At 38.8% G+C, this 288358-nt stretch overlaps 9 protein-coding genes and 3 pseudogenes across 12 annotated transcripts; 5 read left to right on the top strand and 7 right to left on the bottom strand.

Annotated features, from left to right (window-relative positions):
• Positions 1-5716: 5716 nt before the first annotated feature.
• On the bottom strand, positions 5717-6430 carry LOC104611685 (MFP1 attachment factor 1-like). The gene has a single exon (XM_010278861.3). The coding sequence runs from the start codon at positions 6374-6376 to the stop codon at positions 5870-5872; it is 507 nt and encodes a 168-aa protein (XP_010277163.1). The 5' UTR covers positions 6377-6430; the 3' UTR covers positions 5717-5869.
• A 17196-nt stretch (positions 6431-23626) lies between these two features.
• On the bottom strand, positions 23627-46227 carry LOC104611701 (uncharacterized). 2 transcript variants are annotated; one of them, XM_010278875.3, is made up of 4 exons: positions 45997-46227; positions 45740-45912; positions 27683-27770; positions 23627-23759 (listed from the first exon to the last, which is right to left on the bottom strand). In XM_010278875.3, exons 1-4 carry the CDS (start codon positions 46014-46016, stop codon positions 23660-23662), a joined length of 381 nt encoding a protein of 126 aa, XP_010277177.1. In that variant the 5' UTR covers positions 46017-46227; the 3' UTR covers positions 23627-23659. The 2 variants fall into 2 exon arrangements, with proteins under 2 accessions (XP_010277177.1, XP_019055683.1); XM_019200138.2 differs by lacking the exons at positions 23627-23759; positions 27683-27770 and adding an exon at positions 44804-45362 and having other exon boundaries at positions 45997-46225.
• A 4367-nt stretch (positions 46228-50594) lies between these two features.
• Positions 50595-53293, bottom strand: LOC104611684 (cytochrome P450 81Q32-like). Its single transcript, XM_010278859.3, has 2 exons — positions 52248-53293; positions 50595-51986 (listed from the first exon to the last, which is right to left on the bottom strand). The coding sequence occupies exons 1-2, from the start codon at positions 53154-53156 to the stop codon at positions 51348-51350; spliced, it is 1548 nt and encodes a 515-aa protein (XP_010277161.1). The 5' UTR covers positions 53157-53293; the 3' UTR covers positions 50595-51347.
• Positions 53294-75499: 22206 nt separating this feature from the next.
• On the top strand, positions 75500-76315 carry LOC148803755 (LOB domain-containing protein 38-like; annotated as a pseudogene).
• Positions 76316-76553: 238 nt separating this feature from the next.
• LOC104611700 (putative glucan endo-1,3-beta-glucosidase A6) lies at positions 76554-78604 on the bottom strand (annotated as a pseudogene). Its single transcript, XR_016081368.1, has 2 exons — positions 77944-78604; positions 76554-77862 (listed from the first exon to the last, which is right to left on the bottom strand). The product of XR_016081368.1 is annotated as a putative glucan endo-1,3-beta-glucosidase A6 (transcript).
• Positions 78605-79912: 1308 nt separating this feature from the next.
• Positions 79913-80627, bottom strand: LOC104611683 (complex 1 protein, LYR family protein). The gene is made up of 2 exons (XM_010278858.3): positions 80335-80627; positions 79913-80246 (listed from the first exon to the last, which is right to left on the bottom strand). The coding sequence occupies exons 1-2, from the start codon at positions 80527-80529 to the stop codon at positions 80190-80192; spliced, it is 252 nt and encodes an 83-aa protein (XP_010277160.1). The 5' UTR covers positions 80530-80627; the 3' UTR covers positions 79913-80189.
• A 1172-nt stretch (positions 80628-81799) lies between these two features.
• LOC104611699 (plasmodesmata-located protein 8-like) lies at positions 81800-100374 on the bottom strand (annotated as a pseudogene).
• A 101-nt stretch (positions 100375-100475) lies between these two features.
• LOC104611682 (protein NONRESPONDING TO OXYLIPINS 2, mitochondrial-like) lies at positions 100476-118610 on the top strand. Of its 2 annotated transcripts, none has more exons than XM_010278856.3 (3): positions 100476-100772; positions 100858-101018; positions 118312-118610. In XM_010278856.3, exons 1-2 carry the CDS (start codon positions 100624-100626, stop codon positions 101006-101008), a joined length of 300 nt encoding a protein of 99 aa, XP_010277158.1. In that variant the 5' UTR covers positions 100476-100623; the 3' UTR covers positions 101009-101018; positions 118312-118610. The 2 variants fall into 2 exon arrangements, with proteins under 2 accessions (XP_010277158.1, XP_010277159.1); XM_010278857.3 differs by having other exon boundaries at positions 100858-100976.
• A 15950-nt stretch (positions 118611-134560) lies between these two features.
• Positions 134561-135839, top strand: LOC104611681 (zinc finger protein 7-like). Its single transcript, XM_010278854.3, has one exon. It carries the CDS (start codon positions 135004-135006, stop codon positions 135553-135555), a length of 552 nt encoding a protein of 183 aa, XP_010277156.1. The 5' UTR covers positions 134561-135003; the 3' UTR covers positions 135556-135839.
• Positions 135840-139828: 3989 nt separating this feature from the next.
• LOC104611680 (TIP41-like protein) lies at positions 139829-171461 on the bottom strand. The gene is made up of 8 exons (XM_010278853.3): positions 171064-171461; positions 170152-170337; positions 164363-164453; positions 156484-156600; positions 156288-156347; positions 156137-156178; positions 155870-155998; positions 139829-140139 (listed from the first exon to the last, which is right to left on the bottom strand). Exons 1-8 carry the CDS (start codon positions 171201-171203, stop codon positions 140029-140031), a joined length of 876 nt encoding a protein of 291 aa, XP_010277155.1. The 5' UTR covers positions 171204-171461; the 3' UTR covers positions 139829-140028.
• A 22475-nt stretch (positions 171462-193936) lies between these two features.
• Positions 193937-196844, top strand: LOC104611679 (G2/mitotic-specific cyclin C13-1-like). Its single transcript, XM_010278852.3, has 8 exons — positions 193937-194383; positions 194621-194853; positions 195001-195076; positions 195192-195268; positions 195624-195657; positions 195786-195935; positions 196026-196160; positions 196252-196844. The coding sequence occupies exons 1-8, from the start codon at positions 194078-194080 to the stop codon at positions 196321-196323; spliced, it is 1083 nt and encodes a 360-aa protein (XP_010277154.1). The 5' UTR covers positions 193937-194077; the 3' UTR covers positions 196324-196844.
• Positions 196845-244398: 47554 nt separating this feature from the next.
• LOC104611678 (putative indole-3-acetic acid-amido synthetase GH3.1) lies at positions 244399-246984 on the top strand. The gene is made up of 3 exons (XM_010278850.3): positions 244399-244869; positions 244991-245092; positions 245325-246984. Exons 1-3 carry the CDS (start codon positions 244550-244552, stop codon positions 246700-246702), a joined length of 1800 nt encoding a protein of 599 aa, XP_010277152.1. The 5' UTR covers positions 244399-244549; the 3' UTR covers positions 246703-246984.
• The last annotated feature ends 41374 nt before the right edge of the window (positions 246985-288358 follow it).

A 288358-nucleotide genomic window follows, 5' to 3' on the forward strand; every position in this document is an offset into this window, starting at 1 on the left:
TGTGCTACCCTAAATTGAAGTACCCTATGAGGAAACTTTATTCACTCATAACAGCAAACTCTTGTAGCCACACGCACAATGAGCAAATGATTCATGAAATGTACCTTTTGAAGGGTCAAATACAAGGTGTGTAATTGAAATGAGCTACCAGGCACCCAGTTGCAACAAAACGAATAAGCCAAATATAAAGTAATATTGATCATGATGAATGCAAACCACAAAATATACTCAGCCAGGAGTGCTCTTCTTCAAATCAATTTAACCCAAGAACTCATATAAAAGGTCAAATGCATTAGGGATAACCATGATGGACCATTGGCAACAATTCATAATCAAAGCCTACTAAATATGCAAAACATGAGATTGGTAGGGACCCTTAGGCCTTATCCCACCCTTCAAAGAAAACCATATGTCGTTCAAGCTAAAAAAGCATGCATAATCTAATACAAAATCACTTAAAGATGAAAGAAGCACTATTTTTTTTTTGATGGTTCAGCCGTGCCTTTCAAGAACTTCCTGTCCTTGTCATAAACTCAAATTTATTCTTTCTTCTCACCTCGAATTTCCTCTGGTGTACAATTTTCTTTTCATTAATCAAATTTGTCCATTCATCGTCTCTCATGAAAATGTTCCTGGTTGTCCTTTTTTAGAAAGAGTAAAGAATAAATTCATTAAAAATAAAAAGAGAAGTACCTCGTTGATTAACATTTATTTTTTCAAGAGTATTATTTTGTTGATTAACATTTATTCAGTTAGTTATTTCTTGAAGTCAAGAGTCAACAAAGCATTCAATGTAATGTTTATCACTGAAAAATTTGTCTAACTATTACTGGCAAAAATTCTCTTCTTCTATCATACCAACAAAGAGCATAATCATTCAGTAAATTTTGCAACATTAAGGAGATTCAAAGGAATTTGATCTTCACTCAAATGTCTATATTTCAACTCTTAATAACAACTGAAATTGTGAAATCAAATAAAAGGCATGTCTCAGATACATCCATAACAACCCCTTTTTGCTTATGAGATTACTTCCTCACATGGGTGTGATGCTATATGCAGCAAATGAACTGTGGTTCAACGAGAACTTCTTGACAGTTCCATAGTCAAGTGCTATGATGCTATCTGAATGTCCTGGCCAACATTCTCATTGAGGAAAAAACCTTGGGACAAAGAATTCCCACCTTGCTTAAGAGATTTCTTGATTAAACCAGAATTTGGTGAATGCAATATGAAGGCATTATATAGTGTAACCATAAGGGCGACACAAATGTATTTTATTACTTATCAAAAAAATGTAAATGTATCTTAGCTACCATATTCTTTGGCACACCCATCCAAATAATAAAGACAAATTGTTGTAAAACATTCTTTTGAGAAATGTTGTAAAACATATTTGTTTCACTCCACAAGGACTTGTCCATCAAATGGGTGCACACAAATTGATAATGCTAAGTCAACTCTACATGCCAGGAATTAAGCCAATATTGCCCTTCAGCAAAATCAACACAATAATTTGCAACAAGAGAACTACTATGCAGGTTATCTCAGCATAACTAAGACCTTGTAAAGAAAAAATCTATCCCAAATTATTTGTCGGTTTCCACTTAGATTTGAAACCCTGAAGGCGCTTAAAATAAGGTACTCCAGTAAGCATTCCCACCTCTTTTGATGCCCAAGAGTTAACCTTAGCTCCTAAAATATCTATTCAATAATTATCTATTGGATCTAGTTTGGATTTCTGAGGACTAGTTCTAAATTCCAGGCCAATTCACAGGGATAATATTTTCAATACCATTATGCTGAAACCCAAATATGATACCCAAACCAAATGGGTCTATCCATGTCGATACTTGTAACGAATTTCCTTGCAACATGCTGATGCTGCTCAAGCTGAAATCAGCAAAAAATGTTGGCACCTAGACCTCTTAGACAAGGTGTTAATTATAAATAACAGAATGAAAATAAGTATTTTTTTTATCAGTAACAGAGGATTCTCATTAATAAATCAGTAAAACAGTTAAATACAATGGTGGGGGAGGTAAACTCTCTTAACTCTCCTCCAAAAGAAAATTACAATGTAGCCCAAAACTATTGGCTTCTTCCCACCCCCTGTTTGGCCAACTGGAGACGCACTCCCATTCCTTGTGTTAACCACTCATATTGCCTTTTGTTCATTAATGGATGTCCATAACCCATCATTTGCCTTCTCTATCCAGCCAATTACTACTTGTGAATCCCTTTCAATGATCAACCTGTTTATATTTAGCTCCTTAGCCCTTTTCACCCCTTCTAACAAAGCCAGAGTTTCTGTTCTCAAAGAATCTCCAAACCCAATTGGACCTGAAAAAAGAGCTATTACTGACCCTGTCTCCAATCTGAAAACACCACAACCCCTGATGGCCCTGGATTTCCTTCACTGCTCCCATCAAAGTTGAGCTTGATAAAGCCCTCCACTGGGGGATGCCGTGAAGGATGAACAATGATTCTGCTTGGAGCTAAGGCTGCCATTTCCTGCCAGTTGTTCACAATGGTCTCTATAGGAATATCATCAAATAAACTCACTGTCTTTACCCACTGTGCCACCCTCAAAGTAATCACTTCTATAATTGTCTTTTTGCTTCTTTCTTTTTCGGCAAATATTCTTTGGTTACTTTCCTCCCAAATTATCCAACAAACCACTGCCTTGGTGCACCTTCGCATGATTCTTCCCCCTTTTTTGATCCGGCTACCAACTGAATAGAAGAAGAGGCTTTAAGTCTTGCAGCCTTGCAGGTGGAGTCCACCTACAACCAAATAAAGAGAGAAACCACTCCCAAGTAGAAGAAGCAAAGGGGCAGGATATTAGTAAGTGAAAGCAAGACACACCATTGGCTTTACAAATGGTACACCAATGCGGGAAAAAGTACCAAAAAGGCTTCTTTCTTTGAATTTGATCACAAGTATTAATTCTTTCCAGAGCTATTTCTCAGCACAGTGCTCCAACCTTAGGAAGGACCGGTCTCCCCCACACTTCTTTATATGGAAAGTGATTGGTAGGAGTAGAAGTAGGTTGTGTTAGGGTATTGAAAAAAGAGGCACAAGTGAAGGAGCCCAAAGAGGTAAGGGTCCAAATCCGAGAATCCACCCTAGAAGGGTCCAAGAAAACCTTCTGAAGTATCTAAACCAAAGACCACACCATTTCCATCTTTGACTCTCTATGACCTCGTCTAAACCCCAAATCCCAATTAAGCTCAGGCCCTTGACCAATGAAGGAAATAAAGGTAAAAGGCAAGCTTATTTTTGTTCGTAGAAAGGGAGAATAAGGAAGGGAATGGTCTTTAAGTGATACCTCCCCCACCCAAACATGTTCCCCAAATCTCACCGAATTTCTAGAGCACAAGTATACCTGACAAATAGTAGAAAACAAGGATGGCATGGATAGCTTTCCAAGGAGTTGCAGTAATTGCTCAGGCCAAAATTTCAGTGTCCCAGCCATCAGCCACCAGCCCATGTATGCTCTTAATCACCTTTGTCCACAGTTTTTCTTGATCCACCGGGAATCTCCACAACCATTTTCCCAACAAAGCCATATTTCACTTTTGAAATTTCCCAATTCCTAGGCCCCCTGAATCCATGCTTCTACTTATCACTTCCCATCTAACCCTATGATCCCTCTTTTCCTCTTCAGGCTCCCACAAAAATAAGTATATCAAAACTTATTTCATTTTTTTTTATTGGAAACGGTAACTTTCATTAAGGAAATTAAATAAACATCTTACACTATCAACCACTCAGACAAAGAGTGTTGACCCCAAAATAACATCAAGGATTACAGTACAGCCCAAAATAAGTTTTCCTTGAAAGTCCCCTGTTTTGCCAAGCTATCTGCCACAGAGTTTGCTGATCTCCTTACCCATTTGAATGTTCCTCCAACTTCCCTTGCCAAGCAGATTATTTCCCTTATTTGCTATCTAAACTTCCATACACCTAATTTCTTTGTTTACAGCCACCCTATTAACAATTTAGAGTCTCCTTCCACCTCCAAGTTCTGAAATTCCCATTGCTTAGCAAATCTCAGGCCTTGTAGGAGAGCCAAAATTTCAGCTCTCAAAGAGTCTCCCACTCCTATGGGACCAGAGTATAGTGCCACCATTCTGCCCTCCCCATCCCTAAAGACTCCCCCAGCTCCCGAGGGTCCTGGATTACCCATGGAGCTTCCATCAAAATTTAATTTTACCCTTTGTTGTGTTATTGGTGTCCAAGAGGGCTGCATGACAGATTTATCAAAAAAAAAAAAAAGAGGGCTGCATGACAGGTTGTCTAGTTGAAGAGTTTGCCACTGCTGACCAGCCCCTTTGTATATCACCCACTGAATATCCATGTGCTTTCTATTTCTAGAGGTTGATGCACCAAGAAATCATGCATACCTAAACTTTTGGATTCTATTCCATAGGAAAGAGGTAAAATAACTATGTAAATAAGCATGCTCAAGACATTTTAAACTTTGGTTTTAAACTACATAATCTTCACCAAAATCTCAATCCAAAATAAAAAAGAAAAGAACTTCAGGATACAAAAAAGGAAAAAAAGACTTTATTCTCCTCATTGTTACTTTCTAACTTTTTAGATAAATAAAAAATTATTAAGAAAAAGATGAGAGAATAGAGTACATCAATGGAGATAAGATATAACCCACAAAAAAGAAAAAATCAACCCCCCCAAAACCAACTTCACTTCTCGGAAAGGAAAAAACCTTTGGACACAACATTCTACCCCAACCAGAGCTTTAGAAAAACTACTCCTTACAATAGAAACCCCATATCTTCACCTAAATTCCCAATACCAAACTCTTACCATCAACTCAAACCCAACTCACCTTTCCGAACCACATTTCTCATCAAGTCTTTCCCAGTTTCCACCTCTCCTTCCTCAATCACTTTTCATCTCAAATTGACCCCATTTTCTTCAAGTTCTCTAAATGCTCTTCTTGCAAAATCCTCAACCCCAAGGACAAAAGTGATTGAGGATGAACAATGATTTTGCTCACTTCTACCTCCTTAATAACCACTTCTTCTAATTCTATCACTCCCTGTACAGTGTGTGTTTCATCTACAAACACCTCCTCTTCTTGGGAATTTCCATCCAAAGCTTCTTCTCCTTCTTCTTCCATATCTGTAAGAGGTTTTGTTCTATGTATTTTCTTTCTTTTATAAACTTGGGTATTTTCACTATCTTTGCTCACTTCTACCTCCTTATTAATCACTTCTCCTCTTTCTTTCCTTTCCCCCATTAATTCCTTTCCCTTCTCCTTCCCCACCAACTCCTTCCCTTCCTTCCTCCACCAAGTTTTCTTCTTGCGTCCCCTTCTAATTTTCTACCAATTCATCTTCAATACTCCCCCTCCCATTCTCAAATTTTCTACTCTTTCTTATTTTCCCCTACATCTATCATCTTTCCTAACTCCTTATTTTATCAGTCTCTGTTACTCTTGAATCAAAAGAGACAACTCTTCATTCTATAATGATATATTGACTCCTAATTACCCTCAAAAAGTGGAATTAAATCTTAAATTAAGGAAAAAAACCGTTAATGTTTAGATCCATGTTCTACATTAAGCAAGGTGATGCAGAACAGGGACCAAAATAGCTGAATTAAACACTTGAATTATTCACAACCACCGATCTTTTCTTTTATATGTTTCCCAAACCATTATCTCCTTATTTATATTCATCCCTGAACTAAAAGGTCCACACAATCTATTAACTGTAGCAAAATATAAAAAGCCAAAGAGATCCATTACTTATACAAAGAGATCTCAACATAACATCAGTTCAATACCATGACTCCAATATCAATAAAGCCTAACACATAAAAGAACCAATAAGATTTACGAAGATTCGATTTTGGCAGGTGAAATTTCCTCACTGGTTGCGGGGGTAGCGGCCGGACCCTGCGAAGGGTTTTCGTTGGGAGAAGCAGCGGTGGCTCTGCATTTCACGGCTTCGAGCATTCTCTTGCTGATGTCTTTGGAGTATACTTGAAGAATCTCAACCCCATCGTCATCGGCAGTTTTAGGGGTGGAGGAATGGGCGGCCACGGCGGTGGAGAAGGCATCTTCTTCAATGGAACGAGCAATGGAAGCGGCTTCCTCAGCGGGTACGCAGCCGTAGCGCTTGGAGAGCATAGAAGGGGCAGATAGGGTTTCTACCAAGCGGCTGATGATAGCTTCTCGGGTGCGCTGGGTTGGAGGCCAAATGCTTAAGGAGATATTCATCTTATCTGGTTTCTTGACCATCTCACTCTCTTGATGTTGTTGCTGTTGGACTTCTTCAGATTCCACGGCCATTTGAGTCGCCTCTTCCGTCACTCCGTTCTCTTCTTCCTTTTCGCTCATCGCAGATGCAAATGACCCAACAAATGCTATATGCTATCCAGACTTTAACCTAAACTTTGAGGGCAGTGTCAATTTAGTACCGGAACTTTCATACATGTCAGTGGAGTACCTAACTAGACCTGTTCATTGGCCGGGTGGCCCGACGGGCCGGGCCGGGCCGGCCCGGTCCCCGGACGAGCTTGAACAGGTATATAGGCCCGCGGGCTTAACCTCGGGCCAAAAAGCCAGGCCCGCAATAAATTCGAGCCGGGCTTGTGATTTTCCAAAATAGCTCGGCCCGAATCCGGCCCGGCCCGACTTATAAATAAACCTAGAAAACCTAGTTGAATGCCCCTCTTTTTTTCACCTCTTTCCCTTCTTTTTCCAACCAAATTCTTCTTCTCCACATCATTTTTCCCTTCTTTATATATATTTTTTAATATTAATAAATTTTGAATTTATATATTTTTTTAATGTAAATAAATTCTGATTTATATTGATTATTGAATAGGGAAAATTTCTAGTTTTTTTTATTAGGTCGGTCTTCGGGCTTCGGGCTTTTTATTAAGGCCGGGCTCGGGCCCAAGTTGTAGGCCCGTTGGTCAGGCCGGGCTCGGGCTCGGGCCTAACATATTTCTGTTAATGAATAGTAAAAACCCGGCCCATGAACAGGTCTATACCTAACTTAATGCGGTTAATCGACCGTCAATTATTTATTGAAATTGTCAAAACTATCCTTGAAAACAAGATACTGTAGATTGAATTGGGTTAAGGTGTTTGAGATTCTACACTAATGAAGTCATTGTCTTCTACGTTTAGATCTGAAATACAATCTTGTTCAATTATTTCTTTACTTTCAGTTATTGTTTTTTTCTATCATATTTTATGTTTTTTCTTTCTTTTTCTTTAAAGATAATTGGTTCGGCCTCAAGGTAGAAGACAATGAACTATGCCTTCTTTTGAAGGGTAGTTTTAACATTTTCAATAGATAATTGATGATTGGTTGACAGGGACCAATTTGATACTTTTTGAAAATTTAGGTACTGTAATGACACATTTAAAAGTTTGGGTACTAATTTCACACTACCCCCAATTCAAAGTATTAAGTGAAATTTTCTCTAAAATATGAATGAAAAAAAAAAAGATAAAAAAACGTTATGATTAGAGGACGTCCTAATTTTTTACTAAGAGCAAACTAGTCTCACCCTTGGGCCTTGTTGAATAGACCAAAGATGCACTCCAATAGGCCCAGCCCAGTCCCACACACTTGTTAAATGGGAAAATTCCCAATTAGTATCCTATACTTTGGGCCTAGTGCTACTTTGGTCTCTAAACTTTAAAATGCGACAATTCAGTAACCGAACTTTTAAAGTGTGACAACCTAGTACTTGCCATTAATTTATTGTTGACCAGCCATTAAGTGTCTTGAAAAAGACACAAATGCCCTTCGAGTGTCATCTAATTTTCTTTATCAACCATCCAAACATTGACAAAAAATTAATAGTCCAAAATCCTTGCCTCTTCTATTCAAAAAAGTTGAGGTCACCAGAATGTCCACTCAAATGTGACCCCAACTTTCTTGAATGGAAGAGGCAAGGATTTGAGACTGTTAATTTTTTGTCAACGTTTAGATGGTTGATAAACAAAATTAAATGACACTTGAAAGGCATCTATGTCTTTTTCAAATGCCATTTAATGACTAGTTAACAACTAATTAACGGTAGGTATTGAATTGTCACATTTCAAAAATTCGGATAAATTATCGCATTTTAAAGTTCGGGAACCAAAATAGCACTAGACCCCAAGTACAGGGTACTAATTAGGAATTTTCCCTTGTTAAATTGACGAGAGTTATGTCATTTATCAAAACTAGGATCTGCCCTAATCAAGAAATCATCAAATCAGCAAAATATGTGTCATCATGTAATTATGGAGATGGGAAATGTGAATTGTATGCCGAGTAGATCTAAAAGGATAGCAAGTTCTGGTAAAGTGGTTGGTTAAAGATTATCTCTATGACATTACGAGAAATGATGTTTTTTCAACTTGTAACCAGCGGAGGGGTCCCTGCTTCATAGGGGCTGGAATGGAATTGCAATATTGCTATTTGCTATATTAAAAAAGACAATGATTTCTTAATAAGAAACTTGCAATTATAGGTACTCAAGTCTTGGAAAAACTTAAAAGAGATAATTATGTGCTTGTTTTTTAAATATTGCTTCAGCAAAGGATCTCTTATAAAAGAATACGATCATACAACGATAGTTCTGAGTTCTACTTCATAGTTATCCTTTGTTTCACATCGAGAACTCCCAGTTAACTCAAACACTAGGACCGTTTGGCCTGAGAACCGTCTAGGCATCCGGTTCCGTTTTACTCTAAACTCGGTCATTGGCAAAAAATCGTTGAATCAGTCAACGACCCATTAACCCAAGCGGTCGAACCATCGACCCGTTGACCCATTCAACGGTTGTCCATTTTGTCCATTTTATTTTTTTATTGTCAAAATGGGCCATCCATTCGAATCGGACGGTCGAACCGCCAACCTAGAAACTGGTGGCCAGAATGGTTCCGTTTCTGGGTCGTTTTTTCTAGATGTCAATAATTAGACGAAATCACTTTGTAGTCATGGTCATGGGAAGGGTGGACATTGCAAGGGATTCCAAAACCTTGAAAGATAAAAATCCAAAGTGACCTTAAGCGCAAAAAAAAAAAAATGGCGGTAAATCCACCAAACTGGAAAAGCCAAGGAAAAAAATCAGAAAATCGAGTCCAAAGTTCCGCTTTGAGACAAAGCTAAACATACATGCAATCAAAGAAAGAGACAAAGCAGATCATCTTGGAAGAAAGTAAAAAAAAAAAAAACATTGCACAAGAAAATCCAAAGAAAAAACAAAAGGGAAGAAATAAAATGTAGTAAACCCTAGATCGTACATACTCAAATAAAGCCAATAGTAGAAGAAAACTTTGAATAGTGAAAATCCAAAAGCATAAAAAACCATGGTTTCCGAACTACCATTGACCTAAACGGACAAACATTTCAGCCTAGGAATCGTCCAGGCAACCAGTTCCATTTTACCCCAATTCTGGTCCCTGGCCAAAAACCGTTGAATCGATCAATGATCCATTGATCCGGGCAATCAAACTGTCGACCCATTGACCCGTTCAATGGTTTTTAACCATTTTTTTTTTAATTGGGAACTGATGAGGGCAGATTTGACCCTCTAGTGACATCATGACACATGGCATCTCAGAACAACTAAATGACACCCCGACACCACCTAGGCGATGACTTGCCTCAACCAAAGTGATGGAGTTCGACTTGGTGACCTTCCTTTGCAGACCTAGTGGAAATCTAGTCGGCAACCTCGTCCACAACTCAGGGCGGCTTGCAACACCTCGACCAAGGCCAACCTATGGTACCTCATCAGTACGGTCGAAGTGACCTTGATGAGGAGTGACCCCCTTCGAGGGCTTGCTGAATTGATTGAGGTCTAGATGGTAACCTACGAGATGTGGTCACTGACCAATTCTGCATGCATATCTCATCACTCCCGAGTTTCTCGGAAGTTGGCCCCCGCACCGAATGTTCTGGAGGAAACCGAACAAGGCGCAAAGACTGGTCTACGTGCACGGCTACCTTCGAGGACTTCAGACAAGTTAGGCACGTCTTCCCAGAGACCTCGGACATGATGCGTGAAACCCATGCCAAACAAAGCCTATATAAAGGCACCAACTCCAATGACACAAGGTATGCATGATTTAGTGCAATCTAGTTCTCTTACTCTAAAGCTTTCAGCTTACAACATTAAGATACTAACTTAAGCATCGGAGTGACCACGCTAGGTAAGCCACCCCGGGTTCTCTGAGCATTCTTCTTTGTAGTTTGATCGGCCAGCTAAGCAACCGGCATCCGAGTTGCCATCCAGGTAGGAGCAACTAGATCATGCCCCACCAATTGGTGTCGTTTGTGGGAAACGCAACAAAAAGCTAAGTTCTCACCTTCTAGTTTTCACCTTTATCAATTCAATGACATTTTTGAGTAGCATCAACATCAAGAATGAAGTATCAGTTGAAGGGGGCAAGAGCATCAGTTATAGAGGGCAAGAGCATCAAGTAAGTTGAGTGCTCCTAGCATTTCTTGGAATAGCAACTGTGCCGAACCCAACATTCCCATTACCCCAGACAAGCACACTGCTACCTCATGTGAACACCCCTCTCCCCGCGGTAGAGCCATCAATGGTTCCTGCCGGGATTGAAGCATGGTAGTTTTATGAGTTGAAGCATGAATCTGCAGATGTGAGCATGGGAGGAGAAGTTCGGTGCATTCATGCCACCACAAAATAATCAGCAACAGAACGACCTCAGCAACTAGTAGTCCAGCGACAGGCACCTTGGAGTAAGGCCGTCCTGTAGGTCAAGCCCTTCATGGTTCTCGGGGGAGTTGATGGTCAACAGACTAAGCAGCTATGCCGACCTTAATTCAGCCCGGATGAACCTCATCAGCTCTGTTTGCAAGGTCACCTCTACAGGTCGAGCCCTTTGTGGCTCCCGTGGGAGTCGGCAACCAACAGATTTTGTGGTTGCCCTTGCAGGTTGAGCCTTCTAAGACTTTCGTGTGAGTCAACGACTTACAATTAGTAGAGTTGCCCTCGCAGGTCAAGCTCCCTGTGGCTTCTCGTAGGAGTAGACAACCAACGTCACCAAGGGGCTGATGTAGTGTAGCCATGGCACTGACCTATCGCCCAACGCCGACAGCAATATACGTATCGACAAAGCCATCACAAGGGGGGTAGAATATGAACGACTAGCCGGGGCAAGCTTCAGGGATCTGGCCCAGATTGTCTCCTAGCCCGAACTGCAAAGCCTCACTATTGATCGAACTTTGTATGGCTCCCCTGAGATTTGGAAGTGAACTGAATGTGGAACCGGCCTCATAGGTCGAGCCCTTTGTGGTTCCCATGAGAGTAGGCGACCCTCAGATAGTAGAGCCACCCTTTCAAGGTGAGCCTTTCATAGCTCTAGTAGGAGAGGGCGGCCAACAGTTTCAAGAGCAGGTGCAGTACATGTACGCCATGGTCTCACAAGCACCTGTTTGGGGAAGCCAATCCCACACTATGGCATAGAAGCAGCCACATTTAAAGCTACTACGAAACGACCATCCGCTTTGGCAACCTAGTCAAATTGAGTTCTAAGGGAAATCCATACCGCTTTTTAGCTAAGGCGCCCTCAAGCCAACTTTGAAAGCACGAAGGCAACAGGTAGACTGATCTAAGCTGGTTGGCCTCCACCTCGGTTTCAGGCTCCACGTCGACCTCACCGGCTACTCTTTTGAGAACTGGCTCGAGGGACATTGTATTGTAGTCTACTTGAGTGGAATGACTTGACGAGGCAGTCATGTAGTTAGAAGCCCCTCTTGAGGAGGACATGGTGAATTTTGCACTTAAGGTATTGACGGGTTGTCGAAGCCCTCAAAATTAATTCTAGTCCCACCTTACTATAAACTTATAGTAACAGTGGTACCAGGTCGAATCCCACAGGGAGCCAGTAATTTATTTCTCAGCCGAATGCACAATTTAAAGAGTGGGAAATTTGAATAATTAAAATTCTAAATAACAAAAGAGCAAATAACAACTAACAAGGAATATTCAGTCTTACCAACTCTGATCCAAGGGTTCGAATTGAGTCAATTGGTCACTGATCCTAGGCTAAAAATGGCAATCTTGCAATTCAAGCATTTAACTTTTAGATTTATTAGGATAACCATAATAAACCTTATACCTTCCTAATTTAGTTGATCAAACCCAACATTCAATCAACATTTATCATTAACCGATTGGGCACGATAGCGTTCCATATCAATTAATGATAGCAATAAATACTATGAAAGCAATTAAACCAAAATAAAAATAATTGAGATAACTGCAATTATTAAATTTTGTTTTGCTTATTCCCTTTAGGTTAAAACATGCCAACACATTGGTCAAAGGTTGTCACGAACAATTGAATACTTGAATTAAAGACAAGAATTTAAATTAAGCACATAACCTCACGGTGACACAATTGAACCAAAAATTCCCCTTGAATCAGAAAAGAGAAGCTCAACCACTCATGGTTGTCATCTCCTTGCCGCAACCTTCCTCTTCTTCTCCTTTTTGCTTCCAAGATGGATTGACTGATTGCTTGATTGATTTCTTGATTGATGCCTAAAGCTAGTCCTAATTAGTTATAGGAGGAGGGGCTGTTTCCAACTCCTTTTAGGAGTTCATTCTCAAAAATAGAAAGTCCTAATTAGTTTTGATCTAATCCTATCCTATCTCTTATCTAGTAATCTCAATCTTCTTTATCTTTCTAGGATTACATTTGAAATTTAAATCTGATAGGACGCTTTATTCTTGAATTCGAGTTGGGCTTCTTTAATAAATTGGGCTGCTACAAGGCTTTTCTACGAATTGGGTTTCAGTTGTGAGTTGGGCTTCCCTACGAATTTTCTTCAATTTTGGGCCCAATTTTTACCTCGATTCAGAGAGAATTTATCAAAACTCAGAACATAAAAGTTGTGGAGTTCTCCCTTATCTTTCTAATGCATCTTTAATCATCCCAATCGGAGTCCGGATTTAAGAGTTATGCCCAGATTACTGAATGGTGCCGAAACTGTGCAAAATCGTCTGATTAGCCTTATTTTCCTCTTGTCACATTCTTGCTTGCCCTGAATCGAAATACAAGAGTAATGAGCCCAATTAAGTGCTAATTTAATGTAAAAGAATAAATATTTGGGGATAAAAATATGATACTTTTTATTCCCATCAGGTATTGGGCTAAATTGCAAAACTCCTTGATGGCTGCATCCCTAGTAAGGTAGATGTCCTCGGAGTGCTTGCTTCGGCTCTCCTCGAGTGGATGAATTCGCTCTTGCACCTCGATAATCAAAATAGTGAGGTCCTATGTAAGACTGCATTCAACACTTAGACTCTTCCGACCTAGGGAGCAAATTGGACTAACGCCTACGACTACGAGTTCATCAAATTAGTTACTCCGGGCCAAAGAAATAAGCTACTCCCTTTGCCGAGCTGATATCAGCTCGGGAGTGGGGGGCAATTGATGAGGGCGGATTTGGACCTCTAGTGACATCATGACACATGGCATGTTAGAACAACTGGATGACACCCTGACACCACCTAGGCGATGAATTGCCTTATCCCAAGTGATGGAGTTTGACTTGGCAACCTGCCTCTGCCAACATGGTGGAAATCTAGTTGGCGACCTCATCCACAGCTCAAGGCGGTTTGCAGCACTTCGTCCAAGGCTGACCTGTGGTACCTCATCAGTACGGTCGAAGTGACCTCGATGAGGAGCGACCCCCCTCGAGGGCTTTCCGACTTGATTGAGGTCTAGGTGGCAACATGCGAGACGTGCTCGCCGACCAATTCTGCATGCATATCCCATCACTCCCAGGTTTCTCGGAAGTTGGCCCCTACACCGAATGTTTCAGAGGAAACCGAACAAGGCACAAAGACTGGTCTACATGCACAACTACCTCCGAGGACTTCAGACCAGTTTGGCATGTCTTCCCGAAGACCTCGAACACGATGCGTGAAGCCCACGACAAACAAAGCCTATATAAAGGCACCGACTCCAATGACACAAGGTACGTGCAATTTAGTGCATTCTAGCTCTCTTACTCTCAAGCTTTCAGCTCGCAACATTAAGATACTAACTTAAGCATTGGAGTGACCATGTTGGGTGAGCCACCCCGGGTTCTTTAAGCATTCCTTCTTTGCAGTTTGATCGGCTAGCTAAGCAACCGGCGTCTGAACTGCCATCTAGCTAGGAGCAACCAAATCGCGCACCATCAAGAATCGTCCAGGCAACTGGTTCCGTTTTATCCCAATTCCGGTCCCTGGCTAAAAACCATCGAATCAGTCAGTGACCCATTGACCTAGGCGGTTGAACCATCGACCCGTTGACCCATTCAATTGTTTTTGGCCATTTTTAAAATTTTTTTAACCTTTGTTGTTAGAACGGGCCATCCATTCAAATCGGATAGTCGAACTGTTGACTCAAAAATTAGTGGCCAAAACGATTCTGTTTTTGGGTCGTATGAGTCACACACTTGAATGACATAACACGTATGATATTGCCTAATGGACCTCACACACTCTATTTTTTGCCTGTATTTTTTTGTTGAAGAAGAAGACCAAACACAAAAAAAAGAAAAACAAAATCAAAAAATGAAAAAAAAGAACATACCCGCACAAGAACCGTCTAGGCAATCAGTTCCGTTTTACCCCAATCCCGGACCTTGGCCAAAAAACGTTGAATTGATCAATGACCCATTGACCCAGGCGGTCAAACTATCGACCTATTGACCCGTTCAATGGTTTGACAAATATTTATTTATTTTTTAATTGGGAACCGTCTAGGAAACTAGTTCCATTTTTTCCCAATCCCGATCCCTAGCCAAAAACCGTTGAATCGGTCAATGGCCCATTGACTCGGGCTGTCGAACTATCGACCCATTCAATGGTTTTTGCCCATTTTTTATTTTGTTTTTAATTTTGTTGTCATAACGGGCCATCTGTTCGAACCGGACGGTCGAACCGTCAACCCAAAACTGTTCCATTTTTGGGTCGCGTGAGTCACACACTTGAATGACATAACACGTATGATACTGTTTAATGGACCTCACACACTCAATTTTTTGCCTGTCATTTTTGTTGTCAGAATGGGCCATCTATTCGAACCGGACGATCGAACCACCAATTTTTTTAATTGGGAACCATCTAAGCAACCGGTTCCATTTTACCCAAATTCCGGTCCCTAGCCAAAACCCGTTGAATTGGTGAACGACCCATTGACCCTAGTGGTCAAACAATTGACTCGTTGACCCGTTCAATGGTTTTTGGCCATTTTTTTTAATTTTTGTTGTTAGAACGGGCTGTTCGTTCAAACTAACTAGTGGCCAAAATGGTTATGTTTTTGTGTTGTATGAGTCATGCATTCGAATGACATAACACGCATGATACTACTTAATGGACCTCACACACTCAATTTTTTCTGTAATTTTTGTTGTTAGAACGGGCCGTCTGTTCTAACTGAACGATTGAACCCTCGACCCAAAAACCGGTGGCCAGAACTGTTCCGTAATTTTTTACTTGTAATTTTTGTTGTCAGAACGGACCATTCATTTGGACCGTCGACATGAAACCGATAGGGGAGACCACCCCTCTATCCCTTTAATAGATATATATAAGATAAGTGGGTTATGGCCTTTATGAGGCTATCCGTACAACAACCATCAACGTTTTCAACCGACCATTGATTCAACCGATCTAACTGTTCGAACTGTCATCAGTGGTCTGGTTCAGTCAACATCTGTTAGACGGTCAAAAATTGTTGAATTGGTCAAGAACCATTCAACCCAGTCGGTTCGATCGTTGACCTGTTTGACTCGGTGGCTAGGTCGCGGGTTGCACACTCAATGCATGCAAAACTTTTGGAGGCCATAACTTTGCACTCTGATGTCCAATTGGGGTGATTTTTTTTTTTTTTTACTTTGGATAACTTTTTGAGATTTATGCCTCCCAAGGTGTCATAGCCCTGTTATTTTCACAAAAAAACTTTTTTTGGCACCAAATGCAATTTTTAATATTTTTTATAAATAAAAAATTAAAAACTGAATTAAAAACATAAATTAAATATAAAATAATACATATAATATATCTAAAATATATTTATACATTATTTATTGCTAAAATATATATTTATACACATACACACGTATACTTAATATATATATGTGCTAATGTTACATGGTCTAAACTATTAGACCTGGCTGATCGAACTAGGAACCTACAACCTGAGGCAAAAATGATTCGACCATCGAATCGTTTTTTTAAACATTGGCAGCCATGTCAACATTCAGCTGGAACGGTCAAGGGTTAGCACATATAGCATGCGTTCATCGGTAAACTGCAAAAAAAAAAAAGCTGAATTGCCTTATGCAGTGAGGCTGTTGGGGGTTTGGAGGCCTAGCATTATTTTGGAAGCCAGAAATTAAGGTTAGAACCATTTCAGCAAACGAAAGAATTATAAAAGCTACTATTCGGAAAAATAAGTTGGATCCATGGGTGTGATCATTTATTTATGTATGGGGAACTCATTAGAAGAAAAAGAAGGGACTTTGTAAATATGTGGGCAGATATGGCAAGCCAGATTCATAGTTCTTGGATTACCATGGGACTATGGGAGACATAAATTTGGATTACATAGACTTGTGGGCAGTATCTAACTCACCTAATCCGTTCATTTACTTGGCGGGTTGGAAATGGGTTTGATCACCCATTGGATCAATTTAAATGAGTTGGGTTGTGGATAACCATTAAATATATAAGTATTAATTCTTTAGTCATTTTTTAATTTTCTTCATTTGAATGAAATGATTTATAATTAATGTATTAATTTTTTATTAATTATTGACTAAAATTAGTTTTGTATCAAATCAACATACTTCACCCAAATCTACATAAATCCAAATCAACTTAACATGAGTATAGACCAGCTCAACTTGATCTAAATATGAACAGACCTAATCACCTCAATCCAGTTTGTTTGGGTTGGACAACCCAGACTGAACCTGACCTAGCCCATGCTGAAACGGAGTCGACCCGAATATGCACAACCCAAACTGAATCCGGACTGTCTGAAATACTTCTCCTGACCTGCTTTGGGCCAGTTGGTTCGGTTCCAAACCCGTGCACAAACTTGATATGGGCCGGTCCAAATCAACTCGCCTTTTGACTAAATTGGTCCAATCTGGTCCGACCGAGCTGATCTGGATCTTAATGGTTCAACCACTCTTGATGTGATTAGCTCAAAAATAATCCAATTAAATAGTTCAAGTTGGTCTGACCGGTTTCAACCTAAGTGGTTCAGTCAAATCCGAAACCCGAACATAATCAAATGACTTCCCCACTTGTGTAAAAATAACATGCATATAATGTGATTTGAACTTTCACCACTTATATAAATAGCAATTACTATTACCACTACGCTATGCCCAACCCACCCAATTGCCACCGCTAGTAGTAAACCGTGCACTAGAGCATGGATTGCAAATATTAGAAATTTTTTGAGCCAATTAGGCCTAGCATTGGTGGAGATTGGAGAACTACGATCTGAAGTTCACATGGTCAAACAATAGGAACGGGATTGAAATGTTAAAAGAGAGAATAGATATGGTTTTGGCCAATAGAAATTGGCATGATCTGCATCTAGAAGCCCAAATTAAACATTTATCCTGGATTGATTTAGACAACATTTCGATTGTACTATATACTATGCCAATCAAGGAAAAATGCAAAAGACCTTTCAGATCTGAAAATCTCTGGAGTTCTCACGAGGACTACAAGGGTCTAATCAGATCAATTTGGAGTGAAGAAAAGACGGGAAGTAATCAACAGAAAGTAATTATAAAGTGCAAAGAATGGAATAAACAAGTCTTTGTTTTGGCAAAGTGCAAGAGAGAATAAAAGACACTCCGTTAGAGTTGAATATGGAAAATTCAAAGAGTTGCAGCTTCTTCAGTCAAAGTAAGGTTCATGAGATAGAGAAAAAGATTGATGAAGAGTTCGAGGGAGGAAATTCTTTGGGCCCAAAAATCAAGACAAAATTGGTTGAATCTAGGGGATAAAACACTAGGTTTTTTCATGTGGCAACTATGAAAAGAAGGGCAAGAAACAAAATTGTCTCTCTAAAAGATGACTCCAATAGGTGGATAAGTGGATAGTAGCAGATCTTTGAGCTAATGATTAACTACTTTAAAGAAATTTTTAGGACTTCCAATCCCCAAGATGATGAGGGTTTACTTCAATTGGTTAATAAAGTGGTTAAGGATGATAACAGTGTCAATTTACAAAGGGAGTTTAATAAAGAAGAAATTAGGCAAGTTGTCTTTCAAATGCATCCCCAGAAATCCCCAGGACCTGACGACTTCCTAAATTATTTTTGCCAAAACTATTGGAATATAGTTGGGGATGATATTATCCATACCGTAAGAGAGTTCTTTCACTCTGGCCTCTTGAACAAAGATTTTAATAAAACCTTTATCACCTTAATTCCCAAACGCAAGAGCCTATAATCAACCTTAGAGTTTAGGTCAATAAGTCTATGTAACACAACATATAAAATCATTGCAAAAATTTTAGTTAATAGAGTTAAGCTTATCTTAGAGAATATAATCAACTCAAACTAGAGTGCCTTCTTATTAGGTCGAATGATCTTTGATAATGTATTAATTTCCCATGAAATTATTCATTTCATGAAAAATACAAAGCAAAAGAAGGGGGTTATGGCAATCAAATTAGATATGAATAAATCATATGATAGAGTTGAATGAGGCTTTTTAAGAAGCATCATGGAGAAAATGGGTTTTGGGAACAAAATTGTGTGTTGGTTTATGCAATGTTTGTCCACTGTTTCATATCAAATATTGATTAATGGAAGCTCTAATGATTCCTTTTATTCCTCAAGAGATCTTAGACAGGGTGATCCTCTGTCGCCCTATCTTTACCTTTTGTACTCTAAGGTTCTATCCGCTACCTTGTAGAAGTTGCATGTTGATGGTGAGATTTCTGGTATCAAAATGAATAATAATTGCCCTAATATCATTTGCCTCTTTTTTACAAATGATTCCTACATCTTCTCCAAAGCAACTATCTCAGAGGGGGTAAAGATGATTGAAGTTTAGAAGATGTATGAGAGGGCTTCAAGTCAAAAGGTAAATATTTCAAAATCTGAAATCTATTTCAACCCAAATTTTCATGGTAGGCTTCAAAAGGTAGTAGCCAAGGATATATGTGTCCAAAGAGTAAGTAAACCTTCCACATATTTTTGTGAGAGAGTGGATGGGAAAGCCAAAGAATGGAAGGGGGCTACTATTTTAGCAGCTGGTAGAGAGGTGATGGTAAAGGTAGTCTTATTAGCCACTTACACAATGTCTTGCTTCTTGCTTCCAAAGGGTCTTTGTGATCAAATAGCTAGAATTCAGAAGAAATTTCTCTGGGTAGAGAATGATAAAAAAAATAATGCTTGTTGGGTTGGATGGAAAACCTATGTAAGAATAAACTCAATGGTGGATTAGGATTTAGAGATCCCCAAGTGTTCAACAAAACTCTCCTAGCAAAACTTGCATAAAGATTTTGTACAAATTGGAATAGCTAGCTTGTGGGCCAGAATTTTAGAGGGGAAATACTTAAAGGGTGAGAGTTTTTGGTCTATTCATGGCACAAAGAAATGCTCTCAGGGCTTTTAAGTCTTCTTGTTGCGAGGGATATTCTCTGCTTTGGTGCTTCCTAGAAGGTAGCAAATAGGCAAAAATCAGCCATTTGGGATGACTATGGCTTGAAACGCCACCCAACTTCAAAGCTTATGGCCCAAGAGTTAACCCAAGTGATTTAAAGTGGGTTAATGACCTAATTTACCAAAACAATGGGGGATGGGATAGGGAGAAAATTTTAAGCATCTTTGAATATGAGGTATAAGATCTAATTTGTGGGTTGGAACTTCTTAGATGGAAAGGGTCCAACAAATTAATGTGGTTACCGGATTCTAGAGGCAAATTTTCAGTAAAGTCGGCATATATGCTTGCTTATAACTCTTCTAACTTAGTTGAAGAGGGTAATATAAGCAATGCTATGTCAAAGAATCATTGGAAAAGAATTTGGACACTCAACATCCCTCTAAAAATAAGAAGTTTCTTATGGAGGTGTTGTGTAAACAACATTGCAGTTGGGAAGAAGTTAGTCAAATTAGGTGAGGTAAATTTTGAAATCTGCCCTATTTGCAAGAAAGAATCTAAGACCACCCTTCATGCTCCAATTCTCTATTAGCATGCAAAATTATCATGGTATGGGTGCAATTTAGGTTTATACGTTGATTGTTTGCAAGCAAATGGTGATTTTTCTACGTGGTGGAAGGATTGGTTATCCAAGATTGAAAATGATGTAGGTTATTGTCTCCCAATTGTTGAATATATGGCTGTAATGTTATGGTGTATTTGGAAGTTAAGAAATAATTTCATCTTCAATTAGATTGCAATTAATCCTTGATTAAATATCTTTTATGCTGACAGGTTGATGAAGGAAGTGAGGAGAGCTTCCCCACAAGAATGCAAAAAATCTGCCCAAACTATTAGTAAGCGAGACATGGCTATTTTTTGGCATCCTCCAAAGCCTAGAATTATCAAAGCAAATGTGGATGGTAGCTTCTTGAAGCAGGGCCTGGGAGGTTTTGGAGTTGTTTTCAAAGACTCCTTTGGAAATTTTTTGGTAGCTAAGAATCATCCTTGTCATGCCTGTTCAACAGGAATTTTTGAAATTTATGTTGTAAGAGAAGCTTGCTTTTTGGCCATGGACCTTGGCTTCTCAAACTTAATTATAGAAAGTGATTCCAAACTGTGGTTAAAGCTCTTTCTGAAAAATCTTTTGATGCTTCTACTGTGGTTTGGTCCTTGCTGAATGATATCTTTAACTTGGTTGTATTGAATTCTAGGTTTAGTTTCTTTCGGAAGTGACAATAAGGCCACTCATGAGCTTGCTTTTAAGGGTATTAGAGCTCAAGATTCAGTTTGTTGCAGCCTCCACCTTGGTTAATCGAGGTTTTATCTATGGACTGTTCTAGTTATGGGGATAGCTAGTCACCCCCCGTAGTGGTTGTTTTGTTTGTTTTTGTTAGTTTCTTGGAGTAGTTTTAGGTAGAAATTTATTTTATATATTGTATAAAATATAAAATATTATAACAACATGTACCAATATATAAGTATAAAATATACAATAAATAATACATACGACTAAAACACAAAACCTAGTCCAAGCCTAAGGCTGAAAGTGATCACCACTAATAATTCCCCACCTTAATCATGCATGCGAAGATATTAGAGTGATAGTAGGGCATTTAACGTGGGGTGTTATTATTGGTTAAACAACCCTTGCCGTGAACATCAGGTGTAGATAATTCAGAATCTTTTTAATATTCTTTATTCTAAAGAAGAGACCAAATTTGAAAACGGTGTTGAGAAGTTTTTTTTTTTTTAGAAAATAGTGTTGTATTGGTATGCCATTTTGTTAGAAAATGCTTTTTTTATTTGAAATTGTTGCTAGTTGCTGCCACATAGGTGGTTTTCAATGCTACATCAGCATATTGTCGCTAGAAATAATAAAAAAAAATGAGAAAACACCAAAAAGGACATTTTCTCATATCACACCTTTCCCAATTTTTAAGACATGACTTGAAAAAACATTTTTTAGAAAAATGTTTAACCGAACATCAACATGGTTTGACAAAACAAATTTCAAATGTTGCAATGTTTTTCAAGAAAATGGCATCGGTTTAAAACACTAGTTTAATCATGGGGTATAGTATAAAATGCTTAGATGGGTATTGGACCTATCACCAATTGGGATTTGCAACTTACAAAAAAAGAGAAATCAAGGGTTTTTTTTTTTGGTAAACTGAAAACTATTTAAAGGTTGAAAACAAAACAAATTTATCTTCAAGAGCACCCATTCCAATATTTTGGTCTCAAGGGTTGGATTTGTTAAAATATTTGTTTAAACAGAAAAAATTGATAGACATTTAAAGTATGCTTCGTTTTTCTCTAATTGGGTAAAAGACTTTAACATACTCTAATTTTTCAAAAATTGACTTAAAGATACCCTAAATTTTTAAAATGAGTTTAAACATACATTATGACCCTTTTATCCTTTTTTTTCTTTCAAAATTTTAAGAAGAACCAAAGAGAAGCATGTTTCTTCACTATTCAATCTGTTAGTGGCTGGTGGGCATATTAGACCACACCTCCTCTCAATTCAATGAATGTCCTTCGGCCACTAGTAGATGCAACACCTTGACAAAGAACCAAAGAGAATCATGCCTCTTTCCTTTCTTGTTTTCCCCATTAATTTTATTTAATTCTTTCTTTTCATTGCACCAACCTCTCTTATAGAAAACATGTATTCAATGTGAACTAGAGAAGCTATCTCACCATTAGTTTATTACAATTTAAACTGCTTTCCATTAAAGCCTGTACAATCTCATTCTTTACATGCTCAAAACTATTGGCACTGCTCCCCCCCTCACTCAATTTTAGCATGAACTAGGAGCATTTATTGTTGGTTGTAGTGGATTAGGACCAACAAAGTGGGGCCCCAAGATCTAACGGTGATTCTTCACCATTACAATTTTAATTATATGAAATTCCAACAATGACAACTTTCTATTTCCATATGTTCTCCCATTCTCTCATAATATTTTTCTTTAACTAGACAAAGAATATCAGAATAATCTCACATATATTTTTCAAAGCTAATTTTATTTTGAGAAAATTATAAGAGATTGATCCTCTTATTCATCTTTTTTTTTTTTAGTTTTACTTAAAAAGATATACTACGTTTATATAACAAAGACATTTTGTGAGATCTAACAATATAAATGTTTTGAAAGAGGTCCATTAACATGACTGTTGCCATAACAGGAATAAGACAAATTGATGTGAGAAAAACTGAACCAAACTACGTATGGTTGAGTAAACTTACAACTACATGCAACATTAGAGTCCTCAAAGTATGTCCCTAGAGGAGAACCCTTCAACAATCAAGTCAATAACGAATGATGAGAAACTGGACGAGCTAAGGTGGCTTGGTTGGTGAACAGAGTAAAAGTAAGCAAAGGACAAGGTGAGAGCATACTATAAGAAAATTGGCCTTCAACAACGGTTGAAAATTGGTCCTAATATAAGGAAAACTATTGTGAAATGTTTTACTTACTATTGAACAAATTGTTGCTAGAAAAGCCATTATTAAAAGTTTTTAACAACAATCAGGTGTTGCCAAATATGTTTTTCACAATAGTTGGACCAACTGTTGGTAGCAATAGTGTTTCCCAACAACCAATGCAATTGTTGCCAAGATTTTTGTTTCAGTAGCAATTAATAAAATTTGTTGCCCATATAGATTTTTAGCAACAACTGATTACATGTTGCTTAAGGGTACCTGCAACGACAATCATACTAATTGTTGCTAATTATATAGTTGCAAAAGTTAGAATGTTGTATTTGATAATCATTTTATGCAACGACCCCTCTAGACTGTTGTTTTCTATATACAAAATCATGTAAATTGGCAACAATTGAGCAATTGTTTCTTATACTTATTTATAGCATCATTCTTTACAAACTGTTGCTAAATTAACAACAATCAAGCAATTGTTGCCTTAAAGTTCCATATACAACAATGAAGTTAATTGTTATCAATTGTACAATAGCCATAATTGAACAATTGTTTCTGATAAATTTTTGAAGCAACAAACCTTGCAAACTCTTGTTGAATGGGCAATAATCAACTGATTGCTGCCAAATATTAAAAAAATAATTAATCACATTTGGTGACAACTATTAACTGTTGCCAATTATCATTGTAATTGTTGCTATTTAATTTAATAAATTATTGCAAATACTATAATAATTATTTTTAAGCATATAAATAAAATACACCTATGAAATGTCAATATGTGGGTTTGTTGATATTAGAAAAGGTAATAATTACATTCCAATTATAATTTATATGCAATTATGTTAAAAAATATATTACAATTTACAAATTCCTATTATATAAATAATACAATTAACACAAATTTTGATATAATATATAATACAATGAATACGAAATATGATCTAATGCCTCCATCCACATATATGGAGTTGTGCCCTAGGCTAAATAACCATGGTAGCTAGTTGGTTGAAAATGATGAATAGCTCATTAGAGATTAATTGCACATCCTAAAGAGCTCTAACTTTTCTCTACATATAGCTCTTACAGAAATGCAATGCCAAATCTCCAATAACAGCTCCTCTGACAGTAACCTTGGCAACTAAATACGCAAAAACTTTTATAAGCTCCTCTACTTTTGCCTCCTCTGTTTTTGCATAGTTCTCTAGTTGTAAAATGACAATCATTCTCTCTATGAGTAAACGGTCATGCTCTCTATTTAACTTGAACTGACTAGCTTAAAGCAATAAAACCATTCACATGGCCTTCACGTATTTACCCTATCGCTAGATTAGAACAGTACACCATGTCATGTGACAATGACTTAATCCATTGAAATTCCTCCTGCAAACTTACCTATGTTCTTAATCAATTATCAACATTCATCCATTAATGCCATATCCCCCATAATCTGGGATGAACACGTAGACATATAAATCCTTAAGTGGAAGTACAAGTAGTGAATCAATTGCTAACACCCCCCAAAACTTTTGCATCCCCCATCCAAACTCCCCTTGTCACCAAAATTACAACCAAGAAAAAGAAAAAAAAAAAAGAGAAAAAAGAGAAGCCTCAAATAACCAACCATTAGATCATTGTCTAAATGCATGACTAATAGACTACCTACTCATATTCAACATAAATACAAAATTAGTTATATTTTTCATGCAAAAAGCTAACAATGAACATAAAAGAGTAAAGAAAAGTAAAGAAAACAAGTTGCTTCCTTTGATATACAACCTCCTTGGCACTGACTTAGAACTGTATGTATGGCATAACTATACCATCTGTATGTATGGCATAAGGATTTCTTATGCTTTCAAACATATCAAAAGGATTTACCCAATGATAATATTATTTAAAACTACTAGCTATATCCATGAAAACTGAGAAAGAAATCGATGCCCTACTAAATAATAGTAGTCATAGGCTCCACCATTAATATTAAAGTTAGTAAAAATCACCAATTTGTGAATGATTAATTTCAGTGCTAAATTTAAGGATGGAAGATGAGACTTGTATATATATCTACAACTGACAAACTTACACCGCCAGAGTTAGCCATAAACTCTATCTATGAACATGTCATGACTTTTTTCTTCTACCCATGCAAATTGGAAATTAAAGATGAAATTGATCATCATCTTGGGTGAAACGAAAGTTCCTCTAGTCCAATGTTGTCAAACTTAGAGCAAACGGAATATTGGAAAGCTCACTACGTGATGGTTTGGTTTAGGAGTTGGAGCTTGATAACCTAATGACAGGCCTGAACCATGATTTTGTTAATCCTAATATTTTTCTTACTTAAATCATGTTATATGAATCTTAGATAAATTTCTTAGGCCCTTAAGTTAGATGATCAGGTTTTATTTTCTCATTAATAGATGCTATGAAGTGTGAGAGATACCACTTTGTACAAAAAGGAAAAAAAAAGCCAAAATCTGTGAGTGGCCTAAAATTCCAAATTTTATTTTATTCTTAGAAGAAAAGAATAGTGTTTCTATAAGATGTTTTGCTTTAGATCTGTTTGTCAAACTAGTTAAACTCTATGGAAGGTAGCCCCTCCTTCCCCCATGGCTTAAAGTCCTGATATATTACTAGATTTTGACATAGATTAAATAGGAAATTTTACTAAAATTTTGCTGAATGGTGAGATCAAATTTCAATTTGGTGAATGTTCTAAATCCTGGGCTTGCTGATGATAATACCTTTTAAGATTTTAATAGCCCTGTAGGTGGCGCTAATTCCACCAAAACTGAAGTGATGGCTCCTTTTATTGGTACTTTATCACCAAATGGTCTTGACTTTCCCCTTTGGCCATCAAGGAAGTGGCTTCTAGCACTTGGTTCATTATGAGACTGGGGAGATCTTGACAGTCATGACTATTCAAATTAGATGGGCTCCTAGAAGGTTGAACTTTAAATAGCAATAAATCTAGGATAGAAAGGGCTAGATACACAAACATACACTATGATTTAGCTGGGATTGAATGGGTGAAAAACTAAGTTCATTTTGATAATTAAATGAGCCCTGTTTACAGGATCAATAACCTGTCACAATGCAACGAGATTATACTGAGCCAACTAACCTAAATTTTACCCTTTCCACATGGGCTTTCATGCAACCAAAGGAAAGAAAACCTAAAGTGAAAGTAATTTTCCTGCAAGTTGATCATTGAAGTCCGAAACGATTTACATCCCAAAAGAGAATGATGTCTAATCCACATAACAAAGCAATAAGCTCTTAATGTTAAAGGTAGAAACAAGTTTATGAGGTACCACTCGGACCTATCATTTCCTCATCTCTAGTTTTAGTAGGTGACTGAATGTTATACTCTTGGTACCTGTATACAAATTATCAAAAACAAGTTTACTCTTGGTTTGGATACCCAAAAACCTGCCAATTTTGCAGCTATCTATCGAGTAGAAAACAGTTTGTCATTGTCTCATAAACCTGCCAAAGATCTTCTAGCAGCTTATAGTTGCAACCATCATCTGGACAACTTGGGCTGAAAGAAACAATAAAATCTTCTCTAAAGATTGAGATGTGTGGAAGAGTTGATTAATGAAACCATTGGCAGAATTGGTTCTTGGGCATCGGTGTCTAGAGATTTTGCTAATTTGCTATTGTCCCATATTTGTAATGGTTCAATGTTGTGGAATATTTTATGTCCCTAGAGTGGGCCTTTGTTAGTATCTTGCCTTGCCCATCTGTTGTACTGTTTAGCTTTTTTGTGAATAAAATTTTACCTTAACTTTTTTCAAAAAAAAAAAAAACTTTGATGAAAGCTCCTATGGGAACCCTACTCCTCGGGCATAGGGGGGATTTTCAAAAATAGTAGGGGACTGATACTAGCACTTTATTCTAGTCCAATTGGAACACTAGATTCATTGACGGTAGAAATCTCAGCCCTTCTATAAGGATTATAGCTAGCAAGATAGTTGAACCTAATTCAGATAGGGGTTGAAGGTGACTCAATTTTGGTGGTGGGATAATTAGAAAAACAAAGCGATGGCCTATGGGTTTTCAGATAGGTCATAAGGGAAATCAAGTGAGATTGAGGCCACTTTCAAGTGGGTAAATAAGTCTACAAATGCATTGACAGATGATATCACAAAGCATGGGGTGATTGGGGAGCAATTTTTTTGGGACAAATTGTACTCTTAACCACAGTATGGGATTGACTTGGACTGCATGTGAACTTTATACTAATTCTAAAATTTCTTAATTAATGCAAGTTTCTGGTTATCTATCAAAAAAAGGATATATGATAAACAAAGACAACTTTCTTTTTTCTTTTGACATTTTTACCCTACCTAAGCCATATATCTCTCCTTGAGAAGCATAGACCCACTTCACCATCACATGTAATGTAAAACCAATAAAAAATTCAAACATTTCACCATGATGCAAAATCTTAGTTTATGTGACTACAACAAAAAATGATTACTAAATATAAAGAAAAACCAAAACAAATTTCAGCAAACACTGAAGTCCCAAATACCTATAGTTTTCTCTGTGACAAATAAGAGCTTCAATGGTACCGCCAGAGTTGTACCTCCACCCATGAAAATTCCATGAACAAGAGCTACCTGAAAACAAACCAGTGGATGACTACAACAGAAAGGATAACAAAACATAAAAGCTTTTGTTCTTAACAATGTTAGGGCATCTTACCTTACCCGTGTTTTGTTATAGGTGGTGTGGATGTGAAAACAAAGCCAGTACATTGTGTACACAACCTCTAGTCAGGAATCATCTAATAAAAGATTTTCTATGAGTAACTTTCTCTATTTAAACAACTACACCTAGGAAATATAACAATGAGTTTAATTATTCTAAATGCTTAGATACAAAAATTGCTTGAACAAAAAACACCTAGCCCCCTAGAAAAGAAGATGATAAAGTAAATACAAGAAATATTCTGTGCCTCCTCTAAAGGAAAACATGGCCAAATCAAGAAGAAAGAAAATCATGAATAGTAGATGATGGTTCATTATCCTTCTTCCAAATCAAAAAAAAAAAAAAGTCCAAGACATTCAAATGCCAAGAAGTAAAAATACTAGCCTTAATTAGAATAAGCTCTACATCATTATCCTTCTTCCATTTCTTTAGGTACTCAACAGAGAAACCTGACCCCAAAAAATGGCATCAGTGACAATGATGTAATTATTTCATGATTCAACTTGCGAAGCAAACGAAATGCAAGCTAAACCTATTAAATAGAATATCAAAGCCCCTGTTTCTTAATTAGTATTACAAATTCACTAAAAAAAGAAAACCAAGCATAGAGATCAATTTAGTTAGGGATGCTTGAAAGCTTGGCCTCATGCGTGTCCTTTGTGCAAAGCTAATGGCTTTTCATTTATTAATCTCTTGGAGTTTTGTGTTTGCTATTTGTTAGCATTTTTTCTCATTATTTCAGTAGGGTTAATTTCAAAGGAATATATTTCCTCTCATGGACTCTTCAAGTACCTAAGTTAACATATGGAGAAATTAGGAGATGTGTTCAGCCAAAGATCAATTAAAAAATACTAAGGAAACAAAGTAGTATAATAAGCTCACCTAGATTAGCAAACTCAAAAGTAAAACAAATTGAGATATCAGTTCATCCTAAATTAAAAAAAAAAGAGAAAAAACAGAGCATATTATGTTAACCCACGCTAGTAAAAAAAGAATCAAAAAAAGAAAAAAGACAGGAAAATGAAAAAAGAAAAACATGTCTAAGCTGAAATAACTGGTACTGATATAACATTGACACCATAAAAGTAATTTTTTTTACTTATTTTTCTTTTTGTTTTTGTACACAGTAAGGACTGGATCCATTAGAAGGAGCTAGACTGATCCCAAAGAAGCAGAACAAGCTGGCCACAGGAAAGTAGAAACCCATTCGAAGATTTTCTGTGGGCTACCTGGCCATACAAATAAAAGTATAAAGCAATGGACAACAGGTTCTGAATCTGATTACAGCCAAATATATAACGAGATTGAATGGAATTTAACCAACAAACTCAAATTACAGAAGTTTATACATTTTCCCAATAAAATAGGCGATCGAACTTCCAACTTAGTCCTTAGATGATTTGTTAAAAAGCAAAAGGGAAAAATTATTAATCATGTGGCCTTGGATGAATTAGGACATCACAGACACTAATCGTCCATTCCACAACTTGATCAGGGTTCATGAAAACCTCGGTACCAAAATAGAGTCCTAAGATTTGTCTATAGGTACAGTCCTTGGATCCAGATAGAAAGGGCAAGCTCATTAGGAGAGTTATTAATCCCCCCTACATGAGGTGCATTTTCTACAGTTGTAATTTTGAGACAGCTGAGCACCTGTTTGTGCATTGTTCCACTAGATCACAAATCTAGGCTCATTTTCTAAGTTGCCTCAATATGAGTTGGGTTTTCCCTAAAACAACTATTTATTACTCCTTAGCTAGATAGCATATAGGTGGAATTAATCAAAAGGGCAATAATGATTTGGTACATGATTCTAGATGTTGTTCTGTGGACTGTCTTGGATGGAAAGAAACAACAGTAACTTTGAATCCAAAGAAATGCATTTGGTATGATCTTGTATTAGGCCTCAGTTTGCAAAGAATTTCTATAATGCTCCAAGCTCTATTTTTATTAGCACCTAATTTCTTTTTCCACTGTAAATGTTATACATTTTGTAATTATTTTGTGAGATCTTCTGATCTGTACAACCCATTATATATAGAGTCTTCTTTTTCATACTTCATTAATATAATCATATCAGACCTCCAAAAATAAAATGGAAATGGAAATGAAAAATGCTAGACTTGGTGTTGAACTTCAATTTTTCTTTTAGTGTAGTGTAGTTGATGTGAGGTGACCATTAATTGTTCCATGAGGGACAAATCCCCCATGAGATAATTGCAAGGACATAACAAGATCAGACTATAAATTGGGCTCCTACTGTCAGTTTGCTAATCTGGTTACAAGACATGCATTATCAAAGGCATAGCTATGGCATAGCGGTTGAATGTTGGGGACTGACAAAACACGAGAGAGATGTACAAGGCGTAGCTGAGTTGTAGTTGAATATATACATGTTCTAGATGGTAATGGTTCTAACATACATGTTTGACATCCACAAGATTGAGTGCATTAGTTAGATGGGTCCTACCATAAGGAGGACTTTTATGTTAAAGTTAATTCAATTAACTGTTAGAGGAATAATCTGATTTGTTGATCTTCTATGGAACCCATCTTCTTTGAAAGGGTGCTTTTATATTGTGGGATTGGTTTTAGGGGGTGTGGCTCAACATGATGCAATGTGGTTTTTCTCTATGAATGTTAGGTGAAGATTTTGGATTCTTAGGTGAAGCATCACACAAACATGTTGTGGAGAAGATTGATCTTCACACTCATTTCAAGACATTGAATTACTGAAACCTATGATCACAAGGTCATTGAAGGAAGCTAAGGAGTACCTATGAAATACAACAGAAAGAAGCCTAACCCAAAACACCAAGGATTGAATATTATCCATCACTTATTGTATTAAATACTACCATGTAATTGTTATGATGCAAAAAAATTGCTAAAACAAACTTATCCATGATATTCTTGATGAAATTGGTGAAATACAGCAAAGAAAAATAACTAGAGGCACTTACAAAGAATCTCACGAACAGAGAAGAAGGCACAAATTAAACAGCAACCAAGCTATTTTTTGATTTGAAAACTGGACACAACAACTGATGAACTTGTTTGCCTTATATAGGCATACATGAGGATCAACTAATTAAAACATTTTAATTCCACTAATATTTAATTTGGTAACTGACTTAACAGTTACTAATTCACTAACACAAATTCGGTAACCGACTACTAATACAAAATTCGGTAACTGATTAATAATTACTAATCTACTAATAAAATTGGTAACCGACTAATAATTATTAATCTACTAATAAAATTTGTAACCGACTAACAATTACTAATATAATTTGTAACCGACTAATAATTACTAATCTACTGGTGTTGTATTTTATCACTCCCCCTCAACACCAGCTTTGATTCTTTCTATCATCCCGAGTTGCTTGTAGAAACTTTCAAACTTGTTGCCACCTAAGCCTTTTGTGAACAAATCAGCGACTTGGTTTTTTGTCTTATCATGTTCTAATACATGCAGAACTTTTTCCTTGATAAAGTGATGGTGCACCTCCACGTGTTTAGTTGTTGCATGAAAAATTGGATTCTCCGCCAAACGTATTGCCGACTGATTGTCGCAATACAAAGTAACTGCAAAATCTGTTGATTGATACAAGTCCTTCAACAATTGTATAAGCCAAGTGCACTCTTGAGCTGCCATTGCTGCAGTTCGATATTCTGTTTCTGTTGTTGACAGAGATATAGTTGGCTGCCTTTTACTGCACCAAGAAATTGCTCCAGACCCAAGCATAAAGATATACCCAGTAGTTGAGCGTCGGGTATCATGATCACCTGCATAGTCCGCGTCACAATAACCAGCTAGTTTGCAATTCTCACTTTTCTTATACAGAATGCCATAGCTAGGCGTACTCTTCTCATATCTTAAAATTCGCCAAACTGCTTCCAAGTGAGGCTTCTTTGGATTTTGCATGTACCGGCTCATCATACCAACTGCATAAGAAACATCAGGTCTGGTTAAAGTTAAATAAATCAAACTACCCACCAACTGTCGATACATCGTTACATCTTCCAGATCTCTCCCCTCATGGGCACACATTTTGGCGTTTGGCTCTTTTGGAGTCGAAATTGGTTTGCACTCAAGCATTCCAAACTTCTTCAATAAATCTCTGGAGTATTTTTGTTGATAGAGAAATATTCCTCCTTGAATGCGATCAATCTCTAGACCAAGAAAGTGCTTGAGCTGACCAAGTTCTTTCATCTGAAACCGAACTAATAGATTCTCCTTTGTTTGGAGAATTTCTTCTTCACAATCTCCTGTTATAATTAAATCATCCACATATACTAGCACAATAGCTAGCTTCCTACCATTCGCTTTGACAAACAAGCTAGAATTTGCAGGTGCCACCGAATAACCACAGTGAGTCAGAAATTCAGCAATTTTGCCATAACAAGCTCTCGGTGCTTACTTTAGTCCATAAAGCGCCTTCCGTAGCTTACACACAAATTCAGGATGATCTTGAATCTGAAAGCCCATCGGTTGAACCATGTAGATTTCCCGATCTAACTCCCCATGCAGGAATGCATTCTTCACATCTAACTGCCACAAATTCCAATCTTTGTTAGCTGCAAGTGCAAGTAGAACTCGTACAATCGTAAGTTTTGCAACTGGACTAAACGTTTCATCATAGTCTAGTCCATATTGTTGAGAAACCCCCAAGCTACCAGGCGAGCCTTGTGCCTCTCGATTGATCCATCTGTGCGACGCTTTACCTTATACACCCACTTGCAAGAGATAGGCTTCACATCTTTAGGTTTTGGCATGAGCTCCCAAGTTTGATTTCGTTCTAATGCAGCGATCTCCTCATCCATAGCTTTATTCCACTCCGGATTCTGAAATGCTTCCTCAAATGTCTATGGTTCTTTTGCAGCTACTTCTTCTATTATAGCGGTGTTGGCATATTTGGGATTTGGCTTTCTAGCTCTTGTAGATCTTCTGAGAGGAGTTGGTGCTTCTACTTCAATAGGCTCACCTTCTTTGTCTGATTGATCATAAACTCCCGTTTGCCAAGAACTTTGAGCTATGTCTTGCTGGACATTGCTACCATCATCTGCATCTTCAGATTTGCCTAAACTCAGTTGGATTTAAGCAGATTGTAGCTCATCTTTAATAATATCAGAGTCTAGCAGTATCTCCTTTTCTGAGGACCACCACGAAGATGCTTCATCAAACACCACATCCCGAGACGTGTAGCACTTTCCAGTTGTAGGATCGCAGCACCTCCATCCTTTTCTTTGATTGTCATATCCTACAAAAATGCACTTAACAACTTTCTTGTCCATCTTGCTACGTAAATGATCAGGTACAAAAACATAGCAAATACAACCAAAAACTTGAAAATAGCTAACTGTAGGTTTTACATTCCACAACTTTTCAAAAGGTGAAAGAAAGCATAACCTTTGTTGAGGAAGCCTGTTGATTACGAAGGCTGTAGTCTTCATTGCTTCTGCCCAAAATTGTCTTGGAACATTCTTCGCATGAAGCATACTTCGACATATTTCTGCCAAGTGCCTGTTCTTCCTTTCTGCTACTCCGTTTTGCTGTGGAGTATTAAGACATGTGAGCTGATGGCGCATTTGGTGCTCCCGAAGAAAATCACTGAACTCCCCTGAGGTATACTCTCCTCCGTTGTCGGTGCATAGACAACGAATTCTTTTGCCAACTTCTGCTACCGCTACTTTCCTGAACTCATTAAACTTTGAGAGAGTTTCAGATTTTTGTCTCATGAAATAAACCCACATACCTTGAGAAATCATCAAAAAAGGTCACCATGTACTTCATCCCACCAATAGAGGCTTGCTTGATGGGTCCAAACACATCAGAGTGTATTAACTCTAATGGTTTATTTTCTTTAAATTTTGACTCTTCATATGGCAACTGATGCGCTTTACCATATTGGCACCCTGCGCAAACTGTGTCTGCATTTACTTCAAGTTGGGGAAGACCTTTCAACATTGATCTCTTCATCATTACATTTAGCTTGGAATAGCTAACGTGACCTAACCGCATGTGCCATAAGTCAGTTGTCTCATTTTTTCTTGTCTTGTCTACATATGCAGTTTCTGCAAACATCACATAGACTGATTCTAATCTTCGCCCCTTCATCACTGGCTCTTCTATAACCTCAAGGTCGTGATAAACCTTGACATCTTGCGGACCAAATAGAACAAAATGGCCAGAAGATGTTAGTTGTGATACTGAAGGCAGATTTTTCTTCATACTTGGAACATGATAAACATTTTGAAGCTGCACCTTATTAGCACTATTTTGGGGAGAAACTGTCATATTACCGATGTGAGCTATTGGTAACTTCGAGTTGTTGGCTGTCACCACAACTCGACTTCCCTTGTACTCTGACAAATTCTGCAACTTTTCTTTATCACCTGTCATATGATTTGAGCATCCTGAGTCGATGATCCAATCTTTCTCATAGTCAATATGTTCAGATATAGTTGTTGTAAGAGCTAACTCCTCTTCTGCTGCAAATAACGCCTCAGCATCCCACTCTTCTTCGCTTTTGGAGGTAGCCGCGTTAATCTCCACCGGCCTTTTCTTTGACCAACAAGCTTTCGCCATGTGACCCTTCTTCCCGCAATTGTAGCATTTTCCTTCAAATTTTCTGCCGTTGCCATGATTCTTTGAAGCTCCCCCTGTACAAGCACTTCCTTCGCCTTGATGACTTCTTGCCTTGTCATCATTCTTCTTAGACCCTCCAAATGTATGCGACTTGGAGTTCCTCCTGCTTTTATTAACATAGAGTGCTTCCTCCTCACCCTTTAGCGAGATTCCTCCCATTTTCTTAGCTAGTGCTTCTTGTCCAGTAAGCAAATTTTCGAACTCAACAAGTGATGGCTGATTTTTCCATCCCTGTACTACAGCAACAAAGCCCCGGTATTCGGGCCTCAAACCATGGATAATTATTCTTTTTATCCTGGTTTCCCCGATTGGAGCTTTTGGATCCAACTCGGAAATTTCACGGCATAGTGACTTCACCTTGTGAAAATACTGAGGATCGGCATGTCGCGTTGTGCTAACGACAAAAGTTCGCTCTCTAAAAGTTGAAGCATTGTGTCGTTCTTCTTTGAGAACAGCATGGCAAGCGTATCCCAAGCTTCTTTGGGAGTTTTGGCATCCCGGATATGTTCTAGCACATCTTCTTCGACCGTGGTCTTTAAAGCGAACATTGCCTTACCCGCTTTTATCTTCCACTTCCGCAATGTACCATTTGCATCCTCTGCTTCCGGTTGCGTAACTTCGTTTCCGTTGACAACCTCCCACAAATCTTGGCCTTGCATGTAAGACATCATACATGTAGACCAAGTATTGTAATTCTGACTGTTGAGCTTTTTTATTCCGCCAATGACTTGAAGATCGCTCATCTTGTCAAGAGAAAAGGCTTACCAAATCTGATGTCCACGACCAACTTGGCTCTGATACCAGATTGATGAAATTGGTGAGATATAACAAAGAAAAATAACTAGAGACACTCACAAAGTGTTGAGACCCAAACACCCCCTCCAGAACCCACTAGGGGAGTGGAGCAGGCCGCCACCTATCAACCATTCACAAGAAGACAGAGGAGCCAGGCAGCAGAGCCCTAGAATTAGTTACACTCAGAGTTGGTTACTCTGCCACCTGAAGATTTTCCACCCATGTTATTTGCCAGAGTTAGTTATTCAGAAATCAGAGAATATTCCCTATGATATTACACTTGTAGGCCAACTATATAAGGCCATCATCACATAATGAAAGCAATGAATGATTCTCCCTTAATTTTTCTCTCCCTGATTCCAGTTTCTTCCTTCCCTCCCTTCTCTCTTTCCTCTCCATCTTCTGTTTCAGGAGGTCAAGCCTCCATCGAAGAGGTTTCCGAGGTGAGCGGAAACTCACCAAGTTGGTATCAGAGCAAGGTTGCAGACCAGCTATGCCGCAGACAAGATCCTCTACCATGGAAGACAGAGTCGACCAACTTGAGATTGGGTTCCATCAGGTACTGAACGAACTCAGGGATCTCGAGGTGGTCATCTCTAACCTCGCTTCCCAACAACAATCCGGCAAGACCAGTCATCCAACAGGGGCCGATGCCTTTGTTTCCGGTAGCCAGGGAACTGGGGGTTACCCCACCGGAAAGGTTACTAAAATCAATTTTCCCAACTATTCCGGTGGAGATCCCATTCCTTGGATTTTCAGAGCAGAGAGATTCTTCGAGTATTATGAAACCCCTGCACACCAGTGCGTCGCCATCGCTTCCATTCACCTAGAAGGAGATGCTATTCTCTGGCTTCAGTGGTATCGACAAACCCATCCTCAGGTAACTTGGGCGGAGTTCACTGAAGCCTTGTGCATCCGTTTTGGGCCGACGACGTTCGTGGATTACGACGAACTCCTCACTCGACTAAAACAGACCGGGACAGTAGCAGACTACTAGCTCGAGTTCGAAAGAATGGCGACCAGGGTACATGGATGGTCGAAGAAGGCTTTGGTAGGGTGTTTCGTGGGAGGTCTCAAAGAAGACATTCGCCTGGAAGTGAGAGCTCTCGACCAGCGACAGTAATGGCTCGCCTGCAAGAAGAGAAGTTGGACAGCATGCGCAGAACCAGCAAGCCTTCCTACCCGAATGTGAGGGCTCCCCAGCGGACCAAACAGCAACCCATGAAACAAATTGGGGATTCTCAGAAGCCCATTCTGTCCAGGCCCACTGTGCCCTTTAAGCGCCTCTCATGGGCTGAGATGCAGGCCCGACGCGAGAAGGGCCTCTGCTACAATTGTGATGGCAAGTTTGGACAGGGCCATAAGTGCCGAGTCCAGCGAGTGTTTCTCCTTCAGATAGAGGAAGAACCGGAAGAAAACGTAGAAGACTATGAACTGATCTCAGTTGAACCAGAACCGGGGGGAGCCGAGATCTCCTTACACGCCTCATGGGCCTCAACCCTCTTCAGTCCATGCGAGTAGCAGGAAGGTTGGTGGGCCGATCTGTGATGATCTTGATTGACATTGGCTCAACCCAGAATTTCATCACTTGCCGATTAGCAAGGCAACTAGGTATGTCTATACAACCCACTCCACTCTTTTCAATCTATGAGGCTAATGGAAGTCAGTTGACATGTGATGGTGTGTGCAAGAAGGAAAGGATCCTTATACAAGGCCACTATTTCGTGGTGGATCTCCACCCATTGGATTTCTCAGGGGCTGATATTATTCTGGGAATTCATTGGTTACGTGGCCTAGGGCCGACACTGAGTGATTGGGCCAAAATGACAATGGACTTTTATCAAGATGGTCAAACTTGCCATCTCCAAGGGGTGCGATCTCCGAGTCCCCAAGGTGATACTGTAACTTCCATATCACGGGCCTCCAAGGATACTAGACAGCCCTTATTTATGCACTTAAGCATGCAGCCCACAGCTCCAACTTTAAATAATCAAGGTTGTGACCAACCCACGGAAGCCCAACACGAGGCACTATGATCAATACTCGATTAGTTTGTTGATGTGTTCAAGGAACCAAGCCAATTACCTCCACCCTGGGCCCATGACCATCAGATACCCCTCTTACCAAATTCTAAACCGGCCAATGTGAGGCCATATAGATACCCCTATTTCCAGAAGCTAGAAATTGAGAAGGCGATAAGAGAGCTAATGAACAAAGGGCATATACAAACCAGCACCAGCCCATTTTCATCCCCTGTACTCCTAGTAAAAAAGAAGGATGGCAGTTGGCGGTTTTTGTGTAGATTACCGGGCCCCGAATCAGATTACAGTGAAGGACAAGTTCCCGATACCCCTCATTGATGAACTGTTGGATGAGTTAGGAGAAGCACAGGTGTTCTCCAAACTGGATCTGCGATCCGGGTACCATCAGATCTGGGTTCACCAGGCCGACATCCACAAGACCGCTTTCCGAACCCATGATGGCCATTATGAGTTCCTGGTTATGCCGTTTGGGCTCACCAACGCCCCCTCCACCTTCCAGGCCCTTATGAATGACATTTTCAGGCCTTTCTTAAGGCAATTTGTTTTAGTATTCTTCGATGACATTCTGGTTTACAGCAGGGACTGGAGCACCCATATGGAACATCTGAGACTTACTCTCACCACTCTAAAGGAACATCAATTACATGCCAAAATGACCAAGTGTTCTTTTGGACAAAAACAGATACAATAATTAGGCCATGTGGTTGCAGCAGGGCGGGTCATGGCAGACCCAGAAAAGATAAAGGCCATCCAAAAATGGCCCAAGCCCACTACTGTTAAGGCTCTCAGGGGTTTCCTTAGGCTTACAGGGTATTATAGGCATTTCATTAAGGGGTATGGGCTCATGGCCGCCCCTCTAACGCGCCCGTTGAAGAAGGATTCTTTCAGATGGGCTGATGAAGCCCAACGGGCCTTTGAAGACTTGAAGACAACAATTTCGAGCCCTCCAGTCCTTATTCTTCTAGATTTCACTCAGCCCTTTGAGATTGAGTGTGATGCCTCAGGTGCAGGGGTGGAGGCCGTCCTGATGCAGAAGGGACAGCCCATTGCTTACTTCAGCAAGGCCTTATCAGCCGCCCACCAGAACCAGTCCACTTATGTCAAGGAGATGATGGCAATGGTAATGGCAGTCCATAAATGGCGTACCTATCTATTGGGACGCCAATTTATCATAAGGTCATACCAACGAAGTCTGAAATATATAGCAGAACAAAGAGTGCACACTCCAGAGCAGCAAAAGTGGCTGAGTAAACTGATGGGCTTCGACTACCGAATAGAGTATAAACCTGGGCCTGCTAACAGGGTAGTTGATGCCTTATCACGAGTAGAAGAGCTGGCCCAACTAACCTTCTCTCAGCCCATTTTTCCCTTGTTTGAAACCATAAGGCAAGAAGCAAGGACTGATCCGCAGTTGCAGGACATTAGGGAAAAATTAAGGTAGAACCCTTCCCAGGTTGCAGGGTACCAAATTGTGGGACCATACCTCTTCTTCAAGGAACGGTTCGTGATTGCTCCAAATTCCAGCCACAAAACTGAACTATTGAAGTTGTTTCATGATTCCTCCTTGGGAGGACATTTAGGAGTGCTAAGGACTCTAAAGAGGCTCAGCAGCCACTACCATTGGATAGGTATGCGCAAGGATGTGTTACACTATGTATCTGAATGCCAGACCTGTCAACGGCAGAAATACTCCTCACAGTCTCCCGCGGGCCTCCTACAACCCCTCAAGATTCCAGAGCAAGTATGGGAAGACCTCTCCATGGACTTCATCACCGGACTTCCCCGTTCTTTAGGGAAGGAAGTTATCATGGTAGTAGTTAACCGTCTCACCAAGTATAGCCATTTCTCTGCCCTGCCTCACCCTTACACCGCAGCAACGGTGGCTGACATCTTCATATGGGACGTCGCTAAATTGCATGGGACACCAAGATCCATTGTATCGGACCGTGACCCTGCCTTCCTAAGTTCATTTTGGAAGGAATACTTCCGATTGCAAGGAACCCAACTGCACCCATCCATAAGTTACCACCCCTAGACGGATGGACAGACTGAAGTTCTTAATCGGTGCTTAGAAGCCTACCTGAGGTGCTTCATAGGGGAGAAGCCCAAACAGTGGGCTCACTGGCTTCTGTGGGCAGAATACTGGTACAACACAACTTATCAGTCAGCAGCAGGAATGACACCCTTCAAGGCTCTATATGGCAAAGAACCTCCTCCCATATTACCTTATGAATTTCGGTCAGCTAAGATGGCAGAAGTAGAGACTCGCCTACTGGCTAGAGAAGAGATCCTTAGACTACTCAAGGCCAACTTGACTAAAGCCCAGCAAAAGATGAAGGCCTACTATGACTCTCACCACCGCCCACTAGAGTTTCAGGTAGGTGATTTTGTCTACCTTAAGCTCCAACCTCACCGCCAGGTCTCAGTGATGAGATGGGCTTGGCACAAGCTAGCTCCCAGATATTATGGGCCCTATAAGGTGCTGGAGAGAGTGGGCCTTGTTGCTTACAGATTGGACCTCCTTGCTACCTCGAAGCTACACCCGGTGTTTCACATTTCACTTCTCAAGAAAGCTGTGGGGAATCATACCCCTATCTACCAAACTTACCCCAATTTACAGATGAAGGGGACATTTACACGGAGCCTGTCAAGATTGTGGATTTCTGATGGGTTCGGCGATGAGGGCAGGTGGTGCCAGAAACCAAGGTTGAATGGGCTGGTCTGCCTCCAGAAGAGGCAACATGGGAACCTTATCTAAGGCTGAATGAGAGGTTTCCCAACCTAGACCTTGAGGGCAAGGTCAGTGCTAAGGGGGGAGGAACTGTTGAGACCCAAACACCCCCTCCAGAACCCACTAGGGGAGTGGAGCAGGCCGCCACCTATCAGCCATTCATAAGAAGACAGAGGAGCCAGGCGGCAGAGCCCCAAAATTAGTTACACTCAGAGTTGATTACTCTGCCACCTGAAGATTTTCCACCCATGTTATCTGCCAGAGTTAGTTATTCAGAAATCAGAGAATATTCCCTATGATATTACACCTGTAGGCCAGCTATATAAGGCCATCATCACATAATGAAAGCAATGATGATTCTCCCTTAATTTTTCTCTCCCTGATTCCAGTTTCTTCCTTCCCTCCCTTCTCTCTTTTCTCTCCATCTTCTATTTCAGGAGGTCAAGCCTCCCTCGAAGAGGTTTCCGAGGTGAGCGGAAACTCACCACAAAGAATCTCACGAACAGAGAAGAAGGCACAAATTAAATAGCAACCAAGCTATTTTTTGATTTGAAAACTGGACACAACAACTGATGAACTTGTTTGCCTTGTATAGGCATACATGAGGATCAACTAATTAAAACATTTTAATTCCACTAATATTTAATTTGGCAACTGATTTAACAATTACTAATTCACTAACACAAATTCGGTAACCGACAACTAATACAAAATTCGGTAACTGATTAACAATTACTAATCTACTAATAAAATTGGTAACCGACTAATAATTATTAATCTACTAATAAAATTTGTAACCGACTAACAATTACTAATCCACTGATGTGCTGGTGTTGTATTTTATCAGTTCTCATATGGAGGTGAGTCTTGTTGTAAGTATATTACAATGGTATTATCCATTTTTTTGTAGAATTCCTCTTGGAACATATACCAAATCAAATAATTTTGTTAAATAACTAATTCAATAAAGCAATAGGTGTAGGCCTCCCTTTTGGCTGTATTTGTTTTAGGTGTAAATTCAGTTTTACACCGACGGGAAATGTGAACTGGTTTAGTTGTCGATGGAAATTGGGATCGGTAGATTTTGAAAATTTACACCGATCATGTTGGTTGTCAAGGTGTAAATTCTATGAAAATTTACAGAAAGGAGGAGGGAAGCAGAGGAAGAAGAAAAAGGAGGAGAAGAGAGAACGAGAGAGAACGAAAGAGATACAGATGGGAGGTGGGCTCAGATCTGTCGTTGCAACTGACGGAACAGAGAAAAAAAAAGGGGGAAGAAGAAGAAGAGAGAGAGAGAAATTGCCTGACAAAAAAAGGGAAGAAGAAGAAGAAGAGAGAGAGAGAGAGGAAGAAAGAGACGTTGAAAACTATCCTGATAATGATAATTTTGATGTATATTTTACATCGATTATTGGTGTAAAAAAATTGAAAAATCAGTTACATCGATTTTCAAACATGTGGAAAATCGAACCGGGGTGTAAAAAGTTTACCCCAGTTCGATTTTCCACCCCAAACAAACGTGACCTTTAAGAAAAATATACATTATACATAGAGGCGAATAATTTCAATCCAAAATCCCAATTAGGGTTTGTTTGATAATAGCTCAATTTGTTGAATTGAACGGTTAAATCATTCATCTAATATCAAGCCATAATAAATACAAACTAAACTTCTGAAAAGAGTTATATAAACAGGACATAGAAGGCAGTGCCTCTGTTTTCTTTAGGTAACAGGATTGTCATATGGTTCATAAGAAGAATAGTCCACCATTCATATACATCCAAACCAAATAAAAGAATATAATAAAGAATAAGTAAATATTGAAGAGCTTACCTGCTCTGGCCACCGGCACTAAAATGGACAGCCATAATCAATGAAGGTGAATAGACAATTGAAATTGAGCGGACAATCAATATAGATAACAATAATTTAAAATATAGTAATAATTATTTTACGCTAAGTTTGGGAGTTCTTAAAAGTAAGTGATTATTCGAATAATCACTTATTTTGGACAATAACCACACGAATAAGTACTTATTGCTAAGAATAAATGCTTTTTCGAGAAGTCGACCTATAAACTTTGGATTTATTTTTAAGTGTATATTTCCTTTGTGGCCAGCTGTCTTGGCCTGTCATGTCATTTTGAAAATACCTATGTTACCCTTATTCGAAATAAGTGTTTTTTCACCAAATGTTCATGAATATAAGCACTTATTGAATAAACATTTAGGATCCTTTTGGTTCATAATCAAAATCGAAAGCATTTGAAGTCGGAATGGAATGGTCTATTTCAATAGTTTGTTTGGTTCAAACAAGAATGAGAATAGAAATGGGAGTTAACAGGAATGGGATTTCATTCCCAAGGGAGGGGCATATAATGACCATTCCCTCAAATGGGGGAATGCCATTCCATCAAGAATGAGAATGGGATTCTGATTCCTCCCAACCAATAAATGGTTGGAACCGGAAGAGTTCATTCCAATTCCGATTCTAGGCCCCTATTCCTACGAACCAAACAGGGCCTTATTTTTGAAATAAGCACACCCAAACTTCCCTTGAAATGCCTAAAATTATGAATGGCTACCCATTCTGTCAAGTGGGAATCTCCTAACAGGAAAAATTATGATCACATAGCATCCAACCTCGCATTGGGAATATCTCCCATACATCTATACTACTTTAAAAAGTCAAATAGCCTCAAGAATATTTTCAGAATTTTTTTAGGACAAAATTTACCCTTTTATATTTAAATTTATTGATAAAAAATGAGGGCAAATAGGGTAATCAGTTATTGATATTAAATGAGTTGAAAAGAGGTAATTTTAGAATATCCAATGCATTCAATTCTCTCACATTAAATCCAACATTTAAGGTATTAATTTGCATTCACCTTCATTGAATCATATATTTAAGGTTCTTTTGTTTCTTCTTACCATTAAATTCTATAATTAAATCCATACATAATAAATTAATAATTTTAATAAAATAAAAACTTATACTTTTAAAATCTACCTGGAAAAAATAGTGTTTTCATCTAAGTGGTGGCAAGAAAGTAAACCATTTGGGTAAAATGAGTCAATCCATGCTGTCACAATTAAATAATAAAATTCAAAAATATATAAAATAAAAAATATAGAAATAAAAAAAAATTGAGAACATTTTTAACATCATATATTTGGCATATTAAACAATAATAAGTATGATAAACAATGTTTTAAAAATAGACGCGGAGGCTGACCCGTTTTTGCCTTCGGGTCATAAGTCATCGGTTCGACTACCAAGGTCAAACGAGTCAAACCGCTCTGTGTCAACACTATGTGTGTGTGTGTGTGTAAAAATACATATTTTATCAATAAATAGTACAATTGTGTTTTACATATAATATATGTATTATGTTACATTTATTTATGTTTTTAATTCAATTTTTTATTTTTTTATTTATAAAAAATATTAAAAATTGCAATTTGGGGCCAAAAAAGAGGTTTTTTTCACAAAAATATCAAGGCAAGACACCTAAGGCCCTTTGGACGTATGGATCTTGAAAATTTACCCAAAATAAGAAAACAAAACCCTAACCAGACATTGAAGTGCAAAGTTATGGCTTCCAAAAGTTTGCACATAATTAAAGTGCACAACCTACGACCTGCTTATTAGGTCAAAAGGGTCAATGGTTGAACCACCAAGGTTAGACAACTTTTAACTGAAAGGAGCAATTTCAACAGAACCAAACCCAGAATCAAGGCTGAGTGACGATTTAAATAGTTCAATCAACCAAGTCAATAACAAGTTAAAAACATTGATGGTAAATAAATAAATGTTTCTATTAATGATAGAAATGGAATGTAAAATTTAAAACCAATTGGAATTTGGAAGTAAAACTATTTTCCTATTATCTCTCATTAAATCTCATATGTAAGGTATATTCTCTTATTAAATTCTATATTTAAGATATATTTTTCCCATCATGAAATTCTACTAATTAAATCCACAACATTAATTTTAATAATATAAAAATAAATATTTTGAAAAATAATTTGAAAACAAAACCATTTTCTTCCCTCTCGGTGGTGGGTAAGCAATCCAACCATTTGGGGTCAAATGCGTTAATAAATAATGTCATAATTAAATAATAAAAAATTAAAATATATAATACAAAAAATAAAAAGAACTGAGCACATCACTAATATTGTGTACTCATTATACTAAACAAAAATAAGTATGGAATGTGAGAAGTATTTTTATAAATGAGGAAAATGGAATGCCAAAATTAAAATCAACCTAGAAATGATAATAAATTTTTTAAAAAGTAGAAAATACAAATAATCATAAAAATAAATATTATACGTAAGATATAATGTATTCAAAAGAGTATATAAAATTTATATATTAATTATGTCAAACAAAAATTAAGTGTGATAAGTAAAACTAATTTATATAATGTTGATGAAATATATAATTTAAAATTGATATGAAAGCAAAGCTATTTTGTTATCTAAATGCTGGGTCAATGATCAAACTTTTCAAAGAAATTCATTATGTCATAATTTAATAATAAATATTTAAAAAAGATAGAACACAAAAAATAAAAAAGTACAAAGTTTTTTCAAAGACATTTCGGAACATTTCTAATATTATATAATCATCATATTAAATAAAAATTATTTTTATTTAAGACACAAATGAAACACAAAATTTAGTAGTAGTAACAACAGCAGCAACAGCAGCAACAGTAGTAGTAGTAATAAATTATAAAGACCCCCTGTACTAAGGGGTCTGTGAGAAAAACACCCTATAATTTGTTTTGTGACAAAGACCCCCTTGTACTTTGACCGTGAGACAAAGCCCCTTCCCTTAGCCTTCTGTTAAAATCCACCGTTGCAATATTTTTTAATATTAACCTTGTAATAACTATTAGGACAAAAACATTGTTACATCCCGATACATGAACCTGTTGCAACGGCAGTGGACTTCCGAAGTCCTCCATCTGTCTCCCTCTCTCTCTCTCCCAATCTCTCTTCTTTCCCTTTCTCTCATCCCCTTTCTTCTTCCCGATTTCCTCCTGCATTGTGGAGATCGTGAACGATATGGTGGAGCGCTTGCGCAGAGGAGAGAATGTTGATCTGAACGCCCACAAATCCGCAGCTTGTCACAAATATGGCCTCGCTCGTGCCCCCGAACTCGTCGAGATGATAGCGACGGTGCCGGAATCGAAACGCAAGTCTCTGCACCCTCGCCTCCGAGCCAAGCCCGTCCGCACCGCTTCTGGTATCGTCTACATCTGAGATGAATTACAGTAACTAACTATCAATTCTAAGAATCCTACGGGTAAACTGATCTCAGGGATTTTTACACCATTTCACTAACGGTGAGGATTCAAGATTGATTGATTTGTCATGCATAACGGAGACTATCAGAGACTTTGAAGATTGAAGATTGGACCCACCCACCACACACACTATATCAACCCCAATGGAAGACAGTTCATCATCATAAGAATAAGAAGAAAATGAAGAAAAACAGGGGAAAAATCGAATTTGACGGAAAATGTTCAAACCAAATATAGAACGATGATGAACGAACTTTCCCGTCTTTTCTATTGCTTTTTGTTTATCAGGATTTACGCGTAAAAAAAATAATGGAATTGAAAGTATATACCAGTCGCCGGGAGATGCCTGGACTGCCTGGTCGAAATAAGATTGAGCTCTATCTTGGTCTCTATGTGTCTCCCATATGAGTTTTCCATACAGAGACAACACTTCTCCATCTCCGGGACTCGCCAATATAGCTCTTCCATAGTACTCTTCCGCTTTAGCCACATCTTTCTCCACCTGTACAAATCGGATTCAAAAAATAAAAACATCATTATGAGATGATGGATAAAAATATCATCGGTAAATCGAACTGCCAAGTACCTCATGCAAGAACTGGCCATAATTCCTCAAGAGAAGTAGATTTGTTGGGTTCAATTTCAGCATTTGTTGATGGAACTGCCAAGTTTCGCCAGCTCAAAACATATGGTGATACCAGAAGTGGTGCGGACAGGCTTGGCTCGAAGGCGAGGGAGCAAAGAATCGCGTTCCGATTCTGGCACCGCCGCTATCATATCGATGAATTTGGGGGCACGGATTTTAACGAAAGACTAACAGAAAGGTATCTTTCTCTCATGGTTATAGTACATGGGGTCTTTGTATTTTACTCCAAGAATAATAATAATAATAATAATTGTTATTATAATTTAAAATTTCTACAGGTGTACATTTAGTACAAATATTTAAATTTATTTTTAATCATATTATTATTTTTATTAATGTTTAATTTCTATATTAAGTATGATATATCTAAAATTCAAATAATTAATATGAAAAAAAATCATAAATACAAATACACGTGCTTAATTACTAATTTATCTTAAATTTATGGGGTAATGGGTTCAACAGCCCAACCACCTAGGTTTAGTCTATGCTTTAAAATTTAGCTCAACTGTCCATGTCAAATAGGGACTGATATCACCAATTCCCTATTTGGGTAGTAGGTTGACCGATTTTTCCAAGCCCCAATTATTAGAACTTGATTGAACTGGCAGGTGGACTGACTAATCCATTTTAGTTCTTTGAACATTGTTCCATTGATATTTTGGCATTGAAGCATTTGTATACTTAGGCTTAGTTGAGTATAGGTTATCAATGTTTTAGAGAATTATTGACCTAGATGGTTCAACTGCCAACTCAAAGAATCAGTTACAATTCGATCGAAATGGTTAATAAACTATTGACTCGACTATTCAAACCATTGAAACATTTTTAACCCAAATAGGGGTTCATGGCAAAACAAAAATTTAAGTCAACTTATAACAAAATAACGAGGAAAAACTATGTTGCTAAAAATGCATGATACTGGATGGGCTTTGACCAATCAAATCCCCACCCAACCCCTATGAATTTGATACATAACCAACTTTTGGTTATGACTTTTATGATATTAATTGATTGGTTAAGTTTTATTATCATAATCAACCCTATTTTGATCAATTAGTTGACTATAGAATAATTAAGTCAAGTTTGATAAACCTAATTCACCCACTCTAAATTTAAGCCGCCCCAATGAAAATATAAAATGTGTTTGGAGGAATCATTTTTTGTAGTGGTTATATGATTGATTTAGTCTCATTCATTAAACTGAACTTTTGCTCTTTAATCTATTTATTGTTGTGCTAAATATATTTATAGATACTATTTGTTATGGTTGTTTTAACGGTTCAATGAAATTAGCAACAATCAAAGATAGGATTTGCAACTTTTGGTTCACCCTTGTATCCAACTTTTGACGATAATGCTCCATCTCCTAGGGTAAAGACATATCCACTAGTGGAAGTATTATTTTTTGAATATAAAATCTAATTCGCATTAGTAAAGCCTTCTAAAACAAGAGAAAAATTTGAGTAGGACAGAATCAATTATACTTGCATACTCATTTTGTGAAACAGGTTCCCCTACATGTGGTTTTAAGTGAATACTACAGCCAAAGGATGTCTTCATAGGTTTACAGTCATAGTGTCCAAACTTCCTAAGTATACTCTCTACATAGTGTGATTGAGAGAATAAAATTTCCTTGTTATTTATGGATTTTAATCCCTAGAATTACATCAGCTTCATCCATGTCCTTGGTGTCAAATTTGGATATTAAGAACTATTTTTATTTTCTTTCACCACATCCAAACTTGTTTCAATTATCAAACATATCATCAACATACAATGCATAGGATAAAAAGATGACTACAATGCATTTGCATTATAAAAATAGTAAACAGAAGGCAAAATGAAACTTTTCACTCTCGCTTTCCAAAACCGAGTTGTAGTGGTTATTGAGAAATTGAGAATTGTAGTGAATATGAAGATTGATTCATGCCATTTGGTCACTCTCCTTAAAACCACATTTGCCCCTACGATACAAATAGGTGAATGTAAATCGGTCATCAAGATAAAATAGCCCAAAGGCGATTAATAGGTGTACACTTGCTTATCAAACCTCTGCGAATCACTCAAAGATGAAGAGATGTGTCTCTCCAAAGCAAGTGCCAGTTCGAAAAGACACAAATAGAAGAGGAAGAAAATGTTCAAACATTAAAATTAAATTTAAATTAAAACTGGCGATTAAGAATTAAACAATCCAAAAGAAAAAAATGATAAGGTGTGGTGTGGACCCACATGCACACGCACACCCGCACCCTCACCCATGCCGTGGAATCCATGCACAAGGCAACCCTTTATGGTCCCCGTTGAGCCAAGGTTAATCCGATAGGGCAGCCCATTGGAGTAGATGATGGTTCTGGGTAAGTTGGTTAAACATGGGTCATGAGCAAGTTTCCCACAATTCCCTACATCTAGGGCCTTATGGCAAGCTTGGATTGGACCACAGTATTTGACCTTTGAAATTTATCTTTATCGGAAGTTGTTTAAAAAAAGTTCATTGGCCAAATTCCAATTTCCAAGTTCAATTCGTCTATTTGAATTGGAATTTGACTCAGACCAAATTCCAAATTCAATTAATTTGTAATTGGGCCGAATACTTATCAATAACCTCTGTTCAATCCAATATAATCATATCACAAAATATTTAGGGATTTTTTTATATTATTCCACCTCATAAATTTTTACATACAGTTAGGAAAAATAACATATGAGGGAATGTATCACTATGTGTAAGGGTAGGTACTGTATTATATGTGGGGTTTGGGACAATACATATACTTATACTTACATAATTTTTTATTATATTTATGGTAAATTGGTTTGAATGTTTTGTATTTAGGGTTCGTTTGGTTCGTAGTCAGAATCGGAATTGGAATTGGAATTGAAATCCTCCGGAATCGAAATCGGAATGATCCATTCCCATGGTTTGTTTAGTTCAAATATGAATGAGAATGAGAATTAAAATCAGTAGAAATGGGATCTTATTCCTAAGAAAGAGAGGCAGGGAATGGCCATTTCCTCAAATGGGGGAATGTCATTCCTGTAGGAATGAAAATGGAATTCTGATTCCGCCCAACCAATCAATTGAAATCGGAATAACTGATTCCAATTCCGATTCCAGACCCCTATTCCCGCAAACCAAACGGGCCTTATTTACGAGTCATAGATTCAAACTTCAGTAAAAGTTGCTTTCAATTCATTTTATCCATGATGTATAATGTCAGTAAATTTTAGTTTGTTTTATTAATATATAATATTATGATCATTTTTAATTAATTTATTAACATTATTCAATTATCATCCAATATGATTGGAATTCAATCATAAATAATCCAATGGATGGATAAGATTTTATTCAAATCTGAAACATTTGGTAAATCAATGTTGATCTTAATATATCAAATTCTTTTCTTTTCTTTTTTTTTTGATGGATAAGTACTTAAATTTGATCGAATCCATTTTCAGCCCTTTTGGAAGATGGGCGATGAGTTGATTTTCGGGTTGCAAATTAGGCGTGGGCCTGAAAATAAGGCCTGAATCAACCTTCCCATATAAAGAAAGTTCTGTTGGGCCCAGCCCATTATGGGATATTGACCCATATTATAGCCCACTCTCCTTCAGCCAACTGTTTTTTTTTTTCAAAAAAAAAGAAAAACAAAAACTAGGGTTAGATCTGTTTTGCGCGCGGCGTGTTGAAGAGAGAGAGGAAAAGAGAGAAATCGAAATACTGTGCAGATTTTTCAATGTATAGAGTTCATCAAACGGCCGGAACTTTTCGATCCACCGTCCGATCGAGCAGAAATTTGGACAGTAAGTGGATAACTCATTTTTCTTCATTCTGAACGGTTGGATCTTTGATCGAAGCTCTGAATCGCCGGTTATTTGAGGTCGAACAGAAGCAACTCGTAGTTGTTCGGGAAAAGAAAACATTTCGTGGCAGTCTTCATCAATTATTCTGATCAAGGGTCATTTGTGGTTCGATTTGGCTGAAATTTGGTGGGATTGTTGGAAACTCACAGACCTACGATCGGAACGGTGGAGATCTCCATGTTGTGGCCTGAACAGTAGCCACGTTTGTGAGTTTTTCTGACTGTTATTTTCACCGCTTTTGGTATTCTCGTTTGTATGTTTGAGAATCTGTATTTGCTCTAAGTTTGTGAGCATATTGTGGTGTTTGAGTTGCTGTAATTGTAACCTCAAGTTATTAGTGGAGATTTTTGGTTGGGTTTCCTTGGCCCCGTGGTTTTTACCCTTCACATTGGAGGGGTTTTCCACGTTAAATATCGTGTGTCTCTCTTTGCTTGGTTTCTGATTGTTTTTGTTGATATCTTGTTTGGAATTGTGATAGCTGAATATCTACAAGTTTTTATTTTTGGGAGAGAAATAGTTTGTGGATAAACTTAGTTTCTTTCCATCTCCTCTCTCACTAAACTGTGCTCTATTTTTGCCAACTCTGCAATTGTCTGAATATCACAGGGGCTTATTGGCTTTGATAAGAATGCATAGATTGTACAACAGCAAGCTAACATCAATTTAAATACTTGATCATGAAAAAACATAATGATAGATCACTTTTTATAAGTCTTTTATGCAAGAAAACTGAAAACAACAACTTAGCCATCTGCTAATGCAAAGCATTGAACTGGTCTGCATTAAGAAAGTAGATCAATTGGAACACAATAATTCAATTCTAACAGAATTGAGAGGACAAGCAACGAGTGTTAATCGATGAGATGTTGCTGATGTAGAGATTTGTGTTTTTCTTTTTCTGAGACCCTAATAAGCAACTGGTTCAGAAAGAAAAGAAAAAAAAAATCTGGAGCTGTCTTTGGTGAAAATCCAGAAAATCAACAGTGTTTTGAAGGTCAGAATCGTGACTGTGACATGAAACCACATGACTAGCTCATCAAGAAAATGTTAATTAGCTCAACCAAAGTGGCTCAATTAACGCAGTTTGCGCCAAACAAGGAAACCAACCCAAACGAACCCTACTTTATCTAGTAGCTGTAGTAGGTAAAAGGTAATGCCACTAGAAGAGGAGTTGGATTGGACAAAGCATGAAGAACTAGGCCAAGCCAGCCTCCTTGGAAGTGGGTAGAAGGCCAGGATCAAGCCCAAGTCGTCCAAAGAACAAAAGGAAGAGGAGGGAAAAAAAGAAGGTTATAAACATTAATCGACAGAAATTAAAACTTAAGCAGAGGAGGGCAAAAATAATACTACAACTCCGGAGTCCGGAGGAAAGTCCAAGGAGAGAAAGGACATTTACTTGATTTGTCACTGGACTAGAAAATTGATCAGATGGTGTTCGATAGTTGAGACAGTACCTTAGTCATGGTTTGTCGCGGTTGGCAAAGGGCCTCCAATGGTGTGGCTTTGGGCATGCTGAGCCCCTTCCCTTCAGTCATGTCCACCATGTGTTCACTAACTCTCTCCCACTCAAAGCACTGGATCAATGTTCCCAAAGTCAATCCCACCACACGATTAGCCAGGCCAGCCCCAGGGCACCCCCTCCTGCCCAACCCAAACGGTATCAGCTTGAATGGTTCTACTACTACCCCCTCATCACCTTGGTGATGCCTCTCTGGCTTGAAACTTGTAGGGTCGTCCCACAATTTAGGGTCCCTATGTATCGCCCATGCGTTCACAAACAACATTGTACCACGGGGTACATCATAACCTCCAACACTACAATCTTCCGACGACTCGTGTGGGGCCAGAAGTGGGGCTGGAGGATATAGTCGAAGCGTTTCGTTAACGACACCTTGGAGATAATGCAGCTTGGGGATATCTTGTTCGTCCATCAACCGATCCTGTCCCACATAAGCATCCAGCTCGGCTCTTGCCTTCTTCAACACCTCCGGATGGTTGAACAGAAGTGCCATAGCCCATTCTATCGTCGTGGCTGAGGTCTCCGTTCCCGCAATCAACATCATCTAAACATAACATAAATAGAACACAAGATATTTGATGAAAGGTCAATTAATGTCAATATGTTAATTAAGAAATGAAACTATAAAGGCCACTTGGGCTTTAACAAGACCAAAATACCCCCTATATTTTGACCTTGATTGCTACCGATATTTGTTTTATGACATGGGGCCCATTGGCATTTGATCTTATCACAAGCCATGGTGTTGGTGGTAGGCACAAAAATGATCCATAGCAGAGTACAGATGAGGGAAGCCAAGACTCACCATTATAATTCCCTTGATGATTTCGTTGGTGTAGTATTGCGGATCATCTTGTTGCAGTGACAGCAAAATGTACATAAGATTTTTTTTCTCCTCTCCTTCGAATTCCTGTTTACGTCGATGCTCATCGATCAACCCGTCCAAGAACGCATCTATTTTCTTCTTTAATGCCTTCATCCTTCGCTCCACGCCTTTACAGTCCATCCACCCTACAATTGGCAAAAATTCTCCCAAATTGGTAGCGCCACCCACTTCGAAAAATTCTCTTATGATATCCCGGAAGCGCCGTGCATCCTCAAGGTCTTTCTCCTCGATGTCATCCCCGTAATACCGCTTCCCGGCTATCGTCCGCATCATGATGTTAAACGTCAATTCCGCAAACTTGGATTTCAACTCCACCTGTACAAAACCTTGCCGCGAACTCTGAAATAGCTTGGACAAGAGTAGTCTAACTTCTTGGTGTCGAATGCCGGAAAACATGTTGAGGCGCGTGGTAGAAAAGATCTCCAGTGTGGTGAGGCGACGGAGGTTGCGCCAGTGAGGGCCATACGAGGCCGTTGCGACTGTAGTATGCTCATAGTGGAGGTGCTTGCCGATAAGGAAATAAGGACGATTTGCAAAGATGACATCGTTCTTGGTGAAGCATTCTTCAACCGCGGAAGCAGAGGAAACGATTAACGCAGGGCGGGACCCGAAATATAGGAATAGGATGGGACCATACCGATCGAAAAGGCTGCGTACAGTTCTGTAGAATGGTTCTTTTATGAGATAGAGGTGACCGATAATGGGAAGGGCGGTGGGACTTGGAGGAAGGTTCTTGAGTCGGGTTTTTCTCCGGAAGAAAAGTTTGCCGGAGACGAGGAGAAAGAACAAGAAGAGAGAGACGGAGTACCATGTGTGTTCCATGAACATGACTGACTGATCGATAACTCTCTCTCAGCGTCTTCAGATATTCATGTCATAGAGTTACAGTCCATTACCCAAAGTGTTTTATATTGCTCTCGTGTATTATCGATGGAGATTGTCTTGCCTAATTAAACAATTGGATGTCAACTTGTCACTACAAGATGTAATAAAATAGATTCATTAAAGCACCATTGTATGCTCACAGTACCTCTTACAAGTATATCTGAATAACAAATTAAATGTGTTTGGATCATAATTGACTTTGCTGGCTATCTTGCATGGCAAGGCAGAAACCGCATTTAAGTGTTTTCTTATATTTTTTTTATAGTGGGGTTTTGCTTGCGGCCCAAGGACGGAAGTAAAATAAGGGCATGTTCAGAGTCAGTGATATCTTTCACTTGTTTGCCCTGCTCCGTTCACTCTGTGACATGTATTTCATTACATGTTTGGTATCACATGAATACAAGTGAAATGGGACACTTTCATAGAGAAGAACACAATAAATTGCAGTTAATGGAACACCTCATACAACTGCATATGGTTGGTAGGGGTGCCCACGGTTCGGTTAATCAAACCATGAGTATAACCGGTATTATCGGTTTTGTAATTTTTCAAGTCAAATTCTACTAGTTAACCGGTTCATTGGTTTTAGTTTTTTATGGATCGATTCAGTTATCTCTCTCTCTCTCTCTCTATAAGGAAAATTGCATATTAGTACTTTGGGCCTAGTTTCATTTTGATTCCTAAACTTCAAAACATGTTAATCTAGTATCTAAACTTCCAAAACGTGACAACTTAATACCTACCATTAATCAGCCGTTAAGTGGCATGTGAAAAGACATTAATGCCCTATGGGTGTCATTTAATTTTCTTTATTAACCATCCAAATGCCCAAATCTCTTATAAGCTGATAGAGAAAGGCAAGTTGTAGATGCTGAAACATGCCAAGTGCCTAGTTATCTCATCACTGGGCTCCTCCAATCATCTGTCCATTGTGGCTTTCTTGACAAGTCCCAAGAGGCTTATACCACTGTACATTGTCCATTCTATTTAGTCTCAAGGTAAAAGACAATGAACAGTATTTTATTAAGAATAGTTTTGATATTTTAAAAGTTTTAAATTGTACATGTCATCACATAATATAGATAATTGACAGAATATTAATGACATGTACTAAATTGACACGTTTTGAAAGTTTAAGTATTAGGTTGTCACATTTTGAAGTTTAGGGACGAAAGTGAGACTGGGTCCAAACTCCAAAGCATAGGTATTAATCTGCACTTTTTATTATAAATAATAAATGATATAAAATATATTATAAATATAAGATCTAATATATATATATATATATATATATATTTATATAATATATACAGATAATATTTGACACATATTAAAAATATATGTAATATGTATAAATATATATACTGATCGGTTCAACTAACCGTTGGGTTTTTAGGTTAATCGAAAATCAAATTGATCCTTCGGTTTTTCAAAAATAATGAATTAATTGATTGATTAACCACATTTTCAGTTCAGTTTTTTTCATTTGGTTCGGCTTTTCGATTTTTTAGGAACACCCCTACCGATTAGATTAATTGCAGGTGATGTTGCGCTCGGAGTCTAAACCCTATTCGATGCTGCAGCTAGTTTGCCATTGGCATGATATTAGCTTTCATCTTGACATTCGGTTTTGTTGCTAAAACTGAATGAAATGTTGGGTTCAAAGTCCAAAGTCCTAACTTAACACTCGTAACGTGTTTCGAAACAAAAGGTTTTGAAGCTTCTTCAACAATACACATTACCTCAATGAGTTTTTTATTTGTCTTTTTAATTAGAGTTAATTAATTAAATAAATCATTTGATTTTACTAAATTACTTAAATATTAGTGAGAAGCCCGTGCGATGTAGGGAAGAGAGAGAAAATGATAGAATTAACAAATGAAATCAAATCAAACCTATTATATTTAAATTAATAAATGAAGCATTTAAATAAATACCTTTTTAGAGTTAAATCCCCCCTCAGATTTGTTTTATTGGTTTCCCAAATGTATTTATTCCCATCCCCACTATAAACACCAGCCCCGTGAATTGGGAATCTCCCCCCGACACTGACCTAAACCGTACAAATTGAACTCAAATTACCCCTTAAATAAATTAAATTAAAAATATTAGAAAAAATATCATTAAATGAACATATTATCACAAAAACTAGAAACACCACACCGACGCATGGATCCGTGTAAACCTTGTAGCAAACTAGATCAGACCACAATGACGAAACAGGTGCATTGATCGCATTTTGAAAGATCAAAACTTACATTAACCTCCAATTACATACAGGGTGATAAAGGAAAATAGATCCCCACAAAAACAACATTAATAGGTAGAAAGAGAAAGGCTTATGTTAGGAGATGAGTTTCTATTATATTAAAATAGGTTCTTTTGGCCGTAAAAAAAAAAAAAACAGGTTCCTTTAGAATTCAATAGCTTGTCCTAATTTTAAACAATAAGGAAAAAACTAAAAGGAAAAAGGGGGAAAGTAATAGCAAATTAGAAAGAGAATAAAAAACATTTCTAGGAAGATTATAAAAGGAAATTGCAAAGTTACGAGAAATTGCAAATGAAATACCAACCAAATAGCATCAAAAGCAACAACAACTTTGGGGGAAAATCTCTGAAAAAATCTCATCTATATAGAGATCCAACTAGAGGTGTAAAACGGGTTGTGCCAGTCCGTGGGCCGTTTCGCCCTCCCTAGGGATAATTTGGGGAGTCATTCTGGCACGGCCCAAGCCCGTGCAAACCTGTGTCATGTTGCAGGCCTTGGCCGAGGGGGCTGCAGGTCGGGCCGTGGGCCAAATTGGCCAGGCCAGACTTTTTTTTTTTTGAATTTTTTTTATTTCTTTACTAGGTAAAACTAAAATATTTAACTTTCCTTTGGGAACTATTTAGAAAATAAGAAATCTAACAAATAAATGAAAAAAATACTTAACCAAATAAGAAGTCAAAGAAACAAAGACTCGAAGTGAATAACAAATTGGAAGAAAAATAGTAATTTTATTTCATTTAAATTTGAATGATACAAAGCATACAATGGTTGGATGAATGAAATATGAAAATTAGAAAATGGAATAAATTAATAAAATATAAAAAATACAATATAGTTACAAATTGAAAATAAAAATTGCATTATTAAAAAATATCAAATTAATTAAATAAAATTAAAACAAAATTTACAATAATTTGAAAAAATGTTATACAACTACTAAGTATACAAAAAATATTTTCATCATTTTCTCCTATTGTTTTTGACTTTGATCATCTACATCACGTGAAACATCAGATGTAATGTCATGCCCTTCTTTGTCTTGTAATCTATCTTAAACATCCAGTCAATCTTTAAAGCGGATGCACATTTTTAGACTTTCATCACTCATACAACTCTTGTCACCCAACACCCTATTACCTACATTAAAACAAAACTCTGATGGAACTGCAGACATCAAAGGGGTTAGTAGATCACGTGCCATGGCGGCGAGAACTAGATAATTTTTTGCATGTTCACTCCACTAATCTAAAATATCAAAATTATTTGTTCCCTCTGAGGTGAAAGAAGAATCACCTAAAGTAGAAAAATTTGCTTCTAAATAAAAATTAAGTTCAGTAAATGAACTTGTCTAGGCAGTGGATATTTACCTCTTAGTTATTAAAAACTATTAATATATAATACAATTTCTAATATTAGAAATATGAGTAGAAATAATATTTAAAGCATCTTGAATACATAAATTTAAGATGTGACATGCACATCTGATATGAAATAATTTACCCTTTAAACATGGTTTTAATTGAGATTTTAAAATATTTATTGTTAAATCATTATCACTATCATTATCAAAACTAATAGGAAAATAATTAATTGCCAATTCCATAAGCATGTAAAGTATTTAAACTACTTGTAGCAATAGCTGGGCTAGTATGTGGCCATTCAAGCCTAGTAAAACTTAAAATTCTTTTATTTAAAAGTCAATTTTCATCAATAAAATGATTAATAACACAAATATAACTTATGTTAAATTTAGAATTTCAAATATTAGAAGTAATTGCAACTTTAGAATTAAGATTTGATAACATATAAATTAAATTTTGGTTATATGAATAAAAAATTTTAAAGCATCTGATCTAATAATATTTCTAGAAACTTTTTTAAATTGTAGATTTACAAAATTACGTAACCATTTTTCAAATTTAGTATCTTCAGCTAACCAAAAATGGTTTTTTAGCATGTACAATGTATTTTGCTAATTCTTGCCTCATTTTTTCTTGAGAATATTTAAAAGTACCAACATCCCCCGCCCAATTTGTGTTTGTGTTGTTTCTTCTTCTTCTTCTTCTTCTTCTTCTTCATGGATAACCAAATGTCTGCCCAAATGGCCAATACCACCCTTGCTACAATAGTTAAAGTCTTTCCTATATTTTTGGCAAACAACTCTTTTTTCCTTCCCCTGAACCTCATGCATTTTAAATATTTTCCAAACCAGGCTAATCAATTTACTGGCCTTCTTTTTCTTTCCCCTAGTATCAGTACTAGGGGTGGAAGTTCTATCAATATCAATAGCACCCATATCGGGGCAAATACTACCATGTTGCGACTGAACACCGTCGACATTGAACATGTTGGGGAATTGGTTTTGGGAGGAGCTAACCATTTTTTTATTCTAAACAAATAAATTTTAATTTAATTGCACTTACCAGGATTGCCAGTTCAGAATCCCAACTTGGTTTTAACGGTTAAAGCCTTTCAACTTCAAGAGTCCAAGCCTCCCAAATTGCTAACTTGAGAGTTGAGATACTTAAGCTGTTGAGCAGGCCTTATTCTTGTTGAAACATCAATAAAGTTGAGAATAAGAGAATCAGAAAATGCATGAGAGGTTAAGACTTGAGAAAGTATAAGAACTAGAGAAGAGATTAAGAGAATTGTTGAATTGGTGTGATGAGAATGGTGGAGAATAGGGCTACTTATAAGAATTGAAAATAATTCAATTACCCAAAATACCCTAAAAGCTATCCATTTTTTAGTTATTGGGAGAGGTATTTTGGTCATTGTAAGGTTATTTATCACTTTTCCCAAAATGCCCTCCCAAACTAACTGTTATATATTGTTGGGGGCATTTGCATCATTCTTTCTCCCCCCAAAACCAAAATACATAAATACCCCCCTATATAGCTGTTTATAACTATTGGGTATTTCTATAAAAAAAAACCCAAAAAAGCTGAAACTAGCCATTGGGGACCCCCCAATCGAACGGGTAGAGTGCGGCCCGCTACGGGCCTACAAGCCGTGCTGTACTGGCATGTGACAGGCTAGGCCATCCTGTAAACCTGGAACCCCAAGCCCAACACGACCCGGACCATTGTGTCAGGCCTGGCATAGCCTACATGTTGTCATGCCAAGCCGTGGGCGACATGACCTGATTTACACCTTTGGAACCAACTATTAATTGGAGAAGTGTTTCTAAGAATGTGGTTGTTTTGATATGAATTAAATTAGAAAAGTAAAAAGAAAGCAAGAATAAAAAGATGAATTGCACTATTAATTTTGCATTTTAATGTACCATAAGGCATGGGATGGGGATGCCTAGTAAAGGATCTAATGGTTACGGGGTATTTCCCCTTATGTTGTTTTATAGAAACATGGTAAATTATTGACATGCACTAAAACTAAACTAAAATTAGGATATATTTCAAGTAGTTAGTAGAACATAGTTATGTTGTATGAATCCACTTTAGTAAACGAATATAATTATAAAAGAATGTAAAAGGAACTATGTAAGAAAAAAATGTAAATATCAATCAAAACCATGGGATTTAGATTTCTTGATTTGATGAATACAATAGGAAGTTCTACATATTTTATGAGAAAGAGAAGGACAAGAGTAAAGAAGAATTAGAGGATAACAATAAAGCTCATCTCATGTCAAAGGAAATACCAAAATTCACAATGGAAACGCACAAATACATCTATAAAATTATGAAAAAAAAAATGGCAAAGGAAATAATAGAGAAAAGCATCAAAAGAACCAACAAATTAAAAAGTAAAAATAAAACAAACTAGCCTAAACCAAACTAAACCCTATAAAAATAGCAACCTAGCTCATTTTGATGAAGCACTTCCAAGGAAAAAGGACAACAAATATTAGAAAATAAAATACACTTAGTTTCCCTTCTATCTTACACCACCTAAATCTCGCCATCATCACATCAAAAGTGATTCAGATAAAATGAGTCTAACAACTAATTCCTACAAAATAAAATTAAATAAGTATAAAATAAAATTAAAAAATAAGACTATAATCACTAATTTCAACAAAATAAAATAAATAAGAAATAAAGGGCAGCCACAGACTCCATGAAGTAAAATAAAAATAGGAAAAAAAGAGACAAAACTTACTGTGATGGTCTATTTTTGGTAATCTCTAGCAAGTTATTGAAGGGATGAGAGATCCATCCTATGGACGCCCAAAGATTGCGGAATAAGGGGCGAATTTCAAAAATTTTATCTCTCCCTTCAACTGGGAATCGTATTCCCCATTTAGAAAATCATATTTTCAAGGATCAATCTTGAACCATAAACTGAACCAGATCTGAACCAAAAGGAGTGGGAGAGGATTATACCTGATACGGAGAAATACTATCTCCCAATGGAGGTGTTCACGCCCAAGGAAGGATCCAAAATCTGCTCCCACTGAAGATGGCGCAGTGCAGGGTGGAGCAGAATCAGCAACGTTCTTCAAAAGAACTTGATCCTTCGTAAGGATCAACTGGACGACTTGAGTACAGCTCCAACCAATCTTTTCACAAAAGATTGAAATCAAGATCCAATCTTGATTGCTCCCAAGAACTGGAGATTGAACTGAAGGAATGGCAATGGCAGGAAGGTGGCGGCATGAGAGAATTCGTAGTATGTAGGAAATCTCTCAATCTCTCTTTCTTCAAAGAGAAGAATGCTAATGATGTTGTTGTGTACTAGGCTGCCGCCCCCTTCCCCTTTTATAATCTCAAAAGGGATCAGCTCCTAATCAGATTAGGAGCTGCTAATCCAAATCATATTTGGGTTAGAAGTCCCTTAGTGATAAGGGATAACCCTTATCTTATCTGCAGATAAGATCAGCTGTCTCCTAATCTAATTAGGAGGTTTCCAGATCTAAATCCCATTTAGATCTTGGACTCTCTGAGTGGATAGGGTCTAAGCCCAATCCTTTCAGCTGACCCTCTTTAGAATTCGCCCCCTTTAAATGACTGATCAAATCAGCCCAGTTCGAAATGGGCTTAAGGCCCATTAAGGTTATGTACTCAAAAACCTTCCAAATTGCTGCCCAGTTGGGCTTCCTTGTATGGCGTGGGACCCAAGCATTGATCTATACATCAGCCACATGGGTTCAGCCCAGCCTTTGTTACAAGGCCTAGCCGAATGCACTGCTGAAGACAGTGTACCCCCTGAAACCCATCAAATGAGCTCTATGGGCCCAACACTTACACTAAGTGGTCCCTGGGCCAAGCCACCTTGTAACACCCAGGGACTGTGGGAAGATGCAAGATTAGCCCATCAGGCATTATCCTCAATGGTCTTACACTTAACATCTCAGCCCATAATGATCATACACTGCCCGACAAGAGAGGACCTCTCCCTCGGCTGCAAGGAACAGTGTTGCACTCTCCACTTATATGGATCCCGGGAATTAAAACCTTCTTGCAAACAATTTAGAAACCATACATATATACTTTTATATCTTATATAAAATATATTTTGCAAAACAAATCTCAACGGTTGAAATCGGCTGCCGGCAGTCTTGGTTTCCATCAGTGAGAGTGCATCCCCGATCATTACCTTTGTCCGACAAAGGGGCTGATCCTGTCACTATGATCACCCACTCAGATGAATTCTCGGACTATCCCAACATACCCAGGTTTTGACCCCCGCTAAGGATCTCACTGATTGGTATATCAAAGACAGCCCAATCCGACACCTAGTGTAGTATCATAATCGAGTCTAGGGGTCGGGTGTAACTTTCCAGTTTTGCCCATCAATCTCCAAGGTCCAGGGCAATACTGGAAATCTGGTCCAATTCAAAGATTCAATTAATCCTACACTGTATGTGCCTAGGGTCTCATCCTGGCAGCTGAGACAAGCCACCCCAACCGACTTGGTGGCACTACAGTGTCAGCCTTGTCAGGATAGGTCTCCCTAGACCGACCCACTGGCTGTGAACATTCTAAACTAACACGAGTCTCATTAAGTGTCCAGTTTAAGGGTATTACACAGAAACATACCAAAGGAACATGAATCAAATATGTATCTTTATTCATTTACAACAAACTCATAAAGTACATCATTCTGATTGAAGCTAAGGGCATACAAAACTGTCTAACAATTATGTATAGCAATAATTACTTTGAACTAATAAGAGAGTAGTCACCATTTTCACTAAAATAAAATAGAAAAAAATATGGTAATCATTGATCCTGATAAAAGGAATAGTATAATATGGTAAGGAATAGTAAATATAAAATTATAATATTCAAAAGATTAACAAAGAAGAGAGAGGAAGAGAGACAGGGGACTCTAGAGAAGACAAAGGCAGGGTGAGACATAAAAGACTAAAGACTCTTCCTAATTTAGGTGATTAATTAGGAAGGATTAAAGTGAAACTAATGGGGTGGTGGGAATTAAATAGTATGGTGTAACGTATAGAGAATTTAGGTGATTAAATAAGATGGGTTAAAGTAAAACTAATGGGTTGTGAGAATTAAATAGGACAATGTACTAAATTGTAATGGGAGAGGAAGTAATTATGATTTTTAACACACATACACACATATATATATATATACCACCATTTTCAGAATTAATTATAAGAAACTTAAAAGACAATATACCCTTAATTGTTCTTAAAATTTTTCAATTTAGAAAAAAATATAAATACAAATATGTAAAATATAAATAGAGACATATGGATTAGCTAGAAAATTCCAAGTAATTTCGCTCACAAGATGAATGTGGGTGGGACTTGTCGTGGCAATCCTAGTAGAGGAGGTGGGGGTTTACTTAAAAACTCTTTTGGAACTCTGGTATTTGCTTTTCATTGTTACTATGGTCGGTCTACCTCTATTCAAGCAGAATTTTTAGCTTTGTACGATGGTCTAAGCCATTGTTTGCAAAGAGGCTATAAAGAGATTGAGGTTGAAAGTGATAACAGGATAGTTATTGACATTTTAATGGGTAAAATTGGATTATCCTTGGGATTAAAAACTTAGTGCAGGGAATGAATATTAGGTAGACCCATATCTTACAAGAGAGAAATCTTTGTGTTGATCTCCTAACTAACAAAGAAATCAATAAAAGATGCACACTTAAAGTAATTAATGGTAATTCCCAAATTCCTAGATTTGATTCGTCTTATTCACGAAAATAATTTAGGTTTTTTTGTTTTGTTTTTCTTTGACTGGGCAGATAATGAGGGAGAACTATGTATGCTTGAGTTATGGGGAAAAACGGGCCAAGTCCTCCCCTATTATTATAAATTTTCCTTTTAAAAATGATTAATAAAATTTAAGATAATCATACCTCCACTTAACATAAAGTTTGAAGATAAAAAAATGCAAAATAAAAAAAGTGAGCCTATATTCAATTGCTGTCTCTTGAGTCATTCATATAGATCGAATTCAGATCGGAGAATTTGGCTCAATAGTCATTGTTTGGCATCAAAACGTTTAAATAAATGGTTGGGCAAAGTGGAGGACACACCGGAGCGTCTGGTGAAATGAACGGTTAAGATAGTCCCAATAAAATCATTGTTTTTGGACTGTTGGACGTTATACAAATTCAGATCAGCCCACTGTTTAGCATCAAAAGGGGAAAAAAGAAAAAAAAAATCAGCCCACTGTTTTACCTCTACATGGTCGAGAGAACAAATACGTTGAAACTGGACTGGAGAAGACCAACAAAACTCCAAGACTGGGTAGACTGGGTTGAGTGAATAAAGAAGTAGATGACATGAAGAGTGTGACATTAACCAATTGTTTGGGGATAATAGATAAAGTCTATCATCATCTACCCTGCACTATACCAATAAGGCTGTTCACATTACTGCCCAAATAATATTCTTTTCGTTCTTTTATGGATTATGAATAAGCATCCTTTTTTTCCACGGGCGACATTTAGGCTATGTTTGGTTTGAAGGAAAATGTAGGGAAAGGAAAGAAAAAGTAAGAAAGCTTTTATAAATTTTGTATTGGTTTTTCTGTCTTTTCCTTCTTTTCTCTACCTTTTCCTTCAAACCAAACATAACCTTAAGGGTGACCATTTTCAGTACAGACCGCACATATTATGTAATTTATACTATGCATATTTTACATATAAATTAGCGAACAGTCGCTACCTTGAAGGGGTAAAACATGATGATAAGTGGCTTGTTAAAGGTAAATTATTATATAGGAAAAACTTTGCAAAAGAAATATTTTTAATTAAAATTTTATTAGAAAAAAGATATTATTTAAAATAAATAAAAATTTATGGATAGTAATATATTTAATTTAATAAAATAAAACAATAAATAAATAATCACGGCCATTGGGAAATAGAGTGAAAGAGGGAGAGATGACTTTTGTCATTGTATTTTTGTTTTATGTAGTGGAATAATTGTAAATAGTTAAATAATAATTAATTAAATTTAATAAATAAATAAATTTATAAAATAAATGAGATAATAGACAATCAAGTGAGAGAGTAAATATATATAAATATATACATAATTCTATGACTTACTTTACTAGCAATAATAATCTGTTATATTGTTAAATTATTAACTAATTAATAATTTAGTAAAATAAGTAAATAAATAAATAAAACCTTATGTATTGTCAACACAAGATTGGTAAACAATATCTCAAATTATTTAATTCATTAATTTAGCGTTGTTAATGGGTCGGGCTGAACTACTGGGCTACTTAGCCCATTAACAGGATTAGCCCGACTCGTGGCCTGGCCTAGCCTAAGACTTGGCCTACGAACCAACTCGGCCCATGGCAAGACACGAGCCCATGCAGGCTCGAGCTAAATTTATGTTAAAATTTTCATTAGTTTTTTCAACATTTTTAAAAACAAATGGCTTAGCCTAGTACATGGCCCAGCTTGCCCTAAGACTTGGCCCGTAGACTAGCTCTGCCCGTGGCACATATATAAACAATTGTACACATCAAAATTCATATGAAATAAAATTTTAAGATCTTTTTTTAAGTTTTTGTCTATTTATTTTAATTTATGTTATATTTTTCATTATTTTTTCAAAAAAAAAAAAACATGGCTTAGCTAGGTATGTGGCCTGACTTGGCTTAAGACTTGGCCCACGTGGGCTCAGGCCATATATTATATACAATAATTATATAATATATAATTTTATTTTCAATTTCATTATATTATACCATTTTATTATTGCACATATAAACAATTGTATACATCAAAATTCGTATAAAATAAAATTTTAATATCTTTTTTAATTCTTTTATCTATTTTTTTTAATTTATGTTAATTTTTCATTATTTTTTCAAAAATAAAAAAAAAAATGAATTAGCCTAGTTCGTGGCCCGGCCTGGCCTAAGCTTGGCTCGTGAACCAGCCCGGCCTGCGGCACGACACAAGCCTACATGGGCTTGAGCCGAGGACTGTGTCGAGCCGACCCCCTAAAGTATCCCAAGGGAGGGAAGCATAGCCCGCATGGCATAGCCCGATTGTAAATAAAATGAGAGATAAAAGACAACTTTTAATAAATATGAAAAAGGTAGAAGTTTAGTTGCAACATTATAAATAGTTAGCAATAGCACTATTGTAAATAATTATATGTTTAGTATCAAATATGGAAGAGACAAGTTGTCATGGGTGCAAACCGGGCTTAGCCATGACCACCCCTAGTGAACATAGTTTAAAGAAAAAATGAATAATATTTTAAGTGGTTTTCAAAATCATATTTAATTAGTTTAGTTAAATATAAGGTATATTTAAGTAATTAACTCTTTTAATTAAAAAACATTGACGACAATTACTTATTTGCACCACACCCATGTCATGCACACAAAGCTTCAAAACATCCCTGAGCTGCTTATTCCAAAAAGCTAAGTGATGGTGTGTGATTTGGTTGCTCCTAGCTGGATGGCAGCTTGGACGTTGGTCACTTAGTTGGCCGGTCGAACTGCAAGACAGGAAAGCTCAGAGAACCCACGGTGGCTCACCTGGTGTGGTCGCTACGATGCTTAAGTTAGTAACTGATTGTGCGACCTGGTAATTCTCGAATGCAAGAGTGCTAGTAAGTAGTAAATCGTGCGTACTTGGGCTACAGAGGCTGGTGGCCTTATATAAGTGAGCTGCCATGGGTCTCACGAAACCACCTCCGAGATCCTCGGCCCGCGCTGTTAGGAGTGTATTTCGTGCAGGAAGTGGATATCGTGCTAGCCGATAAGGCTTATCGAGTCCATCCGATTCGGGCAGGATGAGGATAAGGCCTACATTCGTGCGATGTGATCCTGAAGAGCTCGGAGACAGCTGGCATGCTTCTAGAAGTTTGCTAGGTGTCACCTTGGCAGGTTTGGCCGTCCTGAGCTACTCGGACCTTGATCCTGGCCGAGGTGGCCCAGCCTTTTGAGGTGGCAAGAAATGCTAAGTCACTTATCCAGTCATCAGGTCGCATCCATGTGTCTGTTGTTTAGTAGGTCAGGCCAAATCACCCCTCATCAATTACCCCCCACTCCTCGTGCCAAGGGTCTTGACCTAATGCGGGGAGTTCATCATGGGGTTGGGCAGATTTTGCCCGATTTTCGATTGGTTCGACGTCCAATCCTGTGGTCAAACCGTAATGACCCAATTGGCTCGACCGCTAAACCAGGTCACATATCGGGGCGCGCGGACGTCACACGGATTACAAACTCCATGGATATCAAAATGCACGCTCAACCGATTTCAACCTCGATAGCCGTATAGCTGGTTTTTACGAGAGTCGTCGGATCACATTGATCTGAGCCATCCACGATTGACTATTGTGGTTATAAATAAGGGCCTTGGGGTTTCATTCACCTCGTCCTATTTCGGATTTTGTGATTTGGAGCTCGCGTGCTAGGTTCCAAGTCGATGGCTTTTGTTTTGTTCCCGAAGTCGTTCCTCCTTCTCCCTTAGGTAAGTCGCTTTTCCTTCTATTTGAGTTCGCTTCTTCACTTTCATTATGTCTAGTAGTAGCACGGGTAGCCTGCTCGACATGAGCAGTGAGTGTAGTGGGGCCGAGGTGGGCGCCCGTATGTTCTGGGGTGGTCTCATATCTAGCATGGCCTTTATTTTTTCCGGGTTGGCCTCGATGCCATGCCAATTTACTATATAACCAAGGAACTTGTTTGACGTGACCCTGAAAACACACTTGTTCGAGTTGAGCTTCATGTTATACCTTCTTAAAATTTGGAAAACACAATTTAAATCATCGATTAAGGAAGGAGAAAATTGGGTCTTCACGACGACCATGCCATCAACATAACACTCGATTTTATTGCTTACTAAAGGCTCAAATATTTCGTTTACAAGGCGCTAGAAGGTTGCCCCAATGTTTTTCAATCCAAAGGGCATTACTTTATAGTAGTATACCCCGAGTTCAGTTACAAAGGCAGTCATGTCCAGGTCGGCTAAGTCCATCCTAATTTGGTTGTAGCCGGAGTAGGCATCCATGAACCTCAACAACTCATGCCCCGAGGTCGTGTCTACCAGGTGATCTATTCTGGGAAGGGGGAAGCTATCCTTCGGGCAGACTCTGTTGAGGTCGATGTAGTCGACGCACATGCGCTACTTGTCATTGGCTTTCTTCACGAGCACAGGGTTGGCTACCAAGGTCAGGTACTGGACCTCTTTAACCAAGTCAACTGCGAGGAGCTTCCCAACCTCCTCATCTACTACCCTTCACCGTTTTGAGGCGAGGTTCCTTTTCCTTTGTCTAACTGGTCTGACTAAGGGATCCAAATTCAACTTATGAGTTATAATACTAGGGTCTATGACGGGCATCTCTATAGTCGACCAAGCAAAAATATCTAAGTTATTGAGTAAGAAACTTACTAGTTGTGACCGAAGTGGTTCGTTTAGGCTAGCACCGGTCTAGAGCATCTTCGTGAGCTCGGTATTAGAGACCGGGACCTGGACTGTCTCCTCCATTGGGGCAGCTCGCTCCTCTGTGTGCTTGAGGGGTGGCTCCAGTTCGACGTCGTCTGCCAATTTCACCTTGCCCTTTAGCGCAGCGACGTAGCCCTTTCGCAACTCTAACTGGTCGCCCCATACCACCCCTACTTCGTAGATCGTCGGGAACTTCATCGACAAGTAGTAGGTCGGCACCACCGCACGTAGGGCATGCAAGATGGGCCGACCTAGGATTGCGTTGTAGGGAGACAGTGTCGCAACCACTAATAACGTGTGCTTGAACCGAATTGAGTTGGGCTAGGTCCGTACTGCGACTGGAACCATGATTTTGCCGAGGGGTTTCACCACATCTCCACTGAACCCGACCAAGGGGTATCTACTGGCCACAAGTCTTTTTGCTCGAGCTTCAGCTTGTCAAATGCCTCCAGGAACAAGATATTCGCGGAGCTACCTGAATCCACCAATATCCATTTTACCTTGAAGTCATTAACCACCATCTTGACAACGAGGGCATCGTCATGCGAATATTGGATCCTACGAGTGTCATCTTCGGTGAAGTAGATTACTTCTTCCACCCAAGGGTGATTCGGTGGGTTCTCGTCTTCGTGCTCGAGCTCCCGGACTGATGCTTTCCCTGCCACTATGCCACATCCTGCTACGATAGACCCGCCAGTGATCATGTTGATCACCTCGCGGATCGGTCTGTTCTCCGGTGGCAGTGGTCGCTGAGGTGGTTGTTGGTCATTCCGCATGCTTGACTCTGGTGCATCTCTCTACTGGTCAGTAGGTCGGTTCGTCATTTCCATGTCTCCATGCTTGATGAAGTGCTTTAGGTACCCTCGGCGGATCAGCTCCTCGATCTCATCTTTTATGTTATGGCAACCTTCGGTGCTATGCCCAACATCATGGTGGAAATGGCAGTACAAGTTGAGATTTCCGGTTGCTGGGTCTCCTCGCATCCTGGGCTGCCACTTGACATAGTCGGTATCTTTTATCGCCATCAAAATTTCACCTTGCTTCCTATTTAGGGCGATATAGTTGGACCTTTGGATGGGAGGGGTTTTAGATTGCCGACCTAACCAAGAACCCCGAGGTGGTGACTTCTTTGGCAACTTTCTTCGCCTACGTGGGGACTTGCTTCATTTTGGCGACTTACTCTTTCGTCGCCGGTGCTTACTGTTGTTGCTCCCTTCATCTTCTCTCTTCCTCTTCTCGCCCTGGTGTAGCTCTAACCGAGACCCGAGGGCTTCCTCTACCTTAATGAATTTGTCAACGTCGTCGAAGAACTTCTCCATTGTCTTTGGAGGGTTTAACCCGAGATGCCAACGGAAGTCGGCATGGTGAACTCCCTTCTGGGCCGTAGTGAGCTACACGGCTCGGTCGAGATCGGGTATCTACAAACTCTCTGCATTGAATCTCTTTATGTAGCTCCTAATAGACTCGTTCTCCCGTTGGACCATGTTCAGAAGGCTCGTCGCAGACTTTGGGCACTTCTTACTTGTGATAAAGTGAGTGGTGAACAGGTCCACAAATTGTGCCCAACTCTTGATCAATCCCGAAGGTAAGTTCCTATACCACGACCTGGTCGTATCTCTAAATGTTGTCGAGAAGGCCATGCACATGCTTGCTTTGTCTTCTCTGGCAAGTAGCATGAGGGATTGAAAGCTATCAACGTAGTCATTGGGGTCGGAGTTCCCATCATACGTCTCCAGGGAAGGTGTCTTAAAGCCTTTTGGCCTTGGGGCCAAAATGATTTCTAGTGTGAGGGGGAAGGCCGGCTCAATAAGATAAGAGCCGGCTGTGCGGCCACCGAGCTCACTTCTTCTCTCCCCTTCTCTGTTGCTGCTGGTATACTGCTTTTTGCCGAGGTGAGGCGTGCTCTGCGACGGCATCGCTTCTTTGCTACTTCTTGGTTAGTGTTGTTAACTTCAGTCTGGGCCTGAGTCTCGACCCTAGTATTCTCCCGATCTCGAACACTATCATGAGGAGGGAGCTGGTCTCTTTTGCTAGCATTCTCACGAGGAGGATGTTGGCTATTGCGGGGGTTAGAGGGGTCTCAAACTGAGTTCGCGCCTCTTACCCCAGGCTGGTGGTTACTAACTTGATGCTCGTCGTTGCGGTGCTGCTGTTGATCAGTCTTGCTTTGACGGCTGCTCTGGGGCCGATTTCTCTGGTCCACCACTTGCGAGGTGGTGGTGTGCGCTGACCTGCTACTAGGTCCCGAGGTGGGGTCTGGCCCCGAGGAGGGGTTGGGACTAGGGGTGTTCATGAGTCAGGTTGGGTCGGTTTATTGGGGTTTTCCCAACCGACCCGACCTAGTTTGGTTACCTGAGGTGGAAACCAAAACCGACCCACTGATAGGCCAAACCAACTTGGTCGGTTTGAGTCGGGTTGGGTCGGTTTGGGTTGGTTTTGGTTTTTCTCCTGTACAAAATGACACCTAATTGAATTCTAATTGTAATTGCCTAATAGGTTGCCTATTTGGTGTAAAAGACTATAGAAAGTTATAAACTAGGATAGATTGCCTATTCTAATTGTAATTGCCTAATGGGTCTTCTAGTTCTAGTAGAAGACTAGTTATAGTTAAGTAGGAAACTACTCAAACTAGGAATTACCGAACTAGTAGAAGACTAATTTGGTTCGGGTCGGGTTGGTTTTGATTTTCACACAAGAAAACCGAAACCGACCCGATATATCGGTTTATATATTTTCCCAACCCAAAACCGGCCGGTACTGATGAAAACCCGGCCAACTCGGGTTGGGTCTGTCCGGGTTGGTCGGTTTGGTCGGGTTGGGCATTCTTATGAACAGCCCTAGTTGGGACCCGAGAAGGCCATATACCTCGAGGAGGAGACCGGCCCCCATTCTACTGGTTCAGATTTTGCTAGAGAGGGGGGAATAGTTGCTGGTAGTACTATTGGTATTGGTAGTGCTGGAATTGTTGGATCTACTGCATCTAAATCTGCATGATCTGCACACTCTGCATCAGCTCATGGAACTGATGCGTTCCGACCCCAGGAGGAACCACAGAAGGCTCTGCGATTGGGAGGACGACGCTCACTTGAGGCAGAGATGCGTTGATCGGTTGGGTGTTGTAGGTTTGGTTGTGGACTGTCTATACCCCTAGAATGGTGAGGGCAATGGTGAATTGTCTAATCTTCACTGAAGGGGTCTCAGGGTTCAGTGTAGGTTGGTCGTGCTCTCCAGTAACGGTTGCATCGATGGTCTTTCCGGTGTTGCTTGAGGATGCCATTGATATGATCTCGCAGAGAAGTTGAGTAGGTAGGAGTGAGAACTTAGCTTTTTATAGTGGCTCCCACAGACAATGCCAATTGATGGTGCGTGATCTGGTTGCTCCTAGCTGGATGGCAGCTCCGACGTCGGTCGCTTAGTTGGCCGATCGAACTGCAAGACAGGAAAGCTCAAAGAACCTGACATGGTTGCTCCGATGCTTAAGTTAGTAACTGATTGTGTGAGCTAGTAATTCTTGAATGCAAGAGTGCTAGTAAGCAGTAAATCACGCGTACCTGGGTTACAGGGGCTGGTGCCCTTATATAAGTGAGCCGTCGTGGGTCTCATGAAACTACCTCCGAGATCCTCGGCCCGCGATGTTAGGAGTCCGTTCCACACCAAAAGGTGGATATCGTGCTAGCCAATAAGACTTATCAAGTCCATCCGATCCGGGTGGGAAGAGGATAATTCCTACAGTCGTGCGGTGTGATCCCGAAGAGCTCAGAGACAACTAGCATGCTTCTAGAAGTTTGCTATGTGTCACCTCGGTAGGTTTGGCCGTTCTGAGCTACTTGGACCTCAGTCCTGGCCGAGGCGCCCGAGGTAGCCTAGCCTTCTAAGGTGGCACGAAATGCTGAGTCACTTATCCAGTCATCAGGTCACATCCACGTGTCCGTTGTTTACTAGGTTGAGCCAAATCACCCCTCATCACTAAGCATCTCAAAAAAAAATAAAATAAAATAAGGTTAAATTTCTAAAACTACCCTTATGGTTTAGCTAATTGACTTACTCTACCCTTACTGTTTAACTATTGTCTTGCACTACCCCTATTGTTTTTGACATTTGCCTAAAACCTCCCTTACCATTAATGCTCCATCATAAATCATTCACATGTGATATCACGTAACCATTATATTTTTCAAAAATTCCTAACTTACCATTTTATAGTAAAAAATGCCCTTATTGGTTTTGGCAAGACAATTATCCTCTTTTTGTCTCTTCCTTTTTTTTTATTTTTGCTTTCACTGTTTTTATCTTCCTCCTATGAAACCTCTGTGGGTGAGCTAGCCCCATTTTCATGCTTTGAAACCTCCACATATTTAACATGTGATTCACATGCAATGGCACTAGGGTTTGGGAAGGGTTTGGGTTCTGACTTTAGGGTATCCAATACTTGATACCCGAGATGCATAAATGTGAACCTATTATATTATATATTGCGCACAAATTTATAAATTTTAAGTACTAAGATGATTATTTTATTATTAATACTTTATTTGTATAAGTTTTTTAGGATTAAAATCATCATTTGATGTAAATTTGGATTTGATAGATTGTTTACTTCATTTAGTTATAAAATGCTAATTTTAAATATAATTTCTTTTAATTTTTAGTTGGAATTGTTAACCATATATATGTATTGATTATTTTGGTGTACACAAAAGTTAATAAAATCTATTTTATTACATTAAATGCCACAAAAGGCAAGATGATTTAGTGGATTAAAGTAGTGCTAAAAGATGTGGCGCTATCATTAATTGATCTAGGTTCAAGTTACACTATAATCATTAAGGAACTTTTTTTTAGTAGAAAACGTTTTGCCAATGGGTTTAATAGGTCAGGACGGGTTTAACAGGTTTGGAACAGATCAGGTTTAGAAAATTGAGAGGAAAAGTTAAACGAATTTAGAACGGATTTAGAATCAAGGATACATAGGCAAGTTCAGGAATGGGTATGACAATTTGCACGGATACCCTACCCATTGCCATTCCTAGATGGCACCACCATATCCACTAACACTTAATAACTCATCTAGCTCCTAGCATTCTGCCATTCTAACAAATTGTTTCGCTCTTGATTACTACAATGTTGATCTTAGGATAGGGGTGATCATTTCAGCCTGGCTTGGCCCGGCCTGCACAAGCCTAACCCGGAAATTCCGGGCTTGGGCCTGGGTTTTGTGTTCAGGCCCGGGACCGGCCTGGACCCACATCAGGCCCACAAATTTTAGGGTCGGGCCTGGGTTTAATGCTTCAAACCCAGCCCGGCCCGCATATATTTAAACTTACACATTTTGTGTATAATGTATACATATGTATTTATGTTATTTTACATTATATTATATTATATATGTATATATATATATATATATTATAATATGACACGTATAATTTATATTATATGTAATATTTTATATTATATAATGTATAAAATAAGTTTATATGCATGTTATGTCCTTTAATATAAAATATTATAGATATATAATATTTTATATAAAAGTGACATTGGCCCGAAATCAGACCCGGCCTAGTCTGGACCCATATAGACCTAGGCTAAGACTTATATTTCAGGCCCAGAACCCTAGGCCAGACCGGGCCCGGGCCCAACCCATGATCACCCCTATCTTAGCACGATGATGACAAAGGAAGTGGAGTGGAGTTGCAGATTGGACAGAACTAAGTTTGTCCACTTTTTATTTATCTAATTTAAAGTTGCTTCACCATTACGTCTTCTTCCCCTCCTTTTGTTTGTTTTGACTCTCGTAACACGCTTAAGCTCAATTGATCAAAGCAAAGAAGTCAAACTCAGAGTTTCCTGTTCGTGTTGTGGTCTCTTTTAGCTTCCCAGAAATTGAGTTCCGAGCTTCGTAAGAGACCGGAGTTTTGAGGCTTGAGCTTATGCGGTTGAGCTCGTAAAGGCTGGAGGGAGGAGAGGGTCACGCTCCTCGAGAAATCATCCAATAAATCTTCTCGCTCTTTTTCCTTCCAGATTAAAGGAATCTTATCAATAAATTAGGATAAAAATTAAGAAACCTTATGGTTTAGTTAATTGAATAAGTATATTTTTATTGTTTAAAAATTGATTAACACTATCTCTATTCTTTTTCACAATTGATTAATCTGTCAAATTCATAAGCACATGATATATAATTTTTTTAAAAGCCCAATTTTACTCTTCACTTCATACCTCTTTCACTGTACATCTCTGATCTCTCCCTTTCGCTCTCATTCTCTTCTCAGGAACTGCAGAGGTCGAATGCTATATGGGAATCACAGTTACGACAATGTGGCAGTTCCGGAGAAAAGAACAAGAGGGGGCGCCGACCTCTACATCCAACTTCTGCAGTTGCAGCGGTTCTGGAGAAGAGAATGAGAATGGCGTCGACCTCTGCAGTTGCAGCAGTTCTGGAGAAGAGAACGAGAAGGGCGCCGAATGCAACGACGACGAATGCCTGAAAGACCATGGCTCCTATTCCGACCTCTGCAGTTGCAGCGGTTCTGGAGAAGAGAACGAGAGGGGCACCGAATGCAACAGCGATGAATGCCTGAAAGACCATGGCTCCTATTTCGACCTCTGCAGTTGCTGTCGGCCCACCACCTTGTCCCGGATTCAAAACACCATGGCTCCTCTGCAATGGCGACGAATGCTTGAAAGACGAGGAACCCTTTTTCCAGGAAGCAGCTCCTTCGTAACCACTACCACTTTTCCAGGAACCCTTTTTCCTCCTCAGAAATATGGGGTGGTTTTTATAATTTTTCCTATAAGCTAATAATAAACGCTTTGATCGATTGATCGAGAGTGTGAGACAGATGCGGGGGAGTTTTGGAAGAAATAGCTAGCTATCAGACACTCTTCCCTACGGAAGCAGGTTTCTTGGAAGAAATAGCTTGTGAGTTTTGGAGCATTTGGCTTCACAAATGAATTCATTGGAGATGTGGTATCGATCTCTTCCCGGATGAGAGAAGAGATCTTCTTTCCCGGAGCAATGGTGTTTGGCAGTCGGCACTGCTCACAGAGGTGGTAAGATGGAGTATCAGGTAATTTTGTAATAATTCTCAATGGTTTTATTCATATATTGAGGTGTTTACATAAGCCCTGTTTGGCATCACTCCAAAGAATCAATTCTGGTTATTCTCTTCATTCTTTGTTGGATGAGAATGCCGCTTGCTTGTAGTGAAATTTTCAAAATTGTAATTCATTTCTGGATGGAAAATCATGAGAGAATGCCATTCTCTCAATTCTCGCTACTTGTTTTCTAATTAACGAACACATGCATTCACATTACACGTGAGAGAGGGGGCAAAGTTGTAAATGTACTTTCGTTTATAGCAACTATTAGCACTAAAACACTAAAACCCCCTTTCTTCTTCTCATAGCCTCCGCCCTCCCGGTGTTCCGTTATCATCGTTCACTAGAGAAGCCTCTCCAGTGTTCGATCATGGAGACCGGTGACCACTCTGATAGGAATGACAATGATGCCATTCCTGTTTCTGATCTCCCTCAGGAACAAAATTTGTCTTCTATTTTCCATCCCTGATGGGGTGGGTTCTTCGTGGAGATTCGAATCCTCGAATTTTTTTTAAATAACAGTATTTAAAAAAAATTATTTAAAATAAATAAAAAATTAAATTATAAATAATATTTTAAATATGTTTTGATATATAGAAACAATATAATAATATATATTTAATATAAATAAAACATTGGGATGTTTGAGTCCTGATCAATCTTCTTCAGTATTTTGCATGTGTAGAAACAACCTATCATTGATAAAATGTTTTTTACTTTTTTTTTGTACAGATTTATTCAAAAAACATGTTATTTTTATCTGTTTTAAGCTCTCTCAATTTGAAAGTTGTTAAAAAATAAAGCATAAAACATAAAAATAACATGTTTCTCAAGATAAAGCATAAAACAGAAAAATTCGAAAGAAAACATAAAAAAGACCCACTGTCCCAGAAATCACACTGAGCCAGAATGTGAATCTCACTATGACAAAAAAAATGGACAAGAACAAAACCTTTGGGAGGTTGTTCAGAATTAATAAATTTACTTGTTACAGTATCGAAACTAAAAGAGCAAATGAAGATAATCAACACTCATTCAAGAAGAAGAGATGAGTTGCAATGGCTTTTGAGTTTTTCAAAAGGGGTACAGCGAATCTTGCATTCTCTGTCTCTGCCTTCAATGGATTGAGTCATTGAGATCGGGCTTCATTTTTATTTTATTCTACCTCCCACTTAGTAGTTTTATCTCATGAATCGTTAAATGCATGTCTCAAATTCTACCTCTCTTCCAATCATTTCTATACCAAGTTTGCGGTCGTACTACCAAAGTGTCCATCCTGTAAACTGGTACATCTGCCAAGTGGCGGTGGAGGCCATCCTTCGAAGAAGCACTTTGCCTCCTATATGGCAAATCCAGTGGCCAGAATTCTATCTGCTGGCCCCTGACTCCGATAAAGCTTCTGAGGTGAAAGTGGCATGTACAAACACCCAGAAGCAGAAACAAGATCTGTATTTCCGATCAATGATGTCATCAAAGCGGATGGGCTTCGATGAGGTGGTCGGGCTCAGCCTTGAACCGAGCAATCTCGATCTGTCTCTAATGCTGGGATTCCCGAAGAGAGTAGCAATCGGGGGACGAGGAGTGGGACATGGGATGATGACGCAGATGGTGAAGAAGCATCTAGCTACCAGGGAATCCATTATGAATTCGTTGGTAATTCATACAAAAGCTTGGAAATTTTCTTTAAGCTTGTTTTTTGAAACTCCCGAATTTAAGTTGAACACCACCAGGGTCCCTTGATTTCGTCCGTCTAGACCAATGATTGGTGTTGGCACAGTAAATTGTGCCCAAACAGCTTGGCCAGCAATGAGCCCACGCGCAGAAGCCGCCGAATTTTCCACATCAACCCAACATCCTCTCACACATGCCTCAAACAATGTTTACAAAAGCGTAAAATACAAAAATCTCCCTGACAATCATAAAATCCTCTCCAATAGTTTTAGTTTAATAAAAACCTCTCTACTACTTTTAAGAAATTTGACAAAAACTTCCCGTCCATCAATAATCATGACGGAAAACGTTAAAAACATGATCGAATCTTTTCAAATACCTATTTTACCTTTTCACACGTTAATGATTTTCCTGGTCTTACTGAGATTGACGTATTTTACCCTTTCAAATACCTATTTTACCCTTTTTGCAGCAAAAGGCACCCTCTCCCGACGAAACCAAAACCTTGGATGGTTCACGCCGATCCCCTGTTTGAGACCGTTGCCGGTCACCATTTCTTCGATGGTGACGGCATGGTTCACGCTATTAGCATCCAGGAACGATCCTGTTCCAGCCCGTAGCAACTAGCTACGCTTGCCGCTTCACTGAGACGCGGCTGAACTTCCTCTGCGGCGGAGAACAATGGATCCTTCTCCCACTGGTCGAAACTCGAAGCCATGTTCTATTAGTCGAATTCCGGTCGTTTTTCAGTCAAATCGACCTCATAAACTGAGGTTCCATTCGGATTCAGAAATCCCCAGTGCCGTTCAGTTCCTGGTCCACCCTTCTGGTTCTCACTGTACAACGCGAAAATGAATGTCGGTATTACTACACTTGGACGGGCCGGAGTTCCGATTGCTAGTTTGGACGTCATTCTCCGAATTAGATTTTGGTTATATGTAGCTGCGTTGAAGATGTTCGCTCCGATCTAATCGACGTCTCCGGCATTGGGCCACCCCGTTTCGGCGATTACTTGCCGAACGTTCGGGAACCCAAGCTTGGTCATGGCTTAGATAACCGAGTCAAGCATCTAGTCAAGGAGGTTGGTGTAGGTTAATCCGCTTCGCGGGTCGGTGTAGGTCTGGTTCCCTTTGAAAAGCGCATAGTCGAGATTAATGTTCGTGGGATCGCCGGACCGGGGGAAGTCAGGGTAGAAGTCAAGGAAGAAATAGGATTTGGTTCAGTTCAAGAACTGTAACAGAGGCTTCATCACCGATATGGAGATATCAGACCGAAACGTTCCGTTCGACAGTGAGAAGGACGACTGAAGGACATCCATGGAAGTTGTAGTCCCAATTTTGATGTTTCTGATGTTGTGGATTTTGAGCGAATACTTGAGTCGGCACATTGCTTGGACGAGATCGTACCATGTTTGCCGATCTTGGTCGGAGGAGAAGTTGAAGATTTCATTGCCGACAAGGAGGTAATGAATCAAGGTTTTGGAGTAGAAAGGAACGACATTGGTTCGAACCCATTCGTTTGCGGGGGACTGGCTTGAAGAAATGTTGGAGATTAGTTGATTGGGAACCATGATTGATACTTGGATGTTGGTCCCTTCGAGGGCCTTCATAATATATGGGTTTGCATGTTTGACGTGACCTGCTTTCAGGGATTTGATGAGCTCAATGGATCGAGATGGTGAAGGGAGGTTGTTGCCCAGCTGACCATAGTTGACGCCCATCTTCCTCGAAATCTCTGCATCTGTTAAAAGAAAAACGAAAAGGGGTTAGAGAGGAAGCATAAAGAAACAAAACCTGTGTCCTAGTTTCATCATAAACTTACTAGTGTCCATCGACCAAAGTTTGCAGTTCATTGGAATTCCATCTGATGGGAGTGAGAACCATACATCGATGAAGACTTGTGACTGAGGCTGAGGTTGAGCCTGCGGGTGCAACAGATTTACCTCCGTGGAAGAAGGGCAACACCCAGCGAAGCAGTTGAAGATGATGAATAGTGTTCGAGGATCAGATACACATTAAGTCGTAAAACAGGTAAAGCAGGTATTTTGAAAAAAACTATCATTTTTTCCGACAATATTATTGACGGAAGGGAGGTTTATGTCGATTTTTTACAAATAATGGAAAGGTTTTACTAAAATAAAACTACAAGAGAGATTTTTATGATTATCAGAAATTTCAGGGAAGGCTTTTGTATTTTATCCTTATAAAAAGCACACGTGACCTTCCGCTACATGCCTTCATTTGAATAAAATTGGCACGCTTTAAATAAATTCACGTGCAGATACCATTTCCTGCTTGTAAAAAGGGACTACATCACTTAGATTCTGAGCAGAATTGATGTCAAACAGGGCCGTAGCCAAGAGGCCGTCACATCTGGCAACAATGATAGGTATTGTTCTGGCGTTGAATACGCTCCTGCTAACAGAAATTATCCTCCTGTGAGGCTGTAACCGAAAAGATTCCCCCACGTGGAAATTCCATGCAAACGCTATGGGCCTGGTTACGGGTTGTCGTGATGGATCGGGTTCGGGCTGGAACCCGGGATCCATATCAACACAAATTCTGTTCTTGATAAGTTATCAATATATATTAAACAGTTTGTGGTTACAGCACCCGGCAGGAAAAAAAAATTGCATGAATTAGGGCTGTTCATAAGAAGGCCCAATCCGACCAAACCAACCAATCCGGACCGACCCAACCCGAGTCAGTCGGGTTTTCATCAGCACGGGTCAGTTTCGGGTTGTGCAAATTCCTAAATCGATTATTCGGGTTGGTTTTGGTTTTCTTGTGTGAAAACCGAATCGACTTAGTTCCTAGTTCAAACATGAAGTTCCAAAGCCCATTAGGCCACCTAGTTTTTGAATGGTTGCAAGAAACTTTGGATTAGTGAATAGTGATTAATGAACAACTTTTGTGATTAACTTTTCATTTAAATTTTATGATAGGAGATGGCTGAAATGATGTTCAATTTATGACTGTTTTTAAAATTAGCAAGATTTTATCACAGGGATGAACTTAGAATCGAAACCGACCCAAACTGACCCAACCCGACTCAAACCGACCAGGTCAGTTTTGCTTAACACTGAATCGGTTTCGATTTCTATGTCAGGTAACCCGACCAAGTCGGGTCGATTGAAAAAACTACAATAAACCGACCCAATCCGACCCGTAAACAACCCTAACATGAATACAGGTCGTTTGAACACTTGAGTGCATTTTTTAAAATAGGAGTTCGCTCCCCACAACATTGTCCCCCATAAAATCCCACAGCACATTTCCATCGTGTATTAGAAACATCTCTCAATAATAACATCACCATTTCTAAGATTATCAGAGATGTTCCCAATAGACGGCGGGATGTGCTATGGGACGTTGTTGGGGGGGCTGACTTTGGTCTCTCAAAATAGAATGCACATTGAATCATAATATAACAAGCATTGAATTCATTATCTTAAACCATAAAAATGCATGCGTTTCTGGTTTTAGTATCATCCTTGTGATGGCTCCCTTTCAAACCAAACACAGCCTTAATCCTCCAATCCAAATTTATAGACAAAATTTAAATCGAATCAGCCTATCACTTCAGGATCCAGGCATACCGGATTCAATCGGTTTACAGCCCTATTGGGATTTTACCCAATTTTGATTATGCCAATACAAATAAGTCATCTGAATATCCATACACCTTCCTTCAGGTATTGAGAATTATATGATTATGTCCTCCTTTCCAGACAGACTGATGAGCTATAAATAAAGCTTGTTGGCTCCTAGAAATGAAATTGCGAATCAAATGAATCAAAAACTGCAATGTTAAATTCAAGGAAGCATTGTCACAAAACAAATGTAAACTAATTAAGCAAGAAAGATCTAGTCCGATAAGAATGTCATAACCTTTCGCTGTATCTAATTTATAACTCCATAAAGCATAATTCAAGACGAAATGCTAAAATATTATTAAACATGGCAAAAGTCGTGGTTGTATATTGAACGAAATGCAAAGAAAAGCAACAATCAGCTTCCATTATCTTTATTGGGGAATATCAACGAACATTTAGCAGGTCTCCAGAGTTATGATTTGCAGCAGATATCTTTCAGTTTATTTGCAGCTGCTTGGTCCACCGAATACTGCAAACGAGAGGAAAGCAGATATAATCGACGAAGAGAATAGATTTATAGTTGGACATGTGTGTGTGTGTGCGAGAGAGAGAGAGACCTTCTTGAGAACCCAAGCTGCATGAACATAAGCCCTATGAAAGAGCTCGTCGAGGGCCTGGGCATCGCTGGTGTCGGCATCTCTGTAATTGACGAAGTTTTCTCTTGCGTACTTGGAGTAGTAAGGTCTGGTGTCCTTTGGCAACCGCCGAACCAGCCGCAGTACCTCACCGTACACTCGTAATGCTTTCTCCATTATGATACCCTCTCCTTATTTTCACTTTTCCGTTTCAGGGGAAATTGGGGCTAGAGAATGATTGCTCCTCTCGCTTCTTCGGCTTTCAAACTTTCAATGACGAGCAACGTCTTAAACCGAACCGGAAATGGATCGGGGTGGCGGATAATCGGTTCAGTTTTTCAGGACAATACATGATGTCATAAATTAAATAATAAAAATATAAAAAATTAGACATATTTCTGATATTATGTGTCTTTTTCACATTAAACAAAAATAAACCGAATAAATCAAAATTATTGTTTTTTAGCAAAGAAAACGTAATTTCATTCATTAACTACCCTTGATTATCCATCCACAAAAAGTTGCACTAGTTGACCACCCTGTGAAGAAAGACTCTCCTGACTTTGATTAATGCATGTTGATCAATCTGTTGTTATTGTGCTAGACTTTGCTCCCATCCAATATGTTTAATTTTGTCAATAACATTTACACGATTGGGACTCTTGTTTTGAAATAATTCACTATTTCTTTCTTTCTAGATTAAATTTATTATAATAGGAAATTTCCAAAAAAAAAAAAAGCCTAAACTGGCTTCTTTTGATAATTGAGGTAATGGGGTTATAGTAGCATGGATGCACCGCACGTTGGTCCAGTGGCAATGAAGTCCGAATGTTATACTCATTATCGAGGGAGTTCAGATCTGCTGTTTATTTTTTTTTTAAGAAAAATCCCACCGTCGACCTATAGAATCCGTAGAGTATTTAACGAGTGCAAAGGATTGCAGCAATATTGACTTGAGCAGTTATTCAGTGGTTGCTTTTCAATTGTTTTCTAGGAAAATACGTCCTACCCTAAATTGAGTTTCTTAAAAATCTTAGATAATTAAGGAATAATTACAAAGACCCCTTGTTTTATGGGGTCAGTGATAAAGACCCCCTTTACTTTAAACAAAGACACCCCTAAATTTTTATATAAGACAAATAATCCCTTAACCGTTTAGTCAGATGATGGAATGCGCTAAATCATGAAAATATCCATTAAGATTTCTTTTCATTGCCCTTTTCCTTCAAACCAAACATAGCCTTAAATTATCAATCCAATCCAATAATCTTTATACTAATCATCGGTGGTGGCCATCCATTAAAAAAACTACCCCACCATAAATACAGAATTGGTTATACTCGTTAAAACTTTTGAGCCAAAATAATAACAAATTATAAAAGATACAATCTAAAAACTCTAAATTAGAATGAACTGTGCAATTCCAATATCTCATACCTAGTCATGCTCAAAGATCAAATATTGGGAGAGCTTTGCTCTTTGCCTTGAATGATATATGGAAATCATCAAATTCCTTGCAACCCTTCATGTTCTCCTTCAAAATTTCCATAAAATCTATTTAAGTTCTACTTATATTTTAATCCTTATACTCACGTTTTCTAACTTTTAACACCTCCTATCCATGTTTTTTAGATTTTACCTCTCCCCCCACTCCCTCAATAAAAAATCCTAGCTGTACTCATGAAAACAACCGTCCCAGCCATGCTCCCTCCATATTGAGAGATTCCAAAATTCCCAATGGCACTAGTGGGTACATTTTATGCTGTCAGAAGATGTCATAAAGTTGTTCTTCTCCACCACGAATCTTGCTGTGGTCGGCGATATCAGAGAAACCCCCACTAATAAACCCTAGAGAGAACCCTACTGCTCATCTCCTCTCCATTTGAAATTTCCCCCAAAAAATAAAATTTGAAAGGGAAAAAATAAAGAGACTTAACAATGAAAATTTTGGAACGAAATTATAGAACTTATAATCGCAATGTCATGAGAAACTGGTTAGACAAACTCTCGAAATAGTGTCTAAATCCTGCTCACAATATAAACTAGAAGCCTCTAGCGTTAGGACATCATTTTTAAGAGAAGATGGTATAGAAAGGGAGAAGGGAGAAAAGTGTGCTGGTAATAGGTGTTTTGGAAACCTTTTAATACAACCAACGATAGACATCAATAACATACATTCACATGCAAAACTGTTTCGTATTGGCTTATTTTTTAAAAATAAATATATAAAAAAGGTAATTTAGGAATTTAAAAACACATCGTTTTTCAGATATTATATGATTTTCATATCATAGTCGAATCCAGCAGTTAAATAATTTTTTTTTTTTTTCGAACTTAACTAATGGAACACTAACAAGGTAGGCCTTTGTCTAACGGCTAAAGTTGAAGGAAATATTTATTCTAAATTAAAGTACAGGAGGGTCCTTGTAATAACAACTATGAGAAGCCAATGGCCAAGTAGTGGAGATGGTCGCAGGATCAACACATCCGTAGTTACGTAGGTTCTGTTTGATTTATCTGAAAATTAGAGACAAACATTAAAATGAACCCAAAAGACTGACGCAAAGCTTTAAGTAAGAGACTTATAAGTGCGCATTTGGGACTTAAGAGGCTTTTCAGGTAGCGACTCTTCTTGGCTTTATGTAATGGGCTTCATTCGGACAGCCCACAATCAGTGCTTTGTAAAAACTCCAAAAAGCCCAAAATTGCTGTCTTCCAGTAAAAATAGGGGGTTACCACTTACCATTACCGGTAAAGCTTCGTTAGCATGTCAGTAAACTGTAAAAGCAATTCAATGAAGACAAGACTACAGCCCTTCCAAACGGATCCTAAATTCAGAGAACAACAGCCTCGTTCCTGGTCTCTTCCTGCTTTCACCAAATTAACTTTGCTTTTGAACTTTTCATGTATCAAAATTTGTGAAAGTCAAAAGGCGGTGGCGAGAGAGAGTTCGTTCAAACGGGTACTTAATTACTTCCGACACTGGAATAGCCTCTAATATCTATGGCGGTTGCCCCAAGGAAGAGTTTTAGCATCCCTCCGATGGAATTCGCTCTCCTCCGGGGCCATCGAGGTTGATTTTAATTTTTGGATGGTTTGTGGAACCCACCCAACCATAATTACTTGGACCCGTTTTCATCGTCTTAGGCTTCGCCAACCTATATTGCTGCTTCTGTTGAAGCTACCTTTTTTTTTTATGGGGGCCGCCTAGCAAATCTATTGCATAATTCCAAATAGTAGAAAGGAGGTTCACTTATTACTATCAAAGATTTGCATATCCAAATCGAGAATGGTTATTGTCTCGACTTATGTTCATCATGTGAGAGAAAGAGTTTGAGAGAGAGCGCGCGCGTCTATATATCTTTGTCTCTCACTCGGCCAAGTCCATCACAAGGTCTACTCCATAGACTGTATGGATGCTGGTGACATATGGAAGAACTGGGCCCAAAAATGTGGTCAATCACAATAAAATTTGTCTAGTAGGTCATCAATTGGCATCTCAATCAAAAAACAAAAAAATTATATTAATTGTCCCACTCATTTCAATGAACTATGAACTGATTATAGACTCAATTCTCTCGCTTTTGTTTTTTTTTTTTTTTTTTTTGAATTAAGTGAGTCTAATACTTAACCCAATAAAAAAGAATGAAAGGTGCAAGGAATGAAGGAGTTTATATAGAATAGTGGTCTATAATTTAAACTTGTGATATCCATTTCTTGTGTATAACTACTATAAACACGTATGATCCCCTCAATACACAATATGTCACCTATAATTTGTTTCTGGGTTGCAAATTTTACAATCACAACTCTATTATTAATCCATTTGCCATTTTACCCTCTTATAAATCTTACTACTGCAACACAATACACCAAAAGACTTGGCCCTGTAGCTTGTCATTGTCTAACTGTATGGTTGGGTATTTTATCTATTTTATTTTATGTACACGGAGAAGGAAAAGGAAAGGCCTTGAAGTATGAGGGGATCTTCAAAGTTACGAAATAGACCACCGCACGAGAGCATAAAAAAAAAAAAAAAGGTGGAATAGAAGCAAACGGGGACAGTAAAGATGCCAGATGGTCGGACCATTTCACCCTAAAACCACTCTTAGGCCAAAAATGGTTGATTTGATTAGCAATTCGCCCATTCGAACAGTCGAATCATCAATTTAATTAACAATAGTTTTTGGTCATTTTTATTTTAACTTTTTCGTTCAAATTGGATGGTCTGACCGTTCAACCAGGAACGGTTCCCAAAAGGTTCTTGTCCGGTCCAGTTTTTTAAAAACTTGATGGTAATATATTAACGACTAAGAGTATAGAACCATATAGAGTTTTATGGAAGGAAAAAGAACCCATAGAAAAAAATAAAAGTTTCAAAATAAAAATGTAACTTAGGAGGAAAAAGCACCGAGACAACATTAATAAAATATACAAAGAGCAAAAGACTGTACTCACCCAAAGCTGCCGTTGTATGGGGCTCAAAATCTCCTTCACATTTTCTTTTTCTTTTCTCCAACAGGGAAGACCAAGAACCATAACAAATTCATCTTCAATCAATTGAAGGAGAGGCTTGACAAGACTAGAAGAACAACAATAATACCAGTATACACTTCAACGGTTGTGGAGAGGATCTGAGGTGTTGGGAACCCTCCTTTTGTTTGAGAAGAACATGTCGAATGGGTGGTGAAGTTGCACTAGTTGCAGTCGGTGAATATGTTGTTGCCGTTGTTGAGATCCTAGAGGCTGTTTCTCGGCGAGGATGCTGGTGGTCCGGTTCTTCTCTCCGGCGACTAAGAGGGACAGAAGGGCTAAAACTATTAGCTTCTGAATCAACCCTGCGTGCAGATATGGATGGAAGTTCATGTTGTCGCCCAGACTGAGAGAACTCGGCAGAGAGTATGATCTTCTGAGATTGAATAGATAGAGATTGGGTATTTGAGGTTGGTCTTTGGGAAGCGAAAAGAAGGGAAGTGGGAGGATGGAAACTGAAACTGAAAGTGAGAAAGGCCACTGGTTTATTGGCAACTGGCGATGTAAGAAAAAAGGTAGGGTAGCGTTATTGAGTACACCCTGACCCTGCAGAGAAGGGACACAGCTCACGAGGGAATGAATGAGGGCTCTGGGTTCTCTCCTTTTATTTTCTATGCCTTGCGTTCAAGTTCACAACTTTTTTTCTTTCACCTCTTTGACACTTTTACATATATAGAGGTTTTCTTTCGCTCTTGCTTTCAGTCCCAAAAACCAGGGTCATTGCCATATACATGTCCGGCAGGCCTAGAAAATTTGTCAAGTTGCTGACTCCAAACAAACAAGACAAAAAGATTAGTTTTTACAAACAACCGCCATCGCCGTGTATATATAACAGTATAAGTGACTAATTGCAAAGAATCTACAATCAACTCATGCTGTTGTACTTCGATCGGTATTTACAAAATAGATCAGATTATTGGCTGTGCAGATGGGCGGGACCATATAAGCGCTCTCTCTCTCTCTCTCTCTCCAACAGTGTTGTTTGGGGTTTTAAAAGTTACAATTTCACAACTATTCCACAAGAATGTAATACTTGGAAAGGCCACTGTATGTTAATAACTCGATCTGCAAGTCTTGAATATTCCTGGTGACACATTACGGACTCATTGACAAATTGAAGGAAATTTCAAATGGGTGTGCAAATATAATTCAATTTCCTCCTAATAAAATGGAAGAACATCAGTACTTTATGTTTTCATTCATAGGAGATGTTCATGGCTGCAAGTGTAATATAAGGTGGGTGTGAGGACCAAAGAGAGAAAATCTGGATTCATGGATGCCAAGGCTATATTTTGAGGATTGACGAAACCATTTTCCTTATGTGGATTAATGACATCATTGACTACTTAAAAGTCTTTTCTGCATCAGGCATCAAGTAGAGAACGACCTGAAATCCCCAATGGACATGTACAAAAGCGGAAAGAAATGTATGGAAAGTATGTGTTAGAAACGAAACTCTGGTTTAATTCAAAGTCCTCTACTTCGTCCGATCTTGCAACTATAGAAACTGCATTTTTTTTTTTTTTTTGCCAAAAGCTATTCGAACTCAATCATTCATAAGGCAAATATAGTAGGTGTTTGGCATCCATGTCATTTCCTCCACTACAGGAAAATGGGGCTATAGTTATGACACTTTAGTTACCGTCAACAAAACCGTAGCTAAAAAACATGGGATATAACCACGGACAATTTGATGTCCGTGGCAAAAAGTTGACCTTTAGTTACGGACAATATGTCCGTGGTTAAAAGTTATTCTGTCCGTAGCTAAAAGATATTTATAGCTACGTTATAATGTATCCGTGGCTATATGTTACAAAAGCAGAAGTTGACTTATGGCTACAGTCATTTTATTCGTGGCTAAAGAGCTATTTATCACTATAGCCACGGATAACTAAAATTCCGTGGCTATAACTATAAAGTTAATCATCTTTAGCTACAATCACTTTATTCCTAGTTCATAAATAATAACCATATAGTATTCATTTAAAATATTTATTATTTATTAATTATTTTTTATAGTAAACTAATAATTAAGAATTTATTAATGTAAATGAATATAATTAATAATTAAAAAATTATTAGCTCATTACTATTGCATAACAATAATAGTTAATGATTGTTATTTAATAATAATTAAACTAGAAAATAAATTATTAATAATTTCATAAGTAAATTAATAAAAAGATAATAATTTATAAAATAGAAATAAATAAGTATTAATTATTATTTGATTAATTAAAACTAATCATCAAAAATTAATTTAATTATTTAAGTAAATTAATAATTAATAGAAACTAATAAATTAAATATGAAAAACCACTAATGGCAAATTAATTAATTACTTATGATTGAAAATAATATTGACAATTAAACTAAATTATTTAAATTCATAAATAAATTATTAATAAAGTAATAGTTATACAATATAGATAAATAATTATTAATTAAATAATAACTAATAATTTAGTTAGTAAATTAATACTTATTTAATAAATTATTTCAACCACTTTACCAATTTTTTTGCCTCAAAGTGTAACTTTTAACCCTATGTGTTTTAAAGTACTGAAGGCACCCTTACCCTTACCTTGCTATTTTTGTCATAAAAACAAGGGTGATCATTTTAGCAAGTTGGAAAATTTCGCTCTTGGACCTAGATTTTGTGTTTAAGCCCTAGCCGAGGCTCGAGCCCTCATTAGAGCCCCAAATTTTAGGGTTGGGCATAGGCTTAATACTTTAAACCCGCCTTGGGCTTAACTTAACCCCACATATATTTAACTATATGTATATTATAGATAATATATATATATATATATGTTATTTTATATTACATAGAAATAGGGTAATTAATAAGTCAAGTTCAACCCGACGAACCTAATGTTCATGAATTGATTAGGTTGGTTATGGTTCTAGGAATCGAAATCAATGAGTTGACTCCAGTTCCGGATATATTGTCCCGATTATTATCGGTTTGGAACTGGTTCCACCTAGTCCTGAACTGATTCAAACCCAACCAAACTATATATATTAAATGCATAATACATTAAATTCCTTGATTTTTCCATCCACCCATTAAAGATTCCATTTTGATGAACCATACATTGTGACTAAAACCTATGATTCAAATCTCAACCTTAAATTCCTTGATTTCTCCATCCACCCATCGAAGACTTCATTTTAACGAACCAGACATTACGACCAAAACCTATAATCCAAATACTCTGGACATGATCAAACTTTCATCAGCCTCTCGATCGACCATCCATCAAATTTCAAATCTCAAAATAACCATCTCTCCCTTTATTTAAAAAGATTCTAAATAAATCATTCTTATTGGTGACCACTCTTTAAATTCAAGATCTCCGTCGTAACATAAAATCTAACTATCTCCAAACTTGTCAAAACATCCATCAACCCCTAATCACCCATCCATTGAATTTTAGGCATAAAATCCCCATTTTACCCCTCTCATAAAAAAGATTCGGATTTGACCTCTTTCATCACTCACTACTCTTAAAATCAAAGATCTACATCATGACACCTCTTCCAAGGCCCTCAAACCTTACCAAAATCTTCCTCAAACTTCCAATCACCCATCCACTAAATTTCAGACCTAAAAATCCCATTCTGCCCCTCTTACGAAAAAGATTCTGATTTGAGCCTTTTCATTGGCCAGGCCACCCATACTTCAAATTTCCTCAATTCGAACCCATTTGAACCAATCAAATCTTATCAATTCATCCAAGACATTCAGAAATCTGATCCTACAAAATTTTAACTCAAAATTCCTCGATCTGCCTATCCATCTAACGAAGATTCCATTTTGGGCTTTCTCGCGTGTCGGATTACTGTATTGCAAATTCCCTCAGTCCGAACACATTTGAACCAATCAAACCAGGACAATTTGTCCAAGCCCATTAGAAACACCATCAGGTCAAATTTCAGCTTAAAATTCATCCTTCTAGTAAAGATTCTATTTCGAGTGTCCTTATCGGTTAGATCACTCGTACCTCTGATTCCCCCGATCTGAGCCAATCAAACCATGCAAATTCTTCCAGTCCCCTCAGAAACCTCATACTATTAAATTTTAAGTTAAAATTCCTCAGTTTACCCCTCATTGAACAAAGATTCCATTTTAAGCTTTTTCATCAATTGGAATGCTCGTACCTCAAGTTCCCTTGATCCAAGCATTGTTAGGCCAATCTGACCCCACCAATTGATCTGGAATGCCCAAAAACCCTACCCTATCAAATTCCATCCAAAAATATCCCCATTTACCAAAATGTCGTTATATTTCAAAAAATTACGAAATTGCCATTATGCCCTAATATAAAACCAAACCGAGCTTTACGAAGGGGGGCTACTGTTATCTCCTTCGAGCTCTCGACCGAGAAACTAGCGACGACAACCCACAACCTTCTACGTCTCCGTCCAACCCTCAACCCTCTACTATTCTCCATTACAAGGGAACTGTTTACTCTCTTCCTTCCTTCGACAAATAGCGGCAACAGCGCCAAGTTTCCTCCTATCACCGTTTTTCTCCCATTTTTTTTCTCTCCCTTCCCTTATTTCTTCCTCTCTCACTCCCTCCTATTTTTCTCACCGATTTTGTCTCTCTCTCTACTTCCCCTCTCCCTTTTCTTCAGTTTTCTTTTCCTGTTCCATTACTGCCGCTGCAACTCATTGCAGCGGTGGAGCTGAGCACACCCCCTCCCTCTCTCTTCCTCTCATTTTCTCTCATTTTCACTATTCTTCTCTACCATCGTCTTCTTCCTCTTTTTCTCTTCATTTCAACCACCTCCCTTGTTCTTCTCTCTATCGCTGTAACAAACATTCCTTGTTAACTATTAGTTGTCTCCACCTGCTACCTCTATCACTTCCGAACCCAACCTCCTCTTTCTCTCTCTCTCTCTTCTATTCCCTCCTCCCTTTTTCTTCGTCCTTTGTATATCATCTCTGCAGAATCGGAAGCAAGATCATTTACTACCTCCCCAATCGGAAGCAAGAGGGACCAAGAGTAGCCAAGTTCATTGGTACGCTCTGCCACTGTGTTGCACTCACAGCCATTTACTATCACCACCAAAACGAGCATCCAACTTACTGCATCGGAGGCAACATTAGGGAGAGTCGAACTTTCTCCCATCAAATGGTGTATCTCCTTTTCACTAAACTCCATAGAGATTGTATTGTTTTAACTTTGAAATTTGAACCCTTTGTATACATATATATTGCCGTCTGTCATTCTAGTTTTTGCACTTTTTTAATTCCGATTTCCTCTGTTAACGAAAAATTAAATGTCCTTCTATATTGTGTCTGTCATTCCGATTGCCGTCTGTCATTCTACATTGTGTCTGTATAACGAAAAATTAAATGTCCTTATGGAGTCTGGTTTCATTCGCATGTACTTCCATTTGTGATGTTTATTTGGTTTTACATTGCTATATTCTTCTGTCCCCTAGTTTATTTTCGTTACTTTCTTATACTTTTAACTCCTAATATTATCGAATTAATTAGATGTGGTTATATTTCTGCTTTTCTTTTTTCTTTTTTTTCTTTTTTTTTTTGTAATTGTTCACTTGGATTTATCACATTTTAGTATACCAGCATTGGGTTAAACCCCATTGGATGCTTTGTTTTCATACCATTTTAGTGATGTGTTGTTTCAACTAATAAGAAAGTTGTGTTCTAATTAGTTAGACCTCTTAGTATATCGACGACAATCATTTGTCTTAGAATAGTTGATATTTTGTATTTTTGTAGTTTGAGAAAATTATTGGGGGGAAGGACATTTGATGTTTTTGTTGCCTAATTCATGATTTACTTGTTAACTCTTGCAGGTTTAAAAGGAAGTGGTATAACATTAAAGCAGACATTATTGGTGTTTGATACATGAGCAAGGCATTGAAGATTTTTTTTTTTTTTTTGTTGAAAACACTTATTCATGTATTCTTTACAAATTTTCTTTTTTTTGTTGAAAACACTTATTCATGTATTCTTTACAAATTTTCTTTTTTTGTTGAAAACACTTATTCATGTATTCCTTACAAATGACAAATGTACTTTTGTAATAGCATTTGATAATTTGAATAAAAATATATTTGTTTATAAATTATTATTTATTTGTATAGCATGGGAACAAAGAGCATTTACATAATCATTGCTATTAATATATCTTTAGCAATGGTTATTCAAGATTAATTGTATATAGCAATTGTATTATAGCAAGGGTTTTAAATAAAAGCCATTTCTACAGATAACTTTAGCTACAGTTTTGTGTTATAACTGTTGCTAAAACTATATTGTAGCAATCGTTTTCATGGCAAAACGTTGCTATAGATATCATTTAGAAACGGTTTTCTTATTGAACTGTTGCTATAGGTGTCCTTTAGCAAGTATTCTTAATGAACTATTGCTAAAGACTATATAGCAATGGTTTTCTTAATGTACCGTTGCTAAAGGTTACATATAGCAACGGTTTTCTTAATGAACCGTTGTTATAGGTATCATTTAACAACGGTTTTAGAGAATAACCGTAGCAACATATCCACCAATTTTCTCTTTTGCACTCTTTTAGCTACGGTTTTGTCCGTTGTTATAACCATTTTAGCAACAGTTGACCTAATGTCCGTTGCAAGAGATTAAGACTGTAGCAACGGTTATATCCGTTGCTAGAACCTATTGCCACGGTGGAAGAGGCATCGGTTTTGTATCCGTCGCTAGTCCATTGCTATAGGTCTCTAGCAACGGTTTTAAGGACTTCTCGCAACGGTTTTGTTCGTTGCTAGAAGTCAAATTTCTTGTAGTGTTCAAAGATGTTTTTTGAAAAAATGATGTTGTATATATGAGAGTTTGTTACACCATTTTCTCAAAAAATGGTTCCTTTTTTTTGTTTGGCATCAATGCTGCCACATAGGCTGTACTCGAGGGAAGTAATGATAACTCACATATTGGGAAGGAAATTTCTACCCTACCTAGTGGGTACCTGCCTCGATGCAGGGGCAGGTTTTTTGCTTGGAGGATGGGTTTTGGATTTCTACAATCTCATACAAGTATGGATAGGATATGGGTATTAAGCTAAACCCAGTCCTTGTTGACCTGCATATTGTTGGAAAGGATATAAATTTTATATAATAGGTGTTGAATTTAATAATATTTTGAATTGTATGTGAAAGATAATTGATAGTTTATGTTTTTTACATGTCTTAATCAAATAACTAGAAATTGTGTTGTTTATTTGTGTTATTTTACTTATTTATTGCTTATATATAACAAGAAATAATAGAAAATTAGATGTGGATCCTAAACCCAACCCACCCCTACCCTTGAATGCAAAGAGGGTATGATCAGGGAGGGTTTTGCATTTTCATGTACAAGGAGGGTTTGAATTATCAAAATCCAACCTGCTACAGGTTTTGGGGTAAGTACAGCGGGTTAGGAGGTTTAGGGAGGTAGGTAGGGTCTAGAATTTACAAAACCCTCCCTGAACCTGTCTTATTGCCATCCCTACTCACACCAATGGGTTCTTGTAAGAGCTGTGTAGAGCAGCACAAATCCTCGGGTCGTGCCAGGTCTGGTCCAAACCCCTATGTCGTTTCATATTGGACTGAGGTGTTGAGGCCTGTGGATCAGCAGACGCTCTACAACACAACCCATTATTATATTTTGTTATTTATGAATGCATTATATATTGTTTGGGCCTTTCTAATTGGGTTAACTCTAATAGAATGGGCCAAACCATATTAAAAATTGTACCAAATCATAATTAAACGGTTTGGTTTGGTTTGAATTCCATATCAAATTGCAAAACCCCATATATGAAGGTTATATGAGATTTTTGTTTTCTTTAATCAAATTAACTAACATAATGCTTAACAAAATGATGGTCATGATGGGATTAGAAGTTAAACTTAAGAGTGGGTCTTTGTAGTAAATGAAAGTTAAGGAACCTAAATGTCACTATCCGAAAGTACACAATGTCAAACTGTAAAGGGTAAATTGCTGAAGGCCTAAAACCACCCTTGGACTTTATGAGAGTTCTAGCTCAAAACCCTGTTTTATGCTAATAGCACTGTAATCCCCTGAACTTTATGACATTGTTGCATATACACCCGCTCCATTATCTTGACTTGACACAAGCGGGAAAAGTTACCAAAATACCCAACTTTGGCCTTTTGAATAATAAATTGGCTTCTAAATTTGCCCTTCCCTATTACACTAACCATAAAATTCATAAAAAAATTGTGTTTTCATACAATTTTTGTATAGTTTGTTGAATTATATATATTTTTTGAATTTTTTATGATATGTATTTTCTACATTTTCTACCTTTATTGAAATGTATATTTTTAATCTTTTATCATCATCTTTGTTTTTCTTTTTTGCAATTTTTGCCTTTTTTATTTGAGATACATGCATTCATTTTATGTAATTATGGTTTTGGGGTTGAAATATATTTTTGAAAAGGATGTCATTTTTTTAATCCGGCTTTGTTAGAATAAATTTTTATCATTTTTTTGTGTCTCCTACACCCTTTTTTGTGTTTTGAGAAAAATATTGAGCGTGTGGTGGATATACAAATCAAAGTGGGTGGGTTGAGGTGGGTGAGGGTTAGGGTGGATTCTAACCCACTATTCAAGCATGATATAGATAACTCTTTTCAAAGTATGTATGGATAGTCATGTTTTTATTTAAGGGTAATCTTGACATTTAAAAATGTTAAGATGATTGACATCATCATCAATTTCGGTTAACATTCTAACATTCAGTTAATGGAAGGGGTGTAGATGCAATAATGTCAAAATGTTTAGGAGAGGACAATGTTAGTAATAATAAAGTAATGTACTGAACCACAACTATAGGAAGTACATGGGAGGTTTCAGCAATGTACCCTTACATAGATAAGTGAAAAAACTTTCACTCCTTTTAGGGAATGATTGAGGGAACAATCCTTTTTTTAATGGCAGATAATAAATTCTTAAAAACAAGTGATCATTCGAATAAGCACTTATTTGTATTTGACACCCATATTTTTCAAGTACTTATTTTAAAAAATAGCCACTTATTTCATATTGGGAATTTGGTGGTTTTTTTCTCCAATAAGCATTTATTCATTTAGAAGGACCAATTTAACCCTCATTTTAAGAGTGCCACATCAAGAAGAATGTTCATTAACCTAGATGCACGAGCTTCTAGTTCAATCTTGGAAATTCCCGATTGTTTAGAAAGAAGAAGAAATTGGTATTTACAGGAAAAAAATGAGTAACAGAGTTAGACGAATGTAGTGGTTGTCCGATTGAAGATGATAAATGTAAAAAAAACGAGGAGAGAAGAATGTTCATGAACCTAGATGCACGGGCTTTTGATTAGAGCGTGGAGTAGTGTCCTTGTTGCAATGGAATATGTGAAAAGAAGAATGTAGAAAAAAGTTTCACCCGATAGAAAAACCCTATGTTCTTCAAGAAAAGGGAAATATTAACACTTTGAAATATAAAAAGGGAGTGGTTTGGAAGGAAAGTTTTGAATAAACTCTTATTGTATAAACATTTAAAAATAAACTAGAATTTTGGACTTTTTGAATAAGTAAATTGCTTATTCTCATAATAAGCACTTATTTCCCAATTGCTAATAAAGTGTTTATCAGTATAGTTAAGGCCCAATACAAGTATTTATTCGAATATATATCTATAATATTGTAAATAATTAATATTTTAAAATTTAAATAATAGTATTATTTAAATAATTAAATAATATTGTAATAACTAATTTTTAAATACTATAAATATCAAAAAATTAATAACTAAAATCATATTTTATATATTATTTCAAAAGCAAAAAATAGATTAAATAACAGAATCATGTTATAACTTTAAAAAATATCAAAAACACAGAAATAATTATAATAGATTTAATAATATTTGATAATAAGAATATAAAATATGAATAATTTAAAAAATAACTAAATAATATTATAAATAACTAATTTTTAAATGTTTTAAATATCAAAAAAGTTAATAGTAAATCATATTTTAAACATTATTTAAAAAACAAAAAAAAAGATTGAATAATGAAGTTATGTAATAACTTTAAAAATTTATCAAAGACACAAAATTAATTATAATATATTTAATAATATTCGATACTAAGAATATAAAATATAAATAATTTTAAAATTTTAAAAATTATTGAAATAGTGAAAGTAGATTAAATAACTTAGAGGCATTGAAGCTTTATTAGTTATTTATTATATTTCCGCTACAAAATTTTAATAACTATTAGAGATTAAACTATTGTTATTTAATTTGTTAGAGATTAAACTATCAATTTAGTCGAAATTAGGAGTGTTCATTAGGCAGTTCAGTTCGATTTGCAGATTGTTGATCTAGTCGAGTTGGGGAGTTGGTCACTCAAAACTAACCAACCATTAGTGAAAATCGACCAACTTGAGTTGTACCGGTCAATGTTTTAAAAACTTCTGCTTAACAAAGTTTGTGCACCGCACGACTCCCTATTGGTATATACTAAAATAGTTGGTGCCCACGTCGCATGGCCTCTACTTTCTCCCTTACCCCAACGGAGAACTCTCAGCCCCTCTTTCATATAGCCTTTTTAATTTGCTCTCTCATGAAGCCACGTTATCAATGTCTTCTCCCTCTCTCATTTTGACATCTCAACATGCCCAACCCAACCCTCTTTCCTCTGTATTTATCCCTTTGAATATCCCCTCCAAAAATCTCTCCACCAAAATCTAATCTAATCTATCCAAGTGGCACCACTATCCCCCACTCCCTCCTAAATTATTTATAACTCCTATTTATCTCCTAAATTATCTCTAATTCCTATTTATTCTCTCCCCCACTTTTCATTTATATCTATGTAAAGAAAGTTTGAATTAAAAAACTTAAGAATTATTTAAATATTATAATTAAATTATGTAATAACTTTAAATTGCATTGGATCAGTACCCGAGGCCTCAACCTAAGGCCAATTTGAGTTTAGTTTAGGCTCGAGTTTTTTTTTTTTCTTTTGGCTTAAGCTCATCTTTAAGTTCAAAAACTCAAACCCAACTTGCACAAAAGTTTTGATTGAATCGGGTCAAGCTTGAATTGGGTACACCCAACTTGCAACCCTAGCTCTATTGCTTGAAATTGTTTTAATAATTATTTAAATATTATAATAAAATCATGTAATAACTTTAAAATATTTATTAAAAACATAAAAAATATTTATAATAGATTTAATAATATTAATATTATTAATAAGTTTACATTTTTATGAAATTCATAAATATTAAATATTTAAAACAACTAAATAATTATATGACAAAATATTTAATATTATGTAATAACTTTCAAATAAATAAAATTTAAATAACAAAGATTTTAAATATTTTACATATTATTTAAATATTTAAATAACTAAGCATTTTAAATAATGAAATATTTAACATAACTAAATTTTAAATAGTTAAGATAACAAAATTACAAAATAAATTTAAACATTTTATTACAAGTAGAAAATTCATTATAATAGATTTCATAATATTTGAATCAATAATGAAATTATGTAATAATAGGATAACTTTTAATTTTACGGATTATGAAATTCAATAAATAAGTAATGTTTAAATAACTAAGTAATGAAATTATTTAAATAAATAAATAATATTGTAAATAACTAATTTTTAAATATTTTAAATATCAAAAAGTTTAATAACTAAATCATATTTTAAATATTATTTAAAAATAAAATAGATTACATAACAAAATTATGTAATAACCTTAAAAAAATTATCTAAAACATAAAAATAATTATAATAGGTTTAATAATATTTGATAATAAGAATATAAAATATAAATAATTTATAATTTTATAAATATTATTGAAATCATGAAAATAGATTAAATAATTTAGAGGTATTGAAGCTTTCAAATAACAAAGTATGTGTTTAGTTTCGTTTATGTTTATTGAATAAACGTTTGTACTTTATTTGCTGGTAAAACCGAGAAATGCAATAATTACAACCGTTTATGACAAGTAGGCGCCACCAGGCTCCACATCAACGTAACAGTGAAAAAACGTCTGGCCGTTGTGGAAGCTTTAAAAAATAACTTCCACAAACGGTTGACATGCACAAAAACCAAAGTTGACTTTTTTTTTCATTTTCGATGCATGTAGAAGAGCAAGAGAAAGAAAATGCTGAAGTGGTGCCTATGTGGCACCATCAAAAAACATTTACTGAATAAAAGCAGAACCAAACACCCTAAAAATAGGTGGTAACTTTCAAAAAAAAAGTTTTTAATAGATATTAGAAAAATAGAATAATAATTGCAATTATTAATGTGCTAATAATAAAAATATTATTAATAATTCTAGATAATAACGTCCAGAAAAATTGATATTTATTAATAATAATTTTAAAATCATAATCTATGTTTATTATATATTTATATATACTAAAATTTATATTTTTTTTATTTTTAGTAATTGTTTATTATATTTTTTTGATAAATATATCAATCTATTTTTGTTTTGTTATTTAATATAAAGTTTATATAATTATTGGAGATTAAACTATCGTTATTTATTAGAGATTAGACTATTAGTTTAGCTGAAATTAGGAGTGTTCACGGGTTGGTTCGGTTTAGTTGTAGGTTGTTTGGCCAACCAAATTGGCATAGTCAGCAAGTTGGGGAGTTGTCACGTGAAACCAACCAACCATTAGAGAAAACCAACCAACTCGGGTTATATTGGTTTAGTTAGTTGGTTCAAAAGATTTAAACTTAAAATTTTAAATTTAAAAAATACAATGGTATTATTAAAAAATAAATTAAAATTTTTAAATTTACAATATAAAATATTTTAGACTAAGAACTATGAGAATTTTCCCATTTTCTCATATTAAAAATTTATATTTAATATATATATATATATATATCAAGTTGGTTTGGTTTTGGTTGAAATGGCTAAACCGAAGTTGACCGAACCTAGTAAGGTTGGAAAATTTCTTAATTAAAATCCACCAGAAATACTAGAAAATCAACCAACTTGGGTCGAGCTGGGCCAAGTTGGTCAATTTGGTTCATCAATTTGATGAACAACCTTAGTTGAAATTAATTATCATTATTTTTGTATTGTAAAAAATTATAAAAAGTATTATATAAATATAACTAGTTATTAATTATTTAAAAATTAAAATAGAAAATAATTGGCTATGCTTCTATTGTTTAGCTTTCGCTTAACAAAGCCTGTACATCGCACGGATCCCCACTAGTAATCACTTATTTTTAAACAACTTGCCCTACCTACACTTTTTTTTAAGCCTATCAGGCACACATATAACAAAAAAAGATTACATCTCTTCTTCTACAACAAATTTAATGAAATTAGGAACCAACAACCAAGTCATGGATGACGGAGCAGCCTTGCCTAAGAGCAAAGTGAGTAAGCCCATTCCTACGCCTTCAAGTTTTAGGCTTCTATGACAATATGGGGTGAGGTGGCCATATCATAAACCAAGATTGTTGGAAGCTAAAGGAGAGGCACGAGAAGAGAATCATGTACAATCATGTATTTCATGAGGTGAATCAGGCTACAAATTGGCTGGCCCACCATGCACATGAAGTCCAATTGTCAACCGATGGTTGTGTTTCTTTCAACGTATGTAAGCTTCCTTGGCCTCTTGCTTTTATTTGTTTAGTGACTTATGGGGACACCCCCATCTTGTATAACTAGATTTATAAAAAAAAGGGGAAAATTCCACTTTAGTACCCTAAACTTTCAAATGTGTCACTGCAACACCTAAACTTTCGAAAAACCTAACTAATGGTTGATTAATGACAGGGACCAACTTGACACTTTTTGAAAGTTTAGGTACCGTAGTGACATGTTTGAAAGTTCGGATACTTTCTTGACACTACCCAAAAGCTCAGGGTACTAAAGTGAAATTTAAGAAAAAGGTAAATTATAAAGACCCCCATGTACTATGGTGTCTATGACAAAGACCCCCTTGTACTTTGTTTTGTGACAAAACCCCCCTATACTATGACTGTGAGACAAATACCCCCTTGACCGTTAAGTCAGATGACGGAATGCATTAAATTACCAAAATACCCACTAAATTTTTTCTATTTTAATTTTTTGCCCCTTTTCTCCTAAAACCTATTTAACCTATTGTTTTCCCTTTCTTCTCTTCTTTTCCCCTCTCTCATTCTTTCTCTCTCCCAATTCTCCAAAACGAAAGGATAGAAGAACCCATTTCTCATCTTCTCTTTCTTCTCTTCCTTCTCTTCTCTGTCTCCAATTTCGTCTCTATAATCATACTGACCACATGTTTTTTGCATAAAGGAAAGGAGGACAATGAGAAGAGCGAGCGCTGCCAATACTCCAAGGATTATTGCCACCGTCTTTCCGATTTGGTCATCGGTGGAGGAATCTGCAAGCAACCATAAAAAGCAAAAGTAGTAAGGGGAATTTTTCGCAAGTCTACTTGACGCCTTTCTCTCTCATCCATTGGTTTGTTGGGGTGCGATGAGAAAGCCAAAAAAACATCTTCATCAAAGAAAAGGACATGCAGACACATATACGTATCTTTAAGAAACACTATTTAATTATTTCGATATTTGAATGAAAGTGGAGAAGCTAATTACTGCCTTGAAGGGAAATCTCTCTCTCTGAGATTTTTCTGAGTTTTCTACTTAACACACTCACAAGCAAGGAAATACAAGGAAAAATGCAAAAGAAGTAGTACGAAATTATGAATTACACCTGAAGGGGAATCGTAGTAGCCAGAGGCCCAGTATCGAGCATAGCACTGGGCCAAGTAGACATTGGTTGCTGACGCCGACCCACATGCATTCTTCAACTTCCTGACAGCTTCCGAAAGACATGAAGAACAATCAGCAGAACTCAAATCCCCCAAACACTAAGCAAAACCCTCCCTGCAAGTCAGCAAGAACATCGTCCCTGCACTTAAAGAACTCAACATCATTACTAGTATCACGACTGCATTTTTTGTATACCAGTGCCATGTCGAGTTTCCCCAGGAAGTTGGCATTGTCATATCTTAGAAAGCACCCTTCTAACTGTAAACTAGGCTATTGAGCAAGGGCACACCAAACTAATCTGGCTAACGGCGTTTTAGACACACCATGAACAGTCACTTGTCTTCAAATCACCTCTGCATTGGTATAGCCCATAGACCGCTGCATCCGCCAGCATTGAGGTGCCATTTGCCACTGTAAAGCTGTTGTTATAAGCAGACTGAGAGGCTGAGATTGCAATGGAAGACAGTAGGGAGTTGAGGTTGGCTTCAAAGGGTGAGCTGGGTTGGTATTTGTCTGGAGAGCAGCCCCCGTAGATGAAAGTATGAGCATTGACATGGTGAGAATGGTTAGCGAGGGAAGAGAGGAACAATAACAGAAAAAATATTTTCTTCAGAGCCGAGATGGGATTGCCAGAAGAGTGCTGATGAAGGCTCTTCCACACTTGAATCATTAGAAGGATAATATGGGAATTAAAAAATATTGCAACGGTTTTTTTGGACGAAGGCTAACAGAAGGGGTCTTTGTCTCACACCATCCCCCCACCCCCACACTAATAGACTCTCCATTTTGGTGCTTTAATGCGCCAAGCCTCTTAAACCCTGGTTTGAATTCCAAAACCCTCGCAAGTCGCAACAACCTTTACATTTTGCTCTCACCAAAACGCGACTGACTAGTGACTACTGAGAGTGAAACCGAGAAGATGGCTTGGCGCAGCGGGTCGCTTTCCAGGTCGTTGCTCTCCGCCACAAGAGCTCATTCTTTTCGGTGCCGGCCGACGCTTCCCCACCTCCGCCCGCCACCACTTATCCCTCGCCCCCAGCCTCGACGCTTTGCTTTCGCCAATCCAAGGTAAACCCAAATGTTAAGAGTATAGGGTTTTGCAACCAAACATTTCTCATTTCTCTTCATTTGATCCTTTCTGAAATTTTGACAGGACAATGGGGGAGTTGGGATGCATTCAATCGCTCATGCCCCTGCACAGCGTAGTGGCTGCACCTCGCCTCACATCGCACCTCGCTGTTGATGCGCGTGCGTGTTGTGAGTTGTCTCAGGGTACCTTCTGCCGTACTTGTCAAGATCGCTAGTAGTTTCTTTGTGAGTCTTACTGTTTCTAGGAAAAATGAAGGAAACCAATATTATCATCTTTTTCATCTGCCTTTACTGTGTTCGAAATATTCTTTTTCTTAGGGTTCGATGTTTTACTTTGGTTCTTGTTTCATTTTAATGGTTAATGGTGCGTTTCCTTTTGATTGAATGACTAGTAACTTTGTAAGTTAGCTAGGTTTTTTAATTTCAAAGTTTCGTTAATATGAAGATGTTGAGTTTGAGATTATGAGTTGGAATAAAGTGAAAATTATGATTTGGAAAGAGAAAGCATGAAGGTTCATAGGTTCAAGCTAACCTCTCCACTAGGAGTATAGGATCTATAGATGCATTTACATAGGAAAGGAATTCATTTTCCCTTTTTCTGAGTAGAACCTCCAAAATATGGACCACCCTAGTCTCAAATATATCCTCTAATTCTGTCTTCCATATTTAATCTGTGATGATTCTCAAAGCCACTAAATTTATGTCCTTAATAACAGATCAAATGTCTTAGCCATCTTATAGAGTACAGATACGTGGTTCTTAAATTCCAACAGAAAGCAATTGTCAATGCAAGCATTGTGGTTTTATGGTAATGAAAAAAAGTTATGGACTACTTTGTCCAAACTAAATTGTTTTTCAAATCCATTATTAATGCTCCACTCCATCCAAATCTTTTTTCTTTTCCTCTAATTGATAAAAAGGATTTGAATGGAGTATTGACAATGGCTTTGAAAAACAATCCAGGAGAAAGTACTGCTTAGGTTGGGCGCAATCCCCTTGACTATATGCTGTAATGTAGATATAGATGTGTTTCAAACAAGGTTGATGCTAGAGGTTCTAAGTTCACCTTCTAGGATCAGTTTGAGTCAGGATGAATACAATGGAGAAGGTAAATGATCCTGGGATATGGGCATTTTTGCAATTGGGCCAGGGTAAGAGCTGGAAGAAAGTAACAACAAATGTTCCTTCCAAAAATGAACCTCAAGCCTGTTGTAACATTGTAACAGACAAGAAATAAACAAAGGGGAAGTAACAAATATCGTTGAAGTAATTTCTTTTGGTTGTAAAAAATATTTCATTAAGCCAACATAAAGTAATAAGGTCTTACATATTGGTATTGGTTTTACTTTTCCACCCATTTGTAGTTAGTGTCATAACTACAATTACATTGTTGGGGCTAGAAGGTCCTCAGGAATAGAATAATGTTTTGTGGCTCAGGTAGCCATCACTCATCATGTATCTATTATCAAGGTTCACATTTCTTACTTCTTTTTACCAGGAAGCATAAATAAAGGTTATTATGTTGTGCCCTTAAGAGGATAGAACAAGAATTTGTCTGAAATGGTTGGATTTAATTTTCTAATGTAGAGGATTGATTCTAGTCATTGACACTATTCAGCCAAGACTATAGCCTTGCAAACCAAGATAAATGGTCTTCCTTCTATATCCTAAATGTGAGGTATTACAGATCTTGTTGTTGAAGATCTTGGAAACTAAAGGATTTTCAAATGGGTATGTGGACCTAATTAAGAATACACTTAGGGTGCAGCAATAGGAGAGCAGATTTTGCAGTTATGATGGGTCTTCACCAAAGTACAATGCTTAGCCCTTATTTATCTACACTTATCATAGATGAATTGATTAAACATATTAAAGAAGAATTACATACAAAATTAAGTTGTGGACATACCTTAGAAACATAAGGTTTTAAAATACATAGGACTAAAACAAAATATGTGCTATGTAATTTTAATAATAGAAGTGCAAATATGGGTACACTTCAGATTGGAGACCAAGAGATAACTCGATTTGACATTTTAATTTAATAATAGAAGTGCAAATATGGGTACACTTCAGATTGGAGACCAAGAGATAACTCGATTTGACATTTTTCCGTACCTTGGTTAAATAATTCGTAACAAGGGAGAGATTGAGGAAGATGTTACCCATAGAATTAGAGCAGGAGGGGCAAAATGAAAGGGTGCATCTGGAGTCTTGTGATAGGAAAATGCTACTTAGATTATGTTAAAAGGCTGTTTATAAGTTGTGTTCTTTGTTTTTTATTTCTGATTAGTTTCGCAGGGGTACTATCAGTGTTTTAAAAGCGCAAGGCGCAAAAAAGGCGCAGGGGCCAATTTGTACCCGAGGCGCAAGGTGAGGTGTGCGCCTTTTTCAAAAAGGTGCACAGAATTTTCAGGAAATGTAAAAAAAATGAAAAAAATACATAAAAATTTAAAAAAAAATCAGAAAAAATACAAAAACAATACTTATTTTTTGTTCTTGTATCCCATATTCCCATTTTATTGCAGATGTACATAGTACTGTGTTAATTTTTTTTTTTATTTAATGCAAAATGCAAAATCAAGTTATTGCAGATGTACATAGTCCTCCTCACCCCCTCCCCAAACCAAACAAAAAAAAGCTGGAAGAGTCAACAATGTCATTAGCTGACTAAAGTGTTTGTTCACCTGAACAAGTTATTTAAAAGAAGAATCAAGTTCTTGTGAAGCCCACAGTGCTTTGTGAAATAGGAAATCAAATACTCCAACTGTGCTGCTTTTGATGAATAATACTGATAAAAAGTTCTATGAAAAGGCTGTTTGCTGTTTATTCTTTTTTAGAAAAATTCAATGTTACTGATAAAGAAATTCAGAATTTTAGTATTTTAGTTCCAAAAGGTTAGGGTATATTTGCTGTTAATAATGATTGCAAAAATATGCCCTGTTTTTCGTGCAAAACTGCAAACACAGTGAAGAAGATGAAGCGGAGCCCCTATTTTGGTGCAAACACAGTGAAAAAGAAGGGTCGGAGCCCCTGTTTTTTGGTGCAAACATAGTGAAGAAGAAGAAGGGGAGGAGCCCCTGTTTTTTGGTGCAAACAGAGTGAAAAAGAAGGGGTGGAGCCCTGTTTTTTGGTACAAACACAGTGAAAAAGAAGAAGGGGCGGAGCCCTGTTTTTTGGTGCAAACACAGTGAAAAAGAAGAAGGGGCGGAGCCCTGTTTTTTGGTGCAAACACAGTGAAGAAGAAGAAGGGGTGGAGCCCCTGTTTTCGGTTTAAAACAGCAATGAAAAAAAAACAATGAATAAGGAAGAAGGAAGAGGAGGGGCGGAGCCCCTGTTTTTAGCGTAAACCAGAGAGCAAAAAAGAGAAAAAAATAAATGAACAGTGAAGAAGGCGAAGGGGTGGAGCCCCTGTTTTCGGTGCAAACCAGAGGAAAATAAAAATAGAAACGAACTGGAAGAAGAAGAAGAAGAAGAAGAAGAAGAAGAAGAAGAAGAGAATACCTATTTTCGATTGAATATGGCAATATGCTGCTCTTCCTCCTGGAGTTCAAACATGCAATTGCTGTTCTTCCTTCCTCTTCCAGCCTTTCGAAGAAAACTGTTCGTCTCCCTCTTTTTTTTTTCTTGTTTTAGGAAGTTTTTTTTATACTTTCCCCCTCTATTTTCTATTATTTTTACTATATGATATGCAATAGGTGTAAAAAAATAATCTATTAAATAAAAATATACACTCTGTCCAAAATTTTGAAAACGTTGATAAGGTGCTCACCTGGGCCGCCTGGCGCCAAGGCGAGCGCCTTAGCCTGGGGAAGGCGCATGGCCTGGAATGTGCCTCGCCTCTGTGCCTAGGCACGCCTGAGGCGCGACTTTTAAAACACTGGGTACTATTGTAATTCCCCATTCTTTATGTTATGTTATGGCCGTCCTAATATAAATACCAAAAAGCTGGTGCCACCAGCAACAGTTTTTGCTCTCAGATCTCTTTTTCTCCTCTCTCTCTTTCTCTCTTCTCTCTACTTTTCACTTCCGCTTCTGGACAAGATGGTAGCAGGCCCTCGCCTGAATATGGAACAGATCATGAATCAGCAAGCCTAGAGAGAAATGGAAGACGAGAATCTAGCCTTCGAACCAGAGTTTCTTTTTCTCCCTCCCATTCCTCGCCTATCTTTCATTCTTTGCCTTCTCCAAATCTGGGTTCTCATCTTACTTCTTCCCTTTGTGTTTCAGGTATGAACGGAGACCTATCCCAACCGTGCATTAACCCAAGAACCTACAAAAAGTCAGAGGAAAGCCAGCTCAGTTTTGATACACAGACGGGACAACAATCCGGGAAGAGAAGTTACCGAAATGGCCAGGAAATTGGGGATAAGCAAAGAAAAGGGATAGGACACAAAAAAGGGGGAAGAAGCAGATCAGAAAGCTGAATTTGTGACCATAGGCAAAAGGACCTCAAAAAGGGAGTTAAGGAGACTTCAATGGGGAATGTCAGATCAAAAAACAACAAGGCCTAGGGCGGTTAAGGGAAAATCAGCGATAGGAGCTCTATGAAATTATTAAGCTGGAATGTCAGAGGGTTGGGAGGCCAACTAAAAAGAAGCCTGGTAAAGGAATCCTTGAGAAGAGAAAAACCAGATATTGTCATCCTTCAGGAATCAAAAAAAGAAGAAGTGGATAGGAAGCTTCTGAGAGCAATCTGGGGAATCTGTGGCAAGAAATGGGTCTTTCTTCCAGCTTTAGGTGCCTCAGGGGGAATCATCCTATCATGGAATGAAGAGGAGGTTTCCCGTACTGAAATAGACAGAGGAAAGTACTCAATCTCTGTCCTTTTCACCAATAAGTCTGATGGATTCAGTTGGATTCTGACAGGAGTTTACGGACCTAATGCACCTTAAGACAAGCAAAGTTTTTGGGAGGAATTGGATGCTCTCCACGAGTTTGATGGAATCCCTTGGGTTCTAGGAGGTGTTTTCAACGTAACAAGGTTCCCTCAAGAAAACTCCAACAGAAGAACTACAACTAGAAGCATGAGAGGATTCTCCAGTTTTATTTCGAGGAACAATCTCTGTGACCTTCCTCTCCACAACGGACAGTTCACTTGGTCAAACCTTCAAGAGAATCCAATAAGCTGCAGACTAGATAGGTTTCTGGTTTCCTCGGACTGGGCAGAGAGTTTTCCAAATCTCCTCCAAGAAATTAGACCTCGTTGTACTTCAGACCACTGGCCTCTAGTCTTGAGAACAGATCTGGCTTTGAAAGGAAAACACCCATTTAGATTGGAGAAGATGTGGACTCATCACAAAGATTTCCTGAAAAATGTAGCTTTATGGTGGAAGGAATGTAAAGCCAAAGGCTGGGCAGGGTACAAATTGCTGCAAAAGCTGAAATTATTGAAAAGAAAACTGAAGCACTGGGTGAGAGAAGAGTTCAAATCATTCACAGAAGAAAAAAATTCCATCCTCATGGAGCTGGAAGAGTTAGACAAAAAAGAGCAATCAGGAGACCTGGATGGAGAAGGAAGAAGCAGGAGAGATGCTCTAAGGAGTTTGTGGGAAAAGGTAATCCGAAAAGAAGAAATTTTTGGAGGCAAAGGTCAAGGGTTAGATGGTTAAAGGAAGGAGACAACAACACAAAATTCTTCCACAACTATGCATAAGGTAGGCGTAGAAAGAATCTCATCTCAAAAATTAAGGTGGACCAGAGGGAAGTGGAAGATGTAGAGGAGATCACTGAGACTTTTCTAAACCACTTCAAATCTCTTTACTCCAAGGAAAGGGCTAGGTGCTTTAACTTAAGAAACTGGGAAGGACCGGCTCTAGCAGAAGACGAGAATTTGGCTTGAATGGGAATTTGAAGAGTAAGAAATTAGAGAAGCAATCTTTGATATGGATGGAGATAGAGCACCTGGGCCTGATGGATTCCCGATCTTCTTCTTCCAGATCTGTTGGGAAGTAGTAAAAGAGGACCTTTTGGAGGTCTTTAAAGAATTCCACTCCACGGGGGTGGTTAATAAAGGAATTAACTCCACTTTCATATGCCTCATTCCAATGAAAAATGGTATCTTGGAAGTAAAAGACTACATGCCAATAAGTTTAGTAGGGAGTGTGTACAAAATAATGGCAAAGGTGTTGGCGAAACGACTCAGAGAAGTCCTAAAAGAGTTGGTTTCTCAAACCCAGTTTACTTTTGTGAAAGGAAGACAGATTGTAGATAGCATCCTAATTGCAAATGAAGTCGTAGAATAGAGAAGGAAGAGCGGAAGGAAGGGCCTTCTAGTGAAACTAGACCTTGAAAAAGCTTATGATAAGGTTGATTGGGATTGCCTGCTCCAGATTCTAAACTTGAAGGGTTTTGGTTCAAAATGGCTGCAGTGGATGAAAGGCTGTATTAGTTCTACCTGGTTCTCAATCATGATCAATGGAGAACCTAAAGGCTATTTTAAGGCCAGCAGGGGTCTACTGCAGGGATGTCCCCTCTCCCCGTTCCTCTTTACAATGGTAATGGATGTTTTCAGCCAGCTTATGGAGAAAGCTAAAAACCTCAATTTGATCAAAGGCTTTGAGGTCGGAAGAGATGCCGTAAATGTTTCCCACCTCTTTGCTGATGATGTCATCTTATTCCTAGAAGCCAATTTGGAGAACATTTCAAATGTGAAAAGAGTGCTCCAGTGTTTTGAACTAGTATCAGGGCTGAAGGTAAATTACTCTAAGAGCAACCTAGCAGCAATAAACCAAATTGAAGGGTCCTTGATGGAAAGTTTCAAGGAAACTCTGAATTGTCGAGTGGAAAATCTTCCCCTTTCTTATTTGGGCATGCCACTAGGAGGTAACCCACAAAATTCAAGCTTTTGGGAACCTATGGTGGAAAAGTGTGAAAAGAAGTTAGCTACTTGGAAAAGCTGCTACCTATCAGAAGGGGGTAGAATCACTCTTATTAAGGCCTCCCTTATGAACATGCCTGTCTATTTCCTATCAGTTTTTCAGATCCTTGCAAGAATCAGATCACAGATTGAGAAAATCCAAAGAGATTTCCTTTGGGAAGGTGGAGGTGTCAAGAAAGGGCATCTAGTTAATTGGAATCAGGTCTGTAAACCAAAAGAGGCTTGAGGATTAGGAATCGGGCATTTAAAAGAGAAAAACAATGCCCTTCTTGGAAAATGGCTGTGGAGATTCCCCATGGAATCAAATTCTCTCTGGGCAACTATCATCACCAGCAAGTATGGGTTAAATGCAAATGGTTGGGACTGCAATCTCCGGTCAAGCCAATCAGCTCTCTCTAATCCCTGGAAAGGTATTTCTGCTTTTCACAACCTCTTTTTTTCTTTTTCATTAGATACAAGGTAGGTAACGGTAATAGAATAAAATTCTAGACGGATTTGTGGTGGAGCAACTCAACATTAGCAGATCTGTATCCCAGGCTCTACAACCTTACCATAAATAAGGGTGCAACCATCTCCCAGTGGCTTCCCATATCCAGCAATGAAAGAAACCTAAACCTAAACCTAAACTTCAGAAGACCCTTAAGGGATCCGGAGATCAATGAGCTAACTGAACTCCTTCTTTCTCTTAGTGAAGCCTACATCTCCCCAAATTCCCAAGATTCCCGAGTCTGGAAACCCCACCCTGGAGGTGAGTTCTCGTCCAAGTCTTTCTTCGAAGCTCTGGTTGCAGATACTCGAGACAGTGATTTCCCTCACAAGAAGATCTGGTGCAAGGTTATACCCTCAAGAGTGAGTTTCTTTGTTTGGGAGGCTTGTCTGCAACGAGTGAACACTTGTGAGTTACTGCAGAAGAAAAATCTTGGAAGACTTTATCTCCCCTCACGCCTGTACACTATGCTTATGTGAAGGAGAGACAACAGACCACCTCTTCATACACTGCCAGGTAGCTAGCAGTATCTAGAACTTTCTCCAGTTAGTCAGCTTGAGTTGGGTGGCTCCTAAGCATATGCAGGATCTGATTTCTCAGTGGCAAGGAATAGGTCTGAGCAAGAGAGGTAAGACCTATTGGTTGATAATACTGCACGCTGTTCTTTGGGGAATTTGGGAGGAAAGAAACAATCGGCTGTTTGAAAATAGGTCCAAATCTATAGGTGAACTGATCAGCCACATCAACCACTACTGCAACTTGTGGGCCTCTAGTTCAGAGGCGTTTACAGGAGTTAGTCTCAATGATCTCAACAGAAACACATATAACTTCTTGGTTTCTTCCCCTCCTACCCCACTCTCTACCAGAGCTCCTTTAGTTAGAAGACTCTCAACTTTGATGGAAGTGCTTATGGTAACCCCGGAGCTGCCTGCATTGGAGGAATTCTAAGAGATGAGAATGGCCACACATGCTGGGTTTATAGTGGTCCGATTGGGATAGCTGGCTCAACAAAGACAGAAGTGTTAGCAGCTCTAACAGGGATTCGCCTAGTCAGCAAACTGGGTATCCAAAGCTTCTCAATTGAAGGTGACTCAGCCAATACTATAAGATGGTTGGAACAACAGGAAACTGGACCTTGGAGACTTAGTCACTTCCTATCAGAGGCAAGGGACCTCTTGGCTCCTTTGAATGTTTCTCTAACCTGGATCCCAAGGGAACTAAATGTAATGGCAGATGGTCTAGCAAAATTAGGAGTTATTCTAGAGTCTCTGTACTGTGATTCCTGCCCTCCTGTGTAAGTCTCAGGGGACTCACCCCTCTCTTGTATTTGTACACACTCTTGTGTACCTCTCCTTTCTTCAATAAAATTGTTAACTTTTCTCAAAAAAAAGATGGTAGCAGGCCCATCTGATCTGAAAGGAGATTGATAAAGCTCTCCTTTGTCTTCTCCCTCATCTTGCTATTGATTTTTTCTGAAGAACCAAGGTAGATCTTTGGACTGATCTTAGAAGCTTCTTTCTTCCTTTTTTTCTTGATCGTGTATCAGGACAGAACCAAAACAAGGGGATCAATCAACTGATGTGAGGTAATCAGCACTTGTACCTTCCTTTTTTTTAGGATCGAGTGATCCTTGTGGTGGCTGTAGGTTGGAGGTGACCTGTATGTGCTGCGATAACAGCTTTGTGGAGTGTTTGTAGGTCGGAGATGACCTGTGTGTGCTGTGACAGCAATTCAGTGGGTTGTTTGTAGGTTGGTGATGACCTATAGGTGTTGTAACAGCTGTAAAACAATTTTTTTTGGGTGATTGAAGGACTGTGTTTGAACTAAAAGGCGGCTGCCTGTAGTTTCCTGTTGCAAAATTTCTTTTTCAAAAATAATAGTGTGAAAGGGAAAACATGTTGGACAGGTTGGACTGTATTTTTTCTAGTTTCTTTTTGGAGCTCTTTTGAGTGTGATCTAAACCAGTTATCATGAATAGTGAAGATTCAGCCACATCTAGTGTTTCCTCAATGTAGAATGGATTGAGTGGGGGTATGGATTTATCCTTCCCTATGGCTGTCATACCTCTTGATGGTCTCAATTACTTAGAATGGTCGAAGGGGATCAGGTTATACATTACTGCAAGGGGAAAAATAAGATATATAAATGGAAGAATTAAAGAACCTAATTCCGGGAGTGTTGAGCATGACAAATGGAACCAAGAAAACAACATGGTAATGTCATGGCTCTTGGTGTCTATGCAACTTCAGGTGAGAAGAAATTTTATGTGGGCTGAAATAGCTTATGAGATTTGGGAACAAGCAAAGCCAACATATTCTGAATTGCGTCACTATGCAAAAATCTGTCAGTTACAAGCAGAATCCTCTACTTGAAAACAAGGGGAGAAGAGTCTCTTTGTGTACTACTCAGACTTGTCTTCCATCTGGAAGGAGTTGGATCACTATCAAAGTGTAGATTGGAAGTGTGATGAAGATGCCAAAGCATACAAGTCTCTTGTTTCACAGTAGAGTCTTTGTCTTCCTCCTTGGCCTGAACCCTATGTTTGAATCCATTAGAGTACAGATCCTTGGAAACAAGGATCTCCCATCTGTCCAAGAGGTATATGTTCTAGTAGTACAGTCAGAGTAAAGTAGAAGAAATCTAATGAATAATTCTGGGGGAGATGTAGTTGTGTTGGCAGCAAAACTGCAAAAGGAAGTGTTGTTACAAGTGGGGGAAATCCCTGTAAGAAGGGAGACTCTCAAAAAAGGGTGGATGACAAAGAAAAATTATGGTGCACCCATTACCAAAAGTCTCGACACACTCACAATATATGTTGGGACCTTCATGGGAAGCCGAAATGGGCTCAGGAATTGAGTAAGAAACAAGGTTCAAATCTGAATAAGAAGTTAGGACAGCAAGGTTCAAGAGAGCTCACTACAACAAACATGGCTACTCAAGAGAACCAGCCCTCAACTACTACTACAGTTCATACATACACCTATGATTCTAACCCTAGGGAGGATATCATTAATTCCTTTCGTGACCATTTAGAACTTTATGGTAGGGCAATTCGCCAGATGAATGCTCCTCCATCAACTTCTTATGCGTCTACATCAGGTAATTCTGCCACAATTCTTCATGTATCGTCTCATTCCTCTGACACTTTCCTTGGATAATTGATTCTGGAGTGTCAAAACATATGACCGATAAGTCTACTTCTAGACCTATCATGTCCTCTCTGGAAGAGACGGTGAGACTGGCTGATGGTTCATTCTCTACCATAGCTGGTCAAGGAATCATTTATCTTCCTTTTGGCCCTATCCTTTCTAATGTTTTACATGTTCTACAATTCCCTATTAATTTGTTTTCTGTTAGTAGTATAACCAATTTTTAAACTGTTCAGTAACCTCCTTCCCTTCTTATTATGTGATTCATGATTTGACCTCAGGGAAGATGATTGGTAGAGGACGTATGGTGGATGGTATCTACTTGCTGGAGAATAAGTCTCGTTTTTATTGATAAAAAAAAGAATAAGCTCGTCTTGTAGTCACAGATTCTAAGAATTAGTCTAGTAAGAGTCGAGCCTATTTATGGCACAATCGTCTTGGTCATTTATCCTTTGATTCCTTAAAGATTGTGTTTCCGTAGTTGTTTAAGTTAGTGTCAATGTCAAAGTTGATATGTCAAACTTGTTAGTTGAGTAAACATTGTAGAACTCATTTTTCTTCAAAAATAATAAATTTAAATTTCCTTTTCATATTGTTCATTCTGATATTTGGGGCCCAGTTACTTTACCATCTAAAAGTGGCTACAAGTATTTTATTACCTTTATTGATGACTATTCTAGGTACACATGGGTATATCCCTTGCGAACTAGGGATGAAGTACCAAAAATTGTCCAAGATTTCCAAAGAATGATTTTCACCCAATTTCAAACCAAAATCCAAATCTTCCAATACGATAATTCCAAAGTTTACTTTCATAATGATCTCACGGAGTTCTTTGTTTCACGTGGATCGCTCCACTGTAGTTCCTGTGCTCAAACACCACAACAAAATGGTGTTGTTGAAAGAAAGAACCACCATCTTCTTGAAGTGGCTTGGGGATTATTGATTCATATGATTGTCTCCATACTTTTTTGGTTCGAAGCTATTCTTTGTGCTGCTTATCTCATTAACTACATGCCCTCTTGATGGTTAGAGTGCAAAGCCCCACATCAGCTTCTGTTTCCCAAGGCTCCTCTTTTGTCCATTCCTCTCTGTGTTTTAGGTTGTTGTTTTGTTCAAAACTTGTCACCAAGGTTTAAAATGTTGACGTCAATGGAAATGTCGCTTACCAAAATATAGGACATATGTCGGAAATGTCGAGGGGAAATATTGTAAAAATTAGAGACATTGTGGAAATATTATGAAATATGTGGAAATATGCAAAGATATTTTGTAAAATGATAAAAGAAGCATGAATACATATTTCTAGACTATTATCTTATTTCCAACCATTATATAAAGCTAAGAAACTAAGATCAATAACAAATTAGTAAATGACGTTTTACTGATTTATTATGCATTTTGATGTTTTTACAAGGCTATCTGATATTTTCTTTTCTTATTTTTAATTATGTTTTATTATAAGTTCTAATATATTTATTTCACACTAGTAAATAGAAATACATTTATTCTGATTTTTTAAATATTAAAGTTATTATACATTATGTTTTATTATAAATTTAATAAACTAATTCTCCTTTTTTGTAGTATTAAGATTTTGATAAATTCTGATTTCTTATAAAACTTAATGAATTTATTATGATTTTTAGTACTAAATTTATAATAAATTATGATTTAGTATAAAATTTATTAAATTTATTTGGATTTTTTACATTAAATGTAGAATGTTATTTATTATAAAATTTAATAAACATTTTCTGATTTTAATAAATATTTTAAAAAATACTAACTAGTTAATATTTTATTACTTGAAAAATATTTTATGTTTTATGTTATAAAGTAATTAAAATATTCTTTTGTTTTTATATTCTATTAATTCTTTTTTATAAATATTTTGTTTGAAATATTAAATAGAAATTATTAATGGAAATATTATTAATGTACATTAGTCGGCATCTTGTCGAAATTAGTTGACATCCTGTCGACATAATAGGAAAAATTGCATCTTTTTTGTTATTTGGACCGATTTGGTCGACATTTCTGAAATATAGGAAATGTCGACCGAAATAATGTAATTTTTATATTACCATCCATTTTCATGTCGGTGAACCTCGACATTGACATATGTCGGGCGACATTTGTCATTTGCCGACATTTGAAACCATGCCTGTCACCCATCCGTGGAAAATTAGATCATCGTGCTATTCCTAGAATCTTCTTGGGGTACCCTACAAATCAAAAAGGGTACCATTGCTTTGATTTCGTTTCTCGAAACTATCATGTTTCTATGGGTGTCTCCTTTTTTGAGAGTGAACCTTTTTTCTTGTTTCTCCTCAGGAGCATTGTTTTAAAAGTGCAATGCACAAAAAAACACAAGGGTCAATTTGCACACGAGGCACAAGGCGCAAGGTAAGGCGCACGCCTTTTTAAGCAAGGCACAAAATTACAAAAAAAAAGCTAAAAATTAAAAAACGTTAGAAAATTCATAAAAAATGCCAATTTTTTTAAATGCAAAAAAAAATAAAAAATATTAAACATAATGTTAATAAAAAAATATAAACTTAAATTTTAAAATAAATGTTTTAAAAAACCTATTATCTAAAATTAAAATACATAAACATAACCAATAAAGCATTTTGAAGCATGTAAAACCCACAATTTCTTTTTTTTCCTTAATTGCATAGCTTCAAGTAGCTAATGTGATGTAAAACATATTGCATTCTTGATTCTATGAGTCGCTTTTGTACTACGCCCCTCGAGGCAAGCCCAAACAAGTCTATGTTAGGGTCTGAAATTCTTATTTCTCACATAAAAATAATGATTTTATAACTTTCATTGCCTTTTAAGAAGATATTTCATTGCAATGAATGAATGTACAACATTAGCAAATAGGGGGTGCGCCTGGGCTGAGGCGCAAGGCGCATCAGGCGCACCTGAAAGGGGTGCGCCTAGGACCTGGGCAAGGCGCATACCCAAAATGCGCCTAGGCGCGCCTTTTAAATCACTGCTCAGGAGGAGTTTAGGCATGAGTACAAACAGGTTCAGCTCCCTCCTCTACCTGATCTTCCTCCCTTCTCTGTTTTTTATCATCCAAAAGCCAACCAAGTTCAAGAGCTGTGGAGCATCTAGAAGTTGTACTACCAATGCCATCAATTTCTCCGAGGATGGATCCTACCCAGCTAGTACCTTAGTTCCCATTGATATTTTTGACCCGATTGCTATTGATACCTCCAGTTCTGATGATCTTGACCTTCCATTTTGCTCACCGGAAGGGTGTTAGGTCTTGCACCACTAAGCACCCCATTTCCCATTTTGTTTCCTATGAAAACATTTCACCTTCCTTTCGGATATTCCTCTTTTCCATTGACAATGTTCCGATTTCTACTCCTAAGAATGTGGCAGAATCCCTCTCGGCGCCTGAATGGATAGATGCAATGAAGGAAGAAATTAATGCATTGCATAAAAATGGTACATGGGAATTGGTGGATCTTCCTAAGGGAAAAGAACCAGTTGGATGTAAATGGGTTTTTACAATGAAACATAGGGTTGATGGCACAGTGGAGAGGTATAAAGCTCGTCTAGTGGCAAAAGGGTTCACTCAAGTGTATGGGGTGGATTATGTAGAAACTTTTACACCAGTTGCTAAAATGAACTCCATTAGGGTTCTTTTCTCTTTAGTTGTTGGCTTCGGTTGGGACCTTCACCAATTGGATATCAAGAATGCATTTATAAATGGTGATCTTGAAGAAGTGTACATGGTACAACCCCTGGTTTCTGGGCTCAAGGTAATGAACAAAAGGTATGTAGGTTGAAAAAGTCATTATATGGCCTGAAACAATCACAAAGAGCTTGGTTCAACAGATTCCAGGTAGCTGTACAACAAAAAGGCTACAAGCAATGTCAATTTGATTATACATTGTTTGTGAAAAGAGGGGAAGGGAAAATTGTAGCCTTAATAGTGTATGTTGATGATATAGTTATCACTAGTGATTAGAAAGATGAAATTCAAAGATTGAAGGGATTTCTTGCTATTTAGTTTGAGGTGAAAGATCTAGGTCCTTTGAGATACTTCCTTGGAATTGAAGTTGCCAGCTCACAAAAGGGTATCTTCATTTCTCAGAGAGAGTGTGCCCTAGATCTGTTACAGGATATAGGAAAATTGGGAGTGAAACCCGTTGATTCTCCTATTGATCCTAATCACAAATTAAGTGATTGTCCAGGTGAATTCATAAAAAAATGTGAAGCAATTTCAGAGGCTGGTAGGAAGACTGCTATATCTTACCATGACTCGGCCAAACATTGCTTATGCAGTGGGTGTTCTTAGTCAAATCATGCATGCCCCTAAGACCACCCACCTTGAAGAAGCTGAAAGAATTCTCAGATATCTTAAGAAATTCCCAGATGCAAGTTTATTGTTCCAAAAGCACGAGCATTTGAAGGTTGAAGTGTATACTGTTGCAGATTGGGCAGGATCACTGGATGATAAGAAGTCTACCAGTGGCAGTTGTACCTTTGTGGGAGGAAACCTAGTCACATGGAGAAGCAAAAAGCAGAATGCTAGGTCTAGTGTTGAAGCTGAATATAGAGCAATGTCTCATGGAGTGGCTGAAATAATGTGGCTAAAAAATCTGTTGAGTGAGCTAGGATTTACAGTTGATGCACTTATGACTTTATATTGTGATAACAAGGCAGCCATAAACATTGTTGTTAACCTAGTACTGCATGATAAAACCAAGCACATTGAGGTAGAGAAGCATTTTATCAGAGAAAAGGTTGTCAAAGGGGAATTGTGCACCCCTTATGTCAGGTCCAAAGATCAACTTGCGTAAATCTTCACAAAAGGATTTCATCATTTGCGGCACAATGATCTATGTAACAAGTTGGGCATGATTGACATTTATGTCCCAACTTGAGGGGGAGTGTTAAAAGGTTGTTTATAAGTGGTGTTCTTTGTTTTTTATTTCTGATTAGTGTCACGGGGGTACTATTGTAATTTCCCCTTCTTTATGTTATGTTATGGTCCGCCCTAATATAAATACAAAAAAGCTGGCGGCAATTTTTGCTCTAAGATCTCTTTTTCTCCTCTCTCTCTCTCTCTCTCTCTTTCTCTCTTCTCTCTTCTTTTCACTTCCGCTGCTAGACAAGAAAAGGATTTTTTTTTTAAACAATTGTAAGGCCAGCTATGCTGCATGGAGCAAAGTGTTGGGCAATCAAGAAACATGTCCAAAAAATGAATGTGGCAGAAATGCTTATGCTAAGGCGAATGAGTGGAAAAACTAAAAAGGATAGGATGAGAAATGAAGTCATTCAAAGAAACCTACGAGTAGCTCCAATAGGTAATAAAATAAGAAAAGTAATCTAAGATGGTTTGGTCATGTGCATAGGGCTTGGGACAACCTACAACTCCCGTGAGAAGAAGAAATCTGTTACAAGTTGAAGGGACTGTAAGGGGTAGGGCAAACCAAAAACATGGGTTGGACTGGTAAGAAATGATCCAAGCACTCATAATTTAGCAATGGATATGGCATTAAACAGAACAGAATGACAAAACAGGATTCATGTAGCTGACCCCATGTAGTTGCATGAAGGCTTAGATGATGATGATGGCATATCCTATTTAGGAGTGATCATTTTCAGCTCACAAATTTCCGGGCTTGGGCCTAGGCAATGTGGGACACAGGACAACACTCAAATGTTAGAATGAAAGCAAGATGTAAGAATAGACAACCATGTGCTGAAGTCCACATGTCTTATGTTATAGGCCCAAAGCCAAGCCAAGCATGGCCTAGCTTGGGCCCATGCAACATTTTTTCTTTCATGCGTCATACATGCTTTAATATAAAATATTATAAATATTTATTTTTTTTATTTGATGGCATAGGCCCAAAGCCTGGCCTGGCATATAGCCCTTATCATAGGTGCTAAGCCTGACCCAGCCAATGATCACTCCTAATTCTGTTCCCCCAACTGGACAGTTCTAGTCCAACAGTCTTTGCCTTAGGTGGACAAACGTGGTTCTTCACTCAAGGACTTGATCATAGCTTGGACATTTAATAGCCCAAAATTTTTAAATGGGTGATAAAAAAAGCTTCTTGAACATAAATATAATGCTGTATAAAAAGGACAAAAGCAAATGTTATTCTATTGTTTACTACCCTATACATGACTACACCTAATATGTTCAAACTATATACAGAATCTTTTTTAGAATGTGTTGACATGTTTAAGACCTAGAGATCAATCTGTGGGGTAATTGCTTGAAATTTGAATTTGAATCTAAGGCAGTGAGTTCTCCATTGTTTCAAAAATCCTCCAGTTCTCTTCTTTCCAAAATACTCTAGCAGGTAGTAGAGGGCCTAGAGGCCAGGCCTAATTAACTACACAAACTGAAACTGAGCCAAGTGAGTGTTGAGCAAGTAAAATACTCCCAAGGGAGGTGGAGAGGGAACTGAGGTAAAAGTGATCTCTGCTCTTTTCCCTTCATGCAGAGGCATGGCATGCTATGTAGGCAGCTAATTTACAGACTAGTTTGGTTCTTGCACTTTCATGTGGTTAATTTTTTAATCAGCAATATGCAGTAGCATTTTGACCTGTCAATTATTCATCTGAATTATTTATCATACTCAAAGAGGCCATTATGGTGCGTGCATGGCATGCACTGACATGCTTATGCCCTGACTTGTTGCTAGCTCTATGAACACCCAGAGCCATAAGCGTAACACATGCAATGCAGCATGTGCTTCAGTGCTAGCAGCTAGTTTCAAGAAAGGCACCTCTGAATTGGTGGGACTCGTATTTGTGTTAATAGAAGTATCTATATGATCTTTTCTTTGTAAAAGTATCTATGATCTTCATATCCTAATAATGATTGTACTTTTTTGTGAATAACATTTATTTGTAGTATGCTCAATGCAGGATGGAATTGGACTGTATTTTTTTCTAGTAATTTAGTTTATATATAGAGATTACTGATGGGAACTTTGCAACTATGGTGTGTTGCAGGTACTTGACTCGACTGTTGAACCAAGCACTACGAGTGCACCATGTGAGCCAGTGAGTACAGGTGATCCAAGAAATGGTAAAGCATGTGAAGAACTTTCATTTGGACTAGGAGAAATAAGGATTTTGCCATGTATTTGTCTTTGAGAAAAGAGACTTTGAACTCGGGCAATTTTTGGGGTGTGATTTAAGGAATACTTGATAATTCCAGGTTTCCTTTTGAAGGTGTAGACCACATTTTCGTTTTGGTTAATCAAGTTGTCCAAATTGTGGTATGCGATATTCATTCTGAGTTTCTGTTATTGGATAGACCACCAAGCCTGTATTACTTGCATCATATTATTTGTTTCAACCTTTTTTTTTTCTCAATTCATAGCTGTGTTAGAAACATCCACCATTTCTACGAGTGCACCATGTGAGCCAGTGAGTACAGGTGATCCAAGAAATGGTAAAGCATGTGAAGAACTTTCATTTGGACTAGGAGAAATAAGGATTTTGCCATGTATTTGTCTTTGAGAAAAGAGACTTTGAACTCGGGCAATTTTTGGGGTGTGATTTAAGGAATACTTGATAATTCCAGGTTTCCTTTTGAAGGTGTAGACCACATTTTCGTTTTGGTTAATCAAGTTGTCCAAATTGTGGTATGCGATATTCATTCTGAGTTTCTGTTATTGGATAGACCACCAAGCCTGTATTACTTGCATCATATTATTTGTTTCAACCTTTTTTTTTTCTCAATTCATAGCTGTGTTAGAAACATCCACCATTTCTACGAGTGCACCATGTGAGCCAGTGAGTACAGGTGATCCAAGAAATGGTAAAGCATGTGAAGGACTTTCATTTGGGTTAGGAGAAATAAGGATTTTGCCATGTATTTGTCTTTGAGAAAAGAGACTTTGAACTCGGGCAATTTTTGGGGTGTGATTTAAGGAATACTCGATAATTCCAGGTTTCCTTTTGAAGGTGTAGACCACATTTTCGTTTTCGTTAATCAAGTTGACCAAATTGTGGTATGCGATATTCATTCTGAGTTTCTGTTATTGGATAGACCACCAAGCCTGTATTACTTGCATCATATTATTTGTTTCAACCTTTTTTTTTTTCTGAATTCATAGCTGTGTTAGAAACATCCACCATTTCTACAGTTTTGGAGAGTTTATACCAAATTTAATCCTTTTTTCATACAGCAAGGTTGCTAACTCCTTATATCCACCAAAAACCAGTTTTTTCATGGAAGTTAGTTTGCTTTAAGATTAAACATGTGGCATGTTAGGCCCCGTTTGGCATCAATTCTGGATATTCTCGTTCTCAGAATCCTTTCAAAAAAGAATGGATTTTGAGAATTTTCATCCAGAATTGCCAAGTGTGTTTGGCAGTCATTCGATTCTTGTTTCTCAGAAACAGAATAACGTTTGCCATCACCCCATTTCTTGGAATCAATTCTTTAGTTGACCGATATATAAAAAACATGTCAATTCTAATAAATATAAGTCCAACTGAAGCTCCATTGTACTATATTATATTTTTTTATGCAACAAAAGGATTGCAATAACCGAACATAGAAGTATTACACTGAGCTTTCCTGCTGCCATCAGTAGTGGTTACAATATTAAACTTGCAAGCATTGTAAGCAATATCATGAGCAACAGTATTAGATACTCTACTTATATGCTTAATACATATATGATCAAAAGACATCAGCAGGTTCATTTTCTGATCCATGAGGTGTTTTATCTCCCAGTCATCTGTAGTAATCTGATTAACTGTATTTACAACTCCTGCTGAATCACAAAAAACTAGCATCAACTTGATGCTTAAGCTCGAAGCCTTTTCCAGTCTCTCCATCATAGCCCACCATTCAGCTTGGGCAGCAGATGTGGCCAGGACTCTTCGACCTGTGGAAATTACAGTTAGATCCTTAGATAATAAAATGAATCCAATTGCAGCAGTCCCTGTAACAGGCATGTAGGCTCCATCAGTGAATAAAATATGGGAAGGATTTCCCCATGAATGAAAGTTGTGGATAGTTCTGTTGGGAGGATGGATTGTCTCTGGACTGAGGTAGGTTTCAGCTTTTTCTAACGGCTGAGTTGGGTGAATAATGGGTTGACCATGCAGCTTAGCATTCCTCATGTCCCAGATAAGACGAAAAATGACGAGGAACTTTGTAAAATAGAATTTGAATTGTGGGAGATGCAGTTTGGTATGGATTCTGGGTTTATTCCTGTTTGCGCTAGCATCCATATGGCTTTGTTATAATGACAAGAAGAGTTGGTCTTGAGGTTGTAGAAAGACCATCTTGTCCTTCTGTATAGCAGCCTTTTCCCCCTTTTAACTGGATAGACATATTAATTGAAGACTGCTGGGGCAGTCATCTATAGGTTCCCTCTGTATAGCAGCCCTTTCTTCTTCTAAGTGGACAGACCTGCCACTATACAAAGAAGTTATTTTGGTACCCAATCTATATATGCTATTTGTATCAAATTCATCCATCTTGGGATCAATTAGATAAAATAAGCTAAAATTTTAGCTCGATGGTAGTCTGACCTTATGTAGAAGTTACATCATTGCAAGATTGAAGAAGATGGCGTTCTCCATCTCTACCATGTGTAAGGAAGATATGGCTGATCCAAGTTATCCAATAGGTAGAGGACACTCTGGATCAGTCATGTGTTCAATCATGGGTTCAAGTCAGCTCTGTGCCCCTCCTTGGCTGATGGTTAGGACTCCACAACTATGTTTGCAATTGGTTTTCCCTTTAGGCTGTGTTTGGTTGGAATGCAAATGTAAATATGTACATTACATTTTTACCTATTTTTTGGTTCATGAATGTAAATACGATTTACATTTTAAACCGTTTTTGCATTTATCTTGTTTGCTTGAAATCGGTGCAAAAGTGTGGGTCCATCATTAAATGCTCCAACTATCTTATGCTCCAATGCATTAACTTTAGTCTTGAGTCAAAAAATTAATTATCAAAAAAAAAAAACACAAAATTGTATCCAAAAAATAGATACAGTAATGCTCTCTTCTTAGAGTAGAAAAGTGTCAGAAAATACATTTTTATTCTAATAATCATTACTTTTTTATGTTTCAAACAAATGCTCACAAATGCAAACTGGGGTACATAAATACTCCAATTCGGCATTTGTATTGCAAATAAACAGAGCCTTGGGATCAGTTTGGAAGGAGTACGAATACAAATATATACCATGCAAATACATACAAAATAGTACAAAATACAAGGTTTTGCACTTTACATATTTGTATTTGTACTCTTTCCAAACTGAGCCTTCGTGTATGGATTGTTAATAGTTTTCCTTGAGTGTTATTTTTCTTATGAGTAACAAGTAGATAATTAAATCCCCTGTTGCTCTGGTTTGAGAGAGAAAAGGGCGTTATATCTAGTTGTAATGAAGAGGGCATTCTGGTCTGGGTGTTCTTCGTTAAAGGTCCCAAACACGTTTTAACTTAACTCAAGGAGAGAAAAGGGCGTTATATCTAGTTGTAATGAAGAGGGCATTCTGGTCTGGGTGTTCTTCATTAAAGGTCCTAAACACGTTAAACTTGACTCAAGGATAGCTTCGTTTCTCTCATGGAGGGTGTCATCGCCACTCTTATTAATTCCTTTTTTTTTTTGCCAATTTTTTTTCTAGGCTTACCTTTTATAATCGGAACCAGAAATTTTCAGTATTGACTATTTTTTATCTGATTGTGTATGTGTAAAATAAAAACCAAAGGATCAAGCTTAGCATTGAGTTTGGTAATCTCTTACGCAGTATGCCTTGTCAACGCAGAAAGTTGAAGGCAACAGGCATTTGCAAAGGAGAAATTTCTAAATATGAGGCGGAGTCCAAATCAAATAGAGAGGAGACTGTGATGCGAATGTGTTAAAGCTTAGGGGTGGTGAATGACCTGATACAGAAACAGAACCGTGGAAGAGATGGGGAGTGTTGGGGAGGCAGCTCGGATAACGAGAATGAGAGGAGACAGAAAAACGCACGCATCCTTTGATTTTTCCGCAAAAAAATATAATAATAATAATAATAACTTTTGTTCAAGAAAAAAAAACATACAAAATGAAAAAAAAAGTTAACGGTACTTAAAGAGGTCCACCGTTGATGTGAAACGTGTCCGTCATCAAGCTTAGCACTCTGTTCGTTGAAATATAAAAATCGAAAAATCGTTTTCTTCAATTTTTTTTAGGCATTTGGCATCACTAACATGTGTAAAATTGTAAGCACCATTTTCTCATTTGTTTGGAATTGATGTTGTCGCATAGGCTGTATTTTGAGAAAACAATACTAGTTTTGTTTGATATTAATGATGTCAATAATGATTTATATTATTTAATGTCTAAGAGATGATATATCATTGTACCGTAATAACAATGTACTGTTTTCTCATAAAATATTGATATTGACATTATTTCAAACTACATTTTCTCAATTTTAAAGACATAATCTGTAGCAACATAAAGAAAATAATATTGTTTGAAACACCACTTTGCTTTATCGACATTATTTCAAACTACATTTTCTCAATTTTAAAGACATAATCTGTAGCAACATAAAGAAAATAATATTGTTTGAAACACCACTTTGCTTTATCTTATGTAAAAAAACGGCCTTACATTCTTTTCTTTTCTCATGGGCACTGCGGTACATTGATCGGTGAGGGTCCCTTTGAAGCTAGAGCAATGTTTGAAGGAATGAGGACACACTTTAAAAAAAAAGGCGTTGAAAGAGCCCAGCGCTATCTTTTCTGTTGATCCAAGTGCATATAGAATCGAACGGCTGAGATCTCTGTCTGTTTTACCTGCATGCAAAGAGAATAATAGCAGCTTCACAGTATAGGATCTGAGACACCAACCTCTCAAACAATGTGTAAGAGAGAATAGCTTAATCTGATTAGAGCTAAGGCTGAAAGGATAATTTTCCTTTCTCAGTAAAGAGCCTATCTCATTGTATTATTGAAGCACTTGGGAGAGATCCCTTATATGGTTGCTTCTCCGACGTTAAGTTCCTTGCAATTAGGAACAAACTGTTAGCAGTATAACCAATTGAGATAAGTGTTCCTTAACATTAGAATCCATGCTCCATCAGATTTGAGACAAGTGTCTCATATTGACCAAGGATATAACCACTTGGTTATCCAGTCTACACTGGGTGAAATGGATATCCATTGACCCTATAAGAGCTGGAATATGGATCCAAATAATCCAACAATATTGGTATCTCTATGCATGAAACATTTTCAAGTAAACAATCAAATAAATTTCTTTTTATAGAAAATAAATAAATAGATAATAATTTGAGAAAAACAAGTGAATGGTTGTGTGTGAAAGTGTTGCATAGAGATAACTATAAAATAATCATCTTCCATCAACATGTGGCTTGTCACATGGCCATTGGATGTTCCAACATGTTGAGGATCAAAACAAGGGCCTATGGCCACTCTACCAACACCTCCCACTTGGCCAGTTAGGCCCAAGATGAATAAGTACCAACCAATCCCCTTGCTTTGACATGCCTTGCATAAATTGTAATTGCAATGGGTTTAGTCAATGGGTCGGCAATCATTTATTTTGTAGGCATGTATTCTATCAGGATCTATTCCGTTGGTAGACATTATTTTGTAGGCACATATTCTACCATGATCTATTCCGTTGGTAGACATCAATTAAGTACCGGTACCGGACATCAATATGTTTCACTTCAAGGCATGCCATGGTGGCATAACTGAGTATCTTCATAGTTCTCATTAGTACATCAAGAATTTTCACTGCTTTTGAACCCACAAATCTGCAAGTAATGAACTCAGTATGCATGACAAATTTAGGTACATAGCTTTGCTTTCTTGCTCATCAATGAGACAATTGATCCTCCTAAGAGGAATCAGCACCTAATGGTGAATTTGCTATCATTTGGGTCACCTGCAAAAAAATAGCATGACACTAATCCAATACTTCCAAGTAATATGAGTTTGAAGTGTTTTACCAACTTTAAAAATCCAAGCACTCTTTTAATAGCTTTCCAATGGACTCCTTAAGTATCTACTTACAAGACCAACAACACATTATATATTGGGTCTTATATAATATATTGCATAAATCAAGCCACCTATAGATTTAAGCACAAGATCTGTTTTTCATCTTTAGTATTTCTCCATTTATAGAAGCCATATCTTAATATTATCTAGCAGATTTGAGTGACATTCCCATTGCAGTCTTTGATATAAACTATCTTAGAATCTTTTCTAAATAATGCTCTTAAAAGATCTAAAGTTCCGATCCCCCTTATCTCTTTGAGAAACGTCCTTCATTTTTCAAATTGGATTTCAAACAAATATTATATTGATTATGGACACATCATTAATAATAATTGGGATGTGCTCTACATATAAGGGAAGAACAATAAACATACTCCCACTATTCAAAGAACAAGCCCAAGAAAGGAATTAAGAATAAACCTCCTCATAATCAATGCTTCTATTTGAGTATATCTTCTTGATATACACAACTTGCTTTATAATTTTCTATGGATCCCTCAATATTTATTTACACACTATAGGTTTTTGTTTTGATAAGAACAATCAATTCTCAAATTTGATTTTATTTGTGGTTTCACACCATATCATGTGTTTTCCATAACATCTACAAAGACAGTAGGATCATAAAAAATAAAATCAACATAAGGGATTGCTTATTTAAATGTAATAGTCCATTAATCTCAATGAAGGGAACCCTTTTCTTTGAATAGGTAAAGTAATTAGGTTCAAAAGTGTAAGGTTAAGTATTATGAGAATTTGTACAGAAAAAAATCATAACTAGGACTTTCAAAAAATGGTCCACCCTCCCTGAATTTTGCTTTCCAGGGATATATCTTTTACTCTCCATTAAAACAATAGTTCCATCAGATTTATAACTAATAAATATGTAAACTTTGCCATTTTTACTATATGAATAGTATATAAAGGTACACTTAATGCTCATTGTTATCCAACTTGCTTCTTTATTGATTTGATATAGAAGTCATTAAACAAGTTGGAGATACACTCTCCCCTATTTCTCTTAACCAAGTACACATGTCCAAGTCTAGAATCCATAGCACATTCCCTTTCCCTATGTGTTTTCACATTCAAATGACCACATTTATCTGAAAGGATAATAGCTAATGATTCTTTGATATCTTTCCTTTCCAAAAAAAAGGAGTTTAATTAATTTTCGCTAAGACATGGTTCACAAAATTAATAATGCATCCCCATTTAGGGCATTCAATTATTAGACCTCATTCTTTCTAATTTTATCTTTATATGCAAGAGTCCCAATAGGTATTCTCATCTATATCACAAATACAATGAGCATCTACTTTATTAATAGACAAAAAAAAAAGAGGTTTACTCCCATTATCCTTGTCCATCCTAAACTAATATGGATAGTAGTTTCCCTTTTAGTTTTGCTGTGTTTTAAGCTTTTAGGAGCTTTACTTTTACTCCTTATTTTTGCAATTCTAGGGAGCAAGAAAAAAAAATGTTTCCATATGATCTAGGAAGGTAAAGAGTGATTTCAGGAAGAAAAGAAAGACTAAACAGTAATATGTTTGCACAATTCAGGGACTGTATTATAGTTTAGCATAATTGAATATCACTAAACAAATGTTCATAAAGTCATGTAGTAACAAAAAAAGGGTTCACAAAGACACATGACTATTTATTAATTTAATGATGTAAAAATCATCACATAATTCTCAAAAATCTAAGAATGTGAGCCATACACATTATCATAGAGCAGCAATCAAACAAGAAAAGCTTGATTTTGAACAGCAATGAAAGAGATGAAAAGCTCATTGGGCCTCTTTTATATGGCACTCCACAAAAATTCTACAGATTAAATAGAAGGTTCAAGGTTTAAAGCTTCTTCCCTTTCCCCCTCCTTTTTTTTTAATGAGACTAAATGGAAAAAAAAAAGTATGAGTGGACTAGTCATTACCCTTCCAAGAATCAAATCTTTCAAATAGGTGAAACACTAAAAGAAACTTTTCAAAAAAAAATAGTTTATTTAAACTAGTTTGATCACAAAAAAAAAATAAGAATACAATGAGGAACTTGTGGTGATCAAAAAGAACATTTAAATGTTGTGGATAAAACAGGCATTCAATCTAAGTCCAATTATTCACTAAAAGTGATGCAAATCAAAATTCTGTGTTCCAACAAATATGCATCCAACAATTTTCAAGTTGAAAATATTAGCAGTAGTATGATGCAGCCGCTGATATAAAGTGATTTATTTTTAATTAAACACTACTAAGTCCACTTGACAGTGGTTATAGAAAAACTTAAGAACTTAGGTAAGTATTGCTACAGGATGACTTATTAAATTGCACAATGCCTAAACACAAAGTCCCAACTGAAACACATAAATTTAGGACTATCAAATAAAAGGAAAGGTAGGCTGCTATCTTCAAATGCTATGGAACAAGTAAATCATCTTTTGGTTCGTTAAATTACAGCTTGAAAATACAGGGAAGCAAATCCTAATATATTGTATCAAAAAAAACTTCAAACCCTTGAGCATTTAAAGAACTAGCTTCAGGCTTAAAAATCTGGTTAATCTCAATCATACCAAAATTTAATTGAAGCTAATAATTTTGAGTTGTTCATTTGGCCTTCTTTACTTAACAAACAATTTAATGAATCACAGTTAATGAATCATCATCAATAGGCTTAACAGGAACAGATTTATCTAAAACATTAATCAACATTTTCTCATGAAGTATTCTCCTAATCCTACGTTTCCAGAGAGAGCGTAATTTGTGCCAGTTAATTTCTCAGTTTTACTGAGTTCTTGAGACAAGGCAGTAGCAGACATGATTCAGAATCTCAAGAATATTGCTAAGTGAAATAAATAATGAATAGAGCACTTAGCTGTATTTACGAGACTGATGTTCAGATAATAAATCTGTTGATGAACTCCCGGTCACTAGTGTTATTCGGCTTGGCCTATCAGCGTTATCAACAAGTTCTGAATTTTCAATGCTCTTACTGCTCCTTTTGATTCAGCAGCAATTTGCCCATTCAGCAATGATGCTTCTATGTGGCTTGGAGTTCGAAAATATCCTCAAGAATGACGGTAAGAATTAATGAATACCAAAAAGAAAAACAAAAAAGGGATGTTTGGGTTCGCCTCACTGGTCGAATATGCCTTATCAAACCAGATCTGTGTTGCAGTGAACAAAAATAGTGAAAAAGCCCTAAATTTATTTAGGGTTTCTTGCCTCACTTCAGATCTGAGCAGCTAGCATTTCTGCAGTTCTACGAGCAGTTCTTAAAAAAAAAATGAACTACCAGTGACGCTTTTGAGGTTAGAGTAACGCAGGATCGAAGCCGCTGTCGTTAGAAGCCGAAAGGTTGGAAAGAAAAAAAAACAAATAGGGTTTTATTGTCTCGGAGTTGCCGGAGCCGCTGTTTGTTCGGAGATGGGCAGTCGAACAGGGTTTTCGAAGATCAGACGAAACCCTCGTTGTCGTTCTGCTCTTGCCGTGAAGAGTGCGCAAATGGGAGAGACGAGCAGATGGGAGAGACAGAGATGTTGAGAGGAAACCCTCGAAGTGGGTTTGTTTTCTCTCTCCTCTCCTTTGGAACTTAAAAGATGAGACATGATTTGGTGAGGCGCGACTATGCTTTGAGCACTATGCCAGTCGTTGCTGAGCTCTGATACCAGTGTTGATCCAAGTGCATGTAGAATCGAACGGTTGAGATCTCTGTCTGTCTTACCTGCAAAGAGAATAATAGCAGCTTCACAGTGTAGGATCCGAGACACCAAGCTTAATCTGATTAGAGCTAAGGCTGAGAGGATCCTTTCTAAGAGTCTATCTCATTGTATTATTGAAGCCCTTGGGAGAGATCCCTTATATGGTTGCTTCTCCCACGTTAAATTCCTTGCAATTAGGAACAAACTGTTAGCGGTATAACCAATTGAGATAAGTGTTCCTTAACATTAGAATTCATGCTCCATCAGATTTGAGACAAGTGTCTCATATTGACCAAGGATATAACCACTTGGTTATACAGTCTACACTGGGTCAAATGGATATCCATTGACCCAATAAGAACTGGAATATGGATCCAAATAATCCAACAATATTGGTATCTCTATGCATGAAACATTTTCAAGTAAACAATCAAATAAATTTCTTTTTATAGAAAATAAATAAATAGATAATAATTTGAGAAAAACAAGTGAATGACTGTGTGAAAGTATTGCATAGAGATAACCATAAAATAATCATGTTCCATCAACATGTGGCTTGTCACATGGCCATTGGATGTTCCAACATGTTGAGGATCAAAATGAGGGCCTATGGCCACTCTACCAACATTTTCCTCGTAGCTGGACAGGTAGAGTGTTTGGCCAAAATGGTAGTACAGTACAGGTTGGTCATTGGTGCATGCTGGGGTTGGGTGGCCGTCCAACGTTATCCAAGACCTTGACGTTTTAACTTTGAACGTTCGTTCCAAATTCTATTAGTTACTCGATTAAAATCGGAAGAGAAGGGAAGTGGCAGATGAGTGATAGCCCTTATAAGACCGCGCGCGCAGGAATTGACTCTTTAATCTTTCAAACGACCAAGAAGCAATGGACGAATCTGCAATAACAATGACAAACATAGACAATACATAGCACAATAGCCCGACCAATAAGAATGTATTAATTGTATCAGATGGATTCCAATGAAGGCTATTTAAAATAATAAATAAATTTAAAAGAAATTCTAAAAACCAAATATAGTAAGTTGTAAAAAGAGAAATCCTGGGCAATGCTGAAATCGTTATCGTACGTCCTTCATGAATTAGGAAAAAAAGCAAACATCATTTTATGATTGGAAGTTACGTTGCAGCAGGTCATGAGGACTCAAGAGCACGCCTTGACATCGAACCATCATGCATGTAAAATCAAACAAACTGACTCACCAAGGCAAAATTTTCCGTATTAATTAATTCTATATATGGTGCAACAGAGGCAAACTTCAATCCATCGGCATTTACCCAGTACAAAAAAAAGTGAAGAAGAGAATACACAGAAAGTTGACACAGGGATTAGCATTTTTGGCAAAGTGGGTATCTGAACAAGCATACCCAAAGTGAGCAAGCCTAAAGCCTAAAGAGAGAGTAAGTATATATAAAGCTTATTAGGCTGGTGGAGAGGGAACAAAGTATATATGAGGTAGGAACTACTGAGTCTAGCTACCAATATGAAATGAAGAACGTACGTTAAGAGAAGCACTGATCGAGATGTATGGGACGGTGCGTGGCACCGACAAGTGGGGAAAGGTGGGGGATGAAGGATGAGGGAGGGGAGGGGAGGGGACCATTAATTTGCAAGTTGATGGGCATCTATAGTTCATATACAATGGAGTATATATGGACGAAGAGATAACGATAACCAGTCTGAGTTAAAAAGTATATGTGAACAAGTTCACTACTGTTCAGCCTTTCTCTTTCATGCCAGTCGCCTGGCCCATTCAGAGCCTTATCTGTCCAAGTATCTGTACCACCCGACAACATTTTTTTCTTGCAGTTGTTAAGGATAATTAAGCCCCCTCCAAATGACCCAATTAAGCAAGATCTATCAAGATCAAGAAACAGCAAGCCAAAGACGGGCCCTCCTTCTCTCTCTCTCTCTCTCTCTAGATCTCTCTTTTGAAAGGAACCAGATCCTCCACAATAATATGGTTAGTGCAGGCGGGTTTCTTTCACTTTGATGAATTGAGTGATGAGCAGATATCTCTTGGCTGGTGCTTATTCTTGTTTGACAATCATCCAAACAGAAGACCCTCAAGAATAATTCAAAAGCAGCCAACCAGAGCTCGTTACTTTGTAGATTCTTGTGTCTATCTTGTTTTCTTTCCCATCTTCTTGCTTAAGAAAACTACATGGGAAGCCAATAATGCAAAAGGCAAAGTGCACAGGAAAGGGATAGGTTGAGTTCCCACTTAATTGCTTTGCATCCTAGCTAGTTTATCGTTTCTTTATTGTTCTAGCTAGGTTTGCATTCTTTTTCTTCCCCCATCGAAGTGGCATATTCATAGCATCAGATTGCCACTTGGGTCTGCCTACCAATTCGTATCCTTTGGCTTAGTATCTGGATTCTGGAGATACCCTGTGACTGGATAAACTCATAAAATGCTTTCCAACTCTTCTCTTTGAACTGCCGACCTAACCTGCTATGTGTAATTCCCTAATGAAAATGCTGAAGACTGATGAGCATGTGTCAGAACCCTAGGAAGAAAATTCCTAAATTATACATCTACCACACACAAGCATCATCACTCTTTTCTTAGTGGATGCTTATGTTGTTATCTTGGTCCAAGGCCCAAAGCTAGTTAATTACATTGTATTGCAGCATTCTTTTTTTTTTTTTTTACTTTCTCACTATTTTTGGGTAGTTTAGGGTAATATTATTTGTACACTAATTGTTTTTGTCAATTCAGAGATGGCATATTATGAATTAATGAAAACTACAACAATTTTAAGAATTAAAAAGAAAAATGTTCAGAAAACAAACATCTATCCTATAGCACACATATGGCACAGAGTTGCACCACTAGAACTGAAGTGCAAATCTCCACTTGACCTGCTGCCATGATCAATCTACCATCACATGCCAATCTTCAATGTCTCTATGTATTATTTTATTATTTTATTAATTTTAAGGTTTGGGGGTTTTTTGTCATGAATTCTTTACTTCTTGACACACACACTTCTTTGGTATCAGACAACGGCCATGCCTTGGGCATCCATTCCAAGTTTTCAACAGTTACATGAAAGATTATTTGGGCACTATCACAGGGGAATCATGAGGTCTATATCAAAATTATCACGGAGACGGAGAGCCTGCAGATCTCCGGGTTTGATCCCGTGCCTCCATTTTCAGAGGGACACCGAGTGACCATTTCAATTACTGGGTCATTAAGTAGATTAGTATTGGGACCATCCTATATATCCACTGAAATTGGATAGGTTGAGAATGGAAGAATTGTAATTAACATTGACAAGCACATATTTTTCAAAATTTAACGCTAAAGCTGATGCTAATCGTACTAGTACTGATGGTGGTGGTGGGGACCTGGAAGTAGTAGTGGTAATGGTGATAATGATAATGGAGTAGAAGATGAACTTCCAAACGACCCTGTAATCTTCCATGTGGCAGTGTTGTTAGAACCCCAAAAGGAACATTTCTCTTGCCAATTGAAGCAAATTTTAGCCCAAAATCATTTCCTACATGTTGATATGATCAGCCCTTCTATTTGGAAATTTTCATTTTCAAATTTGTTGAGAAATGCCTACACAAGATGGGGTGTAGGACTTATAAGGATTAATGGACCAAATACACCATTAGTTGAGAATCCCCTGTACGCAGTAGACAGTAAATTTGGATCTGCCTAATTAAATCACCTATCCCTCCATCTACCATCGGGCAGAAATAGTAAATTATGTAAGAAAGCTTATTACTAGATCAAGTTTCTGCATATGGGTCCCACGTTTACAGAGCACTGGCATGTTCACTTGTGATTGGTCCAATGTCAGTTTAAGTTTGAATTATGTAGAGTTCATTTGTAATATTTGACCAATCACAATTAGTACACCATACCAGCTCCATATATGCTCAGGAGACTGAACTGGTGTGTATCTTGATTGGTCCAATGTCCTCCAGTTTCCCATACTTGTCCGGATCTTCACCTCCACTTTTTTCTTACATTTTTCATTCGGGCTGTGACAAGTACGTGTTATAAAATAAAATAAATAAAAGCTATACATATGAGGAATACACATGTGATAGAATATCTGTCATTGATTAAAAGAAAATTTAAGAAAGTGTAGTACATCAGGACTCAGATGAGAAAACACTACTTCTGAGTTCTTACCGACCTCATTAGGAATTGAATAACACCCCAACTGATTTGATTTTACCATAAAGAATCTTGGTCTGCAATTCAGGTCAGGATTGGTTTTTACCTGTTCTGGCTTTATTTAAACCAATGCAAATACATAGCAGTTGATAAAGATACTTCCCACTGCTCTATATGTTTCTTCTCATGGTTTATCTATAGTAATTTTATCTAAGATGTCTATATTTGTCATTTTATATGACATACATCAGAAGAAAACAAAAATTTAGCAGGTTTATTATCAAGTTATCAGAAAACCTGTCAATTACAGTCAGGTTTTACCAAGTCAAACTCAATAAGCCGGATTTATAATGGGGTCAATTATGGTCTGCAGAGGGTCTGCTTTTTTCTTATAGGCTGGGATTACCTGAACCCAACATGAATAATTTCTCTGGGCACCTTGAATTTGACTAACATTCCCGTGATTAAAGAACCACAGGGAAATGAAAAACTAAAAAAAAGGCCATAGTTGTAACGGTTGCAACTGTGGGTAACTGTCAAGTTGCTTTCGTTAGTTTGGAAATTGCATTGTTTGGGTATTTTTTAGGGCGGTGTTTGGCATAGATGTCGTTGCTCCAGAAAATAGTGACACATTAGCATCATATTAGAAAAATCAGTGCTTTAGAAAATGATAACATATTTGGAATTATTTTTATAAAAAAAAACGGTATCCCAAATCATGTCTTAGAAATCAAAAAGGTATGGTCTGGGGAATTGCTGAATTTGACATTTTTCTTATTTGGAGTTTATTGCTGTCAACGAAGACATGATGTAGCAGTGACATGGACTTCATATAATTGGTACCAATGCTGAAAACAGATATAAAACACTGAGTTAACTTTGATTGTTGTGGGCCAACAGCCTTTCCTGTTAAGAGAGTTTCTGGGTTGGGCATGTTTACGCAGTTCACCAATTCATGGTCATGTTTTTGTTTTAACTCAAAGTAAATCAGAAGGCAATTACTAATTTGTCCACTCTCATGGTAACGTGCCCAACCCAAAAACTGAACAGGAAATTCTGTTGGCCCTCAACAGCCAAAGTTCTTTCCTGGAACACTGGTGCTGTTGCTGTTGCCCCAAGAAATGTCCTATCTGATAATAATGTTTCCAAATAAAAAAAAAAAAACACCATTTTCTCAAAAAACGATGCTATACTTTCAACTCACACATATACAGCACCCTTTTCTCATCAAAACCAAACATATACTAGGTTGTTGGTCTGTTACTTTCAATTGTCAAAGGCAAAAACTGTTCCTTTAAGCCTATACTACTACTACAGTACTACAGCACCAATTCGCCTGCAAAAGAAAAGCCAATGGATGAGACAAGTCTATTATTCAAGCCCTTGATTCATCAATCCAACACCATAATTATTTATCAGAAGAAGCTTCAGCAATGAAGTTGCCTTTAATACCAGTATTATCGTTATTATACTATATATAATTATTTATAAAACAGGTGATAAAAGCACCCTTTATGGGGAACTGGGCTCCTCTTATCTTCTCCCCTAGTTAATAACAATAAGATTCCAGGAATAAGTACAAGTGGTTCTAATGGACTTCTTCTGTACACGTATATTTTGCCCACTACCTGTTTGAGGAAAGCCAAGAAGCCCCACATGAAGACTCCTACTTTTTATCACCATTATTGCTAGTTCGCTGGACCCCCCTTCCTCCACCCTCCAAATGAAAAAAAAAAAAAGAAAAGTTTAATGATAAAATAACAGCATCTCCACTCACTTCGATAATCTGTAGTGAAGCTTATCATTCACTCACTCATGGCACCACAGCACAAAGGCCTTTCTCTTTCGTATACAGCAGGGATCACAGCTTCCCGGTGGGTGTCATCTACTTTATTATATTTACTTACCGACTTGGACATGAAAAAAGTTTCATCAACTATGGCCATGAAAGAGTTTTACCCACTTGACAGGAGGCCTGTCTGAGTGTAGGATCGAGAATTGGAAGAGGCATAATTTGGATAAACACCATTAACTGTACTCACTACTCAGTCACCTTGATGCAATCATGTGACTTACTTTATCTGTTTAAGCTCTTGGATCAAATGGGTCATGATTGTCAAAGCCAATATGTTTTGTGTGGCCATGTAATACCAATATGGTTTGATTTCCAATGGTAGAAGTAGCTAGCTTCATGGTCTTCTACCAAAAAAAGTAGATTCATGATCATGTGTTGCTTACAGCCAAGCATGTGCGTTGATCTTCTTATAGTATAATGGGGGAACAGAACAATATTCATGGCGGACAATTGATATAAATTGTAAGATTGTGATTTGACTGTTGATGGAATTGTGGCAGCATTGTCAACCTTGTATTATTATCGGTTAACTCTAAAGAGAACCATGTTTACACAAACAAAAAAAAAGAAAAAAAGTGGTGTGACATTAAGCTAGAGAGGAAGAAAGGGTAAAGTTGATGAAGTGAGGAATCCTAAGCTTGCCACGGGCACAGTTAAAAGATGACATAAGCATTGCTACTGGCGTACCAAGCATCACTAGGTGGGGCTACTGGATAGAAATGAGATAAAATTAAAAAATCCCACTTCCTTTTTCCCCTCCCCCCATTTTATTCCCCCTTTGATTGATGATCTAACCCTTTTTAAGAGCAGCCACCACCAGCCCACAAAGCCTCTACACCTTTCAAATTCAACTTTCTTGATCAGATATCTTCTTCTAGCCTTTGATCAACCCCCTAGAGACCCTTCTCTGATTTGAGGGTGGTGGCCAAAATGATCTATCAAAGTGAGGAAGAAGAAGTAGCAACCCAGGTGTCGACCAGCAACCAGAACGCGGGATTAAAAGCTATCGACAACAATGACGAAGGAATGGGTGAGGAAGAATGGTTAAATCTGAGCCTCGGCAGAAATGAGAAGCAGTTGACGGCCGGGGACTCTGATCCACAATTCAAACCCGCTTCCAACAAGGTCTTCTCCTGTAACTTTTGCATGAGGAAGTTCTACAGTTCACAGGCATTGGGTGGCCACCAGAACGCACACAAAAGGGAGAGAGGCGCAGCTAGAAGATTCAACGACTCGAGGTTGCCCGCCAATGCTCCTTCGATGGTCCGATCAATGGGCGTCCGGCCCCACTCACTGGTGCACAAACCTAGCAGAGAAGGGATGGTAGCACGGTTCAACGGCTCGAGCTTCAGGATGGGATGGGCGCCATTCACTTCTGAAGAAGCAGTGGACACGATGTGGCCGGGGAGCTTTCACGTGAACCCGCAACTGTCGAGACAACAGTCGGAGCTACTCAAGCTAGATTTGAATCTCAGTCTTTGATCCATCAATCCGACTTGTTCATTAAATCTCAATCGGGGTTGCTCTCTTTGTGTGTCCTTTTCTATTGTATGATTTTGGCATTTGTTCATCAATCAACTAAAGAAGCTAACCTCGCTAGGTGTGTTCCAAAGTTCTCCAAACATGCTTGAAGCTTGAGATCCCTGGAATTGAGATTGTCCTGCCTACAAGTTTTAGAGAATTCCCCCCTAGTTTTCATCCATATCTCAGTGTAGATACAATATATTTTTATATCTATAATCAAATCCCTTCAAGTAGTTCTGCAAGTTGGGTTTAGAGCCCAGAATGTTGCCTTGCCTCCTGACTTTCTTCTGCTTTATAGTTTATACATCTAAAAATGCTGACATTAATTAATGATATAGATTAAAATAACCATTATGAGAAAATTAACAATGTTTATAAATCTGGAATGGCTTTTACCAATCAACCCCACCCCCTGGTGAATTTTGATAAATAGCACCTGATTGCTTACTGCTTTTGTGATAAATCTCTATTCTAAGTTTTTAACATGAAACTTGGGATTTCATCTATAAGGGTGGCACTGGACTTCGGAAGCAAATCGAAGGCTGCTCTAGCTTTCAGATTCCATAATCCGTGCCCACTTCGACAAGAGTGGAATTCAGCCAAATGTGGATATTTTGCCGTGTGTTTCGAGTTTTAGCAGAAATAGAAATAAGGCACCATTTGGTTCGCAGGAATAAGGGCCTGGAATCGGAATGGATTATTCTAGTTCTCACTGTTTGGTTGGACGGAATCTGATTCTCATTCCCATTCCTGCTGGAATGGCATTTTACCGTTTGAGGGAATGGCCATTCCCTGCCCCTTTTTGGGGAATGAAATCCCTTTCTTATTGATTTCAATTTTTATCCTTATTCTTATTTGAACCAAACAAACTATGGGAATAGACCACTCCGATTCCGATTATGAAGAATTTTGATTTTGATTCCAACTATAAACCAAAGAGACCCTAGGTGTCTTCAAAAAAAACAAAAACAAGAAATAGAAATAACTGAAGGGAAGACGGTAGTAATTCGGATTCTGCAGAATAAGACGGGAGAGGAACTGAATTCCCAAATCCAGTTCTGATAACATAAGAAGTTGAAATCAAAGTGGAGGGTGCCCCTTGTAACCAATTACACTATCACCCGATATATTTGGTCCAAATTAGTCGGGTTTGTCTTAAAAACATTTTTAGGATCTGGATCTGATTAATGGCCTACGATGTTTTTAAACCTATAAACCATTTATACCAAATACCTACAACAGGGTCTAGAAGTGCAGCAAGTGCGTATACATGGGTCCATTACGAATCTGGTCCATTCCTGTCAGGTTAAGGAGGCACACCCCTCTCAGACTCCCAAATAGAAAAGTTACGCCATCCTTAGGGCTTAGGGTCCACAGTTAGGTTGGTTGGAAGATATCAATCTAAAACCTGAGCCCAGCATAAACTTGATTGTTTCAATAATTGATTCCAATAATAATTAGTGACTACAAAACGGCACATGGGCAGTTACCCCAATTTAGTACCACTGAGGTAATGACTCTGGGTCACAGCTCACAAGTACATTCCGATTACTCCTGTTTTATAAGGTGTAATTTCATATTTAATGAGATTTATTTATCATCACTTTCAATTAATCATGTCCTTTGTGGTAGATGCATAATATATTCGGAAAAGTGCAGTGCAGCTCTCTAAAATTACAGCCCCCCATAGTCTATTAGTAACCCCTCCCCCTTATAAACTGCATTTTGGCCATGGATTTGGCATGGTCAAGATTCATCCCACCTGTATGATGGGGCTAAGAATTCTAAGATGGGATAAACAGTCATTCTCCCTAATATATTTTGCCTAAAAATTTTCATAATAATCTTTTTAAAGGATGGATTCAATAGATTTATGATGGATCCCAACTGCACCATATGGGTCACCCCATAAAAAGAATCCCGCTTGGGGCTCATTTTCAATGCAAATAGGTTAAACAGGTAGGTGATTAAGGTAACATCCGTTTCTCGTACCAAGTAGAGAAGGTAAAGGTTAAGGTAATTAACTATTGGTAGCGGAAGGGTCTTCAATCTGAGTTACAGGAACATAGCCAGGAAGAAAAAAAGCAAGGAATCCATAAACGTCGCAAGGGTCATTTCATTATATGAAGGACTTGCATTCTCTATAGTGACGTTCCACCTTTGCTTGAAAGTGAGCGAGTGACATGCCACCTTTTGGTTTGGGTGGGTTCAGAGAAGTGGGATGTAACATCAGTGACATGGATGTCCATGACATGCTTTGAGAACAGCCGTAAATATAGTGTTGTACCATGTTAGTGCCATATACCATGCTCTCTCCAGTACATACGAGTTTAAGTGGAGAGATGATTTGGACAAAGGTCACATTCTTATCCACCATACGTATTGGCCCAGTTGGAGTTAGGTCAATCTATTCCAAAGCAATTCTAGATTCCTTCGAGAAATAATTCTGGGTTTGAAGGCTGAAATTGGAGATTTCAGAATTGATTTTCATGCCCTTTTTTTTTGTATTCGTCATTTTAAATGTAGGATTTCGCTTTGGTCCCTTTTTTATAGCTCAAAAGCAAAATATATTACTACGAAGCACGAGAAATAAAAGGTTCCAGCTTTGGTCCCATTGTTTATTACAGGACAACACAGTGGCTAATGTTCTAAACTATTAGAAAATCTTAGCCTCCCACTTGAAAGGATGAATTTGCCTCATTGGTGAACTGATGGTGCAATGTAGATGCTACACTACCTGTTCCCCCATCTTGAACAAACCGATGAAAATCGTGGAATTAAATTGCTGGGAAGTTGATTCAGTCGAGTCTGAAACTATCATTCAGTTCTAAATATTTTGCTATTTTTTATGGATAGTTTCCAGATTTTTTATGCTTGAAAGATTGGTTTATTAGCCTAACATTCAGAGATCAACAAGGACCACCAAATAGTTCAAATGGTTGCCCCCCAAAGACTAAAATCTAACCTCACAGAGTGCTACTTGAAATGCTGCCACATCAGTACCAGCTGGGCATTTCTGTTTGGTATAATGGCCATTTCTACTTGAAATGATGCCCCATCAACACCACCTAGGAGTTTTGGGTTTAAACCTCAATCTAGGTGTTGAGTTTGAACCTCAATTTTCTGTTTGGTGAAACTGTTTTAAGTCATAAAACATTTTTACTAAAAACATAAACCAAGGGGAGTTGGGATAAATGTCATGTCTAGTTGACATCTCCTCCAATTGCCCATTTGAAGAAGGGTCTAATGACCTGACTTCAAAGTGGCATCCTACATGTCAGTGTTGAGATGTATTCTCATTCATCACATTCTAGCAAAGATAAAATTACACTGTCATACCCATAAATCCTACATCCAAAACAAAGGTTCTCGTTTTAGTTGCCTACTTCTGGAATCATTAGATCTTACCTATCTGTGTAATAATGACCCAATCATCAGAAAACATTTATTTTAAGTTTAACCATTTAATGAGAAACAGTATAATAAGATGGTGTCACATAGAACATAAACAATCCATTTATGAACAACACCAATTCCAAACGCAATATTGCTCAAAACATTTGTTGAATGCCAAATCAGCATAAATACCAACCAAACGAGTTTTATGATGTTGGCGTTTTGACATGAAATGCCATTGCCTCTCTAAATTTTTTAGCCTGGATTGTAACAGTACCAAACATTATCCAAGTTATAAAGCACTACCAGAAAAACTTATAATTAATCAACCAGTATAAAGTGGTTAAACTTAAACAATCAAGTGGTATTCATCAAAATTCGCAAAAGTTTTGATTCGTCAAAACTCTTATGGTATCATACCTTTGGTCGTAATAGATTTATCCCACCAGCGTGTGTCCGTGCACGCGTGAGTATGTCTATAGTCTATCTCATCTCATGAGTGATGAAGATAATGAGTCAACAAAACTTATTTGGATTAATAATAATAATAATAATAATAATAATCTGATTTCAATTTGGAAGAGAGGCAAACCCAACACATTTTCTATGTTTTTTAGTTTACACTTTCAAACCCAAACCTTGGACCTGACCCATTATCATCATTTACATTTTTTTCATAGGTTGATCAATTAGTTAGTCAAATCTTTAACCAACAAGTTGGGTCAGTTTCCATGGAGTCTGGTTTCTGTGGGATGACTTAGTGGCTTAGTGCCTCACTTGGTATTTTTTTTTTTTTTTTTTGTATTCTTCTATTAGGGATGCATGCTTTCCTGCCTTTCCATAATTTTGTTCTTATAAAATCCTTATAAGTTATGAACCAGGAATAAAGGGACAAATATGAACCCTTGGTCAACAAAAGTCAAATTTAACCAGAGGTTTCGTGCATCTACAATTACATACAAGGACAATTTTGAGCTTCTCTTGCATGAAGACAAAGCATGGACCCTATCGTCCTTAAGTACCAACTGAGAATACTTACATATCACTAGGGATTTTCAGCTTTTGGGTTTTATGCTTGACGATGGGAAGCCTCTGACTGATGAGACTGGGATCACCATATGCAGCAGAATCAGAAGGAAATCCTCTCTGCACCAATTATCAAGATGCAATACATAATGGTTCATTAGAAGAAAAGTCTCAGTGAAGAATAATTACAAAATGAAGACTCAGGATAAATAAAAAGATCACCATGTTCCATTTCTCATTTATGCCTTACAAGTACGGGTAAATGAATTTGAAAGTTCAAACCATGTATGTAACATAACAGGCAAAAGTTAACAGATTTATAACTTGTTACTGACGAAGAGAGTGCTTTCAAGCCATTAAACAAGGATAATCCATTTTCTAAAATTTAAATTGGTTATTGTCTCGTGTCAATACAGAGGACAGTTTCTGATGTCTTCAACACATATATGTCACCATTCAGATTTTATTGAAGTCACTGAACCAGACTGTTGAGTGGGCCGATTTATGTTTAGTTTGTTTTCTTTTAAATTAAGAAGTTGTTGGGCCTTGGGTCCATTAGTTTTTTATTTTTAAAAGAATTGTAAGTACTTAGTTTGAGTTGCCGCCCTACTAGGGGCATCTTTGTAATATCCTATATTTAAGTTAATTATAAATAGAATGAGGGGCTGGCGGCTAGGGTTATGAATCACTATCCTAGTCGACCTTCTTCTCCTTTCCTTCCCTTTCCTCTGTCTATTGCTGAAACCCCCAACTTTCTCCTCTTCCTTTCACAAGAAGCTTGGCCGAATCAGCACATAAGGCTTTCTACTTGGTATCAGAGCAGGTTGAAGGTTCTTGAAGAGATTCACTCCTGCAGCCCTAGATCGGCCGACTGCATGGAGATTTAAGAGGTTGATCGAAGCTCTCAGGTAAGCCCAGTTTTTGGATTTTCTTGATGGATCTGTATGCCCTGTAACTGGTCTAGGGTTTCTCATCAGAATCAGGAAAAACTAGAGAAAGGGGAAGAGTCCAGATTTTGTTGGACTCTTCAATTTTGCCCTAGGAAGTGGCGCCCTAATTTTTCAGGGTTCCTCTGGGTTTTTTGTAAGGGGCGATTCAAGTTCCATGTGGTTTGGAGGCTTCTAGAGAGGGCGGTTGCTTTTTCTCTCTCTTCTCCCATCCTACAGAAAAGGAATCTTTCGTGGAAAGAAAGTCCAGGACACCAAAGGAGTGTCGTTGGTTCCAGAAGGTATTTTGTTTGTTCTTGCTGCATTTTTTGGTTGTTTTTTGTACCTCTTTTGAGACACATGGAGGGACACAGAGTTGAATATAAGCTCAGGAATGAAATGGGACCAGTGGGAGGAGGTGCTGGAGACCCCTTTGGAGCTGGGAACATTACTACAATTAGGTTGGATGGTACAAATTACTTGGAATGGTCCCAATCTGCAAAGATAGCCATTGGGGCTCGTGGAAAATTGGGGTATATTATTGGTGCAGAGGTGAAACCCGAAACTGGCAACTCCCGGTGGGTGCAAGAAAATTATATGGTAATGACATGGTTGTGTAATTCTATGTTTCCACATATAAGTAAAAATTTTTTATGGGCAAACACTGCTAAGGAGATATGGGATGGGGTTGCAGAAACCTATTCACAAAGGGAGAATGTTGCTAGGGCTTATCAACTGAGAAATCAAATTATTGCCACAAGGCAGGGAGATAGATCTGTTGCAACCTATTTTTCAGTCCTTAAGACCCTGTGGCAGGAGATCAACCATCTAGAGACCTTTGCTTGGGAAACCACCAAGGATGCAGCTACCTATCAAAGACATTTAGAGAAGTATAGGGTGTTCGAATTCCTTGTTGGCCTTAACCCTGAGTATGACATTGCACGACAGCATCTTCTTTCTAGGGACAGTGTCACTCTCTCCCAAGCATATGCCTTTGTGTCAAGAGAGGAGTGCAGAAGGGATGTAATGATGAAAAATCTCAGTTCTGATCAATCTGCTATGGTAAGTGTTGTGAAATCTAAACAGAATGGCAATGAAAACAAAAAGGAAGACAAAAGGGACTTGGTCTGTGACTACTGTAAGAAGCCTAAGCATACAAGAGACACTTGTTGGAAGCTTCACCCACATCTTGTGCCGACCAGATTGAAGAATAAGAAAGGAAATGCACACATGGCAGTTACTGGTGATACTCCGGCCCCCCTACTACAGCTGCTTTGGAGTTCGTTGCAGCTGCAGCAGTAAGGGCCGAGCTTGAGAGGTTTGGGTTACTTTTGAACCAAAGGGATACAGCTAGTTCCAGTTCAGTCATAAGCGGACAACAAGGTACAGGTAGCACAAGTGGAGCTCACTCTACCTCCTTTGCCCACACAGGTAGTTCACATGTCACTACAAACTATGTTTCTGCTTCAGGTAAGGAGAGATCTCCTTGGATTATAGACTCTGGAGCCTTAGAGCATATGACCCATTGCTCCACTATTCTCCTCTTATCAGCTCTGTTCTGGCAGAGATAGGGTCTCCACAGCTGATGGATCCCATGTTCCTATTACTGGGAAGGGATCTGTCAAGATTAATGATTCTATTTGCTTACCCTCTGTCCTCCATGTTCCTAGATTGAGCACTAATTTGTTATCTATTAGTAGTTTGACTAAGAATCTGAACTGCTCAGTAATTTTTTCTCCTGGACGCTGTATTTTGCAGGATCTGGATTCAAAGAGGACGATTGGGAGTGGTCGTGAAGTGAATGGAATCTACCTCCTAGATGTTCCTCCTCTTCACCAAAGCCATCATGTTTGCAGAGACAGTGAGTCAAAATCTGTGGGTCAGATTATGCTTTGGCACAACCGTCTGGGTCATTTATCCTTTTCTTCTTTGAGTTGTTTGTTTCCAAAACTGTTTGAGTCTGTGAGTCTGTCAAGTTTGAAATGTGAGGGTTGTGAACTTGGAAAGCATTGTAGATACTCTTTTAAACCTAGTAATAAAAGATGTTCTTCTCCCTTTGATGTTATTCATTCGGATGTGTGGGGCCCTTATCATGTTCCCTCTATGGGCGGCTATCGCTATTTTCTCTTGTCTGTGGATGATTTCTCTCGATATTCTTGGATTTACCTGATGAAATCACGCGATGAAGTACCATCCTTGGTGAGGCAACTCCACCAGATGGTACTAACACAGTTTGGAACAAGAATAAAGATGTTCAGATCTGACAATGCTAGGGAATATTTTGAGAGACATCTTGCCTCATATCTGTTGGAGTATGGTGTTGTCCATCAGAGCAGTTGCTCCTATAGTCCACAACAGAATGGTGTTGCAGAGAGGAAGAACAGACACATCGTTGAGACGGCAAGAAGCATGATGATCACAGCCACAGTTCCGGTTCGTTTTTGGGGTGATGCAGTTCTCACGGCAGTATATCTGATTAACAGAGTGCCCTCTCGTGTACTCGGATTCAGGACCCCATTCAGCCTTCATTTTCCTCAGGGGGAGATGTTTCATATTCCTCTAGGGGTGTTTGGATGTGTCTGCTTTGTGCATATTCTTGGCCCTTACCGTTCGAAGCTTGATCCCAAGGCAAAGAAATGTGTTTTCCTTGGATATGCAAAGAATCAGAAAGGGTACCGCTGCTATGATCCAGTCTCTGGGAACCGGTATGTTACTATGGATGTCACCTTTTTTGAATCTACGTACTTCTTCTCAAAGGATCCTTCTCAGGGGGAGTGTTTTGGGAAAGTAAGTCAGCAGTCTATCCCTCTCCCAGTTCCAGTCCCTGTGTCTACTCCTATGCTTGACCACCACCCGATGTCACCCACCTTGCCACCTCCTTTGCATTCCATTTCACAGCATTACTCACGGCAGAGACTCCATAAGGCGGTTGGTTCCACTACAGCAGAACTCACACCACTTCCTGTCGATCCCTTGGAGACTCCAGATTCGGCTGATACGGATTCAGGTATTCCTCTTGATCCCACTACTATTTCAGTTCCCATTGATCCTAACACTGTTACAGATAACCTTGATCTCCCTATTGCTCTTAGAAAAAGGAAGAGAAAGTGCACTGCTAATTGTATCTCACAGTACTTATCCTACAGTGGACTTTCTCCTTCCTACCGTGCTTTTTTCTCTTCTCTTGATTCAGTGTCTATACCCAAGGGTGTTAGTGAGGCTCTCTCCAAACCTGAGTGGAAGACAACTATGCAAGAAGAGATTGAGGTTTTGATTAAGAATCAGACATGGGAGATTGTGGACCTACCAGAAGGCAAGGAGACAGTTGGATGCAAACGGGTTTACACAGTAAAGTATAAGGCAGATGGAAGTATAGAGAGGTACAAGGCAAGACTTGTTGCAAAAGGGTGCACACAGACCTATGGCATTGATTATCTAGAGACATTTGCGCCAGTTGCAAAGATGACCTCTGTTCGGATACTCCTTTCTCTTGCTGCCTCATACTCTTGGCCCTTGTTTCAACTGGATGTAAAGAATGCTTTCCTAAATGGGGATCTGCAAGAAGAGGTGTATATGGATCTTCCAACTGGTTTTTATGATAATGCTGAAAAGAGAAAGGTATGCAAGCTGAAGAAGTCACTATATGGCTTGAAACAATCTCCCAGAGCATGGTTTGACAGATTCAGAAAGGCCCTGATTGTTTTTGGCTACACTCAAACTCAATCTGACCACACCTTGTTTGTGAAGCGCAGGGGATCTTTGGTGTCAATCCTAATTGTTGTCACTGGGAATGATCTGAGTGAGATTGATAGTTTGAAGAGGAACCTGCATAAGGAATTTGAGATTAAGGATCTTGGAGAACTAAGATACTTCTTAGGCATCAAAGTTGCAAGATCGAAACATGGAATTTTTATCTCTCAAAGGAAGTATGTCTTGGACCTTCTCCAAGAGACAAGGAAGCTCGGAACAAAGGTAGCTAGCACCCCCATTGATCATAACCATAGAATTAGTGCATCAAAAGGTGAACCAGTGAAGGACCTTGGGAGATACCAAAGACTTGTGGGTCGGCTACTATACTTGTGTATGACAAGACCGGACATCTCCTATGCAGTAAGTGTAGTGAGTCAATACATGCATGGTCCACGAGATCAGCACTGGAAGGCAGTTGACAGGATCCTTGCATATTTGAAGGGACATCCAGGCAGAGGCATATTGTTTACTGATCATGGACAACTGAAGCTAGAGACCTATACAGATGTGGATTGGGCAGGATGCCTTGATGACAGAATATCAACTTCAGGAGTGTGCACCCTAGTTGGGGGTAACCTAGTCTCATGGAAGAGTAAAAAACAAACAGTTGTGGCAAGATCAAGTGCAGAAGTGGAATACAGGGCCATGGCACATGGAGTTTCAGAACTTCTCTGGATCCGTTCTCCGTTAAAAGAAATCGGTGTATAGGCAGAAGAACCTATGATGCTATACTGCGATAACCAGGCAGCAATCAATATTGCCCATAATCCAATCCAGCATGACCGAACTAAGCACATTGAAGTAGATAGACATTTTGTCAAAGAAAGGGTAACTTCTGGAGAAGTTTGTCTTCCATACATTTCTTCTGATCTGCAGCTTGCTGATGTTCTCACAAAAGGTGTTGCGAAGAATAAGCTGGAACATGATCTACGCAAGTTGGGAATGTGTGACATCTATTCCCAACTTGAGGGGGAGTGTTGAGTGGGCCGATTTATGTTTAGTTTGTTTTCTTTTAAACTAAGAAGTTGTTGGGCCTTGGGCCCATTAGTTTTTTATTTTTAAAAGAATTGTAAGTACTTAGTTTGAGTTGCCGCCCTACTAGGGGCATCTTTGTAATATCCTATATTTAAGTTAATTATAAATAGAATGAGGGGCTGGCGGCTAGGGTTATGAATCACTATCCTAGTCGACCTTCTTCTCCTTTCCTTCCCTTTCCTCTATCTATTGCTGAAACCCCCAACTTTCTCCTCTTCCTTTCACAAGAAGCTTGGCCGAATCAGCACATAAGGCTTTCTACTCAGACAATTTTTATCCTTGTCCTTGTTACATACTATTGGATGATTCACCTGATCTGTCAGTGAAGGACCTGAATGGGACAATAATAAAATCTTTGGTGAATCACAAAGAGCCCCTGTGCTATGCCATCAATGACAAATATCCCCTGAACTTTCATTTGCAACAAAGACCCCCTGAACTATCGCTTGCGACAAAGACCCCCCCCCCCGGAACTTTCACAGTAAACTTCAAAAAGAATCTCATTCAGTTGTTTAAAATTTTTTAAATCCCCAAACTACCTTTTTCTTATTTATTTGAATGCTTTATGATTCAATTAGTTTTCTAAATATACGACTGAAGCTTATTTACCTCCATGCCTAATTGGCCAACTAAAAGGGCTTAAGATCATGTGGAGGTGTGGTAGAGCTGCAGTTTATTGGACATTGTGGGAGGAGAGGAACTCAAGGATATTCTCAAATAAAGAGAGAAGTGTGGAAGAAATCATGGAGATCATCCACATTAGGATGGTACATTGGTTGAGAACATTGGAATTGTTCAAAGTGTTCTCAGTTGATGAGTTGTTAAGGAATTGGAAGGAGATTGCAGATTTAGGCTTTAAGTAGAAAGATTTTAAATGCTTGATGGACTCCTCCACCTCATGGGTTTATCAAACTGAATTTTGATAGCAGCAGCATAGGCAACCCAGGGCCTTCCAACTAAAAGGGCTTAAGATCATGTGGAGGTGTGGTAGAGCTGCAGTTTATTGGACATTGTGGGAGGAGAGGAACTCAAGGATATTCTCAAATAAAGAGAGAAGTGTGGAAGAAATCATGGAGATCATCCACATTAGGATGGTACATTGGTTGAGAACATTGGAATTGTTCAAAGTGTTCTCAGTTGATGAGTTGTTAAGGAATTGGAAGGAGATTGCAGATTTAGGCTTTAAGTAGAAAGATTTTAAATGCTTGATGGACTCCTCCACCTCATGGGTTTATCAAACTGAATTTTGATAGCAGCAGCATAGGCAACCCAGGGCCTTCCAGAATAGGGGGAGTGACAAGGGATGAAACAAGGAACTTGCTAGCCATGTACTCTGGGCCGATTGGGGTGGGAGACTCATTGAGGGCTGAGATTTTATGAGCTATTGAAGGGATACAAAGGGTCAAGGAAATGAATATCAAAAGGTGCTTATGGAAGGTGATTCTGAAACTGTGGTGAATTGGCTAAAAGAGGACAGTCCTATGATTTTGGAAATACAGCAATGAAAAGAGGAAGTGGCTAACCAAGGACATGGAAATTCACTATCCATGGACATGGAAATTCACTGTACATGGATAAAGAGAAGTGCAAATGCATTGGCTGATGGTCTAACTAGGCAAGGGGTAAACAGAGACACTTTATTTTGGGCTGTTTTGTAATTACTGCATGGTCAGGATGTTTCTTGGGTAGCTGGGAGTTAAGACTTTTTAGATCCCTCCCTTGTAATTCCGATTTTATATATCATTAATAAAATTTCACTGTTATTGATCAATATATATATATAACACTGAAGCCCTCTTGGTTGCTCCAATAGGTCCTTGCAAAATTCTGGCTGGATTCAATACTCAAATGAAATGGTAGAGGTTTCTTTGTAATAGATATAAATTTATGGTTTCCTTTGGTTTTTCTTGAATTATTGGAGAAAGGAGTGGATAACTTTTATATTTTAAGATGAAGAAAGACACTCATGTGAGTGAAATGAATTGAGAATTAAAAAAAAAAAAAAAAACTTTATTTTCTATGCCAATGAAATGATTCTTGTTAGTTTAGATGGTTTCATTTGGAGAAAATGGAGGTATTTTTGGTTAATTAGGGTTTAAGAGAAAATGGCCAAAAAAAATAAAATAAGAAAAGTTTGGGTAGGTAATTTGGTAATTTAACATGTTATGTCATCTGACTTAACAGTCGGGGGGGTATTTGTCACTGACCCATAGTAGTAATTTACCCTAAAATCTTTTTTATAATAAGACTCTTATCTCTACCTCATCGAAACCTTTTATCTCCAAGGCCTGAAAGACACCTTAAAAATCAATTTGGACATTTCTAAAAGACCTAATAGCCCAAGCTGATCAAGGTTTTGCTAGATCCATGATCCAGCTTTTCTCAATAGGTTTTGTTTCAACACTGCTCAAACCTGTTCTTAATTCCTCACTAGGCCCTCAAGCTTGAGTTCAAAACAAGAACCCAAGCAAGGTTTAAAATGTCAGTGTCAATGGAAAATACCAGTCACCAAAAAACGGGAAACAAATTGGAAATATCTGTAGAGAGAATGGGCCGAATGGGCCCTAGTATCTATTCTTTTATTCTTGTAGTGTGTTATTTATTTGTTTGTTAATGGGCCTGTTATTTCTTTTTCATAAGCTTTCTTTAAGTCCTTGCTTAGCTGGCCGCCCACTTAAGGTCATACTTGTAATTAGCTTAATGAATGAAGATTAACAAAAGGATTAGAGAGGGGAGAGAGGAGATTATCGAACTCTTCTTCTTCCTCCTCTTCTTTTCTCCATCTTCTTCCTTTGTACTGCTGTCCTCTACTTTTCTCTCTGATTTTAATCAAGATTATATCAGTTTTAGAGGACTGATTCACTTCTTGGTATCAGAGCAGGTTTCTTTCTTCCCTGTTTTCTTTATCTCTTTTCCCATACACCCTTCGATTAGGAGAGTGTATGGAGAGATAGGTTCTCTATAGTTCAAAGGATTTTTTGCCTAGTTGGTAGAGGGTTTGGAGAGTTGAAGTCTGGATGAAAACTGCCAAGAAGTGATACTATATCTTTTTTGCCCAAAACCCTAGCCGATTAGAGAGTTTCGAAGTTACAGGTAAAGGAGAAGCTTTTGGTGTGGCACTCGGTGCTTGGGAGGTGTCTTTTGACTAAAGAGTGTGGTTCAGTCCTGGAAGAGATTGGGAAGCTCTGGTAAGAACAGCTGCAAATTCTCTCTTTCTCCCCGACAGCTAGGCGCAGTGAAACCCTAGTTTTCAAACATCTAGGTACTGTTTTAACTTCAAGTAAGTTTATAAAGACTAAAATTCTAGTTTTTTATTTTCGTTTGATCAATGGAGCAATACAAAAGTGAGTTCAAGCAGATTTTGGTATCCGGGCCAGGCTCGGTAGATTCCGTTTTGACTGGTGTGACTACAATTAAGTTAGATGGAACCAATTACCTAGCCTGGGCACAGTCTATATGGATTTATGTCTGCAGTAGAGGTAAATTAGGGTATCTCACAGGCAGTAAGGTGAAACCCGAAGAGACAAACCCTACATTTGAGAAATGGATGCGGGAGAACTATACGGTTATAGGATAGTTGGTCAACTCTATGCAGCCCCATATAAGTCAACATTATCTTTGGATGTCTTCAGCCAAGGAGATCTAGGATAGTGTTACGGAAACCTATTCACAGAAGTTGAATATAGCAAGAGACTGTAAGCTGAAAAGTGATGTGAAAAATCTGAGACAAGGGGAGAAGAGTATGGCAATTTACTACTCTATGCTGAAATCACTATGGCAGGAAATTGATGTTATGGGGACAGTTGTATGGGAGAATGAAAAAGATGCAAAGACTTTTAGGAAATTGGTGGAACGAAACAAGGTGTTTGAGTTTCTTACAAGACTCAACCCTGAGTTTGACATTATTAGGCAGAATATTCTGGCTAAGGATGAGGTAACTCTTCCCAGGCGTATGCTATGGTAAGAAGTGAAGAGAGCAGGCGGCAGGTTCAATTACAGATTCCACCTATAGAACACTTTGCACATGTTGGAATAAAGTCGAAGGGTCCAACTGAGAAGAAAGAGCTGATATGTGAATATTGCAAGAAACCGAAGCATACCAATGTTTTAAAAGGCGTGGGAGGCATACGCCTAGAGGCACGCCTCCAAGCGAGGCGCCCCCAAAACGCCCAGAGGCGCATGTTAGAAGTGGTCAGACCTTTGAGGCTTACGCCTCCCACGTGTGGCATTTTTAAACATTTACAAATTAATTGTTTTTAAGTTTTATGTTCTAATTGGTGGGGCCACGGTTATATCATGGTCCCCATTGTATACAATCATCTTTTAAGTGTAAAAGAGGGGGAAATATCCCTTTTTCGATTATGTTCTAACCCAAATATTAGGGCTCGAAAGAGAACTCTAAAGTCTGAAGACTCTGAACTGTGTATGTGAGAACTGCGAACTGCGAACTGCGAAGAACGAGACTCACTCAGTTTCAAGTTTCAACCTTCAACTTCGAGTTCATGCAATCTGGTATTTTTTCTTCTTTTCCTTTCTTCTTCTATTTTTTTATTAGTATACCCACTAATGTGGTCTTATTTTTTTATTCTATTTTCAATTTTCTATTCTATTTTTTTTATTAGTATACCCACTATAATTATAAAAAAAAATACATACTTGAGGCTTACGCCTCCCTGTGCTCGAGAGGCTTACACCTCCCGCGTTCTGAACTACACCTCACGCCTCTAGGTAGTGGAACGCCTTGCGTCACGCCTCCGCGTTTTAAAACACTGAGGCATACTAAAGACACTTGCTAGAAGCTTCATCTAGATCTTCTACCAGACAGCTTTAAGAATAACAACAATTTTAAGAAGACTGGACAGACAGGAAAGCCTAAGATTGCTAATGTTGCCACAGTACCCAAAGGAGGGAATAAGAAGAGTGAAGAAAAGTCAACCATGGAACAGTTGGCAGTAATGAAGACAGAATTTGAAAAGTATGGAAGGTTGTTAAATCACTTGGAAGTCATTGTCTCTACATCCCACTTTTCAGGCAACACATCATCATCATCCGCTTTTGCTCACTCAGGTATTCGTGCTTCTTCAAACCATGCTTCTGTTTCAAGTAACCATAAAATCCCTTGGATCATTGATTCTGGTGCATCAAACCATATGACCAGCTTGTCTAACCTTTTTTGTTCATATCACCCTCTCTGGTAACGAGAAAATATCTCTTGCTCCCATCTCTGGCAAAGGGGATATTAAGACCCCTGACACCCTTCTTTTATCATTTGTTCTTCATGTCCCCAAACTTAATACAAATCTTTTATCTGTTAGCAACTTAACTAAATCCATGAACTATAGCTTAACCTTCTTTCCTACTCATTGTGTTTTTCAGGACCTGAAATCTCAGAGGATGATTGGGAGTGGTCATGAGGTGAATGGAATATACTTGTTGGACACACCTGATAGGAGTCTTGGACCACCTCATGGAGTAGCCTTGGAGTCAGTTTTGTCAGAGTCTGTTGATAGAGTCATGCTATATCATTTTCAGTTTGGTCATTTGTCCTTTTTTGCTTTGAGTCATTTGTTTCCCAATATGTTTAAGGGAGTGTCTTTATTGAGTCTTCATTGTGAGTCTTGTGAACTTGCAAAGCATTGTAGACAGTCTTATTCAGTAAGCAATAAAAGATCCATTTCTCATTTTCATATTGTTCACTCTGATGTGTGGGAGCCATATCATTTGCATACTATGGGGAGTTACAAGTACTTTATCCTTTTTATTGATGATTATTCTCGTTACACTTGGATTTATCTCATGAGATCTTGGGATGAAATACCGACTATTGTGCAAAAATTTCATGAACTTATCCTTACCCAGTTTCACACCTGGATCAAAATATTCCGTTCTGATAATGCTAAGGAGTATCTTGAGAAGAACCTCTCATCCTATCTTGAAACTTTTGGGGTTATTCATCAAAATTCGTGTTCCTACACTCCACAACAGAATGGAGTGGGAGAAAGGAAGAACCGCCATGTGGTTGAGGTTGCTAGATCCCTCCTTTTTTGCATCCCATGTTCCTATTAAATTTTGGGGAGATTTTGTCCTTACTGTTACCTTTTTGATTAACTGTATGCCTTCCTAGGTTCTGGGTTTCAAAACCCCCTTGCCTTCTCTTTCCGGATGAGGATCTCTTCTCTCTTCCTCTCCATGTTTTTGGGTGCACCTGCTATGTACATGTTCATAGTCATTAAAGGCACAAATTTGAACCTAAGGCACGTAAATGTGTTTTTCTATGATATGCCTCCACACAAAAGGGATATTGTTGTTTTGATCCGATCAGTAGCACCCACTTTGTCTCTCGGGATGTCACATTTGCTGAGTCTACTCATTTCTTTAGTATTCCTCCTGAGGGGGAGCAATCTAAGGAGCCCTTTGCTATGTCTCCAGCAGTTCCTCTTCCTGTTCCTTTTGAGTCATCTGCTGAGTTGTCCTCTTCTCCCACTGTGACTACCTCAAATCAAGTATTCCTGCTCATCCTCCACCTCATCCTCCTATAATTCCCTCACATCCTGTTCTCCAAAGGTGGCACCAAAGACACAGATTCAGGTATGGGCAAGTTGTTTCCACTCCTGCAAAAGAACCTCTTGCTCCTCCCATCATTACTAAGGTAACAGGTCAGCCTTCCTCTGACCCATCTACTTCCTTCCCAGACCTTGATCTTCCTATTGCTCTTTGCAAAGGCAAGCGGAAGTGTACAACCCATTGTATCTCTAAACACTTGTCCTATAGCTTTCTATCCCCTAGCTATTACTCTTTTGTTGCTTCTATTTCTTCCCATGTGATACCCAGGTCTGTACCAGAAGCCCTATCTAAACCTAAATGGAGGGATGCTATGATGGTTGAACCGGATGCTTTGCATAAGAACCATACTTGGTGGATTTGCTAGAAGGGAAGGTACCAGTGGGTTGTAAATGGGTATTTACCATTAAATATCATTATGATGGCTTTATTGAGAGGTTTTAAGGCCAGATTGGTTGCCAAAGGCTACACTCAAATGTACGGTATCGACTATCTTGAGACTTTTGCTCCTGTGGCCAAGATGACCTCGGTCTGGGTTTTGTTGTCCCTAGCTGCTACTTTTGATTGGCCTCTCCACCAGTTTGATGTTAAAAATGCCTTCTTGAATGGAGATCTACATGAAGAGGTCTATATGTCTTTGCCTCCGAAAGTGTATAGAAAGGAAATGCAAGGGAAGGTGTGTAAACTGCAGAAATCCATTTATGGTCTCAAACAGTCCCCTCGGGCCTAGTTTGAGAGATTCAGGGCTACTCTTGTCTCATTTGGTTACACACAAACTCAATCTGACCATACCTTATTTTTGAAAAGAATTAACTCTTTGGTGACTTTTCTGATTGTTTATGTTAATGACATTGTGGTCACGGGTAATGACACACAGGTCAATAAACTCAAAAAGTTTCTTAACTCTAAATTTAAGATCAAGGATTTAGGAGATCTCAGGTATTTCTTGGGAATTAAAGTGACTAGATCTAAGGATGGTATCTCCATTTCTCAGCGCAAGTATGTTCTTGACCTCCTTGCAGAGACTGGTAAACTTGGTGCTAAACCGACCTCTACCCCTATGTATCCCAATCATAAGCTTTCTACTATTGATGGTGAACTTTTATCTAATAGGGGAGTGTTTCAGAGATTACTTGGGAAGTTGTTATATCTCTGCATGACTTGACCGCATATTTCCTATGCAATGAGTGTTATTAGTCAATTTATGCATTCTCCCAGAGATACACATTTAGTTGTTGCAGAAAGAGTTTTGTGTTACTTGAAAGGTACTCTTGCCAAACATGGACACGTGAAGCTAGAGGCATACACTGATGCCGATTGGGTTGGATATATTGATGGTAGGAGATCCACCTCGGGATATTGTGCTTTGATGGCAAGGAACATTGTTTCATGCAGGAGTAAGAAACAGTCTGTAGTTGCCAAATCCTCTGTTAAAGCAGAATACAGGGCAATGGCACATGGTGTGTCAAAATTACTATGGCTACGATCTCCTTTAGAAGTATTGGGAGTTGACTATGAAAAGCCAATGATGCTCTATTGTGACAACCAGGCAGCTACCAACATTGCACATAATCTTGTTCAACATGACATAACTAAGCACATTGAGGTTGATAGACATTTTATACAGGAAAGAGTTTCCTCAGGAAAAGTTTTCTTGCCATTTATTGCCTCAGAAGAACAGTTGGCTGATGTTTTGACCAAGGGAGTTCCAAGAAGGAAGCTGACACACTATATAAGCAAGCTGGGCATGATTGACATCTATGCTCAGCTTGAGGGGGAGTGTAGAGAGACTAGGCCGAATGGGCCCTAGTATTTATTCTTTTATTCTTGTAGTGTGTTATTTATTTGTTTGTTAATGGGCCTGTTATTTCTTTTTTATAAGCTTTCTTTAGGTTCCTGCTTAGCTGGCCGCCCACTTAAGGGCATACTTGTAATTAGCTTAATGAATGAAGATCAACAAAAGGATTAGAGAGGGGAGAGAGGAGATTATCAAACTCTTCTTCTTCCTCTTCTTTTCTCCATCTTCTTCCTTTGTACTGCTGTCCTCTACTTTTCTCTCTGATTTTAATCAAGATTTTATATCAGTTTTAGAGGACTGATTTATGGAAACAATGCCAAAATTATAGATATGTTGAAAACATTGTAAAATTTTCAGAAATATCCAATGATATTTTAACAAATGACCAAATAAGCATAAATGCACACTTAAATTATAATGTCAATATAAACTAACATATAGAAAAAGGAATATAATTTAAACAGACAAAAGTTACGCTATTTGATTTCCCTATATTTTTGAAAGTCAAATTCATACTTCCATATTAAAATCCAACTAAGGCCATATTTGACAACAATAATGTGAATCAATAATACTATACTAACTTAAGAAGTAAATGATTATTTGTCTAAAAAAAAATAATGGCAGATGGTGTTATAATGAGAAAATAATGAAAAGAATATACATAATATATTATATGATCACCTTTACTTCCACTCTTTTCATGTTTAATGAAATATTAATTTTAATAAAGCATATTTATATAATGTTGTGCAAATAATTTAAATGTATGGATTAAATAAATATTTTTGAAAAGTTTATATCATGTGCACGTAATACTAGTATATCATGCTCACTGACATATAGTATTGACATTTTGGTTCAACATATTGTATTTCTAAAAATAAAATGTGTTTATGTCAGCTAAAATTATCAACTTCAACTGAAATATTGCAATATTTGACTGGCACTTTTAAATTTTATAATTTGCCTTCAAGTTTATGATGGTAGAAAGGTTCAAAATTTTGATATTCGTATCATATCTTTGACTAACAATACACCTGTTTTAAGGGAGTTTTGAGAAATCCTTTTTTTTATTAATTAAAGAATATAAAAATAACCCCTACTATGAAATTTTGAAAACAAAAACTAAAAAAATAAAAGCAAAGGTTTGATGCATTGATACACCCTTGCTAGCGTATCAGGGTGTATCGATATTTTGAACCTTGGATGGTAGGCCTCAAAACCAAGATAATGTCAACTGACATATCTGACAAATTTTGACATTTGAAGCCATGAACTCAAAAGATAATGTTATTCCCTCTACAAAGTAAAGCAAGGGGGAAAGATTTGTAAAGGACTTGTATCTCTAGCATCAAACTGACCAGATCAATCTAACATATGTAAAGCAACCATACTTCTAGGTGGGACCCAAACCCAATTCCACCGAAAAGATAAAAAGGGTCATTATCTAATGTTGGTCCAAGCTATCTGGGACCTTGGGAGGGATATGATGGATACAATCCTAACCTGGCATTTTCTACACGAAGTGGTTATTCTCAGACTTGAACCTGCATTTTTTTGGGACGAATAACCCGCATAGGTTTTACCATTACAACAAGTAATGGCCCCTACCCAAAAGATAAATTAAAAAAAGTCAAACTTCTCTTCAATTTGACAAATCACAAAGTCCGAAAACAGTGATGACAGACAGGTGGTAAGCCTGCAACATTTCATTAAAAGAGTCCAGTACATATAAATATTCCTGAAAAAGATGGTGACAATTCATTCATAAACTTACGGCAGATAGATCTTGAAAGGTGGCTTCTCTCCAGCAACACTCTCGAAGAATGCTGGGAGTAGCCCCGCTCCCGAAAGTACAATACATCCGAGTGTCCCTTAATCTCACAAGTACCCCATCAACTCTAAGCTGTCAAAGTGAATTGATTCAACATCAATACAAGGAAAACCAAAGGACTCACACAAGTGCAAGAAGCAGGAGATCCACAGCTTATCTTCACTTATTTCTCAAACAGTCCATTTTTCATCTCAAAAAACAAAGACTTACCCAGAAACGCAGCAGTAGAAACCAAGAACTTGGCATGACTCTCTACAAAGATCACAAAATAAGAGGTAATAGTGATGCCTATCATATGAATATTTGGCAGGGGAAAAAATCAGATTTCAGTCATAGAGAGGATCAAAACTTCAGAAGTTACCACTTTCACAGTTAAGAGTGACACCCCATTATCAGCCAATTCATCTTCATATAAGATCACCTGTCAAATCAAAACAAATACTTAAATTAGTGGCATCAACACAAGTACAGGGCAGTGAAAAATAAAGAGACGAGTCAGTGAAAAATAAAGTGGACTAAACCACTTTATTTAGTCCCTGTTGTATTTGAGTGCACACCTCATCATAGAAGAGAATAGTCTCTTTTGATGCCAGGGCAACCAAATCAATTTGCTCATCACAATCCTCCCAATGCAAGCAACAACTCCCCTCCTCTTGGATTGCCCCTATTTGGCACTGATTGTAAAAGAAAATATAACAAAATAATAATATCAATAACAAGGTAATAGTGTGCATGAAACATTATGTATCATGTATAATTATATATAGGCAAATATCACTTAGATTAAAAGGAAAATTTTATAGAATAGTTGCAAGGCCAGCTATGTTGTATGGAGCAAAGTGTTGGTCCGTCAATAAACATGTCCAGAAAATGAGTGTGGATGAAATGTGTGTGCTATGATGGATGAGTGGAAAAACTAAGGATAGGATCAAATATGACTTGGGAGTAGCTCCAACAGGTGATAAAATAAGAGAAAGTAGGCTAAGATGGTGTCGTCATGTGCATAGAAGACTGTCGAAGATTGACTCTCTGATTGATTCTCCATAATTTTAGGTCCATCAGTTTAGGAAACATACATAAGTTAGTTTCCTAGAATCATGGGATATTAATTGGAGAATCCCACTGATACAGAAATTAGTTTTCTAGGAAAAGTTAGTTTCCTATTTTATCGCCCTGTAAGTTAGCTCTGTAATTCTATATAAAGCTGTGTACATGCTCCTTCCAAGACAATACAATCAATTCATTTTTTCTCTCAAATTCTCTCATGGTATCAGAGCTAGTCACGACCTAATCTACAAATAGTATCTCTTCGGTCATCTCTGCTGCTGCTGGTTCAAGAACTCTCTAACAGTATTTGGGAGGTTCTTGAGTGTCCTTGATTCTTCTTCGAGATCGGCTACAGATCTGAACTCTACATTTTTTTCTTCTTCTGGACTGCTGCGCCATCGGATTCATCCTTTTTCTTGGATCTCTTTGTAGAGACATCGGATCAGTCTGAAATCTTAGATCTGGTGTTGCCCAGAGCAGATTTACTGAATCCCTTTGGTTTGGTTTAGATCAGTTTTGATTTTGAGAGATTTCGATCCACTCTTCAGTTTGGCGGAGCATTACAGTTACCTTTTTTTGGACATTGGCTGAAAGATTCTTTAGGCCTTCATCGCCAACCCTTACTAAATTTCTCAGACCTTCATTGTCTGTTTTTCTCTCTTTCTTGAAGCCCGCCCAATATGTCAGAAGCCACAGTATCAAATACCACTGCACAATCGGAAGAAGTCTCCTCCCATCAAGCATCTGGCGACCTGCAAAACATTCAGGCAGCATATAGGTTGAACGGGAAAAATTATTTGAAGTGGTCTCAGCTTGTTCGAACATATTTAAAGGGAAAAGGAAAGCTTAGCCATCTCTTAGGGACGGGACCGAAGGAAGGAGATCCAAGATTTGATGCATGGGACGAAGCTGACTCCATGACCAAGTCATGGTTATGGAATTCAATGAACCCTGAAATCAGCGACACGTGTATGTTTTTATCCACGGCTAAAGAGATCTAGGATGCTGTCCGACAAACATACTCAAAGGCACGTGATGCAGCACAAGTGTACGAAATTAAAGTCAAGACTGGAGCAACTAAACAAGGCAGCAAGACAGTTATCGAGTACGCAAATTTACTGCAGAACCTGTGGCAAGAACTTGATCATTATCGGTGCATTGAGACTAAATGTGCAGCGGATGCAGCAATCCTAAAGAGTTTTATCGAAAAATATCGCGTTTATGACTTTCTTGTAGGACTCAACGCAGAATTTGATCAAGTTAGGGTCCAGATTCTCGACAAAGAAGAGGTACCATCTCTAAATGAGACTATTTCTCTTATTCGTGCTGAAGAAAGCCGTAGGGGGGTTATGCTTGAACCCCAAGCACTAGAAGGTTCAGCCATGGCTACAAGGATGGAACAACCGAAAATACTGGAAGGAATGAAGACAGATTTGTCCTCTGCACGGGACAACAAGGAGTCTCTTTGGTGTACCTATTGCAAGAAAACAAGGCACACCAAAGAGAAGTGTTGGAAGCTGAATGGTAAACCATAGAACAGGGAATGGGGCTACCAAGGAGGACAACAGAAGAGTCGAAATCAAGCTAACTTCACCACGAATCAGCCGAGCCAAGAAAAGCCTCCAGACAAGACCGAGTTCAATAAGGAGGAGATCGAAAAGTTAAGGGGGCTTCTGGGATCGTTGGAGAAATCTAGTGGTGCAGGCTCTCTTGCAATCTCAGGTAAGTTTTCTATTCCTCACGGACTAAATGTCTCATATGAACCTATTAGGGGTTTATGGGTTATTGACTCAGGAACTACAGATCACATGACTCACTCCTCACTACATTTTAGCACTTATACCCCCTGCCCAAGCAATCGAAAAATAGCCATTGCAGACAATTCCCTTACTACCGTAGCTGGCCTTGGGGATATCCATATTAATCCATCACTTACACTAAAAAATGTCCTTCATGTTCCCAAATTGTCCACTAACCTGGTATCCATCCAAAAACTCACCCATGACATGAACTGTAATGTGCTTTTCTATCCTTCTTACTGTATATTTCAGGACCAGGATTCGGGGAAGAGGATTGGACTTGCTAAGGAGAAGAATGGACTCTACTATCTTGAAGAATCATGCAAATCAAATATTGTCCAGGATAAGTTATCTCTGTCATTCCTTTCATCATCCAACAAAGACGCCATTTGACTTCATCACTTTAGACTAGGACATCCATCTTTTGGAATTCTGAAAACTATGTTTCCCTCCTTGTTTAAAGGATTGAGTGTTGAATATTTTCATTGTGATGTGTGTGAATTTGCAAAACACAAGCGTGTGCCCTTTCCAATCAATAACAAGAGAAGTTCAGTCCCATTCTTTTTGATCCATAGTGATATATGGGGACCCTCCACAGTTCCAAATGTGTCTGGCTCACGATGGTTCGTCTCTTTTATTGATGATTGCACTAGGGTCTCTTGGATATTTCTTCTTAAATCTAAATCAGATGTAAGTAGTGTACTCCCAAATTTCCACAACATGATTCAAAATCAGTTTGGGGTCAAAATCAAAAGATTTAGATCAGATAATGCACGGGATTATTTCAACCAAACTTTATCCCCATATTTTCAAAAAGAAGGGATTATCCATGAATCCTCCTGCATTAATACTCCACAACAAAACGGAGTAGCAGAAAGGAAGAATGGTCATCTACTAGCTACAACCCGAGCCTTACTTTTCCACCAGCATGTTCCAAAAACCTATTGGGGGGAAGTTGTGCTTACAGCCGCATACATTATAAATCGATTACCTTCGAGAGTGCTGGGATTTAAAACACCAATGGAAACACTTTCTCAATTTTATCCCGATCTACGTACAACAAATAATCTCACCCCAAGAATCTTTGGATGCACTGCCTTTGTCCATGTCCATAGCCATAATAGAGGGAAGTTAGATCCAAGAGCCATCAAGTGTATTTTTGTGGGTTATTCGTCCACCCAAAAGGGTTATAAGTGTTACCACCCACCTACCAAAAAAATCTGTCTCTATTGATGTCACTTTTGAAGAAAAAACACCATATTTCACTCAACCTTATCTTCAGAGGGAGTCCTTGTCATTCATTGAAGATAAGGACAGAGATTTGTTCCCGCTTGGTCTACCTACAGTTTCTCAACACCCAAACTCAGCATCTATACCAGTTCAATCCGTATCTACACCTATCGAACCACCTCAAACCAAACCAACTTCTTCACCCATTCATACCAGACCCATGACAGAGAATGATGAACTTTGTGACTCTATGAGATTGCAGGTATATTCAAGAAGAAGAGACCAGGATCCTAATCTCGTGCAGGTTCAAGATTCAACTCCTAATCCTGAGAATGAGGTAAATACAGTTATAGAAATTTCTTCTGAATAAGCATCTGACCAAGATCTTCCTATTACCCTTAGAAAAGGCACAAGAGAATGCACTAAACATCCCTTATATCCCTTAGCAAATTTTGTGCCCTTTAAAAAATTCTCACCATCACATAGGAGTTTCCTAGTTAGTCTAAACACCATTCATATTCCTAATACTTTAACTGAGGCATTATCTGATGAGAAATGGAAAGATGCTATGAGAGAAGAGATGTAGGCTCTAGATAAGAATCAAACATGGGAAATTGTTGACCTACCACCAAGAAAGAAACCCGTGGGCTGCAAGTGGGTTTTCATAGTAAGTACAAGTCAGATGGCTCTCTAGAAAGATACAAGGCAAGACTCGTGGAAAAGGGGTATACACAAACCTATGGTGTTGACTATCAGGAGACATTCGCTCCAGTGGCTAAGATGAATACGGTAAGAATTTTGTTGTCACTAGTAGCTAACTTCAACTAGTACTTGGAGCAATTTGATGTAAAGAATGTTTTTCTTCACGGTAATTTAGAGGAGGAGATGTACATGGATATTCCTCCGGGCTTCAAAGGAAATCTAAAAGGAAATAAAGTTTGTAGGTTGAAGAAAGCACTATATGGTCTCAAGCAATCACCTAGGGCGTGGTTTGGAAGATTTACTAAAGTTATGCTTGCCATCGGATACAAACAAAGTCAGGGAGATCATACACTCTTTATAAAGCATTCGGATGTAGGGGGAGTCACGGCTCTTCTGGTATATGTCGATGACATAATTGTGACAGGAAATGATGAAAAGGAGAAGGAAGCCTTGAGAAGATGCCTAGTCAGAGAATTCGAAACAAAAGAACTTGGGAGATTGAAGTATTTTCTAGGGATTGAAGTAGCTCATTCCAGAGAATGCATCTTTATCTCACAACAGAAATATGTAACAGATCTTTTAAGAGAGATAGGAAAGTTAGCATGCAAACCATCCTCCACACCGATTGAGCCAAATCACAAATTGGGAGAAGCAAATGAAAATCCAACCATGAATAGGGAAATGTACCAAAGATTAGTAGGAAAACTTATATATCTTGCCCACACAAGGCCAGACATAGCATATGTCGTGAGCGTGGTTAGCTAGTTTATGCACAATACGAAAGTGGTTCACCTACAGGTAGTCTATAGGATATTATATTATCTAAAGGCTAATCCTGGCAAAGGAATCTTGTTTAAAAGAAATACTGGATTAGCCCTAGAGGCATACACTGATGCAAATTATGCAGGCTCTCCCGTGGATAGGCAGTCCACTACAGATTACTATACGTTCCTTGGAGGAAATCTTGTGACACGGAGGAGTAAGAAGCAGAATGTGGTAGCTAGATCAAGTGCGGAGGCAGAATTCAGGGCAATGGCTCAGGGAGTATGTGAATTACTACGGCTCAAGATAATTTTGGAAGACCTAAAGATCAGATGGGAAGGTCCAATGAGATTATTCTGCGACAACAAGTCAGTTATTAACATTGCTCACAATCCTATCCAACATGACAGGACAAAGCACATTGAGATAGATAGGCATTTCATAAAGGAGAAGCTGGATAGCGGATTAATTTGCACTCCATACGTCTCAACGAATGGTCAACTAGCAGATGTGCTGACAAAAGGGCTTTGCAGTGTAGCATTCCAAGGACTTATCTCCAAGTTGGGAATGAAAGATGCATATTCACCAGCTTGAGGGGGAGTGTTGGAAAGTAGAAGATTGACTCTCTGATTAATTCTCCATAATTTTAGGTCCATCAGTTTAGGAAACATACATAAATTAGTTTCCTAGAATCATGGGATATCCTAGAATCATGGGATATTAATTGGAGAATCCCACTGATATAGAAATTAGTTTTCTAGGAAAAGTTAGTTTCCTATTTTATCGCCATGTAAGTTAGCTCTGTAATTCTATATAAAGTTGTGTATATGCTCCTTCCAAGACAATACAATCAATTCATTTTTTCTCTCAAATTCTCTCAAAGACCATCAACGGAAACCCATAAGAAGTGATTTGTTACAAATTCAAGAGGCTAGAAGGGCAAGGTGTCAACCAAAAAAGCACATGGGTAGAAGTAGTAAGAAATTATTTAAGCACCAATAATTTAACAATGGCTATGGCATTAAACAGAATGGAATGATGAAACGGGATTCATGTAGCTAATCCTATATAGTTGGGATAAGGCTAGGATGATGATGATGATGATATAATAATGCATGCATAATTTTACTTGTTTCACAGGAAGAGGTTTGTTCCCATGCTTGTGTGGTTTCATTGCCATCCGGCATGTCTCTAGGCCCAGCAGTTGAATGCCTCTGGATAATTCTTCATACCAAAAATCAGCCTGGTTGGTGATGTCCAGATTTTGGATTTGATTCCCCCCCCCCCCCCTAGCGAAAAAACAAAACAAAAAGAACCTCAAATTCAAGGGCACTAATCCTCCATGCTTTCAAACCATGGATCCACGGACCATGCCATAGCTCATGACATCCGTAAAAAGAGAAAGGCTAAAACCCAATGGATGAATGATGGATCAGGCTGACTCTTGGCATGTATAGGATCATCATTATAGGAGTGTAAATGGGCCAAGCTGGCTATACAGTTGTTTGGGCATCCTCCAGTATGAATCCAGACTTGTTTTTAATTAAGCACTAGCTAGGACTATTTCTTAATCCCATTATACAAATAAGTCAATGTTTCAAAATCTGGCCATATGGAGTCCTTACAGGTATGTACAAGGGGTGGGAAGGAATAGCTTGTTTTGGGCAGTGTTGTAATATTTTTTATTTGGGGAGGGGCTGAGAGAGTTTATCCCTTCCCCCTTCTTTCTCTTCAATTGTACTAATTTTCTTCTTAATTAATGATACCGATTCCGTTATTGATCCAAAAAAAAGACCTGGACCATGATAATATTGATGCAAATATAATTCCAAAGGTTATTTCTAGGTCTAGAAGCATAATAGAAAGAAGGAAATGATGACTTGACATATCTCTCAGGTAAGGATTATTGCAATTCAACTGGTTGGGTTACCAATTTTGCTTATTGTTAGTTTTTTGGTAAATCAAATCAGGATCCATTACCATGAGAATTTGGCCAAATTTTTAGTGCCACCTGCCAACTTGACACAATCTTCCTTTTCTGGGCTTGGGACCAGTGGTGTAAGACATGCTTACACTGGTAGAGTTTTTTGGATAAGTGTACTAGTTTTTTTCTTTTCTTTTCATGTGTGCACATATATTCCTTTTATGTTTTGTGAAAAATTATAGGACTCACAATTTAACAGAGGATATAACATTTGATAGAGCGCAAAGGTGAAACAAAATTCATGAACCGACCACATTGCATGTTGTTGGAAATAAGGCTTTGCTGCGTTGACTTCAGTAGAGTTGTTTGTATGGCTGCAAGTAACAAGCAAATGAAGGTTTCCCACGTCATTTCAAAGGAAGTGATGGGTAGGTACAGGAAAGTGGCAAGGAGATTCCTGTTAAGGAATTCTTCCTACAATATTTAGTTAGCACTTCTAGTTATGGACTGGAGTTTGAGAGTAGAAAAAACGAACTAAAAATTGAACCTCATTTGCAGTAGTGATTAAATGAGCTTGTGGATTGAAATGACATTCCTAGCCTAAAATGTTGTGGTAAGCCCAGCCTGAGCCTAGGTGTGAATATAAATGCAAGATTCAGATTTGGGCAGCACCCACTAGGCCCATCATGAGACATGCCCATGTGGCTGCAAACATGTTAATCATAAAACAGTCTTTATTCCTTTCTATCAAACTTTCAGTTAAAGATCAACCTGGATGTAGGAAGCTTAAACATTGAGACTCAAAAAGGGTTCATTTGATACATGAAAAGTGTTCAGAGCAACATGAGATTTCACATTGAATCAGAGCATGAGAAACAAGAGGAATATGGTATATGAAAGCATGGCAGATAAGACCAATCTAGAATATTAATAAACAGGTTAGTCAAACAACAAAATATTTGAACCGCTCACCTTATCTAGGCTTACATCAACCATCTCACTTCCACAATATGGAGTTGTAAATGTATAATCATAATCAAGTATCACCTGCTGGATAGGTTTGCTGCAAATTCAATAATGATATGTGAGATTGGATAGCCATATTAGTACTTGATCCATTCACCTTCTCTAAGTTAATACCAACCATCTAGCTTCCACAATATGAACTTTTACAGTTTTACTATTGTTGTTGTTGTTTTTGTTGTTGTTGTTGTTGTTGTTGTTTAACACATCTAAGGTAATTTAGATGTCTAAAGGGTTCAATGAACCACTAAAATACAGAGCCAACCACACAAGGCAGATAGTGCTACTGATTCTTTTGCTGATTTGAAGGGCAAATAATGCATATATATTGTCAGTTTGTCATAAAGGTAAATGAGATGGAATCACCTGTTGACCTAATAGAAATGCAAGTGACTGGCATTGTCTGACAAGGTAGAACAGATATAAGATAAATAGATAGAGATCGAGAAGAAGGAAAGGATTGTTGTAATACAATATTCTCTAGTAACTGCTTAAGGTGAGGGAATACTGGCTAAGCACATGCAAATAGGAAGGAGAATTTCAATTAGGGCCCCGAGGATTATATTATTATACATCCCTCCATAGGTACACAACTCACTAGGCCCCATGAAAGAAGAAAAAATCTCATGTTTAAGAGTTCAGATATACAGATTTGTTTGTTTCAATTTACACACAACACACACAAAATAAAAATAAAAAACAAATTTCAGTGGAATGAAGTTCTTGAAACCCATAAAAAATACAGAAAAGAAAAGGGAAAAACCCAGTGAAATAGCAAAATCTGTAATAATGTAGAGTAGAAAGTAAATTAAGAGTTGGAGTACAGAAGAAATAGGTCCTGTTCAGCAAAGGAGAATTAAGATGTTGGAGGAAATAAAAGCACTTGATCTGAAAGAAGATAGGATTAGCTGAATGCAATAGGCTGTAGAACCAAATAACACTCCACACTAGTCATAAAATACATGGGGCCGGGGGACCACAACCTTTCAACCTCTCACTGTTGGCCCCATGTATTTTATCACTGGTGTGGGGCATTATCATTGGTTCCACAGCCAAAGCGTTCAGCTCATCCAAATTAATCTGAAAGAAGGATCGGCAGCTCTGTCAAAGGCAGAGAAGATGGAAAGAGACTTGGCAAGAGATGGTTTCTCCAGGATGGATAGAATGGAGGAGATAGCTTGGTGACAGGAATCTAGAGCCATTTGGCTTAAAGAGGGGAAGGGAACACAGCCTTCTTCCATAAGAAAGCTAGTGCCAGGGGTCAGTGCAACACCATTTCTTTAATCAGATTTCTTTTTTGATAAATGATAGAAATTTTATTTGAACAGAAAGAAATATCCCATGATTACAGAGTATATCCAGCAGAACTGAAAGATACAGCCCCAGCCAGAAACAAGATTACAACTGAGCCCAGAATAATTCAGACTTATGCACCCCACCCCTGGGTTTTGCAAAAAAAAAATCAGCCATCGCATTAGCCGAACACCATTCCCATTTGACTGAAATTGTCATATATCTGACCAGCCACTTAAATCTTTTCATATATTCTTTGTCTTTCCAAATTACAGTTTCAGGTTTCTTCAACCACCCTATTACCAGTTTAGAGCCACCTTCAACTAACAGTCATAATTTAATTCTCCAGCAATCTGTATTCCTTGTAAGACAGCTTGGAACTCCGCAAAAACTGAGTCCCTTACTCCAACTAGACCTGAAAAAACAGAAACAACATGACCTTCAGAGTTTCTAAAAACTCCCCGTATACCAGCCATGACCTTCAGAATTATTGCTCAGTTGTTGAAGGATGACTGGCAGATTGTCAAGGCAATTGTAAAACACTACAGCAATCTTTTTTCAGCTCATGACTATATAAGATTGAGGATTGATGACGTTCGTTTTGATAGTGTTTCTCCCAAATGATAACTGTCAGGTTGGAAGTTCCTTTTGAAGAGGGAGAAGTGCTCTGGGCCCTTAAGACTCAGGTTCAAAATTTCGATAGGATATGCCCTGTATTGGATGGATAGTATCATATCCAGCTCTCTGAAACAGGATACCCCAAATAAGGGGTGTTTCGGATTTTGAGCACTTTCATGGGCCAGACAAGGCCCCTGATCCCAATGGCTTTTTGTTGGCTTTTTAAAAGAGAAGATGCTGGGAGTTCCTAAAGGATGATTTCATGGCAGTGATGAGGGAACTCTATTCCATTGCAGCTCTAACTCCAGAAGCCAATGCAACTTTTATCTCCTTAATCCACAAGGTGCCAGGAGCAGTAGACATTAAGGGTTGCAGACTTATCAGTTTGATAGGCAGCATATACAAAGTGATCTAGAAAGTGTTGGATCTGCTCATGTCTCCATCTCAAGGAGCCTTTGTGGATAGTAGGCAAATCCTGGATGGCCCTCTTATAGATAATGAATGTATTGGTTCAATAATCATAGAGGATGAGCCAGGTGTAATCGGTAAAATAGACATGGAGAAAGCCTATGATCATATACGATAGGGCTTTGTGGATTGCCTTCTTCAGAAAATCGGTTTTGATGTGAAATGAAGAGGATGGATTAGGAATTGCTTATCTTCAGCCATGTTTTCTATCCTTGTTAACAAGTTCCTCAAAGGTTAATTTAATGGTGGTAGAGGCTTGAGGCAGGGAGATCCCTTCTCCCCTTTCTTATTCATTATTGTAGTGGAGGCTCTCAGCAGGATGCTTAAGAAGGCAGAGAATGGAGACTACATTATCAACCTTAAAGTTGCATGCAAAAAGTGAGTTGACCCAATAGGGAATGTTCCCAACATTGATGAATTGGCAGCAGCGTTGGGTTGTAAAACAGGCTCTCTCCCTTCAAAGTACCTTAGCCTTCCAACTTGGGGCTAATTAAGAGCAAAATCACTATGGGTGAAGAAAGGGTATCTTCAAAAGGGTGATAACGTGACTCTTAACCAAAGTGCCTTATTAAACCTTCCCATTTACTATTTATCTTTATTCTGCATCCACAGTTTAGTATTGCAGGTACTAGAGAAATTGTGTGGAGATTTTCTATGGGAAGGAAAAGATGAAGAGAGGGTGTTCCATCTTCTAGCTTGGGGAGAAGTGTATGCTCAGAAAGCAAAGGGTGGGATGGGTATTTGGCCACTCCATCTAATGAACAAGGCCCTCCTCTCAAAGTGGTTGTGGCATTTTGGTAATAAAAATGAACTACGGAGGAAGCTAATATGTTGTAAACATGGTGAATCAAACCTTGGATGGGAAACTAGTCAACAACGAGCTTATTAAGGTTATAGTGTTTGGAAGGATACTGCAAATAACAAGAATTGTTTCTTTGACAACATCTCTTTCAAACCCGACAACAATGACAGCATCTTTTATTGGAATGTAGCAGCAGTCCCTTATGCTCAGCCTTTCCCAATTTGTATGCAATGGCCCAAGATAAAGAGGCCAAGGTTTATGACTGTTTTGATATAGTTGGCAATCAGATTGTGTGATCAAGGTTTTAAATATCAGTACACACAAACCTTGTCTATCGGGTGTTTCCAAGGCACGCATGCTTCTTTTTTTTCTAAAGTCTACAGGGGGGTTGGTCTTAGGCCTGGTCAGCCCCTGAAATTGCCTATACCTTTTATTTAGGTATACTGGGGTCATGGGGTGCTACCAAAACAATATGATACACCCGATACACCCCTATATGTAACAAAATTTTGAACCTTGGTGTGGAGTCAATGTTTCAGAAGGAATGTAAATGACTGGAACTGAAACAACCTGGTGGATCTGTTGGGTGCACTTGAAAGACTGCATGTGGTGAATGGAGACGGATCAGTTAAGTACACAGTCAACTCTTTTTTCCATACCCTATCAGGGCATGATGATGGTTTTGTTCCCTGGAACTGGATCTGGCAAATCAAAACTCCCTCCAAGGTGTCTTTTTTAATTGGGCAGCCATAAAGGGGAAAGTTCTCATTATTGATAATATTAGAGCAAAAGGCACAGTCATTACTAACTTGTGTGTGGCTCGAATAAAGAATCAGTTCAGCATCTTTTAATTCAACGTGACTATGCTCAGAGAAATTGGATCCACTTTTTAAAGTTATTTGGCATCTCCTGGGTGAGTCACCTTGACCTGTGTTCCCTATTTTCTGCCTGGAGATCTAATGTCTTTTGCTCCTGTGGAAGAATGTTATGGAATATCACCTTTGTTGGGTTCAGCTTCTCTCATTTTGTAGCTCATTGGGATAAAATCATTTGGGATGATAGCTTCTGTCTGTAGTTGTTGCTGTTTTCCGTAGTTTTTTTGTTGTATTTACCTAAGCTCTGTATTGAGGGAATCTCTCCCTTCTCTTGCTACTTTTAACTACAATATAATATATTAAATAATTGCCTTTCAAAAAAAAAAGATTATTGTACTGCAAATCCTAAATCTTCATTTCTTTCCTTGTAAAATCTTTCTAGTATTTAAGTTCAGTTTTTTTGGGCTCTCTTTTCCTATTTCTCAGTTGCATGATTAAGGTATCCTTGCTCTAGTTGGCTAAAGGTGTGGAAGATGAAATGACTCTTTTTTATACCTGCCTTTATTTGGTGTGATTTTACATATTTAATCCTGATTTTCAATTGCTCCTCATAAAGTTAAAGTTTCATGTATCACAAAACCTAAATCTTAGCTTTCCTTACAGAACCTCTCTTATTTTTTGTGGTTTTGCTGTTTTGATTTCATATATTCCTCATTCTTTTAGTGAAATAATCTCTCACTTTGGCTGGCTAAAAGCTATGGAATATGAAATGGCTGTTTTTTATCCTTTCTTTTACCTTTGTACTCCTTTGATCCTTCTTGCCAACAAGGGTTCAACTATGACACAGGAAAAACTCATAACCTCTCAACCGGTATCATAAAAGTGGTAACCAATTAGGTGGCATTCATCAAAATTCACAGGGGGCTTTGATTGGTCAAAGCTCTTCCAGTATCATACCTTTCTGGTATCACAGATTACCCTTCCAATAATACTAGGTGATTTCCCCTACCGGTAAGTAGGCTGTTGGCCATAGGCGGGTCTATGCAGTATTTGTCTTACCATTCATGTAGGTACAGAAAAACTTCTTCGAGTACCAAATGCTTCAGTCAAGCATTGAGAGTAGAATATTCTAATACCTCTACAAGATCCAAACTCAGTTGTACCCAAGTTGTTTTGATGGCAACCAATTAAGATCACCCCTTAAACTTAGCTTGATCTTAAAAATGCATTCCTACATATTAGTTGCAACATGTAACATGTGGAGCAGTTACAGGGATCTATTTCTCAGGTCAATGTGGCTTGAATAAGTCGATGTGTACCTGATTTTTTTCTCCAAGGGGCTACTCAACGGGATAGCTCATCCCCCAAACCCATGAAGCCCTCAATCCAGGTGCAGGCGGGATTTGATCCCAAGTCTCCACTACAACCTGCAGGAGACCTTACCAACCAGCTAGTTGGCACCTTGCTGCCATGTGCCTGATTATGGAAAACAAGTAAATGATCACTGTCTTGAGAACCAAAGAAAGTGATCACATTTTTTTTCAAATGATTAGATGTGAAAATATCATGTTACGCTCCTGATACTCCATCCCCTCCAAATTAACCTAATGGAATCAAGTATCAACCATTATCCTATTATATATTTCAGGCTTCATTTAAATGGTTGCAGCTATTGGGCTTCTAGCACTGCAAAATTTTAGTAACTCAAAACTTTGGTCAAAAGGTAGTTATATGCACTATACCTTCTGAATTTCCACTTTGCTGCTGCAGGAACTTCAACTGGTGGTAAAGCTTCCTGCTTCCATCCGGCAAGAGCATCAAATGCATTGAAATGAATCTTAACACCGCTACCCATGTGGTAAAGAACTAGAGAACTCTCTCCAAAAACCATCTCCGGTAAGTGGGTCGTGTGAAGCTTTTGTTCCCACCTGCAAAAAAAACAAAAACGAAAAAACAAAAAACAAAATAAAACAAAATTTAGTATAGTGAAATAGATGAGAAATACGACACATTGCACCTCAAGGCTCAAACTTAGAAGATCGTATCCACGTACCAGTGAAGACTACAATAGCTTCATCTTGGTCATGCACAAATCTATGTTCTTCACAGAAAATATATATATATATAGGAAGAACATTGCCTAATCAAAACTCCCCGTGAATTTTGATGAATAGAAGCTAATTGATTACCGCTTTTATGATACTCGTTGTTTGGTTATCAATATTTCACGTATGATGCCTTTCCGGTATCATAGTCGGGCTCAAAAATTATATTATTGCTGACTTGTGTTTTTCATGTTTGTTTATTCCAAAATTTGGTCATGCTTGCTTGAGCGATAACATATCGTCAAAGAGAAACTAGAACGAGAAGGAAGGGAATTTCCAATATGCGTTCATTCCAAAATGTTGTGGCCTATGGTCCATCAAAATTGTTCAAGCGTTTATATAAAAGAAAAAATAATAACAATGATTTTAATGTCCCCAAGTACTATTGTGTGGCATAATTTCAAATTAACTTTTTTATCAGCAATTTCAGATTAACTTTTCGCAGTACCATTACAGAGTTCAAGTATCGATCCCAGGATCAAAAGTCGGTACCAACCCTAATCACATTACTTAACTTAAGCATATACTGAAAGAGATATGAAAACGTACTGCTGAAGGTGGATGGAGTTGAGAATGGATCGCTTGCGTGACTCGATCTCCCAACCATGGATATGCACTCCGTGCCGTCCCTCGGTCAGCAACTCAGCCCCGGCGGCTTTGAATTCGTTCTCGTCGATTTCAATTTCCATGGTCGATTTCTGAACTCCGGCGATCGGATTCCTCTTTCTCTGAACAGATTTCTGACCGCCCACGCCTTCGCCTTCCTAAATTTTTTGAGCTTTTCTATGGTGAGCTCTTTTTCCCTCCTGCCTTTCTACGGGCTTCGCTCAGTTCACTGACGCTCTGTTGAGAGGCCGGATAGCCAACGAGTTGGCTTTGCTCAGCTCGGTCATTCTTTATCGGGATTGGACATGATTTTAGGCTCACGAACAGCATTAAGGCCTACCAGGCCGAGTTTTACAGCACCAACAGCATTAAGGCCTACCCAGGCCTGGACCAGCCCGTACCTATGCCTGATATCGGCCCAGTCCGGGGCCTAGCATCTGGGCTGGCCCGTATTATACAAACACATATTTAAAAAGTTGTTGTGTACATATTAATATATAATACCATATATACATACCACTATATCATATACACATACATACCTTATAAGCATATATATCATATGTATTGATATACATGTCATGCAAATTACATTTTTTTATATATTTTGAAGAGCTACACAACGGAGTAGCCCATCCCCCAACTCAGGTGCAGGCGGGATTCAATCCCAAGTCTTTGCTACTATGACCAACAGGAGACCTTAGTAATCAGTTGTTTGGCACCTTTGCATATATATATATAGAGAGAGAGAGAGAGAGAGTAAAATATTAATATTTATACTATCCTAAGTCTCTGCTACGACTAGTGGGAGACCTTGCCAACCAGTTGGTTGGCATCTTGGCACTTTGCATATACATATACATACATATATATATATATATATGGAGAGAGAGAGAGAGAGAGAAATACTCATACCATGTACATAAGATACTATGGCCATGTTTGGTTCGCTGCTCTCGGCCTCATTTTCTTAATTATTTTATCATTTTAGATAAGAATGGGCAATAATGAATAACTTTAAAGCATTTAGTTATAAAATCCTTGCCATGGGCCTCATTCTTTTTATAATGAAAAATCAGCCTATAGCACAAAAGTCGAGGTGGCTTGTAGCATGAAAAATAAGCATGTCCAATCTTGCTCATTTTCATTCCAAAAAAAAAAAAAAAAAAACTCTATGTTGGCGGTTGTAAACCACTAGCCTAGGTCTACAAAACCACTGCTATAAATGTTTACTAACAAATTGCCATGAAAACTTATGTAGACAGTTTATGACCACCAACAGTGTTTTTTTTTTAAGAATGAAAACGATCAACATAGGGCATTTGTCATACTGGAAAAAAACATTTATTAGGAAAAGTGTTTAGTTCATAGCAATATTTTATCATTCTACCAATTTTTACTCGTTCTTATTTGTTTTATAATTTCATATTGGGTAAGAATGAGAACAAATGAAAGTTGAACAGACATGGCCTAAGGTTAGCTTGGCCCAAGCCTAACTCGCATTGTGTGTGGACTTTTGATGCAGGTATGGTCTAGGCCAAACTTGATGGAAATATGACTGCCCATGCCTGAAATTTTGCAGGGTTAGACCAAGCTAGATAATAAATTATTATCCCTAGCTCAAGCCCAAAACACTTAGGCTTAACTTTTTTTCAAGATGGGCTCAAGCTTTATAAAAAAAAGCCTGGCCCAATAGTATTTTATAGGGTAAAATACAAAAACCTCCCCTAAAGTTTCTAACAATCATAAAAATTTCTCTATAGTTTCACTTTATCAAAAACTTCCCCTATATTTTTGAAAAAAAAAATGACAAATACCTACCTTCCGTCAATTACCAAGACAGAAAATGTTAAACTGACTATCATTTTTTCAAAGTACCTATTTTACCCTTTTATGAATTCATGTGCACCTTTTTTTACTAAAATACCCATGTTTATATATTACACTCTTTGCCCTCTTTTCTAATCCTAGATTCAACTTCTTATGTCTGAAGAGGGAACAACTTAATAGGAGCGAAACGAACCTAGGAGGAATGAATGCACAATGATTCATTTTCATTTTAACACACAAGGATTTTGGTCATATGGGTTCTCTATTTTCATTTTAACGCACAAGGGTCTTACCAATATGTAGTGTTTTTGTAGATTTTTAACAATATTCCTTAAATGAGTCACTCGACTATCCTGCTACAACTATCTTAATCCTTTCTACTTCACGTGATGGATTTGAGGAAAAATTGATATACACGTTTAAAAGAGAACTAGTTTGAGGATTGAGGGATAAAGAAACAGGAGAAAGAAAAAGGAATAAAGTGGGGTAGAGTGAAATTTTAATACAAAATTTTCAAGAAAATAAATGATTTTTCATGATAGAAATGATTAGCATAGATTTGCCTAACAACTATAAAATAAAGTTTTCCTTTGTCAAACAAATAACCAATGTGGTAGTGCATGTGTCGGCTTAGCATAGCTTTTCTAATGAATTATGGGGTGATTGAAAGATATTGTTTTATTGGACAATGTTTCAAATGGTTTACCTCAAAACGTAGGTCTATACGTTGGTACTTGGTTGTTTTTTATGTTTCTTGGTTTCTATTTCTTCTGGATGCATGTTGCTTTATTTCTGTTTGGTTGATATAAAAGTAGCTTTTGGTTATCTTGGTTGCATAACTCATGGTCTCTGATTTTGTTAAGATTTAGGAGGTGTTTGACACCAATAGTTGTTAATTTTCTATATAGGAATCCTGGAATATATAAATCAGAAAACATCGAAAAAGTGACATCATTATAAGATTGGTTACTATGATATACACATTTCAGTGTAAACTCTCAAATAAATTATAAGGATAAATCTGGTAAATAAAGTCAAAGTTATACATAGGCAATTCATTAGGCCGCTTTGTCTATTGATTTTGTTAAAGGCCTAGAGCATGATTATACATTGTTTGACCAACTTCTCTGATCACATAATGAAAATTACTAGCAATATAAGATGCAAATCGGGGTATCATTTTTATCTATATATGTACCAATATTCAGATGATACAAGTAGACAAAGAATATTTTTTCTCTACAGCCCCTGTACATCATATGTTTTCGATCTCAAATATATGGGCTTTTTAACAGTTATCTTTTTCTTGATTATTGTTTCTTATAGCTATCACTTTTATTGGTTATTGTTTCTTATTTAACCAATCTCCCCCAAACCCCTCTTCTCTCCTCACCCTTCACCACCCTAAATAACCATGATACGGAGACACGATAGGAATACATCTTAGGTTGTGTTTGTTTGCAATGTAAAACCCAGTTTGGTGTAATTTTACAATCTGGGTTAGTTTTGTACATGTTTGGATGGAGTGCAAATGAAAAACGTTTATTGATGTAGATGATCGTTTGAATGTATTTTTACATTGAGAATTGATGTGAAAATTACATTAAAAAATCTATGTAAAAAACTCTCGAGCAATGAAAAAGTTAACATTTCCCTAATCTCCTTTGAAAATTGCTCAGTCTCTTTTCTATTGGTTTCAATCTTTGCTAGCACTATGCTTCTCCATTGTGGTTTCAATCACCATGTGACTCTCTTCTTTGTCTCCGCACCTTTCTTCTTCAGCTCTATTAGCACCTAATTTTTGCTCGGCCCACCACTCAAACCTTCAATTTGCCCTTAAACACCCGTTCAGACCTATCGAATCCTTCCAAAATGCCAAAATGCCAAAAAACCAAAGAACCCAAAGCCCGAAAGCCCTTAAATCCACTATTAAACCTATTTGACGGCCCCGATTAACCCCCGTCTACACTTTTATCCTCAAATCAGACACCACCACCAGACTCAAGACCTCTCAAAATACCTACCCATGAAATTTCAACTCAAGATTCCTCCATTTACCCATTTATCAAGCAAAGATTTCCATTCTGACGCATCCCGATAGCCTAAAACACCCACAACCTAGACCCCCTTGATCCAAACACATCTGAACCAATCAAACCACACCATTAAATTCCGGATACATCAAAACACCTGCCATGAAGTTTCACCCCCAAATTCCGTCATTTGCCCTTCCATCAAACCAAGATTATATTTCAAAACATCCTATTGATCCAAATTCATACAATATTGACCCTCTAAGACTAATCAGACATCATCATCAGATCTTGGACACCTCCAAATATCCACCTATAAAATTTCAGTCCAAAACACCTTTGCTTACCCCTTCATTGCACCCAATTTTTGTTTCGAGACTCTAGATTAACTAGATTCAAAATCCTTCCAATCTAGGCCCATCTAACCCAATTTGACCTCACCAATCACCTCAAATTGTCTAAAAACCCTACCCTATGAAGTTTCACCCAAAACTACATTTGTTTGCCCCTTCATCGCACCAAGAATTCATTTTGAAGCCCCATATTGATCAAACCACTATCCCTCTAAGTCAACCTGGTCTAGGCCCAATTAGGCCACTTAAACCCTACCAATCACCTCAGACTGTCCGAAGACCCTACCCTATGAAGTTTCACCCAAAATTGCCTTTGTTTGCCCCTTCATCGCACCAAGATTTCATTTCAAAGCCCATATTGATTGAACCACTACCCCTCCAAATCAGCCTGATCCGGGCTCAGTTGGGTTGATAAAACCCTACCAATCAACTTAGAATGTTCATAGCCCATACCCTATGAAGTTTTAACCAAAAGTACCCCAATTTACCCATTCATCAGGAAGGATTCTTTTTCGGTCAAAATTACTGGTCCACATACACAAACCACTATTTGCAGTTAGACCTATCTCAACCCTCCATTTTTTACCCAAAAATCCTAACCATTGAACCAGAATCCCGATTTAACCCAATTTTCCCTAAATTATAAAAATACCCCTCGGCATCATCACCAAAATTATGAAATTGCCATTAGCGCTATTATAAATACAAACCTAAGTTTTAAATTAAGAGGGATCTACTATTCCTCTTCTTCCCCGTTCGAACGAAGAACCAGAGTGGAGCGGCGGCGGTGAGGAGTTCGATATATTTCCCTTCTCTCATTCTATTTTCATCTTCTTCTTCTTCTTCTTCTTCCTCTTCTTGGTCTTCCCTTGTTCCCCTCTTCGATCGTCGCTACTAACTATTGCAATGATGATCTTTCCCCTAATTCTTCCCGTTATCCTCTCTTTACATTTCTCTTTCACACATACTCTCTCTCTCTGTTTTTTCTCCACCCCGCCGCATCTCTCTCTATCTTTCTCTTTTCTCCCCATCAAAACAAATTCAAACACCTCCACTATTCACATCTCCCTTCCTCTCGACAGTAGCGGTAAACCAGCGACACCCCTCCGGCCATTCTCTCTCTTCGTCCCTCTCTTCTTCTTCCACCATCAAACCGTCCAAAAATCATTGATTCGAACACACTATTTACTACTAATCTCTTGACACCGGAACAATAGCCTCGTCACCAAGAACTTTCGACCTCTTCTTTCTCTCACATTCATTTTCTTCTCCATTTTTCTTGTTTCCTTCTTCTTCATATTTCTCTTTCATTCTTCTTCCCCTTCTAGTCTTCCCGATGACGTTCTTCTTTACCCTATTTTCTGGTCACAAAGAAGGCATCATAGTGGCGAGATTCCCCCATTTCAAACTAGATTTCTAGTGGTTTCTCATTGTTTTCGTAGATCCATCTTATTCCTTCAAAGTTTACATCAATCTTCATCAACATCGCGACTCCCCAACCATTTGCCAATCTCCCCTATCTTGTGCTTCCTTTGCTGATTAAGTGGAACTGACAACATCAATTTGATTAAAGCTTCCCTCTCAAGTTCAAAAAGGCTTGCACTTGAATCGTCACATACCCCCTTTCATCAACACCTTAGATATAACCTGCAGTCACCATTGTCGTTCGAGGAGGTGATCTAAAATTGATTGGGATTTCTCCTATTGCATCGTTCAAGCCCATACTAAATTTCAACCCAGGTTAGTTCCATCCTCTCTGTAATCTTTGAAACTAATCCATTCCTACAGTTGTTGATATGAAGCATTTTCTTCTCTCAATATTTATTGTCTTTTAGTTATTGTTTTCTAGTTAATGTTAGTATCTTTCAATTCTTTAGTTGTTAACTTGTTATTTGGTGATTGTGAATTGTGATCGAAGAAAGCTACCATCGTAATACCCTTTAGTCATTGAACCTTCATCTCCTTCGGTTAAGAATAAGAAATAAATAAAAAATAATAATAACAACAAAAAAAAGAGAAAGATAATAATGAAATGAAAAAGGGAAGGAGAGAATGAAGAATGCTGACGGGGATATGATACCAGAACATACTCTGTTTGGAGAGGAAAGAGTGATTGGTCGAGAGGATTTGGTTAACTCAATCTAAAGAATATAAAAAATATGAAAATAAGGAAAATGAATAAGTAATACAATAAAAAATTGGGAAAGGTGAAATAGGTAGACTGATTTAATAGGCTTGGACATGTCTTGGGAGACTTAGGGGGAGATAAACTGCAAAAAGATAAAAGCAATAAAAAAAGATAAAAATAAATAAAAACAAAAGAGAGAAAAACAAAAAGTAGAAAATGCAAAAATTAAAAAAAAAATGGAAAACAAAAACAAAAACAAAATAATAATAATAATAATAATATGTAAAAAAATAAAGATGAAATCAAATGGGGTTCCATAATAATTAAAAAAAATGTAAATATGTAAATATATAAAATAAATAAAAATAATTAGGTAAATTCTCGTGTGATGTTTTGGCTTCTTGTATGTTTTGTTTTATTTTAATCTTAGCCACTTGAATAATTGCTTAAGTGTATTTGTGCTTGTTTGGGACGTCATGTGGACCTCACCTATTAGACCCGGGAGAGGGCGCCTAACCCCTTCCTTCTCCCTTCAAAGTATTATTTAGACTGGTTTAGCTAGTGCCTTGGGCCGTTGGAGTCGCTATTTGATAAACTGGTCTTTTTATGCCATTCCCGAAGGTCCATCACCTCAATTTCCTCAACTGATGGGTGGTGAATCCAATTCAACCCCAAGTGAGTTGTTTCCTAATGCTCACAGGTGCCTTGGTTCTTCAGTTTATTGTGGTTCCAATCGTCGATGCCCTACTTCTTTGTCTTTGTGCGTTGGTTCTCTAGGTCATTGTGGTTTTAATCACTGACGTCCTACTCTCTCCGTCTCTACGCCTTGCTTCTCTGTTGTGGTTTCAATCTCCACGTGACTCTCTTCTTAGTCTCTATGGCTTGTTTCTCTAGCTTGTTGTAGTTTCAATCACTGGCGCACTACTTCTTCATTGTGGTTTCAATCTTTGCACAACTCTCTTCTTTGGCTTCATGTCATGCTTCTCCTGCTTGTCGTTTCAATCGTTAGTGTCATGCTTCTCCATCTCCATGCCATGTTTCAACGCCAAAGATTTTACACTGCTCTTTCAAACGATCAAGAATGTAAAATGCGCACTCAACTAATTCACTTTTTTACACCAATAATTTTGACTATTCTTTATTTCCACCGATGGAGTTTTGTATTTACAATGCTTCTAAACACATCCTTAAGGACAATGGATAAGTAAGTTTTTGTGGTTGGCTTGGGAAGAGAATGGACACTGATTATTTTATTTTTTTATTCAAGATTTTTCCTTAAATTTATTGTACTTTGTTTATTGTAAAAATAAGAAGGTATTTTCTTCCATTAGCAGAGTTAAAGACAAGGTTTAGCTGGGTTAGAAGGCTATTGCTCTTTCTTTTACATCTAATATATGCATTGATATTGAGGAAAATGATTACGAGATTTCTTTGGGGTACTCATTCAAATAGAACGAGATCATCCACTCCTGCATATAAGACTTTTTAGGTCTAATAATTTTTCACTTCTTTTGTAGTTGCTCAAATTATTTGTTGTGTTAGGTGTGATTTCAATACAGTCTTCGGCATCTAGAAATTATTACCTAAAATACAAGCATAAAATATGCAAATGTGACCGAAAAGCTATAGTACAAGCCTCCGAGTTAGTAGACAACATTCTTTTGTGCTAGACAGTTGGTAGGCAAATGGAATTTTATTTTCCTTAAGTTATATTGCTAACATGTTGAACTTATTGATTTGTAAAGCAAACATGTTGAAGTTTGTGAAGTTGTGATTTGTTTATATTTCTATTTTATTCTTCAAATGAATAAGTTCAAATTAATAAAAAAGTGTAATTTTTTTCATGGTGCAACCCTTCCGATGAAGACGATGACCAAGATAACTATCCAATGGTGATAGAGCAATGGAAAGAGATAAGCAATACATAATTGAATGTCATGTGTGAAGAAATAGTGGCTCAATTATATGAGATGAAAGGAGTGCTGGCTGAATTAGGTGCAAAGGTGGATGGACAACAATTATTACAAAATCTAACAAGTAAAATGGTAGTGATGGCTATTGTCTTTATCGTCATTTGGGCCATCTTCAAGCTTCTCTAATGTTATAAGTCAAAGAGTGTCTAGGACAGTGTTCCATGATTGATGTATTTGGTTTTATAGTGGTGTAACCAAATACAATTTAGTAATGCATGCATTTGGTTTTATAATGATGTTATCGAACAATTTAGTTTTATAGTTATATTTTCCCATCAAAAACTTCATTATGATGAAGAATTTAGTTTTATAGTTATATTTTTCCATCAAAAGCTTCATTATGATGAAGAATTTAGTTTTATAGTTATATTTTGGTTTTATAGTAATGTAATCAAATAATTTAGTTTTATAATTACTAAGATTTTCTTCTTTCTAATTCCCCTACAAATGATTCAAGTCATCAATTGTGTAGATTTGGATTATTGGGTGAAAGTTATTGTTTGGAGGATTACACATTTGTGTTTCTATGCTTTAATTATTTGATCATTGAGAATGTCCAATTATTTGATACTAGTGTTTGGTACTTCAATTCTTGGAGGTGAGTGAGTTTCCTTATCATGGCATTGACCCCACTTCATTTTGCAAAAGTGAATCAAGACAGGTTTCAAAGTTTTCTCAAAATAAAGAAAAAAAGAAAGCCCATAAAACACTAAGGCAGTTAGTTGTATTTTCAACTTTCTTTCTTTCTTTAATTCTTTATGGCTTCTATGTATCTTGTCTATATTCAATGTTATGCACTGTTCTTCCTAGTTCAGAAATTTCAATCATCTATGATGGATTTATACTAGTGTTCCTTTATGATGGATTTATAGTAGATAAATGCTATGAGGTTATTTTTCTTTTGTAAAACTTTGGACTATGCCTAGTTGAGCCATTTCAACCCAATTTGGAGATGGCAAATTTTGCATAGCATTGTATAGAAATATAGGTAATTAAGGATGGCATCTAAAGAGGCTAAAATCAATGTCTTACTTAATTATCTTTAGTGAATAAATAATTAAAGATGAATTCAAAAATTAGTCTTCCAAATAAAGCAATACCATAAACATCTATTATTTTATGGTTTATATTCTCCTATATGATGAAATCCTAGGGGAATTTTCTTTAATTTAAGTCACATTGCAAGCCTACTTTTTAGTTGTTAAATGTTCTATGTGGTACTATAAAAGAAAAACTGCTTTTAAGTGATGTTTGAAATATAACATTAAAAAAAACACTCCTCCAAAAAATAAATTAATGCCATTGAAATGCATCATTTCTCTCAAATTTTCCAGTTATGTTCTTTTCAAAAAAAAAAACAGCTATGATGCCTTGCAATTGGGCATGAAAATGTCATTCAATCTTTAATCATTATACATGTCTAATGACTATTTTTGAATGAAAGCTACATATACATGCATGATATAATGGTATTAAATGGATACTTGCATCCATATTTGCATTCTCATTTCCTTCATCCTTGTCTCTATGTACCTATACCTGGGTATCATAGATGGTAAGTAATTCCCATAAATCTAGAGTTGTTCTAGATTCCTATTAAGTGATTTTGGGTTTTGTCTCTTCCTTATATTTCTTTCATTCTAATTATGTAAGCATTTATTATAACCATTAAAAACTCTTAAGTTTTTTTTTAACAAAAGAAAAAGCCATAATGCCTATAGGCTCTTCAAAGTCCTGCAAAACCTCACAAATGCCTATTGTCACTGTTGATGCTATCATTAGCATAACCAATCAATCAAATAGTATAATCTTCTTTCATTTTTATTTCCATTTTTCTAGAATCCCCCACTCCTAGTGGAAAATAAATTGTATTTTCAATACTGTAAAGGACGTTCTTTTACATTATCCTCACTTATGCTAACATAGCGGCATTCTCTCAGTTTTATCATGGCCCTACAACTTACAACATAATACATGCAACATTTGACCCTATTAGTTCCAACTAATATGACCCATTTAAAAATGCATATAAAAAGTTCAATGACACCAACAAACTATGGGACTGTCCAAGCTAATTAAAATAAAGAATTTAACAAAATCAAGTTAAACAATGGAATAACAAAATGTAATCCAAGAAAAGTAGTTTGCTTAATGATAATTTTAGCACCCACCCTAATGTAGCCAACAAAAGGAGAAGCAAAAATAATTGTTGAGGTTGTAATTTGCTTAATGATAAAATAAAATATGTTTGAATCCATCATTAGTGAATGCGTAGTTAAAAGTATTGTTGACTTTAATTTCATGGATGAATATAGTAAGTCATTCAATTCAACCACATGAGTTGTTATGAATTGGCCTCATCGGCTAATCCAGAACACCTGGTATCAGCATGTATCGCAATGTATCAGTCGATTACATGTCGCTACGCATCGATATGCAGTGTTTCTCTATAAAAAAGTGTAGGCATGGTGATTTGAACTCAGATCACTAGAACGCACCTTAAATGCAATTATAAGCCACTAACCCATAGTTATCTTTGTGATAATAAATAAAATAAAATAAAGTAAACTTTATTAACTCATGTCTCTACATGCGAATTTTTCAAATGATATGCATAATAAAATTATTATATATTTTACAAATTATTAATTAATATTTTAATTTATATTAATAAGTAATAACAACATATTCATCATTTATAAAAAAAAGAAAAAAATTGTTTATAAAATATTTAAGACTATAACATTAAATTGAATTTATCAAATCCATTAATCTAGATTTATTTCAAAAACTTATTTTCATATTAGAAAAATTATAGAAATAAAATATTATAAAGGAATGGTTATTTTAGTAATTAAAAATATGAATTTTTATATGATATGTATATTATAAATTTTAATAAATTTGATATACTTTAAGTTAAGATTAGATTTTTATAAATTATTAATTAATATTTTAATTTGTATTTGGAATTTAATATTTAGTTGACTTTTTGTTAATGTTTAGTGAATTGAACTCTTAATTGATGCATTATAAATAAAATTATATGATATGTATGCATCCTGATATATTAATTATAATATATTTCTTCATATATATCAGTAAAATATACATTTCCTATGTATTTATATATATACTATTTGTGAGTATTTTGATCTTAAATTTAATGGTATTATTGTATTTATGGAATTTGTATTTATTTCCCTAGCTTATCCATGCATTTTCATATTCTTCGTCCATATCCATGTGTTTCCAAAGTGTATCTGTATCCATATATGTATACGTATCCATATCCATATCCGTATTTGCATCCGTATTTATATTCGTATCTGAGTTGTCTAATATAATACTCAATACCGATAATTTAATCATTGAAGACAACACATGTGAGCACCCTCACTTAGAGCCAAAATGTGTCTTACCTGAGTTTCATCCTAGTGTCGTTGTTTTTATAGTTCACCATTTGAACATGCATCTTGGCCTTATTCTATTTAGAAAACACATCTCACCATGGTCCAATACTTTTCTATCACACAATCTTTCCACTTTCGGTACTTTGTTGATTCATTTCAATTTCACCATGGAAAGAGGAACTGACTTTTTCATAACACCCACAATCTTGATCTTCCAAGCAAGACAAAATCATGCATATTGGGGTATTCTCCAAACACTTTGTTTTAGGATAGATTTCAAATTTTGCTTTATATACAAAATTAAAGGTGTATAATTGAATGAAAAATCATGCATATTAGGGTATCCTTACTACTGTATTTGACTATATACATTAGTGAGGAGATTATAAATTTGTCCAATGTCCCTAGTTCCTTTCAAATACCCATAAAAAAACTTGGTTTGATGCATTTCATCAATCCTCTCAACCAAAATACCACTAATTGCTAGTTGCGAAATGCAAATAAGATCAACAAAAATATGTTCCCGTGTCATATATATGTTGAAGATTTTGATCAAACAAGAAATATATAATTTGTTTGAATAAGTGTATTTGGAGCCAGTCGAAGAGGCCTAGAGTTGTTATGGAAACAACTATAAAATCACCAATATATATGATTTTGTTTCTAAAAATCAAAATGACTATGGAATCAACAAAAATAACATGATTTTGTGTTACAGAAATTGAATTTGTTTTTAAAAATGATATGTTTTGTTCCTCTCTACCAACCCACACAAAGTCAATGTTTTGTTCTTTTCTCAGACCTAACAAAAAAAAACACAAAATGATTCCTATTATTGCTCTTTCTTAATTCAGTCAAACTAATGTCAACCTATTGCTCCTTTACCAGTCCAAACAAACAATGATTCAAAATGGTTGCAAATAGTGCAACACTTTATTGCTTGGATGCTCATGTCCTTGCAAATTATCAACTTACTAATGAACTTGATGCCTCACAGATCTGAAATATAATGACTCTAGCTCTACAACTTGTTGTTGAGCTTGGGACCTCATGGCTCTATTGGATCTTCTCTCACCATTATTTACTATTTCCACCTGTAAATAAAATACTTAATTATTGCTAAAAAAACATTTAATTGAAAGTAAAATTAATGCATCTCACTACTAGTATATTCATAGAACCTGCAAATTATGTGATTATTATTGTAATTGTGTAGATGACCCCTCCCACGTGCTGAACCATAACTGCTTCCTTTGTTTTATGGTGTTGATCATTGACAACCTCTAGCATTATATCCATACATTTTACATCTAGAACATTTAACTACACTGGAATAAAGGTTTCCTTGTTGATGGCTCTTCGTTTGGTGCCCTTCTTCTAGTAGATATAGTCTTCTTGGTTGTATCTTTAAAAGTGGTGCTTCAATGGGATCCTATGAATTTTTCGACCAATATTTTTGATCCAGTATAAGGTGAATTGTTGGTGCATAGACTGCCAAATATTTCTATATTTTCTAGTATTCCTTGAAATAGTCTTCAATTCATTCTCGCATATAGATCGCCACGAACAATGCATGCTTGCAAAGAATACCATTAATGTCCCAAACTCGATAGCTACATGAAAAATGTTGTAAATAAACACTCTCCCAAATGTCGTTATATTGTACTTCATACTCCAATTCCCTAGACTTCAAGACTTGGCAATTCTTTCAAATCAGTAATTACACTAAGGTGAGTAGCAAACAAAAAACTAAATAATCTGTAAATAATAATTGATGAATAAATACCTAGCAAGTTGTTTTTGCTTCTCAACCAACTGAGCAACTTTTGGTAAAAGATAATTTGTGTCATTTGATACTCTATCATGTCCTACTTATTCAGTATGTACTACAGGAAAAAAAGAATAGCTTTGGACTTAACATCCATAACCCATTTATTAAATGACTCTGACATGTTATTTGTCAAATGATCACTTTTTATGTTAAGGTTTGACTCCATGTTTTTTAAAGAATGTCCTTTACCCATTTCCAAGGGGATTGGCTTAAGACCTTCATTTTCAATAATGCATTATTGAAATCTTGCACTATATATGCCCTTGTAGCCACCCAAAACACATTTTTTAGTGCAACACACTTGTGTATTGTTTTAAAATTAGAGTATATGTGATACACACATAACCTATGCTCTACATTGTGCATTACACCACATATAGTTTCAACAAGGCCCTATTCAATCAAACAAAAAAATTATTAATAAACATGTAATTATATATTTAACATAAAACAAAATTGAACAAATCAACCCACTTACCTTTTGTCGGTTTGACATGAAGCACCACCAATGGTCACCATTTGTGATATCAATAATATCTTCTAGTTACTTCAAAAACCAAGTCCAATTGGCCATTCAACCTCAATAACAACAATTGCAACAACAAAAATGCCATTATTGCCATTCAAACAAACAACAACAAGAAAAATTCCCCCATATGGCCCCTTTAAGTGACAACTATTCAAACCCACCAATCTTTTACATTCAACTAATGTTCTTCTTTTCATTGCATCATAACAGAAAAACACTTTTTAAAATATAGGAGGTGAGTTAGGAGTATGCCTATCCACACTTATTCTAGCGGTGCTTCTCGGGTTTTCTTTCAATATTGCTACATGATAGTTTGGTAACTTAAACATCCATGCTCCATGGCACCCTTCAACTTGTTTCATTGGTTTTGATATTGTTTTGCATACATTATTCCTTTGAACTTCTATATCAAACCTTTTATCTCAATTCTATAATTATAAATATATCTTCCAAGTGGGATTTTGATGCAACTTTTTTCATAGTCTTTTCAGCAATCCAAGTGTTAGTTGCTTGTTTGTTATGATATATACATGAACTATTGTACTCAGTATTAAGTGTCTTAATACAATAAGTGAGACCCTCTTGCAATGGTGAAGCATGTATCTGCCATAGACAGTCTTTCCATGCACATTGAGTTGTAACATCGGACTTTTCATTTTTTATATACTTGATTTGAAGTCATATTATAACAATGTGATATTTGAGAGCAGCCCTAAATTCTTTGACACTTGGAAAGTGCATAACCACTTGCAAATTAGGCACTTCAATAATGAATGGTGCTTTAAGCACATGTCTTGCATCATCATCATCTAAATCTACTAGGCTTTCATATCCTGACGTGGGTTTATAATCTGATAGACCATTATCATCTTTTATTTGAATCCTAACATCATCTTTATTCATATCAACATAAAAAATAACACCACTCCTATCATTGACTTCATTTTCACTAAATTCATAATCAAACATTTCATCTTCAGGCTCCTCATTAGGCACATTTAGGTCAATGCCTTGAATTACTTCAAACTCCTCATTATCAACACGATGCCCAATATGATATTCAATTTACTCAGACAACTAAAAACAAGTAGAGGTAAACAACTAAACACAAAAAATGCAGATACATATAACACAATTTTTTATTAAGGGATTATCATCATTTCTAACAATTATCATCTTTTGAAAATAAAAATATAAGTATTTTCTATACATGAAATAAAGAACACAATTACAAAGGGTTGTGTGAATAGTGTGAGCACTGACTTTTGAGCACTAAAATCGACCTATCTCTGAATCATGCATTGTTGAAAATGTTTGCCCATATTTATTTTATTAGAGTTTAATTTTTCGACTTTGGTATTAGCATAACTGAAGAGCTATACGTTCAACCAAGTGGCAAACTGATTCTAGTATTATAAGGTAAAGTGTTTGTACAAACATAGAAAGAACATTTAAACTCAATTTGAAATGAATACAAATACAAACATGTAAGGTGCAAAACCTTATATTTTGTATTATTCCATATGTATTTTCACTGTACATACTTGTATTTGTACTCCTTCCAAACTGAGCCTTACTAGAAAAAAAAGGGAAGTGATTAAGCACAAACAAATAAAACTGAACTCAGAAAAAAAAAGAAAACCAAAAAGAAGCTTTAAAAAACCCATTCTGTCAATCCTAAAATCAATGAAGAAATTGAACTCCTACAAGAAAACAAAGAAACATAGCAAAGAAATGATTGAGCATAAATGAATAAAATCGAACAATCCTAAAATTAGTGAAACATAGCAAATAAATGATTCGAGCAATCCTAAAATCATTTAATAAATCGAACTCCCACAAGAAAAAAATAGAAAAGAAATATGAATCCAACTTGGTGAATAAATCGAAAACGAATAAAACATATACACTATAAGAAAACGAATAAAAGAAATACGAAAATGAACTCACATAAATACTAACCTTTCTATCGATAAGTTCTTGGATTATCATATAATGAACATAAAATAATATTCAAAATGGAAATATGAGATCACTCGGTGGTAAACAATAGCCTCTGGTGGAGAACAGTCATCGGAAAATGGATGGTATATTCCGGGAAGTGGAATATTCTGAGTAATACCTTTGTTGCAACTATTAGGGTTTTGCATTTGAGTGTTTTGTCAAAGAGAACGGGAATTGTAAGGAGTTGCTCGATTAAGGGAAAATACGGTATTTTTCAAATAGCTCAGATGTCGTCTAAGGGTAAAAATGTAATTATACACATTTTCTGTCTTGGTCTTTGATGAAAGGGAGGCATTTGTCAAATTTTTTTTCAAAAATAGAGGGGAACCATAGCAAGATTTTTTAATATTTTTGGGTCTTGAGGTCGTTGAATATAAACAAATCAATTTTATGTTGAGTTATTAAAAAAAATATTCTTAACGAATTTCCAAGCTAGGCTTCATACTTTATATGAATGTTGGGTTTGGGTTCAAGATCTAGGTTCAATGGTAAAGTTGTGCTTCATACTAAGACCATAATGTATTATGTTAATATAGAGACCATGTTTGGCCCAACCTATGAACAAGTATAGATCATAATCTCTCCCAATTAGGAATATCAACTAAAGCAGGTTTAGGTTGGGAGATGAGGATTATACCCCCATCCTAGTCTTTAGTTTTTAAGTAACTTCACATTAATTAGTAGAGTTGTATCTTGGGTCAGGTTAGCCCAAACCAAATCCCCAAAAACTAAGTTGGGCTGAATTTCAGTTAAGGTAAAAAAAAAGTATGAACCCTATTCAACTTTCTAGTTTAGTTAGGGTTAAGGCATTTACCAACCCAAACCCAATTTAACATGATAACTCTGCTTTGTTTGCACATAACAATGCTAATATTGAATTATCATGAACCATTGGAGGCTAGTAAGTAGGTACATCTACCAAAAGATAAGTGGATGAATTAAGCCAACATGAGACCAACTCAGTCCTAACCTAACTCAAAGTTTTAGGGTTGGAGGTTAACAAGTTGGGTTAGATTAGGGTTGGCCTCAACTTCCTTGGCGCAACTTGACTTGCACGGTCATGGGTCATAGGTCAAGCTTTTTTTGGTATTTAACACAACACATTAACAACTCGTAGGCCAGACATTGCACCTATGATAATCGATACAAAAGCTATGGCCTAGGTCCAAACACAAGTTCCAAGCTTGAAAAAATAAATTTGTACCTTGTTTTGAGCTTACATTTTGTATATATAAAATATTAAATATAACATAACATAAAATATCACATATATATATGTATGTATGCATGTATGTATGCATGTATGTATGCATGTATGTATGTATGTATGTATGTATGTATGTATGTATGTATGTATGTATGTATGTATGTATGTATGTATGTATGTATGTATGTATGTATGTATGTATATGCAAGGATAAAAAAATAACAATGTACCGGGGCAACATATCGGCGAATAGGTATCATATAGGGGACTTCTCGATACGCCCCTACAAGGGGGAGTTTCAAGGTTTGGTCTAGTCCAAGGGGTAAAACTGGCCTTTAATCGACTCATCTGAATCAATTTCAAAGAAAAAAAAAACAACCAAAGATATTTTGAACCTTAATATTATGTATAAAATACATGTATTTAAATATCTAGGGTGGACTAGACTTAAAGTATTAGGCCCATGTCCCAACTTAAAATTTGTTGGCTTGATTTACGAGCCCGCCCAAACAGAAAACCTATGACCGAGCTATAAATATCTGGGTTGGGTTTGTCTTAGGTTTAAATAAGGGAAATTGTCTAAAACTCACCAAGAGTTTTCAACATTTCTTTTAAACTCACCACAACTTTTCAAAATGTCTAAAACTCACAATGTTAGTAAGTTTTTATTTTTCAAAACTCACCTTCCATTAGTGCACCACTAGTGCTTCTTAAAAGAGGTGTCCATGTCAGCATAAATAATAATTTTCATGACCAAATTATCCTTGAATGGTGAGTTAGAGGAAAAATGGTCATTTTCAGTTTTCAATTTTCTCGTTTTTTTTTGCATTTTTAATGTTTTGTTATAATTTCCAATTTTGTTATAACTTCTGTTTTTTTATAATTTCTGTTTTTTTACAATTTATAAATTTTCCTGAATTTTTTGTTATTTATTTACAATTTTTGTGTTTTTCTATATTTTTTGGTGTTTTTTCTACAATTTTATTTTATGATTTTGTTTTTAAATTTCTATAGTTTCTATAATTTTAAAATATTTTTTATTTTGTTTGCAATTTCTATAATTTTTATATTTTTTGTAATTTCTATGTTTTTATGTATTTTATATTTGAAAATATGTTTTTGAACCTTTTCATTCTTTTCATGTCTAAATATTAAAATGGTAATATATTAACACCCGTTAATTTATTTTGTATATATTTTATATTTTTCTATGAAGGTTAAAATGGTAATATATTAATGTCTGTTAGTCTGTTTAACGTCAAGTTAGTGACATGGTAAGTTTTAGACATTTTGAAAAGTTGAGGTAAGTTTAACAGAAATGCTGAAAACTCATGGTGAGTTTTAGACAATTTCCCTTTAAATAATCATCCTTACCATTAGTGCCACCCTTGCCATAGGGAGAAAAATGAACATCCATCGTCGATTGAGATGGGTTCAGATCTCAAAATTCATTTTTCTTTTAAGTCAAATGCTTGTTTTGGACTTGAAGGATATGAGAGCCCTTATGATTAGAGAACAAATTAATTTAAAAGAAAAAAATGTTAATTTAAATTGTGTTAGAACTTAAATATCTAACACTTATTTGGATTGAAAAAAGCGTAGGTTGCATAGATCGTGTTGGTAGTGGGGAGGTAATCCCAACACTCTAATAAACAATAATATTAAATTTATATTAAAGTTACAATTAAATATGATAACATGTATTATTAAAGAATATACTTAATTACCTTATAACTTGAAAATTAAAATTACAATTGTTTAATACAATCAGATTAAATTAAAATAAGTAAATGGAAAAATAATACGTTAAAGTTAAGTAAACCTAAGCTTTATATTTGCACCGACTTGGTTTTAAATATATTTGGAGAGTGTTAATTATTGTAAATTAAATCATTTAATTATTGTTTGTGTAAATATTTATAGGAAATTCAAGTGGACTTTTATTATCATATGGTTGGTCATGCATAATCTATATGTAATTAATTTTAGTTTTTTGTCAATAAATTCATAAATCATCATTTAGGCTTTTGTTAAATAAGGTAATATTCTCCTAAACATGACAAGGCTATGGAACATTAGAGAGTTCATTATATCTTAGTTTTATTTAATAAAACCTATGCATTGCATGGGGCCCAACTAATAAATTGCATATAGTAAAATATGTGCAAGTTGGATTGGAATCTAGGCAAGGCGGAAGTATTAGGCACAAGTCCAGCTTGAGCCTAAATACAAAATATAGGCTCAAGTCTAGAATTTCTAGGTTGGGATATGAAAATTATCACCAGTAACCATTGCCATTCTAGGCTTTCAACATATAGATAGGTAATGGCATTTCATCACAAAACACTAATGATGATCATGCATTAAACAAGTATTTGGAGTAATATTGTGTTTGGAATTAGCCTTGCTAGATAAAGGATTTTAAATGAAGTGTTTATATTTAATGTGACATCATCCTATTATACATTTATACCAACTATAATCAAATGGTCAAATTTAAAAATAAATGTTTTATAATGGTTGACTCATTATTATGACTAGCATTTAGTGTAGATATAATCATATAATATTTTAGAAGCAACCAACAAGAAGGAAAATATCCTTTATTTTGGATGTATGATTTATGGGTATTGATGATGTATATCCACAATAATGTATCTCTATTGTGTCACATAAGTAGAGATGTAAGTCGGTTAGGTTAGGTGGGGTTGTTGTCAATCCTAATTCAAACTGAATTGTTGAACCCCCAACCCTAAAACTTTGGGTTGGGTATGGATTAGTCTCATATTGGTCCAACTTCTTTACTTTATTTTGCCAAATGTACTTATTTCTTATATTCCAAGAGTTTAAGCTAATTCAATATTTACATTTAAAATTTTTGACAAACAGTATACATGTATACACGTACATAAATGATGAATACATAAATACATAAACACTTAAGGCGAAAAATGCATATATATATACCATGTTCATGCTGGATGGAAAACTCGAATGGAGAGATGCTGAGGTTGACAAACCGATATGCAAGATAGACGCAATCAGAGTAGTCGGGGGTTTGGACCTAGGCTAGGCACTTGGATGCTTAAGTTAGTCGGACTTATTGCAAGAAGGTAGAGAGTTTGAGAGTAGAAAAGTAATCTAGTTTTGAATTCAACCGTGCATACCTTGTGAAGGAATGGAGGAGCCTTTATATAGGCTTTAGAGTCCAAGAATCGTGTTCGAGATATTTGGGAGCAATAGGTCTTATCGGCCCGTTATCTTTGAGGCATGTTGCACTTGTGTTGGCGATGATTAGACCTATTCACGGGGTGGGCTTCGGGCCTGACTTATATTGTGTCGGGCTCGGGCTTCGGGCCAGGCTCCATTCAAACTTTGGCAAAAGCCAAGCCTGAGCCCAAGCCCAATCCATGAACAGGTCTAACGATGATCCGCACCCAATCTCTCCGAAGCGTGCGGGGACCGGGGTCATCCCTGCTAGGTAGGTGAAGTGTCGCTAGCAGTTTTGGAACCGATAGGTGTGCTAACCAAACAATGACAACTCACCACATAGGTCAGTACCCCAAAGGTTGGTTTCCTAGGTTGGGGAGGTAAAGCAGATTAGCCACGTGTCCTGTCATAATTGGTTGGTCAAATAACCCCTCATCATATACATTACGAATGCATAGTTGTATATACATAAATAAATGCATGAATAATAAATATACATTTATACATGCAAATGTGAGATTAAGTTGGGTTCGAGCTAGCCCAACCCAAAATTAAGTTTAAGTTCATGCTTTTGAACTTCAACCCAACCCCAACCTAGCCTACACTTCAAGTTTAAGCCTCAAACCTAGTCTGAACTTCAACCCAACCCCAAAAGCCTACACACAAGACATCAACTAAGAGCAAATTAAGTCATTGTTTCTTCAAATATATGTTTGGCATCGATGCTGCAAATACAACACCGTTTTCTCGGTGTTGCTGATGTGTGGGTTGGAAGCACTATTTTTTGAGAAAATGGTGTTTTTTTTGTTTGGAAACGTTGCTACCAGGTAGGATGTTTCCTAGAGCAACAATAATACCTTATGTTTGGTACCAGTGCTCCATATTTGTTTTCAGCATTGGTACCCATTATAGGAAGTCCATGTCGCTACCACATCATGTCCTCATTGACAACAATGAGCTCCAATATGAAAAATGTTGAATTCGGCGTTGCTCCAAACCACACCTTCTCGATTTCCAAGGCATGGCTTGGAGCACCGTTTTTTATGGAAAAATGGTTCCAAATATTTTGATGTTTCTTGGAGCACCGATTTTTCCAATGTGGCGCTGATGTGTCACCATTTTCTGAAGCAATGACATCGATGCCAAACAGACGCCAAACAAACAACTGATGGACAAAACATCAAACACCCTTAATTTACGTTTCTAGTATAGACACTCTATGATTGTTTTAATTACAAATAAACAAAAAAGTTGACATTTCAAGTCAAAATGTCCAAGTAAGGTTGACGTGGCAGCATTTCAAATATAAACAACCATGGTGAGTCTATAAAAACAAAAAAAAAATGTACCATCACCATAATCACGGAAAAATGTATGATATCGAAAATATATGGTACCGATACTATCAAAAAAGCTTTCACCAGATACTAGTAGAGGACTTAGAGGTGTAAATTGGATCGTGCCGGTTGTGGCTTAGCATGACGGACTGTGGGTCGTGTCAAGCACGACACGATTGTATGGGCCATGTTAGGCCTAGGGTTTTAGGTCTATGGGTTTGCATGACACAACATGACTGAGTAGGCCGTGCCGTATGTGGCCTGACCCATTTTTATTTATATATTATATATAATAATAATATAATAATATAATATATAATTTTATTTTCAAATTTATTATATTATTGTATATATAAACAATTGTATACATCAAAATTCATATAAAATAAAGTTTTAAGATTTTTTTTAATTTATTTTATTTTTTTAAATTAAAAAGAAAATCATGGCTTGGCTCAATTTGTGGCCCGACTTAGTCCAAGGCTCAGCCTGAGGACTAGCCCAGCCCGTTAGCTCTGGCCGTGAACCGATCTGGTGCTGGGCCGATTCCCAAAAATATCCCCGAAAAGGAAAATACGGTTCGACTTGACCCACTGGCCGATGCCTGACACAGCACAGCCCGCACTTTGCATGGGCCGCATGTGGACCATGCTATGCCCTTGCACGGCCCCATTTTCACTTCTATACACGAGACACTAATCACATTCGAACATACAAGGCGGAAAAGAGCCCGCCGGGTCTAAACTTTTTTACTCTTAAAAAAGTTTAACTCTGGAGCCTTTCCCGAGACCGAACGAGGCCCGCGAAATGGGATTGTTTGTCCAATCCAAATCCTAAATTCGGAATTTCAAAATTTGAAAAACCACCGAAACCTAATAAGTTCCGAAGCACCAAAACCCGAAACGGCTGTCAAAACCGCGCAAATAAATTTTTTGAAATGACAGAAATGGCGGTTTCTGTTCGCAGTTCGCTCTTTCTTTCTCAGTAGCTTCAGTACAAAGGCCATCAGTTAGCACACATGTTTTCATCCTTCCATCTCTCTCTTAGGTTCTCCGCCCTTCCCATTTGACCAAATCCTCATTCTAACGTCGAAACAATAACGCCCAACGACCATGGCCGATCAGGAGAACTGCATGCGCGTCACTCGTGCAGCGAAGAAGAGGGCTGCCGCCGCTTTGGCGGCAACACAGTCTCTGCAACTTCCCGCGAATAAAAAACGAGTTGTGTTGGGGGAGCTCACGAATTTATCAAGCCTTGTATCGAATCAGCTTTCGGGACTTGAACCCAGGAAGCCCAAATGTAGAGTGAAGAAGAAGGAACAGAAACCGGTTGTGCCGGACATTGACGCGGATTCTGATGACCCCCAAATGTGTGCGCATTATGCACCCGATATCTATCAGTATCTCCACTCTATGGAGGTACGGAGTTGTGGCTGTTCTTTTAATATTGTTCTGGCATTTTCCATTCTGCATTTGCATTTTATGTGGGAGGTAGGTTTCTGGTTTCTAAGTAATTGGACGAGGGTTTTTGACTTTTGGGTTTACTGTTTTCGTAATCTTTATTAATGGTGTACGGGTGGATGTAGAGCTTCGACTTTTGGTAAATTGGATTTGTATATGGTCTATGCCAATTCACACGAAATGCTTCTCTTCTAGGTGGAGGAGAAAAGGAGACCACTGCCTGATTACATTGAGAAAATTCAGAAGGATGTTACAGCCAATATGCGAGGGATTTTGGTGGATTGGTTGGTTGAGGTTGCAGAGGAATACAAGCTAGTCCCCGACACCTTTTATCTCACCGTTTCCTACATCGACAGATTTCTATCCTCGCATGCTCTTAATAGGCAGAAATTACAGCTTCTGGGCGTTTCTTGTATGCTCATTGCCTCGTAAGCACGCGAGATTCCATAGCTTTATTGTTATTTCTCATCTGATTGTTGGTTACTAGTGTTTTTCTCTCAATCTGATAATTCTCTCTATCTTTTATTCTCACTTTGTTTCTCAACTGAGTATTCTCCTTTTGGTTTGTAATGTAGGAAGTACGAAGAAATCAGTCCTCCGCATGTAGAAGATTTTTGTTATATAACTGACAATACTTATACCAAGGAGGAGGTGATTTTCCTTTCTCAATTTCTCCTTATGATCCATTTGCTTCTACCTTCTCTATTTTTTTCTCCCTTTGCGTATCCTTTTAAAGTTTTTGCATGATTCTGTGACTAAATTGCAGGTGGTGAAGATGGAAACCGATATACTCAATTTTTTAAAGTTTGAGATGGGTAATCCAACGATAAAGACTTTCCTCAGGTGGGAAAACTATTTACTTCTGTCTTCTTTTTTTTTTTGCTCTTGTATTAGCCATGTATATGCGAATACGTTGTTGGCATGTATTTTTCTAATGTTTTTGGATTATCTTAGGCTTGGATTGCCGATGGCTTATGCATGATGAGCTTCCTTTTGTCATTTTATCTTGTTCAATTCACAAAACACCTGTCATATTTGTATCCAACAATTACTGAACTGCAGGCAGCAGTCTCTGTTCTATTGTTGGGATTTTTGTGTTGTTTTCCTATGATTATTTTCTACTTGAAGGTGTTATTATTATCTGAACTTTCAATGTGCTGACTGCTGATTATGGTTGATCTTCTGTTCTGATTTGCAGAAGATTTACAAGGGCTGCACAAGAGGATCGTAAAGTAAGATACTAATCGCCTGTCTTGTTTTATCCTTGTTATTTTATCAGAACCTTTTATATTGGTGCTGATTACTGAAACTTAGAAGTTATTATTTGCAACTAATTATCGGTTCTATCATTTCTATACAGTCTCCCAATTTGCAATTGGAGTTCCTGGGGTGTTATCTAGCAGAGTTAAGCTTGTTGGATTATGGTTGTGTACGGTTCTTGCCATCACTTGTTGCTGCTTCAGTTGTATTTCTTGCAAGATTCACAATCCGACCAAAGATGAATCCTTGGGTGAGGACCTGGTCCCATGCTTCTGCTTTCTCTTAATTATCTGTTATTGTCTACTGAGGGGTAACTAATGAATTTGTATACATTTTGCAGAGTTTAACCCTGCAGCATTACTCAGGATATAGACCGTCTGATCTAAAGGATTGTGTCCTTGCCATACATGATTTGCAATTGAATAGAAAAGGGAGTTCTTTGGTTGCTGTAAGAGATAAATACAAGCAGCACAAGGTATCCTTTTTCTTTCCCCTTTAGTAACTGTCTGGTGGTGCCCTATATTTTACAGAAGAGGTCTGATTAAATCTTGACATATTTTTAACAGTTTAAATGTGTGGCAACATTGGCTTCTCCCCCAGAGATGCCTAATCATTACTTCGAAGACATAAAAGGATAAATGACGATATGATTCTCAGATTTTGGTCAGATTGTGGCGACTGTATGACTTCAAAGCAGAAATATAGCTTGGTATTGGGGATGAAAGTTACTGGAAGACATTTATTTGAAAGGAGATTTTTTGAGCTTCTACTGCCTATGTGCCTGAATGCAGTTCTCTGAAATGGGTGTATGACCTAGAAATAGTGAGTTCAAAGTCTGTAAACTTGAGAGAAGCAGAGCTGGGAGCATCTCTAGCTAGAAGGATATCTTCCACAAGTAACTTCGGATGATTATTGAAATGGGCATCAACTTCCTGAGTAAAATTCTTATCATGGTGTGAGCTAAGTTGGTGGGTCATGTTGATATAAAAAATACTTGTATCTTCTGGTCATATGTTAGTTCTTGATAGGATTGTTATAGGAACATGGACTTAACTCCTGAATCATGATTCTTTTGTTTTTTTTCCCTTTTTTCAACTAACCTGTAAACAAACAAATATTTCATACTAAAGAGGTTTTATACTTAGGCCTTGTGCTTCCAGTTTGTCTTTTGAATGTTCTTTTTAGCCTTTGATTTTCTTTCTTGGTTCACGACGTGTTTGTAAATTGTATTTGCTATGGTGTTAAAAGACACAGATGAATTGCTGAAGTTGGAAGATGTTCACTAATAATCCTCTGCTTGAGTGTACTTTAAGGTGATTACCATTTGCGAATAGGGCACGAAATAAGGTGGAATTGAATGGTGGATTTACTTGGGATATTGCCTTGATCTATAGTTTGTACTTGGTGGCTTTGAATTCTAAGTTTCTAACAATACTTTTCCCCCTAAATTTGTAATTTAAAATGGACTGGACCATCAGGGGCACATTAGGTTCACAGTTGGAAATGGAATTGAAATCCATCAGAATTGGAATTGGAATGGCCTATTCCTTTTGCCCATTTGGTTCAAATGATCATTCTCTTAAATGGTGGAATAATATTCCAACAAGGAGGGGAATGAGATTCCAATTCCACTTAACCAAAGGGTTAATTGGAATATTCCACTCCAATTGTCCCTATTCCTGCAAAACAAATGGACCCCAAGTTTTGACAAAAATCTAGATTTGATATGGGTCTTGCTATATCAGTAATTCAGTGATGTTGGGCTTGTACAGATCAGATAGTTGATTTGAACAGTGTGCTGGTGAGTTTTCTTTCTAGGTCTTGGCTTTTTTAGGTATGTTGTGGTAAGGAGCTGATCTTTTTGTATAAGTAGATTATATATAGTCCCACCGTGTCATATCAGTAATAAGGAATTCAGGATGGGAATGGGATTGAGATCCACATCAAATCCAGACAGTTCACTTGTATTGTACCTTTAAACACTAAGGCCGTGTTTGGTTTGAAGGAAAAGGTAGGGAAAGGAAGGAAAAAACAGGGAAACCTATACGAACCTTGTAAAGGTTTCCCTGTCCTTCCCTTCTTTTCCCTACCATTTCCTTGGAACCAAACACAGCCCAACGAAAAAGAAGAAAAATTAAAGCAATGGCAGATCTATCTAGAAATTGCTCATATTGAGATTTGAAAATGTTGTGTATATGAAGAAATTTATTTATTTATTTTTTATAATTACCCCACTCAAATAAAATAGTAGAGGGTCAAATAAAATTTAACTTGTTAAATGAAGTCTTTTTTTCATGGTTTTAAAAGGCCTAAGAGTAAAGCCACAGATGTACCCCCATCCCTACTGATCAAAGGTCCTGGATCTGCCACCGAATTAAAGGGATCTGAAGATGAAATGTACAAAAACCACATGTCTGAAGTACACAACCACGCTGTGCATCTGTAACCCTTTGCACCAACATTTGATGGTGGCAGGGTGCAACTTAGGCTGATTGAATCGGATTGAGGGTCAATCCAGGCCCAACATTAAGATTCAAATCTCAGGTTTAGGCGTGGCCCAACCTAATCTCAAGCCCGACCCAAGTTTCATTCTAACACTTCGGGCCAGGTCTAACTGCTAGTCTGGTCCGAAAGGATTTAAGACATTTTTTTAGGTCAATAAAATAACCACTATTTGATGAACATTGCTTTAGAACTTGTTTGAAGGTTTGTTACAAATTTAACCAAACAGTCAACCTAGTTTTAATTAACATCATGTATTTCCTCTAAATCCTGCATTTCTTCTCCTTCCTGCTGCGAGACCTCGGGAGCAATGACTAAGCTACAATGTGAAATTGGGGGAGAAGGGGCTAAATAGAGAATTCCTGTCTAACATTCTTCTATCCATTAGGGATGTTTCTTTCATGGTTTTAAAAACCACTTAAAATGGAACCATTTTGACCACCGTCTCCTGGGTCAAATGGTTTGACCGTCCGGTTTGATATTGGGTCAGACAGTTTTGGGGTCTAAAATCAGACCTGTATCTATGACCGGTTTCCAGGTCAATCAGTCTGACTGTCCGGTTTGCTCTGGTTTTCAAAACCATGATTTCTTTATTTATAAAAATTTCAACATGTTAAGTTACCGGCAATTTCTGTGATGCTGGAAGGCGGGAAGGGTATGATATTAGAACTTTGACAGTTTGACCAATCAGTACCCCTTGTGAATTTTAATGAATTACAGTTGATTGGTTATTAGTTTTTAGGTATCATGCGCTTTTGGTATCAAGATTGGGCTCCAAATAGTCTACACTCTACAGCAGTGTTAGTTGGACTGGATTTTGTCCAATCCGATCTGGTCCCAAATGATTCCATTACAAATGTTCCAGGTTCAACCCAATCTGGTGAATACTTTGGACCATTTTGGATCAGTCCAATTTAATTTTCGGACCGTCCAATCTATTCAAATTCATTTTAATTTAGATTTGTTCCAATCCAAACCTGGTCCACTAATATCTGTATTCTTATCTTCTATCAATGGATCAGATATTGGTTCAATATTGGTTCAATTTGACTCAATCCAATATAAATCCATTGGGGATGGACCAGGTCCAATCCTTTCCAATAAATACTTTACCATTAAGTCTGAAGTGGTCCAATTCAATATGTGTTATTGGTCCTTTCAATCCAATCGGTTCAAATTGATTTTGATTTGGATAATGATGAGGGGCGATTTGGCCCTCTAGTGACGTGACGATACATGGCATTTCATAACAATCAAACGATATCTCAACACCACGTAAGCGGATTTCGGGAGCACTTCGGACACCTTGCACCCGCCTTGACGACATCGGCCCACCTAGACAGGCTGAGTTGCGAATGGCCCGACAAGACATCAAGTAGGCGTAAGCGGCAACTTGATTTTGCCGACCTGACCTGAATTCGTTTAGCTACCTGCCTGATGTGTTAGGCGACCTCCTCCTTAAGCTGGTTGTCGTCTTCGACTTCCCTGGGACCACAATGCCACAACAATGGATGCTCGCTTTGAATGCAACTGGATAAGAGTTACCAGCTTACGCGAAGTCCGCCTCTGGGCATGAAACCACCTTTGAATCAGACGGGCCGGGGATCTCGCACATGCTTAAGGATCCTCATGGCGGCTTGCCTATATAAAGGCACCCTCTTTCACAGAAGAGGTACGCGTGATTTAGCTTTCACACACTCTAGCTCTCAAGCTTTCTTGCTATCAAACTCTAGTTCATTGACTTAAGCATTGAAGTGTCCACCCCGGGTAAAGCAGCCTGGACACTTTGATCACTTCTCTCTTGCAGCTCAACCAAGCGACCTACCAGTCTGGCGTCTGAAATGTCTAATAGAAGGAAGCACTAGATCACATACCATCAATTGGTGCTGTCTATGGGAATACGTTACACAAAAGTCGAGTTCTCACATGTCAACTAAAATCTTAAACTCAATGGCATCTTCAAGCAACGATCACATTAATAATGCCAACAACAACGCATGTGTTGACGTGTAGTCACAAGGGGGTAGGACCAGCCCACGATGCACACTGAGGTCCCCTTTGTTACAATCGGGCAGTTCACCGTCCCCTTGACCCTACCAGGTATCCTTGTCACACAAAATCCAAACCTTCCCCTACTCGCTGTAAACGTGCATCTTCTAGTGGTCAAGCTCTCCCTGGTTCCTGTTGGGATTGATGGGCCGCCAGTTTCACGAGATGGTGCAGTTCGTCCACATGATGGACCTGCAAATGAGAACATGGGAGAGTTGTTTTGCAGTGATGGCTAGGGTGCAACAACAACAACAACAACAACAACAACAACAACAACAACAACAACAACAACAACAACAACAACAACAACAACAACAACAACAACAACAACAACAACAACAACACCAGGTCGCCAGTCAAAACGTGAACTAGAACTAGCAGCCCGACAACCTAAACTAGAACCAGGTATCGGATCCACCTCACCGTCATGACGATCCGAGCTAGGTTCCCTTCATGGAATTATCTTGAGCTATAACTTCTGAGGCTACCAGCTCTAATGAGGGATCCAGGAGAAGGCGTCACAGGCGTACATGCCGCAACGTAGGGAAGAGCCGCCTTGCCTCGAATGATAACGAGGAGGCAAAGAAGGAAGAGGAGGAGGTGAGCCAGATCACCACTCATTAGCACAACCAGTGAGTTGCACCTCACCACTAGCCGTTGAGATTCTCACTGTCTCATGGCCTAAGGATTTCAAGGCCCCTAGCCTGGAGTCCTAGGATGGAACAACTAACCTGATCGACCACCTCAACAGCTTCCAGGCCTTGATGCAGCTTCACGCAAGTACACAAAGGCTGAGGAAACTCTCGGATCCAAGTAAGAGCTGAGTGGAAAATGGAAGAGGTTGGAAGACGAATAGGGGAGTAGTAAATAGAGGAAGAAGAGCAGGTCGCTGAGGCGCAACAAGTCCCCCTGAAACTCAAGAAGGTCGCCTTGCAAAAGAAGCAGGTCCCCGTACTGAAGCAGTAGATCTTTAGGTTGACGCTCTCACACCCTCTTGTTCAGAATCAGAACTACACCGCATTGAATGCAAAGAGAGGGGAGATCTTCATGCAAATTAAGTTGGCCGAGTATGTTAGATGGCCACCTCGAATGAGGGGAGACCCCACCAACCAGAATCCCAACAAGTACTGTCACTTCCACTGGGATATCAGACACAATATTGAGAACTGTCGTAACCTCAAGGATGAGATTGAGTAGCTAATCTGATAAGGTTACCGGAAGAATTTCATCAAGCAAGAAGACCGAGACCGACCTGCCACTCCGTTGTGTAATCGACATTAGCTGGGAAGAATTCAGTTCGGAAGCTTGTACATGAGGACGAGATCCTGCTGAAGCACCATCTAGTGGAGGAAGTGATCGACTTCACTGAAGATGACGTTTGCGGGATCCAATATCCACATGATGAAGTCACCACCCATTTTTTAAAGGAAACGGGCCCTCATTTTTAGATTTGAAAAGTCGATTCAAGTCTTTGATAGTGATTGTTCTCTATGGAAAAGGCATACAAATGATAGATTTTGGATTCCAAGAATTGGGAGAGGGAAGGTGTTAGGCATCCTCTCTCCAAGATACTGTAATAGCCCAATACGGGAGTTGTTCGGGTTCAAATTCTAGCGAAACATGAATTATAGGATTGTTCAAAGTTCTTGAAATCTAGCAAAAATGTTCCCTTCACCCAAAATTGATTTGAGGTGATGTTATTGGGTCTTAGGTATTGGTTTCCTTAAGACCCTTGCCTCTTTACCTCTTTCTCTCAATCTGGAGGAAGCTAGAAATGCAAATTTCCCATAGTTTTAGGACTTGAAGCAATATGAAAATATACTAAAAGCAAAAAGGCAGTGGAATAAGTGACTTACCTCTTGTGTGTGACCTTGAAACAAACTTTCCAACAGCTAAACAGACTTGAAATGAAGCTTGAGCCAGTTACGGAGCTGGGCTGAGCATTTTTGGTGTTAAGTCTCTTGTGTGTGACCTTGAAACAAGCTTTTTAGCATCTAGAAAGATTTAAAATGAAGCTTGAGCGAATTACGGAGCTCAGTTGAGAGTTTCTGGTGTTAAGTCTGGAAAACAGGGGAAACAAAATTGAGGCTTGAGCTTGGCTTCAAGGATTTTGGGATTTCAAGTAGAATGGGTGTATTATAGAAGTTGGGAAACTACCCCCCTTTCTCAAGATCGAGCTGGGCCTCTATTTATAGAGAAAAAAGGATGAAAAAGAGTCTGAAGCTCATCTAGATATAGTGCCTAGGACTCAACAACGTTTTTTCAAACTAATAGGCAAAGATTTTTCAAAGAAACAGATGCCCAGTCAAGATTTCCTATTTGGTGAAACATTTTCTTCGATTTGGGGGTGATTTTCATGGGTTTTGTGCATCCAATGGGAGCTTGGGGCGTGCCTGTCAAGGCAGTCTCGTATTTGGGGCTGTCAGTGGTAGAAAATGTAAATGTAATGAATTTTAAAATACTATTTTGTCTTTTCTTGGTTTTAAGTCGGGATATGTTGAGGTTTTTGGGTTTTTTTTGGGTCTATTAAGCTCTATTTCATTGGTTCAAGTGTTCTAATGGGTCAAGAATGGGTTTGACATCAGCCATCACCCTTTTGAGGCTTCAGGTTGGGACAAATGACATGTAAATTTAATCTGGTGCATTGAAATTGTATCTTTTTAGTTTAACGGTCAAATGGATAAATCTGGTCATGAAATTTGGCGTGCTGAGGTTTTTTGGGTCTCTGAACACAATGGTGATGCCTGATTGGTGAAATAGGGTTAGGATGATTGAGGTCTTTGGCTGACAAGTTTGGACCAATGAGATTTACTAAAATTGGATCTTGGTTTAATGAAAGGTCGAACAAGGGAATTCTGAGCTACAATTTGGTGGGTAGGCATGGATTAAGGTGAGGCATCAAGTGAATAGTTCTGATTTGAGAAAGAAATGGTCAATCCTGATAATCATTTAGGGCTATCAAAATGGGATGTTGGTGTTTTTGTGGTTGATCATTGTAGATTTGTGGTGGGATTCTCTAGCTGATTGCTTCCTAATGATCTTGAGGTGATGGGTGTGTTGGATTTGACTTGAGGAGTTGGAGTTTGAATATCACATGGATCGAGGCCATTAAAAAGGGAGTTGGCATGATGAATGACAGATCTTTGGAGTTTAGTTATGAAAATTGATGTGTAACTAAGTTATAGTTTTCCAAGTCTGGGGATGGTGTCTGATTGGACGTTGATGTTGATATTAAGGTTCTTATTTGTCCCATGGATTGTGTTAAAGGAGGGTATTTTGGGGTTTTGAAAAGTTTCAAGTTGATATGGTTGTGCTTCCATGTTTTTGGGGTTTAAGAGGAGGATATATAGATGTAGGGTGAAGGGACCAAGCAAAAATTGGGTTATGACAGCTGCCCCTCTTTGTTAGAGGTAGCAAGTTTCCGAACAACAAAGAAAAGGAAGCACACAGATTTTTGTGAGGGATAGGAGGTTGGAGGCCAGAATTTTGCTAGAATTTCAATCAAGGTTGAAGTTAATGTAGTGTAGAGCCTTTGCGTGGAAGGTATTGTATCCCAAGCCTCAGAAGGCAACTACAACAGTCAAACATGAAAAAATGTTTTATTTTTTATTAATGCATGCATTGGTGATTGGTGATTTAAAGGATTTGATAGCAAGGTTCAAAATATTGATACGCTCGATGCGCTGGTATGGGTGTATCGGGTGATATCAATACTCTTTTTTTTTTTTTACTTTTTTAATTTTTTTTTCAAAACTGGTTCAGGGGGTCGGTTTAAGGCTCCTCCACCCCCTGAACCGGTTAGAACCCCGATACACCCTTTGTAGGGGCGTATCAGGGAGCTCTTGAAATGATGCGTATCGGCTGATACGTGCCAATACTTTAAACCTTGTTTGATAGGTTTTAGTATGGGATGAAGCTTGTTAAGTTTTTATTTTTATTTTTATATTTTTTATGGATTTCAAATTTGTTATTTGCTGGATACTATTGGTTGAGTTTGTATGGGTTTGACCTTCTTAACATTTGAGTTGGTGATTTGATAAAAGCTTATAAATTTCGATTTGAAAGATGAATTTTTACGAATTTAGGTTTCTGATAATTGATGTTGAAACTTGAATTTGCTATTTGTTTCAAATGTTTGATGGAATTTTACTATGTTAATATAGATTTTAGTTTTTGAATTGAATTTTTTAGAGGTCTTGATTTTGATTTAAATATTTGATAGATTTTGAATTTTGATTTAAATTTTCACGAGTTTTGATTTTTGAAGTTAGTTATTTGATTTAAAAATTTTAATTTTTGTGGGTTTTGGTTATTTGATTTAAATATTTGATGGATTTTGGATTTTGATTAAAATTTTTATGGGTTTTGATTTTTGAAATTGATGGACATTTAATGTGGATTTTGACTTTTGGTTTGAATTTTTATGGGTTTTAATTAGTTATTTGATTTATGGATTTTGATTTTTGATATGAGTTTTTACGGGTTTTAATTTTTGAAAATATTTAATGGAAGTTTAATATGTGTTTTGATTTTTTTTTGGGTATTTACAAGTTTTGGTTTTTGAAATCAGTTATTTGATTTAAATATTTGATGGAAGTTTACTAATTTAATATGGATTTTGATTTTTTTTGCATTTTTATTGGTTTTTGTTTTTGAAATTAATTATTTGATTTAAATATTTGGTGGAAGTTTACTAATTGAACATGGATTTTGGCTTTTGATTTGAGGTTCTATCGGTTTTTATTTTTAATGTTTGATGTTGAAATCATTTTAGGAAACCATTTTGAAAACTTGACAGTGGTCTTGGGATTGCTATAACACATGTTGTTGTTTTGATAGGTAACGAGATCCCTTCAGATAAAAGTTACTTGCGCATTAAAACTTTGATAATTCGGGCGACGAAAAACTATGCGGTGCAAAGTGTATGATGTTAAAGTAAGTCTAATGTCCTCAATAATGGTTTTGATTTCATAAGGGTGGTTTGAGGATAAGGTGGTCTGGTCACAACTTTCTATGTTTTTGGACATACTACCACGCATCGGGGGCAAAGGATTTTTGAACTGTACAATTGATTTTAGGAATGCTCGAACTGAAAGTTTATTTTTAATGATTGATTTGCCCAAATGCAGCTCACACGAGATTTTTTTTATTGGGATTATGCCAATTGAGTACTTTTGATTGATTTCAAGATTTTGCACAAAGGCAAGCCATACAAAGTGATATATTTTGATGAATTTCGATGGGTATATGATTATGCCCGAACACGAATCGCACGAAACAAAGTTTTTGATGAACTTTGATGGGTATTCGATTATACCCGAAGGCGGATTGCATGAAGCGAGAGATTTTGATTAATTTCGAGGGGTATTCGAATATGCGTGAAGGTGGATTGCACAAAGCGAAAGATTTTGATGAATTTCAATGGGTATGCCCAAGGGTGGAACGCACGAAGTGAGATATTTTTATGAATTTTGATGGGTATTCAATTATGCCCAAAGTAGTTTGCACGAAGTGAGGGTCATACAAAACGAAAGTTTTTGATGAATTTTGATGGGTATTTAATTATACCTGAATGTGGATTACACGAAGCAAGAGATTTTAATGCATTTTAGATTATGTCCGAAGGTTGACCCACACGAAGTGAAAATTTTTGATGAATTTTGATGGGCATTTCATTATACTCAAAAGTGGATCACATGAAGCGAGGGTTGCACGAAGTAAAAAATTTTGATGGGTATTCGATTATGCCTAAAGGCAGATAGCACAAAGCGAGGGTCGCATAAAATGAAAGTTTTTGATGAATTTTGATGGGTATTTGATTATACCCCAAAGTGGATTGCACAAAGCGAGAGATTTTGATGAATTTTAGATTATTCTCGAAGGCATATCGTACGAAGCGAAATTTTTTGATGAATTTTGATGGATATTTGATTATGCCCGAAGACAGATCATATGAAGTGATAGATTTTGATGAATTTCAATGGGTATTCGATTAGGCCCGAAGGTCTGTCGCACGAAGCGAGGGTCACACGAAATTAAAGTTTTTGATGAATTTTGATGGGTATTTGATTGTACCTGAAAGTGGACCGCACGAAGCGAGAAATTTTATTGAATTTTAGATTATTCCCGAAGGCAGATCGCACGAAGTGAAAAATTTTGATGGGTATTTGATTATGCCCGAAGGTAGATCATACAGAGCGAGAGATTTTGACGAATTTTAATGGGTATTCGATTATGCCCGAAGACAGATCGCATGAAGTGAGGGTCATACGAAGTGAAAGATTTTGATGAATTTCAATAGGTATTCGATTATGCCCGAAGGCAGATCGAACGAAGCGAGAGTCGCATGAAGCAAAAGTTTTGATGAATTTTGATGGGTATTTGATTATGCTTGAAGGTGGATTGCACGAAGCGAGCGATTTTGATGGGTATTCGATTATGCTTGACGGCGAATCGTATGAATCAAGGATTGTACAAAGCGCAAGATTTTAATGAATTTCGATGGATATTCAATTATTTCGGAAGGCGAATTGCACAAAGAGATATTTTGATGAATTTCGATGGGTATTTGATTATGCTCGAAGCTGAGCCGCACGAAGTGAAAGTTTTTGATGAATTATAATGGGTGTTTGATTATGCATGAAGGTGGATCACACGAAGCGAGAGATTTTGATGAATTTTAGATTATGCCCGAGGGCAGATCGCACGAAGTGAAGGTCGCACAAAGCGAATTTTTTTGATGAATTTTGATATATTTTATAAATTTTGAATGATTTAGATGAAAAAAAGTTGGATGATTAATGACTTATGGAATTGGACAACTTAGATGAAAGCAACTTGCATAGAAAGATTATGAAAGAAAAGATTTTTTTAGGTAAATTTGGATTTGGATAGACTATGCAAAGAACTTCAGATTAGGTGCATGCCAAAATTTTGGATGAAAGAAAATTTGATGAAAGATTCTTGGATAATGAATGAAATTTGTATGAAAATTCTTTGATTGTTGGGATGAAAGACTTTTGATGGTTTTGGGTTTTTGGGAAAACTTTTTGATGATTTGGAAAAGATTTTTGGATGCTTTAGAAAATATTTTTGGATTGTTTGAATGAAAGGAAAAGAGATGTAATTGAGCTTTTCATTTTGCTTTCATTTTTTTTTAAATCAAATAAGGATTAAGTGGATGGTTAGAATTTTGTTCCGACAAAACAATGACACTCAAAAGAGCTCTTCTACCCTTAATGGTGTTTGAGATTTGATGACATAAGCAACATGTGTTTTTGAGATATGTCTTAGAAGATGCTAATTGGAAAATCATTTTGAGAAATATTCAAGCAAGAGGTGGTTGCCCCATGTAGAGATTGAATCTTTACGACTTACTGAATTGAACTTCTTGTGCTTTGATATGCTTGCCCCGAGTTTGGAATGTATTCTTCTCTTTTTCTGTTTTCTTTTTTGTGTTTTTTCTTACCCTTTTTGCCCTAGGTTTAGTGTTTCTAGGTCTAACTTCTCCTTTTCTTTTTCTTTTTTAACATTTGAGGTGCCTGCACTTGATTCCTTCATTGTCAGCATAAAAAGGTATTTCCAAGGTCAGTTTGTTAGTCTCTCAAAGATCGATGAGGTCTTATTAGATGGGACAAAACGTGACTTAGGACAAGGTTCAGAATCGAAAGATATGAGGCTCAGAATATTCTTTTAATATAGGTTTTAGATGCTTGAATTGACAAATTGGGCATGTAGCACATTTTTTTTTGCTTTTCTCTCTCTCTCTCTCTTTTTTTTTAATTTCAAATGAAAAATGCTTTTCATGTCTTTGAATGTCATGATCCATACATCTTTCTTGATCCAAGAGGACTTTAGGTTGGGGTGAAGAATGAGGTGGGGGCAAAGTGAAATTAGAGAATTGATGTTTAACCTTACTAACTTAATTGCCTCAACTTGTTTTTTTTTCCCTCTCTCTTTTTTTTTTTTTGAAATCACACTCTATTGCCCTAGTTTTTCTTTTTGACTTTAATTTTTCTTTTGTTTTAACTTGGTGTATGGGCCTTTGAACATTTGACATCTATCTCTTTAGACCAGGGCTTAGTCAAAGGATAGACTCAATGGGTTGGTTGGTGGATCAAAGACAAGGTCAATAGATGGCCTCCCATCATTGTTTGATTGTTTGTATGACTCATGAAATGAAATACGTATTAAGCTTATTCCCAATTGACCGCTCAAGGGAGAATTATTACTTTTGAAAAATGTTGGGGCCCTTAATGAGTTTGCCCTTAGTTCTTTTTGCTTCTTCTTTATTATTTTTTTACCCTTTTGATTTGTTTTTTCCCTTTTGATTTAAGCATCCTTAGAAACTTTGTGGTTTTATCAAGGAAAGATTTTGATGAAAGGCTCAAATGGTCTAATTATCATCTAAATGAATGATGAGGGACTAAGGGAAATGATCGATTGAAAATGGCCTCCTGTCCTTTTTTTGATCGATCAACAATTGACAATGATTTTGATGCCTTGATTTATGCTGACCCAGGAGTAGCTATTGCTAGTTGACTAAATTGCCCTTATGCCTTTAGTGCATATATTATCTGGGGCTTGTCCCCTTTCTTTGAATGTTTTCTTTTTTGAATTTCCGCTTAACAACCAATTTCTCATAAGAACATATTAATGGGACTTATTGCAAAATTTCGATCATCAAATCTTGACATTGGAAGGATAAATTGGATCCAATTGAATTTGTTGTTTTGTTGGGAGTAATAATTGAGATACAAACATAGATTGATAGACGACACAAAACAAACTTTTATTATGTAAAAAAAAATTGAGTACAGTGAGCCTTAAGGAATAAAGAAAAACAAAGTTCAACGCAAATGTGTTTTATGTGGCAACATATTCATAAGCTTGAGTTTAGGGTTGTATTGGCCATCATTAATGAGGCGTTGGATAGAATATTTCAATATCTAGCATTAATTGGTTTCATTTCCTGGTCCTTGATGGTTGACACAATAAGTTTTTTGGTTGAAATTCTTTGGATTCACAGGAGGTTTCCAATACAACAAATGAATGTATGTTTTCTCGACCAAGAAGGACAAAAGTTTGGAAGGTTGGCAAGGTAATAGGCTGAACTTATTCACTTCATTTTGGATGGTTAAGGCGGTGGCGTAGGATTTGAAACAAAAACTGTTTGTGTTGCTCCTATGTGGGAGATTAGCCAATCAACTTTGAAGGTTAGCAGGTTTGTTGCTTTTCGAAGCTGTTCGATCTCTTGTTGGATTTTGAATTAATCTTTGGTAGGTGTTGTTATCTTTGCTATTGGGAGCATTAAGCTTTAGATGGAATGCAAACATGCACGGAATGAATGTTAATGAAGTAATACCGAGATGCTGCAAGCAGTGCCTAGACTATAAGGGTTGGTACCTATGCTGTGTCTGGGTAGAAAGCCTAGGGTTTTTAGGAGAAGATGCTAAAAGGTGTTTATTTGAGAGCCCTAAAGTTTTATTTTTATTTGATTATTTGAGTTGCACCTAAGGACCACTACCCAGGTTGCCTATGTACCCCTTGTGAGGGACCGGGCTAGTCGTAGTTCTTGAAAAAGTTATAAATTTGATTACATATTTTTCTTATGTTTTAAGGGATGTTGTCCAACATTGATGAGATAAATGGATCTGTTAAGTTTACATACCATGTTTTCCTGACTTGCAGCAATGAAGCCTTGTGGTTGCTGCATATAGATATTTTCAGTAAGATCTCCATTCAGGAATGTAGTTTTGACATCCATCTGCCAAATCTCATAATCATGGTATGCTGCTACAGCTAGCAGGATTCTAATGTTTAAGCATGGCCACAAGCGAAAAGGTTTCCTCATAATCAATGCCCTCTTTCTGAGTGTACCCTTTCGCCACCAGACGAGCTTTGAAGGTCTCAACCCTACCATCGGGGCCCTTCGGAACCGATTTGGTTGGAACCTGATTCAACACGTAAATCGCAGTCTCTAATGCGTAACCCTAAAAGGATGTGGGTAACTCTGAGTGTATGAGAAGCGACCGGACCATATCCAATAAGGTCCTATTCCTCATCTCTGAAACACCGTTAAGTTGTGGTGTAGTAGGAGGAGCTAATTGTGATACTATCCCATTTTCTTTTAAGTAGTCCCTGAACTCGTCAGTGAGATACTCGCCACCTCGATCTGATCGAAGGGCTTTAATTTCTCTCCCTAACTGTTTCTCGACCTCTCGTCTAAACTCTTTGGACTTTTTAGAGGATTCAGACTTGTGTCTCATTAGGTACATGTAATCATATCATGAAAAATCATCTGTGAAGGTGATGAAATACACGTGTTGATTCCGTGTCCTAACACTCAGGGGACCACATATTTCAGTATGTATTAGGTCAAGTGTGCCTGTACATCTTTCAGGCTTACCGTTAAATGGTCGTTTCGTCATCTTGCCTTGTAGGCAAGGCTCACAGGTGGGAAGATCTTCTACAGTTAGAAAATTCAAAGGACCATCCTTTACCAACCTTGTGATTCGGTCAACACCGATGTGGCCAAGTCGGTAATGCCACAGACACGTGGGATTAACTGTATCGCAGGCTCTCTTCTTGGGGATTTCAACCGATGTAGTTTCGATTATGTTAGTTTCTAGAGAAGGATGTAGAACATAGAGACCGTTCTCTAGTTCCCCGTATGCGATGAATCTGTTGTTTCTTTTAATAGTAATCGTATTTCTAAAGAAGACAGAATAACCATCTGCACACAGTTTTGAGACAAAAATCAAATTTCTCCTTAAATTTTGTACATAAAGACAATCTTTCAGTACAATCGTTCATTCTCTAAAAAATAACTCCACGGTTCCTATGGCCGCGGTTGCAACAGTTCCATTAGTCCCCAAGTAGAGTGTGACTTCTCCTTCACTCAGCCTTCTGCTTACCTTGAACCCCTGCAGTGAGTTACATGCATGAGTTGAAGCCCCGGAGTCAATACACCAGGACGCAGAAGCTACCAATAAATTGGTTTCTATAACACAAGTCTCGAAAATACCTTTCTTGGATTCCAGGTAGGCAGGACAGTTCATTTTCTAGTGGCCGGTCTTCTTGCAGAAGTGACAGGCATCTGATGCTTTATCTTTCTTCTGCTTCTTGCCCTTAGTGGCTTTCTTCTGAGGCTTCTTTGCCTTCCTCTTTCTCTTGCCTGTCTTGCTAGTTTCAACAAGCATAGCCACAGGCTCATCCTTTTTAATCAGTTTTTCAGCTCTTTGCAACATATTGCTGAGCTCTTGCAAGCTGACATTCAGCTTGTTCATGTTATAGTTCATGATGAATGGATTAAAGGAAGGAGGCAAAGAATTAATGATAGCATCTATCTAGGTCGCAAGGTCCAACCCGGATCCAAGAGCCTCTAGTTCGTTGATATATCCCATCATCCGAAGACAATGGTCATGAACTTGTTGGCCCTTGGACATTTGTGCGGTCATGAACTGTTTCAAGACCTTTTGTTGAGTAGAACGATTCTGCTCTTCATACATCGTCCTGAGATTGTCCAATATGTCCTTGGCAAGTTCGATCTGATCGAACTGCCTCTGTATTGGGTTGTCCAAGGAGGCAATGATGTAACACCGGACAAGGGAGTTTTTCTCCTCCCAATCCTGATAGTCTCTCATTCGGGCCTCAGAAGCCCTATCACCCAGACGCTCCAGGGCAGGATTCTTTGCCACTTTATCTAACTTTTCAGAAGTTAGGACCAGCATAAGGTTCCTGTACCAGTCGACATAGTTTGGGCCCTTTAACTTGTTGTCATCAAGTAATTTTGCAAATTGTCCGTTTGCCATTTTCTGATAAAAGAGCAAACATCAGTCCAGAACCATATTTGATTCATGTTCATTTCATAGATATGGATTTTAATCTACGTTCCATTTCCATTTATTCATCTCTGAGATTTCTCTCCTTTCTCAGTGACGGAGACTACAGGTTGTCTCTGGAAATGTGGGAAATCACATAGGGTGCATGGAGCCAACTGTTTCAGCTGCATAACCCCACCACCTTTCTGTGAAGGATCATATTCACTCATCATATGAGTTCAGAGCCGTTTTCCCTTTGGCCTCTGTCAGACAAGGTTCAGAACCGTTTTCAGGTAAACCTTTCTGTCCAGTGAGTGCTCACTCATCATATTCGTGAACACCAAGGTACCGTGAGAGAGTTCCCATTTTCTGGTGAAGCCCCTCCCACATCGGTCTATGACGCCCCTATCATCTTATGAAACACTCAGACAAGCCCAACAGTAAATGGATAGCCCATTTTCTGGTGCGTTTCCTCATTACTGAATGACCCATCCTCATGCTAATGATGGAAGGCCTTTAGAGAGTTCATCATATGAATCTCCCTATCACATGCACTCATATTAGCTGGAGGGAACAGTTAATTACACCCTAGTTTGATCTAGGTCAAACCAAAGTGGCTCCCACTGACTTTCATAAAGCCAGATTTCGGTGGGCCTAAATCGGCTAGGGTTCCGCACGTAACCTCATGATGAGGTATGGGGTCCACCACTGAGGGAGGTCATCCAATGACCAAAAAGGACACCATGGCAATGATGTGCATTCATCCTTGGTGTGCGCAAGAGCCACTGTCGATTGAGCATGGGCCAAGCACTTATGGCCCATGTACGTAGCACATCACACATCCATACATCTCATGTAGGGATAAATTGATCCAATCAATTAATCATTTGTAAAGCCCATTTGAAGCCCATTTTGAATCCATAATATTAATCATTAATATTATCTAGGTATATGGGCCGAATTAGGGTTGATTGGTTCGGCCCATATAGCTTTAAGAGTTAAGTGGGCTTTTAGCAGTTTTAACTATTTAAAACTGGGCCTTTACAGGTTGGGCCGAATTAACCATTTAATTAAACATCAATCCTCAGGCCCATTAGTGGGAAAATTGGGGTTGACTTTCAGCCTTGATTAAACCCTAGATTTGGTCCAAACAGTTTGAACCAATCTTGATTCGAATGGATCTAGGGTTTGATCTTTAATTAAATCTTTAATTCAAGAAAATAATATGAAATTAAATACTGATAAAAGAAAAATCAAGAATCAGTCAAACAGGGCTGTTCGCACAATCCATCCTGCAAAACAAAGGTTAGATCACAGTTTGCAGTTTCATAAACTGCAAATCGCAGATTGTAATTCTCCCATTTGCGAAATCTCTTTCTCTGCAAAATCTCCTTTTCTGCGCCGCCATCTTTGATCCAAAAATAAAATAAATAGAAATCCTAATTTCTATTAATAATTACATCAGATCGAATACCTACACATTTAGTCTAAAAATAAAAAAATTATTTTACAGACCAAATGTAATAAAGCAATCCAAAATCTGCAAAATCACAGGTTCCCTGTGTAAATCAAGATTTCGATCTCCTCTTGTACGAACAGCCCATAAATCAAGAAAATCATAAAGAACAGTTCTAAATAATAATCAGATTTATATAAAATTAATTTCAGATTATTCGCCCATTAATTTTGGAAACAAATTTCCCAAAACCCATATCTGCGCAAATCGGGTAGAACGCCTTCTGCCCATTTGCGCAGGTTCAGATTTGAAACAAATTGGTTCAAGATTTGAACCTAGGTTCTGATACCATTGAAGGGATGAGAGATCCATCGCATGGACGCCCAAATCATGCGGAATAGGGGGGCGAATTTCAAAAAAAAATTTTCTCTCCCTTCAACTAGGAATCATATTCCCTATTTAGAAAATCATATTTTCAAGGATCAATCTTGAACCATAAACTGAACCAAATTTGAACCGAAAGGAGTAGGAGAGGATTATACCTGATACGGAGAAATAATATCTCCCAACGAAGGTGTTCACGCCTAAGGAAGGATCCAAAGACTGCTCTCACTGAAGATGGTGCAGTGTAGGATGGAGCAAAATCAATAGTGTTCTTCTCCAAGAAGTCTATCTTTCGCAAGAAACAGCAGGATGGCACGTGAGCACAACTTCCTATCAATTCTTTCTCAAAGAACTGATGTCAAGATCGAATCTTGACTTTTCTTACAACTGGAGATCGAACTAGCAAACAAGGCAGCAAGAACAAGGAGGCGGCAAGAAAGAATTCTGCAGGGTTGCTTAATTCTTTCTTCTGTGTTTTTCAGCACTAAAGAGGATGTGAATATCTCATTCTTCTAAAGGCTGCCGCCACTTCCTTCTTTTGTAAATCCAAAGGATCAACTCCTAATCCAATTAGGAGCTGCTTATCCAAATCATATTTGGATCAACCCTCTCTTTAGGTGATAAGGATAAACCCTTATCTTATCTTCAGATTAGATTAGCTTTCTCCTAATCTCATTAGGAGGTTTCTAGATCTGAATCACATTCAGATCTAGACTCTCTGAGTGGATAGGGTCAAGACCCAATCCTATCTGCTAATCCATCTCAGAATTCGCTCCATAATTAACTAATTAAATAACCCAGTTCGAAATGGGCTTTAGGCCCATTAAGCTTATGTGCTCAGTTAACCTTCCTAACTACTGCCCAGTTGGGCTTCCTTGTATGGCGTGGGACCTAAGCATTTATCTACACATCAGCCACATGGGTTCGGCCCAGCCTTTGTTACAAGGCCTGGCCGAATACACTATTATGGACAATGCACCCCCTGAAACCCATCAAATGGGCTCTATGGGCCCAACACTTACCCTAAGTGGTCCCTAGGCCAAGTCACCTTGTAACACCCAGGGACTGTGGGCAGATGCAAGATTATCCCATCTGGTATTACCCTCAATGGTCTTACACATAACCTCTCAGCCCATAATGATCATACACTGCCCGACAAGAGAGAACCTCTCCCTCCCTTACAAGGAACAATGTTGCACTCTCTGAAACTATGGATCCCGGGAATTAAAACCTTCTTGAAAACATTTTGGAAACCATAATATATATACTTTTATATCTCATATAAAATATACTTTGCAAAACAAATCTTAACGGTTGAAATCGGCTGCCGGCAGTCTTGGTTTCCATCAGTGAGAGTGCATCCCCGATCATTACCTTTGTCTGACAAAGGGGCTGATCCTGTCACTATGATCACCCACTCAGATGAATTCTCAGACTGTCCCAACATACCCAGGTTTTGACCCCCGCTAAGGATCTCACTGATTGGTACATCAAAGACAGCCCAATTCGACACCTAGTGCACTGTCATAATCGAGTCTAGGGGTCGGGTGTAACTTTCCAGTTTTGCCCATCAATCTCCAAGGTCGGGTGTAACTTTCCGCAATCCTTTGCGGACTGAAAACTCGACTCTCCCGAGCTAAGGGTTTGTTGGTGGATGAGCTGCGTAGTGTTCTTTGGGCCTATCAAACTACCATTTAGACAACAACAGGGTGATCGGCAAAGGCACGTATGAACTCAAAATGTTGAAGGGGAGGTAGGTACTGAAGGGATGAGAGATCCATCATATGGATGGCCAAACCCTGCCGGAAGGTTGGGCGAAATTTAAAAAATTTCTCTCTCTCCTATCTGGGAATCACACTCCCTATTTTAGAAAATTGCATTTCCAAGGATCATTCTTGAAACAAAACCGGACCAGATCTGAAACCAAAGGAAGGGAGAAGGAAATACCTGATATGGAATTAAAAGGAATTCCCAACGTAGGTGTTCACGCCCAAAGACGACACCAAATCCGCCTCCACTGAAGATGACACAGCGAATGTTGAGGTAGGATCAACAGGAACGGTTCTTCAGCAAGAACCTGGGCTTCTTCACCAAGAATCAAGTAGGGTGATGTGAGCACAGTTTATAATTGTTTATTCACCAAGAAATAATATCAAGAACACTTCTTGATTGCTCCAACAGGTGGAGATTGAACTGGGATGGTGCCAAGAACTGAGGGAGAGAAGAGACTACAGAGAGGAGTGTGTTCTCTTTGTGGATTTCGCCCCCTATTTATAATCCATTCAGGATTATAAATTTGATTAGGAATGAGATTTCCTAATCTAAATCTTGTATTTAGATCTAGACTCTCAAGTTGATATGACCTATCTTATCCAACTACTAATCCCAGTCAGACTATAAATCCAAAATTGGCCCAATTAAATTAAACCATTCAAGCCCAGTTCGAAATGGGCTTTAGGCCCATTAAGTCATGTTGCTTACTTAACCCATTAAGTGCTGGCTAGTTTGGTTCTCTTTGTATGGCGTGGGACCCTAGCATTGATTTACCCATAAGCTACATGGGTTCAGCCTATCCTTTGTTACAAGGCTTGGTCGAATTCATTGTAAGTCTCAGCGAACCCTTGAGTCCATCAACATGGGCTCTTAATGGGCCCAACGTTTACATTAAATGGTCCTTAGGTAGATCCATCTTGTGAAAACTCATGGATTGTGGGCAGATGCAAGATTAGCCCATCAGGTATTACCCTTAATGGCCTTACACTTAAACTCTCGTCAGAGGACAGGTGTCGGCACGCGTCTTCCTGAAACTGACGGGGTGTCGGCGCACGTCTCCTCGCAATAAAAGCGTCTGCAGCGCAACTCCCGAACAACTGCCACCACGACTCCCAAACGCGCGCCCTTTTTTGAAAATCAAATCGAGCGCCCTCAGCATGGACCAAAACCCTCCTGCTACCTTGCGAACTCCCCGCGCCAAGACAGGACCGTTGTCGCAGGGAATGGGGGGCAATTGATGAAGGGAAATTTGGCCCGACCTCGCAATCGCCCGACACATGGCAAAGGCAAGCAGCTCGGGACAGTAGAGCGCCCGAAGCGAACATCGGAAGCGAGTCCGAGCTCCCTAAGTAAGAGTCCGAGTTCCCTATTAAGAGCGAGGTCCCTATTAAGGGTCCGAGCTCCCTAAGAACCCGAGCTCCCTAAAGTCCGAGTTCCCTATTAAGAGCGAGCTCCTATTGTGAACCCAAGCTCCCTACAAGGAGCACGAACTATACTGGGCCCCAAGCCTCACAAAGCTGACCCGAGCTGGCCCATGGCCGCTCGGAACACTCCAAACCGACCTCAAGACACCTCGCACGCCACTCCAACACTTCGCTTCCGAAACACCAGGTTGACCAAACGTACCCGACACCGAGGACGTTCGTATCCAAGGGCGACGCACCTGACTGATTTGGGATTTGACGCCTGACAGCCGCATTTCAAACGGCTTCCTGCTACCGCCACCTGCAACCGTCGTCACTAGCCGCAGAGACGGCTCTGACAAAAGGAACAGTGGCGGTTCTGTCCGGCCAGAGGAAATGACATCCGAACTGGCAGGAGTTCAGAAGTAATCATGCCCGATCTGACGGAAGCCTGGAAGCGAGTACGCGAAGTGGTTATAAAAGGCTCCTACCCCCCAGGAACGAGGGATGCTAACTTTCGCGCTATCTGGTTTATCTTGCCTTTGAAGGATTCTAACTTGAGCTTCGGAGCCCTTACGCCGGGTTCTCCCCTGAGCTTTTCTTCTCCTTCCGTTTCAGGTCCCTGTTACTCAGTTCAGAGGCAAGATCATTGACAGCTAAGACCGGCCAGATTGTGCATCATCAATTGGCGCCATCTGTGGGAACGCTTCAAAAGGCCTCCCTCCAAAACTTTCATCCCCTTTTCCTCTTCTCTGAAAAACTCAATACTCATGGCCTCATCCAGCAACGCCGGACGCGGCACAGAGACAAACACCACCGGGGAACAGCCCCAAGTTCCCGTGGTGTGTGTTGGGTAGTTCACCATCTCCCTCTCGGTGGATGGAATCCCCAATCTGACTACGCCACAAGCAGTGGCGCCTGTAAACCTTCCTGCCACAAACATCCCCTTTCCTCTCCCCATCGAGACTACCTACACTGAACCAACCGCCGTCCCCCTGGCAGCTAGCCAAAATCGGTTGGACGACTTAATGCAGTGCATGCGGGCAATGCAAGCCCAGATGCAGCAGTTCCAGCAACACCAGCTTCACCAGCACCAAGTGTTGCACAACCTCTCCCAATACCATTATCAACAGCAGTTCCCCCAACTGACACCGAACCAACCACTACTTCCACCTCGCCACCCTGCCCCGAAGCCAGTCAAGGCCTCTCCGCAGGATGGGCGCCTCCACCAAGGAAAGGCCTCTAGGCCCCAGAATCCCCCAAACAGCCAGGCCGGAGAGAAAGAAAAGTCATCCCCGCCTCGCGGCTCGCAGGCGGATCAGGAACCTCGCCTGCGAGGTCGGCACCTTGGGTCTCCAAACCGGAGTCCCCACTGGTGGAAAACCGATTCGGAGCACTGGCAGCAACGGACTACCAGCACTCCGGGCCCATCGAGCTCGGCAACACGGAGGCCAGCAGCGCCAGTACAAGGCCCACTCAGCAGCAAAGGCGAGACGAGCTCGGACGAGGTAGGAGTTGCCCCGATTCTCTCAGTTCCTTCCCCCCTCGCATCGGAACTCTTGGCAGTCCCCTTGCCCAGAGATTTCAAGCTCTCGCCCCTAGACAAGTATGACGGGTCCTTCGACCCCAACGACCACGTGGACGCTTTCCAGTCCCAAATGCACCTCGCCAGAGCCAGCGAATCATGCATGTGCGTGGCTTTCACCACCACCCTCAAGGGGGTAGCCCGCACTTGGTACAGGAACCTGGCCCCCGGATTGATAAAGTGTTGGGCTCAGTTCGTGCAGGTCTTCACTGCACACTTTGTCACCAGCAAACGGTGCCCCAGAGCAGAGGAAAGCATCTTCGGGGTAGTCCAAAGAGAAGGAGAACCCATACGGGGCTACATCAAACGATTCAATGAGGCATGCTTACAGATACCGCGGTTAGACCCCGCGGTGCAGCTCGCCGCAGCAAAAAGAGGGGTGACTCACAAGGAATTCAAGTGGCACATGGTAGCTAACCAGCCCGCGACCGTGGCCGAGTTCCTCAAGCTCGCGGACAAGTTCATGAGGACTGAGGAGGAGATCAACCAAAGAACCGAGGGTGGAAACGAAAAAAGAAAGAGGGACGGTGAGCCCTCTAGCTCGGTCCACCGAAAAAACCCGGCCCGGGACCCAAAACCGAACCAGTCGTTCCGAGCTCCCCTGCCAGTTCGGACGGATTACACGCCCCTGAACACGAGGCAGACCGAGATCCTAATGACGATCAAGGACGCCCCATACGTGAAGTGGCCACATCGCCTAAAGGGAAATCCGAACGAAAGAAACAGGAATTTGTATTGTAGTTTCCATAGGGACCATGGTCACAGTACCGAGCACTGCAGTAACCTCCGAGACGAGATAGAGGGGCTCATCCGTCGCGGATACTTAAGAAACTTTATACAGCACAACAATAATAGCAATAAAGCGGATCGGCCAGGCGAGCACGAAAAGGACGCCCCCGAAACCAGCAGCAGGCCTGTCGAACCGATGCAGCGACAACCTCCGGCAGAAAGGCCAATTCGGGGAACCATCCATGTAATCGTGGGAAATTCGGTGGTAGCGGGGTGTGCATCAGCGGCAGCCCGGACTTTAGTTCGTGAAGCGGTCCTCGAGGAACGGAACCCTCCGAAAAGGCCAAAGACCGAGGAGCCGATCCTCTTCACAGAAGACGACGCGCTTGTCATTAAACTCAGGATCAATGACTTCGAGGTTAGGCGCGTACTTATAGATTCAGGCAGCTTGGCGGACATCCTCTTCAAATCAGCGTTTGATCAACTACAGCTGCCGAGGAGCGAACTAAAGCCCGCAAGCACTCCCCTGGTGGGCTTCAGCGGAGAGGAAGTCAGGCCCCTTGGAAAAATAGCGGTACCCGTGGAAGTCGGCACGTGGCCTTGTGCAGTCAGACTCAACCACGACTTCCTGGTGGTCGCGACCCCCTCCCCATACAATGCCTTCATAGGGCGGCCATTCACGCATATCCTGCGGGCGGTGGTCTCCACCTACTATTTGGCCATGAAGTTCCCTACGGACTTCAGTGTGGGGGTAGCGCGGGGCGACCAGCTCGAGTCCCGCAAGTGCTACGTTGCCGCCCTAAAGGGAAAGACCAAGGCGACCGGTGACCTCGATTTGGAGCGGCCCGCGGAGCAAGGCGAAGAACGAGCCTCACCCACGAAAGAAATAGTCTCGATCCCGACCTCACCTACAGACCCAGCTCGCGCACTCCAGATTGGTGCTTCTGTCAAAGAACCCCTACGGACCGAACTGGTAAGTTTTTTTACTCCAAAATTTAGATATTTTTGCATGGTCTGCGGCCGATATGCCCGGTATTGACCTTGATCTTATAACTCACAAACTTAACACTGACCCTTTAGTTAGATCCGTTAGACAGAAGAAACGGAACTTAGCCCCGGAGCGCTGGAAAGCGGTCGACGAGGAAGTCGAAAAGCTCCTCGCGGAAGACTTCATAAGGGAAGTCCATTACCCGAGCTGGGTGGCCAACCTTGTGCTGGTGAAAAAGGCGAACGACAAGTGGCGCATGTGCGTCGACTACACCGACCTGAACCGAGCTTGCCCGAAAGACTGCTTCCCCCTTCCTAGGATCGACTGCCTAGTGGACGCGACCTCGGGACATGAATTGCTAAGCTTCCTAGATGCCTACTTAGGCTACAACCAAATCCGGATGGACCAATCCGACGAGGAAAAAACCAGCTTCATAACCGAGTTTGGTCTATACTGTTACAAGGTCATGCCCTTCGGGTTAAAAAACGCCGGGGCGACCTTCCAAAGACTTGTAAATAGGCAGTTTCGGCCCCTGATCGACACAAAGATAGAGTGCTATGTAGACGACATGGTCGTCAAATCACAGTTTTCACAAGAATACAAGACTTAGATTCTGTCTTCCAAATCCTGCGTTAGTATAACATGAAATTGAACCCCAACAAATGTGTCTTTGGCGTCACCTCGGGCAAGTTCCTGGGCTACGTTGTCAATCGACGCGGCATCGAGGCCAACCCAGACAAAATAAAAGCCATCCTAGATATGAGACCACCCCGGAAAATAAAAGAAGTCCAAAGGCTAAACGGCCGCATAGCCGCTCTAAGCCGCTTCATGTCCAAGTCGGCAGATCGCTGCCTGCCCTTCTTCAAAGCAATCAAAGGCAAAGGGTTCGAATGGACCCAAGACTGTTAGCTCGTGTTTGACGAGCTAAAAGGCTACCTCGCCAGTGTGCCAACCTTAGCTCGGCCTGAGCAAGGCGAAGTCTTAGAACTGTACCTCTCGGCTAGCGACGAGGTGGTCAGTTCGGTACTAGTAAAGGAAGCAGACCAGGTTCAACGACCCATATATTATGTCAGTAAAATCTTGCAGGGAGCAGAGACAAGGTACCCGCAGATAGAAAAGCTAGCGTATGCCCTGGTGGTAGCAGCACGGAAACTCCGTCCGTACTTCCAGGCTCACACCGTCATCATCCTGACCGACAAACCTCTGAGACAAGTTTTACTCAAACCCGAGGTTTTCGGCCGGCTGACGAAGTGGGCCATCGAACTCAGCGAGTACGATCTCCAGTACAAGCCAAGAATTGCCATCAAGGCCCAAGCCTTGGCAGATTTTATCGCAGAATGCACGTTTAGCCTCGAAGCCCCTGAGCCAGTCGAGCCCGAGATCCCCAGTTCGGGCGAACTCGGAGCTCCCAAGCCAAACGAGTCTGAACCCCGTGAAGTAGCAGCCAGTGTGGCATCCCTCCTGGTTAGACCAAGCGCGAACTGGGATGAGGAGCCCTGGATCCTTCACGTAGATGGCTCCTCGAACCAACAAGGCAGCGGGGCTGGAATAGTGCTACGCGGCCCGAGCGGAACAAAATTGGAATACGCACTATGCTTTGAGTTCGCGGCATCCAACAATGAGGCGGAGTATGAGGCACTGATTTCCGGGCTAAACCTAGCGCACGAGGTCAGAGCAAAGCACATGGTTATCTGCAGTGATTCCCAGCTCGTGGTCAACCAAGTTACAGGCGAGTACGAAGCACGCGAGCTCACTATGATTGCGTACTTGGCAAAAGTAAAGGAAGCCCTGCTCAACTTCCAGTCACACTTCATCAAGCAAATCCCAAGGTCAGAGAACGCTGAGGCCGACGCCCTCTCCCGACTGGCTAGCACGAGCCACAACGCCAGGAGAACCGTGTACGTAGAGGACTTACCTCGGCCCAGCATTCTCGGTGGGGTAGAAGAGGTCGCTCCCGTCACCGAAGCAGAGCCGAGCTGGATCGACCCACTCACGAGCTTCCTGTTAGACGGAACCCTCCCCGCGGACCGCAACGCAGCCAAGAGGGTGCAGCGCCAGGCAGCCAAATACGTTATGATAGACGAACGGTTATACCGACGATCCTACACGCTCCCCTATCTGCGATGCTTGCGCCCACCCAAAGCCGAGCTGGTACTCCGCGACATCCATGAAGGCTTGTGCGGCGGACACCTGGGGGGCAGAGCCCTCGCCCAAAAGGCACTATGACAAGGATACTACTGGCCAACGATGAAGACAGAGGCAATCGAGCTCGTCAGAAAATGTGACAAGTGTCAGAAGCATGCCAACATCCACCGTCAGCCCGCTGCCGACCTCAAATACCTCACCAGTCCATGGCCCTTCGCCCAATGGGACATCGACCTCCTGGGGCCATTCCCACCAGCAACAGGCGGGAGAAAATTCCTAGTGGTGGCAGTAGATTATTTCACAAAGTGGATAGAAGCCGAACCCCTGGCAATAGTTACAGCCCAAAACATACAAAACTTCTTTTGGAAGAACATTGTATGTCGCTTCGGGCTACCTCGGGTACTGATCTCCGACAACGGCAAACAGTTCGAAGATATCAAGTTCCAAGAATGGTGCCGAAGTATGGGAATTAATCAGAACTTCACATCGGTCGCACACCCACAGGCAAATGGCCAAACAGAAGTAATGAACAGAGCCATCCTCCGCGGGCTGAAAGCACGATTGGACCGAGCCAAAGGTTTGTGGGCAGACGAACTACCAAGTGTTCTGTGGGCACACCGAACCACGGAAAAAACTGCCACAGGTGAGACCCCCTTTAACCTCACCTTCGGCACCGAAGCAGTGATCCCGGCGGAAATCGAAGTGCCTACGTTGCGACTAGAAGCGTACGACGAACAGACAAACGAGGGCGAGTTACGCATCAACCTCGACCTACTGGACGAAGTGAGAGACCTCGCGCACATCCGAACTGCGGCCTACCAACAAAAGGTAGCTCGGTACTACAACGCGTGAGTAAAAAAGAGGAACTTCCGCGTCGGCGACATGGTCCTCCGTAAGGTCATGGTGCCCGAACCTGACGTAGGGAAACTTGGACCAAACTGGGAAGGACCCTACAGAGTAAAGAAAGCACTCTGTGGGGGAGCATACGAGTTCGGAACCCTAGATGGAAAACAAGTACCCCGAGCATGGAACGTTGTCAACTTAAGAAGGTACTACCTATAGGCCACCAAAGCAAGTACCCCGAAGCCATTTCATGTCAGAAAACAAACTGAAGTACCGAAATGGTCAGTTCGGCAAAAAACATAGCTCGAAGACAGGACAACCAGTACATGAACAGAAAGCCATTTCATTTCAGAGTAGATATGTACATTCGAAAAAAAAAGGGTGTACATTTCAATTCACAAGCCAGGGGCCACTTCATCATTATCAGAAGCCACTTCGACAACGCCCGAAGAACCTGCCTCCCCCTCGGAGTCCGGTTCGGCATCCGCAGCATTAGCCATCTCTTGAGTAATGTGCGAAGTGGATATGGCGCTGGTATCGAGGTCGGGGTACGTATTCCGGATCATCCACCGGCTTAGCTTGAAACCCCTCCTGTAGGAGTCTACCATCAGATCATCGAAATCCAGCGAAGCAATGTAATCGCTAACAGCTTCCTTCTTCGCGTCTTCGATGCCTTGAGAGAAGATCTGAGTCCTCTCCCTGATATCCTCCTGAAGATACTCGACCTGGTGCTCCAGGTCCAGCTTTATTTCCGCCATACGCTTCACCACTCCCATGGCCTTGGCATCCCTCTGAGACCTCGCCTGCCTAGACCGCGCGAGGCGAGCAGCAGCCTCAGCAGCACGAGCACTCTCCTCGGCAGTTCGAGCAGCCTCCTCGGCAGCTCGCGCCTGCCTCGAGCATCTCTCCACCTGGTTCGCCAAGGCGTGAATGGAAGAGTTCACCTATCAAAGGAAAACGGGATCAAAGAAACGAATAGAAGAGTAAAAGCCGAACTCTAAAGAAGGGAGCACTTACCACCATGGCATGAGTAACAGCACGACAAGCCACTTGGTGCAGAGGGAGCTCGGTCCACGCCGCAATCTCCTCGGGAAACATCGCCTCCTTACTCCGTTGAAGAGCATGAACAGGCGACAGCACGCTCCTGAAGTCCCCCGGGGCCTCCGAGCCCGACAGCCCAGCTCGCGTATGGGCAGACTCGGAGTAGGCGGGAGCCCCTGTGTGTGTGGTTTCGGCATAAGGAGCCCCCGCCGGCTCCTGCATGGGAGGAACCATCTCGGGCTCCTCTGCCGGATAGTTCGGCACCTCGGGCTCCGCACCCTGGGATGGCTCGGCGTGAGCTCGCTTAGCCACCCGTTTTCTCCTCTTCATGCCCTGGAACAAGTGCCCACCTCGGGTCCCTCGAGAGTCCATCGTACCTGCGAAAAGAAGTTCGGCATCAGTAAGACGCGTAAAAGAAGAGCAGGACAGGATCACTAGGGAAAGAACCTACCCGAACTCAGGCCCGCAGCAATAAGCTTGGCCTCCGTCAGATACCATTAATCCAGCCCAAGCCGCGCCCATTGTCGGAGGCCCTTCGCCGTCTCCTTATCAAGTGTGATGTCGGAATCGGGAACGACCATCCCCCAGCCGGTCTGAAACGGCTTCCCCAGCGCACTTCTTACCCCGAAATAGTCCCGCTTCCACGCCGGGACCTTATTAGGGAGTCCGTGTAAGAGCTTGAAGCCCGGGCGAGGGGACAGGTAGTATGCCCGCCTATGCCCAGGAAGGGGACCCGCTTGCTTTTTCATCATTAAAATGGAAGAGAAAATCTCCAGATCCAGAGGAAAGTTCTCGTCGCAAAATAAAGAGATCGTTCCCACTAAGTTCCTAATAGAGTTCGGTGAAGCTGGCCGACCGTCACACCGAAGTGGTTTAGAACCTCGACGAGGAGAGGATGAAAGGGCAGTCGCAGCCCCGCAGCAAGCTGTTCCCGGAAAATCACGATCTCATTAGGACCATGTTCCCAAGGGAAGCTGCCCGTAGGGATGAAGTAACCATCGACATGTCGCTCGAAGGTAGTTCGTCCAATAAAAGGGAAAGGGTACATCGCTACTAAAAAAAAGGAGAGAAGGTAGTTCGTCCAATAAAAAATGAGCTCGAAGACTCGGAGTACAATGTGTAAAGGGGGTCCAAGAAAAGAGGCAGCTTAATCATCGACCTGTCGCTCTCCAACACCCTCTTCGACCTTGCCCTCATCATCCTCTATGTTGCCCAAAGTGTCCGACTCGACATCCATCTAGGTGCTCACCTCGTTTAGAATCGACTTGGCCGAAATGTGACTGAAGTTGAAGTTCGGATGCAGCTGTCGGAGGTAGTGACGGCACAGGCGGAATCCCCTCTTAAGATAAGGCATGATAGCTTCCATCTTTGCGCTCGAACTCGGGGGACTTTTGAGCACCTCGGTGCTGAGCTGCTTAGCCCGCTGGATGTCCTCGGCATACTTCATCTACCTTTCTTCAAGCTCTTGAGCTTGCTTGGTGATGTTGCTCCTCACCTCCTCTAGTTGGCAAGTCAAGCTGGACAATGCATCAAGGAACCAATGATGATCTTCTTGGGTTTCCAACCGAGTAGTTTCCAGCTGCGTCTGAAGGGATTCGATCTCGGCCATCATCTGCGTGGTATTATGCTCCATGGTGATGGCGCAGTCGTTCAGAGCCCGGGTCATACAACTCACCTACAAAGAAGAAAGAGTTTGCAAAGTGCACATATACGAAGGGCAAGTGTTAAAAGGACAAGTATTTACCGACAGTGTGTCCCTGAATATTGAGTTGTCTAGGTCGGCGACACTTCGCTGGCTAAAGTCCCTCCTGTCCTTAGGAAGAAGTATGCCGGTGCTCACCTCAAAGGTGACGCGAGGGTCTCGGATCCTATTTGTGATGGTGACATCTAGATTCAAGAGGTAAACTTGGCCGCACGAACTGGACCCTTCATAGGTGACGCCATGGAACGTGTAAGTTGGAGGCGGAGCGAATTGGTTAGGCATGATCTCAGGGTCAACGGATGTTAGACCGATGTGATTGTCGTCGATGTCCACCACATCAGGATCCCTAGACAGTGGCCTCTCTATAACTTCTTGCTCCATCTCCAAAGCATGAGTAGACCCAGCCACACTCCTCTTTTTCCTAGGAGCCCTTCTCATTGCAGACAAAACAGATGTTGTGTTCAACATATCTATCAAAAAAGAAATCAATCTGGTTAGGTCGGAAAATCTAAAGATATTAGCATAATAAGGCACCGTACGGGTGACCTACCCACATGACTTAGTTTGGCCCCAACAAGCATCGGTTCGGCCATGAACAAGTCAACCAAGGAGTGCCGCTCTATGAGGAACAAAACTTGGTCCGCTAGCTCGTCGTTGAACTCAACGTTAGGGACCCTCCTCGCCTCACTCCTCAAAGTGGTATCCATGGGTTAGGAATCTTCTCAGGATAGGAAGAAGTACATCGACTTCTAGTTCACCACTTTTGAAGGGAAGCTGCTCAAAAGCTTGTAACTAGGTTGGTAGCTCAGGTAAAAATAGTAAGGCTCTTAATGCATTTTCTTTATTTAGTAGAGGCCATGGAAGATATTGAAGTTGAGCTTGAAACTAAGGTGAAAACAGACATATATCGTCCCTACCAATGTCCTAATTGAGTTTGGGTGGAGCTGCCTTAAGGAGATGCTGTAGTGTGAAAGCACCTCGTAGATAAAAGGGTGTAGTGGGAAACAGAGCCTGGCGATAAGCGCCTCTTTGAAGATGCATACCTTAGTCTGCCCGTGGTTCCAAGGACGTTGATCCTCTCCGGGCATGATGGTGCCATAGGACTCGAGGATCTGGAAGGTCGACGCTAAGGCAATCAACTCCTCCTCGCCCAGTTCGGTAGGTTCGAATTCCAACCTAGTCTTAGGTTGTTGAGAGGTCGAGGCCCCTCTATGGGACACCCGTTGCTCTTGAGTTGAGGTCCCTCTCTCGTCTCGAGTGACCTGAGGATACACCCTCTTTGCCCCCTATTTATAGTGAAAGTGCTTTGAGATCGACGGTGGAATTGCATCCCATCCGATGACCCAGAAAGAGAGTGCGCTAGGTGGCGAATTTGAAATTCGAATTTGTGTGCCCAATTCATCCACCTCAGCACTTGGTGGCGAAATTCAAAATTTGAACTTGTGCGCCAGGTGGACGAATTAGATTGAACTTACGGAGAACCGACTAGACCCGTAACTCTAGGCCAAAGGCTTTGTGACGAGCTATTCCCTTTGCCGAACTGAGCTTGACTTGGGTGTGGGGGCCAATTGATGACGGTCGATTTGGCCCTCCAGTCACGTGATGACATGTGACATCTAATAACAACTAAGCGACATCTCAACACCATGTATGTAGAGCTCGGGAGGGCTTTGGACACCTTGTACCCACCTTGACGATCTCGGCAAGCCGAGCTACGAACGACCTTGCAAGACATCTGGTCGACGTAAGAGGCGACATGCTTCCGCCGACTTGACTTGAATTTGCTTAAGCGACCTGCCAGATATGCTAGGTGACCTCCTCCTTAAGCGGGTTATCTTCTCCGACTCCCCTGAGATCACAATGCCACTACGATAGAGTAGATCCCCACCCCACCTGCTTTGGATGCATCTGGATAAGCATTACCAACTTACGCGGAGTTCGCCTCTGGGCATGAAACCACCTTTGAATCAGATGGGCCGGTGATCTCGCAACGTTTCGTGAATCTCACGGCAACTTACCTTTATAAAGGCATCCCCTTTCATAAAAGAGGTACGTGTGGTTTAGCTCGCACACTGAAAAAAGCAGCTCAGACACTTTGATCACTTTTCTCTTACAACTCGACCAAACAACCTATCCAATTCAGCATTTGAGCTGTCTGCCAGGAAGGATCAATAGATCGCACACCATTATTAGATAGTGTCAACCCAAAATTGATTCATTGATGCCCTTACCTCTACTGGCCTGTGAGGAGAGGATCCTCTTCCATGTCATGCCAACTCATTTAAGTTAAAGTGGTATTCATAAAAATTCACAGGGGGTTTTGAGTGGTCAAAGCCCTTATTCTCTTATGGTATCATGGTTTTCTGGTATTAGCAGTTGTTTCTTTACCGACTAACTATTCTTTGAGTTGGCATGATATCATTGTGTCTTATCGGGCCAATGAAGGATTTGAAAGGAGAATGGGGCTCGTCTAACCACCACCACCTACCACCGCCATAGCAACAGCAACAGAACCATTCCACAACAGAGAAGCGCATTTCGCAGTACACGGCGAAGACTATGCCGAGTGACCATGTCAACTACTGCTGCTCATGGTCATCGGCGACGCGTCAAAGGTTTTGCTTCACGCATATTGCGCATTAACATGTTGCACTGAACTCCATATATATATATATATATATATAGTTCCACCCAACAAAACGTAATTTTCATCAATTTTAATGCCCGAGTTTATAAAATTCAAAACACGAGATGTGACATGTGACAGTGCCGAATTGTCATTGGACTTGCCTGGGGCCCGGCCCATCAATGTGAACAGGTATCTAGGTCTAGATCAGGCCTCCAGTTCCACCTCCTGGCCGGGCCAGAATGGAGAAGGCCGGGGCTGGGCTGTTAGGATTGGCAACCCCGAACCAAGCCCAAACTCTCATATTTTCTTGATTGAAATTTGAATTGACTCGAAAAGCGACTAAAGTGCGGCCAAACCTTAGCCAGTTAATCAATTATCAGATATGGCATAGATGATAAATGTAGTAATGCTGGGTCCTACACATCTACTAGTACCAGCCATTCGACCCTGCCGGGCCTGACTTCCAGACCTAACTCAATCCAAGGGGCCCAGCCCAGAACCTACAAATACCGGTAGGTTCATCATCATCATCATCCTATAAATAAAGAAAAGACGGTCAACAGAGAAACGACGTACCTCCACGTGGACACTCGGTCAATTATAGAATGCAATTTAGAGGGACTAGTATCCTTTGAATCACTCCACTTACTAGCAGCAATATACACAGTACACGGGGTCGATTGGATGAGGATGGATATATCCCAAAATTCAAAAGACGTTTTTGTAGTTTCTATTTTTGTGTCAAAAGAGAGAGAGAGAGAGAGAGAGAGAGCTCGTGGTGGCCCGTATTTACATTTATTTTTTTATCACCATGTAAAGACCCGACCCATATGAATAATTGAATATGATACAATAAAAGCTCATTTGAGGCTTTGAGGAAAGGTTCATCTCATTTGGTCGCAACTCATCCACATCCACTGAACCTCTTTCAAGTTTCAACAAAGGAAAGACTCAAAACTAAACCCCTCTCACACATGCTCTTGTCTGGCCTGTTCTTGAAAATATAAAAACTATTTCTAGAATTTTTTTTTTTTTTTATCTATATCTATAGTTCAAAGATATACTTCGTCTAAATCAATTAAACCAAACGGCATGACGACTTTGAAGGGTCTGCGCTTTTTTAGGTTGTAATGCCATTTCATGACATTTTTTTTTTCAGATTCATGGGGCTACACAACGGGGGTAGGCCAACATCCTCCATCCCATTAACCCCCAACTCTGATGGCAGCAATGGGCTTTGATTCCAGTATTTAGTTGTTCACGAAATTGAATTCATACAAAGAAAAGATTTATACTTCTATACTATACATTACATTGATTAATGCGAATGCTTTTCCCCTCGTTCAAGTAGGTTTCAAATATTAACTACATCGATCAACAATTAAAGCAGTGGGATAGTGGAACCCACGAAGATGAGAAGTGGTTTCTACATTCAGGAAGTTTTAAATTTTCAATTACTGAATCAATGGAATAATTTGATTTCGGAATGTTTTGTGTTCCACAACAATTTCAAGACCCCACGCCTGACTCTCAAAGTTTCTGAATTTTTGGTGTAAAATATGGGGCTATTTAATTAATTTGAATTCAACCATAATCAATTCAATCTTTAAACCTAAAGTACAGTTAGGGTATGTGTCACTTCGGAATTGATGCTAATTCATAGATAGGCGTTAATGAATAGAATAGGAATTTTTAATATTTTGAATGTTTATAAAATTCAGAAATCTGCATTACCTATCCGTACTTTTCTGTTTACTTTTTTCACGAGAACTGAATATAGTCACTTCCATATAAAATATGAGAATCTTTTAGTACCCATCGGTGTAAATAAAAATGAAAGTGAGAGTGTGAGTGGTTAGAACTTAGAAAAGGAGAATTCACTCTCAATGCTCCTTTTTGTTGATGGTGGATGATAAAACCACGTCACCGATTTATCATGAATGGCCAGACAACAAAACAGGTAAAAAGGGGAAGGGAAGGTAGGATCTTCCGTTGACAGAAACAACAAAAAGAGGAGAGAAGCATTCACACACTCTTTCTATTGATCATTAGTATATCTCGTAGTTACTTGTCTGAAAATACTATTTATTATTTGAGATTTGAACAGAAAATGTGGCCAATCGTGACCTGAACTGATTAATCAACGGCTGGCCGGAGTCCGGACTGCTGTAGGAAGTTGCCGAAGAACTGTAGCGCCAGCCGGCTGTAGTCTCTATATATAATATCGGGACACGTGAACTTCGACCCATGTAAAATTTATATTCATGTCAATAAGTAGCCTATGAGGAGAAAATCCATATTCACACCATTTTAATAACCCTTGCAATCATGGTTTTTAAACCGTTGCTGAGTCAGATTTTGTGAGGATAAAATCCCAGTACACAAATGTAAGGGCTACGAGGAAGGTGAGAAAAGAGATTTTGTGAGGATAAAATCCCAATTTGTAGCTGATGGCGGTAAAGCTCTTTGAACGATAAAATTGCTCCCCCTCCCATTCTATTAGAAAAAAGCTCTTCACCTTCACCTGTTTATAGAGATTGAAAAGTCAAATAGTAACTTTGAAAGTGAAAGAAGCCAAAAATCAATAGTCTATATTCTTTGGAAAAGCTCAAAATGGGGAGTGATCAAGATAAATTTTGATGCCACTTGTAATACTAATGGTATTTGCTCTATTGCTTATATTGCTAGAAATGATCACTTTGGTAAGTTATTTGAGATAAATCCATTACGACTGAGCTCTATTAATCTTGCTGAAGCATGAGCTGCATGGAAAACCCACAACCTTGCTCTCAAATTTCAAAACCATCCTATTATCATAAAATGAGACTCTAAACTAGTTATCGACTGCTTGAAAGAAGCTAGTTCTGCCATTGTTGAGATTAAAGAACGTGATCGAAGGCTATGTATAATAGCCTTGTGAACATCAACGTAGGAAAAACATTTGCCAATTGTTTTTGTTTTTAATTACATAATTTATACATTTTTTTTCCTACGTTGATGTTCACAAGGCTATGTATAATAGGCCACGCCACATAGATTAAACATGCCAGTGTTTGGTAGATATGGGTCCCATATGGGACCCTTTTTTGACCTCTTCAATCTCATATCTGAGTTGCAGAGACAGCAGGTGGTCATAACACGATAACAGAATATAACCAGACCAAAAGCTCTCCCAAAGTTTTCTCCGCTTTTAATCCAATGAACCAATTCCTTTTTATTCTTTGCATTTTGTTTGAGCTACTCAATGCAATTGGCTTTTAGTTTTATTTTGTTTAGTGTATTATGAAATGTGAATCAAACTAGCAAGTTTCTATATCTCAAATCTTGTTTCTTTTACTTTTAATTAAATGTCAAAACAAGTTTCTCTTCTGTTTGATTAAATACTAGAACAAGCTAATTTCCTTTTTGCTTGATTAAATGCCAAAAACTAGGTTCCCATATCTCGAGATTGCTCCACTTCTCATTACAGATTATGCATTAATTGAGAAATCTGTATCTTGTGTTGTTAGATCTTCTCATTCTCCTACACACATGAGTAAATGTGCCCGTGCTTTGCATGTGATAATTTTTTATGATGATGATGATGATAATGATGATAAACAATATGCTTCTCAAATTTTCTATAATTTTTTATATTTTTATGTCAATAAAAATTTTTCTTATTTGTCATACTTATTTTTGTTTAATATGAGTGCTCAAATGTTTTTACTATTTTTTAGACTTTCATATATTTTCATATTTATTATTAGGGGAAATTCCAGATTAGTACTTTGTACTTTGGGTCTAGTGCGACTTTGGTCCCCGAACTTTAAAACTCAACAATTTAGTACCCAAACTTTCAAAATGTGCCAATCTATTACCTGCCATTAACCAACTGTTAAGTGCCATTTGAAAAAACACAAAATACCCTTCGAGTGTCATCTAATTCTCTTTAACAACCATCCAAACATTGACAAAAATTGAATAGTCCCAAATCCTTGTCTCTTCTATTCAAGAAAGTTGGGGTCACCAGAATGCCCACTGAGACGTAACCCCAACTTTCTTGAATATAAGAGGCAAGGATTTGAGACTGTTCATTTTTGATCAACATGTGGATGGTTGATAAAGAAAATTAGATGACACTCAAAGGGCATTTGTGTCTTTTCAAACGTCACTTAACGACTGGTTAACGACAGGTACTGGATTGACACACTTTGAAAGTTCGGGTATTGAATTGTCACATTTTAAAGTTTGGGGACCAAAGTACAGGGTACTAATCGGGAATTTTCCCTTATTATTATTATTATTGTTATTGTTATTATTATTATTATTATTATTATTATTATTATTATTATTATTATTATTATTATTATTATTATTATTATTATTATTATTATTATTATTTAGTTATGACATCAAGGGTTGACACATTTTGACCTAAAAGATCGCATTGAGACTTGCCACCAAACAGAAAAACAACTCTATTTTTTGGTTGGTTTTAAATTTGTATTTTATTTCTACCACCAATAAAAATAATTTATTCTTTGTCACATTTTTTTTAGTATGGTTAATTAATATAGGATTCAATGAAAGAATTGGAGTTAATACCCTAAATATAAAACTTAATGAATAGCAATTGAATGAGGAAAAATGTAGTAGTTTAAATTACACTTTATGCCCTCAATTAGAGAGGGGCCAAGTTCAAAAATATGGGTGTTCTAGTTAAGAATAGGATTTAATCAATGTTAACGGGAGTTAATCTATACTACTTATAAAAGTGCGAATGAGAAGGTATTGGCTTCTGGAATTTTTCTTTACTAAAATACCCCTCTTCTTGAATTTAGTTCATCTCCATTAAAAGGGCATAAAATGTAATTAAAAGAATACCATTAATTACATTCAATAGCTTCTCATTAAGTCATTAAATAAATCACATTCTCTCTCATTGAATCCAACATTCATACTTTTGTTTATCATCATTAAATTCTACTAATAAATTCATACACAATAATTATTAAAAGAATGAAATTTTATATTTTTAAATAAACATAGAAATGAAATCATATTTTTCATCTAGGTGGTGGGTAAGTAGTTCAACTATTTGGGTCAAATGAATAATTTCATGATGTCATAAATAAATAATACAAATTTAGAAATATAAAAAATACTTTTGTTTATCCTTATTAAATTCCACCAATAAATCTGTACAAAATAATTATTAATAGAATGAAATTTTATATTTTAGACACATTTCTATTATTATATATTTGTCATATTAAAAAATAAGTATGATAAAATAGACATAATTTTATTATTGATGGACATCAAATATACAACTTAAAACCAATGGGAAATTAAACCAATTTTCTATCTAGGGGTGGGTTAGTGGTTCAACCTTTCAGGTCAAATAGGTCAACCTATGAAGTATAATTAAAAATAATTTTTTAAAATAGAATAGTATTAAAAAATATGAAACAATTTTGGGTGCATCTATAATATTATATACTAATAATATAAACACAAATAAGTATGATAAACGATAATTATTTTGTCAATGATATTCATGAGGTCATAAATAAATAATACAAATTTAGAAATATAAAAAATACTTTTGTTTATCATCATTAGATTCTACTAATAAAACCACAAGCAGTAATTATTAATATAATGAAATTTTGTCTTTTTAAAATAAACCTAGAAATGAAATCATATTTCTATCTAGGTCATGGGTAAGTACTTCAACCATTTGGGTCAAATGGATAAGTTCATGATGTCATAAATAAATAATACAAATTTAGAAATATAAAAAGTACAAAAAATATAGAAAAAAAAGAAACTTTGAAAAAAATTGGACACATTTCTATTATTATATATTTGTCATATTAAAAAATAAGTATGATAAAATAGACATAATTTCATTAATGATGGACATCAAATATACAACTTTAAACCAATGGGAAATTGAGCCATCTTCCTATCTAGGGGGTGGGTTAGCGGTTTAACCTTTTAGGTCAAATAGGTTAACCCATGATGTATAATTAAAAATAATTTTTATAAATAGAATAGTACAAAAAAGTATGAAACAATTTTGAGCACATCTATAATATTATATACTAATAATATAAACAAAAATAAGTATGATAAATAATAATTATTTTATCAATGATATAAATGAAATGCAAAATTTAAACCAGTTTGAAAATGAAACCATTTCCACATCTAGATAGTAGGTAGGTCAATGATCTAACATTCCAAGACAAATGAGTCAATCTATGATATCATAACTAAGCAACATATATTAAATATACATAAGTACATACATACATACATACATACATACATACATACATACATACATACATACATACATACATACATACATACATACATACATACATACATACATACATACATACATACATATATATATATATATATATATATATATATATATATATATATCAACTAAAAGAAAAAACTAAGCTTTGTATAAAACATTTTGATATAGTTCTATTGTTATATATTCACCATATTAAATAAAATATATGTGAAAATAAGAATTACTTTTATTGAAGATGAAAATGGAATATATGATTTAAAATTAATCAAAAAAGCAAAATGGTTTTTCCATCCAAGTGGTGGGTTAGTGGTTAAACTATGCATGTCAAATGGATCAACACATGATGTTATTATTAAATAATAAAATACATAAAGTTTTAGAAAATGTAGAAATTTGTCGATAATTTTGGGTACATTCTATAATATTATATATTCATCATATAAAAAAGTGTGATTAATGAGAATTATTTTCATTAATGATAAAAATGGGATAAAAATTATGATAAAAAAAATAAAGAGCATTAATTTTTAACACATCCAGCTAACCATGTCAAATGGTTTAATAATTTAATTAGCTAGGTTATCGTAAGTAAGTAGTTTGGTAGGGATGCAAACAAATTTGATCAGATTTGAATCAAGGTATATTCAAATCTGATATGATCCAAAGATTCAATCAGATCTCATAAATATTGATTCAAATCCGAATCTGATCAAGATGTCGGATATACGAATTTGATACGATTTGATTTATTTATTTTTAAATAATAAATTATTAGAAGAAAAAAGAAAATACAACAGTTGACATAAAAAACGAAAAAATATAAGTATTTTTCAACTATTTCCATCATATAAAAAGTTTACAAAAATGCAATATAAATATCATATTTATAAATAAATAATAAATAGCATATATATTACATATAAATGCTATATATATAAATAATTGATTTGACCACAATATTAAAAACCAATGTTCAAACAATATATTGGAATTGCATTTCCTCTTGGTAAATAAGTAATTTTTATTATCTCATAATATAAAATAATAAAAAATAAAAATATAGATTTTTTTATAAATTTTATATAAAAAATTGAACATACATTAATATTATATATTTTTCATATTAAACAAAAATATGTTTGAAAAAATAAAAATTATTGTTAGTAAAGATAGAAATGGCTAAAATACAAAAAAAAAATGAATTAATGTCTTAATCATAGTCCACTTTCTTGGTTAAATAAGTTAACGGTTCAACTAGTAAGGTCACTTGGTTGTTGATTATTATCATCATCATCATTTGATATGCCACATGCAAAAATAAATGCGAAAATAAGAATCACTTTTATTGATGTTGAAAATGTAATACATGATTTAAAATCAACCAAAAAAGAAAAAAAAAATTTCCATCCAAGTGATGGGTTAGTGGTTGAACTTTCCATATCAAATGGATCAATACATGATGTTATTATTAAATAATAAAATGCATAAAATTCTAGAAAATGTAGAAATTTGTAGATAATTTTGGGTACATTCTATAATATTATGTATTCATCATATAAAAAAAGTGTGATTAATGAGAGTATTTTCATTAATGATAGAAATGGGATAAAAAATAAAGATCATTAATGTCTAACACATGATCCCACTAACCATGTCAAATGGTTCAATGATTTAATTAGCTTGGTCATTGTAGGCAAGTGGCTTGGTAGGGATTAAATTTGATTCGATCCGAAGATCTTATCGGATCTCATAAATATTGATTTGAATCTGAATCTGATCAAGATGTTGGATATCCAAATCTGTTATGATCCGATTTAATTTAACAAAATTATAAATTATTAAAAGAAAAATAAATTATAATAGTTGAAATAAAGAAAAGCAAAAAATATGTCTTTTTTTCAACTATTTTCATCATATAAGAAGTTTACAATTATATATATATATATATATATATATATATATATATATATATATATATATATAATTGACTTGACAACAATATTAAAAACTAATATTCAAACAATTTATTGGAATTGCATTTCCTCTTGGTAAATAAGTAATTTTTTATTATCTTATAAATTAAATTATAATGAATAAAAATATAGATTTTTTTATAAATTTTATAGAAAAATCTGAACATGCATTAATTTATATATTCTTCATATTAAACAAAAATATGTTTGAAAAATAAGAATTATTGTCAATAAAGATAGAAATGGCTAAAATACAAAGAAAAAAATGGTTTAATGTCTTAATCATAGTCAATTTTCTTGGTTAAATAGGTTAATGATTCAACCAGTAAGGTCATTTGGTTGTTGATTATTATCATCATCATCATTTGATATTGCCACGTTCAGCACGTGCACTTTTACTAGTATCTTAAATGTAAGACTTAATGAGAGGGTTTGATTGAGAAAAATGGTTGGTCAAATTACATTCTATCTTTACAATTAGAGAGGGCCAAATTCAAAAAATTAGGGTATTTTAATCAAACAAAAATTACGCATTTTCATTCACAATAGTAGTGTATACACACACACACACCGGGAATTTTCTTTTGGGGGGTTCAAGTTACACAAAAAAAATGAGATAGGGAGAAGAGGTAGAATTTGGAGAAAAATGACTTGAGAAGATATGGATCTACTACAGATTTTTTAAAGAAAAAAAACATATATATATAATTTCGAAAGTTAGAGGAGCATTAGGAAGTCATCATTTACATTTTAGTTCAAGTTTGGTGGGGGGGGGGGGGGGGGGGGGGGGGGGGGAAGGATCCCACTTTATTGTGTTTTTTTTATCGGGGAGACCCCCTCAATATACTTGGCTCTGCCCATATTTGATAAGAATAGTCAATTAGGCTCAGTTTGGAAGGAGCATAAATGCAAATATGTAGAGTGCAAAACCTTATATTTTGTATGTATTTGTACTGTACACAATTGCATTTGTATTCTTTCCAAATTGAGTCTTAAGAACTTAGTTGAAGCCAAGAGGTCAACCTAAATAGGAATTTTACGAGAGATAAGACAACCTCATTTGTTTTTTCCTTTATTTTTGACAAATGTATGTAATACAACTATTCTTGCCACACCTCGTTTGGGCGGTGTTTGACATTGATGCCTTTTTTTTTTGAGAAAATGATGCCACATTGGTGCCACGCCATAAAAAGTGGTGCTTCAGAAAACGTCCTCTTATTTGGCATCATTTTTTCAGAAAAATACGTTGATCTTGACCATGCCTTGGAAATCGAATAAGTATGGTCTGAAGAAACGTCAAATTCAATGTTTTCTTGGAAAACAACCCGTTGCCGCCAGCGGTGCAATGACGTGGTATCATCTTGGGTGTTGGATAATGTAAACCACTGCTGGAAACGGTTATACAACACTGATATAAAATAAATCTAGTGCTGTTTTCCCAGAAAACATCCTATGTGGCAGCATCGATGCCAAACAAAAAAAGGAGCTGTTTTTAGAGAAAACGGTTCAATTAAACCTCATGCATACAACACCGTTTTCTCAATAAACATCTTTGAAATAACGACATCGATGTTAAACACCTATTTTGTGCAAGATTTCTCAAACTCTCTCTCTTGTAGTGTTCACTTCATATCTTGAAGAGAATTCCACTTCACTTCAAATTGTTACATAACTTAATAACTCTACATATTCACCTCTTTGAAATGAATAATTAAGTGTTAGACCAATTGGAGGGTAGGGGTGTTGATTAGACCCTCGGATTAAAATGAAATTTGCGGTGTGAACATGAAAATGGTTCAATTTTTTGCATTTTAAAAATCAAACGATAGCATAAATTGTAAATCAAAATAATAATGTCATATAATAATACACAAATTAACATTTATGCATGCATATGTTGTTTTGTAATTTCTAATTGAGTTAAATCTAACAGAATGGCCCAAATTTATTAAAAACCATACTAAATCATAATAAAATAGTTTCATTTGGTTGTTTTACTAATATGGTATGAGATGTACTTCCAAACCACCACACCAATTTCAAAGCGGGTCGTAAACACCGCTATTGGACGTCATTTTCCATTAATTTCTTTGATGAGGACAGAGACCGCCCATTGAACGTCATGAATTGTTCGGTCATTAAGATCAAGGTTTTTGAACCGTTATTGATCTGGATGGTTGGACCGTTTGGCCCGAGAATCATTTAGGTAATCGGTTTTGTTTTATTCTAAATTTGGTTTTTGATAAAAAATCGTTAAAAAAATTAATAATTTATTGATCCGGGTGGATGAGATGAATGGTGGTGGGTTCACGAGAAGACAGAGAAATAAGCTTTATACCGTCAACGAGAATCCACGTGTTCAGATATTATATGAGCTACAGCGGGGGCTAAAATTATTCAGCTAGGAAGTCGGCTTGGCTGGCTGACCGCACTCAGAGGTGAAAGCGCTGAGATGAGTATATCAATCGTCGTGGTCGTGCTCCATTTTTGCTACGCGTAGTTGGACGGCTCTCTCTCTCTTTGACTCTCCATGTCCATGAACCATGGTGCGAGCAGATATGCGTGGCGTTGAATGTTCACGTGCAACCGTTACACCGTCGACTTTTAGGACTTGATTACGCTTTGAACATGATTGGGGCGAAATGTTTCACGAGGGAGTGAACACCAAGTAGCAATAGGAGAGGGACCATTCATGTCATAGAATCTTCTCTCTTCTTTTTTTCTCTCTCTTCTTTCCTCTTCGCTCGTTTACCACCACTACCACCACCTTCACCATCACTTACACCTCTTTCTTTTGGACCCACCACACAATGGATGTCTAAGGGGACCATACTTCCCATCCTCCCTCTTTTTATCGTTTTATGTACTGTTGCAGTAATAGTCTGTCTTTATTAACTCTTTCTCTCTCTCTCGTCTCTCGGGTTCAATTGTTTGGAATACAAACTAGACAAGCGGGTCAGTGCAGGGTTAGTGGGTGGTATGTGGTCAGTGCATGTTTTGCAGATGGTAGGGGCGCTGGCGGTCATTACTGAATACTGACCCGACCTGACAACCCATATGAGCTCATGTTTTTTTCTCTGGGTGTCTGGGATGGCCAATCTATATCTGGGTCGGCCCGAGTTGGGTATACCAACCCCACCTCGTTTCATTGTTATGACACCAATGCACCCTTCCCATTTTTGTTTCAGACAATTAGGGCTGCCACATCACTTCTCTTTGTTCCACTTTTGTCTCCGGTCTGACAGCCCATGCACCATTCTTAGAGAGAGGGGTTAAAAGTTAAACTAGTTGATACTGGGTCGGGCACTTTTGGTTACGCGACCCAGATTCGACTTTTTCTTACTTGCTTCCGAAGGACAGTGATCTCAAAACAAGGGCTGGAAGCCCAGATTGCATAAGTCCATTCTGATAGCCCTGAAAACTCTGCCCTTGAAGAAGCTACAAGGTGGGCCACGATCGATGCACCAGCACTACTACCCATTTGGCATTTTTTGCTGCGAGTTGTTTTTTAAGTCCATTGTATCAACACCCACAGTGTTCGCCAATTATACACAAACTGGCCGGGGGTCTTCTTCCTTTTGTTGAGGGTTACAAGTCACGATAGGTGATGGGGTCATGTTAGACGACGTACCCCATCCCCATTCCAACTTTACAAAAAGTATTGAATATTTGAATATTGCTTTTTAATCGGTTTCACTTTCATCAATATATTCTCATCTTGATAACACATACATGATGTATACATATCAATATATGTTCATTGTTGGGTTACGCGAGCTAGCTAGACAAAGTCCAAGCCCAATTGGATGGATGATGTTAACCCCAAACCATCTGGTATATAGGATGGTATGTGGCATTTGCTAGCTAGGTTGACAAAACGGTGAGCGGTACATAATGAGAAAGAATCCATTAATTGCTTGAATGTTTAGAGTTTATTTATAATATATAATATATCCTCAGTCCCAATCTCGGTCTCAGCCATGCGGGTAGAATGCTGGGCCCGAGCTCCCTTGCTTTAGTACCACATGCAAGAGACAAGACTATGGTCTACTGTCTCCATGTCTATATGCATAGCCTGTGGATGCCCAAACTCCCTCGCATAAATAACCTGTCTTGTGTCAACACACGCATCTTATGAGCAAGCATTATATTGTTCTCTGTTTTGTTTTCTTCTTTCTAACAAAGTCTTCGTTTTATTTAAAATATATGTATATAAATTGTTCTAGAACAAGATGCCAAGCCCATGATGCAGACTAGACGGTTTTGATAAATTGTACCCTTCTCTCTCTCTCTCTCTCTCTCTCTTTTTTTTTTTCTTTTCCTCTATAGATTAAGTCAATTTGGTGAAACATCATCAGAGGTAACATGGCCTTACGTTTCAACAATTCAACAGAAGAGCCCAAGTCAGAAGGGATTTATTATGGAAGATTGAATAGTGATTAATTGCCTAATTGAATTAAAACAAGTGTGTGACTAGTTAACTATATATGTATATCTTAGAGAGAAAGTTCAATGTCCTAGCTACTATGTTTGAGCATTAGAAAAAAATAAAGAAAAAGGGAAGCCTCCTTGCTTTAATTTGGATGGTTGTTGCCAAGTCAATGTTGAAAAAAAAAGAGGTAATTTCTATGGAAACCTAACCGTGGCCATTAGTAAAAAAGGAATGATTAGACTAGCTTTCTTTTTCAATGTTGCAATTTTTTTCAACCTTGATTTCAGTATATGTGTCCTATTGAGACTTTAGAACTACTCAGGTTGTGCATCTTTAGAGGATACCTCCAAATGTTGATACCAAACGTTGTTCATGACTTTCATGCATTTACCAACAAATCATGGATTGGAGGATTGTATGTACACGACATCACCAGAATTGATTTCTTGGATAACTTCACTGCTTCATATTATATATTGAGAAAAATTTTTGCTCCTTGAACGAACGAGCCCAGTAATGTAGATGAGGGCTAATCGAAAGATTATTTTTCCAGGTGGTGTCATCTCAGAAGGTCAGAGAAGCAGCCATCTTGGACCACAAAGGGCTGCTCATTGACGTGTATGGTGCTACAAATGAGCAGGCATTCCCTTATAATTTTCAGTACTTTTTACTGCTTTTCTCCGTTAGGTAACTTAATTTGATAAGGCATAAGTACTCAATAATTTCTAAGCTCAAAAGCACTGAAGAACTGAATGTGGAAGCATGCTCCTAAGGGCAATAAGAGTGCATGAGTGTTTTTTTTTTCAAAACAATCCTACCCATCTCTCTCTCTCTCTCTCTCTCTCTCGTGGTGCCATCTTATGTTTTTGAATTACCCTTGTTATATATGAAGCAAGTACTTAATGCATGTACAGAATTAAAAAAAAATCAACCAAAAAATTTGAAATAATGTTACGAAAAGGGCTACTATTATAATAAAAAATTAGTGTTTAATATATTTTGGCTGAAAAATCCAAACCAAATATAAATAAAGTATATTTTGCATAAAATGTTTAAAAGAATATCTGAGTTTTACCTCTGCATTTTATGAAGGTTTATTAGTTGAATTGCTTAAAATTTCCAATTGTATGGCATTTTAGAGGTTTTTGAAACTATATGCAGAATCCAAATACACTATATATGTGTGTGTAGGATAAAGTAGTTTGCTCTTGAGGAGTATCAGATTCTGTAAATATCTGAGGTTTCAACTTGACAATTAACTAAGTGTTTTGTTTTTCAATGATGGAAGAAGCTGATTAATAGTGATGGATATTTTTAAAAGGAAGCGACATATGCATGAATACATAGGTCATATATTGTCAGGTTTCGTCTAAGGGCTAAGCATTAATAGTTGTAATAAAGCATAATGTCTCTCCTTCATTGCAACTAATATATAAAAATATCAACATAATTTCATACGGTTATTTGGTCAGAAAGGTAAGCAAGGAATATAAGCTAGAATAAGGAGGTGGGAGACCTAGAATTTAGGCAATTGGCTAGTAAATAAATGGTTAAGTAAATTGAAAGAGCTGGCTTGATTAGATTATTGTAACGTTTGTCATACTTTATTAGTTGGATGAAAGAATGATGAAACAAGCAGTTACTGACTAATGATCACACCTAGTTTAGAAATTAGAATTATTGGGTTACTCCATTTTTCTGGACACCTGGCAATACCACCCATCATCTGAAGGGGCCCCAGTAAGCATATTTGGACGGCTAATAATCAATCCAATCTGGTGATTTATGTTTGGCAAACCCTTGCAATAATCCTTGTTAATTGTTGGGAATCTCCTATAATGATTGGTTCCTGAGGCATTGCATGCAATTCCATGTTGAGCTCTTGTAGGGGAAGGGAGAATGTTTTGTTTCTGTGCTCTCTTCTGTAGTTCCCTTGATAATACATTCAATGAATCACTAGGTTCTTCTGTAACAATTTTATCACTCTGGACAAAACGAAGACAAGGACGGAATTGGATTATAGATAGCAAGTACATAAAGAAAAGAACTCTTTGCTTTTAAATCTTCTAATTTTCTTTCTCTTTGAAAATTAATGACAAACTAAAAACAAGATTGAAGACGGCACGTGATTGGCCCACTTACTATTTTATCTTTTCGGGTGGAACTGGAAACAAAGAAAGATAGGTGGTCTCTGTTTTTTTCGTGTACATATATTATACGTAGGAAAAAGAATCATCACTGGGGAGCTTGCCTTTATTTCTGCCACGTGGAAGAATCTTGGGTTGATTCCCACATACGTACAGTAAACTTTAACGTACGAACCCATTTTCTGCCACGTGAAAGAATCTTTGTGTTGATGGTCCCACATTAGTAAGCATTAACGTCTCAGATTGAGATAGATAGATATTGGCCAAATCTCCCAACTTCCCCAAGTCGTTCCGATTCGAGAAGTGAGATATTTGAAGACGTTTGGTTTGGGGAGTTATGGCATTGGCATCGTCCTCGTCCACCATCCGTTACTGGTTTAGGCATCTGTCTCATTTACAACGTCAGCAACAGTGGAAACTGCCGAGTACGCCGCAGCCTATCGTTGTCGAGGGCGAACAACCTGAGCACAAAGGAGCCGCGTGGCTTAGCTGACGCGTATACCCTGACAATCTGCCAACCTGGAATTTGCTGACTTGGCCATAGGTGGCCCAATTTGTCGGTCTCAGCTCGACAACATTACCTGGTGTGGGCCCTCCCTTGTCCCCTCCTCTCCCAATGCGTCCGGCGTCAAATATATTTTCTTGTCGACGACCAGCATGGCTGGTCCGAGCATCCTTTTGTCCTACCGCCTGCGGGGCCCACCCTGACGTGTTATGTGACGTGTCGTCAAGGAGGAGGAGAAAGCCTTAACCTCCACTCGCCTATAAATACCCCACCCTATTAGCCACCAGACACACTTCTTCACACTCCCAGACCTCCAACCTAAACCAATTATCCATCTCTCTCTGTTCCCCCTCGCTTAATTCTCTCTGTCTCTCTTCAGTTTCCTCTCCCGCAAGGCCGCAACTGCCAACTCACTCCGTCGCTCTTTCTCTTCAGAAATGTCTACTGATTCTTCAATTTCGTATCATCACGACTCTGCTATTGATGAGAAACACGCAAAAGCGCTTCAGTTCATCTTAGACATGACTAAAAATGCAGACTCGGTTCAACAGAAAGTGTTGGCCGAGATTCTCGCTCAAAATGCGGAAACCGAGTATCTTAGGCGATACCAGCTGGGTGGGTCGACCGATCGTGACACCTTCAAGTCGAAGGTCCCCGTGGTCACTTATGAGGATCTTCAACCTGAAATCCAACGCATCGCTAATGGCGATCGTTCCGCCATATTATCGGCACACCCTATCTCTGAGTTCCTCACGAGGTGAGATACTCTTTTTTTTATTTGTATGTCTTCCTCTTAGTCTGTTAATCATTATTTATTCGGAGGAAAAGTTCCTCTGGAATCTAGAATTTGCTTGTAACGTCGACTTATCGTTCTCCAGTTCTGGAACTTCGGCTGGCGAAAGAAAACTCATGCCCACCATTCAGGAAGAGTTGGACCGTCGCCAGGTCCTCTACAGTCTTCTCACGCCTGTGATGAACCTGTAAGTAGTACTATTGTGTCATTATCTTTCTTTCCTTTTCTGGCTTTTATCATTGCCAAGATGAACGTAAACCGAGCTTTGCTGCACATTATTTTAAATTCACGTTTAAACACCCCCCCTTTCATTCCTTCAACCCTAAAATTGGGCTTATTTTAAGGTTAAAGGAAAGAAACATTTATTATGATTTATGAATTATCTGATCTGATGGGTTTTTTGTCTTGTATTGTGGCAGTTACGTACCGGGACTGGACAAGGGGAAGGCACTCTACTTTTATTTCGTGAAATCCGAGACAAAGACGCCAGGTGGTCTGTTGGCCCGCCCGGTTCTCACCAGCTACTACAAGAGCGACCACTTCAAGACCAGGCCCTACGACCCTTACAATGTCTACACCAGCCCCAACGAGGCAATCCTCTGTCCTGATTCCTTCCAAAGCATGTACACCCAGATGCTTTGTGGCCTCTACCAGCGAGAGGAAGTCCTCCGAGTCGGTGCCGTCTTCGCATCCGGCCTACTCAGAGCCATCCGCTTCCTTCAACTCAATTGGAGAGAACTGGTGAACGATATCGCTACCGGGACCCTGAGTCCCAAGATTACCGACCCTTCAATCCAAAAATGCATGGTGCCTCTCCTTAAGCCCAACCCAGAACTCGCTGAATTCATTACCAGAGAGTGCTCGCAAGAGAAGTGGGAAGGAATCATCAGCAGAATTTGGCCGAACACCAAGTACCTAGACGTGATCGTCACGGGTGCCATGGCCCAATACATTCCCACCCTTGAATACTACAGTGGTGGCCTGCCCATGGTATGCACTATGTACGCCTCCTCCGAGTGCTACTTCGGCCTTAACCTCAAACCAATGTGCAAGCCCTCGGAGGTGTCCTATACCATCATGCCAAGTATGGCCTACTTTGAGTTCATCCCCCACGAACCATCCTCGGCTTCCCTGACTCGTGACTCCCCTCCTCCCCGTCTTGTGGACCTTGTGGATGTAGAGTTGGGGAAAGAGTACGAACTGGTGGTCACTACCTACGCGGGGCTGTACCGATACCGAGTCGGAGACATACTCCGGGTCTCTGGGTTCCACAACTCGGCGCCACAGTTCCACTTCGTGAGGAGAAAGAACGTGCTGCTGAGTATCGATTCCGACAAGACAGACGAAGCCGAGTTGCAGAACGCGGTGGAGAACGCGTCGATGCTCTTACGCGAGTTCAACACTAGCGTGGTTGAGTACACAAGCTTCGCCGACAGCAAGAGTATCCCGGGGCATTACGTGATCTATTGGGAGTTACTGGTGAAGGACCCGAGCAATTGGCCTACCGAACAAGTGCTGAACAATTGTTGTCTAGCCATGGAAGAATCACTGAACTCGGTCTACAGACAAGGTAGGGTGGCGGACAACTCGATTGGTCCCTTGGAGATAAGGGTGGTGAAAAGCGGTACGTTCGAAGCACTAATGGATTACGCAATCTCGAGGGGTGCTTCCATCAACCAATACAAGGTGCCAAGGTGTGTGAACTTCACACCCATCATGGAGCTCCTTGACTCCAGAGTGGTGTCTGTGCATTTTAGCCCAGCCCGCCCACATTGGACCCCAGAACGACGACGGTGATGGGACTTGAGGCGATGTAGCGAACCGAATAAATTAAAATTCTGAATGTCTCGACCACCAACTGAAACAGCTTTTGGAAAAATTGACTAGTTTAATTTCCTTTTTTTTCCTCTTATTTGTATTGTTATGCTTTACTTTGGCTACTCTGTTTAGGTTTTTTGAGAAAGCGCCCTTCGACCTTTCATTTTCATGGCAGGATTTGTAATATCAAATAACCTGGCTGTAAGCATAATGGACTGTCGTCTTGGATGCAATGCATGTTTATGAATATTTTCTTCTTAATTTCTTTTCTCTCTCTCTCTCTCTTTTTTTTGTTCGGTTAGGAAAACGTGAAATTGGCATAACTCATAACTGGCAGAGAAATCAGATTAACATCATCTGCGCTGGGTGCATTAAATGCATTGTTTTCAGCACACACGTGCAGTATATTCTTCAGTCTTTGGCTGGAAAGCATGTATCAAAGCATAAAAAGCATCGGCCGTTCCGGTCGTGAAACATTCGCTTCGCCCCTTCCTTTCTTTCTTCATAGTTGTCAATTTGTCAGGTACTCCAAACATGGTTATGGTGAATGGGCAGCGGATTCGAGCTTGTCTGTTCTATATATTTATTCCATTTATTTATGGTAGGTTGGTCGGTGGAGCCCTGACAGGCATTAATTACCGGCAGCACAGAACTACAACAAACTTACGGATTACAGGCCATAGCAGAGACGATGGATCCCAGATAACAAACCTCCGGGCCGTCTGACAAGCTAATGACCCGGATCGATCCCCACTTCCCAGATGGAGGCGTACGATTTTTCTTCAATAAAAGAGGCAAATAATCGAGATAGCATTAATTAAACACAAGTCTTATGGGTTTGAGCAACTTTGAATGAAAGGTCTTCGCCTGATGACTGATGTGTTTTCATTTTACAAAGATGGGTGGGGGCGGGCAACTCAGTTGGGCGGCAGCCCCAAGAACAGGAGTTTTGTTCTTGGGCTGGGCAGGGAGAGGAGCGAACTTGCATTGGGTTCAGCTTCTTTGACCACTGGACCCATATACATTACCAACTTGCTAACTTGCTAAGCAGCAAGAAAAATCATTATTCGGTATATATTTATATATTTATATTTCTGGGTAAATTATCTGAGTTGAAAAGATAGATCCAATATTCTAAGTCAAAAATACTGTATGATATAATATTAATAGAAAATTATCCGTTGACATATAAAATATAAAGTTTTAAATTTGCTTTTAATATTTTTTCAAGGGTAGGCGTAAGGCGGGACAGGTGTTAAAAAATTCATGCAGTGTGCCTACCTGATTCGACTGATTTTACATTGGTTCTTTTGTAGGAAACATCATCCTTCCGGCGAATTCCTATCTAAACCTAAAAGCCTTGAAACTGGTGTAATACTTCAAAAGTCAAGTCATTCAACCTTCAAATTTGTAGTCGTGTATCACCATGCTTGAGTGATGTTAGCTTTCTCTAGTGATTCCCACTTTGTTCTAGGTTGCCCAATTCTATAATTTAGACCTAATCCTAAACCTAGGAGGTGGGGTAGGATACATCTGATACAATTATTACACACTTTGACTAATACATCAAAAGCTTTAAGACTGTTGGAATATTTATTGTATCAACTATAAGTCAAGCCGAATTGGATGCTAAGGAGGGTAGGGTAGGTAATTATAGATCACCTCTTCCAGCCCTTGCAAGCAAATTTCATTAGTTCAAGAGAGCATGTTCCCCTTTTACTGCAAAAACCTTGTTTTCCCACTCTTCGCATTGAAATTCAAACGAATTAAAGGGTAAAAATGTAATATCCTATTTACATTCAGCCCAAATCATTGTCACAAATTTTCCAGGAAAATCCATTATTGTATTACTATAATAGATAAGATGATATTCAATGCACTATTTTACTTTAAAGATAGAAATAAGAGAAGAATATAAAACAATACTACTAAATTAAAAGGGCAAAACTATATTCTCAAAAAACCAGAATGCGGCTAACCTTCCTAGTCAAAACTATTCTCAAAACTACTAAATTAAAGGTAATTAGATTAATTAGGCAAGAGATATCCGATTAATTGTAAAAGAAGATTCCCTTTAAAGGTATTTTGTAGGTGAGTGAGTCCTTTGTTTTCCACAACCACAAATTCTATTAAAAATTCACTCTAAAAACTTTAAATTTTATTTTCAATATCTATTATTCATGATATATAATATCAAGTTCATTTTGTTAATAATATATAATATCTTGATCATTTTTCGTTCAGTTTATTTATGCTATTCAATATCCGATTGCAATCCCAATTCAATCCGAAACTAATATAAATATATGATGGATAAAATTCGATCCAAATCCGAATACAATTGAATCTGCCTTATATCCTGTTCGATATATTTGCAGCTGTGCTTGTGATCTCCTCAATGGTTGAAGGTTTCCATAGTCATTGATAGAGCGATACTTCACGGGCCTCAAATCGCACCATGTGGCATCGGCTAGATTAAATCCTGGCCGCACATCACCAACTACTTCCAATCAGTCGTAAGGCAAGGTTATCTATAAAAGGGGCATTCACCTCTAGTTAAGCATCCAAAATCCAAAGAGAACCATTCTTGGCTATTATGGACTAAGTTCTGAGCTCTCAACTCTTGCCCAATCCAACCCCTATTTAAACACTCAGCTAACTTGACGATTGGAGTCTCCGCCCCTGGAATAACACTCGAGGCCCATGTGCTCTTCTCTTGTGTATATATTGGACCTATCGACCTCAAACACTAGTGAGATTACCTTGTTGCCCTTGACCTCATATTTGGTGGCAACAATTGGCGTCGTTTGTGGGAACGTTTTCAAGAATTCCCTCTAAAAACAACATAACTTAATCTATCAAGTTCCTGATATGGTTGAAAAGCAAGACAACACTCCTAACGCTCAGACAGGCTGGACAACCTACCCCAGTGGTTGGATGAGGTAGGGGCAATACAGTGACGATCCACCCATGCATCCGATAGGTTAGCAAGCTCCCGTCAAAGACCTCTTGGCACCCCAGCTGGAGAGGCGAACCTGTGGGGTCCCACGACAACCATAGGGACCACGATCGCTGTCTTCGCCATGCGAAAAGCAACTAGGACGACTGTTAGACAGTGTGTGCCCTTAGCTCTAATCAAATTGATGTACTTATTGTCATGTATTATAAATGAATAAAGTGCATAATTGATCCATGTTATTTTGGTGTGTTTTTGTGTAATACCCTTAAACTACACCCTTATGAGACTCGTGCTTATTTAGAATCTTCACAGCCGTTGGATTGATCTAGGGAGATTTATCCTGCCAAGGTTGACACTTATGTGCCGCCAAGTGGGTTGGGGTGGATTGTCTCAGCTCTCAGAGTGAGACTTGAGGTACATGCAGTGTGGGTTTTCTTGAAACCCTGAGCTGGACCAAATTTCAGGGTTTCCCTGGACCTTGGAGATAGATGGGAAAAATTGGAATGTAATGCCTGACCCCTAGACTCGTTTATGGTACTGCACTAGGTGTCAGATTGGGCTATCTTTGATATGCCAACCAGTGAGATCCTTAGAGGGGGTCAAAACCTGGGTATGTTGGGACAGTCTGAGAATTCACTTGAGTGGGTGATCATAGTGACATGATCAGCCCGTTTGTCGGACAAAGTGAATGATTGGAGAATGCACTCTCTCTGATGGAAACCTAAATTGCCGACAGTTGATTTCAAACCTGTTGAAATAGGTTTTACAAAATATATTTATATAGAAATATACTTATATATTATGGTTTCACAAAATGTTTGCAAAATGTTTTAATTCCCGGGATCCATCTGTGTAGAGAGTACAACACTGTACCTTGCAGCTGAGGGAGAGGTCCTCCCTTGTCAGACAGTGTATGATCATTAAGGGCTGAGAGGTTACGTGTAAGACAATTGAGGGGAATACCTGATGGGCTAATCTTGCATCTGCCCACAGTCCTTGGGCCTTCATAAGGTGGCTAGACCCAATGACCATTTAGTGTAAATGCCAGGCCCATTAAGAGCCCATACTGATGGACTCAGGGGTTCACTGTGTTTTGCAGTGAATTCGGCTAGGCCTTGTAATAGTGGCTGGGTTGAACCCATGTGGCTGGTGTGTAGATCAATGCTAGGGTCCCATGCCATACAATGAGAGCCAAGCTAGCCAACATTTAAAGGGAAAGTGAGTTATGTGAGTAAATGGGACTAAAGCCCATTTCGTATTGTGCTTAAGTCACTTAATTAAAAGGAGGTGAATTTTGATTTATAATCTAATAAGGATTAGCTAAGAGATAAGATAAGTTTTATCCATTTAAGAGTTGAGATCCAAATATCAGATTTTGAATCAAGAAACTCTTTCCTAATTGGATTAGGAAGTTGATACAAAGAAGGCTATAAATAGGGGGCGAATTCATTAGTTTAAACACACTCAACAATCTACAAAATTCTCCTCCAGTTCTTGCTGCCCCTACCTAGTTCGATTTCCATTTTTGGATTTAATCAAGAATAGTTCTTGATATTGTTTCTTTCTAGAATAAACAATCTAAAGTCGTGCTCACCAGCCCCTTGCGTGATTTTTGCTGAAGAATTAGGGTTCTTACTAAAGAACCACTTTGCTTATCCTGGCTCATCATACACTGTGTCATCTTCAGTGGAGGTGGGTTATGGTCACCTCTTTGGGCATGAACACCTACGTTGGGAGTTATTGTTATTCCGTATCAAGTACCCTCCTACGTACTTCCTTTTGGTTTCAGATTTGGTTCGGTTTGTTTCAAGAACGAACCTTGAAAATGCAGTTTTCTAAATTCGGGAATAGGATTCTTCGATGGGAGAAAGAAATTTTTGAAATTTTGCCCAGCAACCCTGCATGGTTCGGCCATCCATATGATGGATCTCCCATCCCTTCAACAATGACGGGTGCTCTGGTCACTATAGTCCTCCTTCAAGGGCTGGAGGCCAACACTATGCCTCTCCCCCACCAGTGTTTGACCTTTGCAATCTCCTCAACGATCACCAAGCTAGCAAGGCTCAAGATGTACCAGCACCTGAGCACTCTAGGAACAGGGCCAACCCGCCCCACGTGAAAAAGAACGTAGATGAGGTCGAGGCCCCGATTGATCAACGCTTTGGCAACCTTCAGGCATTGAAAGGAGCCATCCGACAGGTGAAGGGGGGCTAAGGTGATGCCTCTACTAGTTAGAACCTTTTATCTACCCGAATGGAGGCCTTCACCGACTTCATCACCTCGGAGTTGTTCCCACCTAACTTCAATGCTTTCAGCCTAAAGACCTATGATGGGTGCACATATTTGGATGATCATTTGGAAAGCTTCAGAGCCCTCATAATCCTTTACGGGTACGACGATGCCCTAAAGAGCCTTCTAGGCCTCATTCAAGGGAGCAACATGTAGATGGTTCTCCACACTCCCCCTCTGTCTCTAAACTCTTGGGACTAGTTTGCAGATCTCTTTCTCTCCCACTTTGTTAGCAACTGATGGTACCAAAACTCTGTTAGCAATTGAAGTAAGGGATCTTAACCCTTGGTCTTTATGCACACAAATATCAGCGGCCTCCGGCTCGGACCCCTCAACTGGTCCATCTCCAAAACTCCACCCAAGAACAAAGCCGTGTTCTTGAAGAAAGTCCAAAAGTACAAGCACCTCTAGGAACCAGAAGCCAAGGCCTGCCGAGGAGCCACTAACAAGAAGATGAAGGAAAGGAATGGTTGTGGCAACGACCACACTAGCAAAGAGAGAATGCCGCCGACCCCTTCCTTCAACAAATAAAAATGTAAGTAGGGAAGGAGGAATATGTGAAGTGGCTGGCCAAGCTGAAGAGGAACCCTAAAAGAGGTACCCCCAAGAAGTACTACAAGTATCATCGCGACTTTGGCCACGATACTATGGATTGCTACCAACTCAAGTATGAGATTGAGTCCCTCATCTGCTGTGGGCACTTGAAGGAGTATGTCAAGGGCGATGTTGGTGCCTTGTCCCCGCAACAATAGCAAACGGTTGTGCCCCAAGTCCATCACCCCCTAATTGGAGTCATTGACGTCATCGCTAGGGGCTCGGCCTCGGGTAGAGCTTGCTGCTCGGCCCGGATGGCATATGCTAGGTAGTACAATGTCTAAAAACCAGCGCCTGAAAGGCCTAGGTCGGAAGACTCCATCTCCTTCTCTAACGATGACCTACAAGGGGTCTCGTTACCCTATGACGATGCCTTGGTGGTGTCTATGATTATCGCCAACTATATGGTGAGGAGAATCCTCGTGGACAATAGCTCCTTGGTAGAAATCTTGTTTTACAACACATCTGAAAAGATGCAACTGACGTCAAATTGGTTGCAACCTATGGGCGTGCCATTAGTTGGGTTCTTCGAAGTAGTTATCAAGCCTAAAGGGAAGATAACCCTACTAATCACACTAGGGATCGAGCCTCGAGAAGTCACTTGGATGACCAAGTTCTTGGTCGTGAAGATAGACATCCCATATAATGTCATAATAGGGAGGCTGGCCCTTCATGCACTCAAAGCGGCCATCTCGTCCTATCACCTCGCCTTGAAGTTCCCCACAAAGCATGGCGTGGGAGTAGTTAGAGGGATCCAATAACCTGCAAAATAGTGCTATGTTACACCACTAAAAGGCAAGACAAAGAAGCCTTACCACTAGAAGGACTCGACCTCAAGGACGAATTAGCAAGCCAAGGCCAACCTGAAAGAATGGTAGGATCCATCGTATGGACGCCAAAAAGGTTGCGGAATGGGTGGGCAAATTTAAAAAAAAAATTTTCTACTTTCTTCCAATTGGGAATCATATTCCCTAAATTTAGAATACAATATTCAAGGATCCTACTTGAACCATAACCGAACCAAATCTGAACCAAAAGACAATGGAGGAATTATACCTGATCCAGAGAAGCAGTATCTCCCAAAGTTGGTGTTCACGCCCAAAGAAGACACCATGAACCGCTCCTGCTGAAGATGACACAACAATTTGTAGAACAGTACCAGAAGAGTGCGTCCTACACACTGAATCCTTCACAAGAATCCTATGGAAACACTGAGCACCAAATCTTTTTAGTTCCTTCTACAAAACTGATATCAAGAACTGATTTCTTGATTTCTTTTCTCAAAGATCGAATCTTTTCAAAGAATGGCGGCAGCTGGAGGAAAACTCCTGAGATGAAGATGGTGAATGCTACTTCTCTTCTCTCTGAAGTGTATGAGATCCTATCTCGCAGGAAGATTTTCTTGCTCCAAACCCTAGGTTCGAATTCTAGTAATTCTCTTAGGATTTCTCCTCTTTCTTCTTGATTAAGAAATCTCCGAATCCTATTAGGAGTTATCCCAATCCAAATCAGCATCTGGATAGGGGATGATCTTAATCATATCTGCAGATTAGGTTAGTTTACTCCTGATCTTATCAGGAGATTACCATATTCAAATATGATTAGAATTTGGTCTCCTGGAGTGGATCAGGTTAAAGGCCCAATCCTTTTGCTAACCTTAATTTCAGATCCGCCCCTTAAGTGGGTGATCATATAAGCCTAGTTCAAAATGGACTTTTGGCCCATTAAGTAATCAGTGCTCAATTGGTTTCCAATCTGCTACCCAGTTGGGCTATTTGTATGCGTGGGACCCAAGCATTGATCTACACACTAGCCACATGGTTTCGGCCCGGCCTTTATCATAAGGCCTAACCGAATTCACTGAGAAGCCCAGTGAACCCTTGAGCCCATCACATGGAATCTCTGGGCCCAACACTTACACTAAGAGGTCCCTGGGTCAAGCCATCTTATAAAAACCCAGGGACTGTGGGCAGGTGCAACATTAGCCCATCAGGTATTATCCTAAATGGCCTTACACTTAACCTCTCAGCCCATAATGATCAAGCACTGCCCGACAAGAGAGGCCCTCTCCCTCGGCTTCAAGGAACAGTGTTGCACTATCTTCTCACATGGATCCCGGGAATTAAAACCATTTGCAAACAACTTGAAAACGAAAATACCTATATATCATATATATAAATTTTGCAAAACAAAATTCCAACGATTGAAATCAACTGCCGGCAGTTTGGTTTCCATCAGAGAGTGTGCATTCCTGATCATTTCCTTTGTTCGACAAAGGGGCTGATCCTGTCACCATGATCACCCACTTAGATGAATTCTCAGACTGTCCCAACATACCCAGGTTTTTACCCCCGCTAAGGATCTCACTAGTTGGCATATCAAAGACAGCCCAATCCGACACCTAGTGAGGTATCATAGTCGAGTCTAGGGGTCAGGTGTAACTTTCCAGTTTTGCCCATCTGTCTCTAAGGTTTAGGGCAATACTGGAAATCTAGTCCGGTTCAAGAATTCGAGTAATCCCATACTGCATGTGCCTTGTGTCTTACCCGAGTGGCTGAGATAGGCCATCCCAACACTTGGCGGCACATCAGTATCAGCCTTGGCAGGATAAATCTCCCGAGACTTATCCAATGGTTGTGAACATTTAAAACTAACACGAGTTTCATTAATTGTCCAGTTTTAGGGTCTTACACAGAATCATACCATACAACATGAATCAAACATGCACTTTATTTATTTACACTAAATGTCAAAAGTACATCAAATCATATTGAAGCTAAGGGCATACAAAACTGTCTAACACAACTGACTAAGAACCTCATCTTGGTTCCAATAATGGAGGCCGAGTTTGAGAAGATGGTACGAGTTGGGTCACGCCTCCCTCAGGACAAATTTTTTGAATTTTTAAGCTTCCTCTAAACATATGCCAACGTTTTTGCTTGGTCTGCCACTGATATGCCAGGGAATTGACCCCTTGGTCAGTCATTACTCACAGGCTAAGTTTGGACTCGACTTGTAGTTCAATTTGACAAAAGAAGAGAAACTTTGCACCAGAGGGTTGGAAAACCATCAGAGAGGAGATGGATAAGCTACTTGACGCCGAATTCATCCAAGAGGTACACTACCCTAAATTATTGTCTAATGTGGTCATGGTTAAGAGAGCTAATGGGAAATGGCGCATATGAATTGACTTTACAGATCTCAACAAGGCCTGTCCTGAATATATCTTTCCTTTGTTGAGGATTGATCACCTCGTCCATGCCACCACAGGGCACGAGTTGTTGAGCTTCATGGACGCTTTCTTTGGGTACAACCAGATTAAGATGCACCTTGGCGATGAAGAGTAGAGCTCGTTCGTTACTGAGCACAACACCTACTGGCACAATGTAATGTGTTTTGGATTGAAGATGTTGGGTCCACCTACCAACGACATGTGAACAAGATATTCAAGGACTAGATGGGGAGGAATGTTGAGGCCTACATTGATGACATAGTGGTGAAAATCTTGAAGCCAAGCTAGTACAACATGAAGTTGAACCCCATAAATGTGCCTTTGGCATCACCTCATGCAAGTTTCTGGGCTTTGTGGTCACTCAACGAGGCAATGTGGCCAACCCTTAAAAAATACAAGCCATACTTGACATGGAGCCTCTTCGATATTTCAAGGAAACTCAGAGACTCACATGGAGGCTGGCCATCACCAACATGACCACTACGGTCGTAGTGGCGTTCAGAGCAAGCTGGTTGAGGGGAATATTATAGTAATTAAGGATATCTGGGACTAGGGGAGGCAAGGGAAAACGAAGGCTGAAGTAGAGGTATTTCTCGTGCACACACACCTCCCCCTCGGCAGGCTACCACGGCTGGTCACCAACGCAGGGGACTCTATCCCTATAACCCCCTGGGATATGGTACATCTTGGATAGAGCCCTCACTTGGGTAACACATCAACGTCACGCCTCGGTGATCGGCCATGGCCCGCTTCTCGAGTGTAGGTTCCTCAGCCTCCTCTGGTTCTACCACTTCAAACAGCTCAGGGGCATTCACCGTGGCATCAGCCATCTGATCCCTGTGGGGTGGTCCTCTCCCTTCACACCTAGGCGCTAAAGCCTTGAGGGGGGGGGGGGAGCTCTTGGAGTCAGCTCTTGGAGTCACTGCTATCACTTCCACCATTGGCTGAGGTGGAAGGGGAACTACTAGGGTTACTCTAGTCAGGAAGGGCATAGCACTCAGATCCAGAGACTGAGGCCGACATATTGAAGATGGGAGTTCTTTACCTTGTGTTTGTTCGAAGAAAGAAGACTTAGGGAATTGGTTGATGGTAGCTTAGGTCTTTTCGATCACAAGTGAAGACTCAAGGTTCGAGCAAATGGTGAAGACCTGCTCAACCAACGTCCCTATTTAAAGGAAAACGTAGGGTTCAAATTCCTTTAATCCAACGGCCACAGACTATTTGATTTGACAGTCCGAACCGACAGGCTACACATGACATCGTCCTTGGAAAGGAAGCGATGCCGAAGAAATGAGCTAGTTTGCCTGTTAGCACTGGGTCAAGAACAACCCAAACCGGATGCTCCTCTACACCATTTCCCGCATGGCCTCGACCGATCAACACCAATGCCTGTCCCATGTATGGACCTACATTGGATGACGCCAACACCCGTACGAGGCACAACCAACGAATGCGGATGTCTGACACCCGTGCAAGTCACAGTCACGTGTTGTTGGCCCATAACAATCCTAAACTGAGATGGAGAGTGAACAAAGAACTAGTCGCCACATAGCCGCTAAGTAGAGTCCTCTATATCCGAGGCCGACGCCTCTACACAACCCATTGTAGTCTTTTCGGCCGAAGCCGAGGTGTTTGCGTAGCATGCCATCCGAGCTCGACCACTAGGGCCACAAGTGTGGGGGCAAGTGATGTAGGGATACTTGGTAGTCCTCAGATTACACCACATGGGGTTGGTCATATCAAATCCTGACTGCACATCACCAATTGCTTCCATCCACTCCTAAGGCAAAGTTAGCTATAAAAGCGGGCACTCACTTCAATGTAAGCATCCAAAATCCATAGAGAACCATTCTTGGCTATTACGGTCTAAGCTCTGAGCTCTCATCTCTAGCTTGGTCCGAGTCTCTGCCCCTGGGATAATACCCAGGGCCTTTGACGTGTGCTCTTCTCTTGTTTATAGATTGGGCCTATCGGCCTCGGTCACTAGCGAAATTACTTTGTTGCCCTCGACCTCATATTTGGCAGCAACAGTCATCATCATATCACCATTCCATTGTGTTGGGTAATGCATCCATTATACCATACTTAAAAAAATATTTTGTTATATTATTGTTTTTATTCACCAAAAGACAAAACAATAGTCCATTAAGCAGGTGGATAATATGTTAAGTCGGGATAACATTTAGGGAGCGTTTTACAACATGAATTGTTTTTCTTGTTGCCGGTTCCAAAAACAAATAAAAAACATCTGGTTTAAAAACAAATTGTTTCCCAAAACAAAAAACACAAAAAACATGTTCTTGGTTTTGTGTTTGTTTTTTGTTTTCAAAATTGAAACAAAAAACATGTTCTTGAATTAGGTTTAGAAAAGATGTTTTCATCTTATTTGTTAAATTCATGTTCCATAAATCATCTAATTTCTATACTATAAATTTTGTTTTTATTTTAAAAACCAATATTTTTTTTTGTTGAAAAAACATGTACTGAACCAATTTGTTTTTCCTTTTGAAAATAAAGACAAAGTTCAAGAGCATATGTTTTGTTTCTTTTTTTTTTTTTTTGATTTGGCGATTTCAAAAACAAATTTAAACAAAAGCATGCATATTGTAGAACGCCCCCTTAGCTGCCCAAATTGAAGATGGAAGAGATGGTCATGATGCTGAGGCTTAATTTTTCATCCTAAGCTGAAAAATTTTATATGGAGATGTGTAGGGTTGGCAATTTTCACCCCAGGTGTGACCCACCCAACCCACAAAATCCACCCATATCCACCCATCCCAGCAGTGGGTCAATATGGGTCAAGTGACCCATTAGCTAGGGTCAAGGGGAAAGGGTCAGGGTGAGGTTAGGTCGAGGGTAACCACTGATCAACATTTATTAGGTTTATCTAGGGTTTGTGAAATTTTACCCTCTCTCTTACTCACACACAGACACCCACCCAACCCACCGAAACCCACCCATATCCACCCATCCCAATAGTGAGTCAATATGGCCTATGGGTCAAGTGACCCATTAGGGTCAAGGGGAAAGGGTCAGGGTGAGGTTAGGTCGAGGGTAACCATGGATCAACATTTATTAGGCTTATGTAGGGTTTGTTAAACTTTTCTTTCTCTCTCCCTCGTATCTTCACCTCTGCTGAAAGAGAAAGAGGAATTTCCCATTCAGCCTCTGGTTTTTGCTTCTTCAAACCTTCGAAGATGGTGGAACTGATACGACAACAACATCGATTTTGCTTCCTTCAAAAGCTTATTGAACGATCTAAAACGAAGATGAGTGGAATATCTACTTTTGGAGACAAACCACTGTGATAAACAAGATTCAAGACATTTCCTTTTGATTTGAAGAAAAACCCCAAATTTTCGACTTGGTTGCCTTGAAATCCTTGATCTTGATGTTCTTCGATGCAAATATGCAATTAAAATTAGAGATTTTGGGTTTTATGAGAAATAGTTGTGATAACTCAAACAGTTGTGTTCTGTTTTTTGTTTAAATTTATATTTTATATTTTTAATCATTTTTATAATTTTCTATAATTTCTAGTTTTTGGCTACATTTTTGAATCTTTTATGTATTGTTTATAATTTCTGTTATTTAATTGGCTATAATTTTATTTAATACTTTTCTATGTTTTTTTTTTCTACAATTTCTTCTATTATAGATAAAATATATTACCATTTTCTATGTCTCTATGCTATACTTTTTTTTTTGTATTTTTTAGAACTTCTTTACAATTTCTTGTAATTTCTTGGATTTTTTTATAATTTTAAATTTCTTCATTATTTCCTATGATTTTTCTCCAATTTCTGATGTTTTACACAATTTTTTTTTTGTGTTTTTATGCTTTTTTGTGTTTTGTTTGAAAAATTGATTTTTTTTTTGGATAAGTACATTTTACCACACTACAAAATTCTGAATTCCACTCCAACCTTACATAATTCGAAATGACAAAGACCCTCACCCTAAAACATCAATATCGGCCGTGTATTGGCATCAATCCGAGCTGGCACCTACCCCAACTAGGGGTGATCATTTCAGCCCGGCATGAAAATTCTGGGCTTGGGCCTAGGTTTTGTGTTTAGGCCCGGCCCGGGCCCACATCAAGCCCGATCCGGTCCACATATATTTAAACTTACACATTTTGTGTATAATGTATACATATGTATACATGTTAGGGGTGGTCATGGACCGAGCCGGGCTTTGCATTTATAATAAGTGCTATACATATGTATAAAATATATAATATAATGTAAAATATATAATATAATATAAAATAACATGTATATATATATACATTATACGCAAAATGTGTAAGTTTAAATATATGCGGGCCGGCCCGGGCCAGGCCTGAACACAAAACCCAGCCCAAGCCCAGAATTTTCGGACCGGGCCGGGCCAGGCTGAAATGATCACCCCTAGTATGTGGATTAATTTGGGTGGGTTACTTCTCAACCCACACCCGACCCAACCGAACCTACCCATTTGCCACCCCGAGAGGTGCATCTAAAGCCATTGCAATTAGTTGCTTTACTGGTTCAAAGAGATGAATGAATCTATGGAGCATTTTTTTTTAAACACCCTTACGCAATAGTTGTTTGGTCTGGACCTTCTTAATTATCAATGAGAACCGACAGATTGGATGGAGTTTGCTTCAAAAGACTGCTGAGGGTGAGCGATCGAAGGCCTTCAGATGTTTTGTTTGTTGGAACATCTATAAGGCTAAAAATGGCTTCTGCTTTAGGGGTAAGGATATTGAGCTAGGCGGGCTGATAAACAAAATAATGATGCTATTGGACCTGATCAAGCTGGAAAGAGTTGCTAACCTGAGGCGCAGGGTTGATCCCATTAAACTTAGATGCTGGTTGGAGCTGGGGGTAGGGGTGTCAATTGGACCAAAAGATTTGGTCCAATCCGATCCAATCCAATATGAGTTCATTACAAATGAATCAGATCCAATCTAATCCAATGAATATTTTTTACCATTTTAGACCGGTCCAGTTCAGTGTCTGGACCATCAAATCTGTTCAAATCTGTTTTAATTTAGATTATTATTCTAACCCAAACCTAGTCCATTAACACCTATATTCATTCTTATATATCTTTTATCCATGGGCCAGATATTGGATCAATCCAATCCAATCCAGTATAAATTCATAGATGGACCAGGTCCAATCCAATCCAATCCAATAAATATTCTGGTCGGACTGGTCCAATTCAATGTCTTTGTTGGTCCGTCCAAATTAATTTTGGCCCAAAACTGGTCCATTGACACCCCTAACCGGGGGAAGGAGTGCTAATGGTTGAGGAACAGTAATGGCTCAATTGTTTTCGGCTTGAGGGTGGAAGGCAAACTGTGTTTCTGCAAAAGGAGCTGAGACTCTTGCCATAAAGGCTGCTGGAGTTAGTGAAGCAGCTGCAGTATGGGCTGGCATGCCGCGTGATAGTGGAGTCTGACTTGATGGAAGTCATTAAAGACTTGGAAGGTGCTGATGTCGTGACTCCCCTCTGTCTGTTTTTGATGTATCAATGTATTCTGCAACTGCTGAAGAGATTTACTGTCATAGAGACATACTGCTTTTAATCTCACGGGTTTCTGATGACACTTGCTTTTGGGAATTGGTAAATAATGGTAAATCCTAAAATATGGATCCATTAGCTAGCTTTTAAGTTTTAAATTCTTCTGCTAGGAATTTAGTTCAAAGAACGGGATTCAGAAGCCTGTGGAATTGGACCCACTTCATTTCCCTTTTCAAAGAGACAAATGCAATCTAAGAATAAGAAGCTAGAGACCTTTACTGTGGTCTGTGGCCATATCCTCTTCATACGTATATACGATTCCGTTGAAAACCGTGTAAACAAGACAGGTCACAGAGTCGCCGCCATTATTTAATTTATGAGGTTGGAACTTGGAAGTTGTTTGGTACTGGGTTGGACCGGTTCGCAATATAAGTCAGTAGTCTAATTGGAAATTAATTTGAGATTTTAAACCTCATCCTCATCTTCTGTACATTAGCTTTCCCTCCCTGAACTGGTTGCTAGAATATTTAAGATGTTAGACTTTATTCTGTGTACAATTTTACATTTTGTTCATAACCATTAGTCCATTACCTTTTCTTTTGCTGCAATTAATTTTTTCTGTATTTTTGAATTCAGCCATGAGGTTAGTAATACAGAATCAAATCATGCTGCAATCTGCACTTACATACGTACCCAAAACTTAGAAAGAATGAGATGTAAAGAACCTTTCTTACAACTCGCAATCTGGCATTGCATGTTTCGCTCACTGAAGAAGGTTGATAAAACAGCCCCAATATCGATCTCAAGATGAGTCCAGAATTCCTATAACTCACAATGCAAAGATTGATCTTCAAGAAACTTTAACTGAACTGTTTCTGTACCTCTATTTCTTTAAGGCCAAAAAGAATTGGAGATTTGGAATAGCTCTTAAGCAACTCAGTTATCATTTGAAACGTTGTTTGAAGCATGCATGATTAATGTATTCTACATCACCTGACAAGGTCAGCAGTTCCATCAGCTCCAACCGGTACTCTAGCCCTCTGAGGTGGTAATGTCCCAATAGCATGCACCTTAAGACAGACAATGTGGCAACGCAATAGTACTGAGAGCTAGACTCCACACCTTAAGCAGTTCCATCAGCATGATTGTATTCTACGTCCCGACTGACTGAAATGAGGGGCTGGAACTGAACTCAAGTTTCTCTATAAGTTCAGCACAAGTTTCTTCCTCTGTAATGTGCATGGTTCCAGTTGAGGTGTTCTCAGAGACAGGGGTAGTCTAATTAGAATGCATTTTAGGAGAAAGGGTTGCAAGAAGACCGTGTGTGACCCATGTTAGTTCTGACATTTCAGCAACCCCAGTATAGAAACAGAAATAACACAGAACAGATCATCTACCTAAATCCTCCTATGAAATTACAATGAAAATTCCACCATACATTGTCTTTTCTTTTTTTTTTTTTAATCTTAGATTTTTAGTAGAGATAAATATGCCAGTTTGATAAATTCCAGAATTTCATGGCCATCGCTACATATCATCTATCTAATTACTCCATAAAATTACATTGAAAAATCCACCCTTGCATTACCTTTTTCTTAATTTTCCTTGGATTTTTAGTCTAGATAAATAAGCAGTTTGAAGAAATCTGAAATTCCAAACCAGAACCCTTATGGACCTAGTCAAACCTTACTATTAACCCTAATCCATTCTGAATCTGATTGCTAGGTCCATCACCATTCCTTTAGGTTTAAGCTCTAAACAGGTATCACCATTCCGTTAGGTTTTCCAACAAGTCATTCACGATCTTCTCTTCTCCAACAAACTATTGCATTTGAAGGGCGGCATTGTTTATTTTAGTACTTTCCCGTAGTTCCTTCACATTTATATATAAAAGATAATGATCGAGGTGATGCTCAAATCAAACTGAACCAAATACACCATTAAAATACAACCACAAGTATATTAGCCTAGATAATGAATAAACAGAACGTGCAAGCCAATATATTCTAAGGAGCTGTCTGCACTCTGCAGTGCACATCTGAATTCCGAAAAACTACAATTTGGAAGCTAAAAAAATAAACAAATACCAAAGTGCAAACTTATAACTAGTTTGTTTAAGGTTTGAATGAATCTTTTAGATCTTTAGATGAAATCGCATTGGCTCCCCAAAGAGCGCACCCCGCATGTGCCCCACAACACATCCCAATCATGCATTAGGAACATCTCCCAATTACAATTACAAGTATAAGGAGATGTTCCCAATGCATGATTGGGGTGTGTTGTGGGGAGGCAATTAGAACTCCTTACATAGATCTTATGACAATTGAGATTCACAATAATATACAAGAGTTGCCTTTCCAGCTTGGTGGCATGGATTAGTTTAGATAATCAATTGCGCTCATACTCTATGGTCTATGGGAATAGACATGATTGTAGCATTTTAGCACGACCGTCTCTCTCTCTAATGGTAAAAAAGAACAAATATAGCGAGTCTCAAAACCTTCTTTTGACCAATAACTGACCGGGAATCCTTATTAATCTGATGAAGAAAAAAGAATGAGTAGAGAAGTGAGGCAGTGAAGCTACACCAAGCGCATAGACCTCTAGTTTAGTTTGAAGTCTCACGTGAGAGGAGATTTTAGCTATGTTTGGTTTGAAGGAAAAGGTAGTAGGGAAAGGAAGGGAAACATAGGAAACCTATACAGGTTTTGTAAAGGTTTCCCTACATTTCCCTTCTTTTCCCTACTTTTTCCTTCAAACCAAAAGAAAGCAGTGAGGACAATATGTTTCTCAGTAGTATCAATATGTTCTGGGCCTGCAATCTTGAGATACATGCCTCAAGAAATCTATATATACACTAAAACAAGGATGTCTGTGCTTTTTTCTGTTTTTTTTTTTGAAATTTCTGTTTTTGTAACTCAAGTAGCCAATCAATCACCTTTAAGACTTTTCTCACTATCTTTCCTCATTATCTCACCATCAACTCTCCTCTTTCTCATTAACTCCAATTATCCCTCCTCTTTAATCATGCCATTAAGTCTCTCTCCTCCAATAACTCAGGCTGTCTTGTGTAACAGCATCACATTGTAGCTAATTTTTTTCCCTTTAGTAGTACTCATTAACTACTCCAATTATCTCTCCTTATTAATCATGCCATTAACTCTCTCTCCTCCAGTAACTCAGGCTGTCTTGTGTAACAAGATCACATTGTAGATAAATTTTTTCCCTTTAGTACTACTTCTTTTGCTTCTATCTTTTCTGCAATTTGGATATATTTAATGCAGCTACTGCTTTAAGGTGTAACAAGCAGGGTTCACGAGTAGCCGTGTTGTACAGTCCAGCAAAGCAATCCCTAAACTACTAAGTTCAGGGAAGAAAGGGCTGAGTTCTAGCAGTTTCAAAACCACTAGTCTGAAGAAACTGATGGAAACCATGGTTTTGTGCAGGAAAACTGAGAAGAAAAGAGCAAAAATAAAAATGTAAATAAACTGTCTGTATTCCTTCTAGTAAAGCTCCTTTAATCTGTTCTAGCTTTCTTAAATAGACCTATAATTGGAAAATTCCTTACTGAAAAAATTCTAATAAGAATAAAAATTGACAAATAAGTATTATAAAAAATTCTTTTATGATAAGAGTCCTAAATTGACAAATAAGTATTATAATAAGAATCCTAAACTGAAAAAATTACTCCTGTAATAAAAATCCCAATTCATAACTGACAAAGAAACTCATATAATAAGAATCCTAAATTGATACCCAAAAGAATTATTTAGAAATAAAACCAAAGATAACATGGGGTCTGCTCAGCTGAGCTAACAGGGATGCTGTCTTAGAGTTGGTATTGCCCCTTTGATAATACACCTTAAACACTTGGGGTGGTCTGACTGTTCAGACCTAATATTTAAGGGATGATGATAATACATCATCATCAGAAATTGAATCTCCCTCTTCCTAATATTTAAGGGTCCCACAATATATGTATCATGTTAGAAAGTTGCAAATAAAATTGTACATTTTTCCTAAAGAGAAAACAAAATGTGTGGAAAGATTAGACAGACAGTCTGCACGATGGATTATTGGATATGAGCCATAACCATGATGGATTGGCCTGTTGCTTGATTTCCTCTGCAGAAGCATACAAAAGAGACCATATCCATCCATAAATTAAAAGAGGTAATGTGCACTTGTGCAGTGAGGCCGAGGACACGCTACACTACAAATTGTTCACTATCATGAACATCATGTGGGAGAGTGGGAGTGGGACTGTTCAGTCACTTGCTTCTGCAAAAATTTCATGCAGAAGTTGCAATCCAGTTTAACATGAAGCAGAACTAACCCAATATGATATCGTAGCCTAAATTAAGAACCTGGTAGCCTTTCTATATTCAAAGGTCCATATATGACTTCTTATTATCAGGGTCAGACCCAACAAGCAAGGGAAGAAGATGGAAGATAGAAAAAGATCATTGATCTAGGAAGCTTTATTTGAGATTTAAACAATTGCCTAGAAACAACAAATTAAGCTTTCTGATCAAATACCTTGTTATTTGAGATTTAAGCAAGGATTCAGTCCAATCAAAAGTGAATCTTGATGGTGCGCGATTTGGTCACTCCTAACTGGCAGGGGCTGCACTCCTAACTGGCGTCGGACAAGATACCTGTGAGGAAGAAGGTGAAGGATTCTCGGGGAGCTCTCCCGGCGGGAACACTCCGATGCTTAAGTCAGAACATGGTGGAGAGCTGAGAAAGAGAGAGTTGTAGAGAAATAAGCTAAGGGTGGAGATGCGCAATATGCAATTCCCCTTGCTCTTTGGGGGACAGAGCTCTTATATAGTGGTGGCCTGTCAAATCAGGCATAACCGCCTCTGATTCTCTGCCGCAGCCGTTACTTGTCAGGGTTGCACAGGTAACTGTTGCAGAGTACGGCCCTATCAGACAGGGGACACTTGTCAGGGTTTGGCAGGCACGACACCGCCTGGCCAGAGACGTGGGTGCAATCTCCTGATTCAACAGGTACGGTTGTCACAGGAGATCCTCCTGTGATACGCCGGGCTGCTCTTCCACGAGCTGCCTTGTACCGAGCTACCTTGTGCCGAGCTGCAGGTGTCGCACCGAGGTGCTCCTACCTGAGGTGGCCTACTTAGGTTTGAGCAGGAATAAATTTATTCTAACTTAGGAGGCTCTTGAGTTCACCCCGAAGTGCCTTGAGCTCGGGAGATTCTTGTCTTGGGAGAACCTTAGCTCGGGATGCTTCCTTGGAAGAATCTTAGCTCGGGGTGTTCCCTTGTTGAGGTGGAGCTTGGGGGGTCCTTACTCAGGAGGAGCTTGAGGGCTTCTTTACTTGGGAGGAGCTTGGGACTCCTCACCTGGAGGGACCTCGGGGCGCTCCCCCCTGAGAGAGATCTTGGGGTAATCGGAGTGTCATCTGGTACCGAGTTGTCACGCTGGATCTTGGCGGACTGGTCGCATTGAGTTGTTACTTATGCTGAGTCACGTCCACGTGTCCTCCTATGATGAGGTCGGGTCAAATCACCCTCCATCAATTGCCCCCCACTTCCCAAGCCAGGGGTCTTGACCTGGTGTGGGGAGTTCACGACGTGATGGGTGGATTTGGCCCGAAGTCTAGGCTGCCTTGTCAGAATTCGCCAGTCGGACTAGTTCATTGTTCGACTCAATCAAGGATAACCCAGGTCGTGTACAGTTCACGCGCGGACGTCACGTGATCTATAGACTCCGCGGATGTCAAAAAATGCGCTGAACTGATTTCACCTCGGGGGTCGCGCAACCGGTTTTCTTAAGAGCCGTTAGATTGTCTTGATCTCAACCGTTGAATCTCGGGCATACCGGCTATAAATTGGGGGGGACCCCTATCATTTTCTCCGCCATAAGTTCACTAGCACTCGTCTTGAGGTCGCGTCTAAGGTCTTCAGCTTGGGTTCTCCAGTTCGTCTCTTTTCCCGGCTCGGTTGCTTTTTCTTTGGTGAGTCTCCCTAGCTCCTTCTTTCAGTTCGCTTCCAATCTTTTTAGTTTCGTAGTTAGCTTCCCTCAGTTCAATTCAGTCCGTAGCTATGTCAGACCATAGCTTCGACAGTCTCTTAGATGAGCCCAAGGTAGGTGCCCCGGCTCAAGCAGATAGTCTCTTAGATGAGCCCGAGGTGGGTACCTCGGGTCAAGTAGGTGCCTCTGAGGTACATTCCACCTACGAGGTGCGGAAAACCTCGGGTAACCTGACATCCACTTCTGATCGAGGTCGGATACCAGATAAGTTTGGTCCTTCTACCATGACAGTAGACAGGCTTAGGAGCCTGATAGCCCGATACAACCCTCCTAGGGATTACACCTACCTTCTAATCGAGGTCGGATACCAGATAAGTTTGGTCCTTCTAATCGAGGTCGTGATTTTTGGGGAACAGCTCGCGGTCGGACTCCGCCTTCCACTGCACCCCCTAATTGTTGAAGTGTTAAATCACTTTGATGTAACCATAGATCAACTCCAACCGAACTTTGTCCGGAACGTGGTTGGTACAATTTCTCTCTGCTTCGACTACACCCTTCCTCTTGACCTTGACATTTTCTCTTCTATCTTGTCGATAAAGAAGAACGCATCTAGCGTTCTCCCTGAGCACAGGCGGACCTACTACCTGTCCCCCCGCCCAGGCTTCAAGTTGTTACATAAGCTTCCCAGTAAAGTCCCAGCCTGGAAACGGGACTACTTTGTAGTTCGTAACTCTATGGGGTGGCCCTTCCCTACTCACTGGAGGGTGGCCATTCAAGACTCCAACATTAGGCTGGACTAGGATACAAGCGAGATACTTCAGTCTTGGGCAGAGCTCAGCTTCGACTACAAGGACTACCTCGCCGAGAACAAGCTCATCGAGGCTGGTCTGAGTCCCGGTAGGTCGCCTTGTGCAGACTTAGTATTTTACTTCAGTAGCCAGTTTCTACTTCTTGGTAGCATTATTGACGTCGAACTCTGTTGCAGGTCCTATGGAGCGATTTAGTGCAGAAAAACTCTTCGGAAAGATGAAGGGAGAAAGAAGCGAGCTGCAAAGAGAGCTCGCATTGAATCTCCATGGGCTTCTATTCCCGAGCCTGAGCTGCCTGCTGATGCTCCTCCGGTGATTAACTTGGAGGAGTCAGAGAACCTTCCACCTCGGGGGCTTGAGGCGGCTGCGGAGCCCGTTCACGAGACTTCGAAGCCCGCTCTTGAGGCCACTGCAGAGCCCACTCCCGTCACTACCTCAGGGAGTGAAGGAATAACTTGGAGCATCTTGAACCCACAGTGCAACCTTCGAAAGAGCAAGGGGGTTGCGTATCCCAAGGAGGTCTCTGAATGGGCCGAGCTAACGCTTGCTCAACTCGGAGCTCAAGCGGCTACCCACTCCATGGTGGTAAGTCTCATTGTACTTTTAACTTATGCAATTGTTGCTTTACTGGTGCTAACTGGCACTCTTTAGGCAGGTGAACTCCGCCGTGCACGCCCTGACCCTCCAATCAGAGAGGTACTTGAAGCGAGCTCGGGTTGTCGAGGATTCAGCCCACACAGCTCACACCGATCTAAAGCTAGCTCGCAGTCAAATCCACCGGCTGGAGGGCAATGTGCTAGCTCTGAGGTCAGAGAAGGAGGAGTGGCTACGCGAGAGGGAGGAGCTGCTGTGCAAGGTGGAGAGCCTTGAGGCAGATAAGGGGATTCTAAAGCACCAAGTAGAGAACCTCGAAGCCGATTTCAAGGAGCGAACTGACATCCTTCTTGGTGCTATGGAGGAGGCCAAGGTCATGGCCTTCCAAGACTACGTCATGTCGGAGGAGTTCGACGGGGTGATGGTGGATGCCTACCACAAAGGCTTCAAGCTCAGTCGGTGGTTGATAAAGCGCAAGTTCCCACAGCTCGATGTGAGCTCCATCACCACCTCGCGAATCATGGGAGAGGTAGCCCGTCAAGCCACCGAAGACCCAGACTCTGAAGAGGAGGGCGACGAAGACATCGGTGAGGCCGACACTATTGCTAACCAGGCCGACATTTCTACGGAGGCCCCAGGCGAGTTCCCCAAGTAGTTCGAACGGTCTTTGTACTTTAAGCCTGCGAGCTCAGTTTTTCCTTCTCCTTTTGTAAAACTTTTTTGTAATGAAATACATTTTGTAATGAAAATACACTTTTTGCCAAGTGGTGCAATTTACTTTATTTGTCGAAGTAATTATTTTACCCCGAACTGTTGAGCTATCGAGCTAAGTACCCAAAGTGGAGGTTTCTCGACTGTTGTTACCCCAAACTGTCTCCCAGTACTTAGTAGGGGTAACTTTACGATGTACACCGAGGCGAGCAACAAAATAGGGTATATGCCTGAACTGTCTGCACCCGGACTACTTAAGTTGACATCGGTTGTCCCTAATGGGTTCAACCTGCTGTATGCCAGGGCGGGCTATGCATCATAGGGTTCGCACCCGAGCTGCCTACGCCTTAGGCATTACCAGTACTTAGCCTACGCCGATGAGGCGACTGGGTCTTATACGGTGCCGAGGTCTTTCGTTAGCTTGGCGCTTTAGCCCTTAGGCTGAGGGAGCAACTTAATAGTCCACTCCTCTGGAGTTTGCCCATGCCGAAGAGGTGACTGGGCGCCGAGGTCCTTAGATCGGCTTTTTGGCCCTTAGGCTGGGGGAGCGACTTAATAGTTCGCTCCTCTGGAGTTCGGTAATTATAGGTAATACTGCCTTAGGTTGACAATATTCCATGCTCGAGGTACCTGCTTCCCTTCTAGGGTTTCAAGTTCGGACATTCCTTCCCCGAGCACCCGCTTTACTTGGTAGGGTCCTTCCCAATTTGGCCCGAGCTTACCAACACCGGGCTCAGGTACCATGACTTTACGAAGGACTAGGTCTCTGACGTGGAGGTTTCGCTTCTTGACCCTGGCGTTATAGTACCGAGCTACTCTTTGCTGGTAGGCCGCGGTCCTAATGTATTGAGGTTTCGTACTTCGTCAAGTAGGTCGAGGTTGGTGCGTAGCTCGTCCCCATTTGTCTAGTCATCATATTCTTCCAGACGTAGCGTGGGGACCTCAATCTCGACTGCGATGACTGCCACGGTGCCGTAAGTGAGGTTGAAGGGGGTCTCGCCTGTTGCGGTCTTCACTATGGTTCGGTAAGCCCATAGATAGTACACTGGGCAGCTCGTCTACCCACAGTCCCTTAGCTCGGTCTAGGCGCGCCTTCTGTCCGCCGAGAATGGCTCTTTTTGTGACCTCCACTTGACCATTCGCTTGAGAGTGTGCCACCGAGGTAAAATTTTGTTGTATTCCCATATTTTTGCACCAGTTCTGGAATTTAATGTCCTCAAACTGCTTGCCGTTGTCAGAGATAAGTACTCGGGGTAGTCTAAAATAGGAAACTATATTTTTATAGAAGAAGTTCTGCACATTCCGCGCTGTGATCGTTGTGAGAGGTTCGACCTCCACCCACTTAGTGAAATAATCAACTGCTACCACTAAGAACCTCCTTTGTCCTATCGCTGGTGGAAATGGTCCAAGTATATCAATCCCCCATTGTGCAAAGGGCCATGGGCTGGTGAGGTACTTTAGGTTGGCAGCGGGCTAGTGGTGGATGTTGGCGTGCTTCTGACATTTGTCACACTTTCTAACGAACTCAATCGCATCTGCTTTCAATGTTGGCCAATAGTATCCCTGTCGTAGCGCTTTCTGGACGAAGGCCCTGCCCCGAAGTGTCCACCGCAGAGGCCCTCATGAGTGTCGTGGAACACGAGCTCGATCTCGAAAGGTCACAAGCAGTGCAGATAAGGGAGCATGTAAGATCTTCGGTACAGCCGTTTGTCTATCATAACGTATTTGGCTGTCTGACGCTCTACCCTTCTGGCAGCATTACGATCTACAGGGAGGGTCTCGTGCAGCAGGAATCTCACGAGTGAATCGATCCAAGTCGGCTCTTCTTGTACAACAAGACCGACCTCCTCTGCCCCCCCCCCCCCCCCCCCCCCGAGAACGCTAGGCCGAGGCAAGTTCTCTATGTACACGGTTCTCATGGTATTATCACTTGTGCTGGCTAACCGGGACAGGGCGTCGACCTTAGCAACTCATGCCCTGAGGTCGCGTCCACCAAACTGTCAATCCTGGGGAGTGGGAAGCAGTCCTTCGGGCAGGCCCGGTTCAGGACGGTATAATCGATGCACTTGCGCCATTTACCGTTAGCCTTTTTTTCCAGAATTGGGTTGGCTACCTAGCTTGGGTATTGGACTTCCCTGATAAAATTGGCTGCGAGGAGCTTCCCGACCTCCTCATCAACTGCTCTCCAATGCTCCGGGGCTAGGTTGCGTTTCTTCTGTCTAACGGACCTAACTATAGGATCAGTGTTCAGTTTGTGAGTGATGATGCTAGGGTCTATGCCGGGCATCTCTGCCGCAGACCATGCAAAAACATCTAAATTTCTAAGTAAGAAACTTACCAGTTGAGATCACAGAGGCTCCTCGATTAAAGCGCCGATCTGGAGTGTCCGAGCTGGGTCCTCTGTTGAAGTTGGCATGGAAACAGTCTCTTCCGTAGGTGCAGCTCGCTCTTCGCAATGCTTTGCAGGTCGCTCTAGCTCGAGGTCGTCTACCTCCTTGGCTTTTCCTTTGAAAGCGGCGACGTAGCACTTGCGAGACTTGGGTTGATCGCCTCGCGCTACCCCAACTCCGAAGTCCGTGGGGAACTTCATTGCCAAATAATAGGTGGAGACCACCGTACGTAGAGCATGCGTGATGGGCCGACCTATTTTGGCGTTGTATGGGGAGGGAGTTGCGACCACCAAAAAGTTGTGGTTGAGCCTCACTATGCTAGGCCAGGTGTCGACCTCCACAGGTACAGTGATTCTCCCCAAGGGCCTGACTTCCTCTCCACTGAAGCTTACCAAGGGAGTACTTGCGGGCTCGAGGTTGCTCTCTTGGAGCTGAAGCTTGTCGAACGCGATATTGAAGAGAATGTCTGCCGAGCTACCGTAGTCGACGAGGATGCGCTTCACCTCGAAATCATTGATCCTTATCTTCACGACAAGCGCGTCGTCGTGGGGGTAGTGGACTCCGTGCGCGTCGTCCTTGGTGAAGAAGATCGGTTCCCCTGTCCTTGGTCGCTTTGGGGGGTTCCGTTCTTTCCTTCCGATCTCACGAGCCGAGGCCCGAGCTGCGGCCGAGGTGCAGCCCGTGACAATCGATCCTTCGATGATCATGTGTATGGTCCCCCGATCTGGCCTCTCTTCAGGGGGATGCTTCTGCGGCTGCTCGCCTTGTCTGCCACTGGACTCGGGAGCATTTCTACCTTGCTCCCCTTGTCGTCCTGTTTTATTATCATTTCGTACAATATTTCTTAAGTATCCGCAATAGATGAGTTTTTCTATCACTTCGCGAAGGTTTTTACAATTTCGGTACTATGACCGTAATCTTTATGGAAATTACAATACAAATTTTTATTTCTAACACTCGGGTCCCCTCTCAGCCATGGTGGCCACTTCACGTACGGGGCGTCCTTGATCGCCAAGAGGATCTTGGCCCGCTTTGCATTCAGATGTGTATAGTCAGTCCTTTCTGCTGGAGGGGCTCGGAAAGGCTGACCTGGCCTTTCTCCCTGAGCTGGGTCTTTCTTCTTCTTGTTATCCCCATGGGTTGAGGACTCTGCTTCTCTTTTCCTCTTTTCAGGCAAACTTTCATTCTTCTGGTTAATCTCCTCCTCCGTCCCTATGAACTGGTCTGCGAGTTTGACCAACTCCGTAACAGTCTTAGGCCGGTTGACAACTACATGCCACTTGAACTCCTTGTGTGTTATGCCTCTCTTGGCAACTGTGAGCCGCACTGCGGGGTCCAAGTCGGGTATCTGTAGACAAGCATCATTAAACCGCTTGATGTAGCTGTTAGACAGTTTTGTATGCCCTTAGCTTCAATCAGTATGATGTACTTTATGAGTTTATTGCAAATGAATAAAAGTGCATATTTGATTCATGTTCCCTTGGTATGTTTCTGTATAATACCCTTAAACTGGACACTTAATGTGACTCGTGTTAGTTTAGAATGTTCACAGCCAGTGGGTCGGTCTAGGGAGACCTATCCTGATAAGGTTGACACTATGGTGCCACCAAGTTGCTTGGGGTGGCCTGTCTCAGCTGCCAGGGTGAGACCCTAGGCACATACAATGTAGGATTGATTGAATCTTTGAACTGGACCAGATTTCCAATATTGCCCTAGACCTTGGAGATTGATGGGCAAAACTGGAAAGTTACACCCGATCCCTAGACTCTATTATGATACTGCACTAGGTGTCGGATTGGGCTGTCTTTGATGTACCAATCAGTGAGATCCTTAGCAAGGGTCAAAACCTGGGTCTGTTGGGACAGTCTGAAAATTCATCTGAGTGGGTGATCATAGTGACAGGATCAGCCCGTTTGTCGGACAAAGGTAATGATCGGGGATGCACTCTCACTGATGGAAACCAAGACTGCCGGCAACCGATTTCAACCGTTGAGATTTGTTTTGCAAAGTATATTTTATGTGAGATATAAAAGTATATATAATATGGTTTCTAAAATGTTTGCAAGAAGGTTTTAATTTCCGAGATCCATATAAGTAGAGACTGCAACACTATTCCTTGCAGCCGAGGGAGAGGTCCTCTCTTGTCGGGTAGTGTATGATCATTATGGGCTGAGAGGTTAAGTGTAAGACCATTGAGGATAATACCTGATGGGATAATCTTGCATCTGCCCACAGTCCCTGGGTGTTACAAGGTGGCTTGGCCCAGGGACCACTTAGGGTAAGTGTTGGGCCCATAGAGCCCATTTGTTGGGTTTCTGGGGGTTCACTGTCCATAACAGTGTATTCGGCCAGGCCTTGTAACAAAGGTTGGGCCGAACCCATGTGGCTGATGTGTAGATCAATGCTTGGGTCCGACACTATACAAGGAAGCCCAACTAGGTAGCAATTAGGATGGTTAAGTGAGCACATAAGCTTAATGGGCCTAAAGCCCATTTCGAACTGGGATATTTAATTAGTTAATTATGGGGCGAATTCTGAGATGGATTAGCAGATAGGATTGGGTCTTGACCCTATCCACTCAGAGAGTCCAGATCTGAATGTGATTCAGATCTAGAAACCTCTTAATGAGATTAGGAGAAAGCTAATCTAATCTGCAGATAAGATAAGGGTTTATCCTTATCACCTAAAGAGAGGGTTGATCCAAATATGATTTGGATAAGCAGCTCGTAATTGGATTAGGAGCTGATCCTTTGGGTTAACAAAAAGGAGGGGGCGGCAGCCTTACATATACACATCCTCTTTAGTGCTGGAAAACACAGAAGAAAGAATTAAGCAACTCTACAGAATTCTTTCTTGTCGCCTCCCTGTTCTTGCTGCCCTGTTTGCCAGTTCGATCTCCAGTTGTGGGAGAAGTCAAGATTCGATCTTGACATCAGTTCTTGGAGGAAGAATTGATAGGAAGCTGTGCTCACGTGCCATCCTGTTGTTTCTTGCGAATGACAGAGTTCTTGGAGAAGAACACTACTGATTCTGCTCCATCCTGCACTGCGCCATCTTCAGTAGGAGTAGTCTTTGGATCCTTCATTGGGCGTGAACACCTTCGTTGGGGGATACTGTTTCTCCGTATCAGGTATAATCCTCTCCTACTCCTTTTGGTTTAGATCTGGTTCAGTTTATAGTTCAAGAATGATCATTGAAAATATGATTTTCTAAATAGGGAATGCGATTCTCAGTTGAAGGGAGAGAAAATTTTTGAAATTCGCCCCCATATTCCACAATCTTTGGGCGTCCATACGATGGATTTCTCATCCCTTCAGTGGTATCAGAGCCATGGTTCAAATCTTGAACCAATTTGTTTCAGATCTGAACCTGCGCAAATAGGCAGAAGGCGTTCTACCCGATTTGCGCAGATATGGGTTTTGGGAAATTTGTTCCCAAAATTAATGTGTGAATAATCTGAAATTAATTTTATATAAATCTGATTATTATTTAGAATTGTTCTTTATGATTTTCTTGATTTATGGGTTGTTCGTACAAGAGGAGATCGAAATCTTGATTTGCGCAGGGAACCTGCGATTTTCCAGTTTTGGATTGCTTTATTACATTTGGTCTGTAAAATATATATATATATTTTTATTTTTAGACTGAATGTATAGGTATTCGATCTGATGTAATTATTAATAGAAATTAGGATTTTTATTTATTTTATTTTTGGATCGAAGATGGCGGCGCAGAAAAGGAGATTTCGCAGATAGGAGAATTACAATCTGCGATTTACAGTTTATGAAACTGCAAACTGTGATCTAACCTCTGTTTTGCAGGATGGATTGTGTGAACAGCCCTGTTTGACTGATTCTTGATTTCCCACATTTCCAGAGACAACCCATAGTCTCCGTCACTGAGAGAGGAGGGAAATCTCAGAGATGAATAAATGGAAATGGAACATAGATTAAAATCCATATCTATGAAATGAACATGAATCAAATATTGTTGTGGACTGATGTTTGCTCTTTTATCAGAAAATGGCAAACGGATCATTTGCAAAATTATTTGATGACAACAAGTTGAAGGGCCCAAACTATGTCGATTGGTACAGGAACCTTATGCTGGTCCTAGCTTCTGAAAAGTTAGACAAAGTGGCAAAGAATCCTGCCCCGGAGCGTCCGGGTGATAGGGCTTTTGAGGCCCGAAGGAGAGACTATCAGGAATGGGAGGAGAAGAACTCCCTAGCCCGATGTTACATCATTGCCTCCTTAGACAACCCGATACAGAGGCAGTTCGATCAGATTGAACTTGCCAAGGACATATTGGACAATCTCAGGATGATGTATGAAGAGCGGAATCGTTCTACTCGACAAAAGGTCTTGAAACAGTTCATGACCGCACAAATGACCAAGGGCCAACAAGTTCACGACCACCTGTGAGCGTTTCCTACAAGGCAAGATGACAAAACGACATGGTTACGTGTACCTAATGAGACACAAGTCTGAATCTTTTGAAAAGTTCAAAGAGTTTAGACAAGAGGTCGAGAAACAGTTAGGGAGAGAAATTAAAGCCCTTCGATCAGATCGAGGTGGCGAGTATCTCTCTGACGAGTTCAGTGACTACTTAAAAGAAAATGGGATAGTATCATAGTTAACTCCTCCTGCTACACCACAATTTAACGGTGTTTCAGAGAGGAGGAATATGATCTTATTGGATATGGTCAGGTCGCTTCTCATACACTCAGAGTTACCCACTTCCTTTTGGGGTTACGCATTAGAGACTTCGATTTACGTGCTGAATTGGGTTCCAACCAAATCGGTTCCGAATACTCCATATGAACTTTGGACTGGAAAGAAACCAAGTTTCAGACACTTGAAGATTTGGGGTTGTCCAGCACACGTTAAAAGAACAAGTGCAGACAATTTGGAATCCAAGACCAGTCGTTGCCTATTTGTAGGCTACCCAAAAGGCTTTGTAGGTTACCTATTCTATGACCTAAGTGAGCAGAAAGTGTTCTGCAGTCGATTGTGGATCAGTCCTTGTCTAGAGTTTGCGGCCAAGACCTCGAATCGGTTCTCAACGAGCGGGGCCACGAACTTAGAAAGCTGAGGTGATGTAGGTCTGGGAGGCTGAGAGTCCCCTGATCTGACCACGCGCGGAGAGCTGGGTGTGACTGGATTCTCCTTCCTACCGCGGGACGAGATCTGGCTCTTGGGAGGATTCTGGGCCTGTGACGTTTCTCCTCGGCGAGAGGGGTGTTCATTCAGGTGGCATAGCTTAGTCTGCTGTGAGGCCAAATACCGTGGTGGAATCAGTAGCTGGTTCAGAGGCAACAGGGGGAACTGCTGTTGATACTGCTGCTGGTAGACATGGTGTAGAGCTTGCTACTGGTACAACTAAAGCTGTTGGACTTGCTGCACTTGAGCTTGTATGGTTCGCATGCAATGCATCAGATCTTCAAGCTGGTTTGGTCCAGCTACTAGGGGAAGAGAGGGCTTAGTGAAAGTGGTGCCTACTGCGGAGGGGAGCGGAGCACTCACTGGTGCCACGATCTGAGGCACGTTCAGCGTCGGGACCCCATCCACAGAGAGAGGAAGGGTGAACTGTTCGCGCCTGAGTTGCGCCCGACGTTGCTGGAGGAAGCCATGGATACTAAAGTTGCAGAGTTTGGTGGAAGAAGGCTTTTTGAAGCGGTTCTCACAGATGGTGCCAATTGATGGTGCGCGATCTGGTCACTCTTAGCTGGCAAGGGCTGCCCTCCTAACTGGCGCCAAACAAGATACCTGCGAGGAAGAAGGTGAAGGATTCCTGGGGAGCTCTTCTGTCGGGAACACTCCGATGCTTAAGTCAGAACTTGGTGGAGAGCTGAGAAAGAGAGAGTTGTAGAGAAATAAGCTAAGAGTGGAGATGCGCAATATGCAATTCCCCCTGCTCTTTGGGGGCCGAAACTCTTATATAGCGGTGGCTTGTCAAATCAGGCATAACCGCCTCTGATTCTCTGCCACAGCCGTTACTTGCCAGGGCTGCTCAGGTAACTGTTGCAGAGTATGGCCCTGTTCGACAAGGGACACTTGTCAGAGTTTGGCAGGCACGACGCCACCTGGCTAGAGACGTGGGTGCAGTCTCCTGATTCGACAGGTACGGTTGTCATGGGAGATCTTCTTGTGATACGCCGAGCTGCTCTTCCACGAGCTGCCTTGTACCGAGCTACCCTGTGCCAAGCTGCAGGTGCCACACTGAGGTGCTCCTACCTGAGGTGGCCTACTTAGGTTTGAGCAGGAATAAATTTATTCTAACTTAGGAGGCTCCCGAGTTCACCCCGAAGTGCCTTGAGCTCGGGAGGTTCCTGTCTTGGGAGAACCTTAGCTCGGGATGCTTCCTTGGAAGAATCTTAGCTCGGGGTGTTCCCTTCTTGAGGTGGAGCTCGGGGGCTCCTTACTGAGGAGGAGCTTGGGGGCTCCTTTACTTGGGAGGAGCTCGGGACTCCTCACCTGGAGGGACCTCGGGGCGCTTCCCCCCTGGGAAAGAGCATGGGATAATCAGAGCGTCATCTGGTATCGAGCTGCCACGCTGGATCTTGGCAGACTGGTCGCATTGAGTTATCACTTATGCTAAGTCATGTCCATGTATCTGATGAGGTCGGGTCAAATCACCTTCCATCAGATCTATTTGTGATCAATGTTTGTTTATTTTCAAACGTTTGTTTATTATTTCATTGTTTTTCTTGCCTTAACAATCATATATCATGCTGTTTGGTGGTAATGTTGTACCAATATGAAGCTATCATTTCAAGGATGGACTCAACAAGTGCAAGAGATGTTGAATACAAAGAAATTTGGGGATATTGCATTCAGAGACAAGGATTTTGAGAGTGCCATTGATTATTATTCAAAGGTATTTATATTTTACATTTCTTTCAGTATCATGAGGTGAATTTTATTCTATTTTATTTATTGGTCATAGAATCTCTTTGTTATTTGTGTCTTGTCATTACATCCGGATCCAGTTTAAGAATTTTCAGTTTACCAATTTGTTACATGTACAAAGGGTAGAAGTTCAAAATTGTAGTCATGAAGCTAGAAGCCTAGAACAGTGGCACTTAATGACACCACAACCTGATTCTATTTGCTTTTTCCTGTAGACACAATAATGTGACAAATATTAAGATGGGAAGAACACAGCTCTTCCACTTGTCAATGAGCACAGTGAATAATGTTACAAATATTCAATATAACTTTTTTAAAATATACCCATTTTTCTTGGTATATCTATCACTTGTCAATGACCAACCTGAGCCCTGATCAGGAACGACAAAAAGAACACAGTTCTCTCTCTCGTTCGCTGGATTGTCTTACATGTGCTGTATCTTGATTATTTTGACTGCTTCCTTTCTAGCATGAATATCTTTCTCCCTTTGGATTTAGGTGTTTTGGATTGCCCCATTAAATTTCATGATTTATGTTTCTTCGGTGGATGTAATCTTAAAAATTTATTGGATTATTGATCTCTGAATTGTGTTTCTTTTCAACATGCTGTTGGTGCCTTCGGCTACACGTGAGATAATCTTTGTTTTCCTCTGTACGTAATGCAACAGATGATGGAAATACCAGCAGGTAACATAACAGAGGATGGAAACATACCACTGAAATCACATGAAATATACCACTAATATCTCAACAAAAATGGCACACTCCACCTATGCGCAAATGATCCTCTGTAAGTATTGCAAAATGAAAAACCTACAGAAGAAAAAGAAAAGAGACTCAGATTCGAATCAGATGAAACATACAGAAGAAGAAGAAGAGATGGACTGCAAGTTTCATATTCGAATTAAGAGAGACTCAGAGTCGAACCAGATGAAACATGAAGAACTGCAAGTTTCATATTCGAATTTACCTCTACTTTTCACCTCTACTTGCTGGAATAAGGTGAATAAGCTTTCACAGATTGGATGAAATAGATTGACTTCATACGCTATTCACCATTATTTCTTCAGAGCAGAAATTTCCTGTTGAAGTCGAAGTGAGGCTCTCGATTTTTTTTTCCATCTTTTTTACTTTCATTTTCGAGGGAAGTGGTTTCCGACCAAAATGGAAGGACCCTGTTTCCTCATTTTCATGATTTTAAATCCTCTCATTTTTCTTTCGTTTCCTCATTTGTTATCAAACCAAACAAGAGAAGATTTGGAATCTTATGGAATATTCCAAATTTTTTCTTCCTTTCCTTCAAACCAAACATAGCCTAAATGAACATAATTTCTTTATCACTAAACAATAACAACCAGATACCTGATGGTCCATTTACGTAGGCATAGTAGATAAGAAATCTATGGGCATTGGTGACTAATCTCTCCAGTTCCCAATTGTGTTATGCTAACTTTGCCGAATGGCTTTTCTTTCTCAACTCAATACAAGTTAGTCTTACAGACCAAGAGTCTCTTGTTGACAGGCCAAGCTGCCAAAAGGCAGGAATGAAAAAGAGGAGATTCCACAAAGGCCAAGTTTACACAAATTCTAATTTCTTTGTTCAAATATTAAACAAAGAAGTTTAAGCAGATTCCACAAAGGCATACAAAGTATGCCTCTTAAATTGTAGAAAGAATACACAAATTCTAGAAATTACCTATAAGCATGGTTTTCAAAGCGGGATCGGACCGGAAAAATGGGAACCGGTCAGGTAACCAGTTACATTTTTCCCCAAAATCGGATTTTTCTCAAAAATTGTTGATCTTGATCAGCAAACCGTTGATTTGGGCAGTTAATCGTTCGAACCGTTTGAATGATTTTGACCGTCTTTTATTTTTTTTTAATTTTTAAATGTTTTTGTCAGAACGGGCCAACCACTCGGTTTAAACAGTTGAACCATTTGACCCAGGAACCGGACCCTGATCAGTTTGTTCTCCGGGTCGGTTTTAAAAACCTTGCCTATAAGTGTAAGCAAATATGATATACTTAGTTCGTATCAGGCATACTGTATCTGTATAGGTGCACATAGATATACGTGGAAAGTTAGACAATTTATTACCCCATATACACAAGAAATAGAATGAACAAAAAATGGCTTCCAAAGAACAAAATAATGTTCCATTGTTCCTGCCCCATTTCAAAAATCTATAATATTTTTTGAAGGCCCTTTGGTTAAAAAGTAGCTCAGAATCAGAATGCTAAAAGAATCACCCCTTTACTATATCTAGATATACCTAGAGGTGTGCAAAAAAAATTGAAAAATCGATCGAAATTGAACCGAAAAATTGGTTAATCAAATCAGTTGGTTTGGTTTCGGTACGTTGCTTTAAAAAAAACAAAGGTATTTTTTTGGAAGCACTTTTATAAAAGGAATTTTATAAAAGTACTTTTACAAAAGCACTTTTCTGGAAGTACTTTTATGAAAGCACTTTTACGAAAGTACTTTAATGAAAGCACTTTTGCAGAAGTACTTTTATAAAAGCACTTTTACGAAAATACTTTTATGAAAACACTTTTGCGGAAGTACTTTTACAAAAGCACTTTTAGGAAAGTACTTTTATAAAAGCACTTACGAAAATACTTTTATGAAAGCACTTTTGCGGAAGTACTTTTACCAAAGCACTTTTAGGAAAGTACTTTTATAAAAGCACTTTTACGAAAGTACTTTTATTAAGACACTTTTGCGTAAGTACTTTTACTAAATGACTTCTATGAAAGTACTTTTACAAACCATCTATGCCAAAAGTGGTAAACATTGACTATTGGAGACATAGGTTGGCGATTTGTGAATACCGGCATGATTTTTTTTTTTTTTGAAGAATGAAAATGAGCAACATAAGACATTTGTCAGTATGAGAAGAATTCATTTTAAGAAAACAGTGTTTGGTTCATAGCAATTTTTTCTCATTCTGCCTATTTTTACCAATTCTTTTCCATTTTAGATTTCCATCTTGTGTAAGAATGAGAAAAAATGAGAATTGAACCAAACATGATCTTAATATCTAGGGAAAATTTGCACAAATAATAATTGACTTTTCACTATATATTCAATAACCAAATCAAGATTGTTAAATCTCTACTTATTGGGTTGTTTTTTTTTGGTATTCTAATGCAGCTTTGGACCCCACAGCGGTAAGTGCTGTGCAGAAGACCTAGTTAGGGGTTAGTGACAAGGTGCCCACATGCCCAAAATGTAGCACATGTAAGCCTTATCACACATTCTTCTCTCTTCCTCCTTTTTATCAATTATGTATTTACATTGTTTAATTGCTTGCAACACAGTGTGATTTTTACTTCATCGTAGTACACCTGGACGCTTATTGGGATCTACTAGTAACATATAAGTATAGAAAATGTTCCCAATGCATGGTGGGATATGACTGTGAGGTCGGTGTGAGGAGTAGATCCGCTCTCTAGATGGACTGAACTGATACCAAAATGTAAAGAAATGAATAGTACCAAAAAAAAAAGGTAACAATATTGGGTAGAACATCCTGATCCTATTGAATAAGGGTTACGTTCTATATCTTGAATAAGATTGGATAGGATTATTGATTTCTAGAAGCCAAACAGAATAGGATTTGAATTCCAATCCAATTGTAGCATACTCATCAATATAGAAGATATAATTGGAGAGATACGACTGACCTTTGAATAACTGGTAGTGTGAGGTCTGCCTCTCGCGTTGAGCCTTTCGTAAAATGAAGGGAGCTACGGAGGAAGTAAAGTATGAAGAGGGAGCACGCAGATGGAGAGGCAATGGTTGGCATGCCCACCTTCCCTCTCCCCCACCCTACCAAATAGCAACAATAACAAGAAGTCGACAACCTGAACAATCTGTACTATTTAATTTATACTGCCTCTGAGGCAGTCCATACTCCATAGAGAGAGAGAGAGAGTCATAACGAGTAGGGACAACCTCTTTCAAACGGGAGGCATTAGTTGTTCACTTAGTCCCCATAGTGTTTAGGTTGACGCTAGTGTCAGGATCAATGGGTCATGGCTTTTCATAGACCTCTTTAATGCAAATGGAAAGCATATAATAAATACCCTTTTAAAGTTTAAACCCCTTGTATTTGCACAAAAGTCACGATCATGTTTTGTCCTCTTTTGATTTCTAATTGACATCTCCGGTCATCTGGTGTTGGAAACTTGGAATCTCACCTCCTTACTAATTAACAGCACAAGAACACCAAACATGGATTGACGACAGGTCCACGTCCTCCTCCGGACTTGGTTCATTCATTGGCGGATAAAGCAGATAGACGTCGTGGTCATGTCTTAGAGAATAATATATAGCTCAAGCCTCAAGGAAAGTGTAAACGATAATGCGCATACATGCATGCCTTTTTCTCCTCTATCATGTTGTAGATTCCCTCTCCATCTCATATTCTAATTATCTCTTCTATTGTATTTCTCCCTTGTAGATAATTCTCATCTCTGTAGATTATCTTTGTAAAGGATAAACTTATCCTAACGAGATAAGCTCTATCCTATTTAGATTTCATCTAACCCATCCTAATTAAGATAGAACTTATTTATCTTTGTAACTCTATAAATATCATTAATCAAAGTCGAACAGATTAATTTGACCATTATTCTCATATGGTATCAGAGCCATAAACAATTCTCTGCTTTTCTTTTCTTCTTCTGTTCTTCTTCAGGTTTCTTTCATCATGTCTTCCAGTTCGATCAATCAAATCAACTTCGGAGCATCGGGGAATCACATTCCTCAGTTGATTTCGGTACGGTTGGATGGCTCCAACTATATTGTATGGCATTTTCAGGTTGAAAATGCCCTTCTGAGCCATGAGCTCCTCGGCTATGTCGATGGGACAAACCCTTGTCCATCTCGCTCGATGACTGAACCCTACACACAATGGGTTAAGCGAGATCGTTATATTTTCAGCTGGTTGTTATCCTCTCTAACGAAAACAGCCCTGGTGCAAGTCGTGGGAAGCAAAACCAGCAAGGATGTTTGGGAAACCCTTGAGAGTCTCTATTCTCCTCGAGGAACAGCTAGTGTCATTGGCCTTAGAAACGAACTCAGCGCACTACGAAAGAATGACCTTTCCATGACCACCTATCTACAAAAACTCAAGGTGCTTGGTGACAAACTCGCCGCAATTGGAGAACCTCTGACAAATTCGCAACTGATTCATCATGCCCTCAATGGTCTCGATCTAGACTATGATGCTTTCATTCCGTAACTGCACAGGTTACCTCTCCTTCTACGAGTCTTGCCTCCAAAGGGAAAGATTCCAAGAAATATAATAAAGTTGATCTACCTCAATCGGGTAATGGCTCCACCAAGCCCTCGAAATATAGCAATAATCCTTGCTAGATTTGTGGAGGACGGACTCATTCTGCTAGGTACTATCGAAAATTACTTGCACATATTGATAGTTTGAAGAACCCTAAACCACCACAACCCCTGGTGTTTATGGTTGCGTCCGACAGCAATAAGCAGAATACAGATATTTGGTTTCTTGATTCTAGAGCGACACATCATCTCACTTCAGATCTTAATAAACTACAAATCCATTCTAACTATGATGGATCTGATCGAGTCTCTATTGGTGACAGTTCAGGTTTGCAGATTGCTCATTTTGGATCTTCTACTATTTCTACTTTATCTTCCAGATCATTGCTTATGAATAATATTCTGCATGTTCCCCGAATCTCCTTCAATCTCCTATCTGTGGCTCGGTTTGCTGTTGATAATAATGTCTACTTTGAATTTCATCCTGATGAATTTTTTGTGAAGGATCGACGCACCGGGATGATAATTCTTCAAGGGCCGATTAAGGATGTATCAGCTTCGTCTCCCTATCACGACACCAGCTTCATTCATCCCCCTTTACGTTTATAGGTATTCGTGCCAGCCTTGCGATCTGGCACCATCGACTGGGTCACCCTGCTCTCAAAGTGACTTAGGCTATTATCTCTTCTCAACATTTACCTCTTACTTCTAGTACTGCATTTAATTTTTGTTCAGCTTGTTCAATGGCCAAAAGTCATGTACTTCCCTTTGCTAGAAATCATACTACTAGTAATAGTCCTTTGAAATTAACTCATTGTGATTTATGGGGACCCTCTCCAGTGCCTTCTGCTTCTGGCTATCGTTACTATATTCTTTTTGTTGATGATTCCAATCGATATAGTTGGATTTTTCCTCTCACCTACAAATTTGAGGCTTTTAATGTGTTCTTGAAATTCAAAGCTACTGTTGAATTATTATTTGATGCTAAAATTAAATATTTCCAAAGTGATGGTGGCTCTGAATCCAAGACTTTTGAAAATTGTTTTAGTCATGTGGGTATCTCTCGTTGTATATCATGTCCATACACACAGGCACAAAATGGGTGAGCTGAATGCAAACATCGCCATATTGTTGAGATTGGTCTTGCTCTCATGACTCATGCTGGAGTCCCTCCTAAATATTGGTTCGAATCCTTCTCCACTACCGCCTATCTCATTAATCAGCTTCCTACTTTGGTTCTTGGATCGTGCTCTCTGTTTGAGAAATTATTTGGGCATCCTCTGGATTACCACGAACTCCGTGCCTTTGGTTGTGAATGTTTTCCTCATGTTCGGCCATATAACAAGCACAAGTTACAACCCCACTCCCTTTCATGTGTATTTCTTGGGTATTCTAATTCTCACAAAGGTTATGTTTGTCTGCAACAACTTATAGGACGGGTCTTTATTTCTCGCAATGTTATTTTCAATGAGGAACATTTTCCATTTCTTCATCATATGGCTACTGCATCGCCACCATCGTAGACCCCGCCTCCTCTAGTTGGGGCTCCTCCTCTTGTTGTTGCTTCAGACATTGGTTCTCCAGGTGAAGTCTCATCATCTTCCCCATCGTCCCCTCAGGATGTTGTGCCCTCATCTTCCGCTACTGAATCCACTGATTCTGCTTTACCACCTTCTTCTTCCTTGCATCCGATGACCATTTGATCTCACCATGGTATATTCCAGCCAAATTCGAGGTATGCCTTACTTGCTAGTCCCCTTGCTGAATCTGAGCCGACTTGTTATTCTCAAGCTCATAAGGATCCTCGGTGGGTTCTTGCCATGACTGGTGAATATAAGGCATTGCTTCAAAATAACACTTGGACCATTGTTCCATCCCCACCTGATAAAAATATTATTGAAAACAAATGGGTTTTTAAAATCAAGCGCAAGATTGATGGTTCGGTTGCACGTTTCAAAGCACACCTTGTTGCCAAAGGCTTCTCACAGGAAGCAGGCCTTGATTATGATGAAATATTCAACCCTATAGTCAAACTAGATACCATTCGCATAATGCTCTCTCTTGTTGTTTCCTTTAATTGGGATGTTCGCCAATTGGACATCAGCAATGCCTTTTTACTTGGTAACATTTTAGAAGAAATCTATATGAAGCAACCAGTTGGCTTTGTTGATCCCAGATTTCCAACACATGTCTGCCGTCTCCATCGATCTCTCTATGGATTGAAACAGGCACCTCGTGCATGGTTTACCATGCTGCGTGAATTTCTTCTCTCTCTCTCTCTCAGTTTTCTTGAATCCCGGGCTAATGCCTCCCTTTTTATCTCTCATTTTGGTTCTGACATCATTTTAATTCTTATTTATGTGGACGATATTATCATTAAAGGCTCATGTTCATCTGCCACTAACACTCTCATTTAGAATCTTGCCTCTCAGTTTTCTTGGTGTTGAGCTTCATAGATCGTCACATGGTCTTCATCTCTCTCAGCACAAGTGTATTGATGATCTTCTGCGTCGAGCACAACTTCATGATGCCAAACCTCTCTCCACTCCTAAGTTTGCCTCTGCTTGTCTCACCAAGTCAGAAGGTGAACCGTTTACTGACCCCACTTTCTTCCGTAGCATTGTTGGCGCTCTTCAGTACGTTACTATTACTCATCCAGAAATGCCTTTGCTCTTCAGTACGTTACTATTACTATTACTCATCCAGAAATGCCTTCGCTATCTGAAAGGTACAATCACTTATGGCTTGCTTCTTCAACCATGTCGTACCTTCTCTCTTGTTTCTTACTCTGATGCTGATTGGGGAAGCTGTCTTATGGATTGACGTTTTCAGAGTGGATATTGTGTTTTTCTTGGTCCTAACTTAATTTCTTGGAGTTCTAAAAAGCAACCTACAGTGGCATGATCCAGCACTGAATTAGAATATTGCAGCTTTGCCTCTGCTTGTTGCCGAGGTTTTATGGCTTCACATGCTCCTCCAAGAATTAGGTGTCTCTCTCTTTGCGACTCCTTTGATATGGTGTGACAACATAGGAGCTAAATTTTTTTCTAACAACCTTGCACTTCATTCTCACTCCAAACACATTGAGTTGGATATTCACTTCATTTGGAGAAAGTTGTGGCTAAGCTCCTTAATGTACGGTACATACCCTCGACGGATCAGATCGTAGATATTCTCACTAAACCTCTTGGTCTTCCACAATTTGAGATCCTTCGTCACAAGCTCACCATGGCTCTCCCGGCTGTGCTTGAAGGGGGGTGTAAACGATAATGTGCATACGTGCATGGCGTCTGCGAGTGGAACTCCTTCTCCTCTATCATGTTGTAGACTCCCTCTCCAACTCACATTGTAATTACCTCTTCTACTGTACTTCTCCCTTGTAAATAATCCTCATCTCTGTAGATTACCTTTGTAAAAGATAGACTTATCATAGTGAGATAAGCTCTATCCTAGTTAGGTTTCATCTAACCCATCCTAATCAAGATAGGACTTACTTATCTTTGTAACTCTACAAATATCATTAATCAAAGTCCAACAGCTTAATTCAACCATTATTCTCATAGACAATTCTTATCGTGCCTTGAACCGCCACCTTTCACCTTGTTACAGGGGCTCCATGCTGCGGCTTGTGGGTTTACACTTGGAATTATTAGTTTTAGTTACAACAACTGAAATTCTGGTAATCTCAAGATCAAGAGATCTCCTTCAAAAATTTCGAAGCAATTTCTACCTTACCCGTCGGTCAGGCTCCTCAAGTGACGGTAAAACCAACTCTGCCTTGTCGTCCATTGAACCTCAGCCTCGTGACAAATTCTGGATATGAAGATCTCGCATGACAGGAAATCCAAGAAGTTGTAGCTGTTACAAGAAAGTTACATTGACAAAGTGTTCTTTTGGTAAGTCACTATCAGAGCCCAAAGAATGAGAAATAAAGAGAAGAAATGAAGATTCAGTTATTCATAGGAAGTCTTATGTATGCGATAATTTATGCGAGGCTGGATATTATGTATTTGTTGGTATGGCCATCAAGTTTCTTGCAAATCTAGGCAAAGAACACTGGCCAGCAGTAAAATGGATCCTCAAGTACTTATGAAACTCATCAAAGGTGAGTGTTTATGCTTTTGGTGGTGATAAACCCATGTTGGTAGGATTCACAGATGCTGATATGGCTAGAGATATTGACTCTAGAAAGTCTACATCATGCCATCTATTTACATTTGCAGGAGGAAAACAATGTCATAGAAGTCTAAGTTGAAAAAAATGTATAGCTATGTCAACCATAGAAATTGAATATATAGCAAGTATAAAAGATTGTAAGGTAAGAGAAAGAGGT

The sequence above is a fragment of the Nelumbo nucifera genome, chromosome 1 (assembly GCF_055504915.1).
Source record: "Nelumbo nucifera cultivar China Antique chromosome 1, China Antique-T2T, whole genome shotgun sequence".
Classification (NCBI taxonomy): Eukaryota; Viridiplantae; Streptophyta; class Magnoliopsida; order Proteales; family Nelumbonaceae; genus Nelumbo; species Nelumbo nucifera.

What these genes read in the sequence shown, in the direction of transcription:
- LOC104611685 (XM_010278861.3), bottom strand. Translation starts at nt 6,376, where the DNA reads ATGAGCGAAAAGGAAGAAGAGAACGGAGTGACGGAAGAGGCGACTCAA.
- LOC104611701 (XM_019200138.2), bottom strand. Translation starts at nt 46,016, where the DNA reads ATGGCCAGTTCTTGCATGAG. An exon ending in ATGGCCAGTTCTTGCATGAG is followed by an intron (nt 45,913 to 45,996) that starts GTACTTGGCAGT and finishes CGATTTGTACAG; the next exon opens with GTGGAGAAAGATGTGGCTAA. An exon ending in CAGGCATCTCCCGGCGACTG is followed by an intron (nt 45,363 to 45,739) that starts GTATATACTTTC and finishes AATTCATCTCAG; the next exon opens with ATGTAGACGATACCAGAAGC.
- LOC104611684 (XM_010278859.3), bottom strand. Translation starts at nt 53,156, where the DNA reads ATGTTCATGGAACACACATGGTACTCCGTCTCTCTCTTCTTGTTCTTT. An exon ending in TCATCAAGGGAATTATAATG is followed by an intron (nt 51,987 to 52,247) that starts GTGAGTCTTGGC and finishes TGTTATGTTTAG; the next exon opens with ATGATGTTGATTGCGGGAAC.
- LOC104611683 (XM_010278858.3), bottom strand. Translation starts at nt 80,529, where the DNA reads ATGGAGAAAGCATTACGAGTGTACGGTGAGGTACTGCGGCTGGTTCGG. An exon ending in CAGCTTGGGTTCTCAAGAAG is followed by an intron (nt 80,247 to 80,334) that starts GTCTCTCTCTCT and finishes TCTCGTTTGCAG; the next exon opens with TATTCGGTGGACCAAGCAGC.
- LOC104611682 (XM_010278856.3), top strand. Translation starts at nt 100,624, where the DNA reads ATGGCTTGGCGCAGCGGGTCGCTTTCCAGGTCGTTGCTCTCCGCCACA. An exon ending in TTTGCTTTCGCCAATCCAAG is followed by an intron (nt 100,773 to 100,857) that starts GTAAACCCAAAT and finishes AAATTTTGACAG; the next exon opens with GACAATGGGGGAGTTGGGAT.
- LOC104611681 (XM_010278854.3), top strand. Translation starts at nt 135,004, where the DNA reads ATGATCTATCAAAGTGAGGAAGAAGAAGTAGCAACCCAGGTGTCGACC.
- LOC104611680 (XM_010278853.3), bottom strand. Translation starts at nt 171,203, where the DNA reads ATGGAAATTGAAATCGACGAGAACGAATTCAAAGCCGCCGGGGCTGAG. An exon ending in GCAAAGTGGAAATTCAGAAG is followed by an intron (nt 164,454 to 170,151) that starts GTATAGTGCATA and finishes TTGAATTTGCAG; the next exon opens with CAAACCTATCCAGCAGGTGA. An exon ending in CTATTCTCTTCTATGATGAG is followed by an intron (nt 156,348 to 156,483) that starts GTGTGCACTCAA and finishes TTGATTTGACAG; the next exon opens with GTGATCTTATATGAAGATGA.
- LOC104611679 (XM_010278852.3), top strand. Translation starts at nt 194,078, where the DNA reads ATGGCCGATCAGGAGAACTGCATGCGCGTCACTCGTGCAGCGAAGAAG. An exon ending in CTGCACAAGAGGATCGTAAA is followed by an intron (nt 195,658 to 195,785) that starts GTAAGATACTAA and finishes ATTTCTATACAG; the next exon opens with TCTCCCAATTTGCAATTGGA. An exon ending in ATAAATACAAGCAGCACAAG is followed by an intron (nt 196,161 to 196,251) that starts GTATCCTTTTTC and finishes TATTTTTAACAG; the next exon opens with TTTAAATGTGTGGCAACATT.
- LOC104611678 (XM_010278850.3), top strand. Translation starts at nt 244,550, where the DNA reads ATGTCTACTGATTCTTCAATTTCGTATCATCACGACTCTGCTATTGAT. An exon ending in ATCTCTGAGTTCCTCACGAG is followed by an intron (nt 244,870 to 244,990) that starts GTGAGATACTCT and finishes ATCGTTCTCCAG; the next exon opens with TTCTGGAACTTCGGCTGGCG. An exon ending in CTCACGCCTGTGATGAACCT is followed by an intron (nt 245,093 to 245,324) that starts GTAAGTAGTACT and finishes GTATTGTGGCAG; the next exon opens with TTACGTACCGGGACTGGACA.